The 243793-nt window shown below is 35.6% G+C and overlaps 1 protein-coding gene across 3 annotated transcripts; it reads right to left on the bottom strand.

Annotated features, from left to right (window-relative positions):
• Positions 1-1080: 1080 nt before the first annotated feature.
• On the bottom strand, positions 1081-121376 carry DENND3 (DENN domain containing 3). Of its 3 annotated transcripts, none has more exons than XM_012541852.3 (23): positions 121145-121376; positions 86199-86478; positions 81457-81572; positions 80043-80185; positions 76109-76223; positions 71548-71667; positions 68649-68867; positions 65782-65918; positions 59045-59200; positions 56263-56359; positions 49370-49473; positions 43003-43205; positions 41401-41922; positions 32928-33187; positions 31156-31326; positions 28850-28979; positions 26797-26904; positions 20357-20496; positions 16749-16909; positions 14645-14784; positions 10404-10519; positions 10165-10302; positions 1081-4408 (listed from the first exon to the last, which is right to left on the bottom strand). In XM_012541852.3, exons 1-23 carry the CDS (start codon positions 121250-121252, stop codon positions 4208-4210), a joined length of 3885 nt encoding a protein of 1294 aa, XP_012397306.2. In that variant the 5' UTR covers positions 121253-121376; the 3' UTR covers positions 1081-4207. The 3 variants fall into 3 exon arrangements, with proteins under 3 accessions (XP_012397306.2, XP_023352292.2, XP_031803126.1); XM_023496524.2 differs by having other exon boundaries at positions 14645-14781; XM_031947266.1 differs by lacking the exons at positions 80043-80185; positions 121145-121376 and having other exon boundaries at positions 86199-86334.
• Positions 121377-243793: the final 122417 nt, after the last annotated feature.

The raw sequence follows: 243793 nt of genomic DNA, 5'->3' as shown, positions 1-243793 counted from the left end.
TTAACAATAATAGCCAGCATTTATAAAGTACTCTAACAGTGGTATTTTATATATATATATATATATAATATATTCAAATTAATTGTCATTTGGGAAGCCAATTCAGCAAATATCAATTACTCTTGCCCTTTCTCGATCATTCAGGGAATTGAAATTAGGTGATCCTTTAGATTTCTGGAGACCAACCAAATTCCTTTTCTTTTGTCCTCTAGGAACATTTAGCCACTGAATATCCCACACTGCTTTGTTGCTTCCCAATTAATCTATCAACAAGCATTTCCTATTCCATAATATTTCTATTATATGCTGAGCTCTGTGGGTACAAAGACAAAAATGAAACAGTTCCTGCCCTCAAGGGAGCTTATATTCTCTCTTTAGATATTTATATATTCTATACAAAATACATATAAGGTAATTGGGTGGGGAGGTGCTACTTGCTGGGTACACCAGGAAAAGTCTAATGTATGAAATGAGGACAGAAAAGAAGTGACAGGCCCCTTGCTATGGTAGGCAGCTTGTGTTACTGGCAGAAAAATGCATTTGCCAGTGTTATCAGCAATAATAAGTGACATATATAAGAACACAGATATACATATATACATACACATACTTTGTCCTTCCTTTTCTGTCTCTGTTTCTCTGTCTGTCTGTCTCTCTCCCTCTGTCTTTTACAAGTTACAAAGAATTTAGGTACATTGTTCCATTTGATCTCCAAGGCAGCTGTAAAAGGAAATTAGGTAGTATTATTATTCTCATCTGACAAATGTGGGAACTGAGATAGAGCTAAGAATGTAAAACCAGGTAATCTGACCACAAGGCCAGGTATTCTGACTTATCACTATAAAAAATAATACAACAGGGGCAGTTAGTTTAATCTTGGAATCAGGATGAGTTCAAAGTTAACCTCAGACACTTAACACTTTCTAGTTGTGTGACCTTAGGCAAGTCAGTTAACTCTAATTGCCTCACAAAAAAAGCAAGATAAACAACAACAAAAAAAGAAAAAAATACTATACAATTTAAAGACCTACTTTTAAAAGTAAAATTGGAGAAAATAAAGAAACCAATGATCAATATTTATAAAATGAAAATGCTCTTTATTAGAGAGGGCTTAGTATATAAATATACTTAGCATGATATTGAATAGTTTAAACTATTTTGTGTTATAATTTTTTTTTACAAAAGCAGTCATCTTTAAAAAACAAACAAACAAAATAAAACTATTTACAACCTTGGACACAATACGTTTATTGTTTTTCATCTGAAGATCAAGTAGAATCACCAGAAAGGAAGGCAATCTCCAATACTATGCAAAATGCTAGTAATTCAGCTAAAATATATTGTGTGTGCATAGAATCCATGATTTAAAATAAGGAATCTACACTTTCACAGACATAGCATTCCAGGTAGCACATTTAAGTTTCTGATTATCACATTATAACCTTAACCTTCAGATGAATTTACAGGCAGAGTCCATATAAATATGCAGTAATCAAGGGCCTCCTGCAGTAATATCACTGATAATTATGACAAGATTTTACCACAATCACACCAGAATGCTATTAGATAATGCTCATTAGATTGTAAGCACCTTGAAGATAAGGACTACATTTTGCCTCTTTTTGTATATCCAGCATTTAGCATAGTCCTTGGCACATAGCAGATGCTTAATAAATATTAACTGATTTACTAATGAGTCCATTCCTAATAGCGTTTCTGTGGAGCTAAGTTCCTGTAAAACTTTAGTAATGATAAGAGTTCAAAATTATATAGCCTCTTAAATTACAAAGCACATTCCATATATTATCTTACTCATTCTTCACACTGACCCTATGAGACAAATAATGTTCCTATATCATGATAATATTAATAACAATACATACATTTATATAACATTTTAAGGTTTTCAAAGTACTTTATACATGTTATCTCATTTGATCTTCACAATAATTCTGGGAGGTATTATTCTTTTTTTTTTAGATGAGGAAATTAAAGTTCAGAGGAGTTGTGACTGGCCCTGGGTCACATGCTTAGGAAATGTTTAAGGAAAGATTTGAATTCATGTTTTCTTGATCTTAAGTCTAGCATTCCACTCATTTTATCTCCTAATATTCTATTTTTTGAGGAATCAATTACTGATATCAGGCAGTATATAAAGATCATGTCTGTGAATACTCAATTTTGGATTCTGTGGGGAAGGAGGTACAAGTGAAGAAAAAAAAAAGGGTCATTTATTGACTTTGTCTTAACACTTACAGCAAAGAGACCAGACAATGGCCTCTGGATTGAAGATTTCAGTTTTTCATTCATTATGATTGACATAATGGAGAAAAAGCCCCAGACCGCATGAAAAAAATAAAGGAGCTTCATTAGGAACCCTGGAATAAGGGATACCTTATTAGGACAGTAAATAGTACCTGGGGTGTTAAGTCACAGATACATGCTCACTGTATATGCTGTGTTGTCTCTAATGCTTCACATAGTATATGTCCAAAGAATAGATCCTTCCAATGGACTGATAAAAGCATTTGTTTCTGTTGCATTGACTTTATCCTGGACATTTTTTTTTCCCAGTAAGAAAATGCAGTCCCAAGAAAAAAATTATTTAAAATTGTTTTCATTCTCCGTGGAAGTCTTCCTGTAATGCTTCCTGATTGTTGTAGAGGTGGGTCAGGGGAACTTGAAGTTCATATCGGAAAAAGGCAAACTCTAGAAAATGCCACACCAAGCTGGGAAAATGGACCTTTTGGCTGATGCTGTTTGAAGTTTAAGATCTAGCCCAGCCAAAGTTGGCAGGTAGCTAATTTTTTTTTTTTTGGTGGTGGGGGGTAGGGTGGGATTTTATAGCAATTTATGAAACTGTGTACTAAAGAAGAGAAGAATTTCAATTTATATGAACAGAGAGAGTACTTACACTGATGAAAACATAGATAATTGAACTACTGAAACATAAACATTTTAAATATTGATATTAAACTCCCCAGAACTTTTTTCCTAATTTAAATAATGCAGCACTATATACATATATAAGCAAGCATAGAAAAAACCCTGAAGTTGTCCCTGTATACCTGACAGGCAGTTTCTTTGGAGGTGAGATTAACAACCAACCAGATACTATATAATACTTTAAAAGCATATTTTGTGGTGGGTGCTTTTTTTTTTTAAGTGCGGTAGCACTTACATAAGAATCTCATTATTCAAGTAACAATGAGAGATACTTAAAAATATTTATTAAAGTTTCTTTATTACATAAGTTATGAGGTCATTAAGAAAAAATTCAGGCACTGGCCATAGGTGGAATGACAAAATAGCCCACCAGATCAGTCATTACTCTGCAGACAAGCTTGATCACATATGGTAAAAATGGAAGTTTTAATGATGAAGATAAGACTGCTCATAAAACCAGATGAAAAATGAAATATAAATACGGAACATTTAATCACAGATCTGTGGCTATGCAGATGGATCCATGAATCTAAGGATCAGACAAGGCAAAATGGTGTCACACAAACACTCAGGAATCTCTATTGAATTTGGTCACAGGGGCAGCTAGATAGCGCAGTGGATAGAGTACCTGCCCTGGAATCAGGAGGACCTGAGTTTAAATCTGGACTCAGACACTTAACACTGCCTGGCTGTGTGACCCTGGGCAAGTCCCTTAACCCCAAATGCCTCAACAAAAAAAAAAAAAAAGAAAAAAAAAGAAAAAGAAAAAAGAAAGGATTTTTTCACAACACCATTGTTTCTGGAGTTTTCAAACACAGCCAAGAATTCACTGTTTAAATAATCTTGAAGCTAATGTTTTAATTGTGAGGATTCTAGGTAAGTGAGATTTGGTTGCTTAATGTTGACATTCCTTCATATTTATGGTTAAGTCTTAGCCTACTTCCTATTCCAAATAAGGAACCAGAACATAACTTAATCTGATAAAGACTGTGATTGTCTTGGCAACAGAAATATAAAACATCGTGGTAGAGTTTAGTCACATTTCTGTGACCTTAAATAAATAATTTCTCTTTTCTAGACTTTGATAAAATGAGTGAGTTGGAATGAAGGACTTCCAAGAGTTTGTCTGCTTTTTTAAAAAAAGTGATGAATGTATGATAACAGCCAAAATATACATTTATTTAATATGACCTTCAACGGTCCTATTTTCTGGCCATCATGGTGACAAGTCTGTGGGAAACACATTTTAAAATACTAAAAATTATTCAACTTTCCAAATAGCAATCTTTCCTTCCTCTTTGCCTGAACCACTCAGTACATATCGGTCCTCTGCTGAACACAAAGCCTTCACCATGTCAGCATGGGCCACCAGCTCCTTCTCCACAGTTTTCTTTTCAGCATCAATCACATAGATTTTTCCTTTGCATTTTCCTTGGGACAGTCCTTTGCTGCCAACCCAGATCTGAAGAAGAAGAAATTGTGGATTAACTTCCAGGGGCACATTAAAAACTATCTTTTTAAATTCTTTCTCTTGCTTTTCTCAATTACATGTACATATTTTTTCAAAACTTTTTTTTTTAAATGATGAGTTCCAACTTGCTCCGTTTTTACTCTTCCCCCTTGAGAAGCCAAGAAATTTGACAAAGGTAATATATGTGAAGTCACACAAAACACATTTCCGTATTAGCTATGCTATAGCTAAGGCATAGTAGATACAGCACCAAGACTGCAATCAGCAATAATTTAGTTCAAATTTGACAGCAGACACTAATTGTGTGATCCTGGGTAAGTCAAAGTCATTTAATTTTATTTGCCTCAGTTCCCTTCTCTGTCAAATGAACCAGAGAAGAAAACAAAACCAAATGGCAAAAACTCGTTATCTTTGCCAAGAAAACCCTAAGGGATTATAGAGTTAAATGTGAGTGAAAGCGACTAAACAATACCGATAGCATATTGCAAAAGAAAACACAGACCAAAAAAAGAGAGGGAAAGGAGAAAAATGAAGTAATAACAAGTATGCATCAATCTTCATTGTCCTTTTTCTTTTTTCAAAGCATTTCATGCTTCCACTATCATCTAAAACATTTTACCCACTGCCCATATGATATAGATCCTTCCTATTCTGGACACCACCAAAACAAACAAAAGACATGTAATTTAACTCTGGACTGATTAACTTTGCATTAGGTCCTACATTATCAAAAGTAACAGATATCCCAAACCCTGAAAGTAAAATTTTTTTTATAATTAAGAAAGTACCTTGGGAACACAACAACAATAAACTAATAATAAAAATGATATTTATAATGATAATGATTCATTTATACAGCATATTCTCCCCCACCTCAAGCCCAAAGGAGAAAAATTGCTGAGGCTTGAAGAAAGAACAACTTCAATCTTTCTATTTCCTGATATTATGACAAACCTGGGGAAAACTTTTAAAAGAAATGTTTAGTGAAACATTTAGAGGAAAATGATCATTTTTGACTATTTATAGACTTGAATGCAAGTTCTTTGAATTTCTATCAGATTAAATATAACCTGTCCTATATTCAGGGTATTGTTCTGCTTGCCTGAGAATTGAAAGCCCTTCTTTTCTTTTCTTTTCTTTTTCTTTAAAAAGGGAGACCTAAGTATGAACTAAATTCTGATGTTCCAGCTGATAGTGCAGTGGATAAACTACGAGGCCTAGAGTCAGGAAGAGTCATTTTCCCGAGTTTAAATATGACCTCAGACACGTACTAGTTGTATTACCCTGGGCAAGTCACTTAGCCCCGTTTTCCCCAGTTTTCTCATCTGTCAAATGAACCAGAGAAGAAAATGGTAAAACATGCCAGTATTTTTGGCAAGAAAATCCCAAATGGGGTCACAAAGAGTTGGACATAACTGAACAACAACTATGTATATCCATGAAAACTAATGAGAAGCCTCCAAGATTGAATCTATGCCATGTAAAGTCAGTCACAGTTTTGAGCCATAAGTTACAGTTAAATAAAACAGAGACACACAAAGACAGAGAGAGAGAGAGAGAGAGAGAGAGAGATGAAGAAAGTAAAAAAAAGTATGCTTAAATCTGCACTCAGACATCTGAGTGTCTGACAGTGTCAGATCTGTCATTTTTTAAAAAGCATTTGATACTTCCTTTTTTATATATCTACTTAATAAAGAATTTTCTTAATATTATTATATAATAATATAATTAGCACCATTTAAAAGATAAGAAACAAGCTCAGGGTTTGCCCAAAATCACAAGCTAGACACCATTCTTGCCCTTCTATCATGGTTGCCACTTATAATTTATGGGACTTTTATAATTTTTCAACATTCATCCTTGGAAAATCTTGTGTTCCAAATTTTTCTCCCTCTTCTCCTCCCTCCCCCTTCCCCAAGGCAACAAGCAATCCAATATAGTCTTAGCCTGTGTAATTCTTCTAAACATTTTTCCCTTTTCATCATTCTGCACAAGAAAAATCAGATCAAAAGAGGAAAAAAAAACACAGGAAAGGAAAGATAAGCAAATAGCAACAACAACAAAAAAAGTGAAAATACTATGCTGTGATCCACATTCAGTCCCCATAGTCCACTCTCTGGGTACAGATATCTCTCATCCACAATCCAATAGAACTGGCCTGAATCATTTCCTTGTTTAAAAGAGCCACATCTAAAAAAGTTGATCATCACAATCGTATTGTTGCTGTGTACAGTGTTCTCTTGGTTCTGCTCACTTCATTTAGCATTAGTTCATGTAAATCCCTTCAAGTCTTTCTGAAATCATCCTGCTGATCATTTCTTATGGAACAATAATATTCCGGAACATTCATATAGCATCATTTATTCAGACATTCCCCAACTGATGGGCATCCACTCAGTTTCCAGTTTCTTTTCACTACAAAAAGGACTGCCACAAGCATTTTTGTACATGTGGGTCCTTTTCCCTCCTTTATGATTTCTTTGAGGTACAGACCCAGTAGAGATGCTGGTATGCACAAGAGCTTTCACTTTCATCTTCTCCATCCAACTTTTATGACAGCCCTTTAAATTAGGAATGATAAGTATTTGATTTCTTATTTACCAAATCAAATGATCTCTTCTTGATATAAATCCTTCTTGAACTCTCTGAAACATTTAATACTTGATTGTTCTCTTCTCAATGCTCTCTCCTGGTTCTCCTCTCACTTGCCCAGCTGCTCCTTGTTTTATTATTTCATACCCATAAACTGTGGTTGGGCCCATGGCTCACATTATCCTGAGAGCTCTTATTTTTTCCAGTCTTTTATCACCAACTACCTACTGGACATATTGAACTAAGCATCCCAAATGCAAGACGTTTAGGACAGAACCATTTCTTCCCCAAACCCTCTCTTCTGATACAAATCTTTTTATTACTTACCAAGGGCATCTCCATCCTTCCAATCTCCTGGGTCTAGAATCTCGGTATCATTCTTGACTCCTCACTCTCACTCATCCCATATGTCAATCTTGTCATTCTATCTCTATAAACCCCTCCTTTCCACTTCCACTATGACCACTAGTTCAGGTTCATTATCTCTGGCATGGACTACAACAACGATCTCTCTAAGGTCCTGGTATTAATTTTTGCCTAATCAATAAACTACAGTTACTCCTATCACTTCTATATTTTCCCCAATTACATGTTAAAACGATTTTTAACATGTGTTCTTATTTCTTTTCTTAAACTGTGAGTTCTAAATTCTATCACTCCCTCACTTTTGCTTTCCCTGAGAAAGTAAGCAATTCAATATAGGTTATATATGTGGACAATCATGTAAATGTCTAAAACCATATTTGAACTTAGAAAAAATAGAAATAGATGTCAAAGCTTCTGTGCTGATCAGCAGTGGGATCCAGCTCATGAGTAGCCACTATGATCCTAGCCTATTGAAGAATGGGAAATGTAAGAAAAAAAAGGAAGATAGGAAAAAGGAAAGAAAGAAGTGACTTAAGCTTGCTGCTAAGTGTGGGAGCCAGCATTTGAATGCAGGTCTATCTATTCCATAAGGTTTACAAATGTCTTACATGTCATTCCTTTAACTCCTTTAACTCAACCGTACTTTTTCAAAGGCTAATGGGTTTGGTTCTACCCTATGTTCTGGATCCCATCCTTTACACTTAACTGTATTCCAGTCTCTGTCAGTACACAGGTGTCCTGTTGAAAGGAACACTGTGACAGGGGATGGTTTCAGAAAATCTGGAAAGACCTGATTTAAACTGATGCAAAGTGAAATGAGCAGAACCAGGAAATAATTGTACACAGTAATAGCAATATTATAATGATGATCAACTGTGAAAGACTTAGCTATTCTGATCAGTATGATGATCTAAGACAATTCCAAAGACTCATAATGAAAGGTGATATTCATTTCCAGAGAGAACTGATGAACTCCATGCAAACTGAAGTATAATTTTCTCACTTTTCTTTTTTTCGCACCATGCTTAATATGGAAATAGATTTTGCATGATGTATAACTGATATCATATTGCTTGCTTTCTCAATGGATGGGGGAAGGGTTGGAAGAAAGAGAAGAAGTTGGAACTTAAAATATTTAAAACATTTTAAAACAAAATATATTTTTAAAAAAGAAAAAGATGGGAATGTACTGAAATTCAAGAATAAAGAGAAGGCTCTAAGAGGTAAAACACATGATAGCTACAAGATGCAAGGAAGCTTGGAGATCTTAAGTGTGATTCTATATCATTTTAGTATATAGTCTCATGGTAGTCAAGTACCTTTAGAAGTAATAATAATAATGATGATGATGATACAATAATACTCTGAACCATGGCATCCTGGGATGAAGTCATAAAAGCCGAGAGGCATTTTACCAGGAAAAAAAAAAGGTACATACCCACCAAAACTCAAAAACTCAAAAAAGAAGGAAAATAACTTATTTGTACAAAAACATTTATAGGAAATTTTTGTAGTGTGAAAGGACTAGAACAAATTATGATCTATGATTGATGTGAATATTATTGCTCAATAAGAATTATGAAAAGGACAGTTTTAGAAAAACCTAGAAAGATTTTATGAAGTGAAGTAAATATGTAATATTTATGTAATAAAACATAAAACCAAACAGCTTTGAAATAATTAAGAACTGACTGATGTAATGTTATTTAGTCATTTTTCAGTCACATCTAATTCTTTGTGATCCCATTTGGAATTTTCTTGGTAAAAACACTGTGATTTGCCTTTTCCTTCTCTAGCTCATTTGACAGATAAGGAAACAAGGTAAATGGTTAAGTGACTTGCCCAGGGTCACACAGCTAATAAGTATCTAAAGCTGGATTTGAAGTTAGGAAAAGTATTTCTGACTTCAGGCCTGACACTCAATCCAGTGCACCATCCAGCTACCCTATTGATGCAATGACCAATTAAAATTCCAAAGGATCAATGATAAAACATGCTATTCACCTCCACACAGAGGTGATGGAGTCAAGATACAAAATGAGATATACATTTTTGGGCATGGCCAATGTTAAAGATTTGTTTTATTTAGATTGTTTGATAAAGGGTTTTTTTCCCCCTCTCTTCCAATGGGGAGGTGGTAAAGAAGAGAAAGAAAATAAATGCTTGATAATAAAAAAGAATAAATAAAATAAAATTTTAAAGTGATTGATAGATGAATTCCTTAGCAGTATCATGTCTTCTGTGAGATTTAAACTTCAACTATACCAGTCCAGCACTAAAAGTATCATAAAACATATTTGTTCCAGAGAACAAAACTAGCATTTCCATGGATGAAAGCTTTAAGAAAGTATATTCTGACTTAATATAAGAAAGAACAGTCTAATAATTAAAATTTTCCAGAAATGGAATGAGCTGCCTCATGAGATGGATTCTCTAACACTAGGTCCTGTTGTTGGATGACTATTTGGCAAGAATGTTGCATGGGGAATGCATGTTTCAAAAAGAATTAAGGTCCAAGAAGTTTCCATAGGTAGCTTCAAACTCATGAATTCTATGCCTGCACAAAGTCTTTTCTCCTTTTACTGTCCCCATGTATAAAACAAGGAGAAGATTGGACTAGATAGCCCAAAAGTTATTCCTAGTGCTAATATTCTGTGACTTAATGACCATGCAGTCATGAGCTAATAGGCTTGTATTTGCTCACCCGTATACAAATACATCTCCAACATTTCTTTGGGATGGGGATCAACCCCTATGACTTAGACAAGTGACAGTTATAAAGTTGATACCTGGTTTTTTACTTTGATCATACAGCTGATCTCTGAACAGTCTTGAAGCTGAATTTTATGAGGTGGCCTTGAGAAGTCCTTTATGTTCCAGACATATATGTCTCTGCATCCAGCACATGCTGCCCAGACCTGGTCTTTCTAAAAAGATAAGTGACAGTGTGACATTTTTATTCTGGCATTTTATTGCTAAACAATATCAGACTTGCCAATAATGTTCACAATGAATTGTTCTGAAATACCTCAGGAACTAGCTGGAAACAAAGGAAAGAAACATATGTTTCCTTAAAAAGCTCATCAATTTTCAGTTCTTGTCGAAGAAATCCATTTGTCACAACCATAATGCTATAGCCTGTACCTGCAGTGTTTTTTTAAAAAAAAAAAAAAAGGCTGTTCACAATGGACATATTAAAAGCACACAGAAAGGAAATATAAAAGTGAAATATTGCCTAACTGCCACATAACAAATCAAATGAAGGGCTCAAGAAAAAGTAGTTTAAAGAAAAGAAAAATACTCTCACCATGCTTTGTGGAGCACTTACTTACTTACACACTTATTGATTGATTGATTGATTGATTGACAAGCACTTTTCAAATCTTTTATATTAAATTTCAAATTTGAACATTTTTAAAATTCCTGCTATGCGCAACATAGCAGGTGGTCCTGGGGATAGAAGATTGTACCTGGAGTCAGGAAAATTTGAATTCAAATCCAGGTCAAACACTTAACTAACTCTGTGACCCTGGACAAGCCATTTAATCTATGTCAGTTTGTTTCCTCAACTCTAAAATAGGGATAATAATAGCATATACTTCCCAGGGATGTTGTGAGGATCAAATGAAGTAATATTTATAAGGCACCTGCTTAATAAATGCTAACTGTTATTATTATTGCTGGAGTGGGTGGGATATAAGGATGAGTAAGATTAGATGCTTACATCCTAGTGGGGGACATGCCACATATAGAGATATCTATCAAACAAAACATAATGGTGAATGCACAAGATATGTGCAAAAGAAAGATAATTTTTTGAAACACAATTAGAATGCATTTGCTGAAAAGGAGAGAAACTTATGGCAATAATTGTGGGACAGAGAAATGAACTGCTCACTCAATAAAAACTGGAATGGCCAGTGTTTGCAGAGCTGTTAGTTACTGGGAGAACCAAGTAGCACCACAGCAAATAGAATGCTGGGCCTGGAGTTAAGAAGACTCATCTTCCTAAGTTCAAATTCAGTCTCAAGACATTTATTAGCTGTGTGAGCCTGAGCAAGTCACTTAACCCTGTTTGCCTTGATTTACTCATCTGTAAAATCAGCTGAAGAAAGAAATGGCAAACTACTCCAGTGTCTTTGCCAAGAAAATCCCAAACCCAGTTAACAAAAAAATCAACATGACTGAAAAATAGCAAAAATACTAGGTATCGGAGGAGAGATATTTAGTTTAGATAGATATTAGACCATTTGACATGGTTTCTGTCCTCCTGAAGCTATGCAGTTTAGTGGGGAGATAAGCAAACTGAGGTAATGACAACAGATACTATTAAAGGATAAGTCTATTAGAATGGTACCAAATCAAATGCTATTGGAGGCTGGAAGAGGAGGGTCAAGGTAGCTTCATGTATATGGGGGAATAACTTGATTCAGGGTATAAAGGATGAATGAGACCAGTAAGTTTCATTTGTCTTATACTTTCTTTTGTTAAGCCTTTTTCAGATATCCCAACCACCTAATTCTCTGAAGAATTTCTTTTTAATTCATCATTGCAAACTTCTCTTGGGTGAAATAATTTAACAAAGTTCAAGGACAAAGAAATTGACCTTTTGATAAAACTATATGAATAGGAGAAGGAGATCATAATCAGTGTAAGACATAGCATAAGAAAAAGAGCAAGAAAGGGATATGTTCCAGTTGATTTAGTTTTACTATGATATGAGAGGATATGAAGAAAAGTAGCATGAGTGATAGATAGGAGGCCTTGAATGACAAGCAATGGGATTTAATTTTACACATTAAGCAATAAGGAGCAAATATATTTGATCCTGGATAAGCCAATCTGTTTGCCTCAAATTTCTCAACTATAAAATAAGATGATAATAGCACTACTTATAGGTTGTTGTGAAGATCAACAACAACAATGATGATAATAGCTAGCAGTCATACAGCTCTTACTATGTATCCCAATGATGATAATAGTTAGCAGTCACATAACTTACTATGTGCCCCAATGATTATGATCATATGACTCTTACTATATGTCCCAGTGATGATGATCATAAGTAGCAGTCACACAGCTCTTACTATGTATCCCACTGATGATAATAGCTAGCAGTCATACAAGTCTTACTATGTATCCCACTGATAATAGCTAGCAGTCACACAGCTCTTATTATGTATCTCAATGATGATAATAGCTAGTCGACACACAGATCTTACTACGTATCCCATTGATAAAAGCTAGTAGTCACACAGCTCTTACTATGTATCTTAATGATGATAATAGCTAGTAGTCATTCAGGTCTTACTATGTATCCCAATAATGATAATAGCTAGTCAGCACACAGATCTTACTATGTATCCCATTGATAACCGCTAGTAGTCATACAGGTCTTATTATGTATCCTAATGATAACAGCTAGCAGTCACAGAGCTCTTACTATGATGTATCCCAATGATGATAATAGCTAGCAGCCATACAGCTCTTACTATGTATCCCAATGATAATAGTTACCAGTCATACAATTCTTACTATGTACCAGGCTCCACACTAATTGCTTTATAATTAACATCTCATTTTTTCTTTACAATAAACCTGAGAAGTAGATGCTATTATCATCCCCATTTTACAGATAAGAAAATGGAGGTAAGTCACTTGTTCAAGGTCACCCAAGTAATAAATGTTTGATGCCAGATTTAAACTAGGGTATTCCAGGCCCATTTCTTTACCTACTGTGCCACCTAACAAATTCATGAGATCAAATGAAATATTTTATTTGCAAAAGTGCTTAGTGCAGCACCTGGCATGTAGTAGGTGCTATGTAAATGGATAACTACTCTCTCTTATTCCAAATCAATTATATGATCAGATCTTTGCATAAGACTTTCTAGGTAGGGTTTCATTTTTATACATTATACAGTATTTGGTAGGTACTATTTAGCACTATTATTTAGTAGGTACTTTAAACACATAGTAGGTGCTTAATAAATGTTTGTTGATTTGAATTAGGAAGAATAATTTGGCAGTATTAGGAAGGACAGAACAGAAAAGACACAGTGAGAAGGGGCCCAGTATGAGGGATGCTGCAGAGCACTTGACAACTTCCCTGAAGTAAGGATGTTTCCAGCAGCAAGTTCAGCAAGCAATGATGACTATCTTTGGGGAATGGTTTGAGTCGATTCTCAAAGCCAGCCCTACATAATGTTCCTTGATCAACCTCACAATGATGTCCTGAATATGTTAAAACCTCCTTAATGTTGTTAAACCCTGAAGTCACTTTTAGATGGATTCCCATTTATTATGTTCCCCTGGAAGCAACTGTCTTCTATAATGTTATTCTGAGTAACGCTGCATTTTCACAAAACCAATTAATTATGAGAGGGAGGTTATGTCTGCTTACTTTGTTTTTGTGGCTTTATGTTATGGACTTCAATGTACCTTTAATGAAAACTATTAAGTAAAAAATAGCTGATTTAAAGCACTGAAAAATTAGCTGAAAAAAATCAGTTAAATTGATTACGTTTCGAGGCAATGTGACAAAAAATAAGAAAAGGGTGAAATTGAAATCGGGGGAAACCTGGGTTCTAATCTTGCTTCTGGTGATCACAAGCTGGACAATCATGAGCATTTCACTGAGTCTAAGCTTCCTCTTCTATAAAATGGATTTACCAACACCTGTATTAGTTATCTCACAAGATTGTTGTAAGGATCACGTGAGACAGTCTTTGTAAATGTTAAAGTACTGTTATATACTGTTATATGTTACTGTTGAAGGAAAAGGGAGAGGGAGAAGGGAGAGAGAGAGGAGAGAAGAAAAGAGAAGAGGGAAGGGGAGGGGAGAGGAGGAGAAGAGAGGGGAGGAGAGGAGAGGGGAGGAGAGGAGAGAAGGAGGATGAGGAGGAAGAGGGAGAAGGGGGAAGAAGGGGAGGAGGAGAGGGAAGAGAGGAAGAAGTTGGGAGAAGGGAGAACCAGTTTTATGAAAACTGAAACAGAAGAAGTATAAAACAAATACAAAGAGACTCTAAGTGTTAAGATATAGTTTGTATATACCTAGTTATTTACATTTTGTTATCCCTTCAGAATGCAAGTTCCTTGAGGGCAGGGACTATTTGGGTTTTTATTTATATCCCCCCCCTGCCCATTTAATAAGGGCTTAATCAATGCTTGTTGTTTTGCTGAACTGTTCATTATGAGGATGAACTTAAATAAAATTGTAATGCTGTTAGTTACAAAACACATTTCAATTATGTGCATCACCCGACTTACAGCACCAAAGGTGCCCATTATGAAACTTAATGGAAGTTAGATTTTGGCATGGCAGGCAAAATCTCCTATTCACTTTCAGAGTGCTGACATTCCAAACGATGACTACTCCATCCAAACTGCATGAATAGACTTCACTGCTGCTGTTAAAAAAAAATAAAAATTAGGATTCACTTTTGCATATCCTTTAACTTAAGAGAGAAGTTATTCCCGGATAAAACTGTATGTAAACCATGGACATAGTTAACAAATTACATGGAGAACTAGGGTTAAAATATTGATATTAAGAAATAAGAACAGCAATTTGATGATGCTAAAAGTTTACTTAAATTTAATTAAGTCAGGGTATGAATGTTGGTTTAATGGGATGATAGTTGCTTTGTATCACTGACTACTCCCCTGACTCTGATGCTTATTTATGTGTGACTGTGGATAAATCACCTGGCCTCAGTTTCCATATCTGTAAAATAAAGGGGGCTGACCTAAATGATTTCTAAGGATCTTTCAAGATTCTGATCTATGAGACCTGTGATTCCAGGACTGTTGCTTGCACTATCCAATGTCCTATTATCAGGACTTATTAAGTTCTTAAGGTGATGAAACTGTTGGTGATAAGAATAATAACAGTGTCCACTTCTAAAACACTTCTTGCTATCTTCATAACAGTCCTTTGGGACATAATATTTTGTGATTATTAATTTGTAATATTAAGACTACCCATTTTTAAGATGAGCAAACACTGAAACTTGTGAAAGGATTCAGTCAGTTACATTATTGTAGAGGCAGTGGGGTAAGGTGGGAAGAGTCAGCCACAGAATCAGGAAGGTCTGTCTTTCTGTGCCCCTGGCCAGTCTTGGAATCAGAAAGGCTTGAATTCAGCCCCCGCCTCTGATACTTATTGACTGTGTGATCCTGGGTAAGTCACCTACTCCCTCAAACTGTGTGCAAGTCTCTGAGATTACAAATAGTAGAAAAGGTGCTGATTTATATGGATGGAGGGAGTTTCCCATATCAATGGAAACACCAGATTAGTTCCTCATCTTTCTCCCTGTCCATATCACTAATGAGTGGAGCAGAAAGGCTTTAAATTTAGATATCTGACACCAGAAAGTGGAGGGCCCCCAATACTATAATAGGAATTCTGAATATTTTTTGTGTCACGGACCCCTGTGGCATCTGATAAAGTGAGTAAGCCCCTTCTCAAAACCATGTTTTAAAATGTGTAAAACAAAATGCAGATAACTATAAAGGATTGTATTGAAATAGAATTATGAAAAAAAAAAAAAACAGGTTCACAGATCCCAGGTTAAGAACCCTTGCCCTATACAAACAAAACCTTGAATAATTGGAAAGCTAAAATATAATTTATACTGTTGAGATTTAATTTTTAACATAAATAACAGTCAGATATCCAAAAAAAAAAAAGCCATGCAGGAGTAGATTCTAATGGAGGCAATACATTACCTTTTCACCCTGTTTTTGTTTAATTTTCATGCTAATGACTTGTAGCCAAGGAATTTATAAGAATAAGGCTTCCATTCAAAATGAAAATAGGACTACATCATGGTGAGAAGGAAATTAAGTATTCTAGAGTCGAAATAGCACCAAATGATAGTCAAGTTACTTCTATGTCTAGCTCTGCTACTGATTTGTATAAGCCTTTCAATTTTTTGGACCTCAGCATCTTTATCTGTGAAATGTTGGGATTGAACTAGATCAGAGGTGTCAAAATTGTGTCACTCTTAAATCAAATTAAAATATAACTGAAAAATATTTAATAAAATATATAAAAATACATTACAACACAGCTAAACTTTCCTAAGTCAATATGCATTCCACAAAGACGCATTTCTGTTTGAATTTGAAAATACTGATTAGATGACCTAAGTTTCTAGTGGAATTAAAAAGTCTGAGATTTGCTGGCAAAGAGGGAAAAATGTCATTCAAAAATAATTGCTGTCCATATTTATAGCCATGAAGACAATTTAATTCAGATAATGACCTCTATCCAGAAATAGATTTTAAAACTTTTTTCTTTTCTTTTTTTAAAGCACTTTGATTCTTATTAAAAGACACCACTTATTTCACTTTTTCAGCTTTAATTTACCCAGATTCCTCATTTCCATCTTCTATGATTAGATCCATGACACTAGAGCGATGATCAGTGAGTTGCTTGTTACAGGACATACTATGAATGTTAATAATGTAAATAATGGAGTCCTGAGAACCGATCCAAACTTGATTCTGCTCGGCCATCAACATGCAATTCTGCAAGAGGCAAAGAGATTGAGAATTTCCTTAACAAATGAAGAAAACTGAGTATTCTGTCTGAACATGTTCAAGATTTTTGTCTGATTTTATACATTTAAAACAATGTTCAAAAATGAATGATTTTTAATTTCTATGAAAAGGTATTAATAGATGCAAATTACAGAAATCAATAAAATACAATTGGAAATTTGATCATGGAGGCAGTGGGAAGCCACTAGAGTTGACTAAATATAAAAATAAGACAGTCAGACCTGAATATTTGGGAAGATCACTGACACCTGAATGGAGAATGAACTGGAGTGGGGAGAAGTCTGAAATAGGCAGATCCACCAGCTGGCTATTGCAATAGTCCAGGCATGAGGTTATGAAGACTTGTACCAGAGTGGTTGTGGTATCAAAGGTACATGAGAAATATTAAGAAGGTAAAATCAACCAACATTTATTTGTGTGTGTGTATGTGTGTGTGTGTGTGCATGCGCACATGTGTGCATGAGTATGTGTTTATGAAAGACAATCAAGGATGACAACTAGATTGTGAGTTTAGTCTTCTCTCCATTTTGTATTTTATGTAGCTGATTTTTTTACACCAAATGTAAAATATTATGTCAATTATTATTATATTCATCTTAAGAGACTGAACCCAAACTTCTTGCTAACCAAGAATTTTTGAATTCTGAATGTCAAGTAAATTCTCTACTTTGGACTACTTATAAACATAAAACTAATGGCAGCTGTGCAATTTACCTACATAATTGATAATAACCTGAAAAATAAATAATCTACTAACTTAACACAACAGGGTCATCTCCAGATCCTGGGAAACTTATATAAAGACTTTCCTCCAAACTGACACCGAGTCATTAATTACTATATTCTGAAACAGGATTTTGGGGTGGGAGGAACAAGTGAAGAGAAAAGAATACTCCAGCATTTGTCCAGATGAAGTCTTTTTCCACTATTCTATCATATGGCTGTGCCAGGCTTGTTATCAATTTCCCCACACTTCTTATCTATTCTTTTCTCCAGATGATATGCAGTATATTTTCCTCCACAACCTTTTCTCTTCTCTTCCTGTCCCTGTAGATGTTTACTCAAAAGCTCACTGGCTTTATGGTTCTTGGACTGCCAAAAATGAGTACATTTTATTTATTTTTAAAAATATATATATATTTATTTAATATTCTATTTTCCCCACAATTACATGTAAAATAATTTTTTAACATTGGTTTTTTGAGTTCCAAATTCTCTCCTTCATTCATTTCCCTCTGCCCTCATTCAGAAGGCAAGCAATTTGATATACATGTGCACTTGTGCAAAACATTATTTCTGTATTATTCATGTTGTGAAAGAAAAACACTGATCAAGAAAAAAAAAGTTTTAAAAAATTATGCTTCAAGCTGTATTCAGACAGTTAGTTTAGAATAGGACTTCTTAAATGGTGGCTCAAGATTCCCAGGAGCCTGTGGAAGCTTTCTCTGGAGATGGATAGCATTTTTTAAAAATCACAAATTCTTCAGAACTGTATTGGATCATTGCATTACTGATTATAGATGAGTCATCCATAGTTGAATATCTTTACCATATTGCGGTTACTGTATACAATATTCTCCTAGTTCTGCTCATTTTATTTTGCATCAGCTCATGAGTATATTTTCTTTTCTTTTTTTTATAATAACAAATTTTTATTTTCAAAATACTTGCAAAGATAGTTTTCAGCATTCACACTTGCAAAAACCTTGTGTTTCAAATTTTTCTCCCTCCCTTCTTCCAGCAAGAAAACAACAACAACAACAAAAGTGAAAATACTATGTTGTGATCCACATTCAGTTTCCATAGTTCTCTCTCTTTCTGGATGCAGATGGCTCTCTCCATCACAAATCTACTGGAACTGGCCTGAATCATCTCATTGTTAAAAAGAGCCAAGTCCATCACGGTTGACATGAGCATATTTTCTTAATATGTAATGCAATTATTTACCATTACACTTCTCACGTTCAGTCCTTCTCCCCTTCTACACACATACACAATCACTCACTCACATACAAAACCTCTCATACATGGACTTTACACTTCTTCTCATTTCTGCCTATCAGAATTTTGTACTTCCTAAAAAGCTTAGCCTAAGGGACAGCTGAGAACATTCAATTCCCTCCTTTCTTTGCTGAGAAGGGGCAACCACAGAATGTGATACTGCATAAATGAGGGAATCTCTAGAAGAAGGCAATTTGGTTAACAAAGAGCCTCGAGATTATGGCATAAAAAGATTATTTCAAGGAAAATGGAGATATTTAGCTAATAGAAAAGAACACTTAAATCAGGGGGTCTTAATATAGGATCTGTGGATGGCTTCATAGGGTTATTGTGAAAAAATAACTTATGGCATTTATAAATATTAACTGGTAAAATGAGGCAACCGGGTAGGACAGTGGATAGAGCACAGGGCTTGGAAGCATGAATACTCTTCTTCCCGAATCCAAACCTGCCCTCATTTACTGACTGTATGATCTTGGGCAGGTCACTTAACCCGGTTTTCATCAATTTCCTTATCTGTAAAATGAGTTGGAAAAGGAAATGGCAAACCATTTCTTTGCCAAGAAAACTCTAAAATTAGACTATGAAAAGTCAAACATGACTGAACACCACCACAACCACCATCAGCTCTCTCTTATCTCCAGCTAAGAGATACAGTGGATAGTGTTTACCCTGGAGTCAGGAAGACTCGAGTTCAAATTTGGCCTGAAGTCATAAAAAGTTGGATCCAACACAAAACGACTAAACAATAACAACAACAACATAATGAAGCCAACGTGTACAAATCAGAATATTTTAGATTAAAGTTTGGTTATTTAGCAAATTATAGAATGTCTTATATAATATTATTACATCTTCTTGTTGTTATTCATCCTTCATTCTTGAAGAGACCAATGACATCATGAGCGTGACCTCTTGACTTTTTTGCATAAACTGGATTTAAGTGAGGCAGGGCTGCTAAAATCCTCACTCTCTCCTCCTGAGTTACCAGGATCCAGTGGCAAGACAAATAAATGTCAAGATGACTGGCGATGGCCCAGAATGCAGTAGGTGACCTTGGTCTTTCTAAATTAAGATCTTACCTGGGTCTCAGTTTGTCGAAGGCAATGCCCAATCAATAACAAAGGGGTAGGTAAGATGAGATAAAAGATGGCCAAATTTATCCTCATAAAATAACAGTCTGGGAGGGAAAGAGCATTATTATTTCTGGATAGAACAGAAAATAATTACTATGAACCCTCATTCTAATAATCTTGGATTAAAATCTGAAGATTTTCCCCAAAAACTGAGATTAGTATATATTGGAATTGGAGTCTAAAATTTCCAGAATTTGAAAGAAATGCTGACAAGTTGGAAAGTAGGCCTAAGGAGAGAATAGTAGCTATGAAAAAATGTGCCAGCTTTGTTACTCACCAACTTAGCAGTGCCTACTTTAAAGGACTGCTGATGGATTGTCCATGAAGATGCATCAAACACAATCATTTTGCCTTCACTTAGAGCACACCACAGTTTGGGATGAGCATCTTCAATCTTTTCTGCTGGATCAAGGTGTCCTAAAAAAAAAAAGAAAAGAAAAGAAAAGAAATGAAAACCAACCCAGAAACTTCCAGAGGAAATTAGCACTCTAGTAAACACACAAATAAAAATGCTAAATTATTTTTCCAAATCAAAGAGGAATTCCTCCATTCCTTAAACTAGTTTTTTTTTAAATTAAAAAACCCATCAAAACTAACTTTCCCTTTTATTCGATTTTCCAAGTCTCTTTTGAAATCTTGAAAATTATTTCTCATGAGACAGAAAGAAAGAAAGGCTATTTACATCATGGTGATTCTGCTTGCTGAGGCAGTTAAGGGTGCATATGTTCTGCCTTATTCAATCAATAAATATTTGTTAAGCACCTACTGTGTGCCAGGCACTGTGTTAAGGAATGGATGGTACAAAAAAGAAAAAGAAACAAAAAAAAACATTTCCTACCCTCAAGGAGCTTACAATCAAACGGGGGAGACAACATGCAAACAAATATGTACAAGATAACTAGGAAATAATTAACAGAAGTAAGGAACTGAAATTAAAAGGTACTGGGAAAGGCTTCCTATAAAATATCAGATTTTATTTGGAACTTGAAAGAAACCAAGAAAATTAGTAGGTGGAGTTGAGAAGGGAGAACTTTCCAGGCATGAGGGACAGCAAGTGAAAATGCCCAGAACCAAGAGATAGAGTGTCTTGGTTGTAGAACATCCAGTAATCCAGTGTCATTACATTGATGGGTTCACAGTGGAAATAAGGTATAACAGGACAGGAATGATAGGAGGGCTAGGTTATGAAGGCTTTGGATGCCAAAATGAATATTTTATATTGGATCCTGGAAACAACAGGGATCCACTGGAGTTTACTGAATAGGAAGGAGTGACATGTTCAGAGTTATGATCTAGGAAAATCACTTTAGTGGCTGAATGGATAGATTGGAGCAGGGAGAGAAGAAAAGGAGAATCTAGGGATTGAAGAATCAAGAGTATATAAATGTATTATTTACCAGGGGAAATTATTATAAGTTAAAAAAAGAAAATGAAATGTGAGTGAGGGCAATTAGGTTTAACACACTGGTAAAAATTGTCACTTGCAAAATTTAGGGCTGGAAAATAATCTTAAAAATCTCCTACTCCAATATTTTATTTTTCATTTAAAAAAAAAAAAACTTTACAAGGAGAATATGAGAGAAGCTTGTTTATCTGAAAAAACACTGTGGGTTTTGGTTGGTCCCGTCAGACCAGTCATTAACGGCTAAGAAAGCTGATAAAACCTCTGGCTGCATCAAGAGAGGCAGAATGTCTGGGACTATGGTGGTGATAAGCTCTGCGTAGGCAGATCCCTCTTGGAATACTGTGTTTAATTCTGGGTATCATATTTTAATAACAACATTGATAAGATATAGTGGATCCACAGAAGAAATGACTAGAATGGTAAAGAGCTTTAAGATCAAACTAGATGAGAACCAGTTAAACAAATGAAGATGGTTAGCCTAGAAAAGAGAAGAGGGGCCAATCAAACATAGGACTGTAGTCATGTATTATTCTTCTTGGGCAGCTGGATTGTGCAGTGAATAGAGTAGGGGGCTCAAATCTGACTCCAGACACTAGCTATGTGACCCTGGGTAAGCCACTTAAACCTATTTGCCTCAATTTCTCCTATGTGAAATAAGTTGGAGAAGGAAATGGCAAAGCACTCCAGTATCACTGCCCCACCCCAAATGGGGTCAATGAAAAGTTGGACACAACCAAACAACACAACAAATTATTCTTCTTGAAAATAAGAAGGGAAGGGGCAGGTAGGTGGTGCAGTGGATAGAGCACCAGCCCTGAAGTCAGGAGGACCTGAGTTCAAATCGGGCCTCAGACGAAGGAAGGGAGGGAGGGAGGGAGAGAGGGAGAGAAGGAAGGAAGGAAGGAAGGAAGGAAGGAAGGAAGGAAGGAAGGAAGGAAGGAAGCTGAATAACTACTTGGATAACCTCTAGATTCTCCTTTTCTTCTTCTCTCCCTGATCTAATCTGTCCTTCATTCAGCCACTAAAGTGATTTTCCTAAATCACAAGTTTGATTATGTCACTCCCTGTTCAGTAAACTCTAATGGATCCCTGTTGTCTCCAGGATCTAATATAAAACTGAATAACTATGTCATAGAGAGGATTCTTGTTTAAGTTGGGTTATGTCAAATGTACAGAACTACAGAGGAAACCAATTATGTAGGGGGAAAAAAAGATACAATATTTTCCCATCTGAGCTCACAAACCTCTTGAGTCTGTGTACTCAAAGTTAAGAATTTATCTGCATCCAAAAAGCAACTTTAACTGAACAGTACTACCGTCCATTTGAAGGAATGCATAGACTAAAATAAAAAGAAATATTCTTTTGAAGTAAATTCAATTAACAGAATATGTTCCTATGACTTTGTGGAATTTACAACTAAAATATAAAAAAACATTCTTATCAAAGAGACAGAAAGAAACACTGTGGTATCTCTCACATGTAGAGGGCCAGGCTGCAACAGTTCAACAAAGGAAAGAAAACTGAATTTGGAGTGAGACAATCTTCATCAGAATTCCAGTTCTGCCCCATATTCCCTGTTACCTTGGCAGACATTCCAACCCATTGGACTTCAGTTTATATTCAACTCTAAAGAGGGAAAGCAGGACCTATTGACATCACAGGTCACTTTAGTTCTAAATTTGGGGTATTATGATACTATAAGTAGTTATTAAATGCCCACCATGTACAAAACCTTGTTTTAAGTACTGGAATATAGACGGTGCTATCTAACTGGAATAAACTGGTAAAGGTTTTAAATGATAAGCAAAAGAATTGGCATTTTATTTTACACAAAGGGGAAGTCAAATGTTCAGGTTTGTGTTTTAGGACTATTAATTTGGTGGCTGTGTGGATAACAGCTTAGAGAAGGCATAATTGGAAGCCAGAAGACTAGGAGATACTTACTAAAGTCTAGGACTGAGTTATGGTGCTGGTCATGTTGGTGGGGATGCAATAAGTGTTGCGGAGTCAAAATTGATACAACTTGATGCCTTATTGGCTATAGAAGATAAAGCAAAGAGATGAGCAACTTGGGGAGAATGGTGGTGCTCTTAACATAATCAGGGAAGTGAAGAGGGGAATTTGTATGGGGAAAGATAAGTTTAGTTTTCGATATGATAATCTGAGTTGCCTGTGAGGTATATAGTGGAGAAATTTAGGAGACAGTCAGAAATGTCTCATGAAAGAAATGATGACAGGCATGGGATGGAGAGAGAACTGTGGAGACTGAATGTAGATCAAATCATTGTATTTTAACTTTGTTTGCTTGCTTTTCCTTGTAGTTTTTTCTCCTTTAATCTGATTTTTCCTGTACAACATAATAAATATGGAAATATCTTTAAAAAGATTGTACATATTTAACCTATATCAGATTGCTTGCTGTCTCAAAGAGAGGGGTGCTAAGGGAGGGAAGGAGAAAAATTTGTTACACAAAATCTTACAAAAACGAATGCTGAAAACTATCTTTATATGTATTTGAAAAAAATAAAATACTACTGAGGAAAAAAGAAAGAGATGATGGTAGAATATGTAGATTTGAGAATCACCCTTGTAGAAATGATGAAGGAACCAACGGAAAGTGACTAAATTACTGAGAGAAAATGCAGAGGAAAAAAGAGAAAAGGATTCAGCATAGATCCTTCATGGAAATCCACTTTTGGGGATGGAACATGGATGGTAAATCAGCAAAAGAGAATAAAGAAGCAAAGGTTAGAGGAGATTCAGTATCCAGAAGGAAGGCTGATCAATTATATCAAAAGATGCAGGGAATTTAAAAGAAAAGAAAGAAAACTGAAAAAAAGTTCACTAAATCTGGCAATTGAAAGTCTGCAGGTAACTGGAAAGAGCAATTTCAGTTGAGTGGAAAGGTCATGAACCAGATTACAAGGTACTGAAAAATGACTCAGAAGCAATGAAGTGGAGGAAATGAGTACAGATAACTATTTTTAGGTATTTGCTTAAAAGGGGGTGGGGGACAGGAAAGCAGATTTGAATGGTTGCTTGAGGTGATGGAAGATTCAAATGATAGATTTTTAAAGATGAGGGATTTGGGCATTCTTTCAGTCAGCAAGGAAGGAGTCAGTAAAAAAAAGCACTCAAAATTAGTTTAAAGAAAAGTGAAGATGATCAAATCTCCCAGAGAAGATGGGAAAGGATGGTAAAGTTTATGGGGAGACCCATTCTGCACTACTATGTGACTTTGTTCAGCAATATTCGGCAGCATGCAAAGAGAAGCAGAGAAAGCAGATGGTAAGGGAGGTGTTCAATAAAGTATGAACAGCAATAGGTAAGAAACAAGGCATTTAAAAGGAAATATCAATGTAAAGTTGACCTGGTTGACTATAGGGTCAAGAATGCAAAGTGAGGAAACTGAAGTCAATAGAGGTAATGGATTGGAAAAGCTGGCAAGGACACAGCGACTAGAGTTTATAATGACCATGACAAATAGTTTTAGGATGAGTGAAAAATAGAGGGAGAGATAGAAAGAAAAGAAGTTGAGAAAAGCTTTTCAGAGCTGGATCATGTAGGTTGAAAAATGACGGAGGATGGTAAAACCAAAGGTATGGTAATTTCTGTACCTGAGTGGGGTGGAATGAAAAGATTGACCTGGTAGGTAAATATGTTTGAGGGCACATCAACATGTATATTTATGTTCCATAGAGGAAAAGAAGAATGAGTCAGAGGCTGAGCTTGAAAAAGTGAGGGAAGACAAATCCAAGAGTCAGCATATTAAAACACCCAAGGGTAGGATGATGCAGATAAATGTAATCTATTATCATCATTATTACAGATAAAATGAATTAAAAGGGAGGAAAAGTTATTGAGAGTTATCAGTTACAGAAGTATTTGGAAGAGGTAGTGGGGAACAATAAATCCCAACTCCACCTTCTGGCCAGTGGATCAGGATTTTTTTTTTTTAAGTTAATTAATTAATTTTTTTTAAATAACTTTTTATTGCCAGAACCCATGCCAGGGTAATTTGTTTTACAACATTATCCCTTGCATTCACTTCTGTTCCAAACCAAGGGGTTTCTCCCTCCACCCCCTCCCCCAGATGGCAAGCAGTCCTATACATGTTAAAGAGGTTACAGTATAGCTTAGATACAATATATATGTGCAGAACTGAACAGTTCTCTTATTGCTCAGGGAGAATTGGATTCAGAAGGTATAAATAACCCAGGAAGAAAAACCAAAATGCAAGCAGTTTACATTCATTTCCTAGTGTTCTTTCTTTGGGCATAGCTGCTTCTGTCCATCCTTGATCAATTGAAACTGAGTTAGATCTTCTCTTTGTCAAAGAAATCCACTTCCATCAGAATATATCCTCATACAGTATTGTTGTTGAAGTATATAATGATCTCCTGGTTCTGCTCATTTCACTCACCAAGGATCAGGATTTTTAAGAGAGCAGATGCAACTAGGATTAGAGAAACTATGGCTTCTTTGAGGAGACAGGTTTTCATGGGTCCAAGAAGATGGAAGGGATAGAATAGAGAGACAAGAACAGCTTCCAGGACAGGCAATTCTGCTCATTTTTATATGGCTTCTTTCTAATTCTCCATCTCACCCTAAGGTTGCCCTCAACTTAAAATTATAAACTAATATTTATATTTAAAATACCAATCACTTGATGCCCATCAACTGGAAAATGGCCGAATAAGTTATGGCATATGAATGGTATGGAATGTTATTGTTCTGTAAGAAATGATCAGCAAGATGATTTCCGAGACCTGGAAAGACTTAATGAATTGATGCTAAGTGGAATGAGTAGAAAAGATCATTGTACATGGCAACAACAAGATTATACAATGATCAATTCTGATCAACAATGAGATGATTCAGACCAGTTCCAATGATCTTGTGATGAAGAGAGCCATCTACACTCAGAGAGAGGACTGTGGGAACTGAGTGTGATTCACAACACGGCATTTTCACTCTTTTTATTGTTGTTTGCTTACATTTTATTTTCTCATTTTTCTCCTGTTTGATTTGATTTTTCTTGTGCAGCAAGATAATTTTATAAATATGTATTATATATTATAAATATGTAAATATTGAATTTAATATATATATTTTACCATGTTTAATATATATTGAATTACTTACCATCTAGGGGAGAGAATAAGGAGGGGGGGGGGAGGGATTGCAACACAAGGTTTTACAAGAGTTAATGTTGAAAAATTATTCATGCATATGTTTTGAAAATAAAAAGCTTTAATAAAAAAAAAATACCAACCACTCTTCCTTTCCCCCTCCTACCACTCCAACTTACCTGGTGTGTATAATAAGATATCTATAGCTTGTGGGGAAGTTTCTCCTAAGGAGGGATTTATTTTATGCTTCAGTGTTTCTGAAGTTGTTTTTGGAACTGACACAGGCACTAAAACAGATGAAACAAAAGGTTTGAAAATTAGTTAAGTGTACAAGAGTGGCAATCATTAATCACCTGTTACATACATGCAAGACATGATGCTAGCTGCTGAGAATACAAAGAAAAGGAAGATGACATTCTTTCTGAGGAAGACCGCATGTACACAGATAATTTGATGAAAAATAACATAACATAATTTTGAGAGAAGAGAACACTCAATTGGGGGAACCAGTAAAGGGCATCTGTAGTACAGAATAGGACTTAGGTTATATTTTGAAGGACAATCCAATGGTCTCATGATTTCTTCTTTACTGAAGGACATTTTTTTGTGTGAGGACAAGAGAGGAAGGAAATTTGCTAAAAAGACATATAATATTTGTATATAATAATTTGTACTATTAAGATTATTAATATTAAAAATTATAATATTAATAACAATATAACACTTATTATTATGGGGTATATTATAAAATATATATGAAGTATAATATATTATAAAGTATTGTGTTTTATATTTTGAAAGAAGCAGCTTATGTAGCTCAGTGGGAAGAAATGTTGTATCTGGAGCCAGGAAGAGCTGAGTTCAGATCTGACCTCACTCACTAGCTATGTGACCCCATCAAGTCACTTAACCTCTATACTTAATCCACTGGACAAGGAGTTAGCAAACCACTCCAGTATCTTTGCCAGGAAAATCCCATGTGGTGTCATAAAGAATGAGACATAACTTAACAAACTTCAGCTTCATAAAGTATAGCACTTATGTAGTGGTTTAAGGTTTCCAAAGTGCTTTATATGCATTATCTATCCCCATTTTATAAATAAGGAAACTGAGGCAAATAGAGGTGAAATGACTTGGCAGAATTACATAATCAATAAAATGTAGGAGGAAGAATATGAACCCAGACCTTCCTCACTCCAGATCTGGTACTCTATGAATTGAGCCACCTAGCTAGCCAGCAAACATGCAAACACACACACACACACACACACACACACACACACAAAATCAGGTTTAACAATCTTGAAAGATTCTGTATCATATTATGGATCCAAGTCTCAGAAAAATAACAAAATTTCTATTGTTTAAGTCCAGTCAACAAATGGATGCCTCAGTATCCCTCAGAAGAGAATCCCCAACCACCATTCTCTGATCACTATAACCCATGAAATGATCTCTCTGGTAATGGCACCTTTGGAATGATTATTTGAAGTGCGGTTCCAAAGTTCTCTTCTTTGGGAGGTGTGTTCTACTATTACTTTGTTCCAAATATTAAGGGAGGCTTCTTTCCCTTCTCTTCTGCCATATTTCTTTCTTTCTGACACAGGACAGGATCCCCTTACAGAAAGGAGAACTTCCTGTACTCTGAGTACAAGTGGTAGTCACTTGATTATGGCATAAAGATAAATATCTCATATATATATATATATATATATATATATATATATGGCATGTCATTGTTGTGCATGTCATTGCAAAATTCTCTGGGTCCCATTGGAAGTGAGATTCCCAGAGTTGAATGTTCTTGGGAACTCCTGTGGTCAGATCTCATGGTGAATTGTTCTGGCAAATTAGGTCAGTCTCTTTAAAGAGTGAATTAGAGGTTTTAAAAAAGAAATGATTTCTATTCCTATTTTCTAGTTGAATTTGCTAATTTATATCAGAGGTTATAGTTTCTACTGATAGCTGTACCAAAAAAGTAACTTTTTAGTGTATCATTTCACAAATGAGCAATAACAGCAAGTAATCTGCATACATGTCAAAACAAAGAACAACATATTAAATTAATTCTAAAGGAAAAATGATCCTAGCTTCAAAACTCCTCTATTCAGATAATCCCTAGAAAAGAAATTTGAAAAAATTGAGGAAGTGATTTGAATGAATGATATAACAAAATGCCCATTAGATTAAAAACAAGATTAAATATTGCTATTCTAAAAATACTAATCTTACTTTCAGTCTTCATCTTATCAAAATAAGATAATTTGGAGGCAGCATAAATGGCATTTGATGACTGAAGTGCACCAACCACAGCATCCATTAACAAAACATTGGTCAGTGCTTGCTGAATATATTGGGGATCCTAGAAGAGAAAGAACCCACAAATCAATGTCAAATTATTCATCTGTTTTAAGGGTGGTAGTGCTATAGAAGAGTAAATTGTTATTATTAGCACACCACATAACAGTTCCACAATCAATATCAATCTGTAGTAACTTTAGTGGTGTTAGGAGGTCAGCATGGATAGCAAATCTAAACATGACTATGAAAGAAAAAAAAAGCATAAAGAAAATACTCCAAATAAAAACAGTAGCTGGTATTTATATATGTCTTTAAGGTTAAAACTCTTTTTAACCAATGAATAATTAAATTAATAATAATATTATTATATTATTAATTAATTAATAATATATTAAATAATAAATAAATTAATAATCTATTTTATTATTTTATATTTATACATAATTATAATTACTACTAATAAATAATAATTATTGTATAATTACAAATATATGATTTATATATTATCTTATATATAAGAGTTGTATATATGATCTCAATTGATTCTCCCAAGATTAACCTGTGAGATGGCATTTTTTTAACAGATCACAAAACTGAGGCAGACAGTGGTTAGATGACCAATGTTCACACAACCACTGAGTGTCAGAGGTATGATTCCAATTCTGACTCTAAATCTAGCACTCTTATTCACTCTGCTCAAACCTGACATTAGGTAAGGCCATTTAAAACCTATCCAGTTCAGTCCTTTCACTATCTTTCATTCGGCCAACCCTCACGAATTTATTTCATTCAATACAGTCTCTGTTCAGATAAATTCTTTAAGAATTAAGTGTCTCTACTAATGCTTTGTAAGCTCCTTGAAGGCAGGAAATATTTATTGTTTTGTCTTTTATATCTCTCTTCCCATGCCTTATACATAGTAATTGTTTAATGTATGCATGTTGAAGTGAACATGTTTTAACAGAAACAGTAATACATTTTTAATAAATTTATGGGTATTTTTTAGAGACATTAAAATAACAGACTGAAATATCACTTGAGATTTTTGTTTAGATTTTTTTCTTTCTCTAAACTCAATATAGTCTACACTAATGAAAAATAAAATGTGCAATATAGTTAATAAAACTAAATGGATAACTCCTCAGCTAAATCATTCAGATCAAAGAACTATGAGGTTCTTGGTACTCTCTTCTTCCTTTTCTGTCTCTCTATTCCAATCACTACAGAAGCAGAAAAACGGCAACAGAGTAGGTATCACTGGGTGTTTTTGTCCAGTTGTAGCCAGAAATATCATTATTTGATCAAGTACTTCTTTGTGCTTAGTTGGAAGCACAGACACAGTTTTGAGCCTGGGCAACCACTCAAAGCTTTTCCCATGTGGAGGGGTCCATCTAAGCTTATTCTTGGCTGCTCTCACTGGGTCACCTCCCGGCCTGAGGCATCAAAGGAATAGGGAAAGGATACAGTTATTTATTGGTGCAGAAATCACATGTCCAACACACCATAAATCTAAAGATAGTTTTATTCATTTAGTTGGAAAACTAATGAGGGAAATAATGGTTTTAGAAGACAGTGTGTTTCAATGCAAAGTTCAATGATTAGGTCTTTTAAACTAGGTCCAATACTATTGACTAAAAAAAAAAAACTTAAGACTTTAACAAAAATTCTAAGTGTTTACAGACAAATCAAGGCAGAGAGAAGCAAAATTAAGAAAAAAATCTCAGGTGAAATCTACTTTTGGTTGGCTAAGGTCAACACAGTCAAGCTTCTTTGAAACTTTTCCCTCTTATTCAAAACTAGAAAAATGGCAGCCAGGTATAGGATTGGGGGAGCCCAGATGGTAGTTGGGGGTTGGAAAGAGAGAAGAGGAAGCTGTCAATATGGGCAGTAGGGTACCTGTCATCTTGTTTCCTAACCTACTTGTCTCCTACTTTCTGACTTTTCTTTCCACATGAGATAGTACCCACCCAAGTGCCACCAAGACTTTTTTTGGAGACAGACAGGCAATATGGTCTTTTCAAGATTTTGATAATTAAGACTTCATTGGACCTAATGCAGAAACAGCTTGGTTATCTGCAGGAGATTGCCATGTGGATATCAGGTTTAAATGACTAATTTCACAGGACCAGTGACCAAGAGCTGAGCAGTTTGACATTTTGGCAAAAGAAAATGATGTGATGAGATCAGCATTAATAAAAAAAAACAGATAAATAAAAAATTCAACCAAGTTCTCTGACCTTATAATCATCAGCCATTTTCTTTCCAGCCCACATCTCCTTCACCATCAGGTGCCAAAGATCACATTCGGTTTTAAGATTAGCCTCAAAGACCTCCTTTTTGGAAATAGTTTTAATTTTTAGAGTAGGTATCCTCAGAACCAGAAAGGCTACAGTCGTACTTTTCACTTCCTGTATCAAGAGGGAAAGGAAATAAGGTGGATTATAGCTTCCATTGCTGTTGTTTAGTCAATTAGTTGTGTTGACTCTTTATGACCCCATTTGGGGTTTTCTTAGCAGAGAAACTTCAGTGATTTCCCATTTCCTTCTCCAGCTCAATATAGATGAGGAATCTGAGGTAAATAGGGTTAAATGACTTGCCCAGACTCTAGGAAGAGTCTGAGGTTACATTTGAACTCAGGTCCTCTTGACTGCAGGACTGGCATTCTATCTACTTTGCCACTCAGCTGCTCCATAGACTTCTACAGCACCCTCCTCCAGCTCCCCTACCGCTAAATCCTCAAACTAAAATTAAACCTTTACCAATTTAAACTAATTGGAGAAGAAAGTAAATTGAATTCTTGTTTGAATTAAGGAATGTTTTTTTATTCTTGATTTTAGACTCAGAGTTTATTTATCCACTATGGCTAATTATACAAGTAGTGTAAAGTTTTCCCATGTACATTAATAAATAATTTTCTTAGAAAAAAATGCTTAGTTTTAGAATAAATTTTGCATTTAAAAAAATAACTGTTAGACACAGATTTAAATATATGAAGTATTTCTAAAAATGTATGAAGTAACAGTAACATTTAAATATTGGCTAAAAACTAATACTAATAATGAGCGCTGATATTGTACTTTAAGGTTTGTAAATCAATTCCACATATTATCACTACCTCCATTTGCTTCTGTACCCTAAGGTTCATGGAACCCCTCCATCTGAACAAAAGTTAAAATCTTCCATATGTATTAGAACATGAGCCTCTTGAGACTAAGGACTGTCCCATTTTCCCATGTGTATTCCTGGAACTTAACACAGTGCTTTGTATATAGTAAAGACTTAATAAGTGTGGTTTTTTTTTAATTCAATCTCTAACTCTGATCTCTCTTAGCCATCAAATTGAGAGAATCTTGGTCTTAAAGCCCCTGGATTTTTTCAAAGCTCCCTAACTCTCTTGGATTAGTTGATTTCATCTACCCGAGAGAAACCCTATCTCTTTCAGAAGGAGTCCTTGAAGGAATTTAGGTACAGTTACAGCACCATCAAGAATCATTAGGATCACAGATTTAGAGTTGAACAGGATCTTAAGAAGACTATGGAAGTAAGGAAGATCCAAGATCTAAGGAAGGAAGGAAGGCTCCTTGTGACTAAAGATCTTCTGGATGTTAGAAAGAGAGTTAGCCTAGGGAAGGAGATCATCTTACTGTCTGAACCTTACTTGGCAATCATAAATATGTATGTATATGTATACATCTATATTTATTTCCCCCCCATTATGTGTAAAGACAATTTTTAAAATTCATATAAATTTTTTTTTATTTCAAATTTTCTCTTTCCTTACCTTACTTCCTCCCTCTCTAAGACAGGAAGTAATTTGATATGTTACATTATGTTGAATCATCTAGCACTAACTTTTCATGGTGCACTCTCCACCTTGATGTTAATTCCTCTGGCCTCCTTGTGGTCACTGTTCTGTAGTGTGATCAATTTTCTGACAACTTCAAGTAAAACACTAGATTTATTCTCTCACTAAGACAAGATAAGAAGGTTCCCATGACTCCCTTCTTACCTCTATATTTCTGAAGGTGGAAATTTCCACATAGCCAGGTCTTCCTTCTGTAAGGAGAAACAAACGCTTCTGTGTCATGGCTATTTTCCCCACTCCGAGGTTTGTTTTGACTGAACTTGAAAGTTTGTAAACACATTCATTTTTATCTAGGTGTTCAATGACCTCAGGTGGAAGATTGACTTCTTGGGCCTCTGTCTCTGTCTCTTTCCAGTAGTTGTAGAAATCTCTGAATGTTTCAGGGTCAATTTGCTTCTGGTGCCCTTAATTATAAAGAGAAATTTCTCTTAAAATTAGAGCTATGGTGACATTCTTAAAACCCCAAACTTTCATGTAAGCTCATCAAAACAGCAAAATAATGCTCCAGTCAATCCAATTCTATGAAAATGACGTCTCTAAATGTTCTAGGTAAGAGTCTTAACCTGGGATTCATGAAGCCTCAATTTAGTCGTTCTAGGAGAATGATAATTCTGCATGTTCTAGGTCAATGTGTAGATACATATATTTTCAATTAAGTAATTCTACAAGAATGACTTCAAAAAATGTTGTAGGTCAAGTCCTCATTCTGAGTCCGCAGACCCTTAATTAAGTCTGGTTCATTCAATCTGAGAATGGCATCTCTGAATATTCTGTACCAGGAGTTCTTAACCCTGGGAACCAGAAAAAGTCTTGCCAATAGACTTTGATAATTCAGGAAGAAAGAGTCTGACAGCTTTATTCAATTCTTCCTTACATAAATCCAATTCACACATGAATCAAGACATTACCCAGTGAAGTCACTGATCTTCAAAAGGAAAGGACGAGCAATATCTGGAATTAAAAGTTAGCTTTCATTGAATTTACTAGTTTGAGAACACCTAAAAGCTGCCGTAGGGAGGGGGACACTTTCTGACATCAAGTACAAAAGTAAGTGGGATCTCTAATTTGGTTTTAAAAGCTGTCTGACCTTAGAACTTATAGCTATGTATGAAAGCAATATCCACTTTCCTAAACTGTCAAACATTTTTTGCCTTCACCTTTGAACACATAGATTTATGCAAGGTATGGCTGAACATATCTGTAATCTCAGTTTACCAGAGGGAGCTGAGGGTGGTAGAGCTCTTGAATTTGGAAGTTTTAAGTTACAGAAAATTAGGAAATAGCATCTAAAGTTGAGGTTGTCTAGGAAAACAAAAGATAACAAAATGATGGGGGGTTTTGTTGCTTTATCTTGGAGTAGAAGAGAATCAAAGTAGATACAATGACAGCCACCCTTGGTGGGATGATAACTGATGACATAGATCTGTTTGTTTTCTTTGTCAAGGTGGGGAAAAACTCCACAGAACAAAAAGACAGACAGAAAATTGAAAAGAAAAGAAGGGACTACCTAGCTGTCACTGATGAGAGCAATTTATCTAGCATTGATCCCCTGAATTGCAGATATGAGGTTGGGCAGATATGAGAGCTGAGTCACTAAACAAATGAACACAGAAAATAGGAAAAGAATCATAGGATTAGAAAAATTCAAAAAGGGCCAATTTTAATAACAAAAAGAGAATGGAGTTCTGACTGTAATGCCTGGCCAAAATCTAGACTATGTTCCTAAAGGGATGGTTACTGAAATCTAGAAAAGGAAACAGTAATTACAAAAAGCCAGTGCAACTTTCTCAAGAACAAGTCTTTCAAAAAACTTTGAAAGACTTTTAACAAATTATGATTCCAGAGGATTTTGACTAAACATTCCACTCATCTAAAGAGAGATGATGGGATTCAGAATGCAGAAAGAGAAAGTTATTTAATAATTTTTTGAACATAGTTATTAAGAAGAATCTGTATTGCTTAACATTACATGTTTGTAATGGGTTTTCTTTTCTTAATAGTGGAAGTGGAAAAGGTGGTAGGGAAAAAAACTGGAGTTACAAATAAAACTTAATTTAAAAAGTCATATCAGAATAAATTTATTACCCTTTTTTGTCTATATTTCTAATTTTGGAAGATCAGGGAAATGCTGCAGATCTTAGTATAGGACTTTACCAAGTCTTTCATGATATTCCTTTGAAAAAAAAATGGAAAAATGTGGGCTAAACAAATGTAGAATGGGGTTAAATGGCCAGACCCATGAGAAGTTACTAGTACAAAGTCAAACTGGAAAAGAATCTTAAATGAAGTGCTCCAGGAATCTCTGCTAGACTGTATTGTTTAACATTTTTATTAACAACTTGGAAAAAAGTAAAGATTTTGTACTTATCAGATTTATAGATAATAGCAAACTAAGAAAAATTACTAACATACTGGATGACAGGATCCTGATTCAACAAGTTTTTCTTGATAGGACAGCATACTGGGCCAATTCTATAAAATTAAAAGTCTGATGAGCTAAATATAGCTTATACTAATGTTCAAAAAATCCCAAATCAATATGCATTTATTAAGCATCTACTATGTTCCAAGCATTTGTTCTAAAAATTAGAGATATAAAGCCAACAAATAAATAGTTACTTCCTTTAAAGAGTCTATAAGTAGCTAGTATGACTGAATTGTAATGGGTATGAAGGGAAGAAATATATAATAAGGCTGGAAAGACAGTTTGAAGCCATTTGATTCTAGTGGCAATAGGGTGTAAATGGAGTTTATAAAGTAGAGAGCCAGCAAGGTCAGATCTGTTGTTCAGGAAAATTGATTTGGCAACTATGTGAGGGTGGACTAAGTAAGACAAGGCAAAAAGACCAGAGAGTTAAGGAATCAAGAAGTCAGTTGAATATTTCAATAGTCAAAGCAAGAGATGATAGAGACCTGAACAAGAACAGTGATCATGTGAGTAAAGAGAAAGAGGAGGATAAAGTGATGTAGATGAAGAAAGAAAAAAAGACTTACTGACTAGATACATGGGACCAGAAAGAATGAAAAAATTGTGAATGGGGTTGTCTGAAAGAATAGTAGTGCCCTTAACAAAAATAGCAAAATCTGAAAGAGGGGGAAAGACACTGAATTGTTTTGAGCACACTGAATTTGAAATGTCTCTGAAACATTTAGTTCAAAATGCCTAACGAGTGGTTGACAATGTGGGATCAGAGTTCAGAAAGCAGATCAGGACTGATTGCATAGCTCTAGTAGGTACATACATAGGATGATAATTAAGCCCATTAGACTCGAGGAAGTCATCAAATAAGAAAATATGGAGGAAAATATGGAGGATCCTGTGTGATATGGATGATGACCCAGAAAAAGGAGATTGAGGAGTGATCAAATAGGGAAGAGGAGAATTAAGCAAGAAAAGTATCATGAATACCCAGAGAAGAAAGAACATTCAGAAGGAAAGGGAAATCAACATTGCCAAATACTACAGAACTATCAAAAACATGAGAATTAATTAGATTCAGGATAAAGATAGTTGAAAGAGTGCTGAATTTGGAATCAAAAGACTTGGATTTAAATCCTGGCTCTACCATTTACTACTCATGCGAGCTTGAGGAAATCAATTAAGTAACCTAGATCTCAATTTCCTCAACTGGAATTGGACCAAATTCCTTTCCATCTCTAAAATCTACAATTCTACAAATTTTATAAAGAACAGTTTCAGCTGAGTGATATTGCCAGAAGTCAGATTGCTAAGGGCTGAGGAGATGTTAGAATTGAGGAATGTTAGATAGCATTCTGAATGAACATATATGGAAGTTTTAGGGGACTACAAACTTGGTATGACTCAAGAGTATGATAATGCAATCTTTGGGAGGAAGAGCATTAAAAAATAAGTTAACAATCCTATTTATATTCTGCTTGAGTCAGACCCTACCTGGAGTATTAAGTTCAGTTCTGGGTTAACACATTTGAAGAACTACAATAATAAGTTGGAGACCATTGAAGGAAAGCCACCAGAATGGGAAAGTGCTAAGTTTATAACATATGAGGACTAGATTAATTAATTGGAAATATTTAACTTGGAATTGGAAAACTCAAGGTCAATATGATGGCTGTCTTCAAGTACTTGAAGGGTTATTATATAGAAGGGCAAGTGGGCTTGAATATAACAAAGATAATTAAGGATGATGGGTAAGGATTACAGAGAGGCAAACTTAATTTTGATATTAGGAGAAATTTCCTAATGATTATAGTTCCAGAAGTGGAATGGTCTACTTCTGCAAGTACTGGGTCCTTTTACCATCCCAATCAATTCGAGGTCTTTAAGCTAGGACTGGATAAGCTTTAATGTAGAATGAGATTCTTTTTCTCAAGGTATGAGTTGGATTGGATTTGTGATTTTGTATTTACCAACCTGGATACCTAAGTTTATCTCTTTGCTGACTTCAACTGTTCCCCACCTCCCATCCCGAGTTCCAAGTATTTGGAGAGAAAACAGGATAATGTGTTTGTGTTCTTGCACAAAGATTATCGTGGGACAATGGAAGTAGGGCCTCAACCAAGGGTTTAACCCTGTGACTAGAAAATGAACATATTCCTTCTCCAATCCAGGTGATTCAGACCTGCCAACTGCTGAGATAAAACTTCATTTCCCTCCTACCACTGCTCTCTCATGCACATCCAGATCAACTATAATCCACAGTTTCTGCTCTCCAATGACACTCTGGGTGCCAAGATACTGTTAAAGTCCCTTTCATCCTGAACATCATTCTATTTTCTTTTTGCTTATGGTCACACTCTCTCTTGTTTATCAAAAAAAAAAAAAAAAAGAAATTCACTTTAATCTTTTTCTTTATCCCAACCCCTGTGTCATACCTGGGGATTTCAAAATAAAACTCACGCTGGATATCCTTTAAGCACCTTACCCTTCAATTTATCAACTTTCTCCCCTTCTATGACCTATAAATTTAGTCTACTTCAACTACCCAAAAGGTTGGTCATACTTATGTGTAACCATTAAACATCACTTCCCTGATCTCTGACTCTTGAAATTTCTCTTTCTGATCACAGTCTCTGGTTTTCCATCTCTCCCTCCTGTTTCATTCCTTCTAAATCCATTTTTCATTCTCAATGGGATCTTTAATCATTCCAGTCCTCCTTGCTCTATCACTCATTTTTTACTTTCCTCTTTTGAAAGTCTTGACCCTACAGCTGATTAGTTCGGATACTGTGTACACACACACACACACACACACACACACACACTATTCTCTATCTTTGAATGGTTGCTCTTGGTTTGTCAAATCCTAAATTATGTTCTTCTCCACTTTTATTCTTATTCTGCATACTTGAAGAAGTCACAAAAACTAGCTGATGAGATCAGTTATAAATTTAGATGCCCTTCTCAATAATCTCTCCGAGGTTAATTTTCAGAGTTGTAAAATAGGAATAGGAATATTTGCTCCACTATTCTCAAAGCGTTAAGCCAAGGAAAAGACTTTCTGAACTTTAAAGGACCCTATCAATGTGAGCTTTTATTGCCTCCTTACAGGATGTAGACTGGTGATTAGGTCCATTGTAGTTAAGTGTATTAACCAAGAACCCCAGCCTAAGCTTATTTCAATGACAAAAAGAAGTCATGTGACTATAAATAAGAACGGCATAATCTACAGCCTTTTAAATTTTGTGAGTCAGAATTTTTGAATTCAATGAAAAACATTGAATCTGGTATTCATTACCTCCTGGTGGTCAAAAGGTGGCACTGTGGTCTCTTCTACACAGAAGAAAGACCTACTTAGCTAAGAGCTTAGCAAGAACAAAAAACAGGGATCTTAGGGCTACACTGGAGAATGAGAGCTAGAACCAGGGGTGGGCTGGCCAAAGAACAGGGATGTTCACTCATACTGGAGAGTGAAAAGTAGAAAGCAGTTGTATGCTTATAGATAATTAATAACCAGCTTAGAGTGGGAGTGAGGGGAAAGATGTGCAAATGGGACTTTATGTGTAAGTGTAATCTACATTATTAACAACTTCTCTATCACTGTCTCTTTTTTTTTAAATCACTTTCTTAAGTCTCCGATAATCAACAAATAAAATCAATAAAACTTCCCACTTATGCAGACTATCATATCATCTGAGATTTAAGGTCATAATCCAGTAGAATTATGTAAAATAATAATAAAAATGCAAAAGGTGGCCTTATTTCAGATGAGCCCCCATAGGGTATCAAGACAAGTTAATGAATTCCATACCTAAAATTAGAGTGTTGGATATTAGAGGGGGAGGGAATGATATTTCCTGGGTTAGAATGAAAGAATCAAAGAAATCCAGTTATGTGAGAGTGGAGGAAGCCAAAAAAACCCAAGGAGACCTACTCAGAGACAGAAGGACCAATTAGGAGGCCCAGACAGTAAATCTCATGTTTATGGTTCAAGCAAAAAATATCTAGGGAGAGAAAGAGACAAACAGAAACAGAAAGAAGAAGAAGAAGAAGAAGAAGAAGAGGGAAAGTAAGAGCAGAAAAATGTTAGCATATGTTCCAAGGCCCAGTCTGCCTAATGTAAATCACATACATACATCTTTAAAAAGTCAAAAAACTCTTTGGAAATAAAGTAGAAATGTCATTTGAATGTCAATGACCACAAAATAGTGTTAAGCTACCTGTTACCATATGTACAGCCCATTCTTACAAGCAGATAAATGGAGTCATCATAATTAAGGACAAGAAGCATCCTCACACTAGTCTACTCAGATCTTTATCTTTTCTGAAAGAATGAATTTGCTATTTGACCTACCACTCACTTGAGCACCTCAGCCCAAATGTTTTGCACTGTTATTCCCTGCATTATGTATCTGTTTTCCAATGAGACTACAAGCTCCTCAAAGGCAGAAATTAGATTTAAATAGTTCTTTTATAATTATAATGATGATTGTAGTTGTTGTTCAGTCCAACTCTAGATGACCCCATTTGGAGTTTTCTTGGCAAAGTTATTGGATTTGCCATTTCCTTCTCTAGCTCATTTGACAGATGAGGAAACTGAGGCAAACAGGGTTAAGTGACTTGCTCAGGGTCATACAGCTAATAAGTGTCTAGGACTGGATTTGAATTCAGGAAGTTGAGTCTTCTTGGACTCCAAGCCTGACACTCTATCCACTGTGGCACTCAGCTGCCCTATAATAATGATTAACAGCTGAATTTCTATAGCACTTCAAGATTTGCAAAGCGTTTAACACATATTATCTCCTTTCACCATAATCTTGTGAGACAGATGCAATTAATATCTGCACCTGTCAGATGAAGAAACTGTGACTCAAATACTTAAGAGGTCTGCCCAGGGTCTGAGAGTAAGATTCTGAGGCAGGTTTTGAAATCAAGTGTTCTTGACTCCAAGTCAAGTATTATATCTACAAGTTAGGCTGCCTCTTATACCACCCTATCTCATCCCTTCCTACCTCTCAAGACATAGATGTAGCTCCTAATACACAGTACTAATTTTGTACTATGTGTTCAAAAATACTTACTGAAATCAACCATGCCCAGACTAATAATGGCAGAGAACTAATGGGAGTAGTATTAGAACGTATTCTGTCACTCCTTTCTCAGCAGGCTAATTCAGAATGAAAAAAATAGTTTTAGCATGTAGTAAAGAAAACACTTTGTGAACTGAAAAAGCACTATATAAACACAAAGTATTATATATTTCTGTCCATGCTATGCTATATGTGCACACAGAAACCAGCTTTCAAGAGTATTGTGTTACTAGAGTATCATATCAATAGAAAAATATATAGAATATATTATATTTATAAAGAAAAATAAATGAAAATGATATTAATATTTCCCTTTTATATCATACCATGATATTACAAAAACTGTTAATAAAATACCTGCTATGGGGTATGCATTTATGTATATGTATGGGTCTGAATAGATTAAATATGTGTGTGTGTGTGTGTGTGTGTGTGTGTGTGTGTGTACATATAAATATATCTGTGCTTAACTGTATCCTGTTTGGAGAAGGTAGGGCGGATGAAAGGGGGAAAAAAGAATAAAGTAACAAATACACAGCAGAGAACAAAAAAATAACATACAAGAGAGCAAAGGAAAGCTGGATACTCATATATATGATCTCTTCCATTATTATATATGCTTTCCTGAAATGGAAATTTATTGTTATATATTTTGAATCCTTCCTGATGTTCTGTTATGTACATGACAATGTTTTGTTTGTTTGTTTTTTTAAATTTTCTTTTCTGTGTTTTTCTAGTCTGTTTTTTTTCCCCTTTATTTTTGTATCTAGTTCAATAAAAAGAAAAAAAAAAACAACCTGCTATGAGTCACTATACCTGATGAGAAAGTAGCTGCTTTTAAGAGAACTATAATGGTTTTCCTGATTTCCTTCCCTATCTTTTTTTGCAACTCTCCCTCTTTCACTCCTAATTCTGAGATTTATGATTTGGGAACCAGGGAAATACAACCTAACTCTTTAGTCATCACAGTGCCAATGATTCCAACAATAGCAAGGGCTGACATCACACACATTCCCAAAGAACCTCTAAATAAGGTACAATTTAATAGGTATCATCCCACCGATATTATGTTTACTTTGAGAGAACCATAATATATTTTTTCTCTTACCTACGGTTAATGCTTCAAACAACTGGTGGATAATTTTGATATCTTTCACAATTCCTGATTCCTGTATTCTCTTCACAAAATCATCCAGATGCATATGCTTCTTTGGTAATTCAAAGTTTTTCACGTGGTCATCTATCTTTGTGGCTTCTCTTGGTTTTTCTGTTATTTCACTAATGAGTCTTTTGAGCTCAGGTTGCCTGTCAGCTTGGGAACGCTCAGAAGAAGACATTGATGCTACCATTCTATTTACGAGATCAGCAGGAAAAATACTTATGTCCGTTTTGTATAGACTCTGAAAATCTGAAAGTGCTCTCAGGAGTTTCCCTTGCATTAAATTAATGAGTCCTCGAAGGTAGAGATATCTTGCCAGCAGCACAGAATTATCAGATGTTGGGCAATTGATATCCTTACTCAGAAAGTTGATAAAATCTTCATAATAGGAATGAACACACTGACTCACCAGCGGAAAATGGATTTCTGGTATCTTGAATGTGTACACTGATTTGGAGGTCAGCTTTGGAACTAAAGGCCAACAACAACAAAAGTAAGGTTGAAAGAAAGAAAATCATTGCCATGTGCCTTCAAAGTCATACTTATTTGTTCATCATGACTTTTGGGTGAAATATTTGTATTCCCTGGGAACCATATTTACATGTCCCAATGTTACCAAAAAAAAATCCAAATGCTGCAACACTTGAAAATGGAGTAAGTTCATAATCTACCCCACATTCCTAGATCCCATATTGTTTTTAAGAAGTGTCTCAAAATCTGTTTCAATTAAGCACTTCATTCTGTGCCTGGTATTGTACTAAGCACTGGATTTTTTTTAACTCAAGTTTTTTTCATCAGACTAAGACATTTGCATATACAAAGGGCAGGAAAAAGGGAATTTATATGAAACTGTGAACTTCTATCATATACAGTTTCTTAAGTGTATATTAAATTTAAAATAATAGTAACAAAACTGCCCTGCTTATCTGTGTCCCTTCTGTTCTCTTCTGTGTATTATATTTTTTATATTTCATTGATACTTGTTTATTGTCTGTTTTCCTTTTTGATTACTCAATCACTAACAACTTCATACCCCAAGCAAAGAATTATTTTATCTTCTAAGTATAAAAAAGTATACTTCATACAAAGTAAGTATAAAAGTATAAAGTAAAAGTAAAGTATAAAAAGTAAAGCTAAGTATAAAAGTAAAAAAGTATACTTTATACAAAGAATTATTTTATCATCCTTTATATTCCAAGAACTCTTTAGATACTTCAAACTAACATTATGAGCTAAATTGTTTTACGAATTCACCTAACTCACATAAAACAACCAGTGTGTCATTCAATTAAGGTATTTTAAAAATAATTATCTAGGGGCAGCTATGTGGTGCAGTGAGCACCAGCCCTCAAGTCAGGAGGACAGACATTTAACACTTCCTGGTTGTGTGACCCTGGGCAAGTCACTTTACCCCAATTGCCTCAGCAAAATAATAATAATAATTACTATTATCTACAAGATCTAGGATTGATTTTCTGAATTATAAAAAGGTTTTACCAGCATCTATCACACTTTGGGAAAAGCAATGACACAGATAAATCATTTTATCACCTGTATTACTGCCTTTGTAACTATTCACAGTTTCTAATTTCCGAAGTGATGAATTCCTTGGGGGTAATTCAGGTATTTTTATGTCTTGTAGATTCGGCATGCTCATTACCATTCGTCTGTTAGCTATGTGCTGAGAGGAAAATTTTCGAGAAGCTATTTTCTCAATTGTTGGTCTTCTTGGGCTTATAAGCATGACATTCATTCTAAAAAGACAAACAAACCTTAAATGACCACAGGGCAATATGAATGACACATCCGAGCAGAGAAGTAGAAATTAGACATGTCACTTAAGTGGCAAAACATACTATATAATTAAAGTTGACCAATGACCATTTAACACCTACTGTGCTAGACCATTATAACCTCTAAAACTTATCCTGTATCCAAAAAGAAAATCCAAAAACTTAACAGGAGCAGGCATCTTTAGCTGCAGAGTTTCTTACTATTTTTTGCATTCTGGGGTTGTGCTGTATAGTTAAGCCCATGTACCTTATCTTAGAAGATTTTTAAATGCCCAAAATAAAATACATAGGATCACTAAAGAAACTAATTGGTTTAAATGAATTGAGTGGAATGGAATTAAAAGCTAGTCATCAAAATTTTTTTTAAAAAAACAATTTCATGGAGCAGCTAGATGGTGCAGCAGATAGAGTGCTGGCCTGAAGTCAAGAGGCCCTGAATTCAAATCTCAGACCTGAGTCTTAGACACTTAACACGTCCTAACTGTATGACTTAACCTAATTGCCTTATATATTATAAGGCAATTAATATAATATATTATAATATAATATAATATATATATATATATATATATATATATATATATATATATATATTTTATTTTATTTTATTTTTTTTTTTGCTGAGGCAATTGGGGTTAAGTGACTTGCCCAGCTGGGGTCACTAGGAAGTATTGTGTCTGAGGTCGGATTTGAACTCAAGTCCTCCTGACTTCAGGGCTGGTGCTCTATCCACTGCGCCACCTCACTGCTCCAAGAACCCATATTCTAACCCAAATTAAGATATTTTGAGCTTATCATTTCAGCAGACTCTCACCAATACTCAATCTGAGTTTAATATTTTAAGCATGATTATGTGTTTGTTCTAGGAAAATTCTAAAAAGGATTATTAAGAAAGATGACTTATAAAAAGAAAATTGGCAATTTCAAAGAACATAGTTTCACTAAGAACAGGGTATGCTGACTATCCTAAATTTTTTTGTTGTTGACAGAAATGCTAAATTAATAAATGAAGGGAATGTTATGGCTACAGTTTTCCCTAGATTTCAGGAAAGCTTTTGATAAAGTATCTCATATTATTCCTGTGGAGAAGATAGGGAAAGACACACTAAATGACAATATAATTACATGGATTAAGAGCTGAGTGGACCAGACTCAAAGAGCAAGCTATTAATGATTCAGTGGCAGGAGGTTTGCAACAATGTTTGGCCTTCTACTGTTTATCAGTGACTTAAATAAAGGCATAATAGTACTCTATTCAGATTTGTCAATAATACAAATCTGGAAAGGGATAGCTAACACAGTAAATGATAGGATACAAAAGAATCTTGATGGGCTAGAGCAAGGGTTAGTAAATTCCTGTCCTGTTTTCACCCACAAGCTAAGAATAGCTTCTACATTTTTAAAATAAAATTTAATTGTATCTAAAAATGTAAAAAAATATTCTTAGTTCATAGACTTTATAAAAACAGGCCATCCACCACCTGAAGTATGTTGACTCCCTAGGCTAGAGAACATTGGACTGAACTGAATAGAATAAAAGATAGAGATAAATGGAAAATTTTGTATTTGGATACAAAAAATCTACAAGTACAATACTGAAGGGGGGAGACAAGTGAGGAGGAAATGCAGTTCTGAAAAATATCCAAAAGAGCTCACACCTGTCAGATTGACTAAGATAACAGGAAAAGATAATGATAAATATTGGAAGAGATGCGGGAGAATTGGGACTGTAAAGCACTGTTGGTGGAGTTGTGAAATGATCCAACCATTCTGGAGAGCAATCGAACTATGCCCAAAGGGCTATAAAACTGCATATTCTTTGAGGAGGAAAAAGGACCCATATTTTGATTATTTTTATTATTGGAGTCTAGGGCTGCATTAAGAGAGTCATAGCTCCTAGAAATAAGGAAATGATACTCAATGTACTTTGCCATCATTAGACCTTATCTGGAGTATTGTGTTCAGTTTGGGGAGTTTAAGAAGAATATTGATAAGTTTCCTAGGAGGGAAAAGGAGAACTGTCTTGAATCTATGACATTAGAGGATCAGTGAGAAGATTGGTTAAGTTTGTTTTGAGTAAAGAAGACAAGACTTTGGGGAGACATGATAATTGTCTTCAAGTGTCTGAAAGGTTGTCAAGTGGAGGAGAGATTAGATATATTCTATTAGGACCAAATAGGAACAATTAATGAGGGGCATAGAGACATCAACTTAGGTTTGATGTCAACACTAATGTAATAATTAGAGCTGGTCAAGTAGAATGGCTGTCTTAAGAAATGGTAGCCTCAAGCAGAAATTTGGTGACCACTTTTGGGGCAGCTAGGTGGCACAGCAAATAGAGTGCTGAGCCAGGAATCTGGAAGACCTAAATTCAAATCCATCCCCAGATACTTCCTAATTGTGTGACCTTGGGTAAGTCAATTAACTTGTCTTAGCAAAAAAGGGCTAACAATAGGACCTCCCCTCCTAGGATTATGAGAATCAAATAAAATAACATTTGCAAAGCACTTATCATAATGTTGGTTACACAGTAGGCATTTAAGAAAGTTTTATTTTTCCCCCGCCCTTCCCCACCTGTCTGATAAGTAGCAGTAGGGATTCCTTTTGGGTATGATTGCTACTGAGATAAACTTCTAACTAAAATTTTGTGATGAATAACGGGAAAGACTAAATGGATGAAGAACGCCTATTATACTAATTGTCATATGAAGTCAGATAGATAGCTCATCCATGTGTATGTGTGTGTGTGTGTGTGTGTGTGTGTGTGTGTGTATTTTGGACAGATTTTGCAAATGAACAATGTGAGCCAAGAATTGAATAGAAGAAAGGGAGCAGGCAATGGCCTTTGGGAAATTAAAAAGTTCCCTTAATGATCCCAAGATTCTCCCTGAAACAAGTCAATCTTTTTAACATCAATATTCTTCTGATGATGTTTTAGGCAGCAAATCATGGAATATTATAGTCTTTGAAAAATTAAGGGGGTTTTGAAGAGATTGTGGTAGACTTACCACATTATAAATGAAGAATTATACAGGATAAACAGTATAAAAGTTGTCAGCAGAGAAATGTACAACTGGTGAAACAAGAAAAAAGAATATAACTGAGAAAGGACCAATGGACAGACTGTGTATGTCATGAGTGATTATAAAATGTCGAGAATATCAAGAGTTTTTCTGTAAATTTAGGTGGATCTTCTATGAAGGATCTGTGGGAAGATTTGGAGGAAGACCCACAAGATGGAGAGTTACAATCTGCATTGTAGGAGGAAATATTCATAATGATAACATCACAATACATTATCAGGATATAAGGGCAGCACTTCTATTAATGTGAGAAATAGAGGATATGCATATTTTACTATGTATATGAGAAACAATATTTGGCACACACAGAGTACAACAAAATCAATATGGTATTAGGAATCTTTACCACGACTTCTACATCACTTATCAGCACATTTGGGACTTTGATACAGTAGTACCACTGTCCTGTTTGCTGAATTAAATGCCTTTGGGATGACTCAGTTCAACGGCTCTCTTACCAAGTTTTCCCTAAAATCCACTGTTTCTCACTCCATCATCAGATGCTGCTGCTCATATTTATCTACAACCTTTCTTCCCAAGAGAATACACACAAGTTTGCATCATAAACAAGGGTTGCCTTTGGCTGCCATCTTTCTCCACTTGGTAAGTAATTCATTGCTGAATAAGCTGCAATCATGGTTTTGTTGTTTTTCTTTTTTGTAGCAACATATTTATAGCAGATCAACTTCTATATAAAATTATGTAATCGGTGCTAATGTTCTTTTTGCTGCTGCTGAGTCATTTCAGTTTTATCCAACTTTCTATGACCCCATTTGAAGTTTTTTTGGCAAAGATATTAAAGTGATTTGCAATTTCCTTCTCTAGTTCATATTAGATTAGATTTTAGAATTAAGGCAAATAGAGTTAAGTGAATTGCTCAGGGTCATCAAATTAAGAAGCATCTAAGGCTAGGTTTGAATACATGAAGATGAGTTTTCCTGATTCCAAACCCACTGTGCTATCTCCACTGCATCACCTAGCTGCCCATGGAATGTTGAATCCGTTACTGAAGTCCATTGCCATTTCTGATTGCTAGTACTTGATTAAATGGTTCAAGGCTGAATTGTTTCAATTATTGAGCATTTACTTTTGTCATTGTAATTCTTTTTGTTATAAACTTTTAAATTTTAATTCTGGTCTTTTTCCTGAGAAGTCAGTGACCTGATTTATCAAAGGTGATTTAAAGATAACACTGTGTCAATAACAAATCTTTTTCCTCTGGCAAAATGCAATCTTTTTCACTTTTTTTGTGTTATTTGATGCTTGCCACCAATTGCCTATCAATTCTTTTCTCAGAAAAAATCACGATGTAAAAGCATCAAGCTCATGGGGTTTTGTTGTTCTTCAGTTGTTTCCTACTGTTTGTGACCCTACAAGAGTGTTTTTTTTTGGGGGGGGGGGGGGGGCAAAGATACTGTAGTGGTTTGCCATTTCCTTTTACAGATTATTTTACAGATTAGGAAATTGAGGCAAACAGGATTAAATTAACTCCACTTTATCTATTTATGTGTGGTCTACAAGTCTTTGGTCTCTCTTTGTTTTTTTCTAACTATAGTTTTCCACATATTTCTCACCATCCTTACCTTTACTCACATTTGCATTGAAACCACCAAGTATCAGAATACACACTGGTTTAATTCAGAATGCCTTAAAAGTTTTGGTAGAATTTCTCAATCTCTTCATCTTCAGCAGCATTGGTTGATGTTAAAACTGGAACTAATTTCATGGTGGTCTTTTTGTTAATAGTTGTCATCAGTTCTACTACATAAGTGAAATAAATTTTTTTGTTTCCTTTGTATAATAAAAATAAGTCTGCCAGCTTTTTTCGAAAGTGACATATATATCTATATATATAATTGCTTTTTAAATTATAAATTATAACCTAAAAGTAAAATCACATCTATTAGTATTCATCATAATCAAAATAATTAGTAGTTATAGCCATTACTTTGATTCATCAAGTATCCACAATTTCATTGCTGGGTATGTATGCTCTCTCCTTACATTCAAATAGCAACCTCTCCTATAATTACCTCTTCCTTATTGTAAATGACCAAACCAAAACCTGGTGGCCAATCACCTGATCATAAGGGTCTCTTAACTTAGGGTAGTCCTTGAATGCCAGATCATTGCTAGATGCAAAATTATCATTCTATAGGAACATATTCTTGGTTTAAGAACCAGGAATCACCCTCAAACCACCATAAAACACAACAATAATAATTTATTGAAAGATTATTCTTATAATTTTAAGCAATAATAACAATAATAAAATTAAGGATTAAGAAATGGAACTATCTTGAGATAAGTTTGAAGCAGTTATTAACCATTATATTAAATCATCTAATTGTAACTTTCAAATGTGATCAATATGTAATGGAATTTTACTGTAATAATTAATCTTCATCCATTAGATGCAGAATCCTGCAGAATTCCTCATCATTGTACAGGGGTGGTGATCAGCTCTCAAAGGCTATGCCAGAGAAACACAAGTTCTAAAAAGTCCATCCTACTAAATAAAAAGGCCTTAAATATAGGTCCTATGATCCTGATGATCAAACATGTCTGATGTTAAGGACCAGCCTAATTAAACTCAGAAAAACTCACTACCCACAAATGGTAACAGGGAGATACATTTTTTAGCCAATTACAAAAAGCCTAAGATCTACATTGGTGGAGGGAATACCTATATCAGTGAAACAAAAAACCTTTGAAAGGCTGAAGTAATTGCTTACCCTTCTCTTAATTTTGTGGATCTGATTTAGGCTATTATGCTTGAGAGGATTAATTATAATGAATATTATATTTGATATCTCCTAAAGAAATGAGATTATCTTAAGATAAGTTTGAAGTAATTGCTGACTATCTGATTTTGGATTTCAGATATTTAGAACAGGTTTTGAAGTAAGTTTACTATGAAGCATAAAGTTTTTGTCAAAATAAAGAAATATTCTTTCCCATTTATTATCCCATTAAGTGATAAATTATGACCCCCGAATCCAGTCACAGAGTAAGCCACAAAAATGGAAAAAAAATGTGTACCTGTCTTCTTCAGACTCAGTGCTAAGTTCCATTTGAGCAAATGCATCCATTCTTCTATTAAGACGAGCTTTAAGAAAAGAATGAAATATGTAGGTCTCTAACACCTGAAATGCACAAGAAAATTTCAATTATAACAAGCAAATTTAAGTGTAACAAGCTTCCTTCTCCACTAATCACAGTTTCTAGCCCATAGGCACTTAATTAGCATTTATTAAATGAACCATCTAGACAAGAAAAAGTAGGGATGACTATTGAGGACTTGTCTCAAATGATTGAGGTAAGAATTATAAAGGCAAAGGTACACAGGAGCAAATCCTCCCTGAGAGGGAATAATCAATTGTGACTTCATCTGAGAGATGGATATTATAGAGATTTCCTTCCATTCAGAATTGTCTTGGCTACCATGACCTTCTCCTCTCCCATTACAGTCAATTGTAGGAATCCCACCTGATAGACACCAATAGCAAAACCCTTCCCTAGCCCATGACTAGCAAATTCCTTCTTCCTGTTATTCTAATCCTTAATGAAAACCTCTTGCTCTTAGCACTTCTCTCTCTCATTCTTATTCAGTTGGGATACTCTGGTTCAAATTTTCTTTTTCCACTTGGAAGCCCCCCCCTACAATGAACAAGTTCCATTTCATCTTCTATCACTTCCTCTTAATTCCCTTCCATCTTCTGGTACTAACCATTCTCCAGTAATGTTCACTCTTCTCAGACATCACCACAGGGCTAGGAGTTAGCATAGTATGTGCTCTCTTGCTGCTCTCAAAAAACTCCCTTTATTGAAGTACAAATAATTTGACTATAATACCCCATCCCGATCTTTGCTGCTGTTATGTAGTGATTTCTAGGTCATTCTCTCTCCTTTCTCAATGAGTTCAATACTTAAAACAGTCTTCCCATTATTGGGGATGCTTGTACACTTGGCTTCCTCCCCCAGCGCTGTGCTACATGAGAATGACACCTGGGATGCCCAGGTAGTAGGAAGAGCTTCCAGTACCCCTGGGAATAGGGGAAAGGAGGTTTATAGTGCTCTATTTTCTTACTTTCCCTCCCCATTCTCCTGGGCTATCCCAGAACCTATCTGAGATGACCTTACCATCTGTCTGGCCTCTATATGCAGTCCCCCAGCATAGTCATCTTAACTACTCAAATAACTTAAGAATGACTGGGCTTTCCCATTTATGAACCATTGAAGGATAAAGACTTTTGGGTCTTTCCATCTTCTTAGAAGCTAAACTGATTTATAAACAATATTTAGGAGAGCAGGGATTCTCTAGTTTTTCTTATTTCCATACCCAGTGCTTTTATAGCATTGTGTTTGACCCAAAGTAACCACCTAATAATTTTTCCCCTTCATTCATTTCTTATAGAGAATCCATACCCTAATACTTAAATTAATCCTTGATACCAAAATCAAACAGAAGATTTTTTCAAACATTTGAACTTCCAAAATCATTAACATTCTCTATGCCTCTAACTTTTAATATTATCCTATCTTAGTCAACTACATAACCAAAACCTATTCACCTTTCCATGATCAAAACTCTGAAAAGTCCTTTCTCTGATCACTACCTCTGGTCCTTCCAGTTCTCCTGGGATACATTCCGCCTAAGCCAGCTCTTGGTTCTAACCATAAACCGCAGTCCCTCCATCTCTATTTTTCTAGTCTATTCTCTTGTTTTAGTTTCACATTCTTTACTTCAGAATTTGACCTTAGTTCAAAAAAGCAATGTTTTCCACCCTTGAATTCCCCCATGCCTTTGTTTTCCTATTCTTCAAGGGCTGCTGAGCCTTCACCATGGATCACTCCCATCATTTACTTTCTCAGCTTTTACTCCTAAATCAATGAACCCTGGAAAAGGGAAGTCAAAAAAATCGTACGAATTGGCTCCACTACAAATTCACATTATTTAACAATATCTGGCATTTATACAGCATGCTATAAATAACTTCCCATACATTATCTCATTTAATCTTAAAGACAATCTTTGAGGTAAGTAGAAAAGTTCTTATTATGCCTATTTTATGGATAAGAAAGTTGATGCCCTAATTAAACTCAGAAAAACCCACCACCCAATTTGGTAACAGGGAGATACATTTTTTAGCCACAGCAATTTTTAAAATTACAAAAGGGCTGAGATCTACATTGGTGAAGGGAATACCCACATAAGTGAAATGAAAAACCCTTGAAGCCTGAAGTAATTGCTTATTTTACCCTTTTCTTAGTTTTGTGGATCTGATTTGGGCTATTATGCTTGGCCTATAGCCACACAGTTAATGGGTATTAGAAGTAAGCTTCAAATAAAGAAATCTCCTGACTCCAAGTTCGGTGCTTTTTCTATCACACCACATTTCTGCTAAATTCAACTAGGCCCTTGCTGTTGTAAGGAAATCTTTTTATTCACCCAAACCTTCTCTTCTTTCCTTAAATCCTCAACTTCAAATCCAATCCTCTCTACCCTGTTTTCTACTTTTCTGGGCTCTCTCATATTCTTTCCTCCATACCTCAGGCTTCTGCTGGAGTATACAGGAGTGATTGTTAAATTTCAGGGCAAGCATTTATACCTCAGAAATCAGCAAATACTACAAATCAGGTCTTGATTTAACATTTCACTGACTGCCTAGATTTAATTAAGTGATCGAGGAAATGCTAATAGTGATGATTAAACCTAACAAATATCATGCATATATTGTTTCCCATAAAGGTGGATGTTAAACATTTATCAGCTCCATCCCAGATTTCAGGGGAAGAAGAGCTAACCCCCTCACTTGCTCCCCTGATCTCATTTCTTCCCTTTCATGAATTTAACCTTTGTCTTCCTCTCAACTTCAAATTCTTTCCATTTCTTTGCTGTCTACATACATGTTCCTGTCTTCCTAAAAGTTGAATTTTTTTTAAGAACATTATCACTTTGTCACCTATATAAAGCTATTGTCCTATGGCTTTTTCCTCTTTTATTGCTAACCTTTTATTAAGAATAGATGACAATGTTTCTACTCTCAGAGTTGCAATTACTATATACAGATGACTCTATCCAGCCTAATCTTTCAAATACATTCTGATCCTATATCTCCAACTTCCTACTGATGTGGTTCGAGGACCAAAATGATATATGTGTGTGATGTAGACACCAGATGATGGCAGGCACCAAAAGTTGGGTTCAGTCATGTGAAGAATTCACAATGGCCATTCTCTTTGGTAAAAGGTAATTTATTTAGGAAAGAGATTATAGACAAAATGAAGGAATACAAATAGACATCAGGAATGGTAAATATGAAAGAATTGGGAGAGCATATGAAAGACAAGTTCTGAAAGGGACATAGCAAAAGAGTTAGCTAGCTATAAGGAGAAGTAAGGTTGAAAAGCAAAGTGGAGTTAGGAGAGACACCACATAACATAGGGAAAGGGAAAGATACCAGAAGGCAGAGTGCCATGGTGGACTCACCCAAAGAAAGGCAGCAGCCATGGGATGGCCCATAAGTAGATTTTATAGGGAAAATATAACTCAGGGTCACAACTGGGATTTCTGATAGGGCATAGTAAGCTGAGACCACTGGAGATTTCTACGGAAGATGGGTCTCAGAAGTTTGACAGAACTTAGATTCCAGACTGATAGACCTCCCCAGAAGGTGGGACCATGGAGCTAAACTGATCTCTCTCAGGGCCTTCTGCCTGCTTGTCTCAGGAATCAATTCTTTAGTTTCTCTGTCCAAAACACCATTCAGGATCTCATTGCTACTAAACACATCCATGTGGATCAGGTGTATAAACATTTATACCACAGCACTCCATTTATGTACCACTGTGGGAATGGAAACCTTTCAGATCTTTGATTCTCTAACTCTAGAGCTATCCAAAAATATATTGAGCTACCCCAGAAAGTAGTAAATTCCCTAGTATTGAAGGTCTTCAAACAGACATTAGATGCCCCAGATTTGAGGGGACTATAAAAAGTAGACCCTTATTCAAGTACAATTTGGTTTATATAACCTTGGTGATCTTTTAAAACTTTTCTTTTTTTTTTTTAGATCATCAGATAATTACAGAAATTAGATAATCTGTATGGTTCCTTCCAACTGTAATCTATACCCTTGTTTTACAGAAAAGAAAACCAAAGTCACATACTGGCTAAAGGGCAGATTTGGAACCAGAACCCAGATATGAGAACTTTTCCTACCTAACTAATAAGATTATCGTGAAGATAAAATGAAATAATGCATGTGAAGTGATTTATCAATTTGCTATATAAATGCCATATATTATTAAATTAAATCAAATCAAAGATATCTATAGTATAAAACATTGTATCAACATGAAAATTGTTGACCCATCAGAATGAAAACTTCTAGATAGAAATCTTATTCAATTGTATATTTTGTAAATAAGTCAAAGTTGAGTTTTTTACTGGCTTAGAAAATCACAAATTTATATTAATTATATTGTGCAGTATTTTTATTTATTTTGTTAATTCTTTCCCAATTACCACTTTAATCTGGTTGAGATGGTTCTTGAGAGTTTTGCCAACATAGTACCCTGCAGGCCTCTCTCTAGTTAGTCTGACACCTCTGTTGACAATCATCTCTTTAGAAAGATGACCATCTTTTAGCTGTTGGATAATGGAAAGAGCTGGCTTTGAATACCAGAAAGTTTTGCCTCTGACATCTGATTATATGGTGCTGGGCAATTCACTTAACTAACCTTTCAGGTTATTTTTAATTGGGTTTCAATCATATTTCATGTATAATTTCAAATAAATCTTCTACCTTCATGGATATTCATAGATACTTACTGACTCTTAAATCCCTAACTTAGAAAAATATGATTTGCATTCATTCATTTAATTAATCAATTAATTGATAAACATTTATTAAGTTTCTACTATGTGCCAGGAACTATGCTAAGCACTAGGATGCAAAAACAAGCAAAAAAAAAAAAAGTCTTGCTTTCAATGAGTTTACAGTCCAAGGTGGGGGAGAGGAATATGCAAACAAATACATACATGTGTGTATGCATATACACACACACACACACACACACAAGCAAGCTATGTATAGGATAAGTAGAAGGTACTACAACTAAGAGGGGTGGAAAGATCTTCCTAGAAAAGATGGAATTTAGTTGGTACTTCAAAGAAACCAGGGAAATCAGTGGGAACAGCTGAGGAAGAGCATTTCAGAAATAGGAGACAATCAGAAAAAATGTTTAGAGTCAAGAGTTGGAATATCTTATTTATGACATAGTTAAGAAGGTGGGGAATAAGGTACAAAAAGACTGGAAAGGTGAGAGACTTGAATTCAAATCCCCACAGTGAACCTTAGTTGCTGCTCTGTGATACATTTTAATTCCTCTAAGTCTGTATATAACAAAGTATTATGGCAGTTTCAGCTACCATCATTTTCATTTCTTTTTTTGATACTACTAGTAAAATCTACTCTGGCCTATACACTCCAAAGAGATCAATTAGGAAAGAACCCACATTTACAATATTTATAGTAGTTATTTTTGTAGTGACAAGGAACTGGAAACTAAGAATATGTCCATCAATTGGGGGATGGCTGAACAACTGAACAAATGAAGGTATACAAAAATAATGGAAGATTATTGTGCTGTAAGAATTGAAGAAGAGAAAATTTCAAAAAGACTTGTGAGAATTTGCTTGAACTTATGCAGTCAACAGAACAAGGAGAATAATTTATTCTATAACATAAATATTATAAATTAAAAAAAAAAAAAAAACTCTGAAAGGCTTAAGAACTTTCATCAAATAAGTGATCAACCATTCCAGAAGACTGATGAACAGGAATGCTGTTCACTTCATGACAAAGAGGAAGAACTAATAAATAGAAGGAGAAACACACTTTTGGATCTTGGCAATGGGAGTGTATATTTTACTGAATTATGCTTATATGAGTTTTGTATTAATTTTTAGAGAGTGGAATTATTTAAAAAATCTTTTAAGTCTAATATTTTAATCTCTTTGCAAAGATATTAGAATAAGAGATATTTTTTACACTCACACATCTCTCTCTCTCTCTCTCTCTCTCTCTGTAAAGCCAACTAATAAAGACATTGATCTATTTTCCTCTGTGCCTGAGACATCCTGTTAAGCATGTGAAGGATTTAGTCCTTACTTTCAAGATGCTTATATTTTAAAATGCAAGTACAGGCAAGCACTTATAAACATAAAATCTTTAATTTTTTAAAATAAAAATATGCTTTTTATTTTTATCTTAAAGGTGACTCAATCTAGTGATTTGTTAAGTTTTTTGGATCAAAAACTAATACCATCCAAAAGAATTCTTGTAGATAAGAAATAATTCCAAGATAAAGTAACAATGATTGATATTTACAAAGCATTTTAATGTTTTCAAAGAACTTAAAAACTATTTGTACCACACAATAGTTCTTGGAATAACTCTTGTGACCTTCTCAGTCTGGAAGATTCTTGCCCCACTAGTTCCACTGATGAGTTTTTCCTGGAGCTCTCATTTTATAAAAGAGCCCAGGTCAGCTTATTTTCATTCCCTTCCTACCCTTGTCCTTACTTCCTGAACTTCAAAACCAAAACTAATTTACGTTACATAGACCTCATAATGGATTTATCTCATCTCATCGAAGTATTGGGTTTGATGTATAAATACTGGATGTTCCACATATCTTATTGCTGTTTGAATTTTAAGCTTTAATATGTTTAAGGCTTAATTAAGTTCCACATGCACAAAAAATTTTGGAAATCCTGCATATGATGGAATAAATTATATCTTTCAACTATAAAAATAAATAACAGCATTGTCTAAGAATGTTAATAACATTATTTTAATTAACCTATTTTACCTGTAATGAATATTTACATTAGTTACATGAATTTAAAAGTTTTTTTTTTTTACCTTTTTATAAAATGGTTGATCCTGTGGTGCTCTTGTTTTGAGGAATTCTTCACTATTGAACACTCTATGTTCATAATTAAGATGGTTTTTTACTTCTCTAATAAGAGAAAGTACATTATGTCATGAAACATCTTTAAAAATATATGAAACTTTTCCATAGTAACAGAACAACAGCTACTGAAAAATAAATACTTTGCAAATATCTTCTTCAGAAAGTCTAGCCCTACCTCCCAGTGACATGGTTTGGATGTAATTGAGTACTTGCTGTTTTCTAGTTGTTTCATGCACACTATATGACTTTCTTACAAAAACAATAAGGGCATAAACTCCTCCCAGGTAAGGACTGTCCTTTCCTTTTCTTAATTTCCACTCTCATTTCAGTTAGTGCAGAGAGTTAGGAAATCAATGATCACTTATCTATTCAATACATTCTAAGATGGCAGAACTGAGAATATTTATGTATGTGTACACACACACATATATCTTATATATCATAATATCTTACACATACACCATAGGTGTCAAACCCTTGATCTGTAGGCTACAAGCCCCACCTTCCCCACCATCTCAAGTACCTCCCAAACCAGATTAAAATGTAATTGGGAAATAATTAACAAAATACATACAAATATAATACAAAATAAATAACATTAACTTGTGATTTTCTAAGTCATCATGAGGCCAGGGATCTGTTAATATTTGAGTTTAACACCACTGGAATATATGTCTAATTTATCATCTCTTTTAGACAGAGGGAAAATGTAGAGCATGATTTTGGCTATTTGTGAATCAAGAAAAGGATCTAATTTAATATTTATAATAGCTAGCATTTATATAGTACTTTAAGGTCTACAAAGCATGAACATATGTTAACTTATTTGATCTCTACCAAATACTAGGATTTTTGGTCATCTATAGGATGTTGTTTTTGTCTTTGTTTTTTTCCATTGGGTTTCTCAGAAAAAGCCCAATTTTTAGCAATCCCAACAGTTTAAATGTTTTCCCCTTATTTTTAAAGATTCTAAATATAAAACCATACGAGTTAAATATATTTCCTCATTCCACTCTGGATTTTTTAACTCTGAAAATTAAGTCCTTCCTTACACACATATGTGAATATATTGAGAGAAGTTAGAACAGTGTAATATAGTAGGAAGAATCCTAGAATTGGAATCATTAAGACTTGGTTTCCAGGCCACTTACTGGAAGTCATATTACTGTCATTTGTAATAAAGGGTAATACCGGTGCAATCTCCCTCACAGAAATTTTGTGAAATAAACCATTTATAATATATCTAATGTGAACTTATACATGAAGATACACTAAAAAAAACTTCTCTCATTTAATTTCTCTATATTTTTGTATGTACTTAATTTATAATTAAGTAAATACTATTTAAAACAGTTTTGCTCCTTCAGAGAATAACCAAAAACATGAGAAATGAACTAAAATCTGAACTGAATATACATTTGGAAGTCAGAAACACCATGAACTGTTTATGTTGAAGTTATTTTTTTCATAATAATGAATCATTATTTAGTAAATAAGTGTATAGTCAGCCAATCAACTAGCGTCTATTATGAATCTACTATGTGCCAGTCACAGCGCTCAATGATAGGGATACAAATAATGCATAGCAAGCAAAGGTTAACAAAAGTTACGCATGATAGTCATTTAGGGTATTTTGAAGTAAGAAACCTCAACAATGGCATCCAGAGAAGTGACAGATCCCTCCTGGAACAGGACACAAAGTGACAGCAGGAGCTATCAGGACAGAGTACATCAAAGAGCCTGTTTTTCTTTGTTAGAGGACTTTGGTGGATGAGAAAGCGTTACAGAATGAGAAAGGGAAGTGCTGGAAAAGAAAAGGAAGAACAGAGAGTATGAAAAAAACAAAAGACCCTAGATTCTCTGGCAAAGATCAATTTGATTGAGAAAAATTTCCAATAAATATTTAGATTGCACCATTTTGTCAAATATTCAAAAGCATGCTTTTCTTTATACAGCATAATTTGTACATCAGAAAGAACAGCTGTGGACCCGTACTCTTCCAACAATGATCCCTGTATTAACTGATCATCTCAAAATAAATGTTATTTACTTTAGTATCTTATTCTACTTTACTAAATCTACTTCAGTACTGGATACCTAATGGAAACTCAGATTCTTGATGATGATAACCATCAAAGAAAGAGACACAAAAAAATATGTGCAACAACTATGAAGCTGCAGAATGTTAATTCATATGACTCTGGTTGACTCAAATTTTCAAGGTTGGTTTATCCAGTTTTAGAATCATGGCATTCACTTGTTGAATGCCAATCGCTAATTAGACCAATTAATGACTGTTAGTATCTTTGCCCTCCATTGTAGTCCTCTTCCAGTGCCTCTGCCCTGTGCCAGGAAAGCGAGTCTATAGTAAATTCTTGAAGATTTTGTCAAAGAAGCACAAGTTCCAACACTAAACCAGAAAAGCTTCAAAAGAATGGCTCCAGCAATGAATTGTAAGTTCCCATTTATTAAGACATGGAGGTCTGTCTGCCCAAGTATATCTTGGGACTAATCAGGGACAGTGAGAAAGAGGTACAATGTCATGTAATTTTGTTAATGCTTAACATTCACACTCAAAAGATCTGGTGAAGAAGAGATATGAAATTCACAACTAAAATGAATTTTTCTGACAACTCATGACTTTAACCATGGTTCCACATTATTGTGTACAATTAAAAATAGGAAGTAATTACACGGTTTTTATAAAAAAACACAGTTATAAGTGCATACCTGAAGATGTTAACAATTAGTTGTAAAGTAATTTGCTGCATTTCAGAATTCTGTTTTTGTTGCCATGCCCTTCTACGTGCTTGGACCCCACTTAAATCTGTACTGGGCATTAGATGGGAGAGTTCTAGATCATAGTGCAACTGAAGGCTTTCTACCCTAGAAGAAAAAAGGAGATTTTTGTGAAGAGCATTACATTTTTAAAAATGTTTTATTTTTCCCCAATTACATGTAAAACGATTTTAAAATTCAACTTTTTTAAAGTTCTAAATTCCAGATTCTATCCCTGCATTCCTCTCATCCTGCCCTTGAGGCAGTAAGTCTATATTCAGATGCCATCAGTTCTTTCCCTGGAGGCAGACAGAATTTTTCAACAAGCGACCTATGAGATGGTCTTGTATCATTATATTGCTGAGAATAGATAAATTATTCACAGTTGGATAATATTACATTTTAATAAAAACTAGCATTATATTTGATAGTAGCATTCTTTCCCTTAAAGTCAGATAACTATTAAACTCTCTATTAAATAAGATAAATTATAATGGCATAGAAATGGCTCTTGGTTTTCAAAAATGAAGGTAATGGGGCACTCATTCAAACAAAGTAGAAAGGTAGTAAGTAAGGCCTTGGTGATGGTGCATGTCTGGTTTCCAGGGATCAGCCTAAGTTTAGAGAGGCTCATCAACAACTTTGCCACAAGGTGATTAATTTTTTGGCCAGAACAACTCTCAAAGACTATCTACTACATTATGCTGGGACTTCACTCAATGGAAGGAGTTCCCATAATTAATATTTCCTAAGTAGTACTAGTAAAGAAACAATATTGATCTTGTTTAACTATTTTACCAACATGAATTAAATTTCTATTATATATAGCACTACTGTTTCTTGGGAGACACTTACTGCCCTCAAAAGTGCTTATAATCTAATAATGGCAATATGGCCTTCTCTGGGAACAAACTGTTCACTTTCTAGACATAAATTAGCAATTTTGGTATATTTGAGGGACATTCAAGATCTTGAAGGAGAAGGGGAATGACTAAAGGAGTTCATTCCCTTTTAAAAATGAACAATTTACTTTTATAATGTGGATTGCTCATTATAGAATCTTCATTGGTAAAATGAGGTTAGATTTAAAACTTTCAAGGTTTCTTCCAGTTCTAAAATTCTATGACCGTGATTCAATAACTTAAGTCAAGCAAAGAAATTCCCTCTGAAAAACTAACTACATTTAATCAAGTTAAATGTTCTTTCATTGAGTTAGCTTTAGATTTTAGTTATAATGATATTATAGAAGAGAAGGAAGAAGAGGAGGAAAAGAAAAGAAGAAGGATGAGGAGGAGGAGGAAGAAGAGAAGGAGGAGGAAGAGAAGGAGAAGAAGGAAAAGGAATAGGACTAATACATATTCTCAGAATATATGAGAAAAAAGAACTATAAGCTGCTCACCCTTTAGTCTAGGCTACCTACATCCTAGCTCAGTTTTTATCTAGAACATGAGTGGGGAATGTCCAGCACAAAGGGCTGGTGAAGTCATCTGGTCTGGCCCTGCCAAGATATCTGCAGGAAATGATTAATTGAAACTTAGGTACAACAATCTCCCACTGCTTGAGTGCTATAAGTTAATAATTTTGTATGGTTTGTGAATAATGTTAGAAATATCCAAATGGCCCTTGTTAGAAAAAAAAAAAAAGTTCCCTACCCCTGATCTAGAGGATCAAGTCCTATGAAAACCCTTTTTCTACTATCCCCTAACCTTTTTTGCCAAATCTCCCATTTCCTTTCCCCTCCTCCTGGCTGGATGCTAACCTTCCATCTCCACACCTCTGGGACAGAACACAGAGTCCCTATTCTGTTCCAACTAATGTACCCATGTGTCCAAATCCCTTGCCAGATGATATAATCTTCACACCACATGAATGAGCAAGAAGGCACCAAGTGTAATACTGACATGAAATGAAAAACCATTTGGCCTTAATATTTGCCCTGCCACTGTGCCCTAAGTCTACCATACCTTACTACCTCATACCCTTCAATAAAGAGGAGAAAAGAAGAAAATGATAAATGTTGGAGGAGTTATAGAAAATCAAGCACAATAACCCATTTCTGATGGAACTGTGAATTGTTACAATCATTTTTCTTCTTTTCTTTTTTTTTTTTTTTTGGGCAGTTGGGATTAAGTGACTTGCCCAGGGTCACACAGCTACAATCAGTCTTGAAAACAATTTTGGAATCATACTCTAAAAGTCTTTAAACTGTGCATATCCTTGACTCAGTGATAGCACATGTTTTAAGAGAGACAAAGAGTCATATATGCAAAAATATTTATTGTAACTTTTTTCGTAGTAGTCCCAAACTCCTGTGCCCACCTATTTAGGAGTGACTAAACAAATTATGACATACGAATATAATAGAATATCACTGTTCCATAATGTTATGGGGCAGAACTCTGAACTTGAAACAAGGATGCTTACAAGGTACTAAATGGAATTGATAGGGACAGTGGTTATCTGGTTTAGCATGGTTCAGTAGGATTGATTTAATCCTACAACAAATAATGGTTTCCTAGTGATATAATGATTAGTTTATACTCAGGGTAGAGCATATAAGCTAGGAGCCTTAGCCAGGTAGATCTGAGAGATTCACAAAGCCAGAGAAGACAAGCAGACAGAAGGCTGGAGGCTGAAGGCTGGAGGCTGAAGGCTAGAGCACAAGCCCTTGGACTCAGACATATTCATCCCATCTCACACCACCTTGGTGGCAGGCTCTCCTCCACTTCCCCACTGAAACCAAGACTCCGGAAGGGCCCCAGAAAATTAGCTGAGCCCCAACTGAAGGAGAAAGGACTTTGAAGGAGACAATAAAGGATTTGGACTTTAACCCCTGGCTGTATTTGAGGTGATTACTGAACTGAAACAAAGGCTGCCTCCAGAAACCCTAAGAAAACCAAACCAAGGAGAACTTTACACCATAAGACATGATAAAATGAGCAGTTTCAGAGGAAAGTGGAATAGTCGATGAACCAATGCAGAGTGAAATGACCAGAATTAGTAGATCAATTTCTACAATAACAAGAAAATTATAAAGAAAAGCAACTTTAAAGGACTTAAAAAAATCAACATAATCAACAACAACCAGGAGGGTTCAAAAATGAAGTACACCATCCATTTCTTCCCAGTGAAGTAAAGGCCTTAAAAAGCAGAAAGATACAGATTTTTAGATATGGGCAATGTAGGAATTTGTTTGCTATGCATACATATGAGGGTTTCATTTATCTTTTTAAAAACTGTTAAATGAGGGAGGAAGAAAAATAAATGCTTATTAGTTAGAAAAAAATAATGAAATTAAACTTGGAAAAAACATGGATACTTGTAAAGCATTTAGAAAGACATGATCAAGTGACCAGAATTATACAAAAGAAGGGCTCCATTCTTCATAATCACGGATGACAAATCACTGAAATACAAACCTCAAAATCTCCTTGAGAATTTAAACAAAAAGTTGTAATCAGTGCATGATTAAAGATAAAACTTTTCACCTACATATTCAGGCATAATGACAATCCATAAAAATCTAAGAACAACATTTCTGAAAGATATTTTGAATGTCTTCTTTTTTTAAACTTATAATACCCAAATGATGTGAAATAGAGATCTTTCAAAGCATTGAGAGTCAGTGGCAGCAATAAAAACCAAGTGAAAATAGAAAATATTTCTCATCCTGTTGTGCTATCTGGTACCAGAATTGTCCCTAAAAAGCTTTTAGTAAGTTTACAGAAATTAGCCTTGAAGCCAATACTTTTGTTTTGTTACAAAAATTAATAACTTTATCTACTTATGGAATAGTTTCATGAAACACTAGACATAAAAGAACAACAGAAAGTGGCTTGTTCCAGGCCTTTTTCTGAGGACCATCAAAATGAAAGATTAGATGAATGAATTTAATAATGATAATAATAATCAAAAGAAAGGTACTGTGGTAGTATATGTGGATAGAGTTGGACTGAAAGTCAAGAAAGCCTGTTTCCAAGTCTTGCCTCTGACACATATAGGCGATGAGACCCTGGATAAATTATTTAACCTCATAGCTCCATTGGGAATTCTTACAGATATTAGCTATAGAAAAATTGTTCATAGACATCGATAGAAGGAATATCCTCATAGGGAATTTTGATACCAGTGAAATCACAATCTGAACCAAATAATATTAATCAATCTTATAACCTGTTATAACAGTATACATACATAATCCCAGGAAGCTTTTCCCAAATCTTATTCATTTCAGTCCCTTCTCTCTCTTAATTACTTCCTATCTATAGCTTGTTTGTATGGATCTGTTTGTATGTGGTCTCTCCCATTAGACTGTAAGCTTTTTGAGGGCAGAGACTGCCTTTTAATTTTTTTTTTTAACATCCCCAGCACTTCACACAATGCAAGGCACATAGAAGGTGCTAAATAAATATTTACTGACTTCCTGACGTGTTATATATCACATTATATATAAGAATATATAACATTTACTTAATATCTGCCAGATGATATACACAGAACAGAAAACATAATGTATATATAAAGGGCATAAATATGTTTGTTTACTAATCTACTCTAAAATTATATAGAGTTTTATACTTTTCAAATAATTTTCACATCTACTATATTCCTTCTTATGACAATTACATCGGCTAAATAGGGCAAGGATTATGTCTGCACCTTCAGAGAGAAGCCTAAAAAGATAACATCATACTGTGAATTAGTATTAGGTCCAGGAATAGAACACTAGTCCCAGAACTCTAATTCAATGAGACTTTCCATTGTACCCCTTGGTTTCTGCAGCAATATGGGCGTGGTCTACTGATATGTTTTATTGGCAATTCTTTCTATGTGGCAACGCTGTCCACAACTTCCATCTTGGAATTTTGCAGTTGACATTTTGTGTTGTACCTTTTCATTCACTGCTAATGTCAGATAATATTCTTTAAATAGCCAGGATGTCTTATGTTTACTGTATACTACATAGAGCACATTTTGACTACCAATGCCTATGATTAATGGTGATGGATATATACTTGATTGTGCTTTTAGTGACTGCTTGCATTATTTATTAGAACATCTGACAAGCTAGCCACAGAAAATGGAGCTAGCCTTTGAATATTCTCCATATAGGGAACCTATAATTACATCATAGGCTCTATCTTACATCTGATTAGGACTGACAAAAGATTTCAAGGGCCCGTAAAAAAAAAAAAAAATCAGTTAGCAAGATAATTCAGAAAAAGCATTGAGTTTTTAAAAATTCAACATTTCAAATTGGATAAAACATAGGAAAGAACCCTCAAATCAATATTTTTAAATGGTGATATTATACAGTAATGTTTAAACCCTAGTACATAGTTTAGAAAGTAAAACTTAATTCATACTCAAACAGGAAATGGAAATAGGGCAGTATACAGCAAAGGGCTTTCCTAGAAATGTTAATAATACAAGAATCTAGATCCTTTTGAATACACTCTCCTTCCTTGCCTATTATCCCATATACACAGGCACTTACTACAAGTAAGACATTTAGAAAGTCTTTCCTTCAACACACACTAATTGGCTACCTAATTAGCTGCTAATGCCTAATTAGCTACTAAGTAACTACTAATAAAGCACTGTGCTAAGTACCATGATGAAAATGCCATCATCTGCCTTCAAGAAATTTAAAATATAGTAGGAGATTTGCAAAACAATGTTGTAACACAAGGCTTAAAACAGAATGTAGGAATTGGATAAGAAAGGTATAAGCAAAGAAGTCCTTCCTCCTCTTCAGAAGAAGTAATGATCAAATGGACATTATGAACTGGAAAAGCTTCATGGAAGAAGCAATATTTTATCTGGGCCTTGAATGACCAGAAAAATTTCTAATGAGGAAGATTTGAAGGTGGCCTGGAGGGAAGAAGGTGAGTTCTCCATAGAGAAAATAACATAAGCAAAAGACTCAGGGATTATAAAGAGCTAGGAAGGATAAGGCAATAGAGGAGCTGAGTCTGGTGAGTGCTAAGAACAGAGGTATATGAGAAAACTGAGAAATAAGATTGTTAGTTCCCAAACTACAGAGAACCTCAAATGCTAACATGAGAAGTTTTTACTTTTATGTTGAAAGTCATCCATAATCAAAATGACATTCTGAAAAGATAACTCTGCCAACATGTCCAAGATGAGTTGGAAAGGGAATAGCTGAAGGAAGAGAGACTTGAAGGATAGGATTGTAATAGCCCAGGTTTGAGGGAGGAGATAAACATGATTCTAGTTCTTCATAAATAGGGAAATGGTTGGTACCATAGGGAGAAATAGGATAATAAGGAAAAGCTAGTTTTGGAGAGAGATAAGAAGTTCACTGTTATACATGTTGAATTTGAGTTAAGAGATGAGACAACCAGGTAGAATTAGTCAGCTGGAGATCAGAAATACAATTCTAGCTAAAGCTTCAAAGACATGTTTAAACTATAGAGATGGAAAGATATTCAACTTTTCTGACCACTAAGGAACAATTTAGTGTTAAATACCTTACCAAGTACTTAGAATTTTAGACCAACACTAGAATTATACAAACAAATTTTAGAATTTTTCACAAATTAAAAATAAAAGCTGGTAATTTATAAATTCAGAAAACATGCCACAAATCATATGACCATAAAGTCTAAAATTTAAAAAAAAATTTTTTTTTTCTAACTTTTCAAATACAACATTACCACTTTTACCTTTGAATAAATGTCTGAGCAGCTTGCAAAGGGATGTCTGGAATATCAATATCATCATCATCATCATCATCATCCAAGGATTTGGAATAGGTAATGTTTCCATTGTCAATATTTATTAAGATTAAGCCATCTGCTTCCTTTTAAATAAATATTAAAATCAAAGGTTATTTTTAATGAATTATTTTCATATAAAACCTAGAAAATTCAAATGCAATACATTTTGCTGCAAAGAATTCAATTTTATCAAAATAATTTAACTACTTTTAATTCATACACTTTTGCATATCTGACATTTTCTTCCATGAAAAGTTAATAATGTATCAGAAGCTGTTGATAGCAGTAGTTAACACAATTGAACTCTTTTCTCCTCTGAACAGGGAGAAGAGATTCCAATAAGTGCTTACAGTAGATTTTTTTTTTAACCAATTCAAATCCTATAATCTTATCCACCAAATCCAGCTAAGTCCATTTTCGACAACTTGAAATTTATTCAATTCTTCTTTTGTCATTGAGATCTTTGCAACTGATGTCTAAAGTGGCAGAATATCCCTCTTGGCAATACCCAAGTCCTCTTTCCCATCTTTCTGGATGTAGAAAACACACAAGTACAGTATACAGACAGAGTCCTAGATAATTAAGATTAATTAATTAAATGGATTAATTAAATAGATAGATTAAGATAAAGGATAAATAAATTTTATTTTAAAAGAATTGTATTGTTTTTACATCAAAAATCAGTGAGAATCATTGGTAAACACAAGCCACTTACTCACTTCTTATTTCTATATTTCCTAAAGATCAACTTTATAAATATTAGAGAAATCTGCAAATTAAATAATTTATAGTATATAGCTCCATACTCTCTACAAACTTTTAAAATGTTTAGAATCATTCTGGCTTAGCAGTCTCAAATAAGATTATATTTTCAAATGGTATATACACTAGCTTTAAACCCCATTTCTTTTTCTGGCCTCACCAGTTCTGGGAAGTATAACTAAATGTAAATCTGGAAACTAAATAGGGGTGTTCTTTGTCTTTTTTGTTGGTAGTGGGGGTTGAAGGGGAAAGAACCACACACATAACTGTTTAGATAATATAAATATCTCTAAGATGCTGTTGGAATTCAACTTGGTTCCTTCCTCTGGCACAAAACTATTGGTGAATAAAATCAGAAAACCAAATCTAGAACTTTGCTAGTTAAAACATTTGTCCTCACTTCTGAAAGTTTCCAGTAATTGCATGTGTAAGATCCTTCTCCTAAAAGGATTTACTTAACTACAGCCAGCTGGAATTAACCATTAGTAAGGGGGAAAAAAAAGCCAAAACAGTCTTCCTTTCTGAAAATTGGAGACTGGGTGTTGCTCACTTAGGGCTAAAAATAGAAACAGCACATTAATACTCTGCTATTCTGCTGTTTTTTTTTTTCTTTACTACCCACACTGGATGACGTCTTTTAGTTTCTTCCATTAGTATTTGAATAGCCTTTTCTTGATGCATAATTTTTTTCTCCTAGTGAATCATGCATTTCAGCAACAACATTTAACTACAGTCAATTATCCCAATCACTCATATCCTTAAGTATAACTACCACTAGCCACATCTCCTGTAGACAATGCTAGCTGGTAATAGCACTTAATGACTTCATAACTATGCTCCCAACCAATCCCAATAAATTTTTTAAAAAATATAATGACTCATACTTATATATGGTATTTTTAAGTGTTAAAAAAAGAGCACTTTCCCCATAAAAACCGTTTGAGGTATGTAAAACAAGAATTATTATCCTAATTTTATAAAGGCTCAAAGAGGTTAGCTGATTTCCCCCCCTTTAGCTAAGTTAATAAAGGTAGAACTAGAATTACAACTCAGTCTGACTCCATGTCAAATGCTCTGATGTCAAACTGCCCTTCCAATTTATCTTCTCTCCCCTATAGGGTAATCCTATAACTTGCTCAGGAGCCTAAGATATAAAAATATAATCTGTCTTGTCAAATACTAAGAGATGCTACAGAACTTTCATTTTTAAATATCTTTTTAAAAAATAACAACACAGGTTTAATGTCTATATTTTAACAGTAAAGGGCTTTTGATCAGATCTGAATGGTTATTGGAATGGAATTAATTTGTAACTACACTTTTACACTGTTTACAGATACATACAAAACAACAACTACTACATTAGCAACACAAGCTATAGCTTCAACCAGGAAAAAAAAAATTGGAAAGAGGAAGAAATTTAAATTAAAATTCAGTAAAAAGCTAAACATTGCACCAGATAATATGGAAGTGAGACAATGGAAGACGCTATCAAACTATAAACTTTAAAAAGGTTTGACTTTCCAAAGTCAAATTCTTCCCTGGTCCCTCACTGATAAATGAAAAAAAGAGAAAAAGCCATGTTTATTCAAAGCAGTTTCAGGAACTCTACCTAAAACTTGCAGACTCTTTTAAACAATTCTTTACAAGAAAATAAGTAACTTGAGTAAAACTCACTTGGAATGTTATATATTGAAGTGAATATAAACAGATTTAAAATACATGTAATATAATACTACTGGACTATCAAAAGCAAAAAATAGGGTTAGATTTATGTAGCATAATTTATTTTCATGACTACATGCTTTTATTACTATGGCTAATTATATTACAATCAGTTTCTGTAATACAAAGGGGTAAATTTTTTGTTCACATGCCTAAAATTGTTTTGAAAATATGCTTAAATTAATCTTATTAGATGATAATCATCCCTCCCCTCCCTCACAGAAACTTCTGAAAAGGTCAGCATCCTTTCAAATATATTATTAATTCATGAGTCCCAACAATATTGTTCATTGTACTTAAAAGATAGTCAGACATTCTGATCTCACCTTGCTAACTTCTTCAAAGTGATCAAGATGACAACCCATAAGGAAGGATGTAGGAGCCATTACAAAGTCCAGCATCTGACCAGAAAGAATGGGTACAAAAGTATGCTGCCACTGAATAGGGTGAAGATACAGCATAAAGCACTCAGCAATGAGAGTGAGCAGAGCCCAGTCCGAAGAGAAAAAGACAATCCGTTGTTCGGTTAAAATGCAGGTTATGATCTAGGGGGAGAAAAATAGTTTTGAGAATCTACTATTTCACTGGTGAAGTCTTAAATGGAGATTCCTGACTCAGGCTATTTTTATTGGCAGTTCTCTATACCTGGATACTCTCCCTCCCAGACCTTACCTCCTGGCTTCCTTTAAATTCCACTACAATCCTAACTTCTAAGATTTTCCCAATCCCCCTTAATGTTAGTGCCTTCTCTCTGCAGATTATCTCTAAATTGCGCAGTCTCTTATTATATATAGTTGTTTTTGTGTTATTCCCCATTAGATTGTGAGTTCTTTGAAAACATGGACTGTTTTTTGCCTTTCTTTCTATTCCTAGGACTTAGCAGAGAATATGGCATAGAAGAAACTTAATATATGCTTGCTGATCTGATTTTAAGTAAATGCAAGATGTTTGACAAAAATAGCACTCTGTAAATATTAGTTAAATAAGTACAGGCTATATCCTAACACTTTGTGACAAGAATAGTTTTAAAATACCCATATATACACATGTATGTATGTGTGTGTGTGTGTGTGTGTATGTGTGTATATATATATATATATATATATGTAAAATTTTAAGCAAAAGAATGTAGAAATGTAAGATGCTGAACTAATCACAAAGATAAGGGATAACCTGTTTACCATGGACAAGCAAGATATAAACTTTTCATAGAATTGACGCAATCTTAAGAGATGGGAGGGCTTTTAGATGTCATTTAGTCCAATGTGTACCCAAAATGAATACTCTCTATAGCTATACTTCTCAAAGAAGTTTTAGGAACTCTTTGAACTCTTAGAAATTACTGAGGATCCCCAAAGACTTTCTGTTTATACAATATTAGAAATTAACCATATAAGATTATAAACACATTAGAAATCAACTGATATTTATTAAAATATCTTAGCATTTTTAAGAAAATGGTTTTGACCTCATAGACCCCAGGAAACAGTCTCAGGGACACACTTTGAGAAACACTGCAGTACAACATCCTCAACAAATATCCAACAGCCTTTGCCAGATTTGGAATAAGAACTAACATTTATACAGTTTTGAGGTTTACAAAGTGCTTTTCAAATATCATCTTATTTGATCTTAACAACAATCCTGAAAGGTAGATATTAGGGATAAAAGTACCTGTTTTACAGATGAAGCAGACAGAGGTTAAGTGATTTGTGTGCAATCATACTGCTACTATATGTGTCAGGATTTGAACTAAGATCTTCCTGATCCCAGGTGGGAGGCTCCATCCATTGTGTCACCCAGCTACTCGTATAAAACTCTTTACTCTTCAGGCAGCCTATTTACCTTCTAAATAATTCTAATTATTTGGATTTATTTCCTCACATCAAATACAATCCATCTTCCTATAAGTTTTTCTCAGTTTAATTCTACTTCTTGAACTTCATGCAAAACCCATATAATCTCTCTACTACACAAAGGCCTTTCAATACTTGAAGACAACCATCAAGTCTTTTCTCTATGTTAAATTTCTCCAGTTATTTCACCCATATCTTTTATGGTCTGGTTCATTCTGATCAGGGATACTCTCTTGATCGCCTGAGTTTCACCATGATTTTTCAGATGGCAGACAACAGCAAAGTTCTTAAGTCAAGATTCTAGTTTCAGGTAATTATTTTTCCTGCTCTTCCCTCAATACTGAAAAATATAATTATCCTTCCTCCATCCTTTCCCCCCAATACCATGAAAACTCACTGACAAGCAAAAATGTTTAACTACAACTTCTATCTCCAAATACATTGTGAAGAGAATTACATGGCTGCTAAAAAAAAAGTTTAAGTGCATTTAAAATAAGGAATTAGTACAAAGATAAATATCCAGGTTTAGTTCTGATTTCCATTAAGTGTTTACTCTGACATACCAAGGACCTGACATCAAAACTGTATCAAACATTCAAGGCAATTTCAATAGACTTGTGATGGAAAGAACCATCCACATCCAGAGAGAACTATGGAGACTGAATGACTGTGGATACTGAATGTAAATCAAAGCAGTGTTTTCACCTTTGTGTTGGAAGTGTTGTAGTTCATTGGTTTTTTTTTTTAATGCTTTCTTGTGTTTTTTTCCCCTTTTGACCCTATTTTTCTTGCATAGTGTGACAAACATGGAAATATGTTTAGAAGAATTGGATATGTTTAACTTATATTAGATTGCTTGCTATCTAGAAGAGGAGGGAGGAAAAGAGTGGGAGAAAAATTTGGAACAGAAGGTTTTGCAAAGATGAATGTTGAAAACTATCTTTGCATGTGTTTAGAAAAATAAAAAGCTATTATAAAAAAATCACAATAAAACTGTATCAAACCACAAATAGGAACTCTTCTAGCTCTAAAATGCTATGACTAATTAATAAATAGACTTCACTATTATCACATCTAACCACTTTTTGAATCCCCCCACTCCAGAACACTATAACCTGGTTATTTGCAAATAAGTTATAGGCTGAATATTTGTTTTATGCAGGGCTGGGAGTTCTTAATTGTGATAATACTAGACTCGTAGGATTTTAAACGAGGGTCTCAGAGTTTATCTAGTACAAGTACCTGCTTTACAGATGAGGAAACAGATTTAGGGAGGTTAAATAGTACAACGGAATAATACTGATGCTACATTAATATAGTGAGAATGGGATTTGACTAGCATTTTTTTTTAAAAAAAAAAGATGCTTACCTGTAGTACTTTCTCAGGTTTGAAGCATAATAAGGGAAGGTGAAGGTCCAGATCTATAATGGGGCTATCAGGATCTGCCCGTGAAGGAAACACTACCTGTAGTGGCTTCATGTTAAATACCTGGGGAAACCAATAGTAAGGTTTAAACTGATGCTATGACTCAGTAGTTTCTTAATGATAACCATGGCAGTTTGCAAATAAAAAAAAAATCAAGAAAATCTAAAGCAACAAAATCTCTCTAATCTACTGGTAAGGGGGATTTCCCTGCATTAAAAGAAATTTCTAAAAAAAAAAATTCTAAAATTCTAAAACTAATTTCTAAACACACAATACTATTATATCATGTCATGATCAAATAATAATATTTGTTCAATCCCCATTAACATGTTAGCTCCTTGAAAAAAAAAAAATGATTTTCCCTTGTTGTTGTAGTATATTCCTGGCACTCAGCACAGTGCCTAACACAAAGTAAACACTCAAAAAATGACTGTGTTAGATGGGTGATTCAGGCATATGCATTAATTCAAAATAGGCTAACTCGTGTGTCATCAAATAGAAGTTTTGAAAATTTGCTCTAGTAGATAAAAATGATCTATAATTGTCATATCAATTGTTGGCATGCAAAAGAATTCTCCTAAAGGACTTAAAGAACAAGTTGTATATGTTCTATAAATATTTACATTTTATTGACTTGCTTAAAAAATCCTTTCTTGCATAGGGAAAGCAAAAGTAAGCTTACTTATAGATTATCTGCTTGTCCAAATTATCATAAAATCAGTAAAGTTCAAATTTATAAAATTATTATGTTCCTGAGTGTTTCAATTATACTATTTAATACTTCTTGAAAATATATTCAATTTAAAAAAGTTGTAAGAATGAAAATGTAATGCTATAAAAATATTTACAGATGTCTTTTAGAAAGAAAAAAATGTCAAAAAAACTAATTGTTAATTCATCTGACAGAGATAAGAGATAGGTTGCTTGATGAAGTTCAACTTCATATCAGAAAACTTCAGCTAGGAACAATTGAGTATTTAATTCAGTTATAGCACAATAGGAGCAACTATACAAGGAAGGGTTCCCAATAACATTGTATTCAGAATCTTACTTGTATTTAATCAAGTTTCTGCCATCAGGGAAAAAAAGAATTCAAAAGATGAAACAAAGTAAAATATTACCATATATGGTCTACCAATGGTTAATCACAAAGTCTAAGTAGAAAACTATCCTTGTAGAGGAGAAGAAAAATTCCTGAATTGTTTCCCACATTAAAAAAAAAAATTATGATGCACAATGGGAGACACTGCTTAACTACTGCCCAAATTTTTCATTAATGTCACATAGACATAGATTTTGGCAAACCTACATTTTCAATGGAAGTCTCACAATCTTAATAAGCACAAGGGCACTGAGCAGTTCTCCTCATGGTTATATTTATCAAGGAATCTGAAATGAACTTAAAATATGCATTAGCTTCCTTTTTTGGAAGTTATGTTTTGATCTGTCGAATATTGTTTAGAAAAAAATCAACCAACAATAAACATGAAGGGATTGTATACTCTGCTTTTTTCAGTCAACTGAGTAACCAGTTTAAGAGAGGAAAAAAAGGATAAAGAATGCTATGGAAAATTGTTAGAAGTGTGCTGATTTTCTTCTCATGTTTGCATCAAGAACATTCTTAATATATTTGTAGATAATTTTCATAATGATTTTATAATTTGTTTACTACTGTAAACATTGTTTATTGTTCTGTCCCTCTCATTTACAGATTATTCTGGGGAGAAACAAAATTGGGAGTGTACTATGTCAATCTCCTGAAAATTACAGGGTCTCTTCACTAAGATACACTTTTTAAAAATCAATTAAATAAGCATTATTAAGTGCTTACTACATACCAAGCATGGTGCTAAATCTACCAAAAAAAAAACCTCTCAAGAAGCACACATTCTAACAAGAGAAACAACATATAAATAACTAGGTCCATACAAGATAAAAATGGACAAAAATAGATCCATAATGGAGAGATAGGTACAAAACTTCACCAAGGAAAAATTAGATAGATGAAAAATGCTTGTTTTCAAATTTCTGAGATGGAATTGGAAGTCTAGTTCATTAAGTTAGTATATATAAGTATATATTTAGGACACTATAGGTACAATAAATTGGGCTCAGCTGAGTAAGAGCAAGCTAGATTGTATTTGGGAAATGGTGCATTTTGTTTCCAATGATTCCAACTGGTTCTTGGCCGAAAAGCCTACTTTTTAAAAAGAATATTCTGGACATACTATCCAGCTGTTAATTTTGGAATATACCAATCTCTTTAGAATCAGAAAAACCATGAGTAAATAGAAAGGAAACAGAATGCTGTATGGGAGGCATAAACTATGGCATATTTCTGAAGACAATATATATAGCCTGGAGATGTTGACCAAGCAATACTAGACAGGGGCAGTGAGGTGGTACAGTGGATAGAGCACCAGCCCTGAAGATAGGAGGACCTGAGTTCAAATCTGGCCTCAGACACTTAACACCTCCTGGCTTTGTGACCTTGGGCAAGTCACTTAACCCCAATTACCTCAGCAAAAAAAAAAAAAGTTAAAAAAAAAAAAAGAAATTCTAAATGGAAAAATTAGATAGACCAGTCATGTGCCAAGAGTAAAGGAGATGAATGTCCACAGTGTTGCCTGGAAATCATGGAATGTGGAGGGAAAAAAAATCAAACCAATAACTGGAAAGAATGCTTCGAGAACTCTGGATGGATGGATCTTCTGTGGAAGATTTATGTCATAATAACATGCACAAACACTGCATGGATGAGGTGCCATCTTCACAAATGGAGGAAATAAATAATAGTGAATGACTAGAATTTACATAGTACTTCAAGCTTGCCAGAATGCTTTACATATGTGAGCTCACTAGATCAGTGAAATCCAATGAGATGCTGAAGATAACCCCTGTCTCCAATGATCATATGAGATTTTAGTTCACCAATGGAGAGGGCCCTCTAGCTAAAACCAAAGAGCCTACAAAAGCATTTTCTCACTAAATTTCTAGGGTTCTAGGTCCAAATGTGCCACTGATAAAAATGGTAAATCACTTAACTTCTCTAAAATTACCCATTTTTGTGGAATGAAAGAATTTTAAAACTGGATAGGGACTTTGGAAATCATTTAGTCTAAACCTTCACTTTATTGATGAAAAATTCTGTGACGCTAAGAAATAAAGTCAAAAGTCCTTCTGACTTTCTCAAGACAAATTTAGGGGTCTCTTGACACTTTTCTCATTAGGTGGCTAGTTATTGAGTCACAATCTGAATCGGAGTCTCCAATCTCCCAAATCAAGGTTGTCACTGCCACACAATTATGATCAACTATCATTAACATCCATTTCTACAGAGATGCTGTCGAGATTTCTAGCTGAGAGAATGCCAGAGCAATCAACATTTATGAAACTCATTTAGGAACACATTAACAGATTTTTTTTTTCTACTGAATTTTAACTTCCTGATGTTGCTTCAATACTAAAACACATCCTCATTCCAGAGAAATGATGTACAGTATTGAAAAAGGAGCTGGTTCATACTCTGATTAAAATATTTCTTAACTATGTGAGTAAAAGGAAAATGCAATGTGTCTCAAAAGTCTTAGTGTGGTTTTTAACTTCAGTGGCTTATGGTGTTATTAATAAACATTAATAACATAAAACCACACTAAGACTTTTGAGTCTTATGTGAATTTCCTCTTCTATAAAGTGAGTAAATTCTTGCATGAAACATATTACAAAGTTGCTCTGGAGAATCAGCTTAGTAATTTAAAGGAAAAAATATATAGGAATACATATTTGGAAGAGACTTTAAGAGATTACATAGTTCAAATCTGGCTTCTTAGCTGTGTAACCCTGGGAAAAGTCACTTAACCCTAATTGCCTTAGCAAAAAAATAAAAATAAAAATAAAAAAGAGAGAGATTATGTAGTTCAGGAAGTCTTAACCTGGGTTCCACAAACTTAAAAAAAATTTTTTTATAATTGAATTTCAATATAATTGGTTTCCTTAGTAATCCTATGTGTTTTAAATGCACAAAACATGCATTTAAAAACATTATTCTAAAAAGGGACTCATTGGCTTCATCAGACTGTCCAAAAAAGATTCAGAATCTTTTGATCTAGTCCAATCTCATCATTTTACAGGTGGAAAAAGTAAAGCCCAGAAAGTTAAAATGATTTGCATAAGCTCACATAGCTAAAAGATTGCCTAAGAGCCTGAACTTCAGCAATATACTGACACAAAGTTCAATGTTCTTTCAATATATGCAATACATGTTTTCTACCTAATTGTAACCATTAATTTGTCATTAGTACAGCATTGTCACATTTCCAACTATTTTTCACATGGACTTCATCTGGAGAAATAAGCAAGGCTTGGGTACAGTTCTTATAAGTGTTTAAAACAAACATTTAATTTATCTGAACATTTCTAGTTTGTGATATCAAAGTGATATTTTAATAGGTGAGTTTATATACTAAAGTATCATAGAAGGATTGTTAACTCCTTAGCTACTTACCAAATGCAGTGGTCCAGGTGGAGGACTAGGGATTAAAGACAATTTTGCAGCAAAATCTTTTATTCGCTCATCAACAACATCAAAATCCTTACAAAACTTCAGCTGTGCCAATAAACTGAAAGAAAATAGTAATTTTTATTAATTTAGTAAGAACCAAAAAATAAAATCAAACACTCTTAATCTACTTAATGTCATCATCTGAAAAAGTTAAAAGCCCTAACCTGCTGAAGAAAATTATCAAGAAGTTTTACTTCAAGATTTTATTCCAATCTCCATGCATAAAAAGCTAAAATTTTACTACTAACAAGGATTACAACTTTTAAATGGTTATGGCCTATGAAGGAAGCCATACAAAAAATAATTAAGATATTATAATTTAATAATAAATGGTGATAAAAGGTGGTAAAGTCATTCCATACTTTTTTCAGATGACTCCTCCTCCCCACTCAACGCTGTAGCCAAAACAGTCTACGTGCTGCTCCCCTAAATTTAAATTCTATCTCTCACCTCTGGGTCTTTTTTTTCTGGTTTAGAAGAAACTCCCCAAATCATCCCTGCCTTTTTTAAACCTCTAGATTCTTTAAGGTCCATTTCAGGTGCTTCCTCTTAGCTTTTCCTGATTCTCCCATAAAATTACATTTAAGTCTGTGTACATGCTGTTTTCCTCCCTCTTTCCCCCAAAGAATGTAAGCTCATCCAGGAAAAAGCCTATTTTCCATTTCTTCTGGTTCTCCTTCTATCTCTCTGACTGTTCTTTCTCAGTCTCTTTTGGTAAATATTTTTGATTGACATAAAATCAAATAGAAAAAGTCTGACTCCTTTTTCATATACCATCATATTTAAAACAGCTAAGTCTTTCTTCAGCTAAAAATCCCTTGTTCCTTCTTGTCCACTAATCCGAGATGTCTCCCTCAAGATCCTGCCTGGACCCTGTTTTGTTTTGTTTTTCTCCTCTATGCTATCTCACTTGGTGATCACAGTACTCATGGGTTCTAGCAATAGCTCTATGCAGATGATTCCTAGGTCCATTTGGCTAGCCTTAACTTCTCTCATGAGCTCTAATTTGGGGATATCAACTTTCCTTTGGATGTCTTGGAGTTAATGTTCCATTGACATTATAAATTTAATATGCCTAGAAGATAACTCATTATCTTTCCTCCCAAGGCTTCCTCTTTTTCAAACTTCTCTGTTGACATCAAGAGTTCCAAGCTACAGTTGTTCAGATTCATCATAATCCTAATTTGTCACTCTTTTCGCTTCACCTTTTACTCCACGTATGTTTCTATCTATACAACACATTCCATATATATCCTCTTTTCTCTCCATTGCACAGTAATCAAGCCCTCATCACCAAGCATCAGGACTAATGACATAGCCTTCTAATTGATTTTCCTGCCTTAAGCTTTTCTTCATTCTAATCCATTCTCAACTCAGCTGCTAATGTGATTTTCCTAAAAAGTAGGTTTGACCACATCATCTCTCCACCCAAAAAACTCCAGTGGTTTCCTAGGATCTGCAGTGTGAGATATAATGTCCTATATCAGACAACTGAAACTCTTTATAACCTCTACCCTTCTTTATAGTCTTCCATGCACTCTATAATTGAGTCATATTTGCTGTTCAATACACAGTCTACTATTCCATTTCCAAACTCCATGTGTGCACTGGATGTCCCTCATGCTTAGAATGTTCTCTTCTATCACCTCCATTTATTAATTTCACCTGTCTTCCTTTAGCACATAGTCCAAAACCCATCTTCTAGAGGTCCTCTTCTTCATGATTCCCCAACCATCTGCTGCTGCTTTCCCCTCCAAAATGACCTTCCATTCATTCTGTATATATCTTGTCTGTAAAAGATTACTGGCAGGCTATCTCCCTCATCAGAATGTGAACTCCTTGAGATCAGGGACCTCTTGTCTGTAAAAGATTACTGGCAGGCTATCTCCCTCATCAGAATGTGAACTCCTTGAGATCAGGGACCATTTTTGCTTTTTTTTTTTTTTTTTTTTTTTTAATCCCCAGGGCATGGCATAGTATCTGAAAACTCTTAGTAAACATTTCAATAGAAGAATCAAATAGAAGTCTGACCCCCTTTTCATATATCACCATATTTAAAGCAGCTAAGTCTTCTTCAGCTAAAAATCTGTAGTCCCTTCAAATGATCCTCAGAGGGCATGACCCAAAGTCCATTCATCATCCTGATTCCTTTCTCTGGACATTTTTCCATTCATCTTATCACATTTTCTTCTTCACGCCCAGAATTAAATTCAATATCCCAGATGTGGCCTGATCAGGCCAGTGGAGCTCATCACTTTCTTGGTCCTATATACCAAGCTTTTCAATAAAACCTAAGATTATAACCACATCATGACTCCCACATCACTGAGATTTCCAAAATTCTGCTCTAGCCATATCTTCATCTTGTATTTATGAAATTGGTTTTTTGAACCAAAGTATAAAGCTTTAGAGGGACCCCTATTAAATTTCATCTTTTTAGCTTTGTCCAATAATATAGCCAATCCAAGATTTTTGTGAAATCAATTTGTGCCTTTTGTGAAAGGCATTATAATATGCATATCTAGATATAAGACAAATAGCAAAAGGCACAAAGCAGCTAACAGCATGCATGATCTGCCCAGGTAATTCCCAGTGTGTTTTGCCATCATAGAAGCAATGTTCATCCCAAAAGTAAAGTTAGATGATTACTATCTTCACCTTTCTAGCACTATACTTCTTATAATAAGTTTTAGGTAACTTGTGACAAGCAAAGGAAAGGAAACAGCCAGAAAAGGCTCGATTTAGATGTCAGGAAGTGGGTCAATAGATAAGAGTGTTGAATACTTGAATACATGGAGATTTGAGTTCAAAGTTAAACTCAGACATTTTCGTAACTGAGTGATCCTAGGCAATTACTTAGTCTCTCTCCTCCTCGGTTTCCTCTGCCATAAAATGTGAAAAATAACAGCACTTACCTCTTGGGGTTGTTGTGAGGATCAGATGAGATATTTATAAAGCACTTTCCAAATTTAAAACTGCTTTATAAATGCTATCTATTATTATTACTTACTAGCTTTGTGTCATTTGTAGATTTGATAAGTAAAGTTAGGTAACATTTAATGTGACATGTATCCTAACTAAAATGTGAATAAAACATTCTATATATGAAAATATGCAATAACCAATATGCTTCTATCACTAAAGCCTCTAGTAGCTGTCCAAAGGAAAGGACAATGATAGTGACCTCTCTAGTGATTATGTTCCCCAACATATATGGAAATAAAAGAAAATGTACTTCAACTTTATATATTATACATTTCATAACAGGACTCTATCCACCCCAAACTAAGCCCAATACACTTTGCATACACATCCTTCTTGTAAAGGATTGTCTCTATAATGAAAGAACAGATCCTGATTTAGGAATTATTAATTATTTTTCTCCCTATAGACATAGGCTGGTGTTTGCTTTATAGAATCAATAAATTTGCTCATCAGTAAAATTGTTCATGAACATTAATCTACATTTTGTCATTAGTTAATAACATTAGGCATTTCCATAATGGAAAAAGATAGGAATCATAAATTTAGTCAATTTCATATGTACAAAAGGTGTGACTATAAAGTAATGAGAGTCTTTCATATGTGGCTCAAGTCATCAACATTTCTCAATTACTGCATACTGCCAATGAAACTGTTCTTATGATGTGCATTGTTTCCTACGTTGCTCATTATATTTTGTTTTTTAAATAAAATATAAGTGGACAATGTATAAATTATTTGTATCAAAATGTGGCCAGAAAAAAATGTAAATAAAAAGCGAAGGCAGTCTTGTGATTTAATAGAGTATCAGATAATTTTTTCTAATACTTGTCACTTATTTTGACACTTAAAAAACTGGTATTACTAATACAAAGAAATTATCCATAGTTCTTACCAGGAAAGACAATCTCTGAAGGCGTTATAATATGGATATCTAGATATAAGACAAATAGCAAAAGGCACAAAGTAGCTAACAGCATGCATGATCTGCCCAGAGAATTCCCAGTGTGTTTTGCCATTGTAGAAGCAATGTTCATCCTGAAAGTAAAGTTAAATGATTACTATCTTCACCTTTCTGGCACTATACTTCTTATAGTAAGTTTTAGGTAACTTGTGACAAGCAAAGGAAAGTGAGTTAGTACAAGCCAAGGGTTGGATTTAGAATTAGAGGAATCCTGGGTGAGAATCCGGACTCTGCCATTTTCTGTGTGACTTGAAGCAATGGAGTCAGTTTCCTTACCAAAAATCAATCAGTAAGAGTTTCTTAAGTACATACTAAGTGCACTAACATCTGCTGGGGATACAAAGACACAAGGAAAACAGCCCATCCTTCTCTCTGTCCTCAGCTTCTACCACATATGTATATGTGTATGTATATACATTCTATTAGAAAAAATAACAAATGTATACGTACACACCTGAACATATACATATTCACACATTCTTATAAGCACACAGAAACACACATATGTGCATCATATGTGTGTACCACACGTGCCTATAGCATACAGATATGCTTCTGTGCATAGCTACACACTTACATGTGCATGTGTAGAATAATATTATGATATTTAATGTGCATACATATATTAATATGTACACAGGCATACATGCCTATGTTCATGCATGTACACAAAGTGTTCATGGTATAGATGTATGCACTGGCATGTTATATATGCACTTATAATACACATGTGAAAGTATGCATATTAATACATGCTTTATAATCATACATGCATATAGAAATATACCTACATGTCATTAATGTTTTTTAAATAATTGAAGGAAATGCTAAATTTTAGTTAGAGGTTAATGAAAGTAAAGATATTACCTTTTTCCCGTGTAAATTTTTGGACCCTGTAAAATCCATCCATCAACTGGGAGGAGACCATAGGTTAGAACCCCCAGCCTTACAGGATTGTTGTGAAGATCAAGATAATGTATGTAAAGTACTTTGCAAACTTTAAAGGGTTCTATAAATATGAACAATTATCTTCAGGACACACCTTAGATGAGGTGCACTATTTAAGACTCATTTTATAGAAGAAAAGTCATCAAGTCAATTACATACCTGGGAAAAAGGCAGCCAGGATGCCTGAACTATTTTCTTGCTATTTTAAGCTGCTAGATTACTCTCTCTAAAGTAGTGAAGAAGTCCTGAATAGTGGGTGTAATTGGCAAACAGCTACATCAGCAGGGCATAAAAATCATTAGGTAGTTAGGACTTCCTTTTAAAAATGCTTTAAAATAAGAAAATTTCTCAGCTCTACCAAAATATCAACAGAAAATGCAAAATATAAATAACCTACTTGTACAGGTTTATAATATTGTGCAACCACACCATACGTTCTGTTCCCACATATATCAGTAAGGACCAGGAAATGTACCCGGTCTTCCTTCGGTTCAGGAGTTACACAGAGTCCTCCTATAAAAAGAAGGGGGAGGAAGGGAAGAGAAAGAAGAAGGAAATTCTCATTAGTCAACAATATAGCACAAATTCTTGAGAAATATGGCACCTATAGCTAGCATAGCACAGGACTAAACTACTCTCACAGCCTTCCTTTATAGAAGCCAAAATTGGACTTCCAGCTCACTCTAGTCTTCATCTACAACTGTGCCTGCTTGCAGCTCCACGGAACAATTTGGTTTTATGTTAGGCACCCCTGGTATTCCCTCCCCCATCAGACTGTAAGCTCCTTCCTGAAGACAGGAACTATATAATCAGGCAACTAACACTTATTAAGCACTTACTATGTCTGTGCCAAGAACTATGCAATTGGGGATACAAAGAAAAGCAAATAGTCCTTTTTTTTTCTTTTATTATTTATTTATTTTAGTTTTTTCTTTCAAGGCACTCAGTCTAACGGAGGAGAACATATGCAAATAACGATCTAAAAACTAGATTGCAGGATAAAGCAGAGATCATTTCAGAGGAAAGCTATTAAGTAAGATAAAGGAGTACTGGGAAAAGCATTTTTGCAGAAGGTGGGACTTTCATTGAGACTTGAAACAAGCCAGGGAAGCAAGGAAGTAAAGGCAGAGAATTTCAGAAAAGGAACAGACCTTCTTTTATATGCAATAACCATTAATGGCTACTGTAAACTGTCATGAGTCAAAGCTATTGTGTGAGTTAGTGGAAAAAGCACTAAACTTTAGAGCCAAAAGACAAGAGCTTGAATTTTAGTTTCCTCCTTCTTAGTTTCTGATCTTAGAGAAGTAATTTCATTTCTCTGGGACTTAGTTTCCTATTCTGAAAAATGTAGGTGCCAACACTTGCCTCATGTGGCTGTTATATGGAAATGCACTATATCAATGTGAGTTTTTATTAATTCCATTAATAATGTCCTTTGCACAACATGTAATTTAGTTTTCACAAATATTAATTAGTAATATTACTAGTAGGTAATACTTTGAATTCTTTAAATTTGTTCTTTGAATAAAAAAATTTAGCACATGGAAATTTCTTTCATATTTTAATGAGATATAAAGTAATTAGTAAATACACAGGTAAACAATAATAATAATGACTAGCATTTGTTTTCAGGTTTACAAAGCATTTTACTAATGTTATCTCATTTTTGGTCCTTACAACATCACTGGAAAACAGATATTATCATCTCCATTTTATTGATGAGAAAACTGAAGTAAGCAAAGGTTAAGTGATTTGCCCAGAGTTATCCAGCTACTAAATATTTGTCTGAGGTCAGATTCAAAACCAGGTCTGACACTGTCTAGTCCTCCATCTACCACCTCGTTGCTTTTAAATTTCTGTGGCTGATACAAATATTATACTATAATATAGCCATCAAAGTAAGTGTAAAGTAATAGTCTTTTCACATATGAAGTCTGCTAACTTCTGTACCAGAAAAAAAAAATGGCAAAATCCATGTGTGAAGGGAAAGATATAGACTGTTAGGAGACTTAGAAAACTGCCCCTCAGATGAGAGTACTAAAAGGTCTTGTTTGAGGACAGAAAAATGAGTAAGGCTACAGATCCCTGTAGTTCCTTCACCCATTTATCTGCATGAGACTGTTCTCAGAACTTAAAATGTTAAAACTGGCAAATGAGTCAATCAAATAACTTTTTGGAGACTATGGGATGATTAAATAAGGAGCATTGGTTTCAAAACTACAGAAAGATGGGTTTTATGAGATTACCTTCTAAAGGAAAGATAGACCACTGACCACAGGGGTAGGATAGGGGCATGTGGTAATCTTATTTGAGGCACTGAGAGTAGTAGGGAAAAGTCAGCTGTGAGAGAACTCATGTTATAAAGACCCCAGGAAGAGAATCAATCTACATAGGAAGGTTTCAGATTGGAGCTTGCTGTTTGGAAGAGAGATAAACTCCATTATTAGTTGCTCTCTTATTTGTATATAACTGGTTTGTACATAGCTGTTTGCATATTCTCTCCCCTATTAGACTGAAAACTTTTGAGAGCAAGGATTGCTTTTTGCCTTTCTTTGCACAATGTATTTAATACCTATGCTAAGTCCTAGGGATACAAAGAAAGGCAAAAAAACAGTGCCTGGCATACAGTAGGTGTTTAATAAATGCTAATTGGCTGACAGATTATTTTTGCTTTTGCATTAAGTAAACATTTTATGCTTCAGAGCTGATAGTTCCATGGTAGTGAGTTTTGTTGAATTAGGAAACACAACAGTGGGGGCTCAGAGGACTCAGCACTGAATATCAGAAATCCTCCTACTATAGAGTTACCTCTAGGACCCTAAGAGAGTTTGATTTCTGGCCATGAGGTGATGGTCCACCTTTAAGAACTTCAGATCTATTGGTGAGAAGACACACTTCTCACCAGAAGACACACTGGGTAAGCAAGTCAGCCCAGAAAGAGGAGGTAACCCTATTCACAGGGAGGTTACATAAGCATAACAGTAAAATCTTACTGACAAAACGTCTTTTACAGAGCACAAAAGGAGTGAGGAAGATGGTACTTTAAATTTACTCTATAACTGGCCAAACCACAGTCATGATCACTGTAACCACAGGGATCTGGCTTCAATGACTGCATATGATCAGAGTAAAAACAGGGCAGGTAGAAGTGGGTAATTATACTTTTAACAAGAGGTGCTTAGTCTTGATGCTCTTCTACTAAGTACTTCAACCTCTATTATTACTAGCAACAAACGTGCCTGGAACAAGATTGTCCTTCTGTGGGAATCTTGTGTCCTCTGGACAGTTCTGCACAGAACTGCTGCAGGAACATCTTTGTTTTTTATTTGTACTACCATCATGAAGAACAGTTGGAGATAGGCAGTGGGCAGCATACGTAATCATGGCCAAATCAAATGCTACAAGGTGAACAGAATTTTGGGGGAATGCAAAAGCTTGTAAAATCATTTGCTAAGCTTTCTTGAGAAATTAAATTAATCGGAAAGTTTTAACAGCATTTATCAAAACAATGGAATTGAGATGCATTGCTGTCATTTAGTTGTTTCAATCCTGTCCAATCCTTCAGGACCCCTTATAAGGTTTTCTTGGCAAAAATACTGGAAGGGTTTGACATTTCCTTCTCCAGCTCTTTACAGATGAGGAAACTGAAGCAAACAGGGAGAAGTAACTTGCCCAGGTTCACACATCTGGTAAGTGTTTGAGGTCAGATTTGAACTCAGGTTCTCCTAAATATAGGCCCAGTGTGCTATCCAATGTGTTACCTCGTACCTCACTATCCTGAATGTAGATTATATTATTACAAAGAATGACACATATGAAGAACATACAAAAATATGTAGAATGTCTAGAAAAAATTCAAAGTGAAAAGACACAGCTAAAAGAATTATATACATACTACTAACTCCTTTATGCCAAAACATCTGATACAATGTATATATGAATGTAAAGTCACAAGGTAATAAAATTAATAGTTATTATAATTATAATAGCTAACAATATATAGCATTTTAAGATTTGCATAAGCATTTTACACGTCATCTCATTTGATCTTCACAACAACCCTGGAAAGCAAGCACTATCCCTATTTTACAGAGAGGAACCAGGTTGAAAGCGATTAAATGATTTCCTCAGAGTTACCATGGCTTGCAGGATCTAAAGCAGAATTTGAACTCAAGACTTCCTCATTGCAAATCCAATACTTTATCTATTGTGCCACATGGCTACTTTTGTTCTAAAGAAGTTAGTTCACTTTCAGTTTTCATTATAATCTGATAAAGCTACATTAAAGAGCTTAATTATTCACCTAGTTTGGCTTCTTGACATGTGCAACAGTTTCAGCACAGGTTGATGCTATGAACATTGTGAGTGTGCTTTAAACAAGGGCTGATTTTTTTTGCAACAAATTATTTTATATGAATAAAAAACAAGCAGCTTTAAATTTAAAAAACCCTATAATTGAGGGAGTTTTTAAGTGTTAAAATATAACATATGAATTTGATAGAATACTATTGTGCTATACAAAATGATAAGCTCAATGATCTTAAGAGAAACATGGAAAGACTTGAACAAAATAAGGAAATGAAATGAGCAGAACCAAGAGAAGACTGTACACAGCAACAGCAATATCATTTTAAGAATGACTTTAAATGAATAAGTTACAAATATGCAAATTAACTATAAAGGACAGAGAAGAAATTGATGAATAAAATGATGCATAAAATAAATTTACATATAAATATGTATGCGAGTATATACACACTTACAAATTAACTATAAAGGACATATGAAGAAAGATGTTACCTACATCCAGAGAAGGAACTGATGAACAGAATTATTTACAGAATAAATTTACATATATACGTATGTACATGCATATACACAGAAACATATACATATATATATATATATACACATATACATACACCTATTTGTGTTTAATAGTAGCTATTTCTTGGTCAGTGGGGGAGGGAAAGAAAAAAAGAAAAAGGAAATTTACATGATAATTTTATTATAAATTTCAAAAGAATAGCAAGTTGTACATAATAAATAAATTTGCAAATGCAATGATCTTTTTTATGATACTATGTATGGAAACACTTGTTTTATTCCATAAATTAAAAATAAATAAAGAGACCATACCTGGAAAGCATAGCTGTGGCAAAGCGTTCAGATCCACACCATTTGGAATGCTAACATCTTCTACATCAAGTACTTTCTGAACTTCTTGGGGGCTTTTCCAATTTTCAATTCTGAGCTTGTCTCTTTTTTTTCTGAAAGATCGTCTTCTTGTTTTATTCAGATTAGTACAATTGGCACTAGCTGTTGAACTGTCTTCTTTACTAATGAACGGAGGCACAAAAATAGAGAGGACCTCAGGCTCAAGAGGAAGAAGTTTTTTTATTCCCTTCTTTTGGGCAATCTAAAAAAAAAAAGAAATAAAAGTATGAATTTTTTTGTATGGTACTTTACTGCTTGGCCTATAGCTCCTCAAAATTCACAGAATCATAAATAATCATGGAGGCCATCTAGTCCAACTCTTTTATAATTTACAAAAAAATATAATCATCCCTCTCTGATAGCCATGGCTCTATATTTCTCATGCTTCTAGTGACCAATGACTTTAGAAGATTATCTCTAGTAAACGCTTTCTACTTCCTCCCCTCTCACTCCCTTCTATAATCAGACTTCCAAACTCATTATTCAACCAAAATGCTCTCTCCAAAGTTTCCTAAACCCAATGGTCTTTTAAAATCATCATACTTCCTGAACTCTGCAGTATTTGAAACTTCTTCTAGATGCTCTCTCTTCTCTGGATTTGTATAATAGTCTTCTTTGTTGGACTTCATCCAAGTCACACCTATTAATTATCTGTGTCTCCCAAGGTTTTGCTCTGGGCTTTATATTATTTCAGTTGGTGATCTCATCAGCTCCCATGAGTTCAATTCTCACTTCTATGAATTTAATTCCTAAATCTATCTAGCTCTAGTTTCTCTTCTTAGCTATAAACACATAATCACCAAGTACTTCTTAGAAAGCTCCAACTGGATGTTGCATAGACATTTCAAATTCAACATATTCAAAACAGAACTCATTATCACTCTCCCTAAACTCTTTTTTGAACTTCCCTATCTTCCAGTCTCACTTCTTAGAATCATCTTTGACTCTTCATTCTCACTCACTTCGGGTACCTCTTATCTTTCTATCTGAACAAATTATCTCATAAATGTCCTGCTCTCTACTCACACAGCTCTAGTTCAGTCTTAATTACCTCATTAGCTCTCACTTAGATTATTGCAATAAGTTTAAGTTGGTCTTCCTACTACCTTAACCTCTCTCTGCTTCAATCCATCTTTTGCTCAGTTGCTAAAATGATTTCCTAAAATATAGGTCCCACTGTGTCATCTCTGCAATTTCAGTGAGCTCAAGTGGTTCTCTTTTACTTCTAGAAACAAATACATTTAATAAATTCAATGATGTATATCTTTTGCTAGCTGTTACTGCTAATGAAGTGATATACGTTTGTTTTCAAAAACACTTCTATAGATTCTTCAAGTGTTTATCTTGTGTGCCATCTTCTGTTTCCTTTGTAAAATGGCATTGTAATTTTTTCCAAGTCATCTTAAGTCTTTCTTTCATTCATGTTTGATGTATTTATATTGGGGGGGAGGGGGCTGGGGCACTAGGTAAAATAGTGGATGGAGTTATGAGCCAGGAATCTGGATGACTCCTCTTCCTGAATTCATTTTTTTTTTATTTTTAAAGCTTTTTATTTTCAAAACATATGCATGGATAATTTGATATCATTAACTCTTCATAGCCTTGTATTTCAGATTTTCTCCTTCTTCCCCCCACCTCCCCTCTTAGATGGCAAGCAATCCAATATATGTTAAATATGTAAAAATACATATTAAATCCAATATGTATAAACATTTCCATAATTCTCTTGCTGCACAAGAAAAATCAGATAAAAAAAGAAAGTAAATGAATAAGAAAACAAAATGCATGTGAATAACAACAAAAAAAGTGAGAATGTTATGTTGTGATCCACATTCAGCTCCTACAATTCTCTCTCTGGGTGTAGATGACTTTCTTCATCATAAGATCATTGGAACTGGCATCAATTATCTCATTTTTGAAAGCATTATGTTCATCAGAAATGATCGTCATATAATACTGCTTTTGCCATGTACAATGATTTTCTAATTCTGCTCATTTCACTTAGCATCAGTTCATGTAAGTCTCTCCAGGCGTCTCTAAAATTATCTTCCTGATCATTTCTTTTTTTTTTTTTTTTTTTTCTGATCATTTCTTATAGAGCAATAATATCCCATAACATTCATATACCATAACTTATTTAGCCATTCTCCAACTGATGGGCATCCACTAAGTTTCCAATTTCTTGCCATTATGAAAAGGGCTGCCACAAACATTTTTACACATATGGATCCTTTTCCTTCCTTTAAAATCTCTTTGGGATATAGACCCAATAGAAACACTGCTGGTTCAAAGGGCATGCACAGTTTGATAGCTTTTTTGAACATAGTTCCAAATTACTCTCCAGAATGGCTGGATCCATTCACAGTTCCACCAACAATGTATTAGTGTCCCAGTTTTCCCACATCCCCTCCAACATTGATCATTATTTTTTCCTATCATCTTAGCTAATTTGAGAGGTGTGTAGTGGTATCTCTGAGTTGTCTTAATTTGCATTTCTCTGATCAATAATGATTTAGAGCACCTTCTCATATGATTAGAAATGGTTTTAATTTCTTCATCTGAAAATTGTCTGTTCATATCCTTTGACAACATCAATTGGAGAATGGCTTGAATTCTTATAAATTTGAGTCAATTCACTATATATTTTAGAAATAAGGCCTTTATCAGAACCCTTAAATGTAAAAATGATTTCCCAATTTATTGCTTCCCTTCTAATCTTGTCTGCATTAGTTTTGTTTGTACAAAAACTTTTTAACTTCAGATAATCAAAATTATCTATCTGGTGTTCAGTTATAAGTTTCAGTCCAAACACAAATTCCTTCCTTCTCAACAGATCTGAGAGGTAAACTATCCTATGTTCTAATTTGCTTATAATATCACTCTTTATGTCTAAATCTTGAACATATTTAGATCCTGTCTTGGTATGTGGTGTTAGATGTGGGCCAAGCCCTAATTTCTTCCATACTAGTTTCCAATTTTTCCAGCAGTTTTTGTCAAATAGTGAGTTCTTATCCAAAAGTTGGGGTCTTTGGGTTTGCCAAACACTAGATTGCTCTAGTTATTGACTGTTTTGTCCTGTGACCCTAACCTATTCCACTGATCAACTACTCTATTTCTTAGTCAGTACCAAATGGTATTGATGACTGCTACTTTATAATATAGTTTTAGCTCTGGCACAGCTAGGCCATCTGCTTTTAGCATTTTTTCCTCATTAATTCCCTTGAAATTCTTGGCCTTTTGTTCTTCCAGATGAAGTTTGTTATTATTTTTTTTAGCTATGTAAAATAATTTCTTGGGAGTTTGATTGATATGGCACTGAATAATTAATTTAGATAGTATTGCCATTTTTATTATATTTGCTTGGCCTACCCATGAGTACTGATTAGATTACATTTGACTTTGTGTAGAAAATGTTTTGTAGTTGTGTTCATATAGTTCCTGACTTTCCTGTGGCAGATAAATTCCCAAATATTTTATACTATTGACAGTTATTTTGAATGGAATTTCTCTGTATCTTTTGTTGCTAGATTTTGTTAGTGATGTATAAAAATGCTGATGATTTATGTGGATTTATTTTGTATCCTGAAACTTTGCTAAAGTTGTGAATTGTTTCTAGTTATTGTTTAGTTGATTCTCTAGGGTTCTCTAAGTATACCATCATATCATCTGCAAAGAGTGATAATTTGATTTCCTCATGACCTACTCTAATTCCTTTCATCTTTTTTTCTTCTCATTGCCAAAGCTAACATTTATAATACAATATTGAATAGTAATGGTGCCTTGTTTCACTCCTGATCTTATTGAGAATGGTCTAGTTTGTCCCCATTATATATGATGCTTGCTGATAGTCTTACTGATCATTTTAAGGAAAAGTCCATTTATTCCTATACTCTATAGTGTTTTTAATAGGAATGGGTGTTGGATTTTATCAAATACTTTTTATGCATCTATTGAGATAACCATGTGATTTTTGTTAGTTTGATTACTGATAAAGTCAATTATGCTAATAGTTTTCCTAATATTGAACCAGTTCTGCATTTCTGGTATAAATCCTACTCGGTCATAGTGTATTATACTGGGGATGATTTTCTGTAATGTCACTGCTAATATTTTATTTAAGATTTTTGCATTTCCAGACATTGTACTAGATGCTGGAGATAATACAAGGAAAGTAGCAAAACTGATTCTACCCTAAAAAAAAGCATTTTGCTGATGTGTGGGATGGCTGCTAGATGCCCCCTTACCCAAATTGACTTCTCAGAGACATCTACAGATACAAAGAGGAAGCATTTATTCAGCCCTTGCAAAGAGAGGCCCAAGCGCACTTGGGCAGACATAGAGCCTCTCAGATCCCATTTCCCAGCATGTGCCTGGTCTAGTGAGCCAGAAGTAGTGAGTCTGGTTAAATAGCAAAAAACCCAAGTCTTTTCAATGGATGTACTAAAAAGAAAGTAACCATTATTGACTAATGGTCAGCAATGCTGTCTGCTTCTTGTGGTCAAGTCCCACTTCCTGTCACTTCCTCAAGCTTGGACCCAGATTCCTGCCCTCTACATCCCTAGGAATTATGTGATAGGTCTGTAAGTCTAAGACCCATGCCACTCCATCTCTTAGACTTTTTGAGAAATCTTCACCTGTCCCATTCACTGAGGAGATATAACATGGACACAGTTAAGTAAATATAACCTGTGTTTAAAAAAAAAAAAAGATGATGATTTTTGCATTAATATTTATTAGGGAAAATGGTCTATAATTTTAATGGTCTATAATTTTCTTTTTCTGCTTTCACCCTACCTGGTTTAGCTATCAGCACCATATCTGTATCATAAAAGGAATTTGATAGGACTCCCTCATTCCCTATTTTTTTTCAAATAGTTTATATAGTATTGGAATTATTTGTTCTTTGAATGTTTGGTAGAATTCACATGTAAAAACATCTTGCTCTGGAGATTTTTTCCTAAGGAGTTGATTAATAGTTTGTTCTACTTCTTTTTCTAAAATGGGACTATTTAAATAATTTATTTCCACTTTGGTTAACCTGGGTAATCTATATTTTTGTAGATATTCCTCCATTTCATTTAGATTATTAAATTTATTGGCATATAGTTGGGCAAAATAACTCCTAATTATTGTTCTAATTTCCTCTTCATTGGTGTAAAGTTCTTCTCTTTCTTTCTTTCTTTCTTTCTTTTTCTTTCCTCTTCTTTTCTTTTCTTTCTTTCTTTCTTTTTTTTTGCCGAGTGAGGTTAAGTGACTTGCCCAGAGTCACACAGCTAGGAAGTATTAAGTGTCTGAGATCAAATTTGAACTCAGTTCCTCCTGACTTCAGGACTGGTGCTCTACCCACTGTGCCACCTTGCTGCCCCTCCCTTTTTATTTTTGAGACTAACAATTTGATTTTCTTCTTTCCTTTTCCTAATCAAATTAACTAAAGGTTTATCTATTTTGTTGGTTTTCTCATAAAACCAACTTAGTTTTATTTATTAATTCAATAGTTTTCTTATTTTCAATTTTATTAATCTCCCCTTTTATTTTCAGAATTTCAAATTTGGTATTTAATTGAGGGTTTTAAATTTGTTTTTCTTCTAGCTTTTTTTACTTGTAAGCCCAATTCATTGATCTTCTCTTTCTCTATTTTATTCAAGTAAACATCTAGAGATATAAAATTTCCCCTTATAATCACATTGGCTGCATCCCAATTTTGGTATGTTGTCTCATTATTGTCATTCTCTTGGATGAAGTTGTTGATTGTGTCTATGGTTCATTGTTTCACCCATTCATTCTTTAGGATTAGATTATTTAATCTCCAATTAATTTTTGGTCTATTTTCTCCTGGCCTTATATTGCATGTGATTTTTATGGCATCATGATCTGAAAAAAAATACATTTACTATTTCTGCCTTTCTGCATTTGATTTTGAGGTTTTTAATGCCCTAATACATGGTCAATTTTTGTATAGGTTCCATGAACCACTGAGAAAAAAGTAAACTCCTTTCTGTCTTTATTCAATTTTCTCCAAAGAACTATCATACCTAACTTTTGTAACATTTTGTTTATCTCCTTAACGTCTTTCTTATTTATTTTGTGATTCAATTTATCTAGTTCTGAGAAAGCAAGGTTGAGATCCCCCACTAGAAGAGTTTTACTGTCTATTTCTTCTTGCACCTCTCTTAACTTCTCCTCTAGGGATTTGTTATGCTATACCACTTGATGCATATATCTTTAGTATTGATATTGCTTTATTATCTATGGTACCCTTCAGTAAAATATAGTTTCCTTCCTTATGTCTTTTAATTAGATATATCTTTGCTTTTATTTGATCTGAGATCAGAATTGCTATCCCCGCTTTTTTTTTTACTTCACCTAAGCATAACAGATTCTGCTCCAGCCCTTTATCTTCATTTTGTATGTATCACTATGCTTTAAATGTGTGTCTTGTAAACAACATATTATAGGATTCTGGCTTTTAAACCAGTCTGCTATCTGCTTGCGTTTTATGGGAGAGTTCATCCCATTCAAATTCACAGTTAAAATAACTAATTCTGCATTTCCTGCCATCTTATTTACCCTAAGTTATGCTTTTCTCTTTCCTTTCCCCATTCTCTTCTCCCTAGTATTTTGTTTCTAATGACCACCTCTCTCAACCAGCCCTTCCCTTTAGAGCCCCTCCCCCCTTTTAAAATCTTTTCCCTAATACTTCTGTTTTCCCTTCTATTAGTCTTTCCCTTTCTTTCCCCCTTTTCCCTTCTACTTCCCTATAAGGTGAGACAAGTTTCTCTGTGAAATCAGATATGTCTGATAGCCTCCCTTTGAGTCAAATCTGATGAGAATAAGATTCACAGAGTACTCATCTCCCTCCCTTCTTTCCCTCAACTATAATAGATTTTCTTTGCTTCTTCATGAGATGTAATTTTCCTTACTTTACCTCCTTTTTCCAGTACAATCCCCTCTCTATCTTTAGTTTCTTTTTCATATTATCATAATAAAATCAAATTATACCCATACTCTCTAAGTATACCCATAACAGAAATATAGTTTTCAAGAGTTCTTTGCCTTTGTATGTTTTTCTTAAGTTCTGTGTTTGGAGATCGAATTTTTTGTTCACTTTTGGTCTTTTCATTAGAAATGGGTGAAATTTTCCTATATCATTGAATGTCATCTTCTTCCCTGGAAGATAATGCTCATTTTATCTGGAGAGCTTATTCTTGGCTGTAATACAAGTTCCTTTGCCTTTCAGAATATCAGATTCCAGGTCCTACAATCCTTTAAGGTAGAAGCTGCTAGATCCTGGGTAATCCTAATTGTGGCTCTTCAGTACTTAAATTGTTTCTTTCTGGCTGCTTGCAATATCTTTTCCTTGTTCTGAAATTTAGCCATGATATTCCTTGGGGATTTAATTTTGGTGCTCTTTCAGAAGGCGATTGGTGAATTCTTTCAATGGCTATTTTACCTTCTGATTCTAAGATATTAGGGCAGTTTTCCTTTATGATTTCCTGAAAGATAATGTTTAGGTTCTTTTTTTTTTTTTTAATTATTATTATGGCTTTCAGGAAGTCCAATAATTCTTAGATTGTTTCTCCTAGATCTATTTTCCAGGCAGTTGTTTTTCCTAGGAGGTATTTCATATTTTCTTCGATTTTTTCATTTTTTTTGTTTTTGTTTGACTGTTCTTGAAGTCTTATTGAATCATTCACTTCCATATGTTCAATTCTAATTTTTAGTCTATTATTTTCTTCAGTTACCTTTTTTAGCTCCTTTTCTATTTGGCCAATTGAATTGTTTTGTTATTGCCATTTTTTTTCCATTTCACAAATTTTGTTTTTTAGTGAATTGGTACCTTTTCCATATCTATTTTGTAGGGCATTATATGCTTTTTCCATTCCTTCTTGCAATGATCTCATTTCCTTTCTCCATTTTTCTTCTCTCTTTTAAGATCCTTTATGCAATCTTCCAAGAAAGCCTTGTGAAATGGGGATCAGCTCATATCTCCTTTTGGGACTTCATCTGGAAATTGCTTTGCCTTTAGAAACCTCAGGATTTAAGATCCGTTCTTTCTTTCTCCATTAAAGCTGTCTATGGTGAGAGTTCTTTTTGTGTTTTTTATTCATTTCCTTTTAAAGACCTGAGGTCTGCTCTTAACAGAAAGGAGTGACAGTTGCTTTAGTTTGCCCTGGGCTGTTTTGCTAATTGACTTCCAGGGAAGTCAATCATGGCTAGGTCCCCACAGTCTTACAGGGCTCAGTGATTTACAATTTGCCTTTTGTAGCAAATCTGTCAAACAACCTACTTGCAACCAGGACAAAGTAGCCTAAGAAGCTCGCAGAAGAATCCCAGGTGTGTGGAAGCTGTAATGCTCTGACTCCCTGCCCCAACTTCTTGCCCCAGTCTCCCTGTGCTGCAGTCTGGGCTTGGCTGACCTGTCCCCCAGTCTGTTTGAAACAGAACTGTTTCTTCCAAGGTATTTTCTTCTGGGAATGTGTTGTACTTCAACACATTGGAGTCTCTGACTCCAAAACCAGTTTAGAGACTTAATCTACTGTTGGTTTGAGAGAAGGTCAGAGGAGGTCACAGAAAGTAGTGTCTGCTCTCCACCATCTTGCCTCTTCCTGAATTCAAATCTGGCCTCAGACACTTTCTGATTATGTTATCCTGGGCAAATCATTTAACCCAATTTGCCTCAATATCTTTATCTGTAAAATGACATGGAGAAGGAAATGGAAAACCATTTCAATATCTTTACTAAGAATATCCTAAATGGGGTCATGAAGAGTTGGACATAACTAAAATGACTGAAAAACATTTCTGTTAAGATGCTTTCCAAATTTGCTAAAGTCTGTTTTATGATCTGAAAGTATAATATAGTACCATAATAGAGTATAATGTCCAGACTAGCTCTCTGGAGAACCTCAGGATCAGCCCGTGTCCTTGGTCTTAGTGGAGGAATGAAGGAGGCAGGAGGGCCACCACAAGGCTGGTCAAAAATGGAGTCTGAGTCTGAAGTCTGGAGCCTGAAGTCTTCTCTGTGTCTATGTCTAAGAAAGCCTTCTGTGGCTAAGACTCCCTTAAATACCTCAGTATGATTACATCACTACAACACACTGAGCACGAGCAAGCATTACATCACCATAGAGAACCATTATGTCACATTAAGTAGGTGCTTAACTATAAGCACCATGCTGACCTAGATTCAAATATACCTTTTCAGAGTTCCAGGCCTCTAAAATAGAGTATTAAAATAGTATATAATTGATTAAATATGCTTTTCCCATTCAGCTTTGGTTTCAGTAATATTATCTTTTCTTTGATATCTCTTGGCTCATACTGTATGGTCTAGATGAGATACATTCATTTATTAAATATTGCCTCATTTACTGTTTCAATAGAATATCTGGATTCAAGTATAAAATTTTCAGTCAGCTTTCTTTGACAAACATCAAAAATTTTACAGTTAACTAATCCAAAAGATATTTTGATATCACTGGAAGAAAATTCCATAATTTTTTTGGAATTTTTTACAGCTTGATGGCATCCATGCATATGAAATGATTAACTAAGGGGCTTGGCTTAACTTCCTCTTAAATTTGAAACCTTAGGGTTCTATTTATAAGAAATGACAATGGACTTAAAGCAAGGAAGAACCATACCTTTAAATCATTATCTTGAAAGATGCCATGTTTGAATATCGGTAGTGTGTTTTAAACAGTTTTGCACTGCCAACAATAATTTTAATGTTCTCATACAGAATTGGTCCATTCTGTATATTTGCAGAACATGAACAAAAGTACTGAAGTAAAATAAAAACATTTTGCAGTAATCAACAAAGGCAGTTTAACATTCCTAAAATTTCTGGTAACTTGTTCAATAAGGATTATATCACTATTAAATTATTCTCTATATACCTATGTCTTTTTGTTCTAGTTCACTTGTGTCCTACTCTTTATGACTCTGTGGTCAATGCTGTCCAAGAGGTTTTCTTGGCAAAAATCCTGAAGTGTTTTGCTACTTTCTTCAATGGATTAGGAAAAAAAGAAGTTAAATGACCTGCCCAGCCAGAGTCACACAGCTAGTGAGTACCTGAGGTCATATTTGAACGAAAGTCTTTTTGACTCCAGGCTCAATGCTCCACCCACTAATCTAGCTAGCTGCCTTCTAGTCAAACAGGTTTTTGACTTGCCCAGTCACATAGATAGTAAGTCTCTGAGGCTATTTGAACTCAAGCCCAGTACTCTATCCATTCAGCCATTTATTTGCCCGGGGGATCTTTTTGCTTTTTGGTCAATGTGCTATTTTTTTCCTAAGTGTTCAGAGGTTTTAAGTGATACAAGCTGTGAATGCTTTATATAAAATACATAAACATATAACTGGTCTATGTTTGGAGAAGTCATTGGTGTTCTTATCTGTTGATAGTAGATTAGCAATCCTTCCATTAAAAGGGGAAATCAGGCCTATGTCTGAGAAGCTGGTAAAGTTCTTTGCTAGAAATTCATCCTATGAATCATTTGCAGCTTAGAGATCCCACCCTATCACTTCATAATTTTCTGGAAAAGTCCGAGTTCCTTTCTTAGATATAAATATTCTAGTGTTCATGAAATTAATGGTACACAATGGTGCCATTGTGGTACACAAATGATACACAAATTTTATATTTCATGTTTGACATAGCTTGCATTCTCATTGCATTGGACTTCTTGCAAACATATATATCACCAGGAATGTTCCCAAATCATTTTCTTCAAAGGTTTTTTTTTCTCTTTCTACTAATCTGCTTACAATTAAAGCCTTTGTAGTAAAGATTTCAATTGATATAAAATAATTTTTTCTTTTTTACATTACTTTAAACTTCCCCCCTCTTCATTTCACAGAATAATCTCATATATTTTTAAAGGGGGCAGGGAATTCTGAGAAGATGGCAGAATAGGTTGGTAAATTTCAAGCTCTCCCAATTTCCTCCACAAATAGAACTTGCACCTCAAGGTGACTAGAAACTAGGGGAAAACCAAGAAGACAGGCAGAACATGGATCTTCCAGGTACGACCACAGAAGATCTGAAGAAAATCCCCAGGCTAGGATTTGGACAGATTAACACTTCCAGCTAGCTCTTCAGCAACGTCAAGTGTTTCAAACTATCTAGTTGTGGCAGAAGCCTCAGCAGGAACCACAGAAATTCTCTGGGTTTGTTTGTGGAGTCTGGGCAGACAGAGCAAAAGTTGCAACTGTGCTACTGAGATACAGCCCCAGGCAAGAACGGACCAAAACCCAGTGAGAGAAGCACCACAGAAGTAGCGAACCCGGGCATTTGCAAGTGGGTGGAGCTCTTAGTTTGGGGTTCCTGATCAGAGTGGAGAGCTAAAGGGAAGCTTGAGGCACTCCCCCCATGATTAAAAATGCTTATAGTTATACCTCTTATTTAAAAAAAAAATGAACCAGCAAAGAAGAAAGAACCCCACCACTGAAATACACTATGGGAACAGGAAAGATTGGGATTCATCTTCAGAGAAGGACACTTTAGTAAAAAAAAAAAAAAAAAAAAAAAGCTTCTACCCCAAAGAGCAATGTGAAATGGCTCCCTGCTCAGGGAGAATTTATAGAAGAACTCAAAAAAGAATTCAAAAAATCAAATGAGAAATCATTGAGGAAAAACTAAAAAAAATTTTTAATCATCCAAGAAAAACAAGATTATGGAAAAAAAAACCAATTAGAAAAGGAAGTGCAGAGCTTCAAAAAATGAAAATAACTCTTTGAAAATTACATATATCCCATATAGGGTATAGCACCCTTCAAAATCTATAAAGAAATAAGGAGGGAAGGGGTAGATGGATGGGAAAGCAAAGGGTGAGGGAAGAAGACAAGGAAGGAGTCACTGGGTGGTAGGAGATTAAGTAATAGTAAGCCAAGTTATGGAGCAGAATTTAAGGAGTCAGCAGGGATGTGGGGTATGTGTGTGTGTGTGAGTGTATGTATGTAAATATATATCTACATATGTATACATAAATATATCTTTTCTTAACTGTAGTTTGCTTGAGTTTAATGGGAGGATAAAAGGGATAATATGTTATCTATTGTATGTATATATCTACATATATATACATAGATATATCCTTTTTTAACTATCACCTGCTTGGGGATGGTGAGGGTAGGAAAGGGAGAAAAAAGAATAAAGTAAAAAAAAGTATACAGCAGAGAACAAAAGAATGATTTACAAGGAAGTAAAGAAGAGACACTCATAAATATAATTTCTTTATATATATATATATATATATATATATATATATATATATATACACACACACTTTTTAAAATTGATATTTGTTATTTTATATCTTGAATCCACCCTGATGTTCTGCTGGGCACATAATAATGTTTTCTTTTGTTTCATTTTGTTTTGTATTGCTTTTCTATTTTTCTTATTCTGCTTCTTCAAAGAAAATAAATTTGGGGAAAAAAGGAAAAATATTTTTAAAGGAAAAAAGATTTAAAAGAGAAAAAAATTGGTAAAAGTGAGCAATACATAGAAATAGCACCTCTCTTTCTCTCTTTGTGTGTGTGTGTGTGTGTGTGTGTGTGTGTGCGTATTTAATATTCCATATCCATGGACCTCCTATCTTTGCAAAGAAGTATGATGGTTCTCATATTGATTCAAATCTAGCCTCAGACACTTACTAATTATATGACTCTGGATTGTTTGGTTGCCCAGTAAAGTTCAGTAGCGTTTCTACCAGTTTCATGATAACATGGTTGCATGGGTTCTGGATAATGCAAGATGCTCTTGCACTGGGAAAAGTGGAGTGAAGCAGGATTGTGTGCTTGTTCCCATGCCTTTTTTTTTTTTTTTAAAGCATTATCTTTTCAGAGATGTGCAATGTTATGGGCCAGAACTTGAAACAAGGTGCTAAGGGAGTTCACACCTTTAAGAGAATTCACACATTAGTTCACACATCAGAGTTCACACCTTTAGAGAACATATAAAAGGAGGAGCTCCCACAAGCACTAGAGACTTCGGGAGATTCACAAGTCAGGATTCAGTGGAGGAGATTAACAAGTCACAGCTCCCACAATTCCACCCTCAGAGGAGGAGTCAATTAGAGGAGGAGCCCACGAGAGGAGGCAAGACAGATTCATTCCAACTTTCATCTTTGTCCTGGCTGGAGACATTTGGAAGAAGAGAGGCTGAAGCTGGAAGAGGCAAAGGAGAGAGATAGGCCTCTAAGAAAGCTAACTGGGCTATTTTGGAAGAGACAATAAAGGACTGGACTTTAACTCCTGGCTGTATTTGAGGTGATTATTACTTTGAACTGATACTAAGGCTGCCTCCAGAAGCTCCCCAAGAAATCTGCTCCTAGAGAATGATTATATATTAGAGAAGAGAACATTACATTACACCATATTGAGGTTGAAAATGGCATCAAGGTCGGCTGCTGCACAGACAGTAAATTATTTAACTTTGAAAAGACTACAAGTCAAGACTAAAGTGGAAGAAGAATTGGTGCATGATTTTTTGTTTGCAAATGACTTTGCAATCACTGGAGTTTCTGAGGCCGGATGCAGCAAATTATGAATTGATTCCCTACTGCTTGAACTAATTTTGGCCTTACAATTAACATCAAAAAAACACAGGTTCTCTACTAGTCAGCACCATACCATCCATACATGGAACCATTTGGAAAAATATTGAATGCTGATCACTTTCTCAGTATACTTTCAAGGGATATACATATAAATGATAAAGTTAACACAGACATTGCCACAGTTAGCTCAGTGCTTTTTGTGTATGTGTGTGTGTGTGTGTGTGTTTAACACAATTTTTTTCTTTTTCTTTTTTTTTTCCTCTCTCTCTCTCTTTTTTTTTTTTGGAGGGGTGGGGCTGAGGCAATTGGGGTTAAGTTACTTACCCCTATAGGGTCACACAGCCAGGAAGTGTTAAGTGTCTGAGGCCACATTTGAACTCAGGTCCTTCTGATTTCATGGCTGGTACTCTATCCACTGTATTATCTAGCTGCCCCTAACTTTTTATTTTTCAAAATACATAGGAAGCTAGTTTTCAACATTCACTCTTGCAAAACTTTGCATTCTAAATTTTTCTCCCTCCCTTCCCCCTACTCCCTTCCCTCAGATGGCAACTAATTCAATATATGTTAAACATGTGCAATTCTTCTATACATATTTCCACAATTATCATGCTACATGCACACATATACACACACACATACACACACACACCAGATCAAAAAGGGGAAAATAAGAATGAAAACTAAAAACAAGCAAAGAACAACAAAAATGGTGAAATATGTGTTGTGATCCACACTCAGTCCTCACAGTCCCCTTTCTGGCTGTAGATGGCTCTCTCCATCACAAGACCATTGGAACTGGCCTGAATCATCTCATTAATGAAATGAGCCATATTGCTCAGAATTAATCATCATATAATCTTGTTGCCATGTACAATGTTCTCTTGGTTTTACTCATTTCACTTTACCTCCATTGTTTAAAAGACCCTGAAGGAAAATATGGCAGAGAAGTTGTGCTGACCTCACTGTTGTGTATCTATAAAACCTGGAAAAAATACTAGCAACATGACAGGAAACTGGATTGCTTCCATTTTAATTGTCTCAGGAAGACCCTGAAGTTCACCTGTAAATAAGGTTCCAGACACGGAGAGCCTATCTCGAGCTGAACTGCCAGGCATTCAAACTCTACTGCGGAGTACACAACTCCAAAGGGCTGGACAAGTTCTTTGAAAACTAAATATATATTTGCTTAAAAGTACTCCCACAAGGCAATGCTTCAACACTGGAATTCAGGAGATGTTATACAAGGACACTCTCAAAGTGGGATTATGAAAAGTTGGATACAACTAACTGATTAAACAATCCCCAACCAAGATAAAAATCTCACCTCTTCTCCCCTTTCTAACCCCCTTCACAATTCCTAGTTCATGGCTTAATACTAAACACTAAAGAAATGCTGTTGACAGGGTGATTAATTTTAAGAGACTTTTCAATGAGGGTGCATGGTATTCGAAACCTTTTAGCACAGAGAAAGAGCATGAGGCACCAAATTAAGAACAGATATCACTGACAATCTGTTGTAGTGCAGACAACAGGCAATTAGGAAGATTTAGGGGAGGCCAAAAATTGTTGAGAGGCCTGATGATGGATGTTAAGATGAGAATGAGATGGCTGATGCAAGTATTCGTTATGCTTGATTAAACATTTTTGTAACAGGTTTTGTGTTTCTTAGGGGCAGCTTTGTGGTACAATGAATAGAGCACAGAGCTGTAAGGGTCTGCAGTAAGGAAGATTTGTGTTCAAATCCAGCCTCAGACTAACTAGCTGCTGTGTGACCCTGGATAGGTCACTTAATCCTATTTGCCTCAGTTTCCTTATATGCAAAACAGCTAGAAAAGGAAATAGCAAAGCACTCCAATATCTTTGCCAAGAAAATTACAACTAGGGTCATGAAGATTCAGACATAATTGAAAACAACTGAACAATAACAACACATTTGTGTTTCTTATTTTCTCCATGGTAGGAGAAGGGAATATAGGAAGGAAAGAATTCAAAACTGAAAAAAAAAAAGTTGAATTAAAAAATGAGAGAAATTTGCCTATGAAAGAAGGTAAGTGGGTTGGGTTAAAAAGATGAAGCAGTTAAAATTTCTAAGAAATTTTTGCATTATAAAAGCAGTACCTAGTAAACTATTCTAAGCAAATAAATTAATACAATAATTACTTTATATCTTAATGGTTCAATATATGTACTATGCTTTCATGCCATTAAGGTTATTGTTATATGGAATTCTTTAAATTTAGTCAAGAAATCTTTTCTACTTCTAAAAAAAAGCATTTTAAAATATCAACATTCATATTTTCACCTCCAGAAAGAAATGACCAATTAAAAGAACTTTTTTTTTTCTGTCACTAAGAAAGGTCATCAATACATTATTCTTGGAAGCAATCCATTTTAATTGTTGGCTGAAACCAAGAAAGGTCATCAATACATCATTCTTGGAAGCGATCCATTTTAACTGCTGGCTAAAACAACCCTATTCATCAGAAAGCTTGACCTAATTAAATGTACAATTCTCCATTTCCCTCCTCATACTTATAATTATACATTTCTGTATGAATTTTTATCTCATGAAATAATCTCTCCATGTTTACTGAAATTTGAAATATAAATATAAAGGCAAGTAACCTCTTCACAAAGAACAGGCAGGAATAACAACATCGTAAAGAGAGACAATCCTCAAAGACTCCAGAATTCTCATCTATGCAGCAACCAATTAGGATTCTGGAGTATCAAATCCAGAGTGTAAAGAAGGACGTAATATCTCCATGTCTGGCAGTGGTGTGAAGTACATGAAGGCCAGAAATATAAGATAAGGTTGGTTCAAGTTCCACTTTGGACACATGGCAATTGTGTGACCCTGGGAAAATCCCTCACTTCTCAAAACTCCAGACAAAGAATGCTCCCAAGGACTCTTAGTATTCCCCAAAACCATTTCAAGAGGTCTTCCAAGTCAAAACTACTTTTATAAAAATACTAAGATGTTATTTGCCTATTAAAATATTCTTCTCTTTTCCAACTTTTGAACCAATGTGAGATTTTCTTCATAACTTCAACTTAAAACAATAAACTGAATGCAGAAGCAGATGTGAAAATCCAATTCATTCTATTAAGCCAGGCATTAAAGAGATTTGCAAAGATGTTTTTAAATACCATTTTTCTCACTATTTTTTTTTGTTGCTGTTTAGAAAAATAGATAAAACATTATGAAAAACCTATGTTAACATGAAATGGATTTAGTACAATTTAGTTAATTTGATTTAGTTAATAAAATTTTTTAAAATATCAGTTTTAATTTCCAGTATGATAAATATCAATCGATATAATCAAAAGCATGCTGAAGCCAGATTGTATTGAGGTCAAGCATTTACAGCTTAGAAATCAGCAAACTACAAATCAGATTTGATTTATTTTTTTTCTTGATTATCTAGACTTCAGAAAGTGATGGAGAAAATATCAATAATGCAGATTAAACTTTTTTATGGGGAGAGGCATTTGGAGTTAAGTGACTTGATGTGGGTCACATCAGTTAAAGTTAAAAGAATGTCCTGAAATATGTTTTGAATGACTTCACATGATCACATTGTTTGTCTTGTCTTCTCAATGGATGAGGGAAGGGCTGGAGAGAGGGAAAGAATTTAGAACTCAAAATTCCTAAAAGTGAACATTTTAAAAATTGAGTGATTTATTTAAAAAACAAAAAACAAAAAAACAAAAAAAAAAAAAAAGTCTTAAGTACCTTTCTCCCTCCACCAAAGAAAGCCAGTTGTTAAAGTTACTAGCACCCTCCTGGATATCTCACATGAACAAAAGCTTTTTGGAATCCTCAATAATTTTTATGAATATCAAAGGATCCTTGTAATTTTTAAATCTGAAAACCATATGAGTGTCTAAGACTGTAAGTTGCAGAAAAAGTGTTGCCTTCCATTAGTGCAGTTAGCTCTATCCCTAGGACTCAATATCAATGAAACTACCGGATCTATCCTCACTCTTCCTTGCCTCGTCCCCACTGCCTACACACATAGACTTAAGATCTAAGCCAAGCTAAAGAATTTGGAATTTAGATCTTAGAAAACAGTAAAAAAAAAAAAAAAAAAAAAATTGGGGGGGAGGGAGAGAAAGTCACTACTTTAGCCTTCTTCTTATTACTTACTAAGTGACATTGAACAAAAGCAGTATATATTTCTCTGTTTTGATTTCATTATAGGTAATGTGGGAGTGGTGGGACACTACTAAACCAATACTTTATGATGGTAGAGAGAGGTACCTACACAATCGAAAGTTGTCAGCATAGATGAATTCTAGCAGTTCTTACTAAGTCAGAAAGTTTCAGGTCCTAATTAAGTGACCAGTCTAAATTCAGAAAGAACTGTCACTTGGTTTGTTGCAGAGTAATGAATTCTTCAACAGAAGCAATTCTTAGAAACTATATAAAGGGGTCATGATTTGTTTAAGAGACAGTACCTAAACCATGACAATCAAATTGTACACAATTACAATAAAAGATCAAAATAAAATATAAGACCAAAAACCAACTGTTTAAGCATAACATTGGCATTTCCTAACTCCCAAAGGAATATGATTTGTAAATTATGAAAGTTTATAAACACGTAGACAAAAATGTTGTTGAAAACTTTTGAACAATAAAGTGACAAGATCAGTTCTGTGAATCAAAAAATGCCTTGCACACTGTAGGGACTCTATAAATAGTTCACTAGAATTTATTTGTAAAATTAAAGACTAATAGAATCATAATTCAAGAGCTGGAAGATACCTCCTAGACCAACAGGTCTAACCTATAAATGAAAAAAAAAAAAAATCCCTTTTTAAAACAACCTCAACTAGTGGGTTGGTTAGTCATTCAGTTTTTACTTGAAAATCTATTCACTCTATTGGATAGTTCTAGTTACAGAGGAAAGAATGATCAAGCTGAAGTATGAGTTCAAATCTTGCTGTGCTATTTATTATCTATGTGATCACTTAATTTCGCTTTCTCAATTTATTTCTTCATTTAGAAAATAAAAGAGATCTCTTCCAACTTGAATTTTCTGATTCTATCAGAAATCATTTAAGAAATTTTTCTGCAAATCAAGCTTAAATCTGCTCCTCTGAAACTTTTATCCAACATTCCTAGTTGTTCTTATTGGAGCCAAGTGGAACAAGATTTCTTCCATGAGATTTTCTCTCCTTTTGCTTTCAGAAAGACTTGAAAAGAAATGAACTGATGCAAACTGAAGTGAGCAGAACTAAAAGAACACCGTACATAGTAAAAGAAATATTGTGTGAAGATCAACCATCAGAGACTTGGGTAATCTCAGCAATACAATGATCCAAAGGATTTATGATGAAAAATATCATCCACCTCCACAGAAAGAAGCAATGAAGTCTGAATGTTGATCAAAGCATACAATTTTTCATTTTCTTTTTAAAATATGACTAATATGAAAATGTATTTCCTTTCAGTACCTGGTCAGATTAGTACCGTATAATAAGCACTGTTCATGCAAGTTGAGTTTGTAATCCACAAATCCTTGTTGTTTAATCATGCTTCCCCATCTCCTTTTATCTATGTAACTTTGCTGACTTTGCCATTTCTGTCTTCATCTAAGTCACCAATTAAAAAAAAAAAAAAGGAACAGCCCATGGCCAAGGACAGCCCTGGACATAACACTAAAGATCTTCCTCCAAATTGACACTGATATTAATTACTCTTTGGGTAGAGAACTCAACCAGTTCTGAATCCACCTAATTGTAACATGATTTAGGTCATATTTCTCCATTTTGATCCCAAGGGATAACATGAGAGATGTTGTCAAGTATGGCAACAATGTGTCCAATGGATCAGAGAGATAAGATACCCTGCTAAAGAAATTATCCAGAAGAGAGGTATTATAGGCTTGGGCTAGGGAAATAAAGAATGGAAACTGAAGGAAAAAGAATTATAAGAAAAATATTGCAAACTTAATATTTCACTGTGTCAAGGAATACAAGGAATTGAAAAAGTCAAGGTTATCATGTTTCAAGCATAAATGATTGGAAGAGTAATAACAGAATTAATAATATAGAGGGGGAAAAGAAGTCAAAATCTCTAATTAAATACCTCTAGGATCAGGGAGCTCAGTCCTTTAAAAAGCTATTGTATGACTCAAGACAAGATTCAGTCTTGAAGATATTCACTTCCCCATCAAAATTTTCTCTTTGGCTTGCTTTTACCCCACTTACAGCTTCTCTGAGAAATTTCAGTGTATTCCCATTGAATATAGGTATTCAGAGATGTGGATAAGAGTCTCTACCGCCCATGCAGACATTCACAATGCATATCAGACACAGGACAACTTTTTTTTTAATCAATTCATAGAAAATGTAGGTAATTTTTACTTAACCAGTGAGTCCCAATTTTTCCCTAGGGATCTCTATTATAGTTCTCCAGACTCAGTATCACTTCTGACAAAAGGTAATCCGCTAGAGAAGGAAACAGCAAACCATTGTAGTATCTTTGCCAAGAAAACCTCTTGAACAGTATTAAAATGAATATTTTTAGAAGATATCAAAAAATGTGACCCTCAGGTTGGAAGGCATCTGACATACTACTGGAGAAGAGCATAAGACAACTACAAGTAGCTCCAGTACTAATAAACTGTCTGGGCCAAAACTAAAAAGAAGCTTTTCTGAGGATATATCTGGTGATATATCCTTTTCCTTTCATAAAAGGAAAGATCAATGTTGTAAAGATAAATATTGCTTAGGAACCTGGAATGTCAGATCTATAAACCAAGAAAAGCTGGATGTGTTCAAGCTGGATATGGAAAGATTAAACTTTGACATCTTAGGTGTCAGTGAACTTTAAATGGACAGGAATGGGTGAATTTAACTCAGGTGCTACTACATATACTACTGTGGGCCAGAATCTCTTAGAAGAAATGACCCTTGTAGTCAATAAAAGGATGAGAAAAGAAGTACAGAAGTATAATCTCAGAAATAACAGAACGATACTTGTTCAAATATGGGTAAAAATTGATCAGTTATTTGAAGACCCATTACAGAGGAAATCATTAGACTATATAAGTATGACCTAAATAATATCCCTTATCTATATGAAATAGAAGTGACAACTAGATTTTAGGGATGGGATATGGTAGATAAGAGTGCCTGAAAAAACAAGAAGAGAGGTCTGCAGTATTGTACAAAATGCAGCAACAAAAATATTCCAAAGATAAAGAAGAGCAAGAAAGAAAAATGGCTGTCTGATGAGGCTTTACAAATAGCTGAGGAAAGAAGAAAAGGGAAAGAGAAGGATATATCTAAATGAAAGCAGAATTACAGAGAACAAGTAGGAGAGATAAGAAAACAATAAAATGGGAAAGACAAGAGCTCTAAGAAAGTTAGAGATATAAAAGAAACATTTCATAGAAAAATGGGCATGATAAATGATAAAAATGGTAGGGACTTAATAAAAGTTGATGAGACTAACAAGTGGCAAGAATATAAGAAAGATCTTAAATTAATAACACTGATAACTACGATGTTGTGGTTACTGATCTAGAGTCAGACATCTTAGAGAATGAAGTCAAGGGGACCTGAGGAACCCTAGCTAACATTAAGGCTAGTGAAGGTGATGGAATTCTGACTGAGATACTTAAAATCGATCCTAAAAGATGATGCTATTAATGTGCCAACAAATTTTGAAAATTCAACAGTGGCTACTGGGTTGGGAAAGATTAGTTTATATTCCAATCCTAAAGGGCAATACTAAGGAATATTCAAATTACCCAACGATTACATTAATTTCAAATTCTAGTAAGGTTATACTTAAGATTCTGCAAGCCAGACTTCAGCAATATATAAAGAGCAGGCTGGTAAAGGGTCTGGAGATTAAATTAACAACATTCCCTGCATTATGGAGGAAGCAAGGGACTTCCAGAAGACAAAAAATTCTGCCCTTATTGACTATAGTAAAAGCTTTGGCTGTGTGGATCACCACGAAATGTGGTTAAGTCCTCAAAGAGATAGGAGTACCAAATCACCTTACTTGTCTCATGAAGAACTGTATGAGGGTCAAGAAGCAACATGGAACAACATGTTTTGAGATTGGAAAAGAAGTTCAACAAGGCTAGATGTTGTCACCTTATTTATTTAACTTATATGGGGAGTATATTTAACTTTAGCATATGCTAAATGCCAGGCTACATAAATCAAACTAAACATAACTCAAAACTAAAGTTCCCCCCAAAAAATCAACAATCTCAGATATACAGATGATACCACTTTGATGTCAGAAAATGAAGAATTAAGAAGCCCTTTGGTGTAAAAGAGGAGAGTGTAAAAGCTGGCCAGAATTTCAACAATAAAAAAACTAAAATCATGGCAATTGGTCCCAAATAAAGGCAGCGTCAGATTTTAAATTCTTGAGCTCAAAGATCACTGCAGATAGTGAATGTAGTCACTGAAATAGAAAGTCAGCCATGAAATTAAAGGATGCTTGTTCCTTGGAAGGAAAGCTATGGCCAATCTGGCTAGGTCCATCACCTTGCCTGCCTTGTTTCTGTAATACTTATAGTCAAATACTTTATAGTTTTTCCAGTACCAATATATTCCATCAGTCAATGTATGACTATAAGGAAAGTGAAGTGTCACAGAATGGATGCTTTTGAATCATGATGCTAGAGAAGATTCTAGAGTCCTTGGATGTCAAGGAGATAAAATCAATGATAACTGAATAAATTAATTCAGACGACTCATTGGGAAGTTAAATATTGAAGATGAAGCTTAAATACTTTGGCCACATAATGAGAAGACAGGACTCAATGAAAAAGCCCCTTATGTTGAGAAAGATTGAAGGCAAAAGGAATAGAGAACAATAGAGAATGATTTGGATAGATAGCGACATGGAAGCAATAAACACGGAGTTGGAGACTTTAGGAGTTAGTAGGGGACAGAAGGCTTGGTAAGCTGTGGGGGTCACAAAGAGTTAAACAAAACTGAATGACAACAACAACAATAAAAGTACTTGTCTTTTGTTCCCTTGTATTATGGCTCTCAGTCCTTTGCTGTTCTTCCACTTTCGGAAACATAGGTACAATTATCTTCTCCCCAATAGGATAGTGCTGCCCAGGAACTTCCCCTTCTGCTCTTAGAAAGTTGCCAAATTCTCCAGGAATCTCATATTGTCTAAGAAATCTTCATGAATTTATCTACAAGGCTTGGTTCCAGGGTTCACCAGGACCTCAACTCTGTCCAGCAATTTCTGGAGTTTCATGTCCAGAAATTGCCCTTAATCTATTCAGAAAGCTGGAGCTTTGGAACTTCTACTATTCAGGCCACAAATCACATTTCTATCATTCCAGGCAACAAAGTGGTATGGTAGATAGAAAACAGGACTTAAGATTCAGAAAACCTTGGATTTCAGGGCTTCAGAAATTTACTGAGTAATCCTAGACAATTTTCTTAACCTTTCTCAGCCTCAGTCTCCTCATCTGTAAAAGTAAGATAATAATAGCATCTATTACATGATGGGTGTGAGAAACAAATAAGAATATATAAAACCATTTTGCAAATCATAAAACACTATATGAATGCCAGCCACTATTATTCCTAATTCTCCCCCTGAAGCAGAAAAACAACTAATTCCTAGTCCAAAAGAGAATAAGTAAATGAAAGAGAACTGTCTTAAGGCCAAATTTTCCCTTCACCAAGCTAAGGATGAGCAAAGCATTTACAAAATACTTTACACAAAACACGGTGCTGAGTAGTAGGGATACAAATGGCAAAAGGAGATTGTTCTTACTTTCAATTTCACATCGATTGCTGTTTAGTAATTTTTCAGTCATGTATGACTCTTTGTGACTCCGTTTGGAGTTTTCTTGGCAAAAATACTGGAGTGATTTGCCATTTCCTTCTCTAGTTCACTTTGAAGAATTGAGGCAAATAGGATTGAGTCACTTGCCCAGGGTCATAGTAAGTTGCACTCAGGACTTCTTGACTCCCAGATCAGGCATTTTATACTGCACCATCTAGCTGTTCACACATTCTAATAGAGGGAGAGATCAGATGTGGAAGGATTCAGCTGTAAGTCATATGTAAAAGTCTTGTGGTCCTTAGGATACAGCAGCAAAACAGATGATCTTGGCTTTTCTTTAATGACATTTCTGATGAAGAACTTTTTGATAGTACCAAGAACTCTCGTGGCAAAAATTATCTTTTCTGGATCTTCAGTAGCTGTGGCTATAGGACTCATAGAAGAAATTTCCAGGTTGCTGGCACTACCTCCAGTTCTTTTCCAGGATGATAGCCAAGGGCACTGTCCCAGAAGCACTGCTATTACCAAGGCTCTTGGGTTCAGGGGTCCTGGGCTGTCTCCCTCAGTGTGTGAAGGGAGATGATGTACAAAGTAGAGGAGGAAGTCTGATTTTCCTGAAACATTAGGATCTCCAATCCCCTCAAAAACTCTTTAAATGACACTTTCCCATTTTTACTATTCTATTCTCCTTCCAATATTCCACTTTGCTCCTTAAAGTGAGATTCTTAGCAGTTAGTACAGTATACTCTAAATTCAGTTTGCTCTACTGACCTGGACACTATACTCCTCATCTCATCCTCATATACAAATGTATCATTTTCTTGATCAATAAGTCAGAAATTCTTCTGGTCATATCTTATCCTTTCTTTACTCTCTTTGTCTCAATCATAAGCTTCTCAAGTAGCTAATATTCTACTAAGTTGTTGTTTTTCAATCATTTCAGACAAATTCAACTCTTCATGAACGCATTTGGAGTTTTCTTGACAAAGATGCTGGAGTAGTTTGCAGTGGTTTGCCATTTTCTTCTCTAATTCATTTTTCAGATGAGGACAGAGGCAAACAGGATTTTTTTTTTTAAATTATGACTTTTTATTGGCAGAACATATGCATGGGTAAGTTTTTACATTATCCCTTGCACTCATTTCTGTTCTGACTTTTCCTTTCCCTCCCTCCACCCCCTCCTCTAGATGGCAGGCAGTCTTGTACATGTTAAATATGTTACAGTATATCCTAGATACAATATATGTGTGCAGAACTGAACAGTTCTCTTGTTGCACAGGGAGAATTGGATTCAAAAGGTAAAAATAACCTGGGAAGAAAGACAAAAATGCAAGCAGTCCACATTCATTTCCCTGTGTTCCTTCTCTGGGTGTAGCTGATTTTGTCCTTCATTGATCAACTGGAACTGAATTGGATCTTCTCTTTGTCTAAGATATCCACTTCCATCAGAATACATCCTCATACAGTATTGTTGTTGAAGTATATAATGATCTCCTGGTTCTGCTCATTTCACTCAGCATTAGTTCATGTAAGTCTCTCCAAGCCTCTCTATATTCATCCTGCTGGTCATTTCTTACAGAACAATAATATTCCATAACATTCATATACCACAATTTACCCAACCATTCTCCAATTGATGGGCATCCATTCATTTTCCAGTTTGTAGCCACTACAAAAAGGCTGCCACAAATATTTTGGCACATACAGGTTCCTTTCCCTTCTTTAGTATCTCTTTGGGATATAAGCCCAATAGTAACACTGATGGATCAAAGGGTATGCACAGTTTGATAACTTTTTGGGCACAATTCCAAATTGCTCTCCAGAATGGTTGGATTCATTCACAACTCCACCAACAATGCATCAGTGTCCCAGTTTTCCCGTATCCCCTCCAATATGCACCATTATTTTTTCCTGTCATCTTAGCCAATCTCAGAATTGTGTTAATTTGCATTTCTCTGATCAATAGTGATTTGGAACACCTCTCAAATGAGTAGAAATAGTTTCAATTTCATCATCTGAAAATTGTCTGTTCATATCCTTTGACCATTTATCAATTGGAGAATGGCTTGATTTCTTATAAATTAGAGGCAGTTCTCTATATATTTTGGAAATGAGGCCTTTATCAGAACCTTTAACTATAAAAATATTTCCCCAGTTTATTGCTTCTAATCTTGTTTGCATTAGTTTTGTTTGTACAAAGGCTTTTTAATTTGATGTAATCAAATTTTTTTTGTGATCAATAATGACCTCTAGTTCTTTGGTCACAAATTCCTTCTTCCTCCACAAGTCTGAGAGGTAAACTATCCTATGTTCCTCTAATTTATTTATAATCTCATTCTTTATGCCTAAATCATGGACCCATTTGGATCTTATCCTGGTGTACCGTGGTAAGTGTGGGTCCATGCCTAGTTTCTGTCATATTAATTTCCAGTTTTCCCAGCAGTTTTTGTCAAATAAGGAATTCTTTATCCCCAAAATTGGGATCTTTGGGTTTGTCAAACACTAGATTGCTATAGTTATTGACTACGTTGTCCTGTAAACCTAACCTATTCCACTGATCAACTAATCTATTTCTTAGCTGATACCAAATGGTTTTGGTGACTGTTGCTTTATCATATAGTTATAGATCAGGTACAGCTAGGTGGCCTTCATTTGTTTTTTTTTTTTTTCATTAGTTCCCTTCAAATTCTTGATCTTTGTTCTTCCATATGAATTTTGTTGTTATTTTTTCTAGGTCATTAAAATAGTTTCTTGGGAGTCTGATTGGTATAACATTAAATAAATAGATTAGTCTAGGTAGTATTGTTATCTATATTATATTCTCTCGGCCTATCCAAGACCACTTAATATTTTCCGATTATTTAAATCTGACTTTATTTGTGTAGAAAGTATTTTGTAATTTTGCTCATATAATTCCTGACTTTCCTTTGGTAGATACATTCCCAAATATTTTATGCTGTGAACAGTTATTTTGAGTGGAATTTCTCTTTGTATCTCTTGCTGTTGGATTTTGTTGGTGATGTATAAAAAAGCTGAGGATTTATTTGGGTTTATTTTGTATCCTGCAACTTTACTAAAGTTGTGGATTATTTCTAATAGTTTTTTAATGGAATCTCTGGGGTTCTCTAATTATACCATCATATCATCTTCAAAGAGTGATAATTTGGTTTCCTCATTACCTACTCTAATTCCTTTAATCTCTTTCTCAACTCTTATTGCCAAAGCTAGCATTTCTAATACAATATTGAATAATAATAGTGATAGTGGGCAACTTTGTTTTACTCCCGATCTTACTGGAAATGATTTCAGTCTATCCCCATTACATATGATACTTACTGACGGTTTTAAATATATGCTCCTGACTATTTTAAGGAAAAGTCCATTTATTCCTATACTCTCAAGTGTTTTTATTAGGAATGGATGTTGAATTTTGTCAAATGCTTTTTTCCGCATCTATTATAATCATATGTTTTTTGTTAATTTGGTTATTGATATAGTCAATTATGCTAATAGTTTTCCTAATATTGAACCAGCCCTGCATTCCTGGTATAAATCCTACTTGGTCACAGTATATTATCCTGGGGATGATTTTCTATAATCTTCTTGCTAATTATTTTATTTAAGATTTTAGCATCAATATTCGTTAGGGAGATTGGTCTATAATTTTCTTTCTCTGTTTTCAACCTACCTGGTTTAGCTATCAGTACCATGTCATAAAAGGAATTTGGTAGGACTCCTTCAATCTCTATTTTTTGAAATAGTTTATATAGCATTGGAGTTAATTGTTCTTAAATGTTTGGTAGAATTCACATGTAAATCCATCTGGTCCTGGAGATTTTTTCTTAAGGAGTTGATTAATACCTTGTTCTATTTATTTGTCTAAGATGGGACTATTTAACCAATTTACTACTTCTTCTGTTAATCTGGGCAAGCTATTTTTTTGAAGGTATTCTTCCATTTCATTTAAGTTATCAAATTTATTGACTTAAAGTTGGGCAAAGTAACTCTTAATTATTGCTCTAATTTCCTCTTCATTAATGGAAAGTTCTCCCTTTTCATTTTTAAGACTAACAATTTGATTTTCTTCTTTCCTTTTTAAAATTAGATTTACTAAGAGTTTATCTATTTTGTTGGTTTTTTCATAGACCCAACTCTTAGTTTTATTAATTAATTCAATTTTTTTTTATTTTCAATTTTATTAATCTCTCCTTTTGTTTTAAGAATTTCAAATTTAGTGTTTGACTGGGGGGTTTTAATTTGTTCCTTTTCTAGCATTTTTAGTTGCAAGCCCAATTCATTAACCTTCTCTTTCTCTATTTTATGAAAGTAGGCCTTTAGAGAGATAAAATTTCCCCTTATTACAGCTTTGGCTGCATCCCACACATTTTGGTATGATGTCTCATTATTGTCATTTTCTTGGGGGAAGTTATTAATTATGTCAATGATTTGCTGTTTCACGCAATCATTCTTTAGTATGAGATTATTTAGTTTCCAATTATTTTTTGGTCTATTTTCCCCTGGCTTTTTATTGAATGTAATTTTCATTGCATCCTGATCTGAAAAGGATGCATTTACTATTTCTGCCTTTCTGCATTTGAATTTGAGGTTTTTAATGTCCTAATATATGGTCAGTTTTTGTATAGGTTCCATGAACTGCTGAGAAAGTGTATTCCTTTCTGTCTCCATTTAATTTTCTCCAAAGATCTATCATACCTAACTTTTCTAGTATTCTATTTACTCTTTGACTTCTTTCTTATTTATTTTGTGGTCTGATTTATCTAATTCTGAGAGTGCAAGGTTGAGATTGCCCGCTATTATAGTTTTGCTATTTCTTCTTGCAGATCTCTTAATTTCTCTTTTAAGAATTTAGATACTATATCACTTGGTGCATATGTTTAATATTGATATTGTTTCATTATCTATGCCACCCTTTAGCAAGATATAGTGCCCTTCCTTATCTCTTTTAATTAGATCAATTTTTGCTTTTGCTTGATCTGAGATAAGGATGGCTACCCCTGCTTTTTTCACTTCACTGAAGCATAGTAGATTCTGCTCCAGCTTTTCACCTTTATTCTGTATGTATTGCCCTGCTTCAAGTGTGTTTCCTGTAAACAATATGTTGTAGGATTCTGGCTTTTAATCCAGTCTGCTATATGCTTCCTCTTTATGGGGGAGTTTACCCCATTCACATTTATGGTTAAAATTACTAATTCTGTATTACTTGCCATCTTGTTAACCCCTGCTTGTTTTTCTCCTTTGCTTCCCTTTTACCCTCCTCCCCAGTATTATACTTGTGAGCACCATTTGCTTCTCATAACCCTCCCTTTTTAGGATCCTTCCTCCCCCTCCTAGAGTTCTTCCCCCTTTCTTACCTCTTTTCCTCACAATTTCTGTATTTCCTTCCACTTAGCTTACTCCTTCCCTTTTCACTTTTCCCCTCCCACTTTTCAATGAGGTGGGAGAAGTTTTTCCATAAATCAAATATTGTCTAATATTTTTTCCTTTAAGCCAATTCTAGGCAAATAGGATTAAGTGACTCACCCAGGGTCACACAGCTAGGAAGTGTTAATTGTCTGATACCAAATTTTAACTCGGGTTCTCCTGACTTCAGGGCTGGTGCTCTATCCACTGAGCCACCTAGCTCTCCCTTTTGTATAGTTCTTTAAAGGTTTACAAAATGCTTTATAAAATTATCTCATTTGATCCTTATCTGTGAGGTATTATTATTATTATCATATCCATTGTATAAATGTGGAAACATTGGCACAGAAAAGTTAAATGGTGTGCCCAGGGTCACACAGCTAAGTGACTAAGACTGGACTTGATCTCTGACCTTCCTGTCTTCAGGCCCAGCTCACTATTCACTTAGTCATATAACTGCCTCTAATTTAGATATAGTTATACCCAAAATAATGTCAAAAGGGTATACCAGAATTGTTAAGTTATTTCAGTCTAGTAGGCTTCAGCTCTACACTGAAATCAGGTTGAAAGGCTTGCCCATGATGTCATGAAGAATTATGACAAAGCCACCAAAACAAATGGAAGTGATTTAGTGGCCCTGATTAACGATACTATAAAAAAAAAACTAAATGAAATGTTTCATGAACAATGCCACTTTTGGGGGCTTCAAAAGCAAGTAGTTGCCCATCCACTGCCTTTTTCCCATTGCTTGTCTATTTCTGCTTCCTTTTCCCCTTAACAATGTAGAAAAAAATAAAAGGGATTTTTCTAGGGCTTCACAGTTGGTTTCATTTTGTTAAATGCATCACTTAAACATTTTAAACTGATTCAGCCTGCTCTCTAGAAATGATGCCTCAATCCAGAGCAACTAAGTAGACAAGTTATAACCATCTAAAAAGCAAAAACTTTCTAATCAGCAAGACATACAGTAATTCCAAAACACAAAGCATGGGAAAGATGCCATTATGGCATGTTTGAGGAAGTGAGACAACACAAAGCTGGGGTTGGGGCGGGGAAGAGAAGGGCAAGGGAAGTATTTCTATTCTGGGTTTTTTAAAAAAGGAAAGAAATGGGAGGGATAGTTTTTTTTTTTTTTTAATAGAAGACTTTTTTTTCACTAAGATATAATTAGAAATAGAAAAAATGAGATACCAATATGAAAACACTAATTTCAAATCCATTCATTCCAGTTAAAAACACAGTGCTGTAATATGGAAACTGTGCTGTATTTGAAATCAGGGGATCTGCTGGAATCCCTGCTCTGATCTGTGTTAGCACTGTGACTTCATTGGTCTTAATCCATAAAGTAGGGACAATAATATTGTCCTACTATATAGGTTGTTCTGGATAAAAGTAAGAAGGAAGGAATAAAAATTTGGTAAGCACCTAATATACGTTAAGCATCTCACAGATATTTCCTGTCACTTGATCCTCATAACAATCCTGACAAGTAGGTATTATAATTATACCCATTTTACACTTGAGGAAACTGAGGCAAAAAGGTCTGCTTTGCACAGGATCATACTGTTAGTAAGTGTCTGAGGCTGGATTTGAACTTTTATCTTCTTGACTTCAAGACTATGACTCCATCTACTATGCTTCCTGATTGTAAAATGCCATAAAAATGAGTTATTACCCTATAATCATTATATTATGAGTAGGGACCAAACTTGTGCTTTTCTTTGTATCTCCAGTACTTAAACAAGTTCCTGATACATAGAAGGAATTTAATAGGTACTTATTAACTGACTAAAGCATTCATTTTCAATTTACAGCCGCGTTAAAAATTATAATATTTTACAGATGATTAAATTAAACCATAAATTAAATGACAAGCATAAAGATTCAGTAGCAGAGTCAGGACTGCATATAACTAATGCATCAAAAATATTGTTACTATTTTCATGCCACTCACTTATTAAGGAAAAATAGCAATACACCCAACTTTGTGAATAACATTGGCAAGAAGAGAATCAAATTATCAAAAACTCTAAAAATTTACAGAGAAAAGATAACAAAGGAAGACAACATGGAATTAGAGAAATGGGCTGAATTTCTATAGCTTCCATAGAAATAGTGCCATTTTCTCGACAGTAATAAGAGCAGGTACAATTTGGAGAAATGGGGGTTGCCATCATAATTGAGAAAACCAGCTTACTTTAGTCCCTAAAGCATTGGATAACTGTCCTGGATCTTAAATCTGACTCAACAAAAGTAATTCTCAGACAAAATGAAATCTGGGAAAGACCTTAATTTAGAAAGGTCAAGGATACCCACTGCATGTAGAGCCAATGCCAGTCTTCTTCATTTTTGTCTTGCCACTGAACTTTAATAACTCTGGAGAAGTGAGGCTGATGACTTTGCACAACTCTTCCACACATAAATTTAATCCATTCTGAAATCAAGACATCACTTTTGTGATGCTATTGGTCCTTTTCATGAATGAAGAATGAACAACAAAAGTAATTAACTATGGGGTGATATATTAATGTTTGTTTGTATAGTAATTCCCCACAGATGATAATCCCTGAGCATTAAGGAATTTTGAGAAATCAATGACTTGTCCAAAGTCCTACAAGGAGCAGCTAATTCCTATTAATGCAAACAATGAATCCCCTAGAGTAGCTGTGTGTATTTGAATTTATACTATTTTAATAAATAAATAAATAATAATAAAATACCTAATATTTATATAATATCTCAGTGGATTGAGTGTTTACCATGAAATTGAAAGGACCTGAGTTCAAATCTAGCCTTTAGATATTTACTAACTGTGTAACTCTGGGCAAGTCATTTAAGCCTGCTTGCCTCAGTTTCCTCATCTCTAAAATGAGCGGGAGAAATGACAAAGCACTACAGTATCTTTGCCAAAAAAAAAAAAAAAAAAAAAAAAAAAGGGGGTCCCAAAGAGTAATTTATATGTATTCTATAAATCTTATCTCATTGTATCCTCACAAAAATCCCTGAAAAGTAGATGCTATAATTATGCTCATTTTACAAATAATGAAACTGAGGCAAACATAGGTTAAGTGAAACACCCAGGATTACATAGCTATCTGAATATCTAATTCCAGATGTAAATTCAGGTCTCCCAGATTTCAGGCCCAGTGCTCTAGCCACTGTAATGTATATTATATAAAGTATGGTAATTGATTCCAGCTCGATGGAAATATGTAATGTAAATTCAAATAATGCAACCATTTCAGGGGACTCCTTGTTCAATAGGGACTAAGCTGGAATCACTGAGTTTCAGTAATCTTAGGGGAAAAGCTCATTTAACCTACTTGGGCCTCAGCTTCCCCACCAATAAAATAAACTTGGGCTTACATGATCTTATTTTAATTGATGAGTTCTGGGGGGTTACATGGGTTAATGGATATAGCACTAGGCTTGGAATCTGGAGGATTACCTTCCAGAGTTCAAATCTGGCTTCAGAGATTTAACAGCTGCATGATCTGGGCAAGTCACTTAACCCTATTAGCCTGTTTCTTCATTTGTAAAATGAAGTGGATAAGGTGCCAAGAAAATCCCATTTGGGGTCATCTGACTCATTAAGAGTCAGATAGGATTGAACAACAACAAAAATTAACTGAAGTTTAAACAAGATGCTACAATAAATTCTACAAAATCAAAAAGAAGTATTAAATCTGACCTAAATGAGCTTACAATTTAATTGGATGTGATGACAGATGCACATAAATAAGATAATAATAATGATAACAATGAATTTTCCACAGTGCTTTGAAGTTTGCAAAGTGTTTTACAAAGTTATCTGGTGCCTCACAACAGGCCTTTAGGTAAATACAGGTGTTATTATTATGCCTATTTTGCAGATGAGGTCATTTGAGGCTTAAGAGAAATTAAGAAAATTTAAGTATGATACACTAGGAACATTGGGAGGTAGGATTTGAATGTAGGGATTCTTGAATCTAGTCTTATTCTCTCTACTCTACAAAGTAATAAAGTATAATAGATAGCTTTCACTGGAATATTTCCGGGGAGAAGAGGGGAAAGGTATAAATGAATTTAGGAAGTAGTAAGGCCAAAAGCAAGTGATTACTATCCTGAGGGTCTGTTGGGGATCAAGTGAGGCCAAGAGACTTAAACAGCTAGTAAGAAGTTTCTATCCCAATTTAAGTGATACTTTCTTTGTAATTCAGAGAGCTTTACTAGGGATTAAAGGAGTTGCCCCAGTATATAACAATGTTGAAACTTGAACCCAGAACTCTCTCAGTGCCCCTCAGATAATGTTATATTAAAAGCATTCTAGTTACAGAATCCCATTGGCTAAATGATGCAGGTGATTCCAACTCCTACTATGTAAGGCCATTCATGGAAAAGAGTAAAAAAAAAGATCATTTGTTCATTGAATCACAGAATGCTAGAGCTAACAGGGACTTTAGTAATTATCTTATCCAATAAGCTCAATTTGCAGATAAGAAAGCCCAAAACTTTAGTGGTCAAGTGTCTTTCCAAGGTTACACAAGTACTTTAGTGTCAGGATCAGGAAGAGAGTACAAGTCTGAAGGATTACAGTTTACTAGTAGCTCTCATAATGTCGGGAATGGAGTCCCAGAATGTAAAGTCTGGAAAGTTAATCCACCAAATCCAACTCAGTCATGTGACAGATGAGGGAACTGTAAAGTAGACACAGATCTATTTGTCCCTATTCTTGGTTTTCTCATAACTACATTCGACCTGAGCAGCAACTCTTCCCTTTTTCCCACCCCCTCTGTCATTCATATGATCCTTACATGTTTCCTAATCTTCATCAAAAAAAAAAGAAACAAACACATGTTATTTGCACACTCTATGCACAATGGTCATTTCTTATTCCATAACTCCCTAGCAGGCAGAGGCTAAGGAATGACCTGATCTAGTGGTGCAATTGCTAATGTAAATTTATAGTCCATGGACTCTGAGGTAGTCAAGAAGAAAAGATCCAAGAAGGAGTTCAAATTTAATATATATTTATTAAACACATTTTTTTTTTTTGGAGGTAGCATCCTGTTGGATAGAGAGCTGGTGGTCAGGAAGACAGACCAGGATTCACAGTATACCTATAAAAATATGACAAGTCATCAATCCTCTCCGAACCCCAAGCACCTCTCAGAAACAAAACTAAACTAAAAAAAGTCGCAAAGATTGCAAGTCAAAGGAAGTTCCACGATCCTACCTCCCAATCATAAAGAAATCAGTACAAACTCGCAAAATAAAATTCCATTCTTTAAGCAAGACAAAGAAAAGGCAAGCAATGCAAAAGGATCTCCAACAGGGGAGATAAAAGGGAAAAGACAGGATTCTTTACTGGGACTCTAAGATAAGACAAAAAGTCGTTTTCAAAAACACCGGGAGACTCCGAAGTGGAAAAGAACATTTCTGGCTAGGGTGAGAAGGGGAAACTTCAGGGAAGAGGGGGATCCTACAGAATTTCACCAGGCGAACCACAACTAACAGATTCCCCAAGTCGGGACGCATCTTCACGAGATCAGAGTCTCACACCCAGAGGCCGCAGCGACAGTCAGAGCTGAGATCACCTCGGAGGTGACTTTATCTAACACATCCACACTGGGTTCGAGGTCACTGTTTCACCCCGTAGGGTTCATACAATGGGAAAATAAACAAGTCCTGGAACAGAGAAGGCATCCGGGGAGCTTGGGGGATGGGTGGGAGAAGAAAGTTATCCGAGAAGGAGTGAGGTGAGTGAGAGAAGAGCATCCCGAAAAATAAGGCTTTGAAAGGGTTATACTGTTGCACCAAGGATAACTTTGACTACAAATAGGAATAATGAATGAAGAGAAGGAAACAAAGTATCACTGAAAATGGAGAGAAACAAAGTATCACGTAAAGTCCTAGACAGGGAGTTAAGAGAGGTGAATTTTCAGCTCACACTCGGTTGTGTGATCTTGAGATACTTAGAGGTGCCTCTCTGGACATTTTTAGACAGAGCCTCGGTCTTCTCGTCAGTAAAATGGGTCGAGGTGCGCGCGGGGGGGAGGGGGGAAGGGGTGCCACTGCATTTCTCCAGCGCATCGATCCCAGCTCACCTGCTCCACGTCGCGGAGGCTCTCCTGGGAGGCCCCCAGCAGCGCGCCCAGCTCCAGCAGCCCCGGCGGCAGCAGCAGGTGAGGCTGCCCAGAGCCCGGGTCCGCCATGGCTGCGGAAGGCGGGCGGACCGCGAGCTGAGCACGGGCAACTCCGGCCACCTAGACCCAGACCAGACCAGCCCGCGCCCGCGCCCAGCTGGACCAAGATGCGCGAGCCCGAGGGAAGGGGCGGGGCTGGAAGACGAGGAAGAGGGCGGGAGCGGAGGGGGAGGAGAAGGAGAGACGCGCATGCGCCCTAGCTCCCAAGACACCCAAGCGGTCCTCCATCCCAAGATGGGGGAGAGCAGGGCACCAGGATATGGGGGGTACACGCTGAGGGACCCTTTCTGGCTCTGTCTCCAACCCCGCCCCCTTCCCTTTCCCGAGGCCCATGTGGCTGCGCCGGAGGAGACCTCAGAGGCTATCTTAGTCCAAGCTCATCATCATTTTACAGAAGAGGAAATGAAGTCCAGGGGGATAGAAATCATTTAGGGCTCCAGAAGCAAGACTTGAACCCAGGTCCACCCCTCTCCACAGCCTTCTGACTTCTTTCCCCTATGTTAAGGGCCCTCCATTCATTTCCTTCTCTCTGGAAGATTGAGTGTGCATTGGAAACAGGGCAAAAAGGACAAGAGTTGGGTAACTGGAGAAGTCCATTGATGTTTTAGAATCTGGAACCTGGAATCTGGAGTCTAAAAAGATAATTCATACCTTGCAGATGAGGAAATGAAGGTTCACGGACTAATCGAGTGACTTGTCCAGGATCATACAGCAAGTCAGTGGTATCCATGAGACAGGAATTCAGGTCTTTTGACCCATTCATGGGTCTTCTTGCCATGCCAGGCTAAGGAACAGTCCAGAGTGTGAAGGGTACAGAGTGAGGTATAAAGAAAATCAAACTCAGAAAATCAACTCAGTCCCAGCAACTATGATAATAAATTTGTTTATCAGCTGTTTATAGCTGACATTTGGATAAGGCATTAAGCAATAACCAGTAGCCCAGAGCCTCAGTTTTGGGATTACTAAAACTGAATTCAATCTTGGGGGAGAGGGTGGATTCTTTCTTATTCTGCCCTTTGCCTTATTTTCCCACAAGATTTAAAATTTACACCACAGAAGTTAGCTAGTATGCAGGTCTCCACACCCAAAAAAAGTGTCAATTCCCATGCAAGCGCACGGGTTAACGAGATATTAAATACAAGCCAGACTTTATTTTATCTGATAGAAATCTAAAAGCATTTCCTATACAAATCTGTCCCATTCTGGTAGGCCTCCACATTTCCCAGAGACTTGTATAGTCTCTCAGGTTTAGCTCAAGCCATTCTACTACATCTACCTCAAAGCTCAAGCAACAGTATTGAGAGAGAGTTAAGCCATCTACCCTCTTAAAGGAGGTGGTCCCCCTGAAAAAAATTATGCAGTCCTCCAGATTAATACTACTATCTTGTGGTGGAGGATCCAAACAGGGAGAAAATGCTCAGGATCAGGAAAAAGTTGATTCCTTTCCTGCAGAGTTGCAAATTCACATAAGAGTACTAATAAAATTTTGGTTTGCTCCCTCCACCTTTGACAATTATTCTTTACCTTCTGCTCTAACCTATTATGAAGAAAAGAAGTTCTAAAGGCAGATTTAGATTTATTGAAATCTTAACAACTAAAGCTATTCCAAAGTAGAATGGGCTGCGTGGGAAGGCAGTAGGTTCTACTTCACTAGAAGCCTTCAAGGATAGACAGAAGATCACTTGTGAAATGTTGGAGAGGGAGATCCCTATCAGGTACAGAGTTAGCCAGATACTCTCTGAGGTCCACCCAGCTCTGAGATTTTAGGATTGTTTTGAATTGTTCTAAATAACATAATCCATACACTGGAGGAGGCAGCAAGATCCAGTGGAAGGCATGCTCCATCTAGCTAGAGTCAGAAGATTCAGGTTTGAATTTTAGTTCTATCCATTTCTTCCTATGTCACCCTAAAAATGTCACTTAATCTATCTCTGGGCCTCAATTTCCTTATCTGCAAATGAAAGGTTTGAACTAGACTAGAGATGTCAAATTCAGCAGACAAGTATAAGTGCAGCCCGGATCAAATTAAAATGTAATTTCAAAATGTTTGCCAAAATAAATTTTAAAATACATCATAGATAATGTTAACTTGTGATTTTCTAAATCAATTTTCCTTGAAGGGATCATTTCTCTGTAAGTATAAAACCACTGAAATAGATGACCTATGTGGTCCCTTCCAGCTCCAAATCTAAAATCCTTTTTTAAAAAATTACTCAAACATGGGTTTTCTAATACCAGTTTCCAATAATATCATATCTGGTACGTGGTGGGATCTTAATAAATTCTTGTTCACTTATCTACTGACCACGCTTATTGGTCCATTCAATATAAAAAGTCTTAATGCAGTTTTAAGCTTTAATAATGCAAAAGATTTTAAGTTTTAATAGTTTAAAACTACACTAAGATTTTTGGAACATCTATCCTAAGTGACCCAAAAGTAGATTGATACATCCTGGGAGATAGCACTATCAGCAAGAAAAACTGAGGGGGCACCTGAGCTGGCCTTTGAAGGGAGAGATAAATATTTTGACAAGTGGAAATGAGGAAGGAAGCTTGGAGGACAGAGTTGGAATGTTTAGTTTGGAGAACACTTAAATATCTGATTTTCCTGGAGTGAAGGGAAGAATAATAAAGATGTTTGGAAGGTAATTTGGAGACATTGAAAAGGACTTTAAATGGTAGGCTAAGCAATTTCTATTTTATCCTTGAAATAAGGTTTTTGAGTAGGGAAATAACAGGTTCAGAGAGAGCTGTGCCTCAGGAAGATTATTATATACTGAAGATGTCTTAGAGAAGTTTAGTACAGGAAAAGAGACCAATTAGGACTCTATTGCAATAGTGGAGGGCCAGAATCAGTGGTGGTTGTGTAAATGAAGTAAAGGGATGGATGCGAGAGATATTGTAGATGTAGAATTTTTAGGCTTAGTGATGGATTGTTATGGATGACATAAAGGAAAGGATACAGTCAAGGATGACTGAGGTTTAAGGGGAAAATTTAGACTTGCTGTATGAATAAACATCTGAGTAAAGATGGTATCTAAGCTACCTGAGCTGAGATGATAAACCATGGGAGTAAATTAGATAATCAAAGGATAAAATATAGTAAAAGAGGTAAAGATGGACCAGATATTACCTTGGGATACCTATGTTTAGGGGGTGAAGAATGGATGATTACCTAATAAAGGAAATCAAGGAAAGGTCAGACAGGTAGGAAGGAGAGTCAAGGGAGTGCTGTCACAGAAACCAAAGAATGAGAAAACTATAGGCATGTTATTGTTCAGTCATTTAAAAGTCATGTCTGACTCTGTGACCCCATTTAGTGTTTTCTTGGCAAAGATACTAGTGTGATTTCCTATTTCATTCTCCAGATAGGGAAACTGAGGCAAGGAGGCAACATGACTTGGCCAGGGTCACACAGCTAGTTAGTGTCTGAAGTCCAGTGTACTTATCTTTAAAAAAAAAAATACTTTATTATGGAAAAACTGCTAACCATCATCTGAGCCTTCAGCAAATTTTAATCTTTGTTCTGGCACTGATGGCTGCTTACTTCAATGTTGATGGTTGCTGATTGATCATGGGGATGACTACTGAAGGATGGGGTGGCTGTAGCAATTTCTTAAAATAAAACAATAATGAAGTTTGTCACATTAATGACTCTTCTTTTTACAAAAGACTTCTCTTTTGATAGCATTTTATCAACAATAATTTTTAAAAATTGGAGTCAATCCTCTCAAACCCTGCTGCTTCTTTACCAACTAAGTTAATGTATTATTCTTCAATAGTGTTATATCTCAGGGAATGTAGTAGCCTGAGGATACACGAGGAACAGCAAGTCGATGGAACAATGAGAACACAACATTTATCAATTAAGTTCACCTTCATATAAAGGCACAGTTCATGGCACCTGAAAACAGTTACAGCTGTAACATCAAAGACTTCTGATGACAGTTCACCATAACAGACATAATAATAATGGAAAAGTTTGAATATTGCCAGAATGAATAAAATGTGACACAGAGACACAATGTGAATATGTGTTGTTAGAAAAATGGCACCAATAGTCTTGATTATACTGGTTACTATAAACCTTCAATTTGTTTTTTTTTAAAGACAACATCTGCAAAGGGCAATAGAACATTGATGACCATTGAAAGGTGATTTTCTGTAAACTGTCATAGTCAGAAACCTGATTACAAGGGGGTGAGACATAAATGAAAAGAAAGGAAAAATGAGATATCACCAGAGAGGACTTTTTCTATGAGTTTGTCTATTAAAGGGAAAAGAGATATAGGATGAATATACCTTGAGAGAATGTTAGAATCAAATGAAGGCTATTCAGCAATGAGGGAGACTTGGTATGTTTGTAAGTAGTGGGGAGAAGCCAAGAGATAACAAGAGCAATTGAAAACAGGAAATGAAGAAACAAGCTCCCTAAGTATTTGGGAAGGGGAGGAATCAATAGCATAGTTGACCTGAGCTAGAAGAATTTATTCTTCCTTCTCAGAGAATATGGGAACAGAGGAAAGATAGAGGATGATGTAGAAAGATTATGAGGTGGTCAATATGGAAGAATAATTTTCTCAGTAAAGCAGAAGAAGAAAGATGATTGTATGAGTCTTGAAGGAAAAAAATAAAGTTTAAACAGTGGCTGTGTTAATTGTGATAGAGAGCTAATCAGGCAAGAATTAAGAGCTGTCATGCAGCTGTAAGAACCTAGTTGAGATTAGACAACGTGAATTTATAATGAATGTGATCAGTTCATTGATATTATTTCCTCCAGTGGCTTTCAGTATGAGAATAGATTCACTCAGCTATCAAATTAATCTTCTTAAGAGTATTGGTTTGATCATATCATCCCCTCACTTAATAATCTCCAGTGGTTCCCTATCATCTGCAGACTCAAAGATACGATTGTTTTAAAATTAATTTTTTGGAAGCAATCTGGGTTAAGTGGTTTACCAAGGATTATACAGCTAGTATCAAATATCTGAGGTCAAATTTGAACTCAGGTCCTCTTGACTACTTTACTGGTGTCTTATCCACTGAACCACCTGGCTGTCCAATAAAATCTTTTGTTTAGCTTTGCAAGATCTTTGCAACTTGCTCCCTCCTATTTATTCAGTCCTCTTGTCCCCTCACATACTCTTCAATCCAGGGATAATGGCTTAATTGGTGTTTCTCACACAAGATACTCTGTCTCCCAACATTTTCCCCATACTGTCTCCTGTAGCAACAATTCATGTTTATAGGTGATCTTAAAACTCTACTGTTATATTAGATGGATCATTCACTATACGGACTTGGGAAAACTTGGGCCAAAATTCTACTCTAGACACTTACTGTTTGCTCCTGGGTGTGATTTCACTATGTGCTTCAGTGACTTCTAAGATTCATTTAACTCTAAACCTATGATTGTATGATCTATAAACTTAGAATTCTCTGCTGAAATAGTAATAGAAATTACTATTCTGCTAGCTGATGCAAAAGTTGGAAGGATGTGACAGAAGTAAAGGCCATTTTGCATTTTTTAATTTCTTTCATGGGTTTCCATGGCCAAAGAATTCATCACCTCTCGATGGTCACCCTCTGGGCGATGAATTACATGAATGGGAATAAATGCAATGTGTGGTTGGAAAGTAACTATACTAAATTTAATATGAGAAGAGGCTTTGGGGGCTTAACTGTGTTCCTTGCTTTAAGTCTTGTGACTACAATATCAAAAGGTTTTGAAAAGCTGGTCAACTAAAACCACTAGGAACTTTTACACCAAGTACAATTTGAACTCTAATGACTTTAAAGCACATCCCTAGTTGGTTTTGGGGGGTGATTTTTAAAAGCAAATATTTTATTTTATTTATTTGCTCATTTATTTGTTTGATTGCTTGTTATTTTACTTATTTGCAAGGCATTTGGTTTAAATAACTTGCCTAGGATCACACAGTTAATAAGAAGGGTTAAGTATCTGAGGTTGGATTTGAATGTAGGTTCTCATGACTTCAGAACTGGTGCTCTATCCACTGTGCCATCTGGTTGCCCCTAAATTTTATTTCTTAATCAATAAAAATCTGCCTTCTCTCCTTCCTGCAATATCTTTTCCCAGCATCAGGAAAGAAAGGGAAAAAACCAAACAAACCATGCATGATATGTGTCTGTGTGTATGCATGCATGTGTGAATATATAAATATATGTATATGTACGTGCATGTATATGTGTATCTGTATGAGTAAATATGAAAATATATGTATATTTAAATGTATGTGTGTATATATAACACACACACACAATGTCCCAAGGTTTTTTTTCCTTTTCTAAACAAAACAAATTCCTGATTTGACTGTGTCCAAAAATTTATGCCCCAATCTGCACTTTAAGTCCATCACCTCTCTATCAGGAGATGATTGAGGTTGTTTCTGTGTGAGTCCTCTGAAACCGTGGTTGCTCACTACCATGATAAGAGTTCCTAAATCTTTCAAAGTTGTTTGCCTTTACAATGATTTGGTTGTTGTGTAAATTTTTCTAGGACAGCTAGGTGTTGAAGTGGATAGAATAGGGGGCCTGAAGTCAGGAAGACTGATCTTCCTGAATTCAAATCCAACCTCAGACTTACTGTGTGATCCTAGGCAAATCATTTAATTCTTGTCTGTGTCAGTTTCCTCATCTGTATGAATGATAAGAAGAAAATTGCAAACTTCTCTAGTATTGTTGTGCTACAGGTCCCTTTTATTGTCCTGACTCAGTTTCCCTAATTATCCTGACTCAGTTTCCCTGAATTGTCCTGCCTGGGTTTCCCTGAATTGGTCTGCCTCAATACCTAATTATTCTGCTCAATCTTGCAATACCACCCCTCCCTCCTAATCATCATGATCCGGATAAGAAGAAAGACCTTCTTTCTTAGACATCATGACCCTAGACCCTCCCTACTTATCAGAATATCCTGTGCCTCCCCCCATTCTGTCATTGTTCTTCTTTATCCCAACTTATCAGAATGTCAGGTGCCGCCCCTCCTCCCCACCCTATCAGAACCAGATTGATAGTCCATTACAGTTCTCAGTGCTCTGATACCGCCCCTGCCTCAGTCTACCTAGTCACTAGTCTACCTGGTCGCTTGGAGCCACTGTGTGTATATATACTTCATGGGAAACACACAGATGCTGGATGATAGTTTCATTCAGCTCTGGGACCAAACCATGGATCCATTTGGTCCCAGTAAATCTCTCCCTTTCAAATAAAATATTAAAAACTCTCTGATCTCTATCTTGCCTCAGTTTCTCTGGCACTACAATATCTTTGCCAAGAAAACCCCAGATGGGGTCACAGAGATTTGAACACATTGAAACAAGTGAACAACAATAACAAGAATAAATTGTTCTGCCACCTTCACTCTACATCATCTAGTACAAATTTTCTTTGAAATAGTCCCCTTTGATGGTAGACCACTGCATTCATATACTATAACTTGTTCAACACTTCCCAATTTAGTGGCACCCTCTTAATTTCCTATTCAGCTATAAGAATTGTTAAGAACTGCTATAAGTACATATTGTACTTATCGTACATATTTGTACATATTGATCATTTATTTCTTTTTTTTTTAATTTCTTTAGGTTTTAGGCCTAGAAGTGGTATTTCTGAGTCAAAGGATATGCAGAGTTTAGTGCCTTTGAATACATGGCTTATTATTCTCTACTCCATAAATACATCTATGAAGTATGTATTTGCTTAAGATATTTGCCACTGCCATGAAAGATATCTTTCACAAGGTTCAAATAAAAAATAGTGATTCCTTATATAGTGAAATTCTATAGCTGTTTCTCTTTAAGGATGATATTGCATTGCTTGCATTAAGCCACAAAATCTCGTTAATGAGCTCCAAGATAACTCAGAAGATCTAGCCTAAAAATCCATTAAAAAACCCACCACCTAAGCCTACAACATTAATTTTTCAGATATTGTGGCATTCAAAGATTCACCATTTTTTAAGACAACACCACCATTAAACCACCAAACATTGATTGAATGCCCTGACTTAGTATGTCATCTAAGACACTATGAATTTAAAGAGGGATGAAACAGTCCTCGTCTTTAAGGAGTTAATGTCCAAATGGCAAGGAGGAGTCAAATAGGAGTAAAAAATGTCTAGACACCTGGAATCAAAAGACATAAGAGAGAGCATTGTGCACCAAGAAAACATTCTTAGATGAGGAAATCTCGAAAACCAACGCGAGAAAGCATTTACAGAGAAGATGGACTTAAAGGAACAGAAGGACAAACAAACCATATTATAAAAAGTTTTTTTTTTTTTTCTCTCTTAGAAGTAACCTAGAAAGAAGATGGAGTGAATGAGAAATCCAGGAAACAGACCACAAATCTAAGAAATACAAAGTATCATCAATAAGATGTTTGCAGACAAGTTGGATCTTTGACACCAAGATATTGCTTGAAATCACTAAAAGAATGGTGCAATAATCCACATTCACAATGGAGAGGTGCATCGTATGTATGCATTAGCTATAGTTTATACCAAATGATGACCTGCATTCAAGAAGTGGTTTCCGGGATATTACTGAAGAAAAGTATTGTGAGAAAAGAAGGTAGGATCATAGATGCATAGCCTGAATACTCTATTGGTTTCCTCAAAGAAAGGACCAAGAATGATAGCAAGTATTACCTATGTGACCTAGAAGAATGCTTTCTAGAAAGTTGGGTGGATCCTTTCTGGAAATGAATATGAATTAGCTTTTTTTGAGATCAGGAAGTATGAAGGGAGAAAGAGTGTAGGTGATGTCAGAATTAACAAAAATCACACATCCACTGAAGTAACATCCCTACAAAATCATAGGTTTCCTGAAGCAGGGATCATGTTTTATATTTTTTTATTCTACCTCATTTGTTATCTTATTTTATTTATCTTGTGGCAAAGTGGATAAAGTATCAGGACTAGAGTCAGGAAGATTCATTTTCCTGAGTTCAAATTTGGCCACAATTCCCTAATTGTGTGACCCTGGAAAAGCCACTTAATGCCATTTGACTCAGTTTCCTCATCTGTAAAATGAGCTGGAGAAGAAAATGGCAAACCACTCGAGTGTCTTTTCTAAGAAAATCCCAAAATAGGGTTTCAAAGAGTCAACTATGACTGAAACAACTGAACAAAAGCAAAAATACCTATCACAGGGAAGACTATGGTATAGCATATAGAGAGCTGGATTTGAAATCAGAAAGATCTGACTTCCAAGTCCTACCTCTGGCACTTGTTAACCATCAGAATTTAGAAAATATTTTTGTATTTTTACATATTGTTAAACATTCCCCAATTATATTTTAATCTGATTTTGATAGTTTCTGCCTTTCACTGGCCTTATAGCCAACTACTTGCAAGTTTGACACCAGTGATGTACACTATAGAAATGTGCTTTAATAACATTGTGTGCTATGTAAATGTCACTTATTAAAATATTTGATGAATGAATGAAAATTTTCTTTTCACTAATAAAGAGTGAAATGGGCAAAACAGGCACTTGATGAAGAGAAACAATGGTCTAAATATTCCTGAATAATAAATTTAATCATCAAGATTGTTGGCATGATGCTTGAAAACAAATAAACTAAGATGAATTTGAAAAAGGGTTAAAACGGACATTAAGGATAAAACTAAAATATTTGCTGAAGGGTCACAACTTCAATAAAGAATAAGCAGAAAAGTAAAAAAAAAAGTCTGGAATAAATAAACAACCTTCCTCATAATCACAGGGCCCTTGTTAATTTAAAGCTACATGAAATTCCAACATTCCACGAAGACTGTAAAATCACTGAGCTATAACTATGATTCTTTCAGTGTCTGGCATATTTGTGTGTGTTTTGTTTTGTTTTCAAGGTCTATGGTTTTATTGGTGTAAGAAATTCCCAGGGAGGAAATTCCTATTACTAATAGACGGACAACTGTTCTGCATTTCATTGAAGAGTGACTTGGGAACATTGGAAAGATTAAGTCATTTACCAAGATCACACGGTCCAAGTGTTAGTGGCAGAATTTGAAATCAGGACTTCCTGATGCCAACTTTCTATCCATTATACTCACAGCTTCTCATAAACTTTAGTGCCCATAAAATAGTGTATTGTTGTTCCTATTAAATTACCTAATAAAAATTTTTGATGGATAAAAAATGATTATACTCCATACTGACATGCAGATGTATGGACATCTCATTGAGTTATTATAGCTGCATATTCATCTGGTGTGGATAGACAGATGGATAATGAGTTGGAATCCCATAGAAGGAAGGTAGCAGAATGAATTGCATTTGGGAAATTGATCAGTGCTTTCAGTAATTTCAAGATAGCATCTAGGTTACATTCAGTAATAATAACAAAGATATTGATATCAGAAAAAAAGTAGTGACTTTCCCCTCTGTGAATTCTCAGCAAGTAGGTGAAAATTGGGGAATATATCATTACACCAAAAGTCCCTGTGATGTATAAAAAGATACTAAAAATATTATATATTGGAAAAAAATCAAATAAGTGGAAGAAATAAAGCAACTAAGTAAGAAATAATGGAGAAAGCAAGAGCCCCAACTATTTTATTATAAATATTGATAAGCTTGAAATTCCTAAAAGCCATCCAGAATCAAGAATTCAATTATAATGAGAGTTAAATTTTATTCAATTAAAATATCTAAATAATTAGCCCAAACCAGGGAGACTGAAACAATTTCAATCTGTAAGTTTAAGGAGCTTGGGGGAAATGTATGCAAAAACTAGAGAGATTAAAACAATCTAATATTGAAGCTTATAGAGCTTAGGGAAAATGTACTTTATATAAAAAAAAAATTCTGTGTTCCAGCCTACATTTCCAGCATGCTGTTCCCTTTCCACTTGAATATCACTACTATCATCTCAAACAATAACTAGATATATTTTTATTATATTCTTCCTTAAATCAGATCTCTTATCTGATTTTCCTAACCTGTTTGTTAAATTGTAAATAAACTTAAGAGCAAAAGTTCAAAAAATATGGAATTAAGTTAACTTGCACCAATATTTTCTAAGTCATTTATATTTGGAGTTATAGTTAATTTCATCCATGATTAACTCAAAATTCTTGACTCTTTAAAGGTAGGGTCCAAGAATTAGATTCTCTCTCTGTATCCCCTTTAATAGCTAGTTGCTTGCTAACATTAGAGACTTGCTAGTGTAAGTACATAATAAATCTTTACTGGTTCATTGATGGCGCTATGGAGGGCTGTTATGTTGTAAGGGTTGTAAGGATAAAATGAGAATATTTATTAAATGCCTTGCAAGCCTTAAAGCAATATATAAAAACTAGCTATTATTGTTAATGTTATTATTTCCTGTTGGGTTTAACTTTGTCCTAACAAGGTGTCACATTTCTCCCATGATATATTAAAAAAAAAAAACAAACCCCATAAATGTATATTCTTTTATGAGCATTGCCTTTCTTAAACTTTTTGTGAGTTTTACTTGACAGTTATTATTTCTTTATTGATCTGGATCAATAAGTTTTATTGATGTCAAGTTAATGCAGCCCAAATGCCTCCCATCTTGCTTAAATAATTACATTTTATAGCATTCTGGAAAAATCACACTAATTAGCCTACTTAAGTTTATATTCATTTCAGATTTTCTGAACAGTACCTTCAAAGAAAACTCTAATAATTAGTAGACAGAAAATCTTTTCAAATTGTATTTTTTTTTTTAAAAAGTTTTGGACATTTTGGGCATTTATCTAACTGGAAGAATGGGGTATTCAATGGCAAAATTCCATTTTCTTGGCTTATTTTTATAAATAGGAACCTTTTAGAAAGTTTGTAGAATAGATAAATAAATGTAAGCATATCTTAAGTAGGGCAATATGGATATAACTAGATTAATATGAATACCTTGTGGAATGTATTCAACCATCTTTAACTTCAGTTCACCCCTTAATGTTAACAAGACTGAAATAATATTCCATAATGATCAGCTTGTAATGGAAAGAAAAATGTGCAGAATCTCCCTATATGGCCAAATAATAAATTAAAAGCTTCTTAGAAGTTGAGAGTGGCAAAAGTGCAAGAGGTATAATTTCCTTAATGAAGAGATTTTGGGTTGGACAAGTGGCAAAGAGACCAAAAAAAAACCACCGAAACCAAAAAATATATGACTCAGAGACTAAAGGACCATAAATATATGACAAGGAGGCCAAAACCTTAGTGGGATCATAAAACCATAGAACTGCCAAGTTGAACAGTACCTTAGAGATCATCTAGTGCAAGCCCTGCCTATATTTATAATAAGAGGTCACTCCAAGACTTCCAGAAATGGGGCATTCATTTACATTATCCACTTCCAATTTTTAGGAAGTTTTTTTTTTTAAATATATTAACTTGAAATCTATCTTCATTTAATTTCTACCTTATTATGTTTATTCTAAGACTTTCATGTCTTGAACCCTGTTCCCAATGGTTCATGTAAACCAACAAACCAAATATTTGAAAGATAATGGAAATGGCAAGTAGAGGTTTCTGAGTTTGAGTATTTAGTGGATCTCTGTCCTTATCAGAACTTTAGGATGAATGAATGATTCAGTAACGCATTTTGTATGCTAACAATATAGTTTTAACGAAGAGTAAAACAAATTTCTGCGTTTTATTAGATTTTATTATAAATAATATCTTAACCTGAATCAGAAGCATATAATTATTTTCTAAAAATTAGATTTTTCACTTGGCATCTTCAACACTTTCAATTTCCTGTGCTTGGACTACTTGATACTTCCATTTTTTGTACTTATTAGTCATGACACCTAGACAAGCCACTTAATCCTCATCTATAAAATGATCTGGAAAAGGACCTGGCAAAATACTTCAATATCTTTGCCAAGAAAACCCCAAATGGAGTCACCGAAAGTTATTGGACACAACTAAAATGATTCAAAAACATGTTTTTCAAGGTTGTTCTCATCTTTTCTCTCTTTCTTCCAATTAGATAACTTCCCCTTGATTTTACTTTTTTCTCTTTGGGTAACTTCTTCCCTTCTTTGCAGATACCTTTTGGGGTCTGGATTCTAGCATTAGAGGGAATTGTTTAACAAATCACTGAAACAATTTCCTCTGTGGTTCATCTTAAGCTTTGTTAATCCTCAATTGGGGACCCAATACAAGACAATATGGCTTTCCTTGACAGAAATAACAATAGAGGATTTTCAGAGCATGAATGAGACCTCTCCAAGATGGAAGCAGGATATTGTTAACTTGTTAGAAATTCAAGGGAGAGAGTTCTTAAACATTAAAGTTGGGTACAAGGATTTCAACAAGTCTTGACTCTTTTGATAACAAAGGTCATTAGGATCACAGATCTAGAACTTGAAGTGTTTTCTAGTTGGGTCTCTGGGCCAACTTCCTCATTTTATGACGGAGGAAAGTGAAATCCAATAAATTGGCTTGCCTAGGGTTAAAAGATAGCAAGCATTTGAAGGCAGGATTTGAAGGTCCTCTGATCTCAAAGTTAGTGGTTCCTTACAATGTACCACATAACCTCCCAATAAAGAGTACTGTAGGAAATGTGATTGAATTTTAATAATGGAACTCACCACAAAGGTCACTGGATTCTAAATGTAATTGTATAATTGAATTGCTATGAAATGTCAGATAAGTCACTTAATTTCTCTGGCTGAAATTTTCACAATTGAGAAATTATAAATGTATCCCCCAGCTCTTGAAATTCTTCTGTTTCTTGATGCTGAAATATGGGTGAGAGTGGGAGAGGGTCTTTGGAATAGAAAATTAGTTATACTAATAGAAAATCTACTAAAAATCTTTTTTTTTTCCCCAAGAGAATGCACTGTTAATGGCTCAATGATTTTTTTTTTTCTTTTTACCATTGTGGCCCATACTTAATCTGTCAACTTCTTCCAAACAATCTAATCAAACTAATTCTTCTCTTATATAACTAGTCTTCTCATAATAACATGGTATATTACTAAAACCAAGTTACCTAGCTGCCTATTTCCTCCTTCCTCTTTATTTATGTACCTCCTAGAGTCACTTGAAGTGGGAATTGCTTTCTTTCTAGATAATCTAGTAGACCTTTCTAGAAATGGCTTGAGATGCTTGAAAAGTGGTTCTGATCTTTATAGGCTTGTCTGCTTTGCATGGTCTCAGGTACCCTCTCTTCATCATCAACTTTTTTCAGGGACATATTTATTCATTCTCTGAATGTTTATTAATAGTATTCTGAAGGCTATGGGTTAGGCACTGTGGGAAAAACAAGGTTAAATGAGATTTGATTCCTATCTTTATGGAGTTTACAATTCATAACAGGTAGATAAGATTGTATATTATATCTTAAATATCTTTCCTAAAAGCATCTCTCATTAATCAATTCTCTACTCTTGAATGTTTACCGTGTTAACTAACACTCTCTCCAGCACTGCTAAAATCACTGTTCATGTAATGTATTTTCACTTGACTCCCCAAGCCCTCCCTCTCAATGTTGCATTAATTAATATATAAAATGTTATACATGTAATATATATAATATATAATGTTATATAAAAAATGGTGATAGTGATGATGGTTCATCGTTTGAGTTGGATCTGACTCATTATGACCTCATTAGAGGTTTTCCTGGTAGATATATTGGACTGATTTGCCATTTTATTTCCTTCTCCAGCTTGTTTTACAGATGAGGAATCTTAGGGTCACACAGCTAGTAAGTGTCTGAGGCCAAATTTGAACTCGGAAAGATGAATCTTCCTCATTCTAGATCCAGTACCTAGCTTCCTTATTATGACTACTGTAGAATAGAGGTTTTTAATCTTGAATATGGGGATTTATTTTAAATATGTATTTTAAAAATTATTTCAAAAGAACATATATTTTAAAAAATATTTTCATATATATATATATGTTTTCCTTTGTAATTCTCTGTATTTTGGGCTATGCTCTTAATAACAGCATTCTGAGAAAGGGTATTTAGGCTTCAATAAACTACCAAAGGATCCATGAAAAAATTTGGTTAAGAATCCCTAGAAGTTGGTTGCTGGAGCGTTGAGGACCTCAAGGACTATCTTATTTTTCAGTTCTATCATTGTTTTATTTTTCAAAGATGATTCTTTTTATTATGGGGGAGGGATTTTTGATTTATCAGTCTAGGAAGTTTGCTTTGTGGAAACTTCCTCCAGGGACACACATTAACAACTCTTTTGCAATTTCTAATTTTTATGGGGGTTTTTTTTTGGGGGGGAGAGGTTAGGAGGCAGAGTTAAGCAACTTGCCCAGGATCACACAGCTAGTAAGTCTTTGAAGCATGACTTGGACTCAGGTCTTCCTAACTTAGAACGGATCCTGAATTCACTGTGCCACCTAGCTGGAACTTTGTCTTTTTATTTATTGACTTATTTTTATTTGTTTAAATATTTATATTTAAATTTAAAATACGTATTACTTGTTACTTATTTTTAGTATATAGAATATAACGAGTATTTCTATAACATAGTATAATAAAAAAGATAATTGCACATAAAACTTCAAATCCAATGTGCAAAACTTTCTATTCTTTCTAAATATACAACAAAGATATCATGTAAATTTTATTATTTTTCTTTTTTTCTTCCTTTCCTTTCGCTCTAGATATGGTAATCATTAGATGCAAATACAAATACATATATCATATACATACATATGTATATTGTGTGTGTGTGTGTGTGTGTGTGTGTGTAAAATTAGTCTATATATTCCTTCATCTATCATTTCTTTCTCTGGACACAGATACTGTCTTCCTTCACATGTTCTTTATGAACTTTCTATTTTTAATAATAGCTTTTTATTTTTCAAAATACATGCAAAGATAGTTTTCAACATTAGCCCTTGCAAAATCTTGCATTGCATATTTTTCTCCCTCCCTCCTCATTTTCCCCATCCCCAAGATATCAACTATTCTAATATAGATTAAACATAGGCAATTCTTCTAAACATATTTCCACATTTATCATGCTGCACAAGAAAAATCAGATCAAAAAGGGAAAAAATGAGGGAAAAAAACAAGCAAGCAAACAACAACAACAAAAAAAAGATGAAAATACTATGTTGTAATCCAGACTTAGTTCCCACAATCCTCTCTCTGGGTGCAGATGGCTCTCTCCATCACAAGATGGAGAACTGGCCTGAATCACCTTATTATTGAAAAGAGCCACATCCATCAGAATTGATCATCATATAATTATGTTGTTGCCATGCACAATTTTCTCCTGGTTCTACTCTCTTCACTCAGCATCAGTTCGTTCAAGTCTCTCCAGGTCTTTCTGAAATCATCCTGCTGATCATTTCTTATAGAACAATAATATTCCATAATTTACTCAGCCATTCCTTAACTGATGGACATCCATTCAGTTTCCAGTTCTTTGCCCCTACAAAAAGGACTGCCACAAACATTTTTGCCCATATGGACCCTTTTCCCTTTTTTGAATCTCTTGGGGATACAGGCTTAGTAGAGACACTAATGGACCAAAGGGTATGTACAGTTTGATAGCCCTTTGGGCACAGTATGAACTTCTTTCTTGAAGAATTTCCTGAGATACTGCTTGCCCATGTCCTGCAGCAAGTTTGGGTCAGAGGAAGGATTTGAATCCCGGTCTTCCTGACTATCCATCTCTCAAGTTTCTTAAGGAAGGAGAAGAGAAAAACAAATAAGCATTTATAAGTGCTTGCTATTTCTTGGGCCAGGAAGCACTTTACTACCTCATTGGAATTATTATATCATTTTGATTTGATTTCATCAGATTACATTTTCTCATTTGTTTTTATACATTAGCCATTTCCCCTCATTTTAAGCCTCTACATGGAATAAAACTTTTTCCTGAGCTCAGCATGGAGCCCTGGATGCATCATTTTCCCTCCCAAGTTTGCTGTTAGTTATTACTTCCCCATCCTCCCCCCTTCTTTCTATGGCACTAGTCCAGACTTGTTGAATATTTCTCACATCTTTCTTCTTCCTCTTTGATCATCTAGAAGGCCTTTGTGTAGCAGTACCTATTCAAACAGACAAACCACAGTTTCCTGGCTTCATCTAGATGAGAATGAAAATAAAGTAAGCTACATGTGTTTGTAAGGCCCTGTGCAAAATGCCTTGTCCATTTTGCTTACCACCATTTGTGCATAATTCACAATGTTCATATTTTCCTCCAGCTCTAAAGTAAAGGATATCTGCATATCTTCCTATAGCTTTTCCCATCTTCTTTCTGTTGATCCTGTCTTTTTTTTCAATCAAGAGCCTATGGTTCTGAAAGTATCTCTTTTCGGGGGAAGTGGAGAGGGAAGCAATTTACTAATGTCTTCTGTCTTCACAGAGCACACATTCCCCTGTCCTCCAGTCTGAACCCCCATTTTGTGACAAAGAAAAACAATGGCATAAAAGCATCCTTTACAGAAACCCTCAGTAAATGTAGACAATATACTGTCCTAGTAATTCTCCACCTGTCTGCCGTTTTTTATTTTTCAAGAGTTTCTTAACTAAGATTTTATTTCTTATCAAGATTAACCAAACTGGTTAATGGGCTCTAGCTTTCTGTTCCCTGGAGGAAACTGTGTAGTGTAGCAGATGAAATGCCTGGTCTCAAAACCAGAAGAGATCACATGCTGCCATTGACAGTTATAGATGTGTGACTGTGGGGAAATCACCTCACCCAGCTTCAGTTTCCTAATCTGTACAATGGGGATAATAATATCTGTAATATTTCTCTCATTGGGTTATTGGAAGGTTTAAAAGAGGGAATGAATGCAAAGCATTTAGCAAATTTTACAATGTAATACCAGTAACAGAAATAACATGAGGCAGTGGGATAGACAGCTGGGCTTGAAACAAGAAAGACTTGGGGTTGGAAGCCTATCTTAATTGTGTGACCATGGGTATCTGCTATGATTTACTTACCCATAAAATGGGAATAATACTAATATGTGATGAGTGGCAGAGATAGGATTAGAATCAAGGCCTAGGAATTCATCTGTCAGTGCTCTTTCCACTGCATAGTTTTCCCTCTCAAGGCTGGGTAAAAAACAATTTAGGATATCTCTGCTAAGCACAAAGTAAAAGTGGAGGATGGGGAGGAGAGAGATGATATATGCAGGTAATCCCATTTAATATCATAAAAATATCAATTTTCTAATCTTCTAATGAAAGTGACTTAATATACTTAACTGTGACTCTGAGCATGTCACTTAACCTGTTTCTGCCTCAGTTTCCTCATCTGTAAAGAAACTGATCTATCCTTCATGAATATTAGAAAAATACTGGGTAATATGTAGCAAATGCTATGATTCTTATTTTAGAGGTTAAAAAACCCCAAGATATGGGGAGAATAAATATATTGTTCCTAATTTGCTATAAAGTGGCAAGTAATTTACTCTAAAGCCTGTCTTCAGGGGATTTTTAAAAATGAAAATAAAATTAAATTAGAGGATGGTATATATCCAAATAACTATGATAGAATGTGTTATAAAAAGAGAGCTCAAGATACAGTGCTTTGAAAAAAATCTGAGAATGATTATGAGGAGGGGATGAGAGAAAGTATTATGGAGGAACTAAGGCCAACCTTAGTTGAACCCTGAAGGAAGGCCAAGATACTGAGGTGGGATACAAAGAGGTACCTTTTAGTCATAGGGGATGATGGGAACAAAAGTATGGGGAAGGAACAGGAAAAGAGACATACATCAAAAAAAAAAAAAAAATCAACAATTCTCAGTATAATGACCAGTCCATAGTGGCTGATGGACTCTAGCAGAATTCAGGGTCTTGCTCTATTAATTATATTTCTTTTATCACTAGGTTTTAATAGTTTTTGTGAGTCATGGATTTCCTTGTAACCTGATGAAGCCTGCTGGTCTCTTTGTCAAATAATGACTTTAAAGGAGGTAATGAATATGGCATTGGGGCTGGTGCACTAAATTTAATCAGGAAGACCTGAGTTTGAATGTGACCTCAAATACTTCTTAGCTTTGTGACTTTGAGCATGCTATTTAACCTTGTTCTGCCTCAGTTTTCTCATCTGTAAAATGGGCATAATAGCAGCATCTACTTTTCAGAGATCTTGGAAATTACTATCATCCAAATAGTTAAAAAAAAAAGAAATTTCATGGATTCCAGTTTAAATGTCTCTGCTTTATAAGTATGTTACAAAAGAAAGGAATAAGGAATGATTTAGGATTTTTCAGAGAAATCACCAGGAAATCAAAAAACATTATATACTTTTTGAAAGACTGATTTAAGAAATGTATGTAGGATGATCAATCTGGACAGTCAACATAATGTTTTAAGATACTGGTGTTCCAGTCATTAGAAATTAAGTTCTATTTCATTTGAGTTTCACGAAGTAACAAAGGACTTAATTGAAAAACTGAAGAATTCCAGCTGAGTGCTTCCAATTGGATTGGATTCTGCACTAAAAGCATTGAAAGCAAGGAAACTCCTGCTGTTTCAGTTGGAGTGAAAAAAATCAAAGGATTTCAAAAATAAGGAGGGGGAGGGGGGGAACATTGTCAAGGCTTGTTTAGACACCAAGACAAGGAATCTGTCTCGAAGAAAATGGACAGAAGAGACAACACAATTCTCTCTCTTGAAATTGAAGAGATAGTGATCTCATCTCAGGGTCATTTCATATGATCAGGTATACTTACCAAATACTCCATTCTTAGAGACACTCAGACACCACTCTTCAGTTCCCTAGAGCTATTAGGATACTCTAGAAGATTGGAACAGGACTTTTTTTGTAAGTGTCTAAAGTAGAACTTATTTTTGTTTTTTTTGGAATGGGACTTTTGTTGTAACTTCACAAAACCTGTGAGTTCTCAGGAAGTGTGGTATAGGTTGTTCTAAATCAGGGGAAAATGGATGGGGAAAATGATTACATCTTGATTTTTCACTAACTTCTAGTTGAAATAACTATTATGATTGTTATGAAATAACAATTATTATTGTGAAATAATTATTGTGAGCTATATCTGACATACAGCACTTTACAAACTACAAAGTACTTTTTACATATTTATATCTCATATGATCTGAAATCAGAATTTCCCCAATTACAGTTTTTTTAAAAAATTATTCTGAGAAGAGGCCTACAAAGTTCTATCAGTACAATTTTTTAAAAAATTAAGAACTTTTAAAATCCACTCTATTAGATAAGACTTTAAGGATATTGGAGCAGTTTATTGTTTCCTTGCACAATACAGTAGTTTCTCTCCATCCCCAAGTTACAGTTCTGGGAAAGTTTCAGGATGTTTAGATTATTATCTCTTCTTCCTTTAACCTTTAAGTCCCCACACACAAACACAGGGTTCAAGAGCAGTCCTTGAGGATCTTTCTTCCTCTTACTAGATAATCTCCAAATAATCACCTCTTGAATTCTTATTTTAACATTTTCAAGGTGAAAAAACTAAATCTCAGAGAATACACAGGAATCTGATAGTAGAAGCAAGACTATAATCTGCATCGACTTTAGGTCCAGTGATCTTCTTAATGCTGGCACATCTTCCTTGGAGAAACTGTAACTTGAATTGAGTCTTGGAGAATACTTAAGATTTGGATAAGTAGAGGAAAGGAAAAGGGCATCTCAAGGGCTTGTTTAGGCAGAGAGAGGAAAAAGGTGGGAATGGGGATTTTTCCACACTCTATGTTTAGTGAGGAGAATAATGGGACTGAAACAGAGAGTATATATTAGGAAACAGGGATGTCTAGACCCTTAATGTTAGCACCTTCCATAAATTTTGCCTTTAGTCTCCCAAATTTGCATTTAAACCCTCCTGATCTACCTCAGGGATATGTCCACCCCCAAAATATCATCAAATAGATTGTGAGAGGCAGGGGAAGACACTCTGCAGATGGCACCTGCTACAATAGGTTTCTCCTATTTCTAGAGTAGTTTATAAAGAAAGGTTATGGTACAGTAAATAGAGTGTTGGCCTGAGTATCAGGAAATCTTTAGATATCACAGGGGTTGTGTGGCTTTGAGTATTTAACCTCTGTCACAGTCTCTTGATCTGTGAATTAGGGATGATAATAATAATAATAATACCTTCCTCCTGATTTTGTGAAGATCAAATGCAATAATATATATAAAATGTTTTGTAAGTCTTACAGTGCTACAAAAATGTTAATTTTGTCATAGCACTTTATTTATCACTAATCACCTTATGAAGAAGAAAATGACAGAAATATTATTTCCAATTTACATTTGTGGTAACTGAGATTTGCTTGGGTTTTCACAAGTAATGAGTACACAGTATTCTGAGGCTCTTACTTTATTTAGAGACTTTTCATTACAGACCAACCATACACCAGTCATCTTTGGAGTGGGAAGAGACCTTGATTTACAATTGAGAAAACTGAGATTCAGGGATGTGTTCAGTTATAGTAAGTGGCAGAGCTGGGATTCAAACCTAAATTCCCAAACCCAAAGCTTTTTGTATAAAAAGGTGCTATTTTTCCTATCCCTTTTTCTAGGCCATTTAGCTACTCTTTCACAGAGGTTTAATTGCAGATCTTTCACAGTTAATGCTCTGATACTACATTGGTTCAATGATTTCATTAATGTGATTACTCCATCCACACCTGTAGATCAAGTACCTGGCACAGAGAATAAACATTTGTTGATTGTATAATTGGCCACCACTCTACCCATTTGATATATGTGATTTTCCTCCTCTTCCTCCTGTGAGCTCAACAGTCTCCAATGTACTTGCCTCGTGTTCTCTGGACATCTGAAGCATATTGAGGGACTCATCCTTTACTCTTGCCAGGTGACCAGCCTATTGCCTTTTTCAATCATACAACTGCAATATTTCACCTTCTTATTTCCTCATTTATAATGTGTTGAGTCTTGCTCATGCCTGTCTCCCTCCTTCTTTTTCTCTCCCTCCCTCTCTCTCTTTCTCTTTCCTTCCCTCCTGTCCTCCTCTCTCTCTTTCCTTCCCTCCTTTCCTTCTTTCTTTCTTTCCTTCCTTCCTTCCTTCCTTCCTTCCTTCCTTTCTCTCTCTCTCTCTCTCTCTCTCTCTCTCTCTCTCTCTCTGTCTCTCTCTGTGTGCATGTGTGTCTCTCTTTGCCTCTCTGTCTCTCTCTGTCTCTGTCTCTCTTTGTCTTTCTGTCTCCCTGTCTCTCTCTATGTGTGTGTCTCTCTGTCTCTGCCTCTCTCTGTCTGTCTGTCTGTCTCTGCCTCTCTCTTTCTGTCTATCTCTCTCTCTGCCTCTCTGTCTCTCTGTCTCCCTGTCTCTGTCTCTGTCTCTCCATCCTCTCTATCCTTCTGTATCTTTCTTTCTGTCTGTGTCTGTCTTCTGTCTTTGTCTCTCTGTATCTGTCTCTCTCTCTCTCTCTCTCTCTCTCTCTCTCTCTCTCTCTCTCTCTCTTTCTCTCTCTCTCTCTCTCTCTGTTTCTATGTCTCTTTCCCTCTCTGTCTGTTTTTCTCCTTCTCTCTGTCTCTATCTCTGTTTCTGTCTGTCTCTCTTTCTCCACCTCTCTGTCTCTCTGCCAGCTGGCTGTCTTTCCCCTCCCCTACCCCCTGTCCTAGGTGTGTCCTTCACCTTCAAGACTTGCACAGTTACAAGATCTTAAATAAGGTTCCCTGTTGCAGACAAATGTGACCCCATATGCTTTATTGGTAAAATAACACAATAGAACCCAGTGTGTTTTTTGCCACAGGCTTTAAGAGTGTGTGTATGTTTCCATTTTAAAGCAATCAACTAAACTCTGTCCTCAGGCCCTTGGCTACTTTCTCTAGCTAAATGGGCCTCATGAAAATTTCATAAATGGCTTTATTAAGGTTTAAGTGAACAGAAATACTTTGTGTATATTTTCAGAGCTCTGAAAATTCAAATTTAGCCTTTTCAATATGTTAGATGAATGAAGCAGATTGATCATTTGTTGGTCCTCTCTCAAAAAAACAAAATCAAAACCAAAAAAGCCCTCTCCTCTGATAGATGCTAGGCTTAAAAATTAGAAGTAGGGCAGATGGGTAATAGTATTCTGCCTATATGATGTCCAGTTTAGTATTCTTTCCAGAAAGAACTAGAAGTTGGGAAGACTCTTGCTATGAAATTCCCTCTTTTAAAGGAGGCTTAGCTTTTTATCTTTAGAAATCTAAATTCACTTAACTCTGTCCTTGCTTAAAGACACTACATACTAAGTGTCTTCTCTAGGTCATTTTCAGATATGTCCTTATTCCATAATTTCCCACCCATTCTTAAATATATCAGAAAAATGTAGTGAATCCTAGAACTGGAAGGAACCTCAGAGATAATTTAGTTCAAGAACTAAATTTACAATAATATTTTAGGACTTGCAGAACGCTTTATAAATATAAATATAAATAAAATATCTCATTTGATCCTCACAACAACCCTGGGAGGTAGGTTATATTATTATTCCTGTTTTACAGATGGGAAAAACTAAGGTTAAAAGAGAGAGGTTACATGCCTAGGGTCACATAGTTAGTGATTTGAACTCGTTTGTTCTGACTCTAGATCGACTGTATCAGCTGAACATTTAATGTGAAATTTGATTCTTTATATTAGGAGTTTGCCCAGGATGGTGTATTAATTATGTAAAAAGACACTTATTGGAGCATTGCCTCCTGCCAGATCATGATTGTGCATGAAACACATTTGAACACATTTGCCCAGAGTTCAGTTCTGGGAACCAGAATTTGGGAAAAACACTGATAATCTGGAAAGAATCCAGAGAAGGGAGGAAGACATCCAGGATGAAGAAAAACCAGTGGGAACTAACATATTAGAGGTACTGGGAATGTTGAGAGTGGAGAAGAGGAGATTCAGCGAGAATGTGATAATAATACTAATGACAATAATAATAATAGCTAGCATATAGATTTATATTTGTGTGTGTGTGTGTGTGTGTGTGTGTGTGTGTGTGTGTACATATGTGTGTGAAAAGTTCAAAGATATAAATTTAAGGCCAATGTTAGGAAAATTATCAGCCATATCCAACTCTTTATAATCCCTTTTGAGAGTTTTCTTGGATATTGGAGTGGTTGCCATTTCCTTCTCCAGTTCATTTTAAAAGATGAGGGAACTGAGGCAAACAGGTTTAAGTGACTTAAGACAAGTAATGTGTCTGAGGCTGCATTTGAATCCCTGTCTTCCCGCTTCCAGGCTGTGATGGGGGGACAAGAATGGAAGGAGAGAGGGAGCACTTTGTCTACTGCATCACCCAGTTGCCCTAATGTTGAGAAAAAACTTTGTGACAATTAGACCTACCCCACAGTGAAATGGGCTGCTTTGAAAGGAAGTGATTTCTTCCTCCTCAGAGGTTATTTAAGCAGAATCTGGATGACCATTTGGGGGATATATTGCAGAGACAACTGTTTGTCTGGGGTTTAGGCTACAAAACTGTTGAAGTCTCTTCCAATTCTGAAATTCTGAGGTTCTGGATTTCTGTTCTGTTCCTTTCAGGAATGAATCTTGCTCAGTAATTTAACAATTGCGATTTTTTTCCTTAACTAGAGAGAGAAAGAGAAGTTACCTCCATTTTTAAACTAGTCCAACAGAGAGGAGAATTCCCTCCCCAACACACACACACACACACACACACACACACACACACACACACAAACTGATTTTCGTAAGGCACAAGAAAAATATTGGCTCTCCACATTTTGATAAAATTCCAGGAGAGATGGGGTTAAAAGCTTTTCTTCTGGCAGCAGCAATAACAGCTGCTGCCAATTACTTTTTTCTAGAGTGTACACTCTTGTTGCCTGCTTCAGACAGGAATGCAATCTCACCACCTTGGGAAAAGGTAATCAAGTGGGGAAGGGACAATATGTTAACCCCCTAGTCTGGTTCTGTGGGGACAAAGGATTGACTCCTTCAGACAACATGGAGAGTTTGTTCCTTGCCCTTCTAGCTCTCTTCTGTGATTCATGGCTGTACTTGGCTGGGGAAAATCTTTTTGGTGGGGGCAGGATGTCTAATTGTCCTTGTATGAGTTACTCAGCATGAAGGGTCTGGTGACTAATGTCAGGATTCATTCTTGGGGTGTGGCCAAGTGAAAGCCCTTAGTGCACGTTCTCCCCATTAACAGAGAAGCCTTCTTCAGTAGAGGCCGAGACAAGGGGAATTTAGGTATGGCGCATCTCAGAAATAAGGAGCCAAACTTACACAGGTACCCAGAGAGATTGTGGGCTTTGGTGTCTCAATTTAAGATTCAGGGTTAGGGAATTTAAGAAAAAATGAATGATGAAGTCCCAGAGGTCAAAAGGCAGAACTTGTGGATTTGTGGTTCATTCCTATCCAACTCTTCATGATCCCATTTGGGGTTTTCTTGGCAAAGGTACTCAAGTGGTTTGCTATTTCCTTTTATAGCCCATTTTACAGCTGAGGAAACTGAGGCAGACGAGTTAAAAAACTTTCCCAAGATCCCACAACCACTAAAACCTAATCTAATTTGAATTCAAGAAGAGTAATGTTTCTGATTCTAGGCCCAGAATTTCCTGTGCAATCCAACTGCCCAAATTTGTGGATATGAAGTTCAAATGTGAGGAGCTGGTATTGTGGGAAGCTAATTATAGGTCAGTAGAGCCTTAGACTCTGATTTGGATTTGTTCACATCAAAGAGTAGACCATCAGGGTCATGAAATCATATTTAACCCAGTGGTTAGCTGAACACTGCTGAGACCACAAAGGCTGGGGAGCGTTCATCAAATACAATCCTTTACCCACCACTGAGATTTGCTTTGTTCATTTGGAATTGCCTGATTTCTTAATAGAAGAATTAGGCTCCCAAATTCTTGTATTCACTGGTTCTTCAACCCCATCACAACTATAGGAAAAATTGCTACTTATAAAGATGCTAATTATAGAAGCTGTCTCAAGCTCCTCATCTTAAGTGTTCCACGCAGCAAAAGAACAAAATGAAAAAAGTTACCCAATGTATAGTATGAATCAGACATGAAACATGTCATTTGTTCCTACATAGAAACGGGAATGTAAACAATAAAGAAGTTTAGTAACATCTTAAACTAAGACAATAATTTGGAAGACTATAATTTAAACATCTTTGACACTTAAATGACTCTTTCAAAGCTGCTAATTTAATGCCGTTTCATTTCTTCTAAATACAATTCTGGGTAGCCTAGATGGTGTAATGTTCTAATGACATCATTTCTGGTGTTTAATGTTTCCTCATCTATAAAATGAGCTGGAAAAGGAAATAGCAAACCACTTGTCTCTGTCAAGAAAACCCAAAATGGGGTCACAAAGAGTCAGACGTGATTAAAATGACTGGACAATAATAAACATAATCCTATCAGACACCAACTGGGATTTTCCTTCCAAAGGATCTTCCTCTCTAATATCCATGCTTTTTTTTTTTTTTTTTAATCACAAACATGATTTTGCTACTGCTACAATCGTACTCTGTTCAACATCACCCTTCTCACTGGCACACCAAGGACTTCTGGCATCTTTTGATATTCAAAAAGTCAGCATATGATGCTGAATCCATTCTTCATGTGTAGTCACATCTTATCTTCTCAATAGTTGCTTCTAAAAGAACCACCAACAAAAAAGCTGTTTGTTTGTTTTTTTCCCTCTGAAAAAGTTTTTTTTTTTCTACCATTTGTTTTTTCATCAGCTTTTCTGGTTCAGCAATCCATCATGAAAACTCAAGCCATCAATGATTTATACATAACTGGAAGTAGAAGATACTTGCTCATGCCCAGGTTCCTGCATGATTTCCCTGGAGGGACCAGGAGAGAATATCTGTGCATGCTCCAGGGGTGATGGGATGAAGGGAATCTATTATGCATAGAATAAGAACTGGAAGGGATCTTAGAGGTGGACTATCCCCTCACAGAAGCAGTTAGATGAAATAGTGTACAGAATGCTGGAACTTATTTTCTGGGAAAATAATTACTATCTTTCATTTACCATTATCTTAATCTTTTCATCTGTAAAATGGAGATAATAATAGCACCTGATTCATTCTCTTATCACATGTATTTTCATCTTGTGTTTCAATTCTCTATTAACTATGACTGTTATATCTTTTCCCAGCCCCAAAATTTTACTTCACAGAGTTTGCTGTGAGAATCAAATGAGTTAACCTTTCTAAAGTGATGATAATGCCAGCTATCATTTGCATAGAGAGTTTTAAGGCTTAAAAAGCAATTTATGGATGTTATTTCAACTTTATAATTACCCTGAAAAGTAGGGGTCCTCATTTCACAGATGAGAAAACTGAGGTTACTTGACTTGTCCAAAGTCTCACAGTTAGTAAATGTCTAAAGTAGAATTTAAATTGAGATTTTCCTGAGTTCAGGTCTTATAATCATACCACCTGAATCTCTGCATACCTTCAAGTGCTATTTCCATGCTATTATTGTCATTATTTTTTTTACTACTATTATTTTAAATGAGAAGAAACTAGAGCCTATAGGACCTATATAGAACCCTTTCTAACAATTAGAGATGCTCAGTAGGCTGCTTCAGGAAGTGCTGTTGTTTTTCCTTCATTTTTGAAGATCAGTAACATCATGGGTGATATCTTGACTTATGAATGAATTGGATTTGATGAAGTAGAGTTGTTACACAAAGTTATCAGTCTTACTGTCTGTTCCAGAGTCATCTAAATATAGTGGCAAGACAAAAGTCAGAATGACTTGTGATGGCCCAGGATGCAGTGGATGACCTTGGTGTTGTCCATGTATGACCAAGCTCAAGTGCTTTGCAAAGCCTGCTTCAGCCTCCTTCTTGGCCTTTGGAGCAGATTGTTCTCATCCACCCATTCTACCAGAGGGAAGTCTTCACACACATGGGATAGAAATCCCCTTAACTCATCAATGGGTTTGAGGCCTACTGGTTACCTTTAGCTCATCTCCTAAGATGGATTTACCAGGAAATAGATACTGTGCAAAATACAGTTTCTTGGAGGCACAGGTGAGAATTGGATGACAGATGGACACCAAAGATGGATGAACAGGGTTCATAAGTTCTTGACAAGCCCTGGTACCAGAGATGCTAGTTCTCCTTGAACACCCTGTGCACCCACCTCAGAAGTTAATGGATTCACTTTTAGTTGGAGTCTGTAAGCAAGGGAAGATCAAGTTCAGCCCATTTATAATTCTATGTCTTATCTGGAGAGAAGATGCCTCTTCTTGATTATGCATGTTTATTATTTATAATAATAGCCACCTTTAGTCTTTTCATTATGAATGCTTAAAAATCCTCTATTTCACTGAATTTCCACTTTTTCCCCTGAAAGATTATATTCAGTTTGTCTGGGTAGGTGATTTTTAGTTGTAATCCTAGCCTCTCCTGGAATGTCATATTCAAAGCTCTTCAATTCTTTAAAGTAGAAACCGCTAAATTCTGTGTTATCCTAATTGTGGCTCCACTATACTTGAATCATTTCTTTCTGGATGCTTGTAATGTTTTCTCCTCTACTTGGGAGTTCCAGAATTTGATATTCCTGGGAATTTTCATTTTGGAATCTCTTTCAGGAGGTGAGCAGTGGATTCTTTCAATTTGTATTTTATCCTCTGATTCTAGAATATCAGGACAGTTTTCCTTGAGAATTTCTTGAAAGATGATGCCCAAGCTCTTTTTTTTTTGATTATGACTTTCAGGGAGACCAAAATTTTTTATTTAAAAAAAATTTTTTTCTATACATATTTCTACATTTATTATGATGCACAAGAAAAATCAGATCAAAAAGGAAAAAAATGAGAAAGAACACAAACAGCAAGCAAAAACAACAAAAAGGTGAAAATACTATGTGGTATGACACATTCAGTCCTCACAGTTTTCTCTCTGGATGCAGATAGCTTTCTCTACCACAAATCTATTGAAACTGGCCTGAATCACCTCATTGTTGAAAATAACCACATCTTTCACAGTTGATCATCATGTACTCTTGTTGTTACTATGTACAATGTTTTCTAAGTTCTGCTCACTTCATTCAGCAAAAGTTCATGTAAGTCTCTCCAAACTTTTTTGAAATCCTCTTGCTGGTCATTTCTTATAGAACAATAATATTCCATAACATTCATATGCCACAATTTATTCAGCCATTCTCCAACTGATGAATATCCACTCCATTTCCAGTTCCTTGATGTGATGACCATATATTTTAAAATCAGCTGGAGTCAGGAATTCAGGTTAGGGGAAAATTGTCAATCTTTATTCTCAGTAGAGATGAAGAAAGATCAGAGGTAGAAGGGAATCAGCAATAGCAATGTGTGCAGCTGAGTCAAGAAGCTAGTCAGACCAGAACCCACGAGACCAGCAGCCACCAGAACAGAACCCAGTCAGCAGTCTCTCTCTCCTTCCCTTCCTCCTCTCTGCCTCCACCCACCAAAATCATCATTTCCTATATAACACATCAGGACTTGCACAGAGAGTGGGCGGGCACCATTCTTTCTCCAAGCATATATATTTTTTTTCTTTTTTTTTTTATTTAATAGCCTTTTATTTACAGGATATATGCATGGGTAACTTTACAGCATTAACAATTGCCAAACCTCTTGTTCCAATTTTTCACCTCTTACCCCCCCACCCCCTCCCCTAGATGGCAGGATGACCAGTAGATGTTAAATATATTAAAATATAAATTAGATACACAATAAGTATACATGACCAAAACGTTATTTTGCTGTACAAAAAGAATCAGACTCTGAAATATTGTACAATTAGCTTGTGAAGGAAATCAAAAATGCAGGTGGGCATAAATATAGGGATTGGGAATTCAATGTAATGGTTTTTAGTCATCTCCCAGAGTTCTTTTTCTGGGCATAGCTAGTTCAGTTCATTAGTGCTCCATTAGAAATGATTTGGTTGATCTCGTTGCTGAGGATGGCCTGGTCCATCAGAACTGGTCATCATATAGTATTGTTGTTGAAGTATATAATGATCTCCTGGTCCTGCTCATTTCACTCAGCATCAGTTTGTGTAAGTCTCTCCAGGCCTTTCTGAAATTATCCTGTTGGTCATTTCTTACCGAACAGTAATATTCCATAATATTCATATATCACAATTTATTCAGCCATTCTCCAACTGATGGACATCCATTCAGTTTCCAGTTTTTAGCCACTACAGAAAGGGCTGCCACAAACATTCGTCCAAGCATATATATTAATAGAGTATAGTCCAATTACTATTTAGCTTCATGTGCTTGGACCTCAGTGCATCAACTCAAGCCTCAGCCCATTATACCTTGACACTACAAAAAGGCCTGCTACAAACATTTTTGTACATGTGGGTCCATTTTCCTCCCTTATGATTTCTTTGGGATACAGATCCAGTAGAAACACTGCTGGATCAAAGGGTATGCACAGTTTGATAGCCCTTTGTGGATAGTTTCAAATTGCTCTCCAGAATAATTGGATCAGTTCACAACTTTGCCAATTATTAAGGACCATGCCTAAGTGTGAACGGGCAGGTCAGTTCTCCAAAAGCTCTTACAGCTGTGAATCATAACACACTTGAACGAATTGCAAACCAGTCTTTACTGATGCAGATGTTGCTTGTGAATTGGGAATGAAATAAATTGGAGGCAAGAAAGAAGAGGAGAGAGAGGTCAGAGAATGCAACTATCTCTCAATCTCCTTGTATTGTCATCATCCTCTCACATGAAGGGATCTATGTTGCTGTTCAGAATTAGATCTCCAGCAGCCACTAGCAGGTAACTCCTTTAACACCCAGCAGCTATTAGCAGGTGACTCGTGTAACAACCAACAAAGACCAATAATTTTAAAATTATCTTTCCTGGATCTATTTTTCAGATCAATTGTTTTTTCCAATTAGATCTTTCACATTTTTTCTTTTTTTTCATTTTGGGGGGTTTTGCTTTATTGTATGTTGATTTTTCATAAAGTCATTAGCTTCTATTTGCTCAATTCTATTTTTTTAATAATAGGCTTTTATTTTCAAAATTTATACAAAGATAATTTTGGACAAAGATAGTTTTTAACATTCACCCTTGTAAAACTTTGTATTCCAAATTTTTCTCCTTCCCTTCCCCCCACTCCTTCCCCTAGATAGCAAATAATCCAATATATGTTAAACATGTAAAATTCTTCTATACATGATTTCACATTTATCATGCTGCACAAAAAAAAAATCAGATCAAAAAAGGGGGGGGGGGAATGAGGAAGAAAACAAGAAACAAGCAAACAACACAAAAAGTAAAAATACTACATTGTGATCCATATTTAGTCCCTTTAGTCCTCTTTCTGGATGCAGATGGTTCTCTCCATCACAAGTCTATTGGAATTGGTCTGAATCATCTCATTGTAAAAAGAACTGTCTATGAAATCAATTCTAAATTTTAAGGAATTATTTTTCTCAATGAATTTTTGTACCTCCTTTCCCATTTGGCCAATTTTGCTTTTCAAATATACAAGAACTGAGTCAAATTTATAAAAATAAAAATCATTCCCCAATAAATAAATGATCAAAATTTATGAACAATTTTCAAATGAAGTTATCAAGGCTATCTAATACATATGAAAAATGCTTTCAATCACTATTGATTGAAGAAATGCAAATTAAAATAATCATGAAGTGCTACCAAATGCCTATTACATTGATTAATAGGACCAAAAAGGGAAATGACAAATGTTCAAGGGGATGTAGGAAAAAATGAGACATTGACACACTGTTAGTGGAGTTGTGAATTGATTCAACCATTTTTCAGAGCAATTTGGAACTATGACCAAAGGGCTATAAAACCATACAATACCACTACCAGGTCTGAATGCCAAAAGAGATGAAAAAACAAAAAGGAAAATGACCTGTATATACAGCTCTTTTCTAGTGGCAAAGAACTGGAAATTGGGGAGATGCCCACCATTGGGGAATGGCTGAAAAAATTGTGGTATGTGATTGTGTTGGAATACTATTGTGCTATAAGAAATTATAAACAGGATGCTCTCAGAAAAACCTGGAAAGATTTACAGGAGGCAATGCAAAATGAAATACACTGTGTACAAAATAACAGCAACATTGCAAGATGATTAATTAAGAATGATTTAGCTATTTTCAGCAATTCAATGATCCAAGACAACTGTGAAGAATTTATGATGGAAAAATGTTATCCATACCCAGAGAAAGAACTGTACTTTTTTTTACTTGTTTTACATTTATTGGGGGTTTTTTGTTTTATGTTTTTTTTTTATAACATAACTATTATTGAAATATTTTGTAATGACTACCCTGGTACAATCTATATTGAAATGTTTGCCTTTTCACTGAAATGTTAGGAGAGGGAGGAAAGAAGAGAATTTGGAATTCAAAGTTTTAAAAATGAATGTTAAAAAATTGTTTTCACATGTCATTGGGAGAAAATAAAATACTAAATATATAAAGAGGAAAAGGTAAAAAGAAACTGCATAAAATTTTTTGAAAGTTAAAAAAAAAAGAAAAAAAAAGAGGATGAAAATTGTCTTATCTACCTGGGTGATCAGCTCAAATGACATCTCCCATATGTCCGAGCAGTTAGCTGGCACAGTGGATAGCGCACCAGATGTGGGGTCACGAAGACCCAAGTTCAAATCCGACTTCAGACACTTCCTAGCTCTATGACCCTGAGAAAATCACTTCATTCTGTTTGCTTCAGTTTCTCATCTGTCAAATGAGCTGGAGAAGGAATTGCAGTATTTCTAGTATCTCTGCCAAGAAAATCTTAAAATGGCTCATAAAAAGTTAGACATGGCTGAACAATACATATGCCTTTCCTATTTCTCTCAGTTGCTAGTCTCTTCCACCTTGAGAAATTATTTTATGTTTACTTTGCACAGATTTTGTTATTACCTGTGTACATGTGTTTCCTCCCTCAGAATGTAAGCTCCTTAAGATCAAAGGCTATATCTCTAAGAGCAGTGCCTAATACGCATTGTAGCCTGCTTTTTGAACCAAGCTGAATTGATCGAAACGGGTCACATTATATAAAGCACTTTGTCATGCTTTATGCTATCCTAATGAAACAATTTTTATTCTTGTTGCTGCTTTAAGAAAGTTTCTAGTTTCAGAATTTTGACCCTAATTTCTCATTTGCTTCCCACCCAAATTGCTCTTAGCTCTGTGGCTAGTCTGTATTTATGATAGTTTTTCCCTCCATGGCTGGTATTGGGTTGTCCCAGCACAGGTGCATGCTCTATCTGCATTCTCTTCTTGAACAGCCAGACCCACAGTTGTTTATGACTATTGGCTCTTTTAGATAAGTGTCCAGAGCTATCATTCCTAACACAAGTCGTATGTGCCCAAGTGTTCCTTTTATGAGAAGTGGTAGTCTTCAGAATTTCAAGAATGACCCTTTGCAGCGGAGGACAGCTGCTTTGTGAAAGGGAGGAGGGAACAAAATAGTTTGCCCAGACTTGACTATGTAATAATCCAAATAGTGACAGCAGAAATTAAAGGGGGAGCCAGAGGATTCCAGAAGGTCAGAGTTGGAAGACATTCTCAGGAGCCATCTTGACCAATTGCTACCTAAATAAAATCCTCCCCGTCTAATGCATTAATCTGCCCTACAATGTTCCTGCTCAGTGGTCATTTAGATCTTGCTTGAAGACTTTCAGAGATGAAGAATTAATCACCTCCTAAGGGGACTTATTCTACTTTTGGATTGTGCTAGATACTTGAGGGAGCAGGTCATACCACATATCTTATATGTAACTTAGAAACTAGGATCCTCTATAGATAGATGAGGCCCAAAGTAGGAAAAATAATGGATGTCATCCTATAATCCCAATCCACAGAAAAATAATGTAAAGTAAAACAAAATAGGAACCACAGCTTACTGTGGCTGTTCCCTTAGAATAGAAAATAAGGAATAATAAGAGTTGAAGAAGGAAATGGCAAACTACTCCAGTATCTTTGCCAAGAAAACCCCCAAATGAACAATGGAACATAGAATGGAGCTAGTATATACCAAGAAGGGTTGTCAAATGCAAATAACGAGAGGTCAGATCTCCTGGCTACATATTGACATAATTTTAAAATGTAATATTAACCATGTTTTTCTGTATTTTTCAATTTATTTTGGCAAATATTTCCTAATTCCATTTTAATCTAGTTTAGGCTACACTAGAAATGTTGTGGGTTGCATATATTCTTGGACCTGTGTGTTTGATACCTTTGCCTTAGAGCATAGAAGGAGATTGTAAGAATGAGGTTCAAGATCACCTAATCCAATTTCTAGGCTATATTCCAGAGATAACAGCAGTTAAGTAAATACATCACTAGGCTTGAAGCCAGAAGACCTGGGCTGAATACTGCCTTTTATACTCACTTGCTGGGTAACACTGGGGAAATGACATCATTTCACCACGCCTCAGGTTCCTCATCTGTAAACAAAATAGGGGTATAGATGATGACTGAGGTTCATTTCAGCTCTAGACTTGGGATTTTATGGAACCTTTTGGTATGGTTAAGGAAACTTAGTCCCAGAGAAACTAAGTAATATAAATGTAAATAAGAATGTAACAGGTTTAAGACACAACCTACTGAGATCATGGGGGGATGGTAGTGGTGATAGGAACAACCTTGGAAAAACAAGAAAGGGGACAGGAATAAGAACTGAAGTATTTATTATGTAGAAATATGTGTGTTTATGAAAATGGGGCAGGGATTTGTCTAATAAGAGAACAGTAATTATATGTAACATGTAAATGCATTTTCTAATGAAACAACTGCAGGTTAAATTTGAAAACTGTTTCAAGAGAGAAGTGAAAATCTCTATGCAAATAGAAAGCATTTTGAAACATGCTCCCTTATTTCACATGCTCCCTTATTCCTATAAAGTGGCCACAGACACTGAACCCCACTCCCAAACAGATGGGTCATGTGCTATCTTGTTGAATGAGGAGACCCAGTTGTTTGATTGCTTGGGTTTTTATTCCAGAAAATCTGATCTCAGTTACTTCTTTACCGAGAAGATCCTTCTACTCTTGTATCCTTTACCTCAACATATTTAATTTTCTATAGAGGATCCTAGTTTTCTGGGTTCAGAGCTAAATTCTAATCATAGTTCTAAGCCAGAGAAGGGACTCTGGGTTCAATTGGATCACATTCATTCCTAGAGATGACTTGACCCCAAAAAGGGGGAATTAGGGTTTTCTCACATTCTGTGGGTCATGAGGCCCCATCATCTCCTAAGTAAAATTCTTAGGAAAATCTCTAACGCAAAACTCAGATATGACTCATGTCTAGACCTCCTCAAAAGGAACTAACAGAACCCCTTCTAGATAAAGGTACTCAATGTGAAAAGAAGGCATGGAATAGCTATTTATTTTTTCCTTCATAAAAGAAATGCTCAGAACAAAAAAGACAATGCAAATTATCAAAATTTAAAACATAAAATAATAATCCATAACACCTCTTCTTTCTGTGGGTAGATAAAGGCAGCTTTGTCAAATCACTGAACAGTTATTTAATATTTGCCTTAGATTGTACTAAACACTGATAAAGTTAGGCTATTCTAGCTAGCCAAGCATGACTCGAGTTCTGCCAGGTTCAAGACAATCTTGTTGATGGCCAGCTTCCCCTCCAAGAAACCATGGGGCAATGGGGGATGTCCTCCTGTGAGGCAGCCAATTCTCTGACTCAGAAACTCTGCATCTCTTGAACTCATAAAGTTTCTAGTCAGGGCTGGAAATGTCCATTTCTCAGGATCATGGGTTGGTGACCAAGGCTGAGGGAAAGAAACACAAAGACATCCAGGGACTCGAAGGCTACTTTTAGGTTCACCAATTGTGGTAGAAACAACTGCATCCTAACTCCTCTCCCTAACACAAGTTAGAATAGTTTTTCCTTAAAAAGATATTGAGACTGTTCACAAAAGTTAGTTGCCTCAGGAGACTAAAGGCTCGTCAAATTGTGGATATCACTTCCTAAACACCTAAATACAAAACAGCTTCAAATTGTTCTTGACTGACTATCTGATGCTTGACTACTAGATCATGATGGGTAACTCAGATAAAACATTTAACTCGACAGAATCAACAGGAAATGTCCTCAATGCCTATCTTTACTGAATTTCTTTTCCTGCTGTAGCCAAGTAAATCTCTTTCTGTTAACTGTTGAATGAACTAAGAAATGATCATCCTATTATTATATTTCAATGTTTAATGGAAATGGTTAGAGGCCTGACTGACTCAGGTACATATCTGAACATCAACTCAAGAACATATGCTTATTGTCATGTGCTCAAGCTATAGCCACCATTTCTGCTAAGACAGGGCACAGAAATCCTTGTCTCCTCACCTCTATCCGTAAGTCCAAGGAATAGGTAGGGATAGACTCTTGTTGAGGAACCCTTCCCCAATCCCAATAGGTTATAAGAGCTGTAGAAAAATTCTATTCTTTCTCTTTGCACACATCTATTTGCTTGTTGTCTCTGCCATTTTACTATGAGCTCCTTGAGGGTAGGAACTGTATCTTGTTTCCTTTTTTTCATCCTTGAGCACTCTGCATAGCATCTTGACAGGTGCTAATAAATGCTTATTGTCTGGTAGGTGCTAAATGAATGCTTATTAACTGACTGATTCTCTCTTTGGAGCTAAAATTAGATTGTCTTTTGTCATTCTATTTATTTCCTGTGTATATCTGTTACCTACTCAACTATATTAAAAATTACCTTAAAGGAAGGGACTGCTTGCCTCAGTTTCCTTATCAGTGAAACGAGGGCTTTGGGATAGATTGTCTCTGGGATCTCTTCCAACTCCACACCTATGAACTTTTGATTTTACTCATATCTTTTATGCCTCCATTAGTTGTATCTTAAATAATAATAATAATTTTAATTGAATAGTATCCTAACTTATCCTACTGCTCCTCTTTCTCTATTTAAAGTATACTATAGTTTCAAAAAATCTGACATTCTGACTGTGAAAAATGAGAGGAAAAATCAAGGTGAGATGTAAATCAATTTAAATTGTGTCCACTGGAGCAAGGGGACAAAAATATAAGGTTGATGGCAAGAGCTTGGGATGTGGGGTGAGGGGATCGAACAAGAAAAGTACACGATGCACTTGTACTTTATAACAGAAAAGTTCCTCCCTTCTTCAGGTAGGATGGAATAGCTATGGGTGTCTTATAAGGCTTTGCAATTCTTGGAAGGTATTTAAGAATGTGGCTTGGATGGCTTAGTTGTAGAGCCTGTAGATTGCATAAGTAGAAAATTAGACTGGAAACTATGAATGTAGTAACCTGGATGATAATGACAATTATAATAGTATGTCTCTCTTGCAAGGGTATGTTGGAACCAGTTCTAACCAGCTCATAACATGCAATTATTCAGTCTTCAAAGTAAACATTTACATTTTAGAAATCACAAATGCAAAAAAAAAGAAAAGAAAAGAAAAAGAAAAAAGAAAAATCAGCAAAGAAAGAAAGAAAAAAAAAAATCAGCAAATGCTGAAAACCGGGGCTTGAATTATTTTTTGTGGATTTTCTAGACTTAAGAAAGGGTTGGAAGAAATGGTGATAATGCAGATTAAACTTAAATATATAATATATACACTTTGGGGGGAATTTTTAAACATTTATTAGCACTTTGATGCTTCTGTATTAGTGAGAGATCATACATAGAGAGTGTGGGAGCACTATGCTGGGTGAAAGTGGTTGACTATTTACTATTGACTGATGGGTGAAGAATTGGCAAGTATAAATGTGAGTATGTTGCCTAAGGACTCAAGCAGTGCTATAGAATGCATTTGGCAATGATGTGTCTGGATCTAGGGTCATGATTGTGTTACACAATGATTCTGTCAGACCAACATATATGTGTGGAATAGGTAATGGTGGGTTTGAATTCCACTGTAGTCATATGATGTTCTGTAGTGCTAGCCAATTTACTTAACTTCTCTGGGCCTCAGTTTCCTCATCTGTAAAATGAGATAGTTGAGATATATGACCTTAATGGTCCCATTCATCTATGATTCTATATTTTTATGAATTTTTAAGATCTTAAGAAGGGATCCTTAATCTTTTTTTACTTTGACAGTTTAATGAAGCTTGTGGACCCTTGTTTCAGAATAACGAGTTTTTAAAAATTCATAATTGAAGTAAATACTAAATTTAATTAGAGTTTGTAAAAATAAAATGTCTTTTTTTCTGTGCAAGTTCATGGGCCCTTAAGTTAATTTACTCTATGATCTCTTCCATCTCTAACATGATTCAGAATTCTCCTTTGGTGACTCAATGTATAGAGTAAATGAAATTACCGTTAAGCAAGAACATCCTAAGCAGGACTTAGGCATATAAAATGCAGTTTTAGAGCAATTTGAGGGACAATTACACGGTACAATAGATAGAACAGTGGACATGGAGTCAGGAAGACCAGAGTTTATATTCAGCCTCAGACATTACTTAGTCTTAGGCACTAAGTCATTTAAAGCTATTTGCCTTCAACTGTATGGAGAAGTAAATAGCAAACTACTCCAACATTTTTGCTAAGGAAACCCCAAATGAAGTCATGAAGAATTGGATACGCTTGAAACAACTGAACAACAACAATAACAAGAAAGGCAATTTAGTAGAAAGACACTAACATGGGAGAATGAATTCTGAATGTTAAAGCATAGAGCTCATTTTAAATTCCTGTCTCTAATAAGACCTATGATAATTTAATCAAGTCACATGATGATGACCTGGGTCAAATCTTGCCTGTAATTGTTATTAACTGTATTACTATCCAAGGCAATCTCTCAGGCTCTCACTGTCTTCATGTTTAAAATGAAAAGACTGGATTCGATGGTTTCTGAGATCCCTCCATCTCAAGCTCTTATCTTATGGAACTTTTCTGGGAAAAAAATGTCTTCATGCAAAATGAAAAAGTTTATCAAAATTAGAGGTGTTATATAGATAGTTTGGCAGCCAGCATCAGAATAGAAACATAACAAAGCATAAGTAATGACAATTTATGGTTTTCTAAGTCAACATATAACCTGTGGGGATCATTTTGGATGGATTAGAGTCCTGTTTCTATTTTAATTTGACACCACTAATCTAGATGATGTAAAGGTCCCTTCCAGTTCTGAAACTATGATTCATTTTATGATCTATGAACCCCTGGAGAGGACAATTATCCTCATGTATAGGGGGAAAGGAATGGAATTTATAATCCCTTAAAGTTTCTTCCATCTCCAAACACAATGATTTTCAAGATTTTTCAATCAGATAAAATGCCTACTGTTTTAAAATTCTAGTTCTAATAAGACTTATTTTAACTTAAGCAAGTAGTTGCATGATGCTATGCTGGGCCCTAAGGTTTCAAAAATGAGAGGAAAAAATATCATCATTCCTCTCCTCAAGGAAATTATAATTCTCTAGGGCAATATGATATAATAGGCAAGCAGATACATATAATATAGAATAGAATGGGATAAGAGAAAAAGAGACATTTGAAGCATTTTAGGAAAGTTTAAAAGTAGAAAGAATATTTTGAGCTGGAGAGATCAGGATAGGCTTCATGAAGATCTCACTTTCTCTTCTAGAGTTGTCAGAATCCAATGAGAAGACATAATCAAGAAAACTGGTGATGGCTTGGGATGCAGTGGATAACCTTAGCCTCTTCAATGTCTAACCAAGTTCTAAGCAATTCACAGTACCCTTTCAGCTGCCTTCAGGGCTGTTGAAACAAATTGTTCTTATTTGCTTGTTCCTTTGAGGAAGTCTTCACCAGCCTGGGGTTGGACCCCATTGCCCCTCCTCCCACTTACTAAAGAATTTGAGACTCCTTGGTTATCTTCAACTGGTTACTCTCTATCTTCTTAATGGAGAAGGTAGTTAATTCTTGAATAAGGATTTTAGGTCAAGAAAAAGAGAGTGAATGTTCCCCGTATAAGGAGCATAGTCACTTATCTGAAAATACAAAGATAAGAGATGGCACGAAGATATCAAGAAATATGTCAAAAGTCCAGTTTAAATAGAATGTTGGGCATGTCAAAAGTGTTAATGACACATAAATCTGGAAATCTAAGTAGGAGCTACATTGTGGAGGGTTTAACATGCCAGTTGAGTAGTTTCTATTTTATTCTAGAAGCAGTAGAAAGTTATTGAAAGCTTTTGAGCAGGGAAGAGTCATGGTCGGACTTTGGTATCAAGGTTGTTTTAACATGTGTGAAGAATAGATTGGTGAGATGAAAAATGAGAGATAGAGAAAGCATAAGACATTGCTAAAGCACTCATGAGAAATGAGGAGGGACTAGACACTATATGACCAGAAAAAGAATATGGTTTTGTTTTTTGTTTGTTTATTTTTGTTTTCTTTTTGCTGAATCAATTGGGGTTAAATGACTTGCTCAGAGTCACATAGCTAGGAAGTATTAAGTGTCTGAGGTCGGATTTGAACTCAGATCTTTCTGACTTCAGGGCCAGTGTGCTATCAACTGTGACAATTAGCTGCCCCAAGAAGAATGTCTTAAGAGGTGTCATGGAGATAGAAGTAGTGGTATGTTGGTAAATGTTAACAACTGGTCTCCAACAAAATATACACATGACATACTTTTAAGTTTGATCTGTATTAATATGTTTCTATCACTTCTTAAGGATAGACAATCAGCAGAAAAATAAATCAAGCCCTGAGTTTTAGCATTTGCCAATTTCTGAAGTGTAAATGGTCACAGTGAAAATTTAACAATCAGCTCTTGGGATGCAGTAGATAACCTTTGTCTAACCAAGCTCTAAGCACTCCATAGTGCTTGTAATAGCTGCCTTTAGGGCTGTTGGAACAAATTAAACTCATTTGATGGGAAAATGGTGGGATCTGGTTCTTACACAACAACATAGAGATATGAAGATAGCACACTACAATGAGTTAGAGGATTAGTTCAGAGTTGGGAAGATCTAGATGAATTTGCAGTCTCAAGAGACTGAGAGAAAGTTATCTCAAGAAAAGAGAATTTTATCATTAGTAATTCACTGATGAAATCATAGGTCCAGACCATAAAAGAAAAAACAGAGATAGAATCAAAGGCAGCTAGGTGGCTCAGTGTGAAGCTAGAATAAGGAAATCTCATCTTCTTGAGTTCAGATCTGGCCTCAGACACTTACTAGACATGTGATCCTACCTCAGTTTCCTCCACTGTCAACTGAGCTGGAGAAGGCAATGACAAATCAATCTATTATCTTTGTCAAGAAAACCCCAAATGGGGTCATGAAAAATCAGATACAACTGAACAAATGTTTCAAAACAGGCCTTGCCAATAAATTGAATGTGTGAGAGGGGAAAGGTTCAAAGATAAATCTTTGGTTTTGAGCTGACGTATAATGTTTGGTCTAGCTTTCTGGAGGTCCTCCAGAAGGGCATTTGTCTCAGCAGGATAGATACCACAAGAATGGACAAGAATAGAGTCCAAAGTCTTTCTTGTCTCTTACACAGTCTGTGTCTGTCATAGTCTGACCCAGTCTCCTCTAGCAGCCTGATAGTCTGCCAGGCTCAACCAGTACCCCTCTGAGTCTGACTTTGTCCCCAGTTAAAATACCCTATTACAATTACATCATTATAGTATACTGAGTATAAGCCAATCTAGGGTGATTATATCAAACTAATGTGATTATATCTTTATATCATACTAGATATATATGAACTAGAGAACCATTATCTCATGAATTCCACTGAATTAACACCTTGTTTCAAGTATACTTCTCCAGAGTTCAGGCCCTCTATACTTTAGGTGACTAGAAAGATAATAGTGCTACAAACAGAAATATATAAGTAGGGAGTAAGCCCAAGCTTACTTACACCTAAGTAAAGGTGATTAAGATGTACTTTGGTTCTACTGAATTTGAAGCTTACCATGATGTATGACTGGAGCTGTCCAGCTATAAGTTGTTGGAAATAAAAACCAAGCTCAGAGACAATACTGAGGTTGGTTTTCTATATCTAATATATATCTACACAGAGAGAGCAGTTGATGCATAAAAATGGTTGAGATCACTGGAGAGAAGATATATATGTAGAAAGAGTGAGGTGAAGAGGGTCCAGAACATTGTCTTGTGGTGAACCAGCATTTCAGGTGGGGAAAGGTTAGGACTGATACATACTGCATATATTAAGTAGGTGCTTAATAAATGTTTATTGACTGATGAACTCATTGACACATTAATGAAGGGGAACAAAAAAAGTGGTCAAATTGATTAGAACTAAACAAAGTTATACATAGAAGTTAAAAGGAGAACAAATATTGAAGAGTAGTTGGGTGGACAACAATAATAAATACTGTAGAAACATCAAGGAAGATGCTTCCATGTTTCAGTATCTATGATGCTTGCATAGAAAAACACAGCTCAACCTGGTACAGCAAGAAGAACACAGACTTTGGAGTCAGAGAGTCTGGGTTCAAATGTCAACATTGATACTATATGATCTTGGAAAATTCATCTTACTTGCATTGATTTTAATTTCCTCATCTCTGAAATGAGATGATGAGACTAGATCATCTCCAACTTCTCTTCTCTCTCTACATATATTATACTATTACCTTTTCCTTGAAATTTTGCATCATTCAGGTATTAGAGGTGACAAGATAACAGTCATTAAGTATAAGGAAAGCTCTCATACAAAAGAGAGATTAGCTCTCTTTGACCACAGAGGGAAGTACCAGGAACAAAGTTAGAGATTTAGGTTTGATGTAAGAAAGTGAGTACTGGCAACATAATAATCATATCAGCTAACATTTATATGTCATTAAATTTAGTAAAGTGCTTTTCAATTATCTCATTTGATTCTGACAACATCCCTGGGAGGTACATGCTATTATTATGCCCATTTAACAGATAAGAAAATTGAAGCAAATAGAAGTTAAGTGAATTGACCAGAATTATACAGTTTAGAAAGTGTTATGAGCTAGATTTGAATCTAGGTTTCCTTGACTCCAAATCCACTGTTATACCTAGATAAAATAAAAAATGCCTGATAACATATAAGAGGTGGGGAGCATTTAAAAAGCACTGGAATAGGAGTGCAGAAGATGTGAAGATGGAACCAAGATGGTAAGAATTATGGCACCTGGTAGGTAGTCAATAAATGCTTGTTTATTAGTGGATTATGAAGATTAAAGACTAAGCCATATAAGGATTGGTTTAAGGAACTGGGGAATATTTAGTTTCAAGAAGAGTAGATTTACAGGTGATATGGTAATATTTAAATGATTGTCACATAGAAGATGGATTATATTTGTTCTTCCCACACTTGTTATTATGATTATGGCTTTGATGGGGGTGAACTCTGAAACTGTGTCCCCTTTAATTTGTAAAAGAAGGGAGATTCGGGGTCTCAGACTCCAGAGAGTCTGGGAGGGGGCATATTTTCCAGATGGGCCTTCATTCAATTGGAGATCTTGGGCAAATCACCCCCCATTGATCTTTGGGGTAGCTAGAGCCCCATTCAGGAAATTCCAAATTCCGGAAAAAGCCTTCAAAGTGATTTCATTCAATTGGGAGATCTTGGTCTGATAATCAGCTCAAACGGCTTCCAGCCCCCAAGATTTGCTTATAAAATCTCCTCATTAAGAGATTTGTCCACTGAGAGCTTCTTAGTACAGAATAAAACTTCCTTTTTTGTCACTAAGATTTCGGGTTCGTGAATTCTTTCACATTGGACCTACACTTACAACCAAAGAGGGGATTCTCACAACTCTACACTGCCATTAACAGCATCATCTTCTGTATGGTAGCTTTTCCTATACTTAATGTTATCTTGTCCTCTCTAAGACCTGAATGATACAAAAGTTCAAGAAAAAGGCCATAGGATAATGGCTCCAGGGGGCAATATAAGCCAGCTGACAGATAAGTAAAACTAGGTAAAAGATAGGTTAAATCTTGCTTCTTAGGCAAATCATTTAAATTCTTTTTGCCTCAGTTTCCTCAACTATAAAATGGGAATAATAATGCACTTCCCTCACCAGGTTATTGTAAGGATCAAAAAGAGATCTTAAAGAGTGAAGCAAACTCCAAGGTGCTACATGTATACTAATTATTATTGTTAGGGCTACTAAGACATAAGGGGAAGTAGGGAGCCCGAGAACTTCCTTTGTGGGCACTGAGTTATAAAGTTAACATCTTTTTAAACTTCTGAATTTTAGCTTCCCCTTTTAGGGCATGAGACAAATCTTGTGTACCTGGCAACAATTCATATGCATGTGACAACGATAGTCTCTCTTTACTGGCATCTGTTGCTGAGAAAGGGGCTGACATCATTGTGAAACATTTTTCTCACTAGATTTTTCTGAATGTGGGCAGCCATGGCTACCCATGACTCCCTCAGTTTTATAGCTACAGAGAAACACAGAGAGGTAAAAGCATTAGCAGAACTTGGGCTGTGACCCCTGTTTCCTCATTCCTGGTCCTAGTGTGTAATTTTTAGTCACCCTTCCTCTGCCCCAGTATCTCAGAAAGCTGCTTTCATTTAAAGCATTTAAAATATTTCACAAGCATCTCTTGGAAATTTACATGGCTCCATTCTATCACTTGACCTACCCTCAAAGACTCCACCAGGTTGGCTAACAGGTAGAGATAAAATATTTTGCTCCTTAAAGGGATCCAGAATCTCAGCGGGAAAAGAAAGATCACTTCTAAACAGTACTTGAAGAAGCTAGGACTTTATCTTGTATGTTCCCTCCACAAATGCAGATATCAACACTTGAGCTGGAGTAGTGATGTATAATGCCTAATGGTCCTATAAACAGTAATGTTAATTGTCCTTCAAGTGGAAAGATGTTACTTGAGATGATGATGATGATGATGATGATGATTTTAGTAATAGCCCATAGTTATGTGGCATTTTACAAAAGGTTTTACATTTCAATAGAGGCTCACAGCAATTTTGTGAGCTAAGTAGTTAAGATAATAATAATAGCAATAATAATACTTTCCATTTTTAGCATGCTTAAAGGTTTGCAGAGGACTTTTTTGGCTACAACATTGTGAGATAAGGGGCGTTAAGGATTATTACTCCAATTTTGCTGATGAGAAAACCATACTCTTAGATGGAAATTGTTTTGCTCAAGGTTATATAGATGGAAAGAGTCAGAAGTGAGGGATTCAGAAAAACACAGAATCAAAAGTGAAAGGTATTATAAGCCAGAACTCTGAACTTGAAACATGGATTCTTACAAGGTGCTAACTGGAATTAATAAGACAATGGTTATGTAGTTTACATGGTGATTAATAGTTCTCTAGTTCAGTACATGTACTTAGTACTTAATATAGTTCTACAAGATTCACATCTATGATGACGTAATTATAATAGAGTATATAACAGCCAGCAGGGACCCAGAGACAGATTCATTCCATCATCCACCTTTGCGGTGGATGGAGGCTGAAGCACAAGCCCTGGGACTCAGAGACAGATTCATTCATCCCATCTCACACCACCATGGTGGCAAGCTCTCCTCCTTAGCTTCTCCATTGAAACCAAGACTTTGGAAGGCCTCTAAGAAAGCTAGCAGAGCCCCAGGCAAGGAAACTAGATTGAGAAGGAGATAATAAAGGATTTGGACTTTAACTGGACTGAACTGAAACAAAAGCTGGTCCAGAGACCTCCAGAAAACCAACAAGAACATTACAGAAAGGAACCTCAAAGATTATCTAATCCAAAATAAGCTTTCCTACTCTCCACCTTTATCTCTATATCCTGGCTTCTCTAACTTCCTAGATGGTCCAATGGATAGACTTCTGGATTAAGAGTCAATCAGTCAATAAATATTTATTAAGCATTTACTATGTGCCAGGCACTGTTCTCCACTGGGAATGGAAAAAGAGGATTGTTAGGAGGATAAAATGAGATACTATTAGGAGTGCTATATAAATGTTAGACATTATTGTTATTTACATCTCCTTCTTTTGATCAATTTGATTGTTAATTGGACATTATTTATGCCATAACCTTGAAAGTTATGCCTTAAAAGTAAAGATGGGGGGGTGGGGGTGGAAATTAGCTAGTTTTTAAAGGATCCGAGTGATATAAACAGATCTTTTTGGGGGAAGAGTTGGAAAGGCCCTGATGTGAATTGTGGGGGAAGGGTGATTAGGGGTCTCAAACTCTCCTCTAGGAGGGGCATACCCTTCTGTCCATAAAGGAAACCCAAGATAAGTAATCTCATTCAATTGGAAATCTCAACCTGGGATATAGACAACATCCTTTATTGAGTGGCTCAAACTCCCAGTTAATCTCATTCAATTTTGAATTGAATTGAAGCCCCAAGCCTCAGAAGGCTAATAAAAGGCAACTAATCCTGAATCTTTGGTTTTGGATTCAGCCCACTGATAAAGATATTTTCTTCTCAGTGTCAACCCATCTTTGCAAAATTATCCTGCCAAGATTCTTGCCCACTAAGAAAGCTGTTTTCTTAGTGTAAATAAATCCCCTTTTGCCACAAACTTTGGGTTAATTTGCAAGGGATCTGTGACATCAACCAGAGGGGATTTCTTACCCTCAATTCTCACACATCATCACAAGGGCCTGGACTCCTAAGCTTTGTCCTTCTGCTTGTTGATCACTTGTCTACTATGTGTTTGGGCTTTGTACTTGAATTTCTCTGGAATTATCTGACCCAAGGGATACATTTTGATTCTAGGGATCAAAAACTTCTCTAGGGATCTGTTAGCAGCTGAAATATTCTCAGCAGAGTCCTTCTTGACTTTCCTTGGCCTAGATACATCAACTATCCAACCCACCCATGCCTGAGGAAAAAGGGTGACTAATTCCAGGAAGCAAGATATCAGAGAGTTTCCTGGTGGGTGTGGAAGGGTGATCTTTTTATAGTGTTCATGAAAAATTCCTTAAAGATGAGACCCTCCAAACAAAAAGCTGTACTTTTAATGCTTTCTCTATCAAAATGGAAGATTGGTCTTGTCTTTTGTCATTCTTTTATTGTTATCAATAACAATATGTTAATGATACACAATTAATATAATGATATATTAATAGTGATAATGATACATCTTTGAAATAGCAAATGGAAGACAATAGTTAGAAGGTAGCAAAACAAAAATTCATACACAGATAACATTACTCCAAAACTGCTTTAGAAAGATTAACATTTTCTAATTTTAAAAAGGGAGGGGGGGAAATAGATGTTTTCAAGTTAGTTACAAAGAAGTTAAAAATTTACAGAAATACTTCTTGAACAGACATTCCTTCACAGAGAAGTAGCAAAAGTTAATCATAGACACATCTCACTGTACTCATCAGAACTAGCTGATATTGGTCACTACTAGATAAAGTCTGGAATGCCGAAGAAACTGAGCAAGACAGAGATTAGAGACAAATTCAATAGTTTATTAAATGGAGAGATATACTGGGTTTGGTCCCAGGGCTGGGAGAGACTATCATCTCAAAGAGTCCAGCCCCAAGTATTGGGACAGCAAGCTTTTTTATAGGATAACAAGAACAATGACATAATGGGGGGAGGTACCTAGGTGGGAATAACCTAATGGGGGAAAGGCCCCTAGGATGACACAATGGAGGGAGGTTACTGATAATATAATGATGTCTAAAATGGATAAACCTTTATCCTGTCAAACATTACAAAGGAATGTCTATAACCTAAAGATATAAAACCTTCATCTCATCAACCATTTAAGAGGGAATGATTATAGCCTGGGGTTTTGGGGCAGAGCAACTGAGGTAGACCTTTATTTCGGCAAACATTAAGAGGGAAAGGTTATAACTGAGGCAGAATAACTAAATAGGACAGTTGGAGAAACTGGGTCACGACATTAAAAGGGAACTTTGGCACAACAAGCCTAGGAAATACCAAAGATCCAAGAATGGAACCAAGAAGTTGATGAGGGTTGTGGTCCCTTTAAGATTCCTTTCTGATTCCCAACCCCTTCTAGCTGATGCATTATCAATTCAGGAAGCTAGGACCTTTGATTCACAAATACTGGTAAAAAGCATCCCTTTGAATTCTAATAGGAGATTTGGGCCTGCCTCAGCCCCCTTTGGATCTGAGCCAACTTGGACTGTCCCAGCCCCCATTCTAATGATCTGCTCAGGTTTCCCAACCCCCACCAAGCAAACTCAAGCCCTCACTGAAATCCAGAGAGGAGCCAACTTGGGACTCCACCCATAAGCCCCTTTAGCTAAATCTCTCATTATAAAAGAGCCAAGCTGGAGTCCTCTCTTTGCAGAAGGTCGAAATATGCTGGCATCATGCCTAGCAGCTCAAGGACCCTCTGCCCACTGGAATCCTGTTTCCGGTGCCCTCCTCTCTTTACCTTCACCTGTTTCCTTAACTATACTTTAACCTTCCAAACCCCATAATAAATCTCTTTTATCAATCTAGGTTTTGAGGCCTGTAAATTCCTTTATAAGGGACTCTCGTGCCATTACTAGACCTCATTTAACTCCATACTCTTGTGCTGAATCCAAAGGGATTGCAGGGGAGCTGTATTTGACTCCCTGTACCCTGAACCTGCCACTAGACCTCAACTAAATCCTAATTTCATTTAGGTACCCCATATCTAGACCTCATCAAAGTGTTCCATGGGTAATATTCAAGTGAAATTAAACAACAATATATTGACAAAGAAGCTTTAAAAAGAAAATTGAATTTTTCCCTCCGTCCTTCTTCTTCCTCACCCATTGTGAAAGCAAGAAATGTGATATCAATAATACATGTTAATTCAAACATATTTCCATCTTAACCATGTTGCAAAAAAAAGCAAGAAAAATAAAGTGAAAGAAGAATATTTCAATCTGTAGTCAGACTCCTCCATTCTTTTTTCTAGAGATGGATAGCATTTTTCATCATAAATCCTTCAGAATTGTTTTCAATCATTGTATTGATCAGAACAGCTAAGTCATTCACAGTTAATCATTGTACAATATTGCTGTTACTATGTGCAGTGTTCTGGTTCTGTTTACTTCACTTTCCATTAAATTCACATAAGTTTTCACAGGTTTTTCTGAAACCATTCTGCTCATCATTTCTTTATAATGCAATAGTATGCCATCACAATCATACACTACAACTTGTTCAGCCATTCCCCAATTGATAGTATCTCTTCAATTTTCAATTTTTTGCCACCACAAAAAGAGGTGCTATAAAATATTTTCATATGTATAGAGTCTCTTCTTTTTCCTTTGATCTCTTTGGGATACAAACCTAATGGTAGTATTGTTAGATCAAAGGATATGCACAGTTTTATAGATCTTTGAGGATAGTTCCAAAATGTTCTCCAGAATAGCTGTATCAGGCCAATCTGATAGGTGTGAGATGGTACCTTAGATTTGTTTTAATTTGTATTTCTCTAATCAAGAGTAATTTAGAGCATCGTTACATGTGACCATATATAGCTTTGATTTCTTCACCTGAAAACTGCCTGTTCATATCCTTTGACCATTTATTAATTGGGGAATGATTCATATCCTTAAAAATTTGACAAGTTCTCTATGTATTTAAGAAATGAATCCTTTACCCAAAATTCTTGCTGTAAGCCCCTCCCCCTTCCACTTTCTTCTTTCTGCTTTCCTTCTATTCTTGAGTGCCTTGGTTTTATTTGTACAAAATCTTTTCAATTTAATGTAATCATTAAATTATATTACATGACATTAAGTTATATTTTACATCCTGTGATCCTCTTTACCTCTTACTCAGTTGTAAATTCTTCCTTTATCCATAGATCTGACAGGTAAAACTTTCCATGTTTCCCTAATTTGCATTTATGTTTGTATCATGTACCCATTTTGGCCTTATCTTAGTATACAACGTGAGATGTTGGTTTATATCAAAGCTTCTTAAGCTATGGGTTATGTTCCTATACGGTGTCATGTAACTGAATGTGGGGGGGGGGTCACAAAAGAAGGATCAATAAATGCTTGATTTGTATGCATATTTTATATACCTATATACCCAAGATCATGTAAAAATTTCTTGAGCAAAAAGGGGTCTCAGATAGAAAAAATTTAAGAAGTCCTGCTCAATACCTAGTTTCTGCCAAACTGCTTTTCAGTTTTCCCAACAATTTTTGTCAAATTGTGAGTTCTTGTCTCATAATAATGGATTTTAGGGTTTATTAAATGCTAGATTATGAATGGTCATTTACTACTGTGTTTTGTGTACCCAATCTATTCCACTGATTTACCACTATTTCTTAGCCACAAAGCAGATTGTTTAGATGATTACCACTTTGTAATATAGTTTGAGATCTGATTCTTCTAGGCCACCTTCCTTCACATTTTTTCCCATTGATTTCCTTAATATTCTTGCTCTTTTGTTTTACCAAATTAATTTTGTTATTATTTTCTAACTCCATATATAACTGTAATTTATAACACAAGTGTAGTGCTAGTACCTAAACCAGGAAGACCAAAATGAAAGAAAGAAGACTATATTCCAATTTCCTTAACAAATATTGATGCAAGAATTTTTAATAAAGTAATAGCAAGAATATTTTAGGAATATGTCACAAAGATCATCCATTTTGACCAGATGAGATTTATACTAGAAATGCAGGATTGGTTCAATATAAAGAAAACTATTAGCACAAATGATCATATCAATAGCAAAAAATGACAAAAATAATATGATTATTTCAACAGATGCACAAAAAAAGTTTTTGACAAAAGAAAGTGCTCATTCCTATTAAAATACTAAAAAGCATAGCAATAAATGAAATTTTCCATTAAATAAGTAATATCCACCTAATACCATTAGAAAGTATAATCAATCTGTAATCCAATCAGACCAAGACTGAAGCAAGGATGCCCATTATCACCACTCTTTGAACTAGAAAAAGTTCAAAGCTAAAACAAGAAAACAAGAAAAAGAAATTGAAGAAATTAAAATAGGCAATAAGGAAACAAAATTATCACTCTTTGCAAATGATGTGATGACATACATAGAAAATCCTAGAGAATCAACTAAAACTAGTTGAAAAAATTAACAACTTTAGAAAAACTGTAGAATATTAAATAAACTCAAATAAATCATCAGCATTTCTATATGTTATCAACAAAGTACAGCAAGAAGAGATGGAAAGAGAAATTTTATTTAAAATAATTGCAGACAATATAAAATTTTGGAAGTCTATCTGTCAAGATAAACTCAACAACTATATGAACACAATTACAAAATACTTCATACAAAGTCAGATCTGTACAACTGGAGAAATAGTAATTGTTAACATAATAATATAATATAATAGTAGTAGCTACTATAATAAAAGTGACAATTATACCTAAATAAATTTACTTATACAGTCTTATACAGTGCCAAACCAATCAAACAACTACCAAGTTATTTTATAGAAATCATTCTATTCTTTTGCCCTTTCTTGAATGAAGGATTTCAAAATATGACTGTCCAAGGTATTACTGTCTATATTAGGAAAGTGAAAGAAAGGTCTCATTCTCCTCCTTTTTAAATGGTTTGAACCTGTTTTAAGAAGTGCAATGGATGGAAATAAAAGGGGAGGCACTCTCCTGGTTTGCTTTCCTCTGTTTCAAAAATTTTTTTTAAAAAAGGAATTGGTGCAATGAGTTCCATTGACATCACATTTCCTTCCTTTGATGTTTAGCCCTGCCCATCAGTCCCCATGGGAAATCATTGTACTTAGGGCTGAAATAGCACTGAGGTGTTGTCCTGTTCCAGCAACTGACTTATTGTCATCCCTAGTAACAGGAAACGTTTGAACTTGGACTTGTTGTACTTTTAAAAGGATTTAAAAAAAAAACAATCTGATAGTCATAGTAAATATTATTTTACCATTTCTTAGGCAAGGTCCATTTTCAGAGTCATTGTTTGGTTGTAATTGCACTAGGCCCTCACCAGTCAGTCAAAAAACATTTATTATGTATCTCCTATGTGTATTGGCTCTATTAAAGGCCCCCTCCTGTGTCTCAGGGAGACGTCAAGACCATCTGATAGTCTCAGAGCTTTTGTCAGCAGGGCACAAATTGGAAAGGTTGTCAGAGTGCCAGGCTAGCTGGATTAAGGAAGGCTACTCAGCAGAAATTTGATGAATTTTATTTGGAGTTCAAAGACCTGATTCCATATTCAGATCCTTCTGATTCCTAGTAGATGCAGTAGAAAGAATAGTGATTTGAAAGATCAGATATTTACTGCATATTCTATGATTCCCTAAAACTATCATCAATAAAACAACAATAATAATATTTGTACCATTTTACCACAAGGTTATTGAAAGGGAAGTACTTCATAAAACTTAAAGTCTGAGGGTTTTAAAAATAATTTTATTATGTTGTATTTTTATCATATTATCACACTGTGAGTTTTATTGTTAATATTTCTTTAGTATAGAAGAGGTGTGATCCCTGCTGGTGGAAATCACACTAATGAAATCATGAGTCTTTTAAAATACTGAAAGATGAAACATGGTGTCAGTCATAGAGGAAAATTGTAGATGGAATAGAAGTCCTGATCACTGTCTTCATGAAGCTTACTATCTATTACAAGCAACAGCTATTTCTAAAGAGCCTACTATGTGCTAAGTACTGTGCTAGGTCTTGACTTGTGCATGTATTAGATTTAAGTGAGTGATTATATTTACAGGTTTGTGCAAAGTCATCATTCTTACTCTCTCTCCAAGGTCACTTAAATTCAATGGCAAGACAAAGTCAGGATGACTGGCAATGTCCCAGGATGTCATTGGTCCTCTTCGAAAACAAAGAACAAATAAGAATTGTACTAGATACTGGGTTTGCCAAGAGAATAATTAATAATATGGATCCAATATTGACCCTTTCCATTGAAAGAAGTCCTTTAGCTCTGGACTCATTTGGGCAGACTAGGCTCAGTCCTGGAAGAGCCTGACTTCTGAAGAGAGGGGTTAAGTATTTTCTTATACTCTCTATTCCCACTCCAAAACTCCAGAGAAAGTCACTTAAAGCTTAGACTTAAGTCACATCTAAGGTCTCCCAAAAAGAGATCAGAAAGTTACATGATACACAACATACATCAGGTATAGGACAGCTATTTATTTCCTCCATACAAACAAAATGCTTAGAACATAAAAAACTCACCTGTGTGTGTTGACAGAGATATAAACATCAAGCAGCAATTTATAGCTCTTATTATACTCTCCCAAGACATTGATACTTAAAACATAAAAACATAAAATATGTTGTGGAAGATCACCTTCCCCTCAGTTCTATATTATCTGAATAACCTCCTTAAGGTGATATCTTCTAGAAAGCCCAGCTTCCGCGATCTTATTGTAGTTGCAGTAACTGCAAGGGTTCTACCCAAAATAGAGCCAGCACAAACTGAGGAATGCAGAAATCAACCTCCCAGGTAGCCATTTTTTTTCCTGAGGCAATTGAGTGACTTGCCCAGGGTCATATAACTAGGAAGTGTTAAGTATCTCAGATCAGATTTGAACTCAGGTCCTTCTGACTTCAGGACAGGTGCGCTATCCACTGCACCACCTAGTTGCCCCTTTTGTATAGTTCAATCATATCCATCTTTTCATGACTGAATTTGGGGTTTTCTTGGAAAAAATACTGGAGTGATTCGCCATTTCCTTCTCCAGTTCATTTTACGGATGAAGAAACTGATGAAAACAGGTTAAGTGACTTTTTCAGGATCCCACAGTAAGTAATTGAGGTCTTCCTGACTTCAGAAATCAGGCAGTCTATTACAGTGTCACTTAGCTGCCAAAAATGTACTATAATTCTATACAAAGCATCCATGATGCAGAAATGATTATGAGGAGTTGATTTCTTTTTTTCACTCCTGTTGATTTTAAGTAAAGATGATGTTTCAGATTTCTGTGACTCAGGTAAGAGTGTCCCTCAAGCCTCAATGTAGTTTGTTGACTTACCAGAATTCTGTTAACATATTACTTTGCCTTGGGGGCCTGATAACTCCATCAGAGGAGATGGACTAATAAGGATACATAATAAGAGCCAGCCTCTAAAGGAGAATGGATGTGTTAAGTCATCCCTGTCTTGAGCCAGTGCTTGAAGCCTGGACTTTGGACACCATACAAACCCCAAAGAAAGAAGGGACAGTTAGGTAAACAACTGGTGTCCTAAGGTCTGCAGTTCTAGCAGACAATGGTATGACAATAATAACAATAGTCTAGGCTCAGAGCCAAAACTCAAGGAGAAGGGATATGTGGGGATTATAAGCAGCCATGGGTGGGACCAATCTGCTGGTCCTTATAACAACTCTCTCCAGCAAGTGGGCAGACATCACTGTCTAGTTTTTCTAATACTCTGAGCTGCTTTACCAAAATGATGGATTCCTTTTGTTTCTTCATTTTTGTTTTTTTCTTACATGGGGACAAGAGAACGATTAAAAAAGGGAGTGGTGATGGTGAAGATGTGATAGTAATAGACTTTAGTAAGAAAACTGAATTATTTGAATCGTTTTTAGCTTCTGTTTTTCTCTTCCAAGGAGAATGACTTTTGAACTGGAGAAGACAGAACCAAAAATGGTTAACAGGGGATTTGAAATTAAAGATAAGTAGACAAGAGTAAGAGAACACCTATCTGCTCTCAAATAATTCAGGGCAGCAGGTCAAGACAAGTTATAGCTCAGGGCAGTTGTCTCCCAAGTGAGCTGCCCAAGGTGATCCATTGGGGTGTACAAAAACAATATTAGAACTGAGAAGAGCAGCATAGCTGTGGGAGATGGTGCTTGTATCTACCTACCTTTCTGCTCTATTTTCCCTGCTGTGGTCATTCTCCACTTGTTCCAGGTATGCCTGTTTCCTTCTCCCCCAGAGTCATTACAACAACAATGTTCAACCTTGCATATGTCCTTACCCAAGTTCTGAATTCAAGCTCCTTGCTGCCTGCATAAGTCCTGCTTTTCTCTGTCTTTAGGAAAACATGGGAGGCTCCAATTGGCCCAGGAAGGGATGCCAAAAGGAAAGCCAAAAAACAGTAGGAAAAAGCAAACTAGCAAGAGGCAAGGGTTAATTAACACTGGCTGCTTCTGCCAGTGGGTGTGAAGCTTGAGTAGCCAAGCACAGAACCTCAGACTTGCAGCCCTTTTCCCAAGGTGCCCTAAACTCATTAGAATCTTGGAAGCCAATATAGACCACCCACCACTAGGAAACCATGACCCCCTCAGGCATTTGACCATCTCCCCTATTTATGTCCCCTTCTCTCTATTTAGAATAGTCCCCTAGGAAACCCAGTCCTTGCAGACCATGTCCAATCTAACATCAAGTAATAAGGAGATTTACTAGACAAGTAAAAAAAAAAAAAAAAAAACTATGTAAAACTGGTGAATTCTATTGAAATTTCTAGATAATGATTAAGTAGGCAGAGCTAATAATAATAGCTAGTTAGCATTTATATAGCACCTGAAAGTTTGCAAAGCAATTTACAGGTGTTATTTCATTTGATCCTCATAGAAATCCTGTGAAGTAGATACTATGGTTATTTCCATTTTATGGATGAGGAAACTGAGGTTGAGAAAGGTTAAATGACTTACCCAAGATCATACAATCAAATACCTGTCTGAAATAGAATTTGAACTTCTATCTCATTGATTCCAAGTCTGGCACTCTGTCACTGAATAAGTCACCTAGCTTCACTTCCCCCCTTTGGATACATATACTATATTGTAAGGCATCATTTTCAGCTAAGGCAGCCATTGAAACCAAGCATGCACATAAATTGAATTTAGAATTAGAGATTCAATTATGAAATATTATTGTTCGGGAAGAAATGACCAACAGGATGAGTTCAGAAAGGCCTGGAGAGACTTACAAGAACTGATGTTGAGTGAAACGAGCAGGACCAGGAGATCATCATATACTTCAACAATAATACTATATGCTGATTAATTCTGATGGACCTGGCCATCCTCAGCAATGAGATCAACCAAATCATTTCCAATGGAGCAGTAATGAACTCAACCAGCTAAGTCCAGAGAAAGAACTCTGGGAGATGACTAAAAACCATTACATTGAATTCCCAGTCCCTATATTTTTGCCCACCTGCATTTTTGATTTCCTTTAAAGGCTAATTGTACAATATTTCAGAGTCTTTATTCTTTTTGTACAGCAAAATAACGGTTTGGTCATGTATACTTATTGTGTATTTAATTTATATTTTAATATATTTAACATCTACTGGTCATCCTGCCATCTGGGGGAGGGAATGGGGGGAAGGAGGGGAAAAATTGGAACAAGAGGTTTGGCAATTGTCAGTGCTGTAAAGTTACCCATACATATAACCTGTAAATAAAAGGCTATTAAAAATTTTTAAAAATAGAATTAGAGATTCAAATCACAAGGTATTAAATCAAAAATTCCCAAAGGTGAATATAATAATTAATATTATACATTAATAATAAATTCAAATCATTTTTCTAACTTTAAAAAATTTTCAGTGAGAAGGAAAAATTTTTTTATTCTATTAACAAATAAAATATTAAAAATATTTTAAAATATCACTTATTTTATCTAGGTCATGCAGTCTGGAAAACTTGAGTTCAAATCCTGCCTTAGATTAGCTCAGTGACCCTGGGCAAATAACAGCTTCTCTCAGTTTTCATTTTCATCTCTAAAATGAGGATAAAAACACCACCCATTTCCCTCAGGCTTGTTGTGAGGATAGAATGAGATAATATATAAAACACTTTGTAAAAATTAAAGTGCTATAGAAATGCTAGCTTTTATTATTATTATTTCATCTTTTTAGATTTTGGTGTATGCTTTATAACGTGCAATAACATATGTATAATTTACAAATTAATGTGTTATATATGTATGTGTATATAGATTATATAGCATACTTCATTAGTAAAAAAAATATTGAATATCCATTGGTGTTCAATACATATTCAAATATTTATTTACTAATGGAGTATGCTATCAACAAACAAACAAATAAACACTTGGAAACTACTGAACTGGGTGATGTTGCCAAAGGGAAACTGAGAGGATTGGGAGAGGTTACTGTACAGGTGTTGTGGGGGATCTTTGGAAGATCTAGGAGTATGGGACAAACGCCAGAAGGCAGGAAAAGGAAAACTATTGTCCTGGTTTTCCAAAAAGGCAAAAGCATGAAGTCTGCAAACTACAGTCCAGTAATCTTGGCTTCAATTCCTGGCAAAAATATAGAACATCAGATTAAAGGGATGATTTTTGAATGCTTACTGAGGGAAAAGGGAAACAGTGATTACTAAAAGCCAGCATGTCTTCATTGAGAACAGGTCATGCAGAGTTAATGTAGGAATTTGTTTTACTTGACTATGCCTATTTGTTACAAAGCCTTTGTTTTTCTTTTTTCCCTGTTTGGGGGTGGGGAGGGGGGATAGGGAGGGTAGAGAGGATGGAAGATGAGGGAGGATAAAAATAGGGTAGGAACAAATTCTCTAATTTGTTCCTGGGCAGCTAGGTGGCACAGTGGATAGAGAGAGTGGCCTAAAATCAGCAAGACTTGAATTCAAATCCAGTCTCAGATATTACTAGCTGTGTGACCCTGGATAAGCCATTTAAACCTGTTTGCCTCAGTTTTCTCATCTGTAAAATAAGCTAGACATGCAAATGGGAAACCAATCAAATACTTTTGCCAAGAAAATCCCAAATGAGGACATGAAGTGTCAGACACAATTGAATAGCAACAGCAAAACTTCCTGATTCTAGGAAGGCTGTTCTAGCCATTGTGCCACCTTGTTGTCCAACAAACCTCTTTTTCTGTTCTAATATGTGAATGAAAATGCCATTTTTATATAGTATTTATTAAACAGAATATAAATATATAAAATGATTTAAAAGAACAGATCATACCAAACCAAACTCATTATATTTCAATAGAGTTATTAGACTAATAGATTAAGAAATAATATATCTACATTATGGAAAAGCATTTTAAAATCTTTCATGTTATTTTTGTGAACAAAATAGAAAGTTGTGAGTTTATTTCTAGTTTCATGAAAAAATGCTCTAAATCGCTATTGATTGGAAAAATGCAAATTTAGACAACTCTGAGGAACTACTTCACACCTGTTAGATTGGCTACAAAAGGAAAAGATAATGATAAATGTTGGAGGGGATGTGGGAAAACTTGGACACTAATACATTGTTGGTGGAGTTATGAACTGATCCAACTATTCTGGAGAGCAATTTGGAACTATGTACAAAGGGCTATCAATCTATGTATACCCTTTGATCCAGCAATATCTCTACTGGGTCCATATACCAAAGAGATCATAAAAGAGGGGAAAAGATTCATATGTGCAAAACACGCTTGTAGTAGCCCTTTTTATTAAAACTTTTTATTTTCAAAATATATGTATGGATAATTTTTCAACATTAACCCTTGCAAAACCTTTTATTCCAATTTTTCCTCCCCTTCACTTTTACTCTCTCCCCTAGATAGCAAGTACTCCGATATATGTTAAACATGGTAAAAATATATTTTAAATCTAATATATGCATACATATTTATACAATTATCTTGATATAGTAGCCCTTTTTGTAGTGGCAAGTAACTGGAAACTGAATGGACACCCATCAGTTGGAGAATGGCTGAATAAGTGATAGTATATGAATGTAATTGAACATTATTGTTCTATAAGAAATGACCAACAGGATGATTTCAGAAAGACTTACATGAACTGATCCTAAGTGAAGTGAGTAGAATCAAGAGAACTTTGTATACAGCAACAACACATTTACGTGATGATCAACTATGATGGATGTGGCTCTTTTCCACAATGAGATGATTCAGGCCCATTCCAATAGACTTGTGATGTAGAGAGTCATATGCATCCAGAAAGAGGACTATGGGACTGAATGTGGATCACAACATAGTATTTTCTTTTCTTTTTTTTTTTTTAATGAAAGCTTTTTATTTACAAAACATATTCAAGGGTAATTTTTCAACATTGACCCTTGCAAAGTCTTCTGTTCCAAATTATCCCCTCCTTCTTATCCCCTGCCCTAGATGGTAAGTAGTTCAATATATGTTAACTATGTTAAAATATGTGTTAGATCCAATATATGTATACATATTTATACAGTTATCTTGTTGCACAAGAAAAATTGGATCAAGAAGAAAGAAAAAAAAAACTGGGAAAGAAAACAAAATACAAGCAAACAACAGAAAGAGTGAGAATGCTATGTTGTGGTCCACACTCAGTTCCCATGGTCTTCTTTCTGGGTATAGATGGCTCTCTTCATCACTGAACAATTAGAATTAGTTTGACTCATCTCATTGTTAAAGAGAGGCACATCCATCAGAACTGATCATCATATGGTCTTTTTGTTATGTATAGTGACCTCCTGGTTCTGCTCATTTCATTTAGCATCAGTTCATGTAAGTCTCTCCAGGCTTCTTTGAAATCATCCTGCTGGTCATTTCTTACAGAACAATAATATTCTATAAAATTTATATACCATAATTTATTCAGTCATTCTCCAATTAATGGGCATCCATTCAGTTTCCAGTTTCTTGCCACTATAAAAAGGGCTGCCACAAACATTTTTGCATATGTGGGTCCCTTTCCCTCCTTTAAGATCTCTTTAGGATATAAGCCCAGTAGGAACACTGCTGGGTCAGAGGGTATGCACAGTTTGATAACTTTTTGAGCTTAATTCCAAATTGTTTTCCAGAATAGTTGGATTCATTCACAGTTCCAACAACAATGTATCAGTGTCCCAGTTTTCCCACATCCCCTCCAACATTCATCATTATCTTTTCCTGTCATCTTAGCCAATCTGAGAGGTGTGTAGTGGGATCTCAGAGTTGTCTTAATTTGCATTTCTCTGATCAGTAGTGATTTGGAGCATCTTTTCATATGAGTAGAAATAGTTTCAATTTCTTCATCTGAAAATTGTTTGAATATATCCTTTGACCATTTATCAATTGGGAATGACTTGAATTCCTATAAATTTGAGTCAATTCTCTACATATTTTAGAAATGAGGCCTTTATCAGAACCTCTGAATGTAAAAATGTTTTCCCAGTTTATTGCTTCCCTTCTAATCTTGTCTGCATTAATTTCGTTTGTACAAAACCTTTTTAATTTAATATAATCAAAATTATCTATTTTCTGATCAATAATGATCTCTAGTTCTTTGGTCACAAATTCCTTCCTCCTCCACATATCTTAGAGGTAAACTATCTTATGTTCTAATTTGTTTATAATATCATTCTTTATGTCTAGATTATAAACCCATTTTGACCTTATCTTGGTATGTGGTGTTATGTGTGAGTCAATGCCTAGTTTCTGCCATACTAATTTCCAATTTTCCCAGCAGTTCTTGTCAAATAGGGAATTCTTATCCCCAAAGCTGGGGGTTTGTCAAATACTAGATTGTTATAGTCATTAACTATTTTGTCCTGTGAACCTAACCTATTCCACTGATCTACTAATCTATTTCTTAGCCAATACCAAATAGTTTTGGTGACTGCTACTTTATAATATAGTTTTAGATCAGGTACAGCTAGGCCAGCTTCATTTGCTTTTTTTCCCCATTAATTCCCTTGAAATTCTTGACCTTTTGTTCTTCCAGATGAATTTTGTTGTTATTTTTTCTAGGTCAGTAAAATAGTTTCTTGGGAGTTTGATTTGTATAGCACTAAATAAATAGATTAGTTTAGATAGTATTGTCATCTTTATTATATTTGCTTGACTTATCCAAGAGCACTTAATATTTTTCCAGTTGTTTAGATCTGACTTTATTTGTGTGGAAAGCGTTTTGTAGTTTTGCTCATATAGTTCCTGACTTTCCCTTGGCAGGTAGATTCCCAAATATTTTATATTTTTGACAGTTATTTTAAATTTAATTTCTCTTTGTATCTCTTGCTGTTGGATTTTGTTAGTGATGTATAAAAATGCTGATGATTTATGTGGGTTTTGTATCCTGCAACTTTGTTAAATTTGTGGATATATTAAAATTGTGGATATAAATATTGTGGATTAGCTTTTAAAGTTGATTTTCTAGGGTTCTCTAAGTATACCATTATATCATCTTCAAAGAGTGATAATTTGGTTTCCTCATTATCTACTCTAATTCCTTTAATCTTTTTTTCTTCTCTTATTGCCAGAGCTAGCATTTTTAACACAATATTGAATAGTTATGGTGGTAGTGGGCAATGTTGTTTCGTTCCTGATCTTACTGGGTTTGATTCCAGTTTATCTCCATTACATATGATGCTTGCTGATGGTTTTAAATAGATACTACTGACTATTTTAAGGAAAAGTCCATTTATTCCTATACTTTCTAGTACAACATAATATTTTCATCTTTGTTATTGTTGTTGTTGGTTTGTTTCTTTTTTTTTCTTTTTCATTTTTTCCTCTTTGATCTGATGTTTCTTGTGCAGCATAATTGTGGAAATATGTATAGAATTGCACATGTTTATCATATATTGGATTATTTGCTTTCTAGGGGAAGGGAGAGGTGGAGAGGGAGAAAAATTTGGAATACATGTTGAAAACTATTTTTGTATGTATTTTGAAAAGTAAAAAAACTATTATTATAAAAAAACAAAGTTGTGGGCTTGATCATGGCATACTTAGCTGAATATAGAACTCTTGCAATGAATGGATCCCCAAAATTATCAACTGATTCATGTCAACTTGGACAAGTTATCTAGCAAAAACCCCAGTAATCAAGTCCCTAGTCATGGATTATTCAACATTTTATGAAGACTCAGCCTTCAGGTTAAGTTCCTTTTCTTCTGTCTTTCCTTTTTATTCACAGCTGCCAAAATATTCTTTCTAAGACAAAGGTCCAGCCAAAACACTCTACCCCATCAAAACCTCTTCTGCTTTTGCATTCAACGATCAAATTAAATTCTATAATTCATTTTTAAGTGACTCCATAATTGGTTTCTATATGATGTTTCCAACTTATTTCATATCACTCCCCTTTATACACTAGTTTTCTAGCCACATTTAGCTACAAGCTATCCCATATACTCCACTATTCATTTCTGACTTCATGCATTTGTAGAAGCCATTCCTAGTTCTGGGAATGCATACCACCTGAGCTCCCTCTCCCATAAACATTATCTTCTTTCAAGTCTTAGCTCATGTGTTACTTTATCTATAAGGCTTTCTTGAATCCATCTCTCTTCCTTCTCATCCTCAAGTAAAAATTGTTATTTTTTTTGTCTTTGTGTTTCTAGTGACTTAAACATTGTTAAGTAGGTAATAAATATGAACTGAATTGAATCAAATGGATGAAACTTGTGAAATCTGCAGATGGTACAAAGTTTCTGAGGGATATAAAGAAACTTTTAGCAAATAAATTGCTAAGTAAGTTGTCATCAGGTCTAGAAACTAAGGCAGACAGAGTTTAAGTGCCCACTCCAAGGTCACCCAGTTAGCAAGTATCTCAACCCAACACTTCAGACAGCTAGCTGCTAGAACAGAAAGAGTGGTGAACCTCAGCAAAGAAATTAGGACCATATCTGGAGAGCTAGGGATAGATTGTGTTGATGTGGGAGTCTTCTTCATCAAAATGATAGTGGATTTCCAAGCAGCAGAGATGAGATAATTGAGAGAAAGTATGAATGAGGGGAGAGTGTGGGACAAAACCTTAGAATATTTCCATGTACAGGATATGACATGAGAATTCTTCAAGGATATGAAGATCTATTCTAATACTAAAAAGAAAAGGGAAAAAGAAAACAAGAGGAGTGTCATGGAAACTAAGGAAGGAGAGAAAATCCAGAAAAAAGGAAGTTACCAACAGTCTCAAACCCTGCTGAGAAGTCAAGAAAGATGAGGACAGGAAAAAGGCCATAAATTAAAGCTGGTTATCAGCTCAGTAAATGGAAAAACTTTTGTTCTAGCTCAGAAAAGCTGTCCAACAGTGAATTGGCTGCTTTAGAGGCAATAATGGTAATAGATTTCACCTCTACAATATCTTGGAGTTTACAAAATAAGCCAGAATCATAATCTCAGAGCTGGAGGGGATTTTAGTCATCCTCTAGTTCAATGGTGTCAAATCTAAATAGAAGTAGAAAACATCATTTATGTTGTATCATATTTTTATTTATTTTGTTAAACATTTCCCAAATGCATTTTAATCAGAATCAGGTCTACTCAGGAATTTTGCCAAATGGCCTGAGTTTGACTCCCCTCTGTTCTGGTTCAGCCCCTTCATTTTTGCAGATGTTGAGGCTGAGCCCCCAAGAGGGGAAGACACTTGCCAAGTCACACAAGGAGTCAACATGATAGAATGTCAGAGCTGGAAAGAACCTTTGGACAATTTCATCTAATCAAACCCTCTTTTTAGAGAAGGAAAAATTTAGAACCTGAATAGGGAAGAAGAGATTTTAGAGAACATTTTCTCTTAACTCATTATTCCCATTTTACAGAAAACCAAAAGAGGAAAGTACTTACCTATGGCCATATATCAAGTTAGAATCTGAATCACAACATCTGGGGGTTATAAGTGACTCATATCACAACAGCAGTAACTGACAGTAGCCATTCAGTCTTCTACTTGAAGATCTCTAGTGAAGTTGAGTTCACTACCAAAAGAGCATGTTCTCCTTTTCTATAGCATTAATTGCTAGTAAATCTTTATAACTATCAAGAGTAATAACTGTTGTTGCTATTTGTTTTTCATTTTTTGAAGAGGACTATTGATATTAGAGAATGGTGTCTTGACTCTTGAGTGAATCAGATTTAAGTGATGCAGAGTTGCACAAAGTTGTCAAGCTCACTCTTTTTGAGACATTAAAGCCCAATGGCAGGACAAAAGTCAAAATGATTGGTGATGTCCCAGAATGCATATCCCATTCTCACTCCAATCCTGGTTGCATCATATAATGTGGTGATTATAAATTTTCATTACAGGCAATTATCTTTGGCAGTCATTGAAGAATTAAATAGGTTTCTTGGGAAAAATTTAGTCCTTCAGGGAGGTTTTAGAGGATGAGATAAAGATGAAAGAAGAACATTATTATAAAAAAGTAAGAAGATGTTCAGGAGACAAATATAAAAATGAACAAGAAAAAAATGACACATCACATTCCTATTATGGAAAATGAGAGATTAGATAAAGCTTGGGCTCCTTTTTAGTTCTGAGATTGGAGTTCTATGTTTGCAAAGGTTACAAGAATGCTAAACCATATGTAAATGGAGTTATATAGGGGATGTGATTTGTAAGTTTACAAATTCCTATTTCTTAAAAGAGACCTATGTAAAAAATACAGGAAGCACAGCAAAAATGAGGATGGAAATCTCAATTAAATAGTTTTTATTACTTCAGTTTTGGGGACAGAGAAACAGATTTCAAGTTAATTCAAGCCTCTTATAAATATTTATATTTTGGTAGGCAAACTGAATGATTAATATTATACATTAATAATAATAAATTCAAATAATTTTTCTAACTTTAAAAAATTTTTTTTAAGAGGAATTAGTGTAAATCAGGGTTCTAATATGAAGGAAATTAGTGTAAGATAAGAGGAATTAGTGTAAATCAGGGTTCTAATATGAAGGAAAGAGCTACAAAGATTCTTATCATAAATCTAATAGGAACTATATAGCACTTAAAAGTTTGCAAAGCATTTTAAACACATTTTCTCCCCCGAGCCTTACAATATTTTTATTTTATTCTTATTTTAATATTTTTATTTTCCCCAGTTACATATAAAATAATTTTTTACATTTAAAAAAATACTTTGAGTGCCAGACTATTTTCCTTCCTCCCTCCCCATTGAAAAGGCACATGTGACGTTATACAAAACAATTTCATAAAAGTCATGTTGGAAAAGAAAACATAGATCTCCCACTCTTCTCGCCCCCCCCCCCCAAAAAAAAAGACCCTTGAAGAAAATAAAGTAAAAAAAAGTATACTTCAATCTACATTCAAACAATTATTTCTCTAGGTATGGTTGGCGTTTTTCTTCATAACTTTTTCAGAGTAATCCTGGATCATTCTATTGATGAAAATAGCAAAGTCATTCCCAGCTGATCATCCCTTTTCTATTGCATTCTTTTACTATATTGCTATTACTTTGTGCACAGTACATTTCACTTTGCATTAGTTATGGAGAAATTTCCAGGTTTTTCTGATAGCATCCTGCTCGTCATTTCTTATAGAACAACAGTATTCCATCATAATTACATACCATATCACAATCATATACCACATCAGCCATTCCCCAATTGATGGCCATCCCCTCAATTTCCAATTCTATACCCTGAAAAAAGAGCTGCCATAAATATTTTTCTTATAATAACCTTATGATATAGATTCTTATAGCATTATGATCCTTGTTTTATGAATAAGAAACCGAGGCTCTGAGAAATTGACTTCTCTATGATTATATAACTAATAAGTGTCCAGTATAGGACTTAAATCTCACCTGACTCCAAGTTTAGCTATCTTTTCACTGCTTGGTGGGCTTAAACCCTGGGCAGCTGAGATATAGTTGGGGTATTTCAGGGGCTGGTGGAAAGGTCATTTTGCCAGATGACATACAATTCTAATTGATTCTCTATAGGCATTTATTGAATCTCTTATTATATGTTCAAAATTATGCTTAGGGAAACAGGAAATATCAAGAGAAGTGTAACATAGACTCCATTCTTAAGAGATTTATAATATAAATAAGGAGAAAAGATATATACACAAAACACTAAAATAATAGTAGGCAGTCAGGATATGTGATACAAGTGGTGAGCGCTATATAAAGTCAGATACAGGAAAGATCTGAGTGAGGGAATAGGGAAAGGAACACTAGAAATGATGAGAAGAGAACTAGGTTTAAATGCCAACATCTAAACTTACTAGTTATTTGATCAAGGGCAAGCCACAACCTCTCTGAGTCTTGGTTTCTCCATTTATAAAATAGAGAAAAGAATGCTTGCAGTATCTCATAGTTTATTATAAGGAAATGCATAATAATAAAAATAATGATGATAATAATAATAATCACATATAATGCTTTCCATATGATAGGCACTGTGCTAAATAAATACTTTACAATTATTACCTCATTTGATCCTTCTAACAACCCTGAAAAATAGGTGCTGCTGTTATACCCATTTTATAGTTGAGGAAACAAGGATAAAAAGTTTAAGTAACTTGTCCAGGATGACACAGTTGGAAAATATCTGAGATAAAATTTGAACTCAGTACTTCCTGACTCTGGGCCTAGCACTTTATCCACTGTACCACTTAGAGGCCTACTAAATAAATTGTATTGATAATAAAAATGATAATAACATGAACTATGTCTGGGATTGTTGAGAGCAAAGTATTTTGTAAATCTTAATTTATTAAATAAATCTAAATTGTTATCTTATCCTGATTCCCTTTTGGTATGGCCCACTTCTTGGCTACACCAAGGTTCAAGGTACTATTGTGGTAGTTGTTTATTCAAATTCACAGCTCTGAATCTCTACCAATGTACCATTTTGTACCAGATCAAATAAGATGATACATGAATTCAAAGAAAAGATATTTAATTAAAATAGAATGACAATGTAATGATAAGGAATTGATTCAGGTATTATATGTGCTTGGTATTCATTCCAAATGATTTCCATCCTATATGTTTTCTAGGAGTACTAGTTCATTCACAATAATTTCCTATTATTTCTTCTCCTCCAAGATGGGAAAGAGATACATTTCTCAACTCACAAAAAAACATTTCATTGTCTCATTTGACTTTCCCCAAAGGAAAAACAAAACCATATATTTTCTCATTTGAACTAATATTTAGCCACTACTTCTCTATTTCATACTTATTCAAGTGATTTTTTGAATCTAAGTATAAGACCTCACATATTAAATTTCACCTGATTGTATTTAGCCCATTGTTCAATTTTGTTGAGATTTTTTTGATTCAGCATCTGCTTTGTGTCTTTAATTTGATAGCCAAGCAATCCATGCCTTCAAAGGAATTGTGCATCAACTAAACTTTGTATTTTCTCCAGAACCTGGCACAAAGTTTTAGACATAATAAATAAGCATTTAATAAATTTCTGTCATACTGAAGTGAATTGAGCAATTATTTGGCACCATTTTCCCCAACTATTCTGGTTTTGGGTAGTACAGAGTTCAAAGAAATCTGAGCACATCTGTTTCAATTTCCTTAGGCCAAGATGAAGACTTAGTAGATCCGAAGAACGTGACCTCTTCCTTCTTGAAGACTTCCAACTTCTAGGAGGGAGTTGGTAACCAGGAAAGGTTATTGCATAAAAGCTCAGTGAAGTTTGCTAAATATTACAGAATCGCAAACTATTTCACAGATATGAGTTCTAACTCCAAATGACCCTAACTTATTGCATTACCATTGGGCAAGTTATAGACCATTAAACTAGAGTTGAAAGGAAACTCAAAGATCATATAATTATTTGACTTATATAATCATAGATCTGGATCTAGATAGGACCCCAAAGTTCATCTAGTCAAATTTCTTCATTTTATAGTTGATGACCTGAGACCCTTGGAAATTAAGTGACTTGCCCAAATTTCTAAGTATAAGAGGTAGGATTTTAACTTAGGTCCACTGAGGGTATTGGATTAGATATCTTTGATTTTGGATATTTGGAATCTTTTACTTAATCAATCTATTTCTTACTTATGTCACTAATCATACTCTGCATTTCACTTCCACTTCTAAGAAAATTACCCTTAATTACATCCTAAGGTGTAGCCTCATATAGTGGAAAGGGAAGTGAATTTGGAGGCAGAAGACTTCTGTTTGAATCTTACTCTTTAATATTACTATAGCATTGGTCAAGTTATTTGATTTCTATGGACCTCTGCTTTCTCATTTGTCAAATAAATGCATTGGACTACATCAATCACTCAATCAATATGCATTTATTAAGTACTTACTGTGTGCAAGGCACTGCATGAAGCAGCAGGGATACAAAAAGAGGCAAAATATCATCCTTGTCCACAATCTAATGTGTGTGGGAAACAAATGCAAACAGATATATACAGACAAGATATATTCAGGGCAAATGTTATTGTTCAGTCATTTCAGTATATTTAACTCTTTATGACCCCATTTGGAGTTTTCTTAGCAAAGATACTAGAATAGTTTGCTATTTCCTTCTCCAGCTCATCTTACAGATGAAAAAACTGAGGTACAAAGGCTTAAATGATTTGCCTAGAGTCACACAGCTAGTCAGTATCTATTGCCAGATTTGAACTCAAGGAGGTGACTCTTCCTGATTCCTAACCCAGTGCTCTAACCACTACTCCATCTGGCCGCCCCAAAAAGAATAGCTAGGAGCAACAAACAAGATTTAGGTAGCCAAAACAAACTTCAATTTAATCCAAGAATTAATTTAGTTCAAGTATTAAGTGCCTACTATGTTTAAGGACCTGTTCTAGGTCCTGAAGATATAGAAATGAAAATTTCCATTACCAGTTCAAAAGGAGATAATAATAACAATAACTTAAGTTTTAGTATTTTAAGATTAACAAAGTGCTTCATGTATATTCTTATTTGAGTCCTACATTAATGCATGTAATAGGAAATAATAATAATAATGATTCACATTTATATAGAATGTAGCTCACTGGGAATGCTAGAAAGCCATCTCAGGTGACTTAGCACCCATTCAACATCTCAGCTCATAAACCCCTATGAATGTGTTCATTTTTCCCAAGTGACAAGAGAACACATTATTCAAAACTAGTTTTTCAAAGCAAAATAGCAAACTAAGCAATAAGAAAAGCTCCTTCCATGTGTACATGATATGTATATTTTTCATACTAGTTACTCCTCCATCAGCTGGGAAGTAATATATACTTATAGAAACATACTTGAAGAGCACATAGTAAGTAGATGGAACAGGTAGCATCTAAACTTATCTTTGAAAGAAGAGAAGGATTTCAACAGGCACAGAAGAGGACAAAAACATTCATTCCAGGCATGTAGAACAGTACAAGCCCATGAATGCAAGCAGCCAAGAGATGAGCGAACACAGTGGTTTATTTTGGCTTAAACACAAAGGAAGTGAAGTGGAGTCATGTGAAATACAGATGGAAAGGTTGGTGGGAGTCAGATTACTTTATAAAGAGTAAAAAGTTAAAAGGCAGGGGAGAGAAGGAAACGGGAAACCTCTGAAGATTTTGGGTTAGATGATGACATAGTAAGATCTGTATTTAACCTCAATAGTTGATGTTTATATACTGATTTAAGATTTGTAGAGATGTGTGAGATTCATAGCAACCCTGTGAAATAGGTACCACCAGTGGCATTATCCTCATTTTACAGATGAGAAGACTGGGACTTATGAAGGTTACTTAGTTAATGGTCAGAGGTCAGATTCAAACTCATTACTCTCTTAAATTCAAGTCCCACAGGCTTTTCGCTATATCATTCAAATTTTCATTCAAAAGATTATTTTGGCATAAAGATTATTTTTAGGAGGCTACCAACTTCCTAATGACTCTTTTTATTTCCTTTAATTTAGTTGGGGTTTTCCTTAAGCCCCACCAGGATGGTTCTGCTAAAAGCTGAGCATTGGTATATTCATGTTTTCCTGTTTCTCAACCCTTCACAATCGTTGACCTAAGAAAAATTCCCCTTTAGCAGGGCTGTGCTAAAAGTACCTTAAACAAAACAACTGATTATTAAATTTTCAGAGTGAACATTTATACCTCAAAAGTTGGCAAGCTACAAATTAAAGACTGACTTATTGTTTTGTTAATAGATTTTTTTTTTTTATTGTGGATAGAGTGAGTACCTGAAGTTAAGAAGACTCATCTTCCTGAGTTCAAATATGACCTCTGACACTTACTGGTTGTGTGACCTAATTGCCTTAGATCCTTATCTGTCAAATAAGTTGAAGAAGGAAATGGCAAATCACTCGAATATATTTGCCAAGAAAACCCTTAAACAGGATTTCAAAGAGTCAGACACAATTAAACAACACAAGAAACTTATGGGGAAAATTTTAATTGTACAAATTAAACTTAAAAGTGTCATATGTACAACTGTTTTTCCCAGAGAGTCAGTTGTTAAGCATTTATTAGCATATCCCTGACTTTAAGAGTTTAGCAGAAAAAAATGGACTTCCTTTCCACACTGACCTCAAGTGATCCTGTAGGTGACCCTCCCATTCCCTAGGCATTCAGCATACCATCCCTTTTCTAGACTGATGGCCCATTTCAGCAAACAAGTTCAATAGCAATCACCTATCATTCTCCTATGGAGGCCTCTGCCACTGATGGACCTGAAGATTCTCTGAGTTTTTTTTTTTTTAATGTTAAAGAACATCTTTCTGGATTTTATATAATTTGTTTCTCTGTGACCTTGTGACTTCTGAATAAAGGCCTACATCTCTTTGAAATCATGCTCAGGGTCTAGTTACCACAATACCAGTTTCAGGAAGTTCAGTCACATAGACTTCTCCTTGGACCTTTCCTCATCTCAGTTTTTCTTCCTAAAAATAAATAATAATAATTTACATTTGTATTGCACTCGGAATCATGAAGTGTTTTACATTCCCATTCTTAATCTTCACAGGAAACTTGTTAGGTAGGTAGAACAAGTGTTGTCCCAATTTTATAATTGAAAAAAATTGAGATTTAAAAGTTAAAACAATGTACTACAGGTGACACAAATGGAAATTGATAGCACCAGAACTCAAAGTCAGATCTTCAAGGTCTAGGATTTCTTCCATCACACCATGTTGTCTTTTCATCTGCTTTCATCATATCCTCTGCTGTTCTAACTGCTGCCAAGATAATCATTCTTTTCAAATATGTTATGTCACTCCTCTGCTCAAAAATCCTCAATGGTTCCCTATTACCTACTGAGGAAAATTCAAATTTCTTTTCTTAGAATTCAGTGTTCTCTATAACATGGCACCTTTTCCATTTCTAATTTTATTTGATATTACATCCTTCAGGATACCTCAGTTCTACCCAAACCCAATTTTTCTCTGCTTTTATCTTCATCTCCTCCTCTTGAACATGCTGTGTACTCTTCAGACTCTCATGCTTTTATTCATATGATTCTCCATGTTTGAAATTTATTGCCCTTCTGTTTGGCCATTGAATTACTATCCATCCATTAAAGACTCTTATGTAGACTTTCCCTGATTCTCTTGGTAAATAAAAATCTATCTTTTTAGACCTCACATAGCACTTTAAAAATAATTCTCCAATATACCTAACCATGCATCTAAGTTATCGTACTTATAGTCTTTTCCCCTCCTTAATCTATATGCCCCATTAAAGCACAGGGCTCTGCATACTGTAGATATTTGATAAGTGTTTGTTTTCATAGGAGCTAAAGTTTTTTAAGTTTAAAAGAATTATTGTTGCCACTTCTCCCCATTGTCCTTAATCTTTTATTTATTTTAAACACTTGATTTGTTCCCCATCCCATATCACTATTGCCCACCCTCTATTCCTACATACATCAATGTCTCAAAGATCTTACAAACTGAACAGTCTGATTTAGTTTTCCATCTTGATGCTGGTAAGGCATTCATTAATTTTACAGATGAGGAGACTTGAGGACAAAAGTGACTTGATCATGAGAACAAGTTCTGCCAGTTTCTGCACAATATCTTTATTTTCCTTCCAAAGATCATCCCCAGCATCCAAGTAACATAGCACAAAAAGTAGAGATTATGGATATTGCCAGCCATGCGACCAAAAAATGGGAAGCAAGCATGCTTGACACCCCCAATGTACTAGATTCCACATAGAAGTTCCAGGATATAGTACTTTGCCAGTAAGAGACATCAATCTTAAGCAAGTTATATGATAGAAAAAGTTAAGTAAATTATGGCATATTAATGTAATCAGTTAGGAAATTAAGATAGATAATGTGAGAAATACAATCACTTAGCATTTATTAAGCTCCTACTATGTGTCAGACACTATGCTAAACACTGAGGATACAGAGATAGACAAAAATCAAACAGTCTCTGTTACAAGCAAATTTTGTTGAGTCATTCCAACTTTTCATGATCCCATTTAGAGTTTTCTTAGCAAAGATATTAGACTGATTTGCCATTTCCTTCTCCTGCTCACTTTATATATGAGGAAACTGAGGCAAATAGAGTGAAATGACTTGTCCAGAGTCATACAACCAAGAAGTGCCTTATGCTGGATTTGAACTCAAGTCTTCTTGACTCCACATCTGGCATCCTAATATTAATTCAACTTAAATTCATTGAACTCGTCAACTTTAATTCAACAAACATTTGTTAAGTTAGGTGCTGGGAGAGATACAAAGTTGAGAGAAGAGCATTATCCCTGCCTGATTCACAAAATCAATGTTCATTCATAAGAATCAATGGATAAAAAAATCCTGCTGTGAACTTAGAGGGTGAAATTAAAAGTGTTGGGATACTTAATGTATTGAAATTCATTAATTAAAATGCACATAATTAGTGAGTGAGTATAGTTGTTCACTTGGGGGTTTAATGTTAAGTTTCTAATAAAAAGTGTATTTTTTACAAAAGAGTTTTCCAGGCTAGAAAGAAATAAACATATCCATTAAAACACTTAGTCAAACAATGCCAAAGAATGAGCTCTTCTGTAATTTTTTTTCCCAATAGAGCCTCTTGCTCGAGGTTTTAAGACACTCACATGCTGTTCTTCTTACTGTAAACTTGAGCAGATGGTCTGTTTGTGGTCTCAGCCACATGGCAGCTGTCTGCTCAGGTCTCATTTTAGCTCTGAAAAATCATTTCAATCTGAACCTAGTGGAGAAGGGCCAAAAACTGAATTCAATGACAGATTCTTCATTATTGTTCATGGTAATTACTGCAATGACTTTTCCAGAACCTGCAAGTCTTTTCTTCTGATTAGAGCCTCCCTGATTGTTGTTCATTTCCAGTAGCACACGCAGAACAATGTGGCTGTCTGAAATAGGTACTCTCTTTCTCACCCCAAGTCCAGCCCCACACAAAGTTGGGAAAAAGTCCCAGCAGCTCCACTACTGACTGAGTTCTTAGAGGTCTATTTCTTCCTTTGTCAGTCTCAGTTTCTTTCTCTATCTCTGTTTCTGGATCTGTCTCTATTTCTGTCTCAATCTTTGTGTCTATTGGCTTGTCTATCTCCTTTCTATCCCTCAGTCTTTGTTACTTTGTCCTCTCTTTCTCTCTCTTCTGTCTTTTGCTATATTTCTATGTCTCTCTGCATCTGTCTCTTTGTATCTCTGTCTGTCTCTGTCTCTGTCTCCATCTGTCTATCTCTGTCTCTTTATGTCTATTTCTGTCTCTCTGCTCTCTGTCTCTTTCTGTTTCTGTCTCTGTCTTGCTATCTCTCTCTCTGTCTCTCTGTTTATCTCTCTATCTCACTGTCTGGCCGCCTGTCTCTCTGGCTTTCTCTTTCTGTCTTTGTGTGTTTCTCTGCTTCTGTTTGTATGTCTTTTCACTCTCTGTTCTCTCTCTGTCTCTCTACCTTTTTTTCTCTCTCTCTCCTCTCCTCTCTGTGTCTTCTCTGTCACTTTCTCTTCTCTCTGTCTGTCTTTTTTGTCACTCTATCCCTCTCTTTGTTTTTCTATCTCTTTGTGTCTATGTCTTTTCTTTTCCCTCCCTTTCTCTCTCCGCCAGGCACCCTCTCAGGCAATCACAAACATTTATTAAGTGCCCATCATGCGTTAGACACTATGCTAGGTACTACAAATGATAAAATAAATTTTAATGACAATACAAAAAAACAAAAGATAAATCTTTATTCTCAAGGAGTTCATAGTAAAATTTCTGCTTCTATTTCTTTTTTTTAAGCTTTTTATTTTTAAAATATATGCATGGTTTTCAACATTCACCTCTGCAAAACCCTATGTTCCAATTTTTTTCTCTCTCCCTTTCCCCCATTAATTCCCCCAGATGGCAAGTAATCCAATATATGTTAAACATGTACAGTTCTTCTATACATATTTCCATATTTATCATGCTGCATAAGAAAAATCAGATCAAAAAGGGGAAAATGAGAAAGAAAGAAAAAAAGCAAGTAAACAACAAACAAATGAAAATACTATGTTGTGATCCACGAACAGTTCCCATAGTCCTCTCTAGGTGCAGATGGCTCTCTCCATCACTAGTCCACTGGAACTGTCTGCCTCTATTTTCATATACTTCTTTGTATGTCAGCCTCCATTCTCCCCCTGCCCTTTACTCTTCTCTCTCCTTTCCAAATTGCTATTGGGTTTTTTTTTTTTCTTCCTCCATCTGTCCTTGATTAGATTGCCTCCATCTGATCAGCAATCCTTCTCAGCCTCCTCAGGGACTTTTCTCTTCTGCCCCCTGATCCTTGGCCTCAGTGGGAAAGTGCCTGAAGGCCTCAGACTGCTGAGACTCCTCCCAGCTCTAGTCTACTTCCCAACATGCCTCTGTACTCCAACCCCAGATAACTGAGGAGAGAAAGCTCACCATTACTTTCAAAAAGGTTGACTGAGGTGGCCTTGCATCTGGCTTCTTCTAGTCTTCGTAAGTTCATAAATTTAGGGTCAAGTCATCAAACACTTACTAAGTGCCAACAAGGTGCCAGGAACTGTGCTAAATGCTGTAACTACAAACAAGCAGTTAGTCCCCATCCTTGAGGAGCTTCTAATAGGGCAAGACAACACATAAGAATGAGCTGAAAATCTGAGTCGAGGATAGTTCAGATGAATGTATTGGGATGAGAAGCATGGTTGACAAAGTCCTATGGAAACTTAAGAGCACAAATTGGAGGGGAACGAAGACATGGTCTTCCTTAAGATTGAAGTTCTGGATGGTAGAGGCTATTTGCTCCAATTGCCTCATTCAATAGTTGAAGAAACTGAGACTTGAATTCCAAAATATGAATGTGCTCAGTAAAAGAGTGGATTTGCTCAATGAGTTGGATACTGCTTATTTTAAAAGGTTTGTCATATTCAAAAAATGGCATAGAGTCACTTTGGAAATCTAGAGTCCAGGGTGAGGGAGGTAGAATTCTCATTCACCTCTGATCACATCCCATTTGGAATATGGTACCCCCATTCTGTTCTACTTGTCCCTGTCCCTGTTGTCAGCTGTTGAAATGTGCCTCTGTTAACTCCTCCACTAGGAAGGCAGATCTTATCCCTACCTCCCCACTCTCACCCATACCCACATCCTACTCCTTGACATATGACATCCTAGGTCACACAGAAGGTAGAGCAGTGGACTTGGTCTCTGCAAGGTGACTTCAAATTGTTCTTCAGACACTTGCTAACTATGTGACACTAAGAAAGTAACTTAAACTCTTAGTTTTTTTTTTTTTTCTGTAAAATGGGGATGATAATAACTACCTCTTGGGGTTGTTGTGAGGTAAAAATGAAGTTATATATGCACAAATGCTAGCATTTATATAGCATTTTATGGTTAACATAGCATTTTGTTATTATTAATTATTGTTAAAGGCAGCTAAGAGATACAGTGGATAGAGCTCTGGGCTTAGAATCATGAAGACTTTTATTCATGAGTTCAAATCTGGTCTCAGACACTAGCTGTGTGACCCTGGACAAGTGCTTTAACCTAGTTTGCCTCAGTTTCCTCATCTGTAAAGTGCCATGGAGAAGAAAATGGTGAACCACTGTAGCATCACTGCCAAGAAAATTCCAAATGGGCACAAAGAATCAGAAACTACTGAACAACATCAAATTATTATGTTCTAGCTGTATCCTATATTTCTATTTATTTAACAGTTGTTGAAAGTATCAAATGAGATAATGGATGTGAAAATATTTTGTAAAACAGAATATAATGTACACATGTCAACTGTTAGGATCATCTCTTTATCATCTCCCCTTGACTTACAAAGGGAAACCTAAAGCTTTGCACTGGTCAGGTTACAGGGAGAAGACGACCCTAATTTTAAAACAAACAAACAAAAAACCCCCTGGTTTTTGTGGTATATTCTGGCCAGCCTAAGCCTCATCTACTTATCAATCTTTGTATAAACCCCCTGTTCCACCCCAGTGTCTGGCCCAGAGCCTAGCAAATAATAGATGCTTAATACATGCTTGAATCAAATTGAATTCAAATACTTGAACTGGATTCAAGTATTTGAAGAGGAATCATGCGGAAGAGGGAATAACTTGATCCACTGTACTAGTGGGGAGACTAAGAGCAAATCATGAATGTAGATTTCAATAGAGCTAAGACTGAATGGAAGTGCAAGGGGCTGCCTTGGGAGGTTCTGGCATCATTGGGAGTCTTCAATCAGAGGCTGGATGACTACTTTTAAAAAATGTTGTTCAGGCAAATGTTTGCCACTCAGAAAGCAAGCATTTATTATGTGCCAGGTAGTCAGCTAAGATTGGAGATGAACAAACAAACAAAAAGAAAGATAGTCTCTTCCCCCAAAGGTCACACATATAGGGAAGTAATACATGGTTGGCTCTGGCTCTTCCCAACTACTCAGGTGTTAGACGGGTCCCTCCCAGTTCTCAATCCTGTGATCTTGGAAGTCCCTCCCCATCCCTGGGTTCTGTGATGAATTCATCTGAACTGAATTATTTTCTGGCCCTGATATATCCAGTCCTCACTAGGCTCTTGCAGAGAAATAACCAAAAAAGGCTAATGTTCAGTAACTGTCTACAATGGCAGAAATATGGACCAATTCCAGGGTGTACTTAAAGCAGTGAGAACTGTTTGTGAAGTTTGGAAGAATGGAAACGAGGGAGGGAAGGAGCAATGCAAACAAGAGAAAGAGAGATGAAACAGGAAAGGAGGGAGGGAAGGAGCAATGCAGACAAGAGAAAGAGAGATGAAACCGGAAAGGAGGGAGGGAAGGAGCAATGCAGACAAGGGAAAGAGATGAAATAGGAAAGGAGGGAGGGAAGGAGCAAAGCAGACAAGGGAAAGAGAGATGAAACAGGAAAGGAGGGAAGGAAGAGCAATGTAGACAAGGGAAGGAGAGATGAAACAGGAAAGGAGGGAGGGAAGGAACAAAGCAGACAAGGGAAGGAGAGATGAAACAGGAAAGGAGGGAGGGAAGGAGCAATGCAGACAAGGGAAGGAGAGATGAAACAAGGTAAAAATAAACAAGGGGCATGTAATTGACATAGTGTTGACTTTGATGGGTATCATTATTGACATGTCTTTGGCTCTGATGGGAAAGTGTTGCTGTTTGACATGTTTTTGGTGTGTACTTGGTATGTTGTTGCTTTGATGATAGTAGGTAAATGGTATGTTGGTGTCTATGGCAAAGTGTTGGCATGTAATTGGCGTCTTGATGTGAAGTGGGTGAGGGGAGAGATAAAATACACACCTGAGGGATCAATATGAGTTCACTGATCTTATTTCGTCCTTGGTGAAAACATAACCCAACATTACTGCACAAGGCTAACCCTACACTTAGGCAGCCAGGTGTGTGGTATGATTAGATTGCCTTTCTCCTATATTTAATTATAGCAGTTTCACATTCCTTAATCAAACCAGTTTCACATTCCTTATCACACTTGATCCTCACAGAAGCCCGGGAGGTTAAGTAGAATGGATATTATTAACTCTTTTCTATAGAAGAAGAAAATGAAGTTCAGAGGATAGGAGCGTGGTGTCTCCACAGAGAGGAAGGGAGACTACTGAGGTTAGGGTGATGGAAAGGTAAATTTGGAATATGGGATCCCTTTTCAATGGAGAGCAGGTGGTAGATCTAAGGGGGTGGATCAGCCATGAGGTTTTTGAGCTTCCAGAAAGCAGAAGAAAGGAAGGAAAGGAGAAAGGAGAAAGGGGAAAGGAAAGGAAAACAAAAAAAGAAGGGAAGGGAAGGGAAGGGAAGGAAAGGAGGGAGGGAAGGAAGGAAGAAGAGTGGGAAGAAGGGAGGAAAAAAAGGAAGGAAGGAAGGAAGGAAACAGGCACTTATTATGTGCCAGACCCTATATTAAGGGTTTTCCAAATATTATCTCATTTGAATCTCACAACACACTTGGAAAATAGGTATTATCCCCATTTTACAGTTGAGGAAACTGAGTCAAGCAGTGATTAAGTGATATGCCCAGATTTACACAGCTAACAAGTATCTGAGGCTGGATTTGATGTCTTTTGAAGTCAAGTCTTTTTGACTTTACATGCAGCACTTTATCTACTATGTCTCCTAGCTGCCAATTAAAAGTGAAAGGCAGGATAGAAAAGATATCAGAAGCTGGGAGAAGGACTCCCTTTGGGCTGACTTTGCTTTTCTCCCCCGTCAAAAGAACACTGAGTTGAATATGTGAAGACTGAAGTCCTTCCTAGTCCTGTCTCTGCCACTAACTCAATGTATGACACTTTAGACCTCAGTTTCCCCATGTTTAAAATTAAAGGATTGAACTAGAAATCATCTAATGTTTCTTCCAGCATTTAAATCCTGTGGTATTATAGGATTCCATAGACAGTCTGTCTCCTGTCTCTTCCCTGCCTACTCTTAATTTTTCACCATGCTCACATAATCAAAGACTGTTTATAGAGATCTCAGCTGTGCCTGGTGCAGACTGATGTACTTATCTCCCCACCTCCATCTCTCAGCTGTCCCTCCTCCACCATCAGATATTGGATCCTCTCCTCGAGCTTTGGCTACAGGCCATATCTAAGTGACTTCCAGGATTTTCTTTTCTTTTCTTCTCTCTTTGTCTCTGTCTGTCTGTCTCCTTTAACTCTTCTCCCAAATCCCCAGCAATTTGCCTTCTTCAGCAAGAGTCATTAATTTGCAGTCAAAATGTTTTTCAGAGGCCATCTAGCCCAATTCCCACTTCTCCACGAGCCCCTATTACAATGTCCCTTACAAGTGGTTATATCTAGTGTTTGATAACTTATTACATCCTATAATTCACTTTTGAACAACTCTATTACAAAGTTTTTCTATCTTTTAAGCTACCAAGTGACAATGCCCAAAGTGACATCCAGGAAGTCAGTGAGTCACTGAGCAAGAACTAAAATGTAAAGCTCCTGACTGCCTAACTTAGGTGCTTCCTCCTACCAGTACTACCCTCTGTCTGCCTTCAGAATAGAAACTCACCAGAGAAAAATGGGGAGTGGGGGAGAGGAGGAAACTTCCCTATGGATCCAAATTTTTAGGGTAGGAACTCGCAGTTCAACAAAAATTTCTGGGAAAAATGGAAATTAGTCCAGCATTAACTAGGCATAGATCAATATCTCACACTATTTAACAAAATAAGCTCAAAACGGGTACATGATTTGAACATAAAGGGTGATATTATAAACAAATGAGGGGAGAATAGGAAAAAATTACCTGCCAGATCTGTGGTTAAGGAGAGTTTATGACAAAATAAAAGATAGGATCATAAGAAGTTAAATGGATAATTTTGATTGCATGAAATTAAAAGGGGAATGCAGGAAAATGGAGACAAAATTTTACAATGTTTTTCTGATAAATTTTTCAAATATAAAAGGAACTGTGTCAAATTTATAAAAATAAGAGCTATTTCTCAGTTGATAACTGGTCAACAGATACAAACAGACAGTTTTCAGAAGAAAATGCAGCTAAAAATTATCACCGGAAAAATGCTCTAAATCACTAATAATTTAAGAAATGCAAATTAAAACAATTCTGAGGTACCATCTCATATCTTTCACATTGACTCACATGACATAAAAGAAAAATGACAAATGCTGGAGAGGATGTTGAAAAATAGGAACATCAATATATTGTTAACAGAGTTGTTAAGTGGTCCAACTGTTGTGAAGGACAATTTGGAATCATGCCCCAAAGACTATAAAAGTGTGCATATCCCTTTTTGATCCAGCAATATTAATATTAGTCACTAGGTTTTTTTTTAAACAACAACAAAGGCCAGAACCCTTAGATACTCTTCTTTAAGGCCCAGGATCCTGGAGAGGGGCTGGCAGCTCCAGAAAGGTGATCCCACTATTTTTTTCACCCTGAACCCCAGATTCTATCTGCATTCTACAAAGGGCAAATAATGAAGGAAAATAGGGAGAGAATTAGAACAGATTGAGCTCATCTAGACTTCCTTCCAGGCATGTTGAGGATAGACCAACTTTAATCCAGAGCAGTTGTTAAATTTTCATTGTGAGCATTTACACCTTAGAAATTGGCATAGATACAAATCAGGATTTGATTTATTGTTTTGTTGGTTGTCTAGACTTAAGGAAGTGTTAATGTAGATTAAACTTAAAAGTTTGTTCATACATTTCCCTCCTGTCCCCTATTAAACTTTTACCAGCACACCCAGGCTTCTCTATCACATCCAAAAAAAGCTGCAACAGCAGCAACAAAAAAGACTTTGAAGAATAGTTCCCCTCGCTATACTTCCTTTAATGCTGAGAAAAGATTCATATTGAGTGGGTGGGAATGGGGTGGAGAAAGCATGGGTTTTGTTTTGTTTTGTTTTTAACTTATCTAGCCCAGCTGCCATGAAGAACTAAGTGCATTCCTGCTACAGATTTTGAGATGCTGCTACTAGATAGAATTGAATCTGTAGTTCTTCATGTATCCTTTAATACCTAAGACATAGCACGATAAAAATGTCCTCTATCACTCTGAGTCCTTATGTGCTCAACCTGCTTCCCTTCCCTCTAAACCTTCTTGGCTTGATAAGCCTGGTCAGAAATTACTCTCCTGCTTCACACACTTCTGGAATCAAGTGACACTGAGTCACAGGACAAAGTCAGATTTCATAGAACCTGCATGATTCACAATGCATTTTTCCCACCCAGGATCCCACTGTGCTGAGTTGGAACCATATTTTACATATGAGGAAAGTGAGACTCAGAGAAATAAAATGACTTATCCAAGGTCATATAACTAGTCTATGTCCAACCCAGGATTTGAGCCTGGTTCTGACTCTATTTACATCTTTCTATTATATTGTACGCTCCCCCATCATGTCGGTATGGGCTTGTTTCACCCCCTCAGCCATTCTGATTAATAATTAAGTGTAGCTGTATCAAGAGTGATAGAGGAGAGCCTGCTAACTTTAGCCCTTCATCATTTGGCTGTCCTCATAGTTGGGTTAGTCCTTATCTTTGCTTCTTGAAGATGACCAAAATGACAACACCACGTTGGGATCAAGGTACAGTGTTTCTGACTGTGGCACACCTCACTTGGATGTCCACATGGTGGCAAGATTACAAAGGTAGCTTGGTTGGGTATTCAATTCTATAATAACAGGCATAATTGCACCTCTGATAATTATCAGATCATTATACTTAGAGGATGTAATTGTACAGTGACATTGAAGCAAAATCAGCAGATACGTAGAATCAAATCACTGCGGCATGTCAGGGATAAGGACCCGAAAGAGCATCTTGCCCATCCCTTCATTTTACAGTGGAGATACAGAAAAGACCAGAAAATGGACCAAGACCACACAACGACCTGTAGAACTTTAAAGTGGAAAGATACCTTAGAGATCTGCTGTTCAATTCCCCCATTTTGGAGAGGAGGAAAATGAAGTCCAATCTAACACAACTATCTATTATAGAGACCATGTTTGGAATATTCCATTTATGCATCAAAGCGCTTGACAATGGAGCATCTCCATCCTGTCTTTCAGGTTTGTCTCACACACTGCCCTCAACACATATGCTGTGTTCCAACTGAACTAATCTATTTTCTATCTCTCCTTCCCTCAGTTTTCTTCCTTCCTTTTCCCCTGCGCCAGATTTTTTTTTTTTTTATATTCAATGTATTTATTTTTCCAGTTACATGGAAAACGGTTTTTTACATTTGTTTTTAAAACTTTGAGTTCCAACAGTTTGGAACTTCAACAGTTTGGAGTTTTAAGGTTTTCCTTCTAGGCTTATTTACTAGATGACATTGGACAAGTTTCAGTTGTATTTTTGTTTTTGTTTTTTTAATCTGAAAATGTAAATAGTAATCCTGGACTTCCTACTTACTTGACAGGACTCTTTCAAGGATCATATGAGAGAATATAGTATAGAAAGTATCTTTTAACCTTCAAATCAGAATATAAACACCTGCTTTATTATACTAGACGCTTCATAAATGTTTGTCAAATTTCTGATTGAGTCTCTGGGGAGATTCCTGGGCAGGTACAGGCTGGACTAGATGACCTCATCAAACTTAAATAGAAATGGGGCCACTAAAGTGTAGATAAACCCTGTCTCTGTATATTGACTTTAAAAACCACATATTAACATTATCTAATTTCTATTATATTTTTTATTTATTTTGTTAAATATCTCCCAATTACATTTTAATCTGATTTGGCTGTACATGGAAGCAGTGAAGGCTGCAGACCTGCCGCAGTGTGTCACCACTAAAATTCCCTCCAACTATGAGATTCCAAGATTCTGAGGTTGTCAAAAAAGGCTTTATTCCCTGTTAAAGAGTTGTTTCACATCCAAGAATGAGATGTTGGACTAGAGGACTGCCTCAGAGAGGCAAGTGGATGGAGAGCAGTCTCAAAGTCAGGAGGACTTGGGTTCAAGGACCTCCTCTGATGATACTAGCTATGGAAGTCTAAGCAAGTCCATTTGTGTTTGCATGCATATACACATGCACATATATTCAATACATGTGTGCATAAAATATACACAATGCACTGTGCATCTATATGTGTACACATGTACTATGCCTGTGCACATCACATATGTTTTCACATATGTGATGTGCACAGGTGTACATGCTGTGTGTATGTATATACTGCACATATATGCATGTAGCTGTACATGTGTGAGCTGTATGTATATGTATGTGCATGTGTACTATACGTGTATGTTTATGCATGTGTATATTGTATATTCTATATTGTGTTGTGCACATGTATATGTTTGCATGTGCATTCATGTATATTGTGCACATGTATGTATATGATGAGTGCATTTGTGTATATGTATGTGTGCATGTGTATGAACAATATATTGGTGTTATGCGTGAATACATATATGTGCACACACGTATACGCACAACCCCATACATTGTATATTTATACACACATGTACATGTATATCTGTATACAGATTTCTACATGCACACTACATGTATCTACATATGTGCACTATATCTACATATATATGTATGTTGCATGCCTCAATCTGCACTCTGAGTCCATTCATGCAGAGGTATGAGCATGCTTTATCACGAGTGCTCGGGAAATGTGATGGGTCATTGTGCTGATCACAGTTCCTAAGTCTTTCTGAGTTGTTTGTCTAAGACTTTAAGTTGCAGAGAAGGTGCTGACCTATTTTGGTGGAGGGAGTTTATCATTGCAGACTGAGATAGATCCCCTACTGGGTGGGATAATGCAGAGTTTTGACCAAGAATGCTACATCCAGCAGAATTTGTTTCTTCTCTCTGGAAGGCCTCTAAAACAGGACATTTTCCACTAGGGAGCTCTTTTTGTGGAAGAAACTTTTATGTGACCCTGAATATATAGGTATATAAAATAGATATATAAATCAAGCATTTAATGATAATAAATCATAATTTTGCAACTCCCACATTCAGTTACGACACTCACAATTTAAGAAGTTGGGCTCTAACCCATCTCTTCCCACCAATATGCTCTCTCCCTTCTTCCTGACACCTTCTCAGCCTTACCTACTCCCAGGGGTTGAGAAGCCAGGAGGCAGCAATATAGGACCGGGGCTGCACTCTCTAGTGGACAGGTCTCTGCCTTTTTCAGTACAAGTATACTCAACTGAGACTAACAATCCAATGTAATACCTCTCCCCAATTTAATTTATCTCGCAGGGGCTAGATTTCCTAACGTGATCTCTGGGCTGAAGGGATTTTTTGTGGTGGTCCTGAAATCCTAGTTCAACAGCATATGGCTTGTTTCCACATCCTAACAAGTCAAGCCTTTTATTAATCCAGAGGGAATTAGCCTTTTGAGAGCCTGCTATTGAAAGGATGCTGTGTAAGGCAAACAAAGCCTCCACTAGTGGGAAGTTAACAGAGAAACAGATTGCCAGGGGCAACACCTGTGCATAAGAACAAGCCTCAAGGGCAAAGGGCTGAGAGCACACAAATCCTGCTTACAATTCTAGGCTTGTTTCCTATGCAGTTAGTTACTTGGACAAGAAACCACTAAAAATGTTTCCTCTATCTCTATCATCAGAAAACACCATTCTCATACCTCCATATACTCATCCAATATGTCCATCCTCCTGTTTTCCATTTCAGACACGTATCCTTGGGATTCAATCTCCAGCCCTGCACCAGCTCACATGGTCAATATTGTTTGAGACTCCCCATAGGGACCTAATCTCAGCTGTGACTCTATTGACCAACAGCTGCAATCTCAAACTTTTGGTCTCAGGATCTTTGTACAGTCTTAAAAAAAAAAGTACCAAGACCTCCAAAGAGCTTTAGTTTAATATACATTAACATATTTAACATGTATTGATCTACCTGCCATCTGGGGGAGGGTGTGGGGGGAAGGAGGGGAAAAGTTGGAACATAAGGTTTTGCAATTGTCAATGCTGAAAAATTTCCCATGCATATGTTTTGTAAATAAAAAGCTATAATAAAAAGAGAGATCTTTAGTTTATGTAGATTCTATCTATCTATATTGGACAACTGGGTAGCTCAGTAGATAGAGCATTGAGCCTGGAGTCAGGAAAACTCATCTTCCTGAGTTCAAACTATCCTCAGACACTTACTAGCTGTGTGACTCTAAGTAAGTCACTTAATCTTGTTTGCCTCAGTTTCTTCATCTGTAAAATTATCTGGAAAAGGAAATAGCAAATCCTTCCAGTATCTCTACCAACAAGATTCCAGGAACACTCTCTAAGCCCCAAATTCATAAGGAATTTCACAGGAACTGAGCAACAACAGCAACATTTATATTAGCTATATTAGAAAACACCTTAGCATTATTGTCATAATAGAACACATTACCACAGGCTGGTAGATGCCTATGTTTTGCCACCTAGAGGTCATTCCTGATGAATGAAGAGACTTCTGGTTCACTTTAGTTCATAAGAGTTCACATCTCTTTTACCTATTTTAGTCACTTAATTACAACCTAGTCATGGTGATTTTCAACTTTAGAATTCAATATGTGACCATCATGGAACTAAATTGATAGAATCAGGGAATACTATGGATTTTATTAAAGCATTTCACAAACTCATTATTCTTATGAACAAGAAGGGGCGATGTCAGTTAGATGAGAGATCGTATGGTAAAGTGGATCTGGAAATGGATGAATGTCTGGAAATGACAAATAATTATTGATGGCTTAATGTGGATGATCTTTTGTGGAGTATAGAATATTTTGTTCAATTGTGAATTGAACTTGAAGGCCCTTTGAGATCCTTACCAGCATTAAGAGTCTGTTTTAGTTATGGAATCTCTTTCATTTCAGTGTTTGAAAGGATTTCAGAACATGATGTTAGATTAGACATAGCTTCTGCTTTCATTGAGTTTATAGTCTAATAAATGCAAATGATGACATATGAGAAAACCTTTAATACATGATATTATAGTAAGTGAAGGAAAGAGAATAAGCATTTATAAAGTACTTTCTATATGGAAGTATCCGAGCTAAATGTTTTACAGATATCTCATTTGATTTCACAACATCCCTGAGAGGTAAGTGCTATTGTTATTCTCATTTTACACTTGAAGAAATTGAGGCACAGAGAGTTAAAGGACTTGCTAAGAGTCACATAGCTGGATTTAATAAAAATAATTTTTAAAAAATCATTATTATTTAATATGTTTTGGACTACCTGCCATCTAGGGGAGGGGATGGGGGAAAGGAGGGGAAAAGTTGCAACAGAAGGTTTTGCAAGAGTCAGTATTGAAAAATTATCCATGCATATGTTTCGTAAATAAAAACTTTTAATTTAAAAAACAAATTTAAGATTTCTTAGTCCCCCCCAAAAAATCATTGTTATTCAATTGTGGCTGACTCTGAAGCCCTTGTTTGGGATTTTCTTGGGAAAGATACTAGAGTAGTTGGCATTTTCTTCTTCAGTTCTTCTACTTGACATTCTTTTTAAACAATAGAGATATTTATTATGTTCTAAGTCTCTAGATTAAACTGCTAAGTGGCACTTTAGACAGATTCGTCTCCCTAAATTTAAATCTGGGCTCATTAATTTCCTAACTGTGTGACCCTGGACAAGTCATTTAATCCTTTTTAATGCCTGTTTCCTCATCTCCAAAATAAGCTAGAAAAGGAAATAACAAACCCCTCCAGTATCTCTGCCAAGTAAACCCCAAAAGGGATTATGAAGAGTCGGACATGACTAAAAAAACTAAATAACAATAACAATGTATATGTATTAGGTGTTATGTCTCAAAAAAGAGAAACAGTCTCTGCACTCACCTTTTCTTTTTGAATGAAACAATACAAATATGTCTAAATGAATATGAAATATGTACAAAGTAATTTTAGGAGAGCATTAACTTCAGGGAGGCTAAGGCAAGGTTTCCTGAAGCAGATTATATTAGAATTTCTAGTTGTTTATCTTTCCTTCTCAAAGAGGACCAATGACATCAGAAAGGTGACCCTTGACTTGTGGGTGAATTGGATTTAAGAGAGGGAGAGCTGCACAAAGTCATCATCCTTGTTTTCTTCTCCTGAGTCACTGAAGTCTTGTGGAAAGACAAAAGTCAGAATTACTGGCAATGGCCTGGGATATAGTGGCTGACCCTGGCCTTTCTAAATTAAGGTCTTTCCCAAATGAATTTATATAATCCTTTATAAGGATTCACCAAGGCAGAGGGGAGGAGAATGCATAACAGGCATATTGAAAACCTGTGCAAAGGGCTAGAAAGCAGGACTGTTGTGTATGAGGAATAGCAAGTAAGCAAATTAATCTGGAATAAAGGAGGATATGTGGGAAGGAGTTGTTTGTCCTTTGTTTTTGAAGAAGACTGACCTCAGGAAAACAATGCTATGACATGCAAATAAATTGGATTTAAGTGAAAGTTGTGCAAAGTCACTAGTCTTGCTTTCTCCTCCAGAACCATCTGGGTCCAGTGGCAAGATATAGAACAGGATGCCTGCAGATACTCCTGGATTCACTGGGAAACCTTAGCCTTTTTTAAACTAAGGTCTTTAACTGGTCTCAGTTTGACTGTAGCAATATCCATTTGTTATATAAAGAACAGTAAGGAAACAAGTTAGCTTGGAATATGGAAGGGCACATGGGAGGAAATATAATCATCGTGGAAAGGTAAGCAGATTGTCAAGAACTTCAAAAGTCAAGCAAAGGAGTTAGCTTTTTATTCTAGAGTCAATTGGAAACTACTGTAGCTTTTTGTGGAGAGAACTGATTTGATCCAACCTATGATTTCAAAATACGCCCTTGGCAGCTATGGGAAGATTGGAGAGAGAAGAGACTAGAAACAAGGAGTCCAGTAGGTTTTTGTGGTAAGCCAACAGTCCATTTTTATTATTAATATTACATGATAACAAATAATAATTATTATATTAGGATATTATAACAATTAATGTCTGATCACTTATAAATTAATTATTAGTAGTTCTCATTTATATGCTTCTTTAAGATTCTCAAAGCACTTTATACATATTATCTGACCTGGTAAGCAAATAAAAATGGTAATATTACTGGATGTTCCAAAAGAAAAAATAACTTTGAAAAAGGAAAAACTCATAAAAGTTATTATAGCTCATACTTTGCGCTCACTCTCCCAACTTTCTGGTGTTGAGGTTTTAGGAATAAACCTGAGGAATTGGGAATTTTCTAGTAGTACTGCTCAAGATCACATTCCCATTAATATCAACAACCAATCAACATCAATTAGTTTTTATAAAGGGGTATTTACCAAGAAAAATAAATCAAGACCTGAAGTATAACAATTGGGTCTCTCCTACCCCCCCTAACAACAGAAGGCACAATCTCCCTTCCCTTCTCCCCCATTCATGCAATTAGTCTCTGGGGAAAGTGTACTCAGATTTAAAGTGATGAGTATAAAACAACCCAGGGTCCAAATACCCAGGGCAGTATTTCCTGGCCCTGATATTCTTTTTTTCATTTCAAGAGCCCATGCCAGGCTCATTTGCTTCCTTGCTCAGCTGAGATGACTCCCCACCAGGTCGGCTCAAGCAGGTTGCTCTTCAAGGCTGATCCAAGGTTTCATCACCAGATTTGACTTCTGTTGCTTCTGGCGCCGGGACTCTGGTTGTCAGTGGGACCTCAGATGGCTTTGATGGATCGTCTGGTCTCTCCAATCAGCTGAGCGTTGCCCTTGATGGCTCCCACAGTGTCACTAATCATCCAGGCACTCCCATCTCATGAAACTGGCTCACCTAAAAACAGGAATCAGAAACACAATAGAGACAGAGGAAAAATAGGCCCCCGGAACATATGGCAGCTGAGTGAAGGAACCCCTCCCCTCCCCAAGAGCCTAGCAGTTCTGGTCTCAACTGCCACCAGGGAAGGGAATGAGACATCATCTGCTCAGATCCCTTTGTATTCACACTCAGTTCCGGCTCAGCAGGCAATTAAAAGGATTTCTTTTTTCACCGTGAAGCAAATCTACAGGAAATAGAAGATACCTGCATGTGCTGTTAAGGGAAGAGAGAGGGTTAGGGGAAGATGAGTAGATAAGAAGCAGATGAGAGGAAAAGGAAGCACTAGCTTTCTGTCTTTGTCTCTGTGTGTCTGTCTCTGTCTCTCTCTCCTCTGACTGTGTGTGTGAGTGTGTGTGAGTGTATGATAAGGGAGGGAGTTGGACCAGAGCATCCATCAGGCCCCTTGGATCTTTAAGCCCTAGGATGCTAACATTTAAGTGGGTTATCAAAGTTGAGAGGATACAAAAGAAATCCCTGCTGTTTCCCAAAGTTGGCCAGAAGGAGGCGCAGGATTCAAGCAAATATTTGCAGGGCTGAATTGCTCTCAAAGGTTGGTCTGTATTTTGAGGAGAGAGAAAAAAGTACATACTCATATTTTCCTCCTGCCCAAAGTAGAAGTGGGGAGAATGAAAGGCGTTAAGTCCTCCAGGTTGAAACAGACCCTTCTTTTGAAAGCTGGTACTGCAGAAAGCTGTCTTGGCTCGCCTTGTGTTCAGCTGCATCTGGCTGGGAGGGCAGCCAAGAAACCAGCTTTTCAACTTAAAGTAAGCAGAACAGGCAGGCCCTGATCACGAGGACAGCCGTGACCGTGGGTACCCACCCGGGAATATCTCCCATCCCTGACCTGCAAAGTCTTTGCATTCTGTTTGATCCCAGCTCCGCCAACAACTTGCCATATGACAAATAGAAGTGGAGCCTGAGAGATGGGATATGAGAGAGGCTTACAGACTTATCTCTTCCAATTCCTTCAATTTATAGAAAAGGAACAGACCTAGAGAAAGAAAGATTCTGTCACATAATGAGCCAGTGGCCAAACTGAAGTTAGAACTCAGGTTTCCTGACTGACTGCCCATCTAGAGTTGTTATTCTTGTTAATATTATGTCCCTATTTTAATATTGTACCCCACTTATCTCTGTTTTCCTGTTTCTTCATCTGTCAAATAAAAATACTATATATACATATATATACTCATACTCAAATTATGTACCTCATTGGATTGTTGTGAAGATCCAATGGGGTAATAAATAATCAAAAAACATTTATTAAGCACCTACTAGTACCAGGCACTGTGCCAAGCACTGTAAGTACAAAGACAAAAATTAACCAGTCCCTGCCTTTAAGGAGAGAAATTCTCACAGGAAATAACACACAGGGTATTTGTATACATACAAAACAGGCACAAGTCAGTCTTTGTGGGAAAAGCACCAGCAGCCAGGGTAGTAGAAGTGAAAGGAGATGGGTAGGAGAAAGACCTAGAAAGGCCTCAAAAAGAACTGGGGTACTTAAGTAATTCTTGAAAAAACCCAAGTTAGAATGAAGTAAAATTCAGACATGGAGGATAATCAATACAAAGCCAGGCAGGTAGGAGATAGAGTGTCTTGGGTAAGAAACAGCAAGGTCAGTTTGATTGGATATACTAGTAATGGATGATATGAGTTACTACCATATTGATCCAAATTAAAAATATGGGCATAAGTGTTACTAATGGGCTTATATCCCAAAGAGATTATAAAGAAGGGAAAGGGACCTGTATGTGCACGAATGTTTGTGGCAGCCCTATTTGTAGTGGCCAGAAACTGGAAACTGAATGGATGCCCATCAGTTGGAGAATGGCTGAATAAATTGTGGTATATGAATATTATGGAATATTATTGTTCGGTAAGAAATGACCAACAGGATGATTTCAGAAAGGCCTGGAGAGACTTACACGAACTGATGCTGAGTGGAATGAGCAGGACCAGGAGATCATTATATACTTCAACAACAATACTATATGATGACCAGTTCTGATGGACCTGGCCATCCTCAGCAATGAGATCAACCAAATCATTTCCAATGGAGCAGTAATGAACTGAACCAGCTACGCCCAGAGAAAGAACTCTGGGAGATGACTAAAAACCATTACATTGAACTCCCAATCCCTATATTTATGCCCACCTGCATTTTTAATTTCCTTCACAAGCTAATTGTATAATATTTCAGAGTCTGATTCTTTTTGTACAGCAAAATAATGGTTTGGTCATGTATACTTATTGTGTATCTAATTTATATTTTAATATATTTAACATCTACTGGTTATCCTGCCATCTGGGGGAGGGGGTGGGGGGGTAAGAGGTGAAAAATTGGAACAAGAGGTTTGGCAATTGTTAATGCTGTAAAGTTACCCATGCATATAACCTTTAAATAAAAGGCTATTAAATAAAAATTTAAAAAAATTAAATAAACAAAAAAAAATGGGCATATAGTACATAGGAGTAAAAAGTATTATATAAAACATTGCCTCACAAAAATCATACTTACTAGAAAAAGATTTAGATTTCTTAAAAAAAAAGGTTTTTCCATTTAGATGAGTTCCAACTCTGACTTAGATACTTAGTATCTGTGTGACACAAGTCACTTAACTTTACTCTTCCTGTTCCCTCATTTGTAGAATGAGAGGGTTGGACTGGATGACCACTAAGGTTCTAAATCTAGCTCTAAATCAGTGATTCTATGAAAAATTCATTCTTCTTTCTTTTCTTCCTTCAAATGGCATAAAATAATTAGAAGCAACAAAAAATACTTTCAAGGTCCACTTGTTCATTACTAGTGGAATTGTGAACTTGTTGAATTTTTTAAAAAATAATTTTATTCATTTTTATTTTTTATTATTATAACTTTTTATTTACAAGATATATGCATAGGTAATTTTTCAGCATTGACAGTTGGAAATCCTTTTGTTCCAACTTTTTCCCTCATTCCCCCCACCCCTTCCCCCAGATGGCAGGTTGACCAATACATGTTAAATATATTAAAGTATAAGTTAAATACAATATATGTATACATGTCCAAACAGTTATTTTGCTGTATAAAGAGTCCGACTTTGAAATGAACTTGTTGAATCTTTTTCTAACAGCTAGGTGACAAAGTAGATAGAGTGGCAGAAGTCAGAAATTATTTATCTTCCTAAGTTCAAATCTGTCCTCAGGCACTTACTAGCTGTGCGATCCTGGGCAAGTCACTCCACTCTTTTTGCCTCAGTTTCTGAAACTGTCAAATGAGCTGGAGAAGGAAATGACAAATCACTCCAGTATCTTTGCCAAGAAAACTCCAAATATGGTTATGAAGAGTCAGACATGACTAAGCAAGCAACAACAAACAATGACATATTTTTTGACAGCAATCTGGCAGTATCCAGTAAAGGTTACAAAAAATAATCCTATCCTGTGAACCTAAAAAAAAAAATCATTAGAAATTTAGAGGTAGGGATTAACACTGGTATGGAAAACTGCCAGATGAGGAAACTCCCTTTACCAGTGCAGGTAAGTACCTTCTTTGAAACTTAGTCTTAATTGTCTGAAGCAGGGATATCAAACTAAGATAGAAATGAGGGTCACTAATCCATAATATTACATTTTGAAACTGAATCAACTTGTTACCCATACATTAAGGATCCTTGTAGGTACCAGGTTGACTCAGTTTCAAAATATAATGTTATTTATGCTGTACTATTTTTATTTATTTTGGTAAATATTTCCCAATTACATTTTACTTGTTGCTCACAAATATGTTGGGAGATGCATATGTTTGACACCTCTGGCTGAAAGCACAGAGAAGTTATATGTGAATAAGCTAAGAGGCACACAATTTTCATGTACCACATTGGGAACGATAGCTCTCCATTCTAGACTCTAAACTACCTTTTCTGGGAATATGTCCTGAAATAACAACAACAACAACAACAAATGAGATATGTCTTCAAAGGTTTTTATAGTAGAATTATATGAACTGCAAAAAAACTGGAAACAATCTGCATGACCAACAATAGGGGAATGGTTAAGTAAATTATCTACATTAATGTAATGGAGTTTTATAAACTAACTAAGGCTGTCAATCATAAGAAATACAAAGAAATCTAGAGTGATCTTTATGAAATAATGTAGAACAAGAAAAACAGAACCAGAAAAATGAAATATATTCTAATTACAACCATGTAAGAAGAAAAATGAATGAGAATAAGCAAAGAAACCTTGACTAAGGACTTAGAGGGAATACTTGGGAAATTGTTATGATATTTTCTATGTTGAAATCCATTAATTTAAATGTAAATAATTAATGGGGCAAAGTAGGGGAAGGGAGAGGCCTGGACTTGTGATCTCACTGACATTGCAAGCTCCCAGTAAGAACACTAAATCTACCAAAGAAATCATTGAGTATTCTGCAGTTTCTAGAGTTTAGAGAGTTACCTGGGCCCTGAAAGGTTTGATCAAAGCCTGAATACTAATATGAATCTGTCAGGACTTGAAATGAGACCCTGTTGATTCTGAAACCAACCTTTATATTCACAAAATCAGAGGCCTTATTCTGGGTTCATGAACTTTTTATTATTTATCTTTAAGTTTTATATTTTATTTTAAAAATATTTTGATAACTAAATTTCTATGTAATTTCTTTCCTTGATAATCCTAGGTATTTTATTAGGCTTCACTAGACTGATAAAAGGGTTCATAACATGCACAAAAAGTCAAGAGCCCCTAAACTATATCCTTTAAATAGATGATTGTAATGATGTCAATGTTAAGTGTTTAAGAAAAAAATTTTTTAATATATATAGTAAACAAATTATACATATATGTATACATAATACAACAAATATGGAATAAAATAAATACAACAAATATATAATGAAATTTAATAAAATATTTACTTTTAATCTTTTTTTGATACTTTATAGTGTCAAAGGCTTCAGGGATTTAAAAAAAATAAGCATAAATAATGAGAAAAGGTCATTTGATTTGGAAAGTAAGAGATCACTGGTAACTTTGGAGAGAGTAATTTCATTGGAATGATGAGGTCAGATGCAAGAATGTAGAGAGCTTAAAAGAGGGTAAGAGAAAAGGAAGTGAAGACATTAACTGTAGGTGGCCTTCCCAAGGAATTCAGCTATGAAATAGAGGAGAGATATATAGAACAAAAACTAGCAGGGATGATGAATCAACTATGTCCTCAAACTGGAAGTCCTAAGGGGACATGGAAACCTTCACATTCTCTGTATTTACTTTTTTTTCTGAAAAGGAAGCTTCTATAAAACATTCTGAACAAGTGGTCACCTATTCTAGATTAATTTTGAATTTCATCAAAGGACATAAAAAGCATCATTCATTGTCTAATATGTGACCTATCTATGTCGAATCGTCTCCAGAAACATGTATTATTTGCTGTTTTTATACTGGATGTGTTTGTAAGAAAGTCATATTTTTTGTACTTAGTCACATTTTTGCTTTGGACTCAACAATAAATAAACAATAGATCCATTCTTCTTAGCTCTCTCATTTCATGAGCTTTCTTTCTTTCTTTTTCTTTTTCTTCCTCCCTTCTTTCTTCCCTTCCTCCTTTCCTCTCTCTTTCCTTTCCCTTCTTCCTTCTTTCCTTCTTTTCTTTCTTTTTTTTTTTTTTTTAAATGTTTAAAGTTCTTTTATTTCTTTAGAATCATCTTGGATAAAATATAAGAACATGAGTTATATTATCATTAAATCAATATGGTTATTATAATTTACATTTTCCTAAAATACATTTTAATTGGGGGACAAATCTCTTTCTAATTTGATATTCAGGAGTAACTTTTACAATTCATCTAAAATGAACAAATGCCAATAAAACATTTTTGACAGGGTAAAAAGATTTTTAATAGCTCTGTAGAGAACTTTTTTTTAAATAGTGTTTTCATGACTTGATGAAGATAGGGTTTGCAGGCGAAAAATAAGGAGCAACCAATAAGAAGCTTTCTTGCTCCATACTCCTTAGTTAGAAATGCAGTTTTGAGCAGACCATTCATTCTGATACATCTTCTTCCTACTTTCTGTCTTTTGAGGAAAGAAAATTCTGGGGATAAGAGCTAGGATCCCATGAGAAACAAGAAAGATGCAATTTGAAATCCACCCATTATATTTCATCCTGTGCAATTCTTGTCCATCCCCTTCCAAAACTCTGCCACTTGATGGAGGAAACTGACGTGTTTGAGGAATTCCTTCCTTTGCTCTGCAGTTTCTTTTTTTTTTTTTTTTTTTTTATTTAATAGCCTTTAATTTACAGGATATATACATGGTAACTTTACAGCATTAACAATTGCCAAACCTCTTGTTTCAATTTTTCACCTCTTACCCCCCCACCTCCCTAAATGGCAGGATGACCAGTAGATATTAAATATATTAAATATAACTTAGATACACAATAAAGTATACATGACCAAAACATTATTTTGCTGTACAAAAAGAATCAGACTCTGAATTATTGTACAATTAAGCTTGTGAAGGAAATCAAAGATGCAGGTGTGCATAAATATAGGGACTGGAATTCAATGTAATGGTTTTAGTCATCTCCCAGAGTTCTTTTTCTGGGTATAGCTAGTTCAGTTCATTACTGCTCCATTAGAAATGATTTGGTTGATCTCGTTGCTGAGGATGGCCTGATCCATCAGGACTGGTCATCATCTAGTATTGTTTTGAAGTATATAATGATCTCCTGGTCCTGCTCATTTCCTCAGCATCAGTTCAGTGTAAAGTCTCTCAGGCCTTTCTGAAATCATCCTGTTGGTCATTTCTTACAGAACAGTAATATTCCATAATTTTCATATACCACAATTTATTCAGCCATTCTCAACTGATGGACATCCATTCAGTTTCAGTTTCTAGCCACTACAAAAGGGCTGCCACAAACATTCGTGCACATACAGGTCCCTTTCCCTTCTTTATAATCTCTTTGGGATATAATCCCAGTAGTAACACTCTGGATCAAAGGGTATGCACAGTTTGATAACTTTTTGAGCATAGTTCAAACTACTCTCCAAAATGGTTGGATTAGTTCACAACTCCACCAACAATGAATCAATGTCCCAGTTTTCCCATCCCCTCCAACAATCAACATTATTTTTCCTGTCATCTTAGCCAATCTGACAGGTGTGTAGTAGTATCTTAGAGTTGTCTTAATTTGCATTTCTCTGATTAATAATGACTTGGAGCATCTTTTCATATGACTAGAAATAGTTTCCATTTCTTCATCTGAGAATTGTCTGTTCATATCCTTTGACCATTTTTCAATTGGAGAATGGCTTGATTTTTTATAAATTAGAGTTAATTCTCTATATATTTTGGAAATGAGGCCTTTATCAGAACCTTTGACTGTAAAAATATTTTCCCAGTTTATTGCTTCCCTTCTAATCTTGTCTGCATTAGTTTTGTTTGTACAAAAACTTTTCAGTTTGGTATAATCGAAATTTTCTATTTTGTGATCAGTAATGATCTCTAGTTCTGCTTTGGTCATAAAGACCTTCCCCTTCCACAGGTCTGAGAGGTAAACTATCCTATGTTCCTCTAATTTATTAATAATTTCATTCTTTATGCCTAGGTCATGAACCCTTTCCTTCTTTTCTTCCTTCCTTCCTTCCTCTCTACCTCCCTCTCCTCTTTCTTCCCTCTCTCCCTCCTTCCCTTCCTTCTTTCCTTTTTAAATTTATTTGCCAAAAATGTTGTGTTCCAAAGCCAAATCATTTTTGGATTATATACTCTTCTGAGGTTTCTAACATTGCACATTTCCTCCTGAGAATCACTGATGTACCCTCTCTCCTGCAACAAACAAACCCAAAGCTTCCCAGTAAGACCCTATATGGATTATACATGCTATTTCTGTAAATCCATATAATCAGGAAGTGATTATATTCCCTCTCCCTCTCCCTCCATTTCTGTCTCTCTCTCTATCTTTATCTCTCTGCTCTCTGTGTCTCTGACTCCATCTCTGTCTCTCTTCCAACCTCCATCTGTCACGCCCAATAAATTACCATATTAATTTAGTGTGGATATCTGGGTGCCATAACTTATTTCAGCTCAAATTCCTGAGTTTAAAGATCTGCTAGCCTCAGCTTTCAAGCGAGCTAAGATTATAGATATATGCCACTGCCTCGCCAGACCTTTCCCACAGAGCTGAAGAATCTCTGTCATATAATGGACTAGCTATCTTTCCCAGTTTCCTATCATCTGCACACTTCATAAGCATACCATTTGTGTTTTTATTTAAGTCACTGACAAAATTGTCAACTAGCATAAGGGCAAAGACAGATTCTTGGGTTACTTAATAGAGAATTCTTTCCAAGTTGCACTAATAATGACATTGATCTATTAATGACTATTCATTGATTCAGGTCATTCAGTCAATTCCAAATCCACTAAAATGTGAATCATTTATATCACATCCTTTATTCTTGTCCACAAGGAAAGCATGAAAAATATTGTTAAATTCTCTGCCAAAATTCAGGTATACAATTTATGATTCTCATTTGACTTTCCAATCTAGTTACTCTGTTTAAAAAAAAAAGGTAATTAGTTTAGTCTATTAAAACTATACTGTCTCTTCATGGCCACCACTTCTCTTTTTAAATGCACATAAATCATCCATTTAATAACACATTCTAAAATTTTAGGCTCTGTCATTAGCCATTTTTAAATTTTTCTTTGTTTATTCTCTCTTGTTGGGCAATCATTTTCTTTTTTTTCCCTACTCCCCACTCCATCCCCTAAATGGCAGGTAATCCCATACATGTTAAATATATTAAAGTATATGTTAAATACAATATATGTATACATATTTCTACAGTTATCTTGCTGCACAAGAAAAATTAGATTTAGAAAGAAGGTGAAAATAACCTGAGAAGAAAAACAAAAATGCAAGCAAACAATAACAGAAAGAGTGGAAATGCTATGCTGTGGTCCACACTCATTTCCAGTGTTCTTTCTCTGGGTGTGGCTGGTTCTGTTCATTACTAATCAATTAGAACTGATTTGGATCCTCTCATTGTTGAAGAAAGCCACTTCCTTCAGAATTGATCCTCATATAGTATTGTTCTTGAAGTGTATAATGATCTCCTGGTCCTGCTCATTTCATTCAACATCAGTTCATGTAAGTCTCTCCAGGCCTTTCTGAAATCATCCTGCTGATCATTTCTTACAGAACAATAATATTCCATAACATTCATATACCATAATTTATTCAGCCATTCTCCAATTGACGGGCATCCATTCAATTTCCAGTTTCTAGCCACTACAAAAAGGGCTGCCACGAACATTTTTGCACATGTGGGTCCTTTTTCCTCCTTTAATATCTCTTTGGGATATAAGCCCAGTAGTAATACTGCTGGATCAAAGGGTATGCACAGTTTGTTAACTTTTTGAGCATAGTTCCAAATTGCTCTCCAGAATGGCTGTATCCATTCACAACTTTACCAACAATACATCAGTGTCCCAGTTTTCCCACATCTCCTACAACAGTCGTCATTATCTTTTCCTGTCATCTTAGCCAATCTGAGAGGTATGTAGTAGTATCTCAGAGTTGTCTTAATTTTGGCAATCATTTTCAGTGGGTTCCATTATCATCTCTATGTAAATGACTCCTAAATCTACATAGACACCATTCATTCCTGAGTTAATGTCCCAGATCATCAACTATCTATTGGATATCACCATCTGGATATTTCATGGGCATCTAGAACTCAACAAGTTCAAGCAAAACTCATCTTTTCCTCAAGCCCACACCTCTTCTTAAATTGTCTTTTCTGTAGAGGATTCCACCATCCTGCCAGTCATTTAGGTTTGTAGCCTCTCAATCTTTAACTCTTCTTTCTTTTTTATCCCACAATAGCAAATTAACTCCCACATCTCATCAGTTCTACTCCAAAATTTCTCACATTTCTCCTCTTTTCTCCCCTCATACTCTAATTCAGCTTCCCACAATCACCTTCATTATTGGCTTCTTGGCTTCCAGACTTTCTCCTCTCTTCAACCCATTGATCATGGGGGTGACTCCCTCTTACCTCTAGGATAAAATATAAAATTCTCTAATTAGCATTTAAAGACTATCATAATCTGGGCCCCAAACCATTTTTCCAGATTTATTCCATATTACACACATTTTACATTCAACCAAACTGATCTACAAAGTTAGGACTTTGTTAAGTTAAATGTTAAATGCCTGATAAATTGAATGTAATTCACTTTATTGCCAAAAACCTAATTCAAATTCATCAGTATGTAGCTTACAGAACTTCCTTCTTTCCTTTTTTTTTTTTTTTTTTTTGAAAGTTAGGGAAACCTTTGCTGAACTGCAGTTTTCTCTCAACTTTAGTGTCCTCCATGATTTTTTTAAAGATCACCACCAGCAACTCAATAATTACAGCCATCACTAGGCCTCTCAGTGCCCTGATTGTAATTCATCTAGGCTTGATGTGTTGAATTTATCAGGAGCAGTGAGGTGCTCTCTTCATGTCTCCATACTTACCTTGAGTATCAATTCCTAATTAGACATTTTTATTCTACCCTTTCTACGTCATTCTCTTTGACAGAAAAGACAAAAGCCAAATAAAAATTAAACAATTCTGCTTTCCCTTGTTAATTATCACCATTCCTTATACTCCCCAAAGCAATCCTATCTATCTTTCTTTGAACTTCCTTTTATTCCAACATGGCTTAATAACAACAGTTTTTATTATATTCACCAATTTTAGCTTGGTCTAAGTGTTCATGACCCAGACACTAGTCTAATGAGATAATTCTACTCTTCTATATCTGTCTGTTACTTGTCCTTGCTTCTGTCTTCAGTATGTCTCAGTACACTGTGTCATATACAAGGTTCAAGAGACTTGGTTTCTGGACAATTAATCATTTTATTAATTATGCTAGAGAATAATTTAATAAAAGTGGTCAATGGCATTCTCAAAAGCCAAAGACCCTTCATGGAATTCCTCAACATATATATGCTCTTGAAAGAGTGGGGGTTCCTGAAAGTGGCCATCAACTCTGGTTAATATATAATAAGAGAATAAATGTTATAAGGAGAGGTGAACTAATGAAGATCTGGGGAACATGACTGATTACTCAGTTTTGGTCAGAAAGATTTATCATACTCATTTCACCCTATCTAGGGTAATCTAAACAAAAGAGGGAATCCCCTTTTATCAGGATCTTTCTGAGTAAAACACAATGGGCTAAAATTCATCATTTCACCTAAACTACTTTTCCTGGTTGAATGGTCACTGAATAAGATTGAGGAGAATGTTAGAGAAGAAGGAAATAATAACCCTGGATCTCCCCAATAGTATATAGTTATTAATAAAAAAGAGAAATAATAATTTCTCTCAACATCTATTTGAATTGCCTTACATTTCTCACAAAAATCATTGCTCTTGTGCCTTTAAAGTTTCATTCTTGAAAAATTTCTCTTTTATCTGGGGTCAGCTTTCCTGTCACTTTAAATCATGTTTTGCTATATAGTAACTTAATTGGACCAAACCCATGATTTCATTGACTGACATTGAATTCCTGATGAAGAATTTCTCTTGACCAAAGCAGATTTGCACAGATTATGTCTTGGAGAACTGTCTGGGAGTATAAAGAATTTTAAGTGATTTGGTTAGGGTCACATAGCCTGTATATATCAGAAGCAGGATTTGAAACCAAACTTTCTTACCTTGTAGTAGATTTCTCTTTCCTTTAAGCCATGCTGTGCCTCAGTATTTAAAGGATTACTCCTAGTTCAGAACTCTTTTATTCCTTTTCATTCTCTTTTGCAGGACCATCAATCATATCATACTGCTAACTGTGGCTGGACTCAAGGTCCTATCCTGGGCTCTGATGCTCTCATCATCTCATCTGGGTTCAGTTGTCCCTCCCATATCTCTATATCCAGTCCTACTCTCTCTTACAATCTCCAGTTCTACACCAACTACTGCTTACTGAACATTTTGAACTGGATGTTCCACTAACATCTCAAACTCAACATAATCCTCCCCTCAAAAATCACTTTCTTTCAAATTTCCCTATTTCAGTTGAGGGCTCCAGTGTCTTTCAATGAACAAGATTTATACACTTGGAAGCATCCTCAGCAGTAGGAGGGAGATAAAATAAATGCTTGGTAATTGGGGGAAAGCATAAAATTAATTTTTTTAAAAAAATCAGAAAAGCCAAAACATCCTAAAAAAAGGAAAGGTGCCTAGAATGAGGGGGTAGGGGGTTCATGTCCCCAGGAAATCATGACTCTCTTTCAAGAGGCAAAGGCAGTCTTCCTCTCCTATCCCATTCCCTAGGCAGTTTCAAGCCTCCCTTCTCTGAGGGCTGATCATGGGCTGGCTACCTCCCAGACAGCTGTTGGTCCTCAGGCTGCTAGAAAGTACAGCTTCTGGCCAGCCAGCCAAGCCCAAGGATCAAATCACACCACAAGATCCCTGAAGTGCCCCTGATGTCTGTCTGGAGGGTACCCACTTGCTGAGTCAGAGACTTCCCTTTTCCCAAAGCTGGACTAAAGCTCTCCTTGTGCACACATCCTCTACCCCTTCTCTTCTATAGGAGAAATCCCCAAAATATTATTTTTTTAAACAGAGAGTTTCCATGAGTTCATTAATAACAATTTTGTTCTTTTTTTCACTTTGAGAGATTTTTTAAAATTTGAAAATAATGAAATTTAATTAAAATTTAAAAGAAATCTACCAGATAGCTGATCCAAGAAGCTACAGTTCTGTCCCAGTCCCATTACCAGGCTCTACCCATCTCCTACCACTCAATTCCATCCTGATTTTCTTCCTTCAAGGGTCACAAGTTCTTTCAGCTACTTGGTAAATTTCCATCTATTCTTGTTCTTGAGCACTTTTCTGCCCCACCTGTGCCTCTGATTCTGCGTTTTTGCTGTAGAGACAAATAACAATTAATTTATGTAATATGTTTTTAGGAGTGGGGAAAAATCTCCTTGGCTCCAAATATCCCCTCTACCCAGTCTGAAATTCTACCAGCTAGGGATTTCTGTGGATATAAAGAATAGCCTTTTTGAAATCAGCTTTTAATGGAGTCTCAGTCATTCATACCGAAGTGTGAATTAGTTCAATCAAATGCCTTTAACCCTAATATTTAACTGAGGTCAGCTCTATTAGATTTTGTTGAAAGATAGAAATAAGAGGTAATTTTAGATCATGAGGCACTGACTGGTACAAAGGGCAGACCTCAATTGGCAATAAACTCTTATTTATTACAAGTATGAAAATAGTTAGCCAGAAAATAATATTCTCTTCAATGGAGTATTTACCCCTCAAACTCATAGCTGGCACTGCAGGTAGGGCTACAGTTTCATGAAGAATTATGCTTTTGTTCTGGGGAGTCAGTCCTGCAAGCAGATTTTATCCTCAAGCAGCTAGGACTGGTTGGAGCTTAGGCTATTGCTTTGTTATTTTCCTTAATCTCAGATTGAACCCTAAATCTGGTCAAAGGATGTACTCTAACCCCAACTCCAGAGTGAGCCCTCTTTCCAGCTGTTTCACCACCTCATGTGAGAAACTTGTGTCTTCTTTCATAGATTTTTAAGATGCATGATGAAATCATGCATCTATTTTACAGATGAAGAAACTGAGGTCAGGACATGATTTGCATAAGGTCACAAAGATCATTTACTAGTGATATAGTTATCAAACCCAAGTCTTCTGATTACAAATCCAAATGAAACAACTCTGCCCAAAGCCATATGGAAATAATTGAATTGAACCCTTTCTAATACATTCTTTAATCTCTCCCCACATCAGGGGGAGGTGAGACAATTGGATCCAGCTTTGAGGGCAAGAGAGTTAGGTCCCAAATTGAGAAAGGGTGAGGTAAGGTAAACTGTTCCCTTCCTCTTTTTGGCTTCTTCTCTTCCCTTTCACCACCACCACTACATCCCAACTTCTCCCTATCTTTTTTTCCCCCCTGAGGCAATTGGGATCAAGTGACTTGCCCAGGGTCATACAGCCAGAAAGTGTTACATGTCTGAGGCCAGATTTGCACTCAGGTCCTCGTGACTTCAGGAATGGTGCTCTGCCCGCTATATCAACTAGCTACCCCTCCCTATCTTCTTTAGCCTTAGCCAATAGGAATTGCTATTTTCCTCTGATTCAATGAATCTATGAGTCTGTGTAATCTTGGGCAGAAAGAGGCAGACATCTGATCCATGTGCTAAACACCAGAGGACTCGACTTGTTGTTGCCAAGGACAGGACTGAGGGTGGAGCAGGAATTCATTCATCACTTGGAATTATTCTTCAAGATGAGAGAGACACAGAGATAGAGACAAAGAGACAGATACACAGAGAAATAGAGACACAGATACAGCAAGACACACACACATACACAGAGACATATAAAGACACAGAGGAGGGGGATGGGAGGAGGGAGGGAGAGAGGAGGAAAAAAAGGAAGAAAGGAAAGAAAAAAAGGAAAAAAGAAACAAAGAAAGAATCCATATCTATTCCCAGGAGCATAATAGTATACCTTGGCTTCCTGAAGTCCCTTAAATCTATAATTTCCTGCTTTAAAAATAAGACCCAAGCCAGGCTTGCTGCTGCTGCCCAGACTAGGGCCAAGGAAGTTTCCTCTCCCTGCAGGCAACACAAAGTTTTTCAACCAGACACAGATACTTTTTATAGACACAGGCTCATGACTCATTGCTGGTCCCAGCTTCTGGGCTGCCTTTGTCTAAACCTGGGCCTGGTGGCCTCAGGCCCAGCCCCTAAAATGGAAGTGGGCAGCCCTACCATTGTTTGCCATGACCTAGGGCTTCCTGCCAGATGCTCCTGTGCCCTCATTTCTGCTGTGTAGCCCTGGGCACAGCAGCTGGGTCCTCCATACATAGCTTCTGCAAACGTCCTACGGAGTATCAGGACAGGAAGGGACATGGATTTTTAGAATGTATAATATAAACTGTTAGAGTTGGGAAGGTCCTTAGAACAGAACACAGAATATGAGAGCTGGAAAGGACTTTAGAAGCCAGAACATAAAACATCAGAACTCTGAAAGACCTTAGAACATGGAATGTTACAGATAGATGGGGTGTTAAAACAGTGAATATCAGTACCGGAAGAGACCTGTCCATAGCACAGCCAAAGTCAGAAATAGAAATAGAAGGTAATAACTGGCAGGAATTAAGAGAATTTCTAGTTTAAACCTCCCTCCCCTCCTTTAGTTTTTAGGAAATTGAAGTTCAGAAAAATGAAACAATTGTCCCAAGTATTTGCAGAAAATTAATGAGAACTAGGATGAGATTCCAGAGTCTCCTATGTGCAAACCAGTACAATTTTTATTGCACTCCTGTTCCCATGATGAATTTTTCTGATCTGTCCAGCTTTCTATTTGCTCTGAGAGATCCAGTCATGGCCTGTGTTTTCCAGGCTTCCTCTTGCTTTTAGTTGAATCATGGCATAGATCAAATCAATATTTCCTTTACTTAGTACCCTTAAAAATACTTTATGCCTATTTTTTTATATTAAAATCATGGCCCAATAACAAAGGAAAATGGTTGGACATAATGGACTAAAAAACCCTCCCAAAATAGCTTACAGCAAATGCAAGACCCCACACCTATAGTTGCTCATGTTTCTACTAAGAGGAGAAATGTATACTTCATTTTGTATTCACCTAATCTTATTTGTCCAGAAGTTAAATTTTTAGCAATCCAAGTTATCTGATGAACAACTAAGATCTTGTCATTAATTACAGAAAGAGGATGGAAAACAAGCATGACCTGCAATCTTTTAATGTAGGGATAAATTACATATTCCTATATCAAGGAAATGGTCAAATGACATATAGCAAACTCAAATGTATAATAATTTTTCAAAATTTCCATCAAAATTGATAAAAAAAAAAGAATAAGTTTGTACTAAAATATGTAACATGTCAAGATATGGGGTCCAATGAAAAAAGTTTTGTTACGGAGTCAAATGACTTCAGCTCTAATACTGTTTCTGATGTTTAGTATTTATGTGACCTTGGGTAAGATATTTAGAATCCCTACCTTAGTTTCCTCATAAGAGTCTGAGATCCTTTCAATCTCTCAATCTGTGATGTTATTATTATGATTTGAACTCATATCTTCCTAAGGGGAGGACAGGTAGATGGTAAAGCAGATAGAGTGCCAAGCCTGGAGTCTGACCTCAGACACAATCTAGTTGTGAGACCCTGGGAAAATCATTTAACCATATTTATCTCAGTTTCCTCATCTGCAAAATGAGAAGGAAATGGCAAACCACTCTCATATCTTTGCCAAGAAAATCTCAAATGGGTCAGGAAAAAACTGAAATAAGTGAACAACAACAACAAAAGTTGAGGTCTTAGGGGCAAGCCTAATGCCGACATCCTGTTAGTTTAAATTTGATTTTGAGTTTAAATGAAACACTCAAAAGTCATTGAATAGTTAACAAAAAAAGTGTTTTTAGATTTTATATAGTAAATTTATACAACAAAGTATAGTGGAATAAAGCTTTTACAGATGTTCTCCCCACCCTGAAGTTTCTTGTCAGCTGGACAGAATAAGTTCAAAGAGTCTAAAAAGTCTCACATGACTGAGTCTCTTTTTAAAAAGCTAGTATTTTCATAGTTCTTTAAGGTTTTCAAAACATTTTACAGATGTTATCTCAGTTTATCCTCACAACAACCTTGGGAGGTAGGTGCTATCATCCCTATTTTGCAGATAAAGAAAGGCAGGAAGCATTTAATCGGTTTCTGCAGGATCACCCAACCAGTCAGTGACTGAAGCTAAGTTTGAATCCAGGTCTTCCTGAGTCAAGAAAGACAGGGCCAATTAGGGAAGGGAAAGACAACCCCTTTTGGAAGAAGAGGGAGTCAGAAAATCCTGGTAAATATTGGCCCTGTCATATAAGAGCTAGGGAAATTAAGTGAATTGTCCATCATTACACAACTAATATATGGCCAAATTGAGATTTGAATCCAGACCTTTGTACTCCTAATCCAGCAACTATTCCATTGTACTCCGCACCACACCGTTTCTTGATAAGGTGACCTGAGCTGCACAATATAAGTAAGATAATTTTTCAAAAAGAGAACAGGATAGAATTCAAGGCCAGATCCTCCCAGATATAAATACCGGTGCTCCTTTTCCTATCACACTTTCTGATCAGTGTTCTTTGGCTGATTTTACTCCTCCCCCCATGTCCTCAAAGTCACTGTGTGCTGCCCAATAATGATGCAACCAGAAAATGGTGCTTCTGAAGAAGGGTGATGGGCCTCTGCTTCCAGACCCAGAGTGGCTGTGGGCCTGCCTGCCCAGGGTCCATATTAGATTGCAGCAGCAGCAACAGTAGCGGGAGCATTGTCTTACACTGAATTCAATCCGGAAGTCATCTGGACAGTTAGCAAAAGCACACGATCAATGTTCTTTTCAAGGTAAAAATCTGCAGGGGAAGCCAGGGAAGCAAGCAGGCAGGAAGGAAGGAACCAGACAAAGAATAAATAATTGTCATTTGCAGCTTATGCCACAAAGAGTTTACAAAGACAGCCTTAAAGTGATTTCCCTGCTCCCCTCCCCCATCCTTTAACAAGATCCATGCATGTTAAAAACAAAAACCAAAAAGTGGTAAATTTGATAATCTTCAACTGAAACAAGGAAATAAATAGGCAAAACATTTAATCCCATCTCCTTAAGCACTAATAAGGAAAAATGAAAACAATAAGCAAATGAGATATTTTTGTTCTGTTATCCCTTTCTAAGTTTAAATCCCTTTCTAGGTTTACATTCATTTTAGTCCCATTTTTGTTTTGTCTTGCTCTTCTCCTTCTCTTTCTCCCCCTTTTCTTCCTCCTACCTTCTCTACCTATTCCTTCTCTTCTTATTTCTGCCCCTTTTCCTCCTCCTTCCTTTTTTTCCTTCTCCTCTTTCCTTCTTTCTCCTTTTTGGGGGGGCAGGGAGGTGAGGCATTTAGGGTTAAGTGATTTGCCCAGGGTCACATAATTAGTATTAAGTGTCTGAGGTGGCATTTGAACTCAGATCCTGCTGACTTCAGGGCCTAAAGAATATAATGGTTGCCAGTATATACAGACTTCTGATGCTGCTGATTTTACACTGCATCACTTCAATAAGTCTTTCTATATTTCTTTATATGCTTCCTAGTTATCATTGTTTATAGTGATGTAATGTTTCATTATTTTACCATCCCTCTGATCAAGTTCTATGATTTAATCATGTGAGCAATTTTCCATGAGTAAAGAGCCCATTCACTCATCCAAGTCCAGCATGGTGCCTACAGGCCTATAATCCTAGAGGGAGCTAAGGCTATGGAGTATTTGAGTTCAGAAGTTGAGAATTGTAGTAGCTTGAGAACATGTCCCTCAAATGGTGAGTCCCAGAAGAGGAAGTGATCATCAGGATGCCTAAGGAGCGAATGAACAATGAAGGTTGGAAAAATAAAACAGGTTAAAGTATTTTTGCTTATGCTTTAATGTGGGAATTAGCCCATTGTCCTTCTAGTCTGGGAAAGGTAAGATAGAGAGACAGAACGAGAGGAAAATAGAGAAGAAGAGAAAGAAAGGAAGGAAGAAAAAAGGAAAGAGGTAAAAAGAAAAAAATAAAAAGGAAGGAAGGAAGAAGGATAAGAAACAGAAAAAAAGAAGAAAAAAAAAAGGAAGAAAAAAGAAAGGGGATTACAGATTTAGAAGAGATGTCCCCTTCACTTGAGAAATGAGGAAACTAAGGTACCAAGAAGAGTCCTGCCTAAGGTTTCAAAGTTTCTAAGTAGTCAATCTGGGAATGATAGCCAGGACCTCTTACCCTAAATTCAAGAACCTTCCAATATATTACACTGTCTCCCAAGGCCCAGATGGGCCTTCATTAATGAAGCAACTCAAGAGCAACCAGGAAGCAGTTTGACAGAGGCCAAGGAGAGTAGTCAAGGATACAGTGATTTTTACTTGAATCAGCAGAGGAAAGCTAAAAAAACCATTCTGGGAAAAAGTCTGGGCCATGGGAATGGCCCACAATGAATAGAGTACTGGCTCTGGAGTCTTGAAGACTTGAATTCTAATCTTTCCCCTGCTGTTTTTGAGTTGAGTTAGTTACTTAATTTCTGTCTCAGTTTGCTTATTTGCAAAACAGAGAATAATAATAGCAACTCCCTTTAAGAGTTGTCGTGAGGCTAAAATGAGATAATACGTATAAAGTATTTTGAAAACTTTATTTATTATAATTATCCCTGAAAGTGATGATTCTTAAATAGGGCTGCAGCATTATTTGTTTTTCATCCTGGAAGAGGGACCAATAACATTAGGAGGGTGATGTCTTAGAGTGCAGTATAGTGAAAAGCAGAACACCACCAACAGGTGAGTATCAGTAGGTTCAGTGAGAGATGTGGTGTTCTAGGTTTTCAAAACCCAATGTGATAGGTATCTGGAGTCCAGGCCAAGATCTAAAATGACTGAATCTTAGAGTTGGAAGGGACCTGAGATCACACAGTGCAACTTGCACTTCAATTAAGAGCTCCTCGAAGACATCTCCAATAAGTGGACATTTAGCTTTTTCAAGAAAATCTCCAGAGAGATTTACTACTTATGGATATCTCTAATTGTTGGGGAAGTTATTCTTATATCAAGCTTGAGTTTGCCCCCATTCTACTCATTATTCACATTCTGCTATGTGAGACCAAGCATAATGAATCCAATTTTTCTTCCATATACTAGCCCTTGAAATACTAATTATGAAAGACTGATTATGTCACTCTAATTCCTCTCCTGATTTAAACATTTAAGGAACTTGGCGTTTGTTCAAAGGATCTCAAAGCCTTTTACTTTCTTGGCTGCTCTCCTCTGGACATTCTGTAGCTTATCAATGTCCTTCCTTAAATGTGGTGCTTTGAATAGAACACAGTATCTCAGATGTGGCAGAGTACAGCTAGGACTATCACCAATATCCTAGGAGAAAGGAGAGCAAGGTTCTATGACATTAAAGCAAAGGAGGCAGAGCCAAGAAGAAAGACCTGGAGCTCCAGCTCATTGGAGCTCCAATGAAGTTCTAATATTTCAGAAATTTTAGGATTAGAAGGGACCTCAGTGGCCATCCATTCTAATCCAAACTTGAGCACAGGAATCCTTGCTACAATATACATTATCAAAGAAGGGATATTTATAATAAAAATAATAATAAACAACTAGCATTTATATAGCATTTTAATGTTAGCAAAACACTTTACAATATCATCTCCTTTTATCATCACACACAAGCGAATTAAAGTTGAATGATTTGTCCAGGGTCACACAGCTAGTAAGTGTTTGAGTCCGGATCTTGTTGATTCCAGATTCAGTGCTCTATCCATTACAACATCTAGGTGCTTAGAGTTTAGATTTGTTCCTAGAAGAGAAACAAATTCAAATTGTATCATTTTCAGAGGCAATTAGAAGGGATTAAATAAATTCCTCTCTTACTTGGCCTTCATACCATCAATCCCCTTAATGTTTAAAAGGAATGACTCTAAGACAACTCTAAGATACCACTACACACCTGTCAGATTGGCTAAGATGACAGGAAAAAATAATGATGATTGTTGGAGGGGATGCGGGAAAACTGGGACATTGATGCATTGTTGGTGGAGTTGTGAACGGGTCCAACCATTTTGGAGAGTAGTTTGGAACTATGCTCAAAAAGTTATCAAACTGTGTATACCCTTTGATCCAGCAGTGTTACTACTGGGATTATATCCCAAAGAGATTATAAAGAAGGGAAAGGGACCTTTATGTGCACGAATGTTTGCGGCAGCCCTTTTTGTAGTGGCTAGAAACTGGAAACTGAATGGATGTCCATCAGTTGGAGAATGGCTGAATAAATTGTGGTATATGAAAATTATGGAATATTACTGTTCTGTAAGAAATGACCAACAGGATGATTTCAGAAAGGCCTGGAGAGACTTACACGAACTGATGCTGAGTGAAATGAGCAGGACCAGGAGATCATTATATACTTCAACAACAATACTAGATGATGACCAGTTCTGATGGATCAGGCCATCCTCAGCAACGAGATCAACCAAATCATTTCTAATGGAGCAGTAATGAACTGAGCTAGCTATGCCCAGAAAAATAACTCTGGGAGATGACTAAAAACTATTACATTAAATTCCCAATCCCTATATTTATGCACACATGCATTTTTGATTTCCTTCACAAGCTAATTGTACAATAATTCAGAGTCTGATTCTTTTTGTACAGCAAAATAATGTTTTGGTCATGTATACTTATTGTGTATCTAAGTTATATTTTAATATATTTAACATCTACTGGTCATCTTGCCATCTAGGGGGGGGGGGGAGGTAAGAGGTGAAAAATTGGAACAAGAGGTTTGGCAATTGTTAATGCTGTAAAGTTACCCATGTATAAATCCTGTAAATAAAAGGCTATTAAAAAAAAAGGAATTAATAAAAAAAAATTAAAAAAATAAAAGGAATGACTCCCAGCTGGGTCCCAATACTCAGCCAGAAGTTGGCAGATGAGGGGCACACATCATACCCACTGAAGACTATCCTGAAATTGATGTCTACAGTCCAAATGCCCCTTTTCTTAGACTTAAAATCAAAATTATGCTTTGAAATCTTCTTGTTCAGGATGCTTTTATCATACTGTTCTCTGTCTGCCAGTTATGTACCATAGGTACTAATTTATGTTCCAACCAATAAGTATCTTATTCGAAGAATAAGAAACCTAGAGTAAGTTCAGCTGATACAATTCAAGTAAAGAGCTTAGATTGGAACTGATTACAGCTTCATGATTGCTTACTTTGTTAGTTCTGGAAATGTTAATGTGAGCTATGAAGCAGCAAGAGCTATGATCCTAGAACAACAAAATATGTCTACTCACCACATTAATAATACAAAGGAACAAAAACCTGGGCACCAGCACCACGGATGCCATAGCTGTTCCATTCCTCTTAGCCTTGAACAATCTCTCCTAGGTATTTACTCCATTAATTTTTACCACTATACAGGTTGGCTTGATCTAAGATATACCATCTTCCTTCCTATTATTTGGAACCCACAATCCTGATACAAGTTCAAGTGCAATCAGTCAAACCTTTCTTCACTGTTTGCAATATCCCTGGCATGGCAGAACCTTTCTAAACAAACTTCTGAAGAACATCATGAGATACAACTACATCCCCTACTCATTCTTCTACTACTACCCCCTCCCACTGCCACCCCCCAGAACACCCTACCATGGCTCTCATTTACCATATTATACTGATTTAGTTATCACTTAGAGCCAGGTTTCCAATGAAGAAATGTTGCTTCTCAGGAACTGTCCACAGCTGTAGTTCATACAGAAGAAAAGAAAAAAAAAAAAAAGTGACATTGGTACCTCATATCAGGTCTCATCACCTTGTGTTGTAAATAGTGAACCCAGCTGTTTGTGCTGTTCAAGACTGCTTGGCCACCTATTTGGCTGCAGGAAGGATCTCTCGTTGACTCACAGATGGCTTTTTCCTATTTGTTACTTGGATCAAGGAGTGCTGCTGCTGCATCAGTGACCTACTTGAGATTCTGTACATGATTTCCATCTCTGTTCAATAGTTGCCTCACCTCCCATCTGAGCTATTCTGAAATTGGAATCATGTATTCCTCTCCTTTCTTTATGGTCCTTAAATGAACTGAAATGTTACTTCTTCAAACTGTCCTTCCCGATCTAGGCCAGTCTGTTAAGCACCATAGTAGGCTCAGTGGTAGGCTCTTTGGCTACAGCTTCTAGCTAACAATCTCTTTGTGTCCCTGGTTTCATCCCAAGATAGGACTGATGTAATGGCACATCCTTCTGTTCAAAATCCCTTAATTGTCATATTAAAAGATAACATCTGATGTTAATATTAACATTCAAGGTCCTCTATAATTTAGCCATAATCTACCTTTATATACTTTATACCCTTGGGAAAACTACACAAACCCTCAAGTTCATCCCTGGTAATCTTGAACCCTTGATCAAATCTATCTTACCTTTTTGCTAGTCTGGAATGTCCCCTCTCTAATAATCTCAGGCTACTACACTACAATCACAGATTAGAAATTGGAAAGGACCATAAAGGTTGTCTCATCCATAAATGTTTGCACTGATCAATAAGTCCAGGTCTCCTTATTTTACAAGGGAGGAAATAAGAAAGGTTGTAACTCACCCAACGTCACAAAAATAGTAAGTGGAATAGAGCACTGAGCTTGGAATCAGGAAGACTCCTCTTCCTGAGTTTAAAGCCAGCGTCAGATATTTACTAGATGTGGAACTCTAGGTAAGTCACCTAACTCTGTTTGCCTCAGTTCTCTCATTTGTAAAATGAGCTGGAGAAGGAAATGGCAAACCATTCTAATAGCTTTGCAAAACAAAACAAAACAAAAAACAAAAACAAACAAACAAACAAAAAAACCCTGAAATGGGGTCATGAAGAGTTAGATGTGACTGAAACGATTCAAAAACTTAAAAAAAATTTTACACCAAATCCAGAGCTCTTTCCACCATAACAAATCACCTCTCTCAAAACCTCAACATCCTGTAAAGACCAGTTCAAGCCCCATTCCCTCAAATGAAGCACCCCACAATGGTGTCTTCCTCCTCTGAATTTCTAGAATCAAAAATTTTGAAGTTCTGTGGGACTGAGAGGCTCAAATGAGCTAATAGATGGGGAGCACTTTGCAAATTTTAAAGCTTTATATAAATGTGCCTTTGTTAAATCAGTTTAGTTTGTAAAAATTAAAGTTTGCAAAAAATATATGAATTACAATGATGATGCCACAATTGCAAGTACATTCCCCTTGAAATTACTTTGTATACATTTTGTATTTATTTATCTGTATACATATTGTTTTTTTCCAATTGAATGTTAAGCTGCTTGAAAGTAGATTTTGGTTTTTTGTTTCATTGTTTGCCTGAATTCACAGCAAGGAGTGTGGGATCTGATACATAATATGTACTTAATACATACTTTTTAAATGAAATACATGTTTAAGGAATGAAATATTGAATTATCATTATCTTTGTCTCATTTTTTTTTATAGATTTCCCATAGAACATTGTAAAAGTACTGAGATATGAACTCATCTCCTTTAGGCTCAAAAAAAAAATCATTTTTGGGACAGCTCTAGTAGCAGGAAGGACAACAGGGTTGATGTATGCTAATTCTCATTCCCATATGATTTCAATTCCTTCTGCTAGATCTCTATATTTAGAAAGCTTTTTGTTCTATGTAGCTGGGAAGTTATGGTAACATTTATTGAAAACATTGTTATTAATTTTTTATAAGCAACCGGAAGATACAGTGGATAGAACACTAAGCCTGAGGTCAGGAAAACCTGAATTCAAATATGACCTCAGATAACTTACTGGCTTTGAATTCCTGAGCAAGTCACTTACCCCTCTATCTGTCTCAGTTGTCTCAACAATAAAATGGGGTGATTGTTCAAATGAAATCCCTTAGCATGGTGAAAGTAAATCACCTTGCATAATGCCTGGTACATAATAGATATTTAATAAATGCTTATTCCTTTCCCTTCAATATTACACCCGAGGCAGAATGAACAACAATTTTGTCTGTTCCCAGCACAAATTTATCTGTTCCTTATACCTATAACATTTTTCCCCTCATTTCTACCTCCTGGAATCTCTGGCTTTTTCCAATCTTAGTAAAAGTCCCATCTTCTATGAGAAATCTTTGCCAATCTCCCTTCTTGTTAAAGCTTTCCTCTGAAATTGTTTCCCATTTATCTATTTTTTTTTCTTTTTCTTTTTGTTGAGGCAATTGGAGTTAATGACTTGCCCAGAGTCACACAGCTAGTAACTGTTAAGTATTTGAGGTCAAATTTGAATTCAGGTCCTCCTGACTCCAGGGCCAATGCTCTATCCACTGTGCTATCTCTAGCTGCCCTCCAATTTATCTTGATTATATTTTTATATATCTGTCTTGTTTGTTGTATGTTGTCTCTACCTCTTGAAGAGGAGGGACTTTTTAAAAAAATTTTCTTTGAATACCCAGAATTTAGCACAGTGCCTACAGGGCACATTTAATTAATGCTTGTTGACTTGAATTGTTGAATTCTAAAAGATTTCTTATAGTTTGGATTTCTAGTTCATGAAGTTGTCATCTGTTTATAATCTCTTGAATAATGTTTACCAGGCATCATGCAGGTACTAAATTTTTGTAGGCTACGGGGATCTATTGCACAGTTTCTATTACTTCCTTCCATGATTTACTCTGATCAATAAGTCCTGCCTCCTTAAGAATTAATAACCTTTCTGTAATTTCTGGTGGGGATGACATAATCCTGAATTTCCATCATAAACTCCTTGTCTCTATAAACAAATCGGCAGGACTATAATATTACTCTTCTCATTTTTATTTTTACTACTATCTCATTCTTCAAATCTTTTTCAGTGAGGTCCAGATGGAACAAATCACTCTTCTGCTTTTATCCTTTTATATTCAATTTTCTACTGACTATTGTTCTGATAGATAAAATAGCAGCTTCTTTTCATTTGTATATTAGCATCAGGATGTGAGCTCAGCCTCAGTAGGCTTCCTGAAAACATTTTTGGAACAATTTCAGTAGCAGAAAGGACAGCCAGAAAGATTTATACCTCATCCTGTTCCTGCATGATTTTGATAACCTTGGATCTCCTGGATCTCTACACTTTGAAAGCTTTTGAATTTCATGTAACATGGAGATTATGAGCATTTGAAATTAATAGAATCATTATTTAAGTTTTTATGAACCAATGCTCTACACAGACAATTGTGGGCAACAATGTGGACTGTGATGATGATGATATGACTCCTGGACAATATGGACTTTTTGAGATCTTGATTTATAGGATGGAGACTGATTATTGGCCAATCTGTGGGAAATAGTGAGTTTGTGCTGTAGAATTCTAGTCACCAGGTCATATCTTACTAAGTATTTGGTAGAAATTAAACTTTTATAGCTCAGATGTCATGTACCGAATGTTATTCATAATTTCCTTATGTAATCTAGATTGACCTTTGTCTGGACTTCTTAAGGATAGGCTTTCTATGGTTTTTGGTGACAACAAATTGGCTCTGAATTATCAAAGAAGCACAAAGCTATATCTGGAAGGAATTTCAGATGTCATTAAGTCCAACATTCTCATTTTATATTTGAAGAAGTATGAACCCAGAACCCAGAGAAGCTAAGGTTACGCAGATAATTGGCATCAAAAGCAGAACGTGAATTGAGCTCTTCTGACTTCAGAGGTAGTACAATAAATAAAGCACTGGACCTGGAATCAGGAAGACCTGGGTTCAAATACAGCTTTAGATACTTTCTAGTTATGTGATCCTGGGCAAGTTACTTAATTCTGTTTGCCTCAGTTCCCTCATCTGTAAAATGAACTGGAGAAGAAAATGGCAAGTCACTCTAATGTCTTTGTCAAGAAAATCTTAAATGGGATGACAAAGAATTGCACATGATTAAAAAAAAAAAAAAACAACTGAATGACAACTAACTCCAGAGATAACATGCTTTACATTGCCTTTATCTTCCTCATTTGCCTTTCTTCATTCTGCTCTATTTCTCCCATTTTCCACTATCTTTTCAAAATTCTTGATGATGACGCAGAGTAAATTTTGCTTTTTTCAATATTTCTCCCTGTTTCTCTAGTCTAAACATCCTATTTCCTTCAATTAATCTTCATTTGGCATGATTTCCAGTCTTTCTACTATCTTGGTCACTATCTTCTGAATAAAGCAACTTGTCTATGTCCTTCCTAAATTGTGACTTGTATAATTATAACAAAACACATTAATTAGGAGAACCAAAGAAGAGAGCTAATGTTTTATCAGTTAAACATTATGCTTCTATTCATGCAACCAAAATTTGTTTTAACTGTTATGGCTCTCATCCCTAGGAACTTGCTTCCTTTCATACATTTAGCTTAATAAACATATAGTTACTGCTTTAAAAAAGTTTTATCCTTCTTTCATTCAGATCCATAGTACTTATTGTCTGTTTTCATCTGGCACTTATTTTATATTATTTATATTATAGTGTCTTGTATTTAGGAGTTATTTCCCCAGATACTATGGTAGAAACTAGGCATTGACCAACACCTAACACCCAATATCAAGAAAGTTCAAAATGGGTTCATGATTTAAACATAAAGGGTAATACTATAAGCAAATTAAAACAACAAGGGATAGCTTACTTCTCAGATCTGTGGAGAAGGAAGGAATTTATGACTGATGAAGAATTAGAAAACATTATGAAATGCAAAATGAATAATTTTGATTATATTAAATTTAAAAAGTTTTGCACAAACAAAACCAATACAGCCAAGATTAGAAGGGAAGCAGAAAAGTGGGGGAATTTGTTTTTCAAATAAGGATTTTGATAAAGATAAAATTTCTAAAATATATAAGGAATTGACTCAAGTTTATAAGAATGCAAGCCATTCTCCAATTGATAAATGGTCAAAGGATAGGAACAGAAATTTTTCAGATGGAGAAATTAGAGTCATTTCTAGTCATATGAAAAAATGCTCTAAATCACTATTGATTAGAGAATTGCAAATTAAGACAACTCTGATGTGCCTCTTCACATCTGTCAGATTGGCTAAAATAATAGGAAAAGATAATGATAAATATTGGAAGGGATGTGGGAAAACTGGGACACTAATACATTGTTGATGGAGTTGTTAATTGATCCAACCATTCTGAAGAGCAATTTAGAACTATGCCCAAAGAACTATCAAACTGTGCATACTCTTTGATCCAGCAGTGTCTCTACTGGGTCTGTATTCCAAAAAGATCATAAAAAAGAGAAAAGGACCTACATGTGCAAAAATGTTTGTAGCAGTTCTTTTTGTAGTGACAAGGGACTGGAAACTGAGTGGATGCCCATCAGTTGGAGAATGGCTATGTACGTTATGATTTATGAATGTAATGGAATATTATTGTTCTATAAGAAAGGATCAGCAGGAAGATTTCAGAAAGGTCTGGAAAGATTTACAGGAATTGATGCTAAGTGAAATATGTAGAGACAAGTGAACATTTTACACAGCAACAACAAGATTATGTGATGATCAATTCTGATGGATTTGGCTCTTTTCAACTGTAAAGTAGTTCAGGCCAGTTCCAATAGACGTGATTGAGACAGCCATCTATATGAAGAAAGAGGGCTGTAGGAAGTGAATGTGAATAACAACATAGTATTTTCACCTTTTTATTATTTGCTTGCTTTCTTTTTTCTTTCTTATTTTTTCCCTTTTTGATCTGATTTTTCTTTTGCAGTATGATAAACGTGAAAATATGTTTAGAAGAATTGTACATGTTTAACCTATATTGGATTACTTTCTGTCTATGGGAGGGATTGGAGGTGAAAGGAGGGAGAAAAAATTGTAACATAAGGTTTTCCAAGGATGAATATTGAAAAATATCTTTGCATGTATTTTGAAAATAAAAAGTTATTATTAGGAGTTATTTTCTTCAATTACATTGTAAATCTCCCTGGTACTTCTAACATTTTCAACAGTAAATGAATGAATAAATCAACAAGTATGTATTAAGCACCAACAATGTGCCAGGTATTGTGCATCTATTTTCCAAGTCCTTCCTGATTGCCCAGTTAGTATACCCTCAACTCACTTGTCTTTATTTTGTATATAGCCTGTATTTAGTTGACAATCAATTAATCAATTGATCAACAGTTATTATGTACCATGAAAAATGAGATACTTATGTTTGGAAACTCTCATTTTTGCATTTATGTCCCTACTTGATATAATACCTGACATGTAATAAATGCTTAATAAATGCTTTTTGATTGATTAGTTGATCTTTAAATAGAACATGGTCGCTTTTTTGACTGCACCCAGGATGGGAACTTATATCAAGTAGGGTAACATGATGCAGGGGAAAGAATGCTCACTTTGGGTTCAGATGTTGGGCTTAAATCTCAACTTTCTCACTTCCTGGCAGTGTGATTTAGGCAAGCCCAGTTTCCTAAGTTTGCTGACTGAGAGGAAAGCCTGCACTAATTCATTGACTAGAATTGAAAGCCAGCTAAATTTATCTCTCTTTTTTTGGTTTTGTTTTGTTTTTTAAATTTATCTCTTAAAGAGAGACCCATTAAAAAACAATAACATTTTCTGGCTAATTTTGTGTGACTATAGGTATTAGACTATAAATATATGAAGTTAAGAGTTACCAGAGTATAATAGAAAAACTCTTGATGTATGTGAACAGTCTGCAACATATTGCTAAGTAAAAAATGCATATAGGATATGGTATAAATGATGCCAATAGAGTACTGAATGGTCAGGAAGTAAACTCATGTGAAATGATGCAAGAATTTTGGAACTATGTCAAAGGACTAAAAACTGCAGATAACTTTTGGTTCAGAAACCTCATTACTAGGCTTATATCCCTAAGAGATCATAAAAGAGACAAAAGAATCCACAAGTGCAAAAATGTTTGTAGCAGCCCTTTTTGTAGTGGAGGGGAACTTGAAATTGAGTGAATCAGTTGAGGAATGGCTCAATAAATTATGGTATATGAACATAATGGAATATCATTGTTCTATAAGAAATAATCAGCATGACTTCAGACAAGTCTGGAAAAACTTGCATGAACTGATGCTGAATGAAGTAAGCAAAGCTAAGAGAACATTGTACACAGTAACAAGAAGATTAAGGTATGATCAACTGTGATGGACTTGGCTCTTTTTAACAGTGAGATGATTCAAGGTATTTCCAGTAGACTTAGGATGGAAAATGCCACATAGAGAACTATGGAGACTGAATGTAGATCAGAACATACTATTTTCACCTTCTTGTTTATTTGCTTGTTTTTTTTCCTTTCTCATAGTTTTTTTTTCCCCTTTTGTTCTGATTTTTCTTTCATAATATGATTAATATGGAAATATGTTTAACATGATTGTACATGTATATCAGATTGCTTGCTGTTTTGGCGAGGGAGGAAATAAAGAAGGGAGAGAAAAAAAATTTGAAAACTATCTTTACATGTATTTGGGGAAAAAAATGCTACTGAGGGGGGGAAAAGGAAGTTATGTCAGACATCCATGTGGCTACCTGAAGGAAAGTTTCTGTGCTCCACTGCTAAACAGTGTCAGGAGAATAAGATCCTTAACACATTGGACAGAACCCCTAAGGAGGGTTTCTGGGAGAGTACAGACTACAACAACAGAGGATAAAAAAAATCATGGATGGGTTGACTTTTGTATTGTAGAAGTATCCACATTGATGAGATCATAGATCCACCAAATATCAGTCACTTATTAGCATATCCTCTTTCAAGGTCTTAGTTTCTTAATGATGGGATTAAACTAAAACCTTGGGGAGGATTCTTGCAGCTGTGACAGTCCAAGAAACATGGAAAGAGGCAGCTTAGAAATTGAGAAAAATAAGGGGAGAGACTCTATCAGGGGCTAGGATCAATAATCCAAGTAGATTCAGGGCTGAGGAGAGAGGGACAAAGAAGGTTATGAATCCAGGGAAGACTCTCCCAGCACAAGTTCATTCATTCACCTTGAGGAAATACGTATTTAAGACTGTCAGCAGTTATTCAATTTCATTCATTTCTGCTTAGATACAAATCTTATTATGGGAAATTAGCTCCCATTCAATTCCTTTATCCTGTGTCCCAGAGAATTGAGTCTTTAGATTATTTATTCTACTGTGTGTTGGGAAACAATGCTGGGGAAATATTTGCAAAGAAATGGTCAGTGCAGTATTTTAAACTGTGAGAAAGGACTGTGCCCAAGACACAGGAAAGAGGCATCACTACTGACTGCTTCCACATTTTAAGCCCCTATGATTTTATCAGTAGGTATCTTCTATACAAAGTTGAGTCTTAGGCCTTTGTTGTTAACAACATTTATATAAAACTTCAAGGTTTGCAAATTGCTTTACAAATATTTCCTCATTTATTCTTATGATAACTTTAGGAAGTAGATGTTATTATTATCTCCATTTTACTGATGAGGAAATTGAGATGAATAGAAATTAAATTACTTATCCAAGGTGACACAGCAAATATCTAAGGCTAGATCTGATTTCAGATATTCCTGACTCCATGCCCAGAACTCTACTCATCTAGCTGCTATGGGGCCAACATTCATCATCCAGTAGTCAACCTGATGGGCAGTCTCTATTCTACAGTTATCTCTTCCACATCATGACTTTTCCCATTGTTGTTTCAATATATCACAGGTTGGCATAAGAAATTAAATGTGAATTTTGGTGGAGTTTTGCAAAAGCTGCAGATGAAACACAAAGGCCTGCAGATGACACAGAAAAAGTTCAGAAACTCAAAAATGCATAAAATATAGGTATTGCATTGCATAATGTCAACCCAATTTTATAAGATAGTTTAAATACCTCATAAAAGAAAAAGAAAAAATTCAGACTTTTTCTTGGTATGAGGGGAGAGCCAAAAAATTTTACACAGATTTTCCAAATCATGGGGGCACCACACCCCTAACCCCTATGATGTGAAAGGGATAACTGAATAAACTTAGTCTGGTTCTTGGATGACAGACATGCAGGCCTTTGTCATTCTGGACTTTGAAGTCATGAATCACCCTTACTCAAATAGTTATTTGCATGTTGTCTTCCTCCCCACTCTTCTCCCCAGACTATGAATTATTTTTTACCTTTCTTTGTATGCCCAGCCTTTAGCATAGTGGCAGGAACTTAATAGGTTTTTAGTAAATGTTTAATGACTGATATGAAGCCTTTTTAATCTCAAGTACTGGTGCCCTCTCTCTCCAAACTACTTTGCATTCATTTATTCATTTTGTATTTATTATATATATATATATATATATATATATATATGTATGTATGTATGTATGTTTTCTCCCCCATTAGAACATGAGAATGTTAAGGCAAGAACTTTTTCATTTTTATCTTTGTAAGAAAAATATTTGTTGATTTGACTGCAGGATTTGCAATTTCTCCCTCTGCTGGTATGGATTTTGATGCCAATAACAATCCTTCTTAATTTATGATTTTATAAAGTTGCTTGAGGTTAAATAACTTGCCTATGGCAACACAGTTTTAATTGAGTCACCACTTCCCAGAATAAAATATTAGTTAGTAATAGCTCACTTTTCTATGATCCTTTAAAATTTTCAAAACATTTTCTTCACAATAATCCTGTGAGATAGGGAACAAATATTTTTATCCTTATTTGACAGAAGAGGAAACTGAGTAATACACTGCTATTAAATACTAGAGGCAAAATATGAAACCAGGGATTTCCTGACTTAAGGCCCAGCATTCTTTGTGTTATGCCATACAGCTTTTCTCATAATAGCAGAAATAGGGGCTCCCAGTACTTAGATACCCAAATGGATACATTGTCATTGATATGGGCCCTCCTTTCCATGATGCAGATTTTGAACCATGGATGCCAGCCTATCCCATAGGATTCTGGTCTGTAGCCTCCTATAAACTGGCCAAAAAGTATCTGGCCAACTATTAGTATGAACCCCATGCTAGTGGGTTTCCTTGGTATCTCTTGATGTTGAGAGGATATCAGGAGACCACAAGGGTTAGTCCATTGGTTATTCTTTGATGTTACCATATGATCAAACTACATTCTTTTTCAATCATTCCTTTTTTCATGACATCTTTTATAACACTACTCCTTCATAATTCTTTGTCTATAATATGCTTGTGGCAGGCAGCTCACACTATATATTCCTTTGCATTGTTGTCTGGATGATATTCATTTTTAATTCTTCAATAGTATTCCAAGACTCACATTCATATTGCAATAAAAAATATATATATTTTTGTTTCAGCTGCTTCCCTTCGTTTGTTCAATTTTGGACCCAACTCATTAGTACATAAATTCTTTGGAACCCAATTTCATAAAATTTAGAACATGATTTCTATTGCCTGTTCAATGATGCAGTCATCCATACTGGTCTAGCTTATGTGATGCTTGTCTGTGTCCTTCCATAAACTGGCCACAAGGCAGCCAAATAACATGCTAGTGAGTTTCCTTGGTTTCTCTTGACATTAGGAGCATTATCAGTAGAGCACATGGGTAAATTCATTGGTTACTCTTTCTTTCATTTCATTTTACACATAAGGAAATTAAGGCACATCAAAGGGAAATGAACTGTTCAAGATATCATTGGTCTTAAGGAGCAGAATTGAAATTTAAATCTAGATCCTCTTATTTCTAATCCAAAGTTCCTTTCTGCTATTCCACCCAATTTCACACTCCTACTTTGACAGCTTGAATTAATTTGCAAGTGCTCCTGGCCTGCAAATAACTGTCAAATTCTAGCTTGGAGCTGCTCAACTCCCTCAAGAAATATTGGGAAATATTATTCTGAATTCTGAATAATGGTACCCAGGGGACTTCCCATTTTGTGTCCTTACATTAAAGCAGCAACATAGTTCAATGAAAATGACACTGGATTTGAAGTTAGAAAAACAAGGTTCTAATTCCAACTACTTGGGTGATATGATCAAGCTACTCAACCTCTTGGGGTCTCAGTTTACTTGTCTGTAAAACAAGAGAGTTGGATTAAATGATCTCTAATGTTATTTCCAGCTCTAAATCAATTATCTAAGAGCATAACCAAGTCATCAGCCTGGGGTACCAGCTTTCATAAAGTTATAGATTCTCAGAGTTGGAAGAAATTTCAAAGTTATCTAGTTCATTTCTTAATGAAATAGGAATCCCTACTTCAATATTGCTTAGCATCGTTCACTCAGACTTCTTGAACAGCACAAGAGATCAGGAAACTTACTTTCTAACAAAGCAAATCATGAAACGGTCAGACAGTACTGAATGTTAGAATTAGCATGCCCTTGTATCAAGTCCAAATCTTCCTTCTACTATCTTCCACCTGAAGATCCTTCTTCATAAATTAAGGCAGAAATTGTGTCCTCTTAAACTTCTTTTCTAAAGGTAATATTCTTTCAGCTATTCTTCATGTAGCATGTCCCTGACCATCCCGCTTGCACTCCTCTGGACATGGTCTGAATAGACAATGTTCTTCCTAAAATGTAGTGCCTTAAACTGAACATAATACTCCTTGTGTGTTTTCTAGAACAGAGTATAAAGGGACTATCACCTCCCTTGTACTAGACACTGCAATTCTATTCAGGCATCTTATATTCAAATTAGTCCTTTCAGCTGCTGTAACATTGTTTGACACTTATTGAATTTACAATGCACTGGAACTCTATGGTCTCCTTTCCAAAAAATGTCTTCTTGTACCAGTGTCATTGGTTGTTGTTTTTTTAAACCTGTATCTCATCCTGCACCTGTGCTGTTGATTTTTTTTTTCTAATCCATGTAAGTTTAATGATGCATAGCCTCAGAGGGCAAAACTAGGAGCAATTGATAAATTTCAAAGAGGCAAATTTAGTCTTGTTCTGAGGCA

The sequence above is a fragment of the Sarcophilus harrisii genome, chromosome 1 (genome assembly GCF_902635505.1).
Source record: "Sarcophilus harrisii chromosome 1, mSarHar1.11, whole genome shotgun sequence".
Taxonomy (NCBI): Eukaryota; Metazoa; Chordata; class Mammalia; order Dasyuromorphia; family Dasyuridae; genus Sarcophilus; species Sarcophilus harrisii.
Note: the sequence above shows the minus strand (reverse complement) of the source record. Positions and strands in the feature narration are given on the sequence as shown.

What these genes read in the sequence shown, in the direction of transcription:
- DENND3 (XM_012541852.3), bottom strand. Translation starts at nt 121,252, where the DNA reads ATGGCGGACCCGGGCTCTGGGCAGCCTCACCTGCTGCTGCCGCCGGGG. An exon ending in GCCACAGCTATGCTTTCCAG is followed by an intron (nt 81,573 to 86,198) that starts GTATGGTCTCTT and finishes TTCTTTTTATAG; the next exon opens with GAGGACTCTGTGTAACTCCT. An exon ending in TGATCAAAGTAAAAAACCAG is followed by an intron (nt 4,409 to 10,164) that starts GTATCAACTTTA and finishes CTTCTTCTTCAG; the next exon opens with ATCTGGGTTGGCAGCAAAGG.